The 283451-nt window shown below is 39.9% G+C and overlaps 18 protein-coding genes across 23 annotated transcripts; 12 read left to right on the top strand and 6 right to left on the bottom strand.

Annotated features, from left to right (window-relative positions):
• Nucleotides 1-24117: 24117 nt before the first annotated feature.
• Nucleotides 24118-32284, bottom strand: LOC141785352 (carbohydrate sulfotransferase 3-like). Of its 2 annotated transcripts, XM_074663639.1 has the most exons (3): nt 32063-32284; nt 26283-26487; nt 24118-26185 (listed from the first exon to the last, which is right to left on the bottom strand). In XM_074663639.1, exons 2-3 carry the CDS (start codon nt 26360-26362, stop codon nt 24967-24969), a joined length of 1299 nt encoding a protein of 432 aa, XP_074519740.1. In that variant the 5' UTR covers nt 26363-26487; nt 32063-32284; the 3' UTR covers nt 24118-24966. The 2 variants fall into 2 exon arrangements, with proteins under 2 accessions (XP_074519740.1, XP_074519741.1); XM_074663640.1 differs by lacking the exon at nt 32063-32284 and having other exon boundaries at nt 26283-26607.
• Nucleotides 32285-33954: 1670 nt separating this feature from the next.
• Nucleotides 33955-38219, top strand: LOC141785089 (growth hormone-inducible transmembrane protein-like). The gene is made up of 9 exons (XM_074663216.1): nt 33955-34124; nt 34266-34423; nt 34675-34774; nt 35000-35111; nt 35196-35337; nt 35976-36084; nt 36291-36479; nt 36847-37018; nt 37107-38219. The coding sequence occupies exons 2-9, from the start codon at nt 34292-34294 to the stop codon at nt 37189-37191; spliced, it is 1041 nt and encodes a 346-aa protein (XP_074519317.1). The 5' UTR covers nt 33955-34124; nt 34266-34291; the 3' UTR covers nt 37192-38219.
• Nucleotides 38220-39624: 1405 nt separating this feature from the next.
• Nucleotides 39625-44136, top strand: ghitm (growth hormone inducible transmembrane protein). 3 transcript variants are annotated; one of them, XM_074663214.1, is made up of 9 exons: nt 39625-39709; nt 40039-40196; nt 40449-40551; nt 40696-40807; nt 40892-41033; nt 41132-41240; nt 41442-41630; nt 43311-43482; nt 43571-44136. In XM_074663214.1, exons 2-9 carry the CDS (start codon nt 40065-40067, stop codon nt 43653-43655), a joined length of 1044 nt encoding a protein of 347 aa, XP_074519315.1. In that variant the 5' UTR covers nt 39625-39709; nt 40039-40064; the 3' UTR covers nt 43656-44136. The 3 variants fall into 3 exon arrangements, with proteins under 3 accessions (XP_074519315.1, XP_074519316.1, XP_074519314.1); XM_074663215.1 differs by having other exon boundaries at nt 39627-39734; nt 40452-40551; XM_074663213.1 differs by having other exon boundaries at nt 39628-39734.
• An 8054-nt stretch (nt 44137-52190) lies between these two features.
• Nucleotides 52191-71235, top strand: LOC141785078 (cadherin-related family member 1a). 2 transcript variants are annotated; one of them, XM_074663201.1, is made up of 16 exons: nt 52191-52280; nt 52596-52741; nt 52836-52886; nt 53098-53187; nt 53339-53425; nt 55320-55436; nt 57658-57801; nt 57876-57954; nt 58082-58182; nt 58261-58464; nt 58865-59017; nt 62261-62425; nt 62928-62995; nt 66091-66319; nt 66426-66680; nt 69505-71235. In XM_074663201.1, exons 1-16 carry the CDS (start codon nt 52244-52246, stop codon nt 70024-70026), a joined length of 2448 nt encoding a protein of 815 aa, XP_074519302.1. In that variant the 5' UTR covers nt 52191-52243; the 3' UTR covers nt 70027-71235. The 2 variants fall into 2 exon arrangements, with proteins under 2 accessions (XP_074519302.1, XP_074519303.1); XM_074663202.1 differs by lacking the exon at nt 69505-71235 and adding an exon at nt 68701-69037.
• A 3006-nt stretch (nt 71236-74241) lies between these two features.
• LOC141785189 (leucine-rich repeat, immunoglobulin-like domain and transmembrane domain-containing protein 2) lies at nt 74242-77146 on the bottom strand. The gene is made up of 3 exons (XM_074663352.1): nt 77037-77146; nt 76088-76869; nt 74242-75008 (listed from the first exon to the last, which is right to left on the bottom strand). The coding sequence occupies exons 1-3, from the start codon at nt 77144-77146 to the stop codon at nt 74242-74244; spliced, it is 1659 nt and encodes a 552-aa protein (XP_074519453.1).
• A 1875-nt stretch (nt 77147-79021) lies between these two features.
• On the bottom strand, nt 79022-82192 carry lrit1b (leucine-rich repeat, immunoglobulin-like and transmembrane domains 1b). Its single transcript, XM_074663351.1, has 4 exons — nt 82008-82192; nt 81213-81673; nt 80648-80953; nt 79022-80548 (listed from the first exon to the last, which is right to left on the bottom strand). The coding sequence occupies exons 1-4, from the start codon at nt 82127-82129 to the stop codon at nt 79488-79490; spliced, it is 1950 nt and encodes a 649-aa protein (XP_074519452.1). The 5' UTR covers nt 82130-82192; the 3' UTR covers nt 79022-79487.
• A 4141-nt stretch (nt 82193-86333) lies between these two features.
• rgrb (retinal G protein coupled receptor b) lies at nt 86334-91780 on the top strand. The gene is made up of 7 exons (XM_074663441.1): nt 86334-86705; nt 87186-87342; nt 87941-88062; nt 88482-88635; nt 88733-88850; nt 91011-91124; nt 91384-91780. Exons 1-7 carry the CDS (start codon nt 86630-86632, stop codon nt 91522-91524), a joined length of 882 nt encoding a protein of 293 aa, XP_074519542.1. The 5' UTR covers nt 86334-86629; the 3' UTR covers nt 91525-91780.
• Nucleotides 91781-99356: 7576 nt separating this feature from the next.
• Nucleotides 99357-102254, top strand: slc18a3b (solute carrier family 18 member 3b). The gene is made up of 2 exons (XM_074663424.1): nt 99357-99527; nt 99631-102254. The coding sequence occupies exon 2, from the start codon at nt 99934-99936 to the stop codon at nt 101500-101502; it is 1569 nt and encodes a 522-aa protein (XP_074519525.1). The 5' UTR covers nt 99357-99527; nt 99631-99933; the 3' UTR covers nt 101503-102254.
• A 680-nt stretch (nt 102255-102934) lies between these two features.
• Nucleotides 102935-119923, top strand: chatb (choline O-acetyltransferase b). The gene is made up of 15 exons (XM_074662480.1): nt 102935-103096; nt 103610-103724; nt 104428-104619; nt 105192-105310; nt 107617-107670; nt 107758-107938; nt 110957-111134; nt 111214-111383; nt 111461-111561; nt 111806-111934; nt 112024-112146; nt 112228-112369; nt 112571-112633; nt 113763-113900; nt 116394-119923. The coding sequence occupies exons 2-15, from the start codon at nt 103680-103682 to the stop codon at nt 116673-116675; spliced, it is 1917 nt and encodes a 638-aa protein (XP_074518581.1). The 5' UTR covers nt 102935-103096; nt 103610-103679; the 3' UTR covers nt 116676-119923.
• A 19538-nt stretch (nt 119924-139461) lies between these two features.
• LOC141785564 (poly(ADP-ribose) glycohydrolase) lies at nt 139462-169642 on the bottom strand. The gene is made up of 18 exons (XM_074663932.1): nt 169328-169642; nt 169034-169161; nt 168714-168802; nt 167907-168613; nt 167637-167759; nt 165667-165753; nt 165386-165460; nt 160423-160515; nt 157131-157285; nt 154328-154407; nt 154184-154244; nt 153927-154002; nt 152758-152905; nt 148845-148923; nt 146573-146681; nt 142875-142980; nt 141782-141910; nt 139462-140521 (listed from the first exon to the last, which is right to left on the bottom strand). The coding sequence occupies exons 2-18, from the start codon at nt 169147-169149 to the stop codon at nt 140358-140360; spliced, it is 2397 nt and encodes a 798-aa protein (XP_074520033.1). The 5' UTR covers nt 169150-169161; nt 169328-169642; the 3' UTR covers nt 139462-140357.
• Nucleotides 169643-170956: 1314 nt separating this feature from the next.
• On the top strand, nt 170957-179751 carry adam9b (ADAM metallopeptidase domain 9b). The gene is made up of 22 exons (XM_074663298.1): nt 170957-171128; nt 171399-171493; nt 171581-171657; nt 171748-171826; nt 171909-171985; nt 172279-172471; nt 172572-172634; nt 173845-173916; nt 174012-174181; nt 174300-174390; nt 174796-174923; nt 175232-175403; nt 175776-175865; nt 175951-176146; nt 176244-176355; nt 176863-177043; nt 177188-177274; nt 177355-177460; nt 178778-178907; nt 178998-179097; nt 179191-179234; nt 179328-179751. The coding sequence occupies exons 1-22, from the start codon at nt 171062-171064 to the stop codon at nt 179461-179463; spliced, it is 2466 nt and encodes an 821-aa protein (XP_074519399.1). The 5' UTR covers nt 170957-171061; the 3' UTR covers nt 179464-179751.
• Nucleotides 179752-184277: 4526 nt separating this feature from the next.
• pstk (phosphoseryl-tRNA kinase) lies at nt 184278-186494 on the top strand. The gene is made up of 6 exons (XM_074663908.1): nt 184278-184589; nt 184807-185053; nt 185151-185352; nt 185447-185522; nt 185651-185744; nt 185830-186494. The coding sequence occupies exons 1-6, from the start codon at nt 184371-184373 to the stop codon at nt 186048-186050; spliced, it is 1059 nt and encodes a 352-aa protein (XP_074520009.1). The 5' UTR covers nt 184278-184370; the 3' UTR covers nt 186051-186494.
• Nucleotides 186495-186628: 134 nt separating this feature from the next.
• On the bottom strand, nt 186629-189234 carry LOC141785552 (zinc finger protein Pegasus-like). Its single transcript, XM_074663906.1, has 4 exons — nt 189109-189234; nt 188731-188887; nt 188454-188642; nt 186629-188276 (listed from the first exon to the last, which is right to left on the bottom strand). Exons 2-4 carry the CDS (start codon nt 188867-188869, stop codon nt 187339-187341), a joined length of 1266 nt encoding a protein of 421 aa, XP_074520007.1. The 5' UTR covers nt 188870-188887; nt 189109-189234; the 3' UTR covers nt 186629-187338.
• Nucleotides 189235-189493: 259 nt separating this feature from the next.
• acadsb (acyl-CoA dehydrogenase short/branched chain) lies at nt 189494-194102 on the top strand. The gene is made up of 11 exons (XM_074663318.1): nt 189494-189584; nt 189912-190074; nt 190162-190262; nt 190346-190552; nt 190658-190828; nt 190923-191048; nt 191132-191224; nt 191333-191422; nt 191518-191655; nt 193003-193102; nt 193511-194102. Exons 1-11 carry the CDS (start codon nt 189552-189554, stop codon nt 193585-193587), a joined length of 1299 nt encoding a protein of 432 aa, XP_074519419.1. The 5' UTR covers nt 189494-189551; the 3' UTR covers nt 193588-194102.
• Nucleotides 194103-196650: 2548 nt separating this feature from the next.
• hmx3b (H6 family homeobox 3b) lies at nt 196651-199050 on the top strand. The gene is made up of 2 exons (XM_074663307.1): nt 196651-197353; nt 197600-199050. Exons 1-2 carry the CDS (start codon nt 197074-197076, stop codon nt 198190-198192), a joined length of 873 nt encoding a protein of 290 aa, XP_074519408.1. The 5' UTR covers nt 196651-197073; the 3' UTR covers nt 198193-199050.
• Nucleotides 199051-199728: 678 nt separating this feature from the next.
• On the top strand, nt 199729-203458 carry bub3 (BUB3 mitotic checkpoint protein). Of its 2 annotated transcripts, XM_074663332.1 has the most exons (8): nt 199730-199948; nt 200647-200841; nt 200934-201003; nt 201077-201228; nt 201497-201655; nt 202283-202460; nt 202595-202811; nt 203173-203458. In XM_074663332.1, exons 2-8 carry the CDS (start codon nt 200647-200649, stop codon nt 203180-203182), a joined length of 981 nt encoding a protein of 326 aa, XP_074519433.1. In that variant the 5' UTR covers nt 199730-199948; the 3' UTR covers nt 203183-203458. The 2 variants fall into 2 exon arrangements, with proteins under 2 accessions (XP_074519434.1, XP_074519433.1); XM_074663333.1 differs by lacking the exon at nt 203173-203458 and having other exon boundaries at nt 199729-199948; nt 202595-202815.
• Nucleotides 203459-220234: 16776 nt separating this feature from the next.
• On the bottom strand, nt 220235-254820 carry LOC141784928 (uncharacterized). The gene is made up of 9 exons (XM_074662902.1): nt 254482-254820; nt 252327-252413; nt 242250-242446; nt 241743-241870; nt 239545-239645; nt 239301-239458; nt 238464-238692; nt 236463-236683; nt 220235-221528 (listed from the first exon to the last, which is right to left on the bottom strand). Exons 4-9 carry the CDS (start codon nt 241856-241858, stop codon nt 221361-221363), a joined length of 993 nt encoding a protein of 330 aa, XP_074519003.1. The 5' UTR covers nt 241859-241870; nt 242250-242446; nt 252327-252413; nt 254482-254820; the 3' UTR covers nt 220235-221360.
• A 7036-nt stretch (nt 254821-261856) lies between these two features.
• LOC141784927 (G-protein coupled receptor 26-like) lies at nt 261857-271397 on the top strand. The gene is made up of 3 exons (XM_074662901.1): nt 261857-262942; nt 264798-264911; nt 269551-271397. The coding sequence occupies exons 1-3, from the start codon at nt 262275-262277 to the stop codon at nt 269777-269779; spliced, it is 1011 nt and encodes a 336-aa protein (XP_074519002.1). The 5' UTR covers nt 261857-262274; the 3' UTR covers nt 269780-271397.
• Nucleotides 271398-283451: the final 12054 nt, after the last annotated feature.

A 283451-nucleotide genomic window follows, 5' to 3' on the forward strand; every position in this document is an offset into this window, starting at 1 on the left:
AAACAACACTCCAACATCCAAACCATTACTGCAGACGTCTTATTGAATCGCAGCATGAAGCTTCAATTCACTGTAAAAAGCTGAAGTGCATTAGGACGCAGAAACGCTCACAACATCTGTTTCCTTTGTGTTACAGAGGATATGGCTTTGTAAGCGAGCAGTATGTGCCATCAGTGACTGCTGGAATAATATTTGTGTTCCCCCCTCAAACAGACACACTGTCACAGAAGCACTTGTCTACATTTTGTAGTTGCTCGGGGAAAATAATTGCCTTATCTGCAACTGTCAAAATGATGAATGCCCCGGAGAGCAGCGAGAATTGACTGATGGAATTGGGGGAAAATCTAATCCCTGATCTGAACACTTTGTATAATACATTAACCCCTCCGGTACAATAGGCTGAGCACAAACAGATTTGTATAGACTTGTAGAAATAAATTCAACAGAGGCTGAAGGATCGATAAACATCAGGAGTTATGGCCTCGTCTGCGTGGAGTCAAACAGCGGCGTGATGCGGGACGTATATTAAGATGTATGCAGGAGGGAAGTCAGAGAAGAGATGGAGAATGTGATATGATGCAGGAATATCTGCATTATCTGACGTGTATGAGGCTCGTGTTGGAGGTAATGTAAACAGAGGGATTCACTAATCCTTATGGAAACAGATACAGCAGGCAGGCCATCTAAGAAGACATCATATGTGAGGTTTTTAAAACATTAAAGTAGAGTCAAAAAATGTGGAGATGAGGAGAAACTTGTAAACTTGCACCATGGAAACCAGTGCTTTAATTGTACAGTTATGTTAAAAAATAATAACATTATAACAAGAATAGGGGAGTGAATCAAGCTAGAAAAACACTTTAAGTACACGCTGAAAAAAATAAGATACCACATGTTTATTTAATTTTTTTGGGAGTAACAGAATTGAAACATCAAGATTTCGATTTTTAAAGGAAAAAAAAAACATTTTCAGGTTTAGGTTTCCTTCATATTGAATAAAATATTTAGAAATGACTGAATAAAATCTTTATATGTACAAAAATGACTTGCAAAATGTTTACATTTACAAAATTCTGGAAACAATTTTTCCATTACTGTTACATCAGATGTGAAATGTGCAAAAAATGACATATAAGACTATCAAACTAATGTTTAATGATGTTTTTTCTATTTTTTCTAACACATTTTCATTAACACTGAAGGTTTCCAGTTAAAAAACTTTTTTTTTATTACACTTTGCATAAAATGTTGAATTTTGGAGCTAACAGCATGATTACTTTGTGTACACACTGCAAAAACTGAAATCTTATCGAGTGTTTTTGTTTTGTTTTAAGTAAAAATTGTCTTATTAGACTTGATATGAACCGTATCCAACTTATCAGTCCAAAAAAATATCTTGTTTCAAGTTGTTGAAAAACAAAAATGAGGTCTAAAAAAATTAGGTCTGAGTGTAAAAAATCTGCCAATGGAACAAGAAAAATTTACTAAAAAAATTGCTTAAAATTAGATGAGGAGAAACTTGTAGCCTTGCACCATGAAAACCAGTGCTTTAATCGTACAAAGTTATGTTAAAAAATAACAATATTATAATAAGAGAAGGGTAGTGAATCGAGCTGGAAAACATTTTGAATGCACGCTGAAAAAAAATAAGATACAACAAGTTTATTTAATTCGATTGTCTTAACACAAGTAACTTTTCTCTTGTTTCATTGGCAGATTTTTTTTAATTGTTACGAGCAATTCAGAGCTCAATTTTTGTCTTTCAACAACGTGAAATAAGACATTTTTCTGGGCTGATAAGATGAATACAGCTCATATCAAGTGTAATAAGACAATTTTTACTTAAAACAAAACAAAAACACTCAATAAGATTTCAGTTTTTGCAGTGTAAGCCGACCCTGCTCCTGTAACATGTTTTTATCTACATCAGTCGAGAAGATAATTCTTAATTATAGGAAAAATAAAGATTCCTGAAAGGTGTTTTCATGCAAACCTCATCTGTAGCCGAACATCTGAATGACAATGTTTCTCTTTTAAGTATCCAGTGCTATAAATGAACACAGTCTGATCTGCACAGGACTGGAGCATGCTGGGAAATGATCTCATCCCTCCTTCCTTCACGTTCAGCAGAGTGGAAATCTCCCTCAGAGATGAGAGGAAATCTTTCCTGATTAAAAGGATATTAACTTTTCATAACCTAATGTTCCAAAATGAAGTTTTCTTAAAATACGCGCGGCCGACACCTTCCCCACCAACGAGCTCTGCCTCTTTTTTTCGTCACACTCGGCTGGAATACATTATCCCTGATATGAGGACAGAACATACCTGTAACAGGTTAATGACCTCACACTTTCCACACCATTTCACTTAGCGGGCCATAGCCAGGAAAAGCTAAACGCTTCACTCCCACTTCACTGAATTATGAATTAGCCAAAAGGTGAGGCGATTAAAGATTCAGGGTTTCAGCGTCGGACCAATGGATGGGCTGCTTTCTGAGCTGGGGCGGGATATCTTTGACCATTAGCTGGAAAGTGTCTTGATATCCATTACAGAGGGCATAAATATTGGAAGAGGAGAACAAATAATCCAGAAATGACCAATCAAAGTGTTTGCGACCTCGGAAAGAAATTAATTTTATAGAGTTAAAATAAAATCAACAGAAATAACATCATCTACATACATTAATGTATAAATACGACCTTTAAAGGCAGCAAATCATCATATTTTGACTCATGAGTCATGAAATAGATGAAATATTTTTACCTTTGTTATCTCAACCAATGTAGATTTTATATTTTATATTAAATAATGAAAAAAAAATGTACATAATATTAGATTATTAGGATTTTTAATTATTTGTCATGAAAGAGACAAAATACGTCTTTAAACATTGCAGATTTTACACATCAAACACCTTTCGCACACACTGTCTTCCAAACTCCACGCTATCCCCTTCATGTCACACTCCCCCCTCGTCCCCGACCCGTAACGCGCACTGACAGGTCACATGGCGCAAACACTGATGTCTGAATAATTTGAACAAATGCTTAAATCATTGCAAAAGCAGCCAGAGAGATCAGCGACGTGCAAGTGAAGTGTTTGTGCTTCCCCAAGGCTCCATGGCATCTGTTCTACATGTGTGCAGCAGCAACATCCATGTTTCACCAATTAATTGAGCTCGTATTAGAGTAAATATTTGATTCTGAGGAGCGTTTGAAGGCGTTAATTGGGGGAGTGGAAATCCATGCGTCGATAATTTGCAGTAAAATGTGTTTTTTTAAGCAGAAATCCTTTAAATGGGCTTTGCAGAACTCTAACTTACAGATTTCTTTTCCAATCCATTAATCCTGTTAGTCCAGTTTGCAGTTACACTTTTAGAGCTGTGAAAACAACAAGCGTCATCTCTCAGATGCAGACCAAGACAAAAAGATCATTTATGTTGATGTCACTCAGTGTCGACACATGACACATTTCTACAATACTGAAATATTGATCATGGATCCTCCTGCTCTCATGCAGAGTGAAAACACTTTGATTTAAACCCTCTGTTCTTAAAAGCAGCACCTTAAAAGATTCAAGAGTAAAGGTGTTTGTTGTCATGTGCACAGTGAAGAAACAGGATTCCCTGTACACTGAGATTCTTTTTTACGGTCTGCAATGAATGCTAACAATAACATTTAAACAAAAAGGAAAGCAAAGAGGAAAAAGCAAAAACACTAAAAATGATAACAACAGTATCTACAAGTATACAGAAGTCCAATAATAAGCTTATTGAAGGCAGTGGAAAGTGAAAATAGAGTTTTAATGTGTTCAAATTATGAATGTAATGTGTTCAAATCAATATCAATAATATATTGTCCTCATCAGTGCTGATGGGTGCTTTGTTTTTGGGATTATTACACCAAATTTTCTGACCTACAGTTACTTCCGTGCAACTCAACCCAACATGTTTATTTTTACAACTGACAAGAATTACCAGGAACTCACTGCAAAACCTCAAAATCTTAGCAAGTGTAATTGTCTTGTTTCAAATCAAAATATCTTGATACACTTGATCTGACCTGACAAATCCAAATATATGTCTCATTTTAAGATATTACAAACCAAAAATAAGGGCTGGGTTGTTTGGAATGGGTAAAATTATTTGTCAATAGAGCAGAATTTATGAGAAAAAAGTGTCAGATCTCTGTGTAAAATGTTTCTTAGGATGAGATGAGGTTCGGCTCTAATGTCAGTACACATTTATAAGTATAGAGTGACAAAATGAGGTTTGGCTTCTGACCAGAAGTGCAGGTATCTATGTTTTGTACAGAGTAGTTACAGTTATTTACAGATATGGACAAAATTATGTAAATTACACAAATAGATGCTATAAATAGAGGTAAACACACTATGCTAACTGACCAGGGTATAAACATGACAGAAGGTTGAACATACAGATTACAAACACTATACAGATTATGAACATATGATACAGAATGATAGATTATTGGGGTGAAATGAACATACTGTACAGATCATCCATTGGGACTAAACAGAGTATATGTGGAGAGAAAGGTGTGTGTGCTTTTTTAGTAGATGTTTTTATTCATCAAAAGTCATCTAGGCTTTATTTCAAACTGGTTTTGTTTTTAGATAAGTTTTATATTTTGACTTGTTGGGTCAGTGTGACTCAGATTAAGTGAAAAGAGATAATTTGGTATGAAAACTCTCCTTCAGATTTGAGTTTTTGGGATGTGAATACAGTGGTATTAATATTTTTGAAAGAAAATAATAAAAAATAAAGATTGCTCTTATTAACGTTATGACAACAAAAAAATATTTACCAGACTCTCAACCAATTAAATGCTGAGTGAGAAATATTCAATGAACAATGAATGATAAAAAAGCAAATCTCATTTTATGTAATTTATGCAGTTATTTGAAGGTAGTACATTACATCCCTCTTGGGCAGAAAACCTGCTCTAAATGTGATTTTTATTAAAATTTGAGTCATGTTTGTCATGTTATGTGGCAGTAGCGGCACATTCAGCAGCTCTAATTTTTTAATTTTGCATTTTAAGTTGTTTTTCAATAAATAATCAGTGTTTATTGTTGTAAATCATGAGTTTGTTTTCCGATGTTGGTGAGTTCAGAAAATGTTTAAGACTTGAAATCAGCCAAAATGAAAACGATGTCTGACTTTTATTTACACATCAGAATCTCAATTTCCCCTCACTCTACAGCTTGTTGCGAGGTCTTTGTTTTTCCCGAGTACAAATCAGTGAATAGGAGCGTCTGATGTCTCTGCTTAATTCTGTAAATTGGAGAGTTGTGAGTCTAATTACGGTCTGTTGGTTCTGCTGGAGGCCACCAGGGAGAGCTGTGCTTGTTTCTCCGAGTCACAGGAAGACACCACATAAACAGTCTGAGTCCTGTCATCAGAGAAGTTATCAGTAATTACTGCCATGGGCTTTTATTTTTGTCCTTTTGGAATTAGAAGCTCAGGAACAAACATTTGGACTGGGAGTAAAACACAGAAGTCAAGCTGACTTTAATGGAGGATTTAGATTTGGAAAGCGCTTTGTTCTTTATTTAAAGGTTGCAGATGTATTTGATCAGTTTCCTCCTCCTGTAAAAAGATTTATGTACATGCAACCTCTGCAGGATGTGAGGTTTGTAGGCTCTGTTGCCTCTCTGGCCATTAACTGAGGATTAGTGCTGGTGGGGCACACATCCCTTTGAAGAGGTAATTCCTCACACTTCCTTGCTATTGAAAATCAGGAAGCAATCATAGAAGAATCCATGCAGATGGTCCAAACAGGGAAGCCCGTGACCATCTTATTTTTCTGCACCCGCAACTAAGACCTGGAGCGTCCGCTGCCATTGTGAAAAGTTAGCCCGTCAGAAAATGCAAGAGGACATCAGAATTAGCAGGAAGTGCTTCCATATTGTAGAAAATCCCTCAGAGGACGGTCCCATCACATGTTTCTGTGAGTGTTTACGAGCTCTCTGACTCACTGTCACTGAACACAGCTCCCCATATATCTGTCAGCACAACATATACGAGCATGTGTGAGTCTGCGGAGCTGTAAAAGTGGTCGGGGGAGAAGCACATGATGTCACAGAGGAGTTTATAGAAGTTAAGAGTATATTTTAATGGGAGTGATCACAGGGTATGAGTTTTTCTGCAGCTTCTGGAAAAAAAGAGAAAGTTAGAGTAAAGAGTGCTGTAGATTTGAGCACACTGACCTCTACAGGAGCAAAGAGGAGAAAGTCTGATGTGGAGTCTTTTTTTCATCTCTAAAGTTTGTGAAAATGGAGTCATAGAAATCCAAATGTCCTTCAGCCTCAGCAAAAACTACATAACTTAAAAAAGTTTTGCCTTACAATGTAGATGTAGAGTCTACTCGTTATTTTACAGAGCAACACTGTCACCAATGAGCAGGTGAGTTTCAAAGGTCTGGATCACCCCCACTAAAGGACACCCATCACATGGAACCTGGGGGACCAGGTGACTGAGACAGAGAAAAAGACAGAAAAAGCAAAAAAATATGTGGAGAAGAACAAATAGATGAAGGAGGTAGAGACAGAGCAGGTGGAAGGGTAGACAGAGACAAGAGACAGACATGAGGACAGATAAAGGAAACGGAGAGAGGAAAAATATCAAAGAGGACGGAAAAACAGACAAGGAGACAGAGAAGGAAACAGAAAAAAGACAGATGGGAGACAATAAAACAGGAAGGCAAGAAAAGAAAAAGACAGTAAGTCAGGCAAGGAGACAGAAAAGAAAACTCATAAGGAGGCAGGGTGTCAGACAAGGACACATAGAAGGAAACAGGCAAGGAGACCTCAAACAGGCAGGCAGGCAAAGAAAGAGACAACAAGGCAGGCAAGGAGACAAACAAGGAGACAGGCAAAGAGGTAGGAATAAAGACAAGGACACAGGCAATGAGACATGCAAGAAAACAGGAAAGGAGGCAGGAAGACCAACAAGGAGACAGAGTTCTGGTCACAGGTAAAGTTTACAGCATGGTCTCAAACAGAATGAACCTCATCTCTGAGAATCTGACACTTTTAAAACAGCCAGTGGTTACGTGTGTGTGTGTGTGTGTGTGTGTGTGTGTGTGTGTGTGTGTGTGTGTGTGTGTGTGTGTGTGTGTGTGTGTGTGTGTGTGTGTGTGTGTGTGTAGGTGTGTGTATGTGTGTGTGTGTGTGTAACTAGATGTAGAAGGTCACAGACAGAAGCTATCTGCCATACCAAAGAGATGAGTTCATATCGACCATGAGGCTGTACACAAACACTCCAAGGAAAGAGGAGATGAAATAAAATTCTGATCAACACAAGAAAAAATGTTACAACAGACAAGGAGACAGAGAAGGAGATAAGCAAAGACATGGAGAAGGAGACAGAGAAGGGGGCAGGCAAAAAGACTGACATGAAGACAGAAAAGGAGACTTAAGAGGAGATAGGCGAGGAGACTGCGATGAGACAGACAAGGAGGTGGACAGGAAGAAGGAGACAGAGAAGTGGGCAGATGAAGAGAATGACATAAAGAAAGACAAGGAGGCAGAAGTCAGAGAAGGAGACTGAAGAGGACACAGGCAAGGAGATGGGCAGAGAAAGGGGCAGGCAAAAAGACTGACATAAAGACAGAAAAGGAGACTTAAGAGGAGATAGGCGAGCAGATTGGCAAGGAGACAAACAAGAAGGTGGGCAGGGAGAAGGGGGCAGAGAAAGGGAAAGGCAAAGAGACTGACATAAAGACAGACAAGGAGGCATGAAGTCAGAGAAGGAGACTTAAGAGGGCACAGGCAAGGAGACTGACAAGGAGATAAGCAAGGGGATGAAGAAAGAGACAGAGAAGAAAACAGAGAGGCAGAGAAGGGGACAGGCAAGGAGACTGACATAAAGACAGACAAGGAGGCAGGAAGACAGACAGGGAGAATGATAAGGAGACAAGCAAGGATACAGATAAGGAAATAAGCAAGACGATGATTAAGGGGACAGAGAGGCAGAGAAGGGGACAGATAAGGATACAGGAATACAGGCAAGGAGAAGGAGGAAGGAAGAAAGACATGCCAGGAGACATGTGAGGAGATAAGCAAAAAGATGGACAAGGAGAAGGAGACAGAGAGGCAGAGAAGGGGACAGGCAAGGATACAGGAATGAAGCAACAAGGAGGACTTGAGATAGACAAGAAAACTGAATAGGACACAGGCAAGTAGACAGAAGAGGGGATAAGCAAGAAGATGAAGAAGGAGGCGAAGAAGGAGACTGAGTGGCAGAGAAGGGGACAGGCAAGGAGACAGGAATACAGGCAAGGAGACGGATAAGGAGGCAGAAAGAAAGACAAAGAGACTGAATAGGAGACAGACAATAAGACAGATGAGGAAATAAGCAAGAAGAAGGAGACGGAGACTGAGAGGCAGAGAAGGGGACAAGCAAGGAGACAAATGGACAATGCAACAGATTAATAGTCCAAGAGACTTAAAGAGGATAAACAAGGGGACAAACAGTGTTTGTAAAAATAAAAATTTTTAAAATAGAGCCCTGTCTTTACTGACAGTCATATCAGAGGATCAAGTTTCTTATCATCGAGGACTTTGTTCATTAATCAATAGTGTGGCTGCTAATGCTCAAACGTTGCCCAAGAGCATTACAGCAGCAGGCTGTTTACATTAGTGATCTACTGAACGTACCAAAGGAGGCAGCAAAAAGATTCAAAAACAAATCCAAAAAGTGTCCATGACTGTGAGACAAACACACAGGACTCGGGACAGACACAGAAACAGTGTTTTATATTTACATGTATGGTGTGGTTACATACAGCACAAACCTCCACAGTGATGCCCACGTTAAAACAGATTTAGACTTCTTCTGTGTGTGTGTGTGTGTGTTTCCTCTGGTGGTCTCTCTGGTAAGTTGTTAGCATGTCGTCCATCCTGTGTTGGATATAGCACCGTGTTTGTTCCCTCTCGCTGCTCTTTCTGTATTTTTGCTCCTAAACCACCGACTCAGTAAAACCAGGGACCTCTTGGTTGAGCTCGCAAAGCTAAATTGAAGGTTGCAGATTGCACATGTATTTAGAGTTTGCACGTAAACCAGGAGTTTCGAGGCACTTTGGAGGGCTGCTGTTGTGCTGTTGGCTCGCTGTGGGTGTTTACTCCGTTAGACTGGACGTGCTAGTCAAAACACAAACATATAAATTATCTCTTTTTATGAGGTGCAATTCTGTCTTTACTGAGCTGGCTCTGGTTTCTCTCAGCATGGAGTCCATAAAAGCAGTCACTCTTCACATTTTATGTATGTTTTATCTCTTCTGCTGTTCATGCCAGATTAAACACTTTGTGTTGAAGTCAAATCAACTATAGGTGAATCAATATCTCATCAGTCTTTCTATTTTCTGCTGATTTCTGAGCCGTGCTGTTCCCAAAAAAACTAGAAAAGAGCTCTAATAAAGTAACTGTGTGAGAAATGTAGGCAAAATGGTGCTAAAAAAAAGAAAACAAAATAAAAGTTAATACCGTAGAAAATAGTCATTTTTTACTTTTATTTATTTGTTGGTTTTAGGCCACCTGTTTGCATTTCACCCTCATAAAAAAAAGATATTTCTATCTTCTTCGACAATTACAGGGAAATATGCAGTTTATCAACTGATCAAAGGTTTAAGACCACAGCTCATAAAAAACATCCCCAAATCCCCTATAATAGAAATAAAAGTTTGAAAAAGGACTCAGTGTGAACGTTGCTCCAAGTGGTGAAGATGTCTTCATGGAGGATGATCTACTGTCTGGACCTGATGTCCATTTCTGTAAACGTCCCTCTCCATCCATCCCCAAATGTTGTCAGAGTGATTTAGATCAGGGGAACATCAGGATGGTCCAAAGAGTGAGCTGATTCCTCTGGAAGAAGTCCTTTGTCAGGCGCCCATTGTGACCTGCAGCGTTGTCCTGTTGAAAAACCCAGTCATTCCCACACAGACCAGGGCCCTCAGTCATGAAGGAGGCCCCCTGCAACATCTCCACAGAGCCAGCCGCCGTTTGACGCCCCTGACCAACCTGAAGCTCCATTGGTCCATTGAAGGAAAAAGCCCCAGATCATGATGGCGCCCCCTCCACTGTGCCGTCGTGAAAACATCTCCAGTGGGATCTCCTGGTCATGTTAGTAACGTTGAAGCCATCAGGACGTCAAGGTTCAGTTTTTTCTCCTCAGAGAATCAAACTTTCTTCACCTTTCAGTGTCCCATGTTTGCTGCTCTCTGAAAAAGTCCAAACGGTGAGTTTGTGGTGTTGAAGGAGACGAGGTCTTTGAAGACGTGTTTTCTTCTTAAAGCTCTTCTCTCAGATGGCGTCTGATGGTTGTTGGGCTGTAGTTGGCTCCAGTAACGACCTTAAGTCAATCCAGCTCAGCTCTGGTGAAATGTTTTTGGGTCTACCTCTGGACTTTTTTGCTCTATAACCCTCAGGATCTTTGAAGAAATTTAAAATGTCTGTCTTACTTAGGGATTGGTACCTTTCACATTTGAAACGATACAGTACCAATGTCTGGTACCTGGCAATCGGCACCGGTACTTAACAGTACTTATTTTTGGTACTTTTTTGTTTTGATGTGGAAAAAAAAAATTAATTTGTTAAATAGTAAAGTATGATTTTTTTTTCTTCTGTATATAACCTTGTAATGCTGTGTTCATGTCCACCATGGAAAATCTCCTTCTCCTCCTCTCCCTCACTGTCACAAGGATGCATTTAGGTACCTAAACATGGTATCTTTTGATTCTACGTAAATCGGCACCCTGTACTTTTGACAGGATTCGGTCTGTACCTATAAAAGTGCATTCGGTACCCATCCCTAGTCTTACTGCGTCCAAACTTGGCAGAGATGGTGTGTTGTGAGAGGTCTTGCTGATGTAGCTCAACAATCCGACCACGTTCAAACAGAGAACGCGTTTTAACCATTACCATCAGGAGGTCATGACAGAGAGAAAACCTGACAGGAAATCACCTTTATCCACATTTTAGAGCAGATTTTGTCTTTTAAAGGCTGAGCTGTTAAACTTTTGATCAGCTGTTGAACAGACCGTTATACTTTGTTGTTTGCAATAAACTGCCTACTCAATCTTTTACTCACTTGTTTTTCTAACTTCCGAGATTCAACAGTCAAAATGTAAATTCTTGCAATTTTTCAACTGCTCTATACGTTTTGATCAGGTGTGTATCTTCAGGAACACCCAGAGAGCTCACACTCCTCTTCGTTTGTTGTATAGTTACCTGTTTGGATGTGAAACTGTACCAGTAGTAAAGACTAAAAGGGGCGAGTATTTTATGTGTCTGCATTTAAAAATATTGCTTTGAACTTTTTTTTTCTCAAACAGTTACAATGTGCGACCCAGCTGGACCGGCCTTTACACCCACAGGCGCAGCTCCCTCTGCTCCGAGCCGCTGCCATCAGATCGACCGCTGTGCAGTCTGCCAGGGATCTGATTAGCAGCATCTGTGTGAGCAACTGGTCATTTATGAGGCATGAGAGAGGCCCATGTTTCCTGTGTGTACTCACTGCCACTGCCACTTTATTCAGATTTTCTGTCCACGTTTACATCGCGATTATTAGTGTCACAGCAACGCTCGACAAATAGCATTTCTAACATGTTGCGATCCTTTACTCCCTGAAACTAACTTACTGTTTTTACCTCCACAGACCAAACTGCACCAAACTCCCTCACACTTTGAACAAGAAACTAGCTGTTCCATCATCTTCAAAGCTCGGCTCCTTCTGGTGGAAAAGTAAAGAGAGGTGTGTGTGTGTCTCCCCTCAGAGGGGCCTCATTCCTGCACAAACTAAATAAGTACCAAGGTGGTTTAAAAAAGGCTAAGAGGGGCGGCTGTCGCTGAAGGTTGGCCCCTAATGATCTCTTAAAAAATGTTTCCTTTTATGTAAACAAAAATTAACTACTCACCTAAAATTGAAAGATATGACATTTTTTCTGTTGGCGTACTGTATCAGAAATTTGTTCCCCATCACTCACGAGAAGAGGAGTTTCCAACCCAATCGACTCATCCGTCATCAGCATTAATGAAGGGTTTTGGCTTCACCACCTGCATATTCTGCCACACAGATGTTTGTGTAGCTGCAGGGGACGTTGCTGTGAGGCCAGCAGTGGTTGTCCCGAGCAGTATGTGCAGTTTGGACTGCCTCTGTGGTTATAATGATAATGCACGGGTCAGTCCTCTCTCTGTTCTTTGTCTGAAAGTATGCACACCTGAATGTCGCCTTCACACGACACACAGGTGCGTGAGAACATGCTAACCTGACTGTGGTTAGAGGTGAAGGTAAAAGGACAGTTTTCAGTCTCTGGCAGAAAGTTTGCATTGCTTTTTTTATTCCAGCAAAATCAACATTACCAATATAACTGCTCTGGGTAAGTGATGTAATATCACTGACAGAATAAGTGGACAAAATTAGTTTCTAGAGTGAGTCTGCATTAACTCAGAGAAACTGCAGTTGGCAGTTTTCTCTCTGATACAACAAGTTAAATTCATTATTTAAACATCTAAAGAGAACATAATCTGTTAATCATAAACATAAACTGGAGTCAAAAGCTGAGGTAACAGCTGCTAAGATCTGCTAAACTTGTACTGTAAGTTAAGCTAGGTTAGCTTAAGAGTCCAGCTGAAAGTGTGCCTTTACTCCCACATTTCTATTTTGATAAATTTATATTAGATTTTATCTTCTTTCTCCCAATTTGGTAGCTAATTGCATCCAACCTTTTATCCAGTAGCAACTACAGATGGAAGCTTAGCTTAGTGTAGCTTAGCATAGCAACATTCGATGAATCCATCTCCTTGTTTAATGCAAACGTTTAATGTAAGTGCACATTGTCCCTTTAAATAAACAAACTAAGCAGCACAGAGGACTAGCTTTGGTCAGATAAGTCCAGTGTTGCCAACTTAACAGCTTTGTGACTGTATTTAGTGACTTTTCAGGCCTTTTTTCAAAAAAGCGACTTATGACAAAACCAGTGACTTTTCACGCTGAGCCCCTCCCCAAAACACTCACAAAGACAAGTCCTCCTCCCTCGCAACTGTAGACAGAGCAGGCGACTTCATGCATATGTATACGCTCATGCTTATCTCTTTACAGTCACTTTTGCCAGTCCCAAGAAAGGGGCAACATAAAAATGAAGCCTATGCCAAAGTGCTAAAAGTTGCTGTTAATCAAGAATCCGCTTGAGGCTGGCTGCAGAAAGATCAGAAGTCATGTACACACCCAGCCATAAAAACAGACTTAAAAAATAAAAAATAAAATAAGAATAAAAACACATTTACAGCCTGGTTCAAAAAACAGCTTGGGTCTAAAACGCTGATTTCACTATCAGAACACACTGTACGGTGAGTAAATTTTTTCTAACTCGGTGGTTAAGAAGTTATTAGGATTGTCTGATTGTCCAATCAGAGACACAGCTCAGGTCACATGACTGCCAGGCGCCCTATACCTGTTGGAAAGGAAACCTAAAGCCAGTGTCATATCCAATGTGGCAGTATCTGCAGATTGGCTTCATTTCACTTTAATTTTCAGGAACAGATGAGTGATGTCACAGAGGCTACATCCATGTTTTATACAGTCTATGGTCCCAAGCCTGGATATGTGAGGTTGGGGCTTAAGTTTATGGGAACTGTAAGAATACAAGACCTAATTTTGAAAATTTCCTAGAAATGTGGGAACATCGGGCTGACCCAATCTAAGCTTGGTTAGCTTAAAAAGACTCCAGCTAGCTTCTTTTTGCTCATTTTTTAAAAGAGTTGGTTAGTTACAAAGATGCCAGCTCAAATGAAAATATATTGTTTTTACAGATAAAAGCCAGGGATTAAAAATTATAACGAAAGCTTCAGCTAAAGCTAGCTGTATAAGCTAGCTATGCATCAGTTAGAAGTGGCTTTCTACCTCTAGAAGTAGCCTTCTAGCATCAGCACTCGAGCTGCTATCCTTAAAAACAGGACTTAGGCTTGTTTTACCCTTCTAAACTTACCTTGCTGCTCAGACCAGCCCCAGATTAGCTGAAGGGAGTCTGAACACTGATTTGTCTGGAATTAATCTACTGATATGTCATTCAAACAATTGTATGTGTTAAAACAAAAATCCAAAGTCCTTAAATGAGCATACTTATTACTTGTCAGTACTGAGTGCATTAACCACTGATATTAAGAGCAGGGTCAACGGGGAATTTTCAAGTACTACTGTTCTCCTTTCCCTTTAATGTCTTTGTTTTTGTCCCATAAGAAAGTATTTTTTGCTGAGTCACTCTACTACATTTAGACAGAAGAATAAATAGAACTGATTCCTGAGATGGAAAATCAGAGCACAAACTGAAATAACCCTCATTGTTTTGATAAGAATCTTTAAATAAAGTCCTAAATGTTAGCGCTTTTGGTCCCTCTTTATATAACCTGTTTTTTCTCTCTGGGGGGAATTTCAGCCGTACTTTGTCTGTGCCCACCAACCATATAAGACCACAGCCTTGTGTGCTGGAAATAGAGCAGCTTTGTGTACGAGACATGGCCGGAGTGAAGGTATGAAAATGTTCCCTTTCCTGCTGCCCCGGATCAAAAAAAGAGGGGACTTTAGAAAGGGCTGACTTGTTTCCTCCTTTTGGTTCGTGAGAGTGTTAGAGAGGATGAGGGCTTTCCTTTTTCTTCATCTGTTGCTGAAACACCTTCCAGGTTTGTATTTTACTTTAGATGTCATCGTTAAATCTCCTTTCAAAGCGCTGTAACTGAAATTCAGCAGCTGACTCTCATCGCTGACCTTAATAACCCCAGTTTGCTGCTCTTTGAGTTAAACACTGCCCTGCTGTGGTGTGGCACACCATGCACTCAGTTATTTTAGCATTGTGGCATGTGGTCAGATGTTGACATAAGCTTATAATTGATACAGTTCAAGGCTCTAGTTTTATCCCTGACCTGTATAAAAATTATCACAGCATAATAAATATTAAAGAAAAGCTTTTTAATGTTTGCTATGGCAACTCTTCGTTCTGAGGCCACCACAGGCTGTAATTATTGTTCGACTTATCCTGGAAATAACCTGCCTCCACTGCTCACCCAGTGGTGTATGATACGCTACGAGCAACACAGATGCTCCTTTGTGTCTGTGGAGGAAAAAGCGAGGGGGAAAGGTGGGAATAAAAGCCCACAGTTGACTGCGGTTCACTTTCTCCACCATCATTTCCGGCGTGTAAAAATGGATTCTCACTGTCTGCTTCCGGTGGTCACTGTGGCTTTGCTGCACTTTTTCCTCAGCATCTTTATGGGACGCTTTCATCTGCACGGCTGCTGGTGCTCACATGGCAGAGGAAAGAGGCCTGTCATTACTCCGTCGAGGCTGGGGTTTAATCTATAATTGGTAAATGCATCAGGATCCCGTTGGCTCCTGCTGCTCCTCTTAGCCGGTAACTTTAATGCCTGTTTTTTTATCGTGACTGTTAGAAAGGCACTTAGTCTGTTTCTGGAACAAAGCCAGCAGAGGGGGACAAATGGAGCGAGCCATTCAGCAGTTCTAAATTTTTTTAAAGACCTCTTGGTGCTGATACAAAAGGAGGTATTGATGTACGGGAAGACTGACGCTTTGTGTTAAGCTCACGAGAACTGGCGAAGGAAACAGTCCTTTCACAGAACCTAATTCAAAATGCAAACGGGGCACATCTTGTACTCCAGAAGCTACAGTAAGCCCATTTATGCCGTACTTTGGGAGTACGCTAGGCAGAAAAGTTTGAAAGATTGAAAACACACTTGTAGCTCTGTGCTGTGATGTTTATGTCTTTACACACTCCTGTTATCTCTCAGGAGCTTTCCCAGCCTGATTGAACAAGAAAGAAAGAAAACAAAAGCCCCAGAACTCAGGAAACCTGTGGCTTTACCTGCTGTCGCAGGAAGGAATGTGAGTAAAGAGAACAAACAGGTTGAGTCAATATGACACCAATTCAGCCAGGATCAGAGCGCTGCTTTGTCATGTCGTTTCTTTGTGCCTAGCGCTGACCTAACCCCAACTATTTACTTAAACTCTCCCCTCACCCACAAGGCCATTGTTTGCTCTGTTGGCATACTGAGTGAGTCCAACTAAATGACATCCATGTTGTTTCAAACGTGATGAATATCTAAATTTAGAGTGGGTGTAATGCTTTATGTTTCTCTTTGGGAGTGGGGTATAGATGTTGGCAGAGCTGTGCACAAACACTGAGCTCATAATTGAAATGATAAAGGGTGCAGCAGTAAAAACGCTCAGATATAAAGAGAACCATGTAGGGAAGTCAAAGATTGGGCTGTTTGGGTATCAAGTTCCTGTTTTCTGTCTTCTCTTACAGGCCTTAAAGAATCACAAAAATTCAACCAAAAAGTCGTCAAAACAAGCGCTTTTCTCCCACTTCTTCCTCAAATACCTCTCAGAAAACACCCAGACGTTACAGTAAAGATGTAAAGTGGTAACACCACAGTCATCACAATCATTGTTATTGTGTCTCGTCTACATTTCAGCAGCTGTGATGGTCAGACAGTTCAAGCCGCTGCCCACATCTCAGGGGAACTTCTCACATGTTTTGCAGAATTTAGATCCACACATCCATTTCCCTTCTGTCCAAAGCTTTTTATGGCGTGGTGTGCCACAATGGAGTGCTCAAAAAAAACAAAACAGAGAAAATACCCCATTATGCGACATGTCACAAGAATTTAAAACTTTGGTTTGAATTTTTTCAGAATCAAGGAATAAATAAAGTCGTCTGAGCAGGAAGAGCCTTGAAAGCTGGCGGTGACCGCATGATGAGACAGTTGCTCAACGTCCGCTAGAGGATGACTGGTTACAAAGATAACAAGTTTTGTGGTATTGAAGTCTGCTTCTATGCTCATATTAAAGGTGATTTCGAAATACTGTAATTTTTATATGTTTGCCTGCTCATAAACCATGATTTAAAAAGATGCAATCAGCCTCAAAATCAGTTATTTCTAAATGTTGTTTCTCAGTATCTGTGGTCAGGTTGGATTTTCCTGGGAGGACATGAATTCATGTACCAAAACCAAAAGTCCCAAGGTCTGTCCTTTTTGCTTGAGAAAAAAAATGTTTTCTAGGATTTATTTTGTAGTAGTGGTGGACACTGGAGCTGACGAAAAGAAAAAGGACAAAAGAAAGTGACATTGACAAAACAATACCACTACGTAACCACGGATGAATGCGTTACCTCGTCACTATCCATCAAAAGTTTGTCTTAGGGGACTTTCACTCCGACATCGTTTGGCCCGGACTTTTGGACTTGGTTCATGCCCAGTGTGAAAGCATTTGAAAGGTTGGGACCTTTGTACCAATGACAGGACATTAAGACATGACTACAGGAAAAGGAAATCCATCACCAAAACAAAATGAGCCATGGAACCACACGGTGAGAGGAGACAATGTGTCAAAAAAATATTTGGTCGGGCTATTTAACGAGGGACCAACTTGAAAAAAGTACACACAAAAAAACTACAAAAAATCCTAAAAACTACAGGAAAAAAAAACAATTAGGGACATACAAAGGACAGGGTTTATAACAATATCATGCAAGTTCGTTGGCAGCATGTTTACATTCACACAGTGGTCCAACTAAGGTCATAGCTCGGTCGTCACAGCAGGGGGTCTTGGTTTGTCCGTGTATACATGCTGAGGAGAGAATCAGACTTCTGGCCAAGAACGTCTTACTCTGCTTATCCAAAAAAAAACAAAAAAACAAAACAACACAGCGCCACCATACGAAGCCAAGCAGTGTGTCTATCCAAGTAGTTTAGTTCACCCAAGAGGAAGCAACGTTCTAATAACGATGGTAGAGATGGATGCAGCTGTGGCTTTCTTTGTTTGTATGTAAGTATGTGTCTTGGTGTTTGTTTGTTATGTTGGAGCCATTTGGAGCCTGTATGAGCGCAATGACACACTAATGATGATGTCATAACCCGGCTGGTGGGTTGTGGTAAAACCTGAAGGAGTCACGGGTTTACAAAAGAAAAGAATTAATTTATTTTTAAAAAATCAAACCAACTCATAACAAGACGTGTGTGTGTTTAGTCAGTAAAGTCAGTGGTGAATGTATGGATTTGTGTAAAAGCATTATAGTGTATGTGGTGTTGAAGACTGTGTTCACTGTTGACATAACCAAACTTTGACAAAGAGCAGTGTCAGCTCCCGACCCAGGCAGAAAAGTATGAGACAGAGGAACAGGAAGCTGTTTTTTTTTAGGTGCCCCAAATCAGGCAGGACCCTTCAGCACCTCAAGGACATATAAAGCCTTTTAGGCCCCATTCACATGACAATGTTTCATCTGAAAATGCTAAAGCGCATTGAAAAAAATCTGCTTTTACATGGAAATGCTCTGTGTAAGCTAGCACTATAACTGTCTTGTCCAGAAGCCGCTTTTGGTAGATCTCCACTGAAGTAGAGTTGAGCCGGTCATCTGGTGTATTGGGGAATACTAAGTTCAAAAGTAGAGCAACAGATGCACATTTTGTATAAAGACAGTCAGCAGATTCAGCAGCACAAGCTCAACACGATAGTTCGCGACAATCGTAACAACGGTACTGTCTTCTTGTATGCGCTCGCGCGAAGCGAAGTGTGATGTCAGCGTTTCCATTGAAAATCTCACTCCGAAGGCCGTTTTCAAAAGTTTGCGTTATAGGTTGACTGAAACACCATTTCCGTGTAAACGCAAGGCTGAAACGCAACAAAACCATTGTCATGTTAATGGCCCCTGAGTCCCCAGACACATACTGCCTGCAGGGGTCGCCACAATAGTCATCTACTTCCTCTTCCAGCTGAACGCTATAGCTGCTGTCCAATAGCAATTATGTTATCTATGTGTGTTCAATCAAGTTGATAGCCTGATCTTGTGCTGGCTGAGCTCATTGTTCAATTTCTCATCGTCTTATTCTGATCCTGCACTCAGTCCCAGTCCAATTTCATAAGCAGCGTGTAAACCTATGTGTGAACTGTAGCAAAGCGAACCAGATGTATACAGTGTAACAAAAACGTAGACCTCGGCCCAGACTTTCAGGTGAGAAAAGACCCTTAAACAAAGAAAAGTAGTTTTAAAGACGACCAGTGGGTGGTAGTGCTCATGGGAATTGGAGTCTTTATCTGAGAAAAGCACTACCTATTCTGGCCAAAAAGTGTCACTGCTATCAACGCCAAACGTATAGTCACCGCAGCGCCTTTAATGAAGCAAAACAAAAGTTCCTACTCTTCCTTTTTGAGACTGCAAACACATCATTCCAGCTGCGGCAGAAAAAAAACAAACCACATCACAACTCTCATGTCAGACTATGGCTGTATGTTAAGAAAAGAAAAACCCATAGCTGCACTCATAAATCCCCAGGTTGCCATTTCCTGCTCTCACTCAAATTAGAAATAAAAATCTGGCGCGACAGCCTGAGTGACATTTGATCTCACGTCAATAAACGCCTCTGAAAAACATGTTTTATTACCAGCTTTTTATACGACGGAGCATGATACAGAGAAGGAAGTGCTTCCTATGCAAAGTCTGCCACAGAGCTGCTGATACACCAGAAAACTGCCTGTATAGATTCAACGCATGGCTTAGGAAATGTTGGTGTGAGAACGCTGACAGCTCCTGCACAACAGTTTCTTTATGAGGGATGATAACCGGCTTAATTCGTCTCCTCATCACTCATCACCTTGGTGCATAAAAATTCCTCCCAGAGTTGCTCATTATCACATGCAACAACCTGATTTTTATGAATTGCATTCCTCCGTGCATGATCGTTTACAGCGTATTTAGATTTATGCCTCCTCCTCAGCCGTCATAATCGACTTCAACAGAGCCGGTTTTATGTGTTTAGCTCCCAGACATGTCTGAATTATCTCAATTTTGTCTGATTATCACAGATCTTGCAGAGGAGTATCATTCTGATCCTTCACTCAGGCTGTTTTGCATATTTCAAACCCCTCATGGCTGATGTGGCAGGAGGGTGGGGCTACTCAAACACTCGTTTTACAGCAGAGGGGGGTGAGAGGGCTTCGATTCAGTGGAAAGTGGTTATTCTATATTTGCCCTGACCGTACTGTGACTCCACCCTCCACACTTGCCACATAAAGCCACTCCAATATAAGAGTTTATGAATGTGAAGCTCTCCTCATTAGAGCCAGACGCTGCAAACCTGGGAACACTCTCCATTAAAATAGAACAACCAGCCCAAACTAACCAGATAATGATCTGTTGATATGAGGGGACTTACTTTAAGTGCACTGAAGTGGTTTTGGCACGGCAATGTGTGAGAGCTCAGATGTGTGAATGTCTAAATGTTTAAACCAAAAGCTCTGTCGTGAAGAAGAATGAGGCAGAAAGAGAATGAGTGTGTAACGACAGACTGCCTGCGTTTCTGGCAGCGGGTGGGGTCAGGTGGACCAAAATGACTCGGACCACATTATATGTAAAGTTTGGGTAATTACTAGGTTTGGAGACTTAAATAGCCGGGCCCGCAGTGGTAAACACACTGGAAGTCAGGACGCCTCCACAGTATCTTTCCTTCTTGCCTCCTCTGGGACAAACCAGTCCATGTGCAGAGACTCAAACATTTAGTTTAGTGACCAAAAGGAGGAATGGACACTCCAGTTATTCTTTTAGACAGAGCCAAGAGGTTTTCAAATCACTGAAAGGTTTGTTTTACAAATTTAACTGTAAAATCAATCCAGTTGTTTCTTTTAGAGATCCATGTCTGAAAACTCACATTCAGATAAAAGAAATCTTCCCTGTTATAGACAAAAACAGAAAGACCTTAAAACCCCAACACGTCTTCACATAGCTGTGTTCACACAAGGTAATTAAAGTTGTGCATTTTTCTTTAGTTTGTTTTGAGTTTAGTTTTAATTTGTGGGTTTTCTATTTTAGTTCTTTTTTTCTTTTCTTTTTTTAAAGGATTAGTTTAAGTTCAGTTTTTATAACTTTCAGTATTACACTGTTAAAAAATAAATTTTACCAAGTGTATTTGTCAGGTGACATTCATCTGACCAGACAAGAAAAATGTCTTACTTCAAGTTATTTAAGACAAAAATGAGGGCTAAGATGATTGTAACAAGATTTTTAAAAAAAATCTGCCAATGATATAAGAGAAATGTGCTCACAAAGTTTCTTGAAATTTGACTAATGTCTCAATACAAGTAACTTCCCTCTTACTCCATTGGCACATTTTTTTTTACTTGTTACAAGCAATTCAGTCCTCTTTTTTGTCTTGAATAACTTGAAATGGGACATTTTGCTGGACTGGTCAGGTAAATGTGTCTCATATTGAAGGCAGAAAAACTAGCATGAATTTGAATGTAGCATCTCGTCAGGACTCCTCCTAGCCCCTCCTCCCCCTCCCCTTGGAGCTCCTCCAAAGCAACGCCCCCGCTCACATGCACGAGCGCCGCTGATTCGCAACTACGATTAAAAGACGGACTCAGCACATCATTGTATGTTTTGCACTACGTCGAGTCATGTCTCATTTAGAGGTAAGGAAACACTAAATGTTAAAACGTAAAGCTAATAAACAAATAAACAAACGTGACTTTTGTTGGCACTCACAACTGTCTTGCTAGCATTATCCACTTTTACCTGTGACAAGATATCAGGAGTAAAGCCATAATACAAATAGTATATGTACATTTTCTCTAGGACTTACTAAAATAGTTAAAGGCAGGGGGAAAAAAAAAAAAAACGTCCATCTTTCTTTTCTTGCTCTGTTTAGTCGTAGGAGCAGTTACCAGTAATCGAGGTATGGGTAGTTTCTCTGCCATTCTTCTGCTGAGTGTGAACCTGTACACTGCCAAACTCTGGAACACGCATTGAGTCAGGGGCAGTGCACGCCGGTGAAATGTACGTGCAGGAGGAGGGCAAAACTGCAGGACAGGGTTTGATAGGTTTAACAGATTGTATCCTAATCAATGTGATTGGCTGATGTTTTCCTGGGTTTTCTCCTGCTAGTGATAGTGGATATTATTCGCTCTCATTTAAGAACACGTCATGTATTGCTTGCCATCTGGATATATAGGTCATTTTAACCAGTTAAACAAAAAGTGTATCTACCAAAATCTACCAAACTACCAATTATACCTTTAAGTCTAAAAATACTTTTTTTTTTTGGTACAAAAAATAAGACAAAAACCCTTGATATGAGTTCAGTTTTTTGCAGTGTAGTTTTAGTCCCTTTTGATATATGGGATAATTGTCGGGGGTGAGATTCAAAAATATCAGGAAAAACATTGTGTAATAATATTCAACATCATACCATATTGAAAAATGTATTCACCAACAAGAGATGAACAACCATCGTCATCAAACCAGAAAGCTCTGCATCAGTCTTGTCTGCCCTCAGGTTGTCTCGAGCATTGTGCTGCCTGGCCGGGGATTAGCTTCTGTTTCAGGAGAAAGGGGCTGGGGGGTTTCCCTTACTTTGACAAGGTAAGCTAGGTTAGCTTTTCAAATGGACTTTAAGATGAGTGGGGTTTTTCCCCTTTAAACACACATTCAACATACTTAATCACCTTTCACTGTGAGGCACCGTCTCCTGTCAGAGACACAGTCACATTCAAAAAATCCCAAACTGAGCTCTGCTAGTTTCGCCCGACTTTCGCTGCCATTCGCACTGTGCTAGGGTCAATGTGTGCTTGCTCGTGTGCATGTGCCAACTGTATTTTAGTTTTAAGTTTGTTTTGTAAACTCACATTACAGTTTTAGCTAGTTAACATTTTTTGTAAAGCCTTGTTTTAACTTTTATTTCATGTAAAAAAAAAAAAATCACCTCTTTTTTTAATTTCGTTAGTTTTCATCAACTACAATGACTTTGGTTCACACATGCCCAAGAACTGTAAAAACTCCCTGAAACTTTTAGGACAAGCAGCATGTGTGGTCTATATAATACATGTACATCTTCTCTATGACATCATCCATTACTTTCTGATACAGATGTTTGAGACTTACCATTTTGCATTTGCTGAAATCAACCTTGCTTTTTTTAAGTTAGGATGAAGTAGAGAGGTGAGTTATGAGAAAATTAGAGAAATTAGCTCTTAAGACCCAATCTATTTTTAAACCAGGCTTTATGAGTGTTTATTTTTGCTGTAAAGACTAATTTTTTTTGCACTTCTGTATCAGTTTCACATTTTAATATTAATGTTTGCCGCTTGGTGTGAAATTAATAGCTGAAACTTTCAGCCAGGCTTCACCCAGGCTTTAATCTGCCAGCAACCTGATAAAATTCCTACTTTGATTCAGGTTTGAGCAGAAACAGAAAAATTCACAATGGTTTTTATAAAATGGTATGATGTGAACACGAAACTGAAAACTTTCAGAAGCACTCATGTGAATAAGGCTTGTGGCATGTAAATTCCTTCAACAAAATCTGCCTTTGAGAGTCTTTCTGATGTTTGTTTTCTGCCTGTTTTAAAAGAGTGGCACTGGACCGTCGTCCTGTTTGTGCACTGCTTTCGCCCAAGCTGAAATCTCTCTGAAACGTTAGGAAATGCCTTAAAGTTCTGAATTATTCATGGTGCCCAAAGGAGGAATTCTGCTCACTTTTGTAACTTTCCATCAAGCCTCAGCCAGACGATATCTTGAGCCATTACGCCAAAGTCTCAATTCATCTCACAGTTTGTCAGCCGCTGGATAAACTCAGTGAACAAGGTTAACACTGTCAAACGAGAGAGTGTTAGCATGCTAACAGTAGCGTATATCTCTGTCAGAGCTGCTGGCCTGGCTGTGGCAGAGATCTTTTAAGACCAGGGCTTGAGGGCGTTGGCACAAATGTGGTCACTTTTGATAACAGAGATTGAAGCATGGATGAGCACGTAATCCAAGGAGGCTTTTTCAGTTTTGGCGAACTGTTTCTCTCTACACTCCTGCTCAAACAGACTGAGGTGACTCTACTGGAAGCATTTCAAAGGGAGTATTAAATGCAGGGACACTTGACTCCTGTATTGACAGGATGTTTTGTGACGTTGTTTGGACTTTGATCAGTAAGAACAGTAACAGGACAAGGGGATCTAACAGTGCTCACATCAGTCAAATATTACTCTGATTTACAGAACATTCAGGCTAAGAGTGAGATATTTTATAGTTTTTGAATAAAGAAGGTTTATTGCAACAAACAGAATGCAAAAAAGGAACAGACTGGAACATCAGCAAACAGTCTGGCAGGCCAGAGTATCAGGGCCTCTTTTTATCACCAGCCAACAGACTTGTGTCAACAGACAGAGAGCTGCCGACAAACCTCGCACAATCCTGCAAACCAGCTGCAGTTGGAATGCTCGCATACAGTGGCAGTGTAAACATCTGTTTTTACAGAATGTGTCCTTACAGTCCCCAGGACGACTTCAAACAGCTTTTTGGCCAATTATAAACATGCATGTTCAGCAAAATACAGTATACTCGTGCAAGAAGGGCACCCCTGGAGAAGAGGAGGGCACATTCAGAGGTGGACATATTTTTGGCGTTAAGCAAAGTGAAAAAAAATAAATAAAGCATTGATATAACGGCTGAGTTTCATGCGTAGAGTTGCCTCATATTCCCTCTTCCTGGAGCTTTGGTTGTGCATTAGTTTCTCTTTTCAAGTTTCTTTGGTGTAAAAAGCAGCACTTGTTGCTTTTGTGGATGTTTTTGGATTAAACAAACCAACTGAGGTTCCTGGAAGTGTTTTTTTAATTTAATCTGGAACGGCGTGCTAAAGAAGCCAGAGAGAACGTTTGCTTTGGACAGAGAACATAGTGCAAAAACAAAGATGGCTTTCCATTTCATCAAGTTATACCCCTTATTCGCCTTTTTTTTAAAGCTTTACAGGTATCTCTGCTACGTTTCTTCTTCAGACTACTTAAATAGTAGAAAACTTAAAATAGCAGGAAAGAAGCTCAAGACAAAAGCCCCAAATAAATATCAGTCATTCCAGAGTTTCTTGTGTCGTTTTCAGAGTTCCAGCTTCAAAAGTCTATAAAAAGTTGAACACTTTATCCTCAATTAAGCTAATTGACTTGTTCATAAGCATTTCTTCACTGCTCACAAATTTATACCCAAAAAGCTTCAGCGTTGGTCCACAAACTCTCTGCACCACCTGGGCTATTTTGAACGGTAAACTGAACCTCCATTTCTCCACTTGCTCCGAGGAGTTTTTCTGTGTTGAGTAAACGCCGCTGGCCTCTTTGGAGGCTTGAGTGTTTTTCAGGATCCAGGATTTCACTTGAGGAGTAAACGGGATCCCAGCGAGCCGGTACATCTCCGTCGCCTTTCTCATCGGGAAGCGAGCTATGTCCTCGTACCGCACCAGCATGTACCGCCTTCGCAGCCACGGCGGCTGCCTGAGGCCGATCTCCGCAGACATCCGGATGTTGTCACAGTTCCCCTTCAGCTTCCTCACCTCATCGTCATCGATAGGTACATCCCCATCCATAGCCCACTGCTTCCAGTTTTTGTATTTGGCAGCAAACGCCACCATACGTGAGGCGAGAACAGCCCGAGGATCCCGCACCAGCTGAATGAACCTGACGTCAAGCCGTGGATCCTCTGCTAAAGGACGCAGGGTCTCTAACTGCCGCACTCGGACAGACTTAATCGCCCTGTGCTCCTTCTGCAGACAGGACTGTGACGCCATTGTCAAATTGAGAGGCCCACAGCGTCTCGTCTTGCAGCGATAACGCTCAAAGACTCCTTTGACAACAGGGCTGCAGACAGACTCCTCACACAAAGAGCTGCTGGACTCTCTGCGGAACAGGTTTGGGGTGATGTGGTCCACAGGAAGTGGCTCGATAAAGCTCTCCAGGAGAGAAAAGTCACATAGGAAGAGCTTCCGGAGCACATCCCTGTACGCTTTTGCCGACGCTGTCGCGTTGGTGCCACCTGTCTCAAGAGTCAACATCTTCTCCACGTGCCACAGCGGCTCGAATAAGAAGAACATGTTGTCGCCCTGCTGGTTGAAGAACTCGCCAACAAACGATGAGCCCGTTCTGGTGGTGGCTAACAGGAGGATGTGTCTCCTGCCTTGAGTCACCAGCGCCTGGTGCTCACTGTAGTTCTCCAGGCGCCGCTTCATCAGCGTGAAGGCAGGGTCCAGTTTGGCGAAGGAAGCATTGTTCTTCAGCGGTACATGGGAGGAACCACTGGGCTGTAGGGGGGTCTGGGGGGTCTGCTTCAGGGCGAGCTTATCTGACACCCTGAAAATGAAGGGAGACATGATTTTTAAAGTATAGGGAGCATTTGAGATGCTGGAAACCACAAAACACATCCCACCCATCCCTGAAATGGACTTACCTTGATATGATGTTGTTTTCCTTCTCAATGATAACAAGTGTCACAAAAAAGACGACGGGTATCGTGTATTTGATCCTCATTCTTGGATGCCTGGATGTGCTTTTACAGACTTCTTCTTAATGGGTTCTGCCAATCTTGCAAGTCTCCAGCCGCCCTCTTAAAGAGCCTTCCAGATATTTGTATTCCCTGTTGGCGATGTTTCATCCTGTAAATGAAACGAGCATCCACCTGTCAGTTACACATTTTGCACATTCAAACACAGGAACCACTTCTCAATTCTTGGTGTCGAAACTCTGTGAGATATTCTGCTCAGAGAAATGAGGAAACTGACAGCCTGCTGTTGCATATCTAAACTGAACCATGATACCAAATCAGAGAGGAGAGACTTCTCCTTCCCATGACTCTTTTCTTCTTCTGCTTTACTGTACTCCAAAACCAGTGTTGGAGGCTTTGACTCAGAGACAAAAATACCATATCTAAGGTGGGTAAGAATAGAACGTGGTTGAGTGTGTTGCACTGGCCGGTTCTTCCCATGAGGAAGTCCTTGTTATCTTTAAGTGCAGCAGTGCATTGCAGGAACGTGCCCACCCACCATGCAAGACTGAAAGCTCGTTCCCATTTATGACTCAGTCTTTGCATAAGTGATCGCAAAAATGAGCACTTTGAGGGCACAATCAGGGACAATTTTGTAATTAAACTGAAACTCCACAACTGCAGAGCAGTTTGCAAAGAAGTAGTCTAGGTCAGAGCGATAACCCAACCTCCCACTGACATTTAGCGGAGCAGCCTGTGGTCCAAACTGCCAGCTGCTTCTTCATGTCAACACTGGGAGGAGATCTTTTCAACAGAGGAGGCCTTTGGTGACATGGGCTAGCTGTGCAGTGAACCATCTGGTGGTGGGCTAATGTGTGCTCCTTCCTCACAACATGCCTTTGTGCTTTCTAAAACACCGACTGAGACTGAGGGGGACGTACATCCAAACACAGAGAGGGTTAAACTGCGCTGTGCTGAAATTGAAGGGGAAAGCCTGCTTGTCATTGAGCTGTAAATTGTAGTGCAGTGAGCCTGCAGGCCATTCACTTCTCCAGGTAATCTGTAGAGGGTAACAGAGGGGAGGTACGCCAAGCAGGGAGCGGATTTCTTGATGCCTACTTGGGAATTTCTGCAACTGATGGTAGTTTACCTTTCGAGTGGGCGATATGACCTAAAGTTTATATCATTTTTCCTTCATATTGTGATAATGGTATTATATCACGGTATTCCAAGAGGTAACAAGGGAAGTTTTTAAAAAATGATTCTCACTCTGTTCTGTGTTATAGAACATATCCTCCTTAGCAGGTGGAAAATGTCTTATACTGTGTTAGAAAAAGGCCTTAGCCCACAATGTGCTTTTGGAAGAATTGCTTATCCCATTTCAAGCTAAAAATGACTATAGTGATGAGAAAACTGGGTTACAGACAAAAAAATGACTTTATGCATTTTATTTAAAAAGAGTGAGAAATTACATAGTAACATTTTGGATGCCAATAAATTCTTAAAAAATAACATCACTAGCTTGTCGTTCCAGGAGTTTTTCCAAGGTTGTCTAATGAAGCACTTAAGATTTCTTAGCTTTTATTCCTCCAAACCTTGCTGCTGTAACACAGACGGCTGTGGCATGAGACATAGGGATGGGTAATGAATCAGGTACTTTTGTAGGCACCGACCGAATTCTGCCAAAAGTACCAAGTATCGATTCACGTTAAATCAAAAGATACCATGTTTAGGTACCTAAATGCATCCCTGTAACTGTGAGGAAGTGGAAGAGTAGGAGATTTTCCATGCTGGACATGAACACAGCATTGCAAGGATATATATTTAAGAACAAATATGTTTAATTAAAAGAAAAGTACTATTATTAAACAAATTAATATTGTTTACCACATAAACATGAAAAATACATAAAATTGGTACCGTTGAGTACCCGTACCAACTGCCAGGTACCAGGCATCGGTGCTGTATCGTTTCAAATGTGAAAGGTATCCATTCCTAATGAGACATAACATTTCGCTGACATGATTTTTCCGACGCTATTGTGTTTTTCGCACAATAAACAGAGAAACTGACAGATCGTTGGCAGTGATTTTGACTGAACAACGGAAGACGACAGTTCAGACTTAGACCCTTAGCCACGGCCAAAAACACAAAACTTTTGAGGCAGCTGCTCTACAGCTTAATCAATCCAAGATAGGATTCCTAAATCATTTAATGCTGTTTTTAGATATTTATCATCATCACCCACAAGGAGTAAAAGCAATAACCTGTCCCAACAGAACAACATGATGTGGCGCTGGACAGCGCTCAGGTTTCATCCTCAGAACAAGAGTCTATCAAAGGCATTTTTCCACTACATGTTTATTGGTCAAAAAGAAGTGAAAACAAACTCATAGCTAACTAGCACAACACTTGTTGTACCCTTCCCATCAGCAGAAACACCTGCTGCTGATGTGACAGCGGCCACTCCATCAGACGCACTGTCCACAAATAAGAGCAGGCTGGCTTTTTATGCCTAAACTCCATCAAAGCTCAGCAAATCTCAAATTTTTCCTTGGCACATATTTTATTGATGCTACAAGGCTATGAGGCCTGTAAGACTGCAGAAATCCATAATTTAGTTGCGCCATTGTGTAAGCTGCAGGGTTCAAGGCACTTAAAAAATATAGCGGCTCATAGTCTGCAAACTGCAGTTTTGAGTTTGCTTCAAAATGTATATTTTGATGCCACTACTTTTGTTCAAAAAATTGGTTGTATCACATTTTAGGCTTTGTCTATTTCACTTTCTGCACGCAGCTAAATGTTTACTTTCTCTTGTAAGCCATGTTGCTACCTCAGTGCTACTGGCCTTAAAGGTGTTCATCATCATTTCAGAATGACTGTGACAAAAAAGTGACCTCTCACTACATCAGGAGAAATACATCTCTTTCATAGCCTAACCACTTGGTGGACTGAATTATATGAAACAATGCTTTACCGCAGTAATTACAGTATTGCAAAATTCATTTCATGGCAACATGGCTTACCTGAAGGATAATGGTTTCATCACTCAGATCCTTGAGTTTAAGCATAATCCTGCTCTATCTTGTCGTGCATCAATAAAAGTAAACGAGCCAACCTAAGGAAACTGTTGGATTACCTAAAAGTATTCAGGTAAGCACACAAAGCTTGTACAGTGAGTCTTTTTACATCTTGACTCACACGTCTGGGTTTGTGAGAACATTTGTTTGTTGGATCTGTCAGGAGTTACACACAGTCTTGAGTGTGTCTGAGAAATGATGGCAGGTCTGGCCTCAGGGGCCAACCTATTAGCAAAACTGCTGCTATTAATCAACAAGAAACAAACTGAGCTTTTACCTGCTATGGCACGACAGACAAAACAAGCAGGAAGTTTTTAAAAGCCAGATACACGACCTCGTCTGGAGGTTGAGCGCTCACATCCCTCTGTGACCTCTGCCCGGGGTCAGTTTGGAGCCAGTCCAGGGAAGCATGCAGTCTAAACAAAGGAGATGGTTGGACACCATGTGTGAAATTCTCTGAGGGGAATGGGAAGTGTTCACCTCAGAGGGAGCTGTGTTGACGTGGAGGGTGAGTGTAATGAAAAGGTGAACGGCCTGTGTGCCGGGGCACGTTTTCAGCGAGGGGAAAAGTCTGCTGGGTCTTGCACCACCCTGCCGCATGCCACAACCACAAAGGTCTCTTTACAGAGCGGGGACTCAAACCCTCTTGTGGGGCGAGATCGCGGAACATGAACTGCCAGGTCATTCGTACAACACTGGGTCAACAACTCAACCACTATGAATGTAACAAGTCATGTTGGGAGATCACTCAGATAGCAGTTCTCATACAGTTTATTACTGTGCCTGATCAAACTAACACCAACATTTATGTCAGATTTAACAGGAACTAATTTAATGTAATATAATCTATCCCTAAACATGTTTCCTCTCCATATGTTATAAAACTTAAAAAAAAGACTCCATCAATAACTCATCAAACACAACCAGTGCTCTGAGGTTTTGTCATTTCTGTGCTAAATTAGATGTACTCCAATTATCTCAGCTTATTACATCTGCTGTGTGAAGGAAAAAAACACACACATGAGCGGACAGTCTTGAATATTCACAAACCACTGAGGCATATGACACTTTGGATCATCTGCTCATGACAAAACCACCACCACGCCGTTTATCATCTTGTTACAAATGCTTTTTAATAGCTGCTTCTTGTTGGATGTAAATGTAACGAGAAGATAAACAAAGCAACTCTTCTCAAGAAGTACTCTAGATTTGGAGAATGTAGCTTTGCACTGTTTGTAGAAAACTGATTGGAAGGCCAATTATGAGCTTCTGGTTATATTTTGTGGCATGACATAAAAGGATGATGTCTTTGCATATTGTATAATGAAAAAAACGGTGATGTGAGCTATAAAATATGAGACACAACTTGGATTAGACTATTTAAAACCAGCTACGTAATTAGCCTCACGCGCTATCAGATTATCCCTATCTGAAAAGCAGCTCATGTGACATCATGACTCATGATGCTAAAAGAGGATGAGTCAATAGCTTTAAAAAAAAAAAAAAAAATACACAAGACTTTTAACTGTGATTGGTACTAAAAGTTTTTCAAAATTGAGGATTTGATTCACTTTTATGATGAGGAGTAAAAGTTTTTACAGTTGTAATTGGTCACTTTGGGCTCTGGTTTATGAGCAATTTCACTTTTTTTCTTCATTTTACAGACTGAACTGTTAATCTGTTGTTAAAATGATCAGCAGACTACTTGGTTAACTTTGAGACTATTAAGAAAAGTTGGTTGCAATGAGGGTATTACATTTTTGAGACGTAAAAGACAACTTACAGGAGCAGCCCTGGATGTACGGTCGCTTATACTGGGATAAAGTCTTTGGCCAGTTTTATAAGCAAAAGCTTGCGCACTGTGCAATTATCTGATTGTTCATGAAGTTTTTTTTTTTTTTTTTTTTTTAAGCAGTTTAACTGAAATGTTTGTTCTCAGTGTCAGTCACCAAGTTAGGAAATCTAACTGAGGTATGAAGTTACAGGAAGTGTAATGAGTGCACATATCTGAAGAGGAAGTTTGTGGTCAGGTCTTAGAAATCATTTTTACTGCCAACAATAATGTATTAGGTCTTATTGAGTATAATAACTTTTTTCATCTATATCAGCAGAGATAAAGAAGGTATATAAAAAGTTATCAGTAGTGGCCTTGTATCAATCAGGGAGGAGTGGAGAGTCAGAGAGAGGCATGCAGGCACCAAAGCTTAATTAAGATCAGGGTGTAGACCAGATTCACGCTGGTTTAAGTATGTGTACGAACAAAGCGGTGATTTTGCACTTTAAGAGTACATGTAGTTCTCCTGCTGCACATTGAAAATCAGATAATGAGCGCATGCGTGACTGTACTTAAAGTGCAGAAAAGACACTTTGTGGGCAAATTTTGTTGAATTAAAAAAAAATCTGTTGAAGTAAAAGTAAAGACTTATTTGTAAGTATAAAATTGAATTAGTGGCTGAGCTCTCCTCAAAGCACGTCACTGTGTTTAAAGGTCAAAAGGACAAACAAAGTGAAGTCATGCATACTGAATTAAAATGACACTTTTAAAAACTTTTAAACTTAATTATTTGTTTTGATTCTAGTGCACCTTCAACTAAGTTGTTAGAAGATGAAAAGTCCAGTAAGTTTCACAACAGGTTTATAGGCAATATATCCGCCCTCCATACCCACCATAATGATGAGCTGCGGTGGCTGAACGCGTCCTCGCTCCAACGGTTCATCCGTGAAGTTGATCAGCCTCTCCTTCAAACAGCGACACCGGACAAACAGAAGTCCCGTTACTTTCCAGATACTTCACTTGTGAGACGCAGGCAGAGCAATCCAAAGTAAATTTCCTGAAGCGTTGTGGAGAAAAAAGCCTGCAGATGAGTTGGAGTCATATTTGGAGGAGCCTGCAGGTCAAGCTGCGAGCGGGACTGAATGACAACTCAGTGCAACATTTGCGACTCAGTGAATCACATGGGGAAAGTTTGAGGTCCAAGCAAGAGAGCAGGGCTTCAGACAGGAGGCGCACTACTCCATCACTTCTCTGTCAACAGCCTGTAGTAAAACAAACTGGACTCATGATACGAAGAAACCATGCTAGGTTAAATAATGCTAACAACTTAGCAACCTAGCAACCTAATTGCATTAGTAGGCCTAATTTGTCTTTCTATGAGTTATTGATGAAGATCATAGCATGTTGGCATATTATCAAAAACGACACAACCGCGCCGCCTAGCGGAGAAAACAAGGTCTAAAAACCATAACTCCACCTGTCAAATACCTCACTCTTCTATTTTGTTTCTTTTTTTGTAAAACCAAAAATCATTTTTTGAAAACTCAAAAATGAGCCCTGAATGCACCCCTGAAATGTACGAAACAAAGTTAAAGACAGAAATATGTTGAAAACTCTAACTCCCGTCACATTCTTTGAAAGGGTTCATTACAAATCATTTAAGCTATAATTGTTATAATCTTTTATTTATTCACTTAAAATAATTGTAAAAAAAAAAAAAAACTGAATCAACACAGTAGATTTTTTTTAAAGTAATGCTAAATAATAATGCATCTGTTAAGAGTGCTTTAAATTGTTCTTTTCATCATTTCAACAAAGCTGTTTTTTTTCTTTTATTTCCCCTCATTACTTTTGTATAGTTTTTGCACGAATGAAACAGTTGGTATTCAAAGATTGTGCCCCTTAACTAGATAAAATGAAGTGTTGTCTGACCTGTTAACATTAGGGTATCCCTCACTACACATACTGCGTATGGTTAATTTATTCCATACTGAAATCAAGGTTGTTTGATGACTGCCACAGAGTGTTAGATGCCATGTCCCCTGAGTTGATGGAGTTTTTTGGGGTCTTACTAAAGCATTTTCTAAGTACATTAAGTTGCCTGTTTTTCCTAAAGTGATTCAGGAAAAACACTAAAGTGATCAGATTTATCCTCCTGCTGCATTTCTTTAAGGAATTATTCAATGTTGAAGTGAACCCTTCTACTTTCAGTGGCAATTGTTTCTAATTTGTCTGGTGTCTCAAAGATTTTAGATCAACAAAAAAGACAGCTGTCTTAAAAAATAAATGATAGTCTTTTGAAAAAATGTATTCTTGTTTTTATGGATAATTTAAACACTTCAGTTTCTGACTTGATGGACAAAGGGCAAACCCTCTTTGGACTGTTTCATAAATGAGTTCATTTTTTCTTATCTCATTAAAAAAGAGAAAGAAATCTAGCAGTATTGTTGATAAGATTAGGGCAATATGTCGAGATTCTTGTTGTCTTAATAGCTAGTCCTTTTGTTTTTTGCCTTGCTCCACATTGCTGTATGTTGAAATTTGTTTGGAGTATTTTGGTGGAAAGTTTGTTTTTTATTTATTCATTTATTTATTTCTATTTCATATCCTTCCTAGGCTAAAAATAGTGTGTTTTCCTGGAAACGTATAATTTGGTTTATTTGGTATAATGACCGTTACTGCCACTAGATCCTTTTTTTAAGACTTTTCACCCGTTGTCCGGTAGGAACTACAACCCCCATACATCCTGTCACCTAATGATGACGTCCCATTTTCAGGAAGGCTGCAAAAACGGTTTCGTCAGAAACGTGCGCAGTTGTTTTCAGAAAGGTGAACGCTCAAAGCTGCACTTTTGGTTTGTTGTATGTATCCTGTTCACTCCAGCTTTCATGAAGTATTGCAGAGCGTCGTTATCTTTTGATGCGACGCAGCTATTTGCTAACTAATGTAAGCTATGTAAGTTGGCACAACCTGTTACTGTCTTCACTGTATAACCGCTTTGAGGGAACATTGATATTGCTGTTTACAGCTATGACGGTCAAATGTCATGCCATAACCCTGCTACTTACTGTTTTCCTGACTGTGTTTATCTGTCAGTGTGACTCAGAGAACATATTGTAACCATGTTGGTGGCAAGGCTGGCATGCCTGAGGAGTGTCCCGCTCACCGGACTCCGACCCATGCTGAATCAGGGATGTCGTGCTCTGAGGTCACCCATCCTGAGGACCCATTCACCTCTGCTGAGGACCCAACAGGTACTGAGACGTTTGACGAACTATCTCAGCTCAAGCAGCTGTGTTTGATACCGAGTATGAGTACTGAAGTACCACATTTAAAATATATATTTTTAAGCCTTTCCATTGTGAGTTATTTGCAAATACATGTTGCACACTCTGTCTTACTTCAGTGTTGACCTGTGATATTAAGTATACAATCCCAGATCTGTGCTCAGACATGAAAGTTTCATAACTATCTTATGTCAGTTTGTTTATCTTGTGTTCAACAGGGACATTCTTCTAAGCCCAGACCTGACGACCGTCGTCCAAAGGAGTATGAAGACATCTTTGAAGATCCAGTTTTTGAACCCCTGGACGTTGAAGTGCAATGTAATTATTCTCAAATTACTTCTGCCATCCCATAAATCACAATATAAAGTACTCTTGCACATTACTTTTCTTCGCTGTCAGCTCTCTTTATGCCATAACTGTGCCTGATTCCGATGAGCTCTCAGACTTCTTCCTACCACCTTGAAAATGTGCATGTGTCATTCTTAAAAAAGAAGTAAATGAATCATGTAACAGTGCTATATGTAAAAATGTGTGTGTCTTTAGTTGACCGCATGGGCAGAAGGTTCCTGATCATGGCATCAGTTTATGGCTTGGGTCTGGTGGCATATTATGGACTCGGCTTGTCCAATACAGAAAGTGCTATCGACAAATCAGTGTAAGTAATGATCCTTTCAAAGACAACATTCCCCACTGGTGTTGAATTCCCATCGTCATGTGATGTTTCTCCCTCTCTCTGCAGGTTCTGGCCACAGTTTGTGAAAGACAGGATCAATTCTACTTATATGTACTTTGCAGGAACTGCTGGACTGACAGCTCTGTCAGCTTATGCAGTGGGCAGGACTCCACAACTTATGAGTCTGATGACGAGAGGATCGTTGATGGTGAGAATTTAAAGGGCAAATCAGATTTTTGACACCTGGACCTTATTTATAGGTGTGTGCATGCTCACAACTCACTCAGACAAACATTGTGCAGCTTGGAGTCCTTCAGAAGTTATTTAGATCCAACTGATTTTAGCCGCACTTAGCGGGGGCCACAGCAAGGGAGCTTCAGCGCGGGACATAATCTCTGCAAAATCGCTCATTTCAGCTATATTTTTTCATCCATCACCAGTGTTATCATAAAGTCAGCTCGTCTACCGTCTTCAGGTGGGTCAGCTGACCCAGAGCTCACCTGGTAAACAAACGTTTGACGGTTGTCCTTACTGGTTTGAGCCTGAATACACGGACGAGGAGCTCCATGAAAGAAGGATGCAGGGAGAGAGACGAAGAGCTGGCTCAAGAACAACAAACAGGAGCACGTCTACGTCTCAATGTGAACTGGTGGTGCGCTTGTGGACAGTGTTTGCCTATGGCAACAGAAGAGGAGTCTGTTTAGGATAACACTGGCGATGGATGAAAAAAATATACCCAAAATGAGCGATTTTGCAGAGATTATGTCCCGCACTGAAGGTCCCTTGCTGTGGCCCCCTCTAAGTGCAGCTAAAATCGGTTAGATGATATGAATCCTTCCTTTTCAGGCTATTGGAGCTACCTTTGCAGCCGTGACTGGTCTCGGCATGCTGGTCAAGTTCATTTCATATGAACACAGCCCAGTTTTCAAACACCTTGCTTGGATGCTTCATGCAGGTTTGTAGGACAAGCAATTATAAGCAGCAATCAAAACTCTGTTGTAATATCTCTCCCTGCATTTCCTGTGATGTAATCCTGTAATTTGAACAGTAGGGGGCAGTTGTGTAGAGGAACAAAAAGTGAATGCTTCTGAACATCAACAGCAGTTATATCAGTGAGTCCCTTGTTTTATTGAAGAAGGATTTTATAACATTTCTCAAAAGGTGTGATGGGTGCTGTCATCGCTCCCCTTCCTCTTCTGGGTGGGCCTCGGATGATTCGAGCAGCCTTGACCATAGCAGGCACTGTGGGAGGCCTGACCCTTACAGCTGTTTGCGCCCCAAATGAGGAGTATCTCAACAACACTGGACCTGTTGCTGTCCTCTTTGGTGTGATTTTGACTTCCTCTATTGGTGAGTATAATGCAGTTTTGCTCATATTCCTGGTTTGTCCAGTTAAAAAGAGAATATGAAAAGATGGCTGAGAAAGTGCAGTACCAGAGGGCATTACAAAGACTTCATGGTGCCCAAAATAAAATCAATATCTTTCTACCTTACCAACTTAAATCATGCTATAGCAGGTGATTTCAAGTGAGCTGAACTCCCGTTTACAGCCCACATCTAGGTCAGTGTTTCTCTAGGTTTACAGCCTTGGGGGGGGTCATATTATGGTAGGGGAAACATTGTAAGTGTTATGCTGCTGATTTTTTTGAGAATTTCTGACGAGTGTTTGTTGCAATAAATCAGCCGTCTCACAGTCAGAATCTCCTCTCTTCTTCAGGGGCATTACATCTGCCACCCTCCTCGATATTCGCATCCGGCCTGTACTCTATAGCCGTGTACATAGGCCTGCTCCTGTTCATCTTTTTCCTCCTCTACGACACATCAAAGGTCATCAAGAGAGCAGAAAATTACCCACGCGACAGTGTCGAAAAATACGACCCCATCAATGCGTAAGTGACACTATTAACAACTTGTTGTGATGTAAGCTGTGCACCTGTATACCAAAGTACGTATCTCATCTTCTTGTCGATCCTCCAGGGGTCTGGGGATGTACGCTGACACTCTGAACATTTTTGCAAGACTGATGGAGGTTTGGAACGACAGCAGGGGCATAAGGAAGTAAACAGCAGCATTCAGAGCACAGCTTCAGTTTTCACTTCCACAGAGCTGGACAAAATCAAGTCTTATTTTTAGCAGCATTTCTTCAGGTGTGAGCTCTTAGCATCGAGTTTTATCCAACTGCTAAACAAACATGACTGCTGTGAAAGTGTGCAGGGTATAGAGGACAAACAAACTAAGAGCTGTGAAGTGATTCATCATGAGGGTCACAGGTGGGTTAAAATGAGTCTGTCTGTGTAATCTGTAATCTTTATTTTATATTTATTTCCACTTCCTGTGTTCTAGTGAGAGTTAATAAGAGAGATTGAGTTCTGTGTAAATGTGTCATGTATACAACATGTCAATAAACTCTAGACCTGCTTTGTTAAGTAATGTTGTGAGCACTTTCTCCTGTGGCTGGGCGATATATCAACATTTTAATTATATGAATATATTTCTTTTACGGGATATAAAAGAGACTCCACAGTTTGTATCGAGAAAGTTCATTTTGCGTGATGTATAGCATTACATTTCTTCACATTTTGTCCTCACTCCGTGACAACACGAGACGGATTCAGTCACAGAATTAAAGTTAGTCCAAGATAAATCATGGCTCGATAATTTCAAGATAGTTTGGATTCAGTGTGTCAGACAACCAGCATCGAAACATCTGTTAAAAAAAAGTCAAAAAACTATTTCCTGAGTGCTGTCAGGCGTTTGGTGTAGGATGAAACAGTAACAGCGGGTGCTTCTGAGCAGAGTGCCGCAAGTGCTGGCAAGATAAAAAAAAAACAACTGAGAAACATGACACTCCTTTCCTATTGGTCGAAAGTGCATCACCTCAGCCAATCAGAAATATATGGTTGAAAGGAGAGAGCGAAATTCTGGGAGTTGCAACATGTGCAAAAGTGAGTTTTGATCTTTTTGTGACTTCGTTTGGATTAAATCGTTGGTGTGTAGTAGTGTGTTTAGTACTGTATGTAGTGTAGTTTTTGTGTGTCAGAGAAATTTTGACACCTGATGGTTTTGTAAATTGTTGTACAAAAATGCCAGGCAGTTTCCTGTTTTAATGCTAATAGTTAACACTATTTTTAGCTAAATTTCTACTTTGGCGTTTGAAGTTTACATTGAAAAAATAAGACTTTTCCTACTCTGATTATTTTCCAATGTGTTCATACATTAACATGAATAAATAATTAATATAAGTAATCATAATAAATATCAATACACATATCAAGAGTTGCCATTCTGGTTCAATTGTATGCATTAAAGCAACATCCCAAGGCAAAGTCAAAATATCAAGATGTATATTGTATATCTTGACATGGCCTAAAAATATTGAGATAAGGATAAAATGCCACATCACCCAGCCCAATTTTCAACATTACACACTGATGTATCCTATGAAGGGTTGAGGTGGTTGGAGCTTCATATATTTTTGAGAACCTTTATTTTCGCTATTAAACAAGCAAAAAGTTTCTGCTGTGTCCTTGAGTTTGTTGTATTTAGATGCTTTTGTATAGGAGGCTTATATCACGTATTCCCGCACAGCGACCCAACAAACAGCAGCTCTCTCTAACTTTTCATTCATGGTCCGCCTTGGTAAGTGGCAGTATTTCTAAGTTCTCCAACGCCTCATAATACTCACTGAGACATAAATATACATCACTAAGATTAAAAACTGATTATAAGTAAAGTCTTACTGACGACTTCCTGTACATTTGCATTTACAACCCCTGAAAAAAATGAAGGAATCATAGGTCTTGGAGGATGTTATTTCTGTTTAATTTCATGCTGTCAATTTAGAATGATTCAGATTCACTAACATAGGCACAGTGGGAAGAAGAAAATTGGCAGGTGTGTAGGTGTCATGAATCTGACTGTGATTTTGCATAAACACTGTACATGTGCGCAGAGTATGAACATTTCTATGCATTTATTCTTGAATGAGGCCCAGTCTTTTTTTTTTAACAAGCAGACTCTGTAAATATTTATTCTCAAAATTAAGACCTTGCTCATTAGTCTGCAGTTCAAAAGGAGTGCTGGGGCTGACGTAGAAACTCTTGTTTTTTTGATAATCAGTCCTTTTACGTTTTGCCCTGCTCCAGATTGCTGTATGTTGACACTTGAATGAGGAAGTGTGATTTTTATTCATCAATTTTTATTTAGAATTTCCCCGAGGCTTGATGTATTTGATACAGTATATTTTCCTCTTAACATTTTTGTATAAGTTTTGCACGTATCTTTTTTTTTTTATTAAAAAAAGTACGGTAACGGTGTAATAACGTTATATTACGTAATGTAGCTTGCAATTAGAAGCGTATAATATTGTTTATTTGGTATAATGACCGTTTTTTTCAACTGATTCACAAACCAGAGTTAGATTCTTGCATTTTATAGCTCTGAATACTACTGTTACGCAGTCAGGTAAGAACTACAACCCCCTTACATCCCGTCACCTAATGATGACGTACTGATAAAGGAATTTTCACGAAGGTTGCAAAACGGTTGCGTCAGAAACGTGCGCAGTTGTTTTCAGAAAGGTGAACGCTCAGAGCTGCTTCTTTGGTTTGTTACATTTGTCTTACTATGTTAGCAAACTCAAAATGACTTTTAAATCATTATTATTTATAAATGTGTTGATGCTTTGTCCACTCCAGCTTTCATTGAGTATTTCAGAGCGGCGTAATCTTTAATGCTACGCAGCTGTTTACTAGCTAATGTTAGCTATCTTAGTTGACATGACCTGTAATTGTCTTAACTGTATGACCGCTTTAAGGGAACATTGATATTGTTGTTTACAGCTATGACAGTCAAATGTCATGCCATAACCCTGCTACTTACTGTTTTCCTGACTGTATTTATCTGTCAGTGTGACTCAGAGAACATATTGTAACCATGTTGGTGGCAAGGCTGGCATGCCTGAGGAGTGTCCCGCTCACCGGACTCCGACCCGTGTTGAACCAGGGTTCTCCTGCTCTGAGGTCATCCATCCTAAAGACCCACTCACCCCTGCTGAGGACCCAACAGGTACTGAGACGTTTGACGAACTATCTCAGCTCTAAAGCAGCTGTGTTTGATACCGAGTATGAGTACTGAAGTACCGCATTTATAAGATATATTTTTGTGCCTTTTTAATATGAGTTAATTGACAAATACATGTTGCACACTCTGTCTTCCTTCAGTGTTGACCTGTGATAATGACTATACAATCCCAGATCTGTACTCAGATATGACAGTTTCATAACTATTGTATTGAATTTTTGTTTTTCTTGTATTCAGCAGGAAATTTCCTCAAAGGCCAGATTCGGTTTCCGTCGTTCGAAGACACAGAAAGGCATCTTTAGTGATCCAGCTGTACAACCATTAGAGATCGGCAAAAAATGTAATTATGAGTCAGCTCTCTTTATGCCATAGCTGTGCCTGATTCTTCTTACCACCTTGAAAATGTGTTGCAGTTGTCATTCTTTCAAAAACAAGTAAAGTAATCTTGTAACAGTGCTAAATTTACAAATGTTTGTGTTTTTAGTCGACAGCTTTGGCAGAATGCTTCTGATTGGGGGTTCAGCTTGTGGCATGGGCCTAATGTGTTATTATGGACTCGGCATGTCGGATGAGATGGGTGCCATTGAGAAATCAATGTAAGTAATGATCCTTTTAAAGTAAACATTCCCCACTGGTGTTGAATTCCCATTGTCATGTGATATTTCTCCCTCTCTCTGCAGGATGTGGCCTCAGATTGTGAAGGACAGGATCCATTCTACTTATATGTACTTTGCAGGAAGTGTTGGGCTGACAGCTCTGTCAGCTTATGCAGTGGGCAGGACTCCACAACTTATGAGTCTGATGATGAGAGGATCGTGGATGGTGAGACTTTAAACTCAAATTGATCAAACAGCAGTGTATGTACTTTTTAATAATTTATTTGAAGTTATTAGTTGCTCATATGAATCCTTCCTTCTCAGGCTATTGGAGCTACCTTTGCAGCCATGATTGGTGCCGGCATGCTGGTCAGGTCCATTTCATATGAACACAGCCCAGTGCCCAAACACCTCGCTTGGATGCTTCATGCAGGTTTGTAGGACAAATCAAGCGGCGACTAAAACTCTGTTATATTATCTCTCCCTGCATTTCCTGTGATGTAATCCTGTAATTTGAACAGTAGGGGGCAGTTGTGTAGAGGAACAAAAAGTGAATGCTTCTGAACATCAACAGCAGTTATATCAGTGAGTCCCTTGTTTTATTGAAGAAGGATTTTATAACATTTCTCAAAAGGTGTGATGGGTGCTGTCATCGCTCCCCTCACTCTTCTGGGTGGACCTCTGATTATGCGAGCCGCCTTGACCACAGCAGGCATTGTGGGAGGCCTGTCCTTTACAGCTATGTGTGCCCCAAGTGAGAAGTTCCTCACTATGGGCGCACCATTGGGTGTCCTCTTTGGAGTGGTTTTCGCTTCCTCTATTGGTGAGTATAATGCAGTTTTGCTTATATTCCTGCTTTGTCCAGTTAAAAAGAAAATATGAAAAGATGGCTGAGAAAGTGGTGCCTGAAATAAAATCAGAATCTGTCTACCTTAGCAACACGGCAATTCGAATAACTTCATAGCAGGTGATTTCAAGTGAGCTGAACTCCTGTTTACAGCCCACATCTAGGTGTTAAACTGATTCTTGAATGCATTCTTTAAACATTCCATTCGTGCCATGTGAGGAACGTCATCTCTTCATCATAAGATCAGTTCAATGAAGCACAAATCAGATTGAATAATCACACCCTGAGTGTGAGTTCTGGCACTGACTTTCTTTCTAATTTATGCAAATGAATTAGTTTGAAGTCACGTAAAACATGTCTGTGTTTTTTTACAAATTTAAAGGCTCTGTTGGGGCTGTTGAAGTGATCCTGAAATAATCACACTTTTATATATTTGCTTGAATAACATATTCATAATCCATGATTTCAAACTGAGATTATCAGCACCAAGATGTTTTTTTTCTAAATGCTATTTCTCGGTATCCATTTTAGGCACCTAAACTTAAAGTCCTTTAAGCCCCGTTTCCATCAAGTGGTTCAGTTCAGTTTGTCTCGGTACAGCAAGCATTTCGTGGCGTTTCCTTTGACTAAAGCCTTGTACTCATGTAGCCAAGTGTTTTCAAGACCAAATACCCCCCTTATTTGTTTTTAGATAAACTTTATTCCACATGCACCAGGCAAATCTGCTAAGTGCGGCTCGAAGCATGATGAACCCATATTTGTCAGGTTTTTTTTCAGACGTAAAACTGAGCTATCCAATTAGAATGAACTTCAGTCATTAAGTCTCTCAGGGTCCACATAAAACCATGAAACCAGAGTTTTCCAAAATCTTCACTTTGGCCAGAGTTTTCAGAAAACATCGTTTTTAGTGACATAAAAGTGTGGTTTTGTGTAGATGACAGGTTTAGATGTATAAGAATATATGTGGTTTCCCAAATACCCTGCTACACGGCCTAAAACTAGAACAGGTCCCCAAAATTTCCGATCTGTAGCATTCCAGTCTTGGTATCCTTCTGTTGGGGTACCAGACCAATCTGACCCCAGAAGTTGGAGCTAGGAACACTGCAGTCCACTGATTGGTCGAAAGGATGGTCACTTCCTGTGCGACAGCAGTAATAAAGAACAACACATGTCCCTGCCATGTTTAAAGCTAGTCGATTTTGTGAAGACAACTTTTGTCTTGTATGGACAATGGCGCCCCGAAACAACATGAAACTGCTGTCGTTTTCTTCTTCATTGGATTTATTAGCAGAGTACTCTGTGTCGCGCTGCTATGCCGTCTCTCTTCTATGTAGCTGTTGCAGCTATCAGCATCTGGCTTACAGGCCATCTACCAATAGGGCCACAAACAGGATCAGGCTTTACCAACCCAACCTGAACCAAACTGTACTGATCCATTATTTACCTCTTGGGGAAAACAGGGCTTTTGATGACACTATGCTTGCTGGCAAAGTTTAGTAGTGAGCAAGATCTGTCATTTTCTTGGGGAAAATGATGTCTTGGGTTTATTCTGCAGTCTGTCTTGGATTCCTTCATACTGTAGCTGATTAAAGTTTGTTTAAATTGTAGTTAGTTTTATTTGCTGGTCTCACTGTGAGAATCTCCTCTCTTATTTAGGGTCAATGCTCCTCCCATCCACCTCAGTATTCGCATCCGGCCTGTACTCTATATCCGTGTACGGAGGCCTTCTCCTGTTCAGCTTTTTCCTCCTCTACGACACACAGAAAGTCATCAAGAGAGCAGAGACTCACCCAACCTACGGCGTACAGAAATACGACCCCATCAATGCGTAAGTGACACTATTAACATCTTGTTGTGATGTAAGCTGTGGACCTGTATACCAAGGTACACATCTCATCTTCTTGTTGATCCTCCAGGTGTATGGGAATCTATGTTGACACTCTGAACATCTTCGTGAGACTGATGGCCATCATGAGCGGCGGCGGCAGCAGAAGGAAGTAAACAGCAGCATTCAGAGCACAGCTTCAGTTTTCACTTCCACAGAGCTGGACAAAATCAAGTCTTACTTTTAGCAGCATTTCTCCAGGTGTGAGCTCTTAGCATCGAGTTTTATCCAACTGCTAAAGAAACATGACTGTTGTGAAAGTGTGCAGGGTAGAGGACAAACAAACTGAGAGCTGTGAAGTGATTCATCCTGAGGGTTACATGTGGGTTAAAATGAGTCTGTCTGTGTAATCCATAATCTTTATTTTATATTTATTTCCACTTCCTCTGTTATAATGAGAATTAATGAGAGAGATTAAGTTCTATGTAAATGCATCAGATATACAACATGTCAATAAACTCTAGACCTGCTTTGTTAAGTAATGTTGTGAGCACTTTCCATGATTCACTGATGTATCCTGTGATGGGTTGAGGTGATTGGAGCTTCATATATTTTTGAGAACCTTTATTTCAGCTATGAAACTATTCAATAAACAAGCAAAAGGTTTCTGCTGTGTCAGTGAGTTTGTTGTATTTAGATGCTTTTGTTTGAGGAGGCTTACATCACTTATTCCAGAACAGCGACCAAACAAACAGCAGCTGTCTCTAAACTTTTCTTTCATGGTCCGCTTTGGTAAGTGGCAGTATTTCCAAGTTCCCCCTGCTCATAATACTCACTGAGACATAAATATACATCCAGTATACAGTTTTGATTGTACACTGTTAGAAAAGCCAGGGGTGGTGCAACAACGTATGTGTGGTGTGATGTAGTGCTTGTTTGCTTTTCATGATTTAATAATTTTTCCTCAGAGTTGAGGAACATTTTTATTATGTGGGGAGCTCATCGTCTGATGGGGGTGAGAGTGTAGCATGAGTTGTCGCAAGTTTTTTTTCTTAATTTCAAAAGTTGTGATGTCCATCCTCAGCGTCTTAATACTGCTAATAGGCTATGTCTGCCTGCATAGTTAAGCTGGAGGGGTTTCTAAAATAAGGGGTGCTGTAGAGTGGTGACCCTCTGCTGTAGGAATACACCAATAGGCTAATCCAAAAATAAACAACAATATCAACCAAAATGATACAAAAAAGAAAAATAATACAAAAAGAAAAAAAAATAAATAAATAAATTTATTTAAGCTGTTAAGTAAAAAAATAGATTAGATATTTTTACATTTTATTATGTTTCTTAAATTAATTTACCACCTCTCTGATACCATTGAGAATCTGGCCTTTCAAGGCAACAAATAAAAAAAAATATTTACAAAATTTATCCCAATTTTTGTTCAAATTTTTACAATATTCGCTGAAATATTCAATGTAAATAATTGAGGGTGTTGGAAAGCATTTTACGCCTCCTCTTTCTTTGTTCTGCGACCTCCCAGGGGGTCCCAACCCCCACTTTGGAAACTCCTGCTCAAGAAGATAACCCACGCTTCTTATCTTTTTTTTTTTTTTCCTTTTTATTAATCCACTGTCCAGTCTCAACTAGAGTTAGGTTTTACAAGTCTTTTATAAAGAGGTAAATTGTCTTTGTTTTATTTTTTAAATAGTCTAGAAATCTGCTAACTGCAAAGGACAGGAGCAGCTACTTTTGGGTGTCCAAAATCAAGAAGCTGGGGTAAATATTTATCTATGAAACTCAATTGCCACTACTTAATAAGTTGAAAAAAACCCTCTATATTCACCATTTTCCATCTAGGAGGCACCAGCCTGCTCCACCTTGTATTTGCCTATAAACAGTCAGTGTGAGGCGGCAGATGACAAAAGCTTAGCGTAGTAATCCTCTTGTCCACCATCTGGCCGCTCCTCTAAAATTAAACCTCCAAACCAGGGCACTTGCAACAGATGCTAACATCTGTAAATATGCAGGTGCTTTATTAGAGCGTGTACACGTGGATGACACAGCTGCCTGACAGTGTTTCCAATCTTTTAAATCATATTCACTTTAAAAACACATAAGATTTATATGAAGTGTGTGGGGAAAACACGCTGCAGATGGGAGGGATAAAGAGGGCAATAATGGATGAGATTGTGGAAAGCTTCAGCATATGGAGATCTGCCATTACTGCGGATAAAAGTTGCTCCATGTCAGTCATTTTCAGATTGATGACCAATATTTGGTTAAAGTCCAAGGTTTTACTGCTCACTGAGGGCTGGATTTGGCGTGTGCTAGAGAGACAGAGTGACATTACAGAATCCAGGGAACAATAAGTCCATGAATGTTATTATAGCTTCAGCTCTAAAAATCACTATACCTTATGAACTCTGACTTTTCATGTTGTCCTCTTACATAACCACTCAAACTTATTTTTTTTTTATCAGTGTAAACCCTTTACAGTACAGCCTTTAGATCATTTTTAAACTGATTTTGAGTCCTGCTTACAGTGTTTGGAGGTTTATTCTGTTGATTTCTCCACATCAGTTCAGACTGAAATATAAGAGGAGATATTTGATGAACTGAACTGAAGTTTCAGTTCCCAGAAAACAATCCAAAGTGGGTTTTGAATATTTCAGCTTCATAGTATACCAATTTGAAAATGTATTGTTTCCATTAACGAGCATAGAAACCTGATTTAAAATTAGTGAAGGAAAATCAGAAAATGAAATAATTATGATTAACCCCTTAGCATTGTTTCTAGTTTGTCCAACACTTAAAACTAATCTATGTCTCACAAAACAACATCCAAAATTGGCATCAAGCTACACTAAGATTGGTATTAGTACTTATTTAGAAATGCTAGCATACTAAACATTTAGCTCTAATCAGGTTTTGCTTGACACATGCTAACATGCTGTTAAATGTAGAGAGTGAGAGGTGTTAATAATTTGCAAATTTGTTAGCTAGCAGAATTAAAGAATATTGAGGCTTTCTGTATGATTCAGCACTAGCATGCTAACATGCTATACAATTGAGAGATTTTACTTTTAAGTCAAATATTTAAAAGTATTCAAGTTTTGTATAGTACTCAGTATTAGCATGCTGACACATAACACCAATGAGAAAGAGATTTAACGCTAATTAAAATATTTGGCTAACTGACTTTAAAAGTTTTTTTGTTAAAGGCTTAGTATTAGCATTCAAATAAGAGAGAAGTTATTAACATTCAAATACTTTTGCTAACTGGCTAAAATCATATTTAAATGTTTTTCTTTTCAATAACATGAACAAATTATCATACCTGTCCAGCAGTTCAAATACACTTAATTAAGACTCTTGTGGTAAACATTATAATGATTAAACATCATGCTAGCATGCCATGGGGAAACAGCCTTGAGAAGCTGCTAACAAAGCTTTGGACTTCAGTGATGTTTTCCAGCTTACTCACTCAACTTATTTTCATACTTTAAGATTCTGTGAAGAAGATCTGTTTTTTATTAGACTGCAGCGACACCTTTTGGCCCGGAGTCTTACGCACACTGTCATGACAATGTGACTTTTAACAACTAACTAACTTAACAACTTAACTTAACAACTTAACTTAACAACTTAACTTAACAACTTAACTTAACAACTTAACTTAACTTTTAACAAGCCGTATGTTTATTTTGGAAAGGGATGGAGACAGGATCTTGTTTTAAAAACTTTTTTTTTCGTTGTTGAAGACAACTTTTTACTAAGAGACGAGGTAAGGTTTTTATCAACAGTTCGCTAGCGCTTATTTAAATCATGACAACAAGCAAACTTTGCAAGTTTGTGCAGATGTTTAGTAGCCAGCTATATTTAACTGACAGCTGGGTGTGCTGAGACTTGTCTGTAATGTATGACGTTAGTAAAAAACCTCACTCTTCATTTTATTGATAGACTCTCAAGTTTGAACAGACCACTGCAGAATAACTGCTGACTGTGGGTTGGAATCAACATTAGCAAAAACCTTTTAGCCTTTAGCTTGGGCTGTATCACCATCCTGTTTATCTTTCTTCTACTCTTCTGTCCTTTTTGTGTCTGACAGTTAGGCTCCAGTGTCCACTATCACTACAAAATTAATCACTTAAATCGTTTTCAGCAGAGAAAAACACAGATCTCTCTTCTCTCTACTAAACTTCGTCAACCAGATTTGAGTTGTCATAGGGACTTTGATGTACCATAAATCAGTCACAATCAGGAAGCTGAGAAGTAGTATTCAGGAATAACCTTTATTGGCCCTGACAATCTAACTTTAAAGTCAGGCATAGGAGGGAAACTTTGTCAAAATCACTCAGACACTCCTCACAGCCCCTTTAAAAAAAGATAAACATTCCAAAAATATTTGTATTTCTAAATCTGAGTAAAACTACAACATTTCAGTCTTTGTATTTTTTATTATTTCTGCTAAATTGTCCTAAAAGCTGTAGTTTAAGGTTTTTAACGCTTCATTTTCTCACATATGCAGTTTATATTTCTGTTTCTCTTCTTATGTCTTAATTTTCACTAACAGAGCTGTGTATTCCTTGGATTCAGAGTTTATTTCAGTGAGCAGAGAGGTTTTATCATTGGTCGAGAGCCAATGAGATACACAAGCGTGTCACTCGGCGTCAGACACTATTTTTAAAACTGTGAATACAGGAAGTGCAGCACACTACACCTCTCGAGTGAGTAAGTCGGCACAGCTCTCACATACAGAGTGAAGTCATGTGACACCTGCAGCTACAGCGGGACTGGTTTGAGAGAGAAGGTGGGAAACTCACCTCAGGCATGATGGAAATTATGTGCAATTATAATGATGACATTTTAAGGCCCTTGTTTGTCAACAGATGCAAGCAAAGCCACAAGTGGGGAAAAATAGTTTGCGTTCAAAATGTCATATATCTTTTTTCAATCTTTTAATTTACAGTTTTCGTGTGTATGTGTGTGTGTGTGTGTGTGTATGAGTGTTTTTCTGAATAGGAGCGCTGTATTTTGGCTGTGACCTCTGTAAGCTGCAGTGATTCAGGGGGGGATGATGTCTTGTAATATCAGGGACAACATCTTCTGAACCACTTAGATTAAGCTGAGCTAAAAATAAAAACCAGGCTTGTAGGTCAGAGAAAATTTAATCAAATGTTACGACTGATGATATCGTCCATCCTTACAGGTCTTGTTTCGTGTTCAAAGGCGTCCGAACAGACAAGTCCCTGGGCTTCTGTGGGATCATAGGCTGTGGCTAAAGAAAGCCTCTTGACTATTATTGCTTTACAAATCCACAAGTGCAGCTGAGGTTTGTGTTGGTCAGCTAAACCACCCTGCCAAGGAGGGCAGCCTCCGGATGCTCGGGTCATTGGGTCTTGTTTCATTCGACTGATGAGTTAAGTGAAGCGCTTCCAAACATCAATGTGAGGAGCCAAGAGTGCCATTTGTGAGTGGTCCGTGTAAATAAACCTGACCTCTTCTCCAGGATTAAGAAAGGAAGGAAAACACAAGTTTAGTCCTTACACATAGCCATGGTAACTAGACCCTCCACTTTTCTAGTCCCATTATTTAGTGGAACAAATGAAGATTTTTATATTGTTGTTTTCAGCATTTTCCCTTGAAGGTTGCATACATTGAATATTTATTGGTATTAGCATGCTAACACTCTTAAATGTGTAAAGTGGATGCTAATTAGTCATTGATTTGGGTTGTGGTATTGGTATTAAATTTACACTTTTCTCTGTTACTAAAGCAGAGAAAGTTAGCAACTTCAAGCAATGTGAAAAAAATATTTTGCAAAATTGCTTCCTCATTTTTAAAATGAATGATTTTTTTTTTTTAATAATCTTTTTAAGTAGTTCCTCTTTTTATTCCTACAGTTTATCCTCACATTGCAATGAGATAGCCATCTGTAATAATTCTGAAGACCAGGTCATAAACTTAAACTCTATTGAACTTTCTTATCCTTTACTAAATACTAGGGCATTTTTCTACATTTTTTTTGTTGTTGTTTTTGATGGACAGGTGTAAAAACAGTAAATAATAATGATGAAAAATATTTTCTGTATTTGTGCTTCACAGGATGTGATAGGTCTCCCTCCTAGCCTTTGCATCATCTGACCAAAGTGACTCCATCAACCAAACATTGGACGCACAGGTAAGATACACTTTTAATAGAGACGAGTTATGTGATAAATAAATGTTAGCATGCTAAAATTAGCAATTACCTCAAGCTAATTACAGCTTTAAATAGATACTACCATAGCTAAGGACTGGAAGACTATTTTTCATGCTTGAACTTTTCTGAAATGATGCTTGTATACTATTTTTATCAACCACTGTAAGTGTTTTGGGGTTTATTTTCAGTTTACTTCCTTGGTATACAGGAAAAATTAGGCTTTAGCCTACTAGCATAAATTAGCTGTAAACTAGCTCGTTCCCATAGCCCTATATTCCCACATTTCTAAGATTTTTTTCTTTCAAACCTGGCTTTATATTCTCTCAGTTTACACTTTTCTTTCTTTTCCTTTTTTTCTTTCAAAAACATTTTCTTTTTGTGACTTAAGGAAATGAAAACAAATGTTAAGCATCCATTAGCTCTGCTTCAGCCGAGACCCTTTGGCTCAGCCTTTTTTATTTTTTTCTTGTTGTGATTGGGATTGAAAATAATATCACTCATTTGCCATAAAGTGCTGCCCAAAAATCAAAGGGCTTGTATTGAAGGAAAATTAAGAAATAGAAGACCTAATTTTGAAAATGTCCTAGAAGTGTAAGAACATACCCCCAGCTTGCTAGCTAACAGGTGACGTAACCATGTTCAAATCTTTTGTCGAGGAGGTTTATACAGAATTGAAAGCTTTTTGTATCAGTAATAAACAAGATTTTGAAAAAAAAAGCGTTAAGTATCTGTTTAGTACCCATATTTTTCCACTTTCACACGTCCCTCTGTTTGCTTTTGTATCTGCACTTCTAAATTTGAGTGCTGTGTTTTGGTCGTGACCTGCCTAAGCTGCAGGGGAGGATTTCTTGTGATGGAAGAAGGTGCTTAGTGGCACACATCAGCTGGAACATGACATACTTAGATTAAGCTGAACTAAAAATATAAAGTAATCTTGAAGCCTAAAAAAAATAAAGAAATAAAAACACACCACACTGACTAACACTGAGGGCTGTTAGTAAAAGTGATGGGTGTTTTTGTCTTAAGGCGAGGTGACTAACCGGTCACTGGGTCTTCAGGGAAAGTAAACTAGAGAGGTTAAAGAAGGCCTTCTGGGTGTTTATACATAACAGGTCCACACGAGGACTGCCAGGGAGATCAGCTTAGGTCTGTGGGACGGGCCTCACTGCAAAAGGCTGAAATCTTATCAAGTCTTTTTGTCTTATTATTAGTAGAAAATGTCCTTTTAGCTTTAATATGAACCACATTCACCTGACAAGTCCAGAAAAATGTCTTGTTTCAAGTTACTTAAAGACAAAAATGAGGTCTTAATGTCTTGAAACAAGTTTAAAAAAACCTGTCACTGAAACAAAAGAAAAGTTACTTGTATTAAAACATTATTAAATTTTAAGCGATTTTTTAAACAAATTTTCTTGTTCCATCGGCATTTTTCTTTTTTGCTTGTTACAAGCAATTCAGACCTCATTTTTGTGTTTAAGCAACTTGAAACAAGACATTTTTTCTGGACTGGTCAGCCGAATGTGGGTCATATCAAGTACAATAAGACAATTTTTACTTAAAATAAGACAAAAACACTTGATAAAGTTTCATTTTTTTGCAGTGCTCATATGACTTATAATTATTGCAAATGTCCAATCAAAGGAAGTGTCCTTGATTCATAGTACTACTCTTCTAAGTTTCAGGAAGCATATTGTGTGTTTGTCTTTAATTATACAGTATGATGAAGGTAGTGTCTCGTGTGTTCAGTAACACCTGTACTCAGAGGTGTGAAGATCACACCATCTTGTGAACCTGAACTCTCCTCCCTCTATGTGCAGTCTTCCAGGAGAAATCAGTGAGAGAATGTGTCTGTAGATGTCTGCGGAGGGAAGGGATGCGTCACTGGATTAGTGCCTGAGAATCCGTCCCAGCCTCTTCTCTCTCCTGAGCTGCTGAGACGCCACCAGAAGGGCAAGACGCACACTACTGGCTTTACCTCCACCTAGCCTTCCACATGAGCCAGCCAAGCCTTAGCTCCCCACCAGGATGAAGAAAGAAAAGAAAACGCATGCTTTGCTGTTCCTCCTGCTGCTTCATTTCACCTCAGGTACGGCTCTGCTCGTCTTTCTTTTATGCTGTTTGTCCATGTGGTTAAGACTTCTAGCCTTCCTCTTATCTGGTTAATCCTCTAACACACAGAGGGCATGTCCATCTTAGTGAACACTCTTCATGCTGCCTGTAGTTGTAAATTGAAATGTGTTATAATATATTTGTACTGTTGTAGAAACTTTAATTTAAATTATTTTATCATTTTTCTCCACCCTTTTTCTCTCTGTGTCCACTTCCTGCTGTTTTCAGCACGTGAGTTCAACAGTTTCCACTCCATTTTTGACAATAGCTCTTTTAAAAACAGAAAAAACATACAAATTTGTTTAATAAATGTGAGATTTTTCTAGTTTTTACTTACTAAGCTAAGGACTGTTCCTCCTCTGCCCATGTAACAGTTTTTTCTTCTTTTCCTTCAAAGGGAAATCAGACTATGCGCCATATTTTTATGACAATGGACCCAGCAGTACAAATGGGAATATGGCCTTGTTCAGCATCTCTGAGGATACACCAGTCGGTGAGGCTCACAACCTAACGCTGATTTAATTTAACACAGTAAAAGATACTTTAAGTACATTTCACACTGTTTGGGTGCAACAGCGATATTATCACACTTGTTTTGAGGCTAAAGCTAATCGGCTGTAACACCTGGTGGATGGTGACGTATCAAGTCTTGCAGGAAGAAAACAACACGAGTGTTCACTCACATGACCTCTTTAACAAATGTGCCTTTAAAGCTGAATATAAAACACTACATCTTCTTGAAATAAAAAAATAAATAAATCATGACAGGTTATGATTTAACAGTTTCATTGTCTGATTTGCTAAACAGGGACGCAGGTTTACATCCTGAATGGAACTGATCCAGAGGGAGATCCAGTGCGATACGGTCTGAGTTTTGAAAAGGGCTCCCAGGAATATCTAAGAGTGGAACCCAAATCAGGAAACGTCACCTTGATTCAGGAGCTTGACAGAGAGGTAAGGGCTGATAATGCGAGACTATTGTTTAAAGGAAGCTTCTATAAATGTGTCACCTCTGAGGCTCTGACACCTTTTTTTTTTTACTTTGCAGAAACAAGATGAGATCTCAGCGCTCGTGAGCATAACTGATGGTCGCAATAAAGTAAGTGTGAACCATGTAATTGCTGGTTTTCACAACTTTTTGATGCAGTCTTGAAGAATTGAAAAAATAGGGACCGTTTTGTAGAAAGTGTTGTATCTAAATGCATTGATATATTTTATTTTCTGGGAACTTTTGGGGAAGTTATATCTTATTGGAAAGTGAAAAGTTGGTGCAGTTGGTCCTATTTGAAATGTGTTGTTTCGTTTCTCAGGTTATTGAGACTGTGAGAGTGTTTGTCACTGATGCCAATGATGAACCACCTGAGTTTCAAAACCTGCCTTTCATCATCAACATCCCAGAGGTACAGTACGAAGAATCAATAACAAAAACTATCATTATTATCATACTGTTGGTGTATCTGTGCTGAAAATAACTGTAATCGTCTTGCTAACTCAAACATCTAACTGGTAATAACGTTAGCTAATTGTTATAAAATCTTATCCAATTATCAGGATACTGTTCCAGGAAGTAGCATCTACAGGGTCCAAGCAGTGGACAAAGACATGGGCTCAGGAGGCAGCGTCTCATACAACCTGCAGGTAAAAAGATTCGGCGTTATGCAGACGATACACTGCTGTAACTCTAACATCTCCTAAGCTCTTTTTGGGTGAAATTGAGAGTGTGTTGGAGAACCGCTTTGGCTTTTTCCTGTAAAATAAGCCACCCTAAAGTTACTTGTCATGTTGCTCAGGAGCTTAAAATGCTCAGTGTTTATTTGCCTGTTTAAAAAGAAAGCATGCACCTTGTTCCAACCGTTTATTTCCCAAAGTGAAAAGTCTCATCTTCGTTTTGTTTTGCTCAGCTGACGGCTTTCATCATTACTCACTTGAGCTCTTGCAGCAGCACGTGCCAGGAAAAGTGAGCTATAGTAAGCAGGGGCTAAAACAGTTAATGCTATTTTAGCTGCTCGCACACAGCCTCCAGTTAATTTCAAAGTTGATTGAAAGATTTTCCTAATCACTTGTCGAGCTGTTAATAGCTTCGCTCCAGCCCACATCTTCAGACCTATTTACTCTGACAACTTGACGCTGCCAACGAGCTTATCCCTTTCAGCTTCCAAAACCTGGCTTCAAAGCATGAGCGAGCTCTGTTTTCAGTTTCTTCCTGCTTTGTTTTGTTTCTCTGTTTGATTCCATTACCACAGCATGAGTGTGTAAATATCACACCCTGTTGTTATCTCCTGTATGATACTGTTAAACATCCAGTGTGGCTAGAGGTCGAGGTGAATTCATGAGAGCAGTTTCTGCCATGTGGAGAGGAAAAGGCCATTCCAGTGATGGGAGAGAGAAAGATTAATCTGGTACCAGAGAGCAGTCTGGAAATGGTGTTACTTTAGTGGATTAAATTTCAATTACATTTGAGCAAGGCACTGAGGGCTTAATAAGGGCTTAGGTTTGGAGCGGGCCAACAGCTGACAGCACAGTAATTGTTACTGTGTCATGTATGAGACAAAAACTGTCCTTAAAGGGGCTGTGGGGAGAAAAATAGATGATTATTCTTTTTTTTCCTAATCCAAAGTTTATGCTTACTAGTTGTCTTTAAGTTTTATTTTAAACTGTTTAACCACAAAAGCCTCATTGAGAATGAAAATCTCCTTCACAAGAGTGTCCTGGCCAAGACAGCAGCAAGTCTGAGAATGTTACAGATAAATAACACAAAACATTGACAAAAGTAGATCATACCCAGTTTAACTTTAGAAAAATCAGCAGTCAAAGTAAATACAACCTGATACATCATCCTCCAGCACCCATAGTCTGCTCTTAAAAAGATTTAAAGAGACCTCCCCCCTCACGGCCAATGCCTCCTACAATAGGGTTCACGCTGCTTATGGAAAAAACTCCTTCCCATTTCATGTCATACTTTAGGAACAGGCAGCAAAAGTAGGTCTGTGAATAGGAGACGGAGATAAGACTTCAAGTTTCAACATTTCTCAATTTGACATAACCACATGGCGAAGAGGAAAGCAAATAGAGATTGCTTTATAAATGAGGACATGCCAATGATTTTGTCTTTGAAGAGACAACACAGACTAACCAACTCAGGAATACAGGTCACAATGATGAGTAAGAGCCAGAACACTTGTAATGAACCTCCCAACTAACAAAGTAACTTATATAAAACTGAAAACAACTAGCAGTCATAGAGCCACCACTTTTAGTCAGTCTATGCTGTTGGGTAAGGGGGCTGAGATCTGGAATAACATCCTGTTTACAACAAGGGAATAGACCATCTGGAAAAATGGCTCATGACTCATCAGGTCTGTTGTCATTAAGTTGTATCCTTTGCTCTGTATGTAAGTGTGTATGCCCGTTTATACGTTTATATAGCACTTGAATGAATTGTTCATTAATTTGCACTGTCTCTTTAAATATATGAATGAATTTTATGAAATAAATAAAATAAATAAATAACTGTGATTTTATATGTTTTCAGACATCAGCAGTCAGCAGATTTACCATCGATGGTCACAGTGGTATCCTCAGAGTCAAACCCGGTGAGACTTTGGACTACGAGACCACGCCGACACACTTTGTCACGGTGGTTGCAAAGGTGAGAGGAACCTTCTTTGTCCTTTCCTTCAGTTTTGTCCTTTTGTGGTGAGAAATACTCTGCATGAACTGAGGCCAAGTCTGACCCAAAGACTGTATAACTAATGGACGTAATCTCCCCAACGTCACCCATCTGTTTCTGAAATGGAATTTTGAAGCAGATTGGCTATGGCGGCCATATTGGAAGTGGCAAGGGCTTTGAGTACAGCTATAGGGTGCTTGTTAGTCATGTGACCTGAGCTGTGCCTCCGATTGGGCGAGCTTGTGATCTTAATATCCTTGAACTGCTGAGTTACAAAAAAATCACCCCCATACAGTATGTACTAATGGTGAAAATAGCGACTCAGACAAGAGACGTTTTTTGAACCAGGCTGTAAATAGGTTCATTTCTGCTGTGAAAACATATTTTTTGTCTTTGTGTGTATTAGACCTTCTGTTCTTCCAGAGCCAGCCTCAAACAGATACTTGAGAAACAGCAGATTTTAGCACTTCGGCATTGTCTCATATTCTTAGACCAGAGGTTGCTGTTTGGACTGACCCTGACCCAGACCTAATCAGCTGCCCTTGACTGGACTGAATTTCTGCCCCCATCAAAAATGTAGTCAGCCAACTACACAGCTGACAAAGCCCTGAATTTCTACCTCTTTGTTTTTAAAAAGCAAAAACTGGAAGTTTAAATCCCATACCATTTTATAAGAAGGTAATATTGTCAGGTAAGCGTGTACTTGTGGCCAAAAAGAGGTCATGGAAAGTTTACTCATGGATTAGCTCTCTCTTTACTGGAGTTTTCAACACTCTCTGAGGGCCAAAGTGAGGAAGTCTGATGAAGTGTTGACTGTGCTGCACCTGAGGTGTCATCTCGCTGGCATGAAGGAGAGGCTGCTTGTATTTAAAGCCTCAGCTCTGTGAGTGTGTGATAGTGAGTGTGTGGAACAACTCACAGCACTTAAGGCACTTTCTGAAGCCTGGTTTCTTCAGTGTTGAGTAAATCACAGCCTGAGTATTGCAATGTATAATGAAACACACAAGTTTGTGAGATTTTAGAGCACTGCTTACATCAAAACGACAAAGCTCAACACAATCTCTGAATCCCTTTTGTCACACTGCAGCATAACAGCACGATTAACAGCCGTGCAAATCACATCACACACTCTTCTGTTCCCATTATACTGAATTTCACACACCAAGTGAGGATTAAGAGGTTTACATCTTGGTTTGAAGCAGACATGAGGCTTGATCCACTCAACCATACATACATTTAAAGCATTTAGGGCGGGGTCACACTGGCCACCTGTACCGTACTGCACTGTGCCGTACTCAAGTATGATGGGCCCCCTGCAATGCCATTCTACTGCTGAGTTGAAGGCTTGGTCACAGTACTCCATCATGAAACAGACTAAAGCGTGATTGCCAAAGGGGTGCGAGTTGAAAAGCTGCTCACTCCTTTTCCAATATGTCAAATAAATAAATGGTTGCCTCTTGTACATACGTCATCATGTTGTGATATGACACACGCCTGGTGTGCCTTCATCATGAATCGTCTGTTTAAAAGAAGCGCTAACCCTAACTTCTAAGATAGTCACAGATCTGACTAAAGACCTCTGATTTTTTATGTTTTACCCTGACTTACACTGAGATTTGAAATTCCCCTCAAACTTCCAATCATGTCTCAACTTCCGTATCGTTTTGTACCATTGTGAACCCTTTGCCCCTATTGTCTAGAATGATCATCGAAAGAAGCGGTCACAGCTACTGTACATCATGGATTATGTTCTCGCTGTTTATGTTTGGTTGTGCTTGTGAATGAAGTGTACTGAAACACACCTCTCTGAAGTGAGCCAAAGCAAAGGAAGTGAACCTTGCCTGAGCCCAGTACAAGGCGGTCTCACCGGACTTTATTGTTGAAGTGTTCTTGGGCACAGTACAGGTGGCCAGTGTGACTGCGCCCTTAGTGCTCTGCTTACTTTTGATTTGTTCCTACAAAACGTTTAGCTCAACAGAGTCTCCCAGACTTCTTTAATTTGTGTGTCAGCTCCATTTAGAACAGATCCTGCTTTGTCCACAGGGGGCGCCAAAATCAACATACTCCAAAAGTTCCTAACAGGAAATTTAAACATTCTTGTGTTAAAACTTGCAATAATCTAAAATGTGATTCAAAGCTCATAAACAGATTCAAATGTTACAAATGTTACCTTTTACAACATCATTTTTTGTTTCCTTAGGACGGAGGAGGGAAGTACAAAGGGAAGCACCAGGTGTTGACTTCCACAGCCACCATAACCATCAACGTGATCGATGCTCAGGACATGCCTCCATCCTTCATAGGAACTCCTTACTTTGGCTACGTCTATGAAGTCTCCCTTCCAGTAAGTTCTTTTAAACACACATAAGATACGAGCCGTAAACGTGTGCTGGGGTATTTATGTTTGTTTTCTTCCAGGGTTCAGAAATCTTCACTGTTTATGCCAAAGATGGAGATCAAGGCAATCCTAACCCCATTCATTACTCCATAATGAACGGTAAGAGCAAAACATGAAGAAATGAACCCAAATGAACCTTTGTTTTTGTAGGTTATTCTCACATCTTACAGTTAGGTACATTTACATCTGCTCTTCTTCGTTCTCACACCTGTTTCTCACCTTTCAGGAAGTGACGGAGTCTTTGACATAAACAGCACCAGTGGGTGCATCACTCTGTCAACGTATCCGTCCATGCTGAAGAAAGAGTTATATGAAATCAAAGTGAAGGTGATTATCAGAAACATGTTGTTTACTCATGTCACATCAGCTCAACCTTTTTTACAAACATGTGGTTTCTAAACCCAGGCGTCTGAGGTGGGACCAAATGATCGCCTGCTGGACTACGACATCACCACGGTTACAGTCCGTGTTGTGGATCTCAACAACCATCCGCCCACGTTTTACGGAGAGAACGGACCCCAAAGCAAGTTTGAGGTCACTATGTACGAGCATCCGCCTGCAGGGGAGATTCTGAGAGGGTTCAAGATCACCGTCAACGACTCAGATCAGGTCAGTTCATCCCTTGTGTGTCTCATAAAGAGTCACACAGTTTGTGAGTTCAGCGTCTGTTTTATCAAAGTTTGCTTCATAAACTCAGAGTGTTTTTGGAATAAGTGAGTTTGATCCTCTGCTGATTGATTCTTTAATACCTCTGGATTCAATGTTACATAAATGTCTGCCAGACAGCCTCACAGTATGTGGAGTTACACAACATTATTAGGAACATTTACAAAATCTGCTCATCAATTCAAGATAAAGAGTTCCTCAAAAGTTCACAAGACTAACTCTCCATCTTTTCTCAACCACTCATAAAACTTGATCTTTAGCTTCAAGATCCTGGTTCTGATGGATCTTCAGTTTTTTAATTAGCTTCGTCTGATTCTACCTGACTTATCTGATGTTCCTGTAGGGAGCAAATGCCAAGTTCAAGCTGCGACTTGTCGGGCCGAGTCGAGTCCTGCGAGTGGTTCCACAAACGGTCCTAAACGAAGCTCAGGTGACGATCATTGTGGAGGACACCTCTGGCATCGACTATGAGAAGGGATCAACACTTTCATACAAGGTAGATGTTCAAGAAACTAGTGCTAAGCTATTAAGTCTGCTTCATTTTTCAACTGCTCAGACCTTTCTGTGTAGATCAGAAAAATGCAAACCTGCTTTCAGTATGAAGTGTAGAAACTGGAGTATCCCCTGGTTTTGGATTTAGATATTAGCCTGATTTTTGATCACTTGATCAAAACCTTGACGGTTTCAAAATTTTTGATTGTCTCTCTTCCATCAACGGTGTCTTTGTATCAAGGCATTGTCAAGTCGTGAAGTTTTGTGAAAGCTCCTCTGAGGAACTTAAGGACGATTGACCTATGGCTGAGTCCCACCCTCAAACACAATGAGCCAATCACAGTGGGTATAGTCATTCCCATGCACTAGGACCCTCTCTGCCTGCACATCTATTGAAAGGCATAGCAGAAAGTCAGTTTTCATCTGAGGCTGGGGGTGTAGACAGGGTGTGTTTTTACCCTTTCCTAAAACACATCTGAACAGACAAAATTGGATACAGCTGAGCAGTAGACCACAGCATCAACTCTGTGTGAATCAAATGAAGAAGGATGTCTCCATCTGCTCCAAGGTAATCTGACATCGTATTTCAGGCAGCAGATTGTGACTTTGCTGTAAAGAAATATAAAGTTATCTTTAACACTAGAACCACCACTGCAGTCTGACTGACGCTTTGGGATTTTCTCTAACCTTAGCTAAAGCTTGCTTGACGTTAGCTCCTAGCTGCATTGTTCATCATGTCTCTTTGTTTGTTGGGAGTTCATTGGCCTGATGTGTTCTAGTTTATGTTCTTTGGTGATCATACATTATTGTTAGTTGTTGTCCGAAGGGCTCTAGTTAAACTAACGTTAGCTTCTGGAGCTTAGCTTCATTAGCTTATCTGTAATACCTGAGATAACAAAGGTTTTACCAGACTAACAGCTTGGTCAAGTTGGTATAAAGACCATTACATTTTGTCACGACCAGTGCTGATCCTCTGTCTTGTTGTTTTATCAGGTTTGCTATGGGACCTATAAATTTAGTCTTTAACTGAAGCTTTTTATCGACCTTCTCAACAATAAAATGATTCATATTTCCCTCCAATGTGGAATTTTGAGCCTTTTGGCGACTTCTAGATGATATCTGATTTTTCTGTCTTCAAAAATTATGAATAGCATCCTGTGAAATGTCTCCTACTGTGACACCTGCCTAAACACCTGTTACTGAATGTTCACTGATTGTCTGCGTAAGTGGAGGGAGCGTGGCTTAGCCATAGGTCAGATATGTAACAGACTGAAATGAGTAAAGATGCCCTCATGTCACTTGAAAAATCAAACCTTATGACCAGAGAGAAGATTGATTATTTATTTTATGTGGCAGTTATCAGCACTCAGTCAGAAGCTACACATGCTAATACAGAACTAGAAAGTGGAGCTAGATCAAGTTAAATTGTCCCATAACCCTGAGACTCTTCACAGGAGCTTTAAGTCTCAATTTTGTGTACAATGTCCGGCACAGTCCCTCAGAGCAGCTTGTTTTTGCTGTACCTGCACTGTTTGATGGGTCTTTTGTACCGTCTGGCTCATCACTGTCATGAGACAGCAGAAAGCATAGCTGCAGTCAACAGAAGCCTGTTTTAAAATGAACGATGTGGCTGTTTCCTGCTTGTTACAAACACAAGGACATCTCTGAACCTCCCTCAAACGTGTGGGGGAGTTTGTGGTTACGCCCTCAGACGAGGACACACTGACTCCTACCTCCTCCCACGCAGGCTTGACCTCAAGAGCTTTTTAGCTCTGCAGATTGTTTGAGTAAAGACGAGTTGATCCAACTCCTCCGCTGAAACCTTTGTCTGGACATGCGGCGGTTCAAATACTGATTTTTATTTATTTTATTCAACCAGATATAATCTCATTGAAATAAAATATCTTTTTTTGAAGAGTGTCCTGGCCAAGACAGCAGCAGTGCACAGAGTGTCAGACGCACAGTAAAACAGTCATACAACATAATACAAGGTACCCCATAACAGACCTGCAATAATTTAAAGGATAAGTTCGGTTAATACAGCTTTTACATTGTTTATAGAATGAAGTAGAACAAAATACTCACCCAGAAGGCTTTCCTGATCCAAGCAGTGCCTCGGGAGATATTTAAATCCAAAATCGTGCAGCGGACGTCCGTATAATGGGATCCATCGGGGCATAGCCAGCGCTGCTCCTAAAATTGCATTAATCGTCCAAAAACTCGTGTTTTTCACCAATATTCCATCATGGTCCGCTCTGGGTTAGTCCTCTGCTGCAGTCTGTGTCACTCCAGACAGCGCTGTGTGGCTGTACTGACCTCTGAACTGACGAAGACTTTGTTTACACTTGCCCCTCTGCCGTGCGCAGTACTCTCTGAAAAGCTGACTCCACTTTCTCCTTTCTTTGAGGGGCAAACATAAACAAAGTCTTCGTCAGTATAGCTGGCAGCTCCTCGGTTTGTCCCATTTCTGTTTTCCTTTATGTTTGTTTTTTTATACGTCTTGGAAGGGATGTAACTGCAATGAAATTTCCCCTTGGGGATCAATAAAGTATTCTGATTCTGCTTCTAAAGTTGGTAATGAACCTCAGAGCTCCATCATACACTGCGTCTAGAGCATGTAAGATCTGAGACAAGATATGTGTGTACAAAACATCACCATAGTCCAACACTGACATGAAAGTGACACTGAGAAGTTTCTCTTTAGATTCCAAAGACAGGCAAGACTTGATCTAAAATACATACCCAGGTTCATTTTCAGACATTTTACCGGGAGCAAAAGTCGAGGACTCATCAATCGAAATACCAAAGGTATCTGTAGCTCCAAACAAACTGAGAACCCTGAGAAGTCCAGACTAAAGGCAAGTTTGAGGGCTCAGGTTTAGTGTTTGAGAACAGCATGACCTTGGAGCTTGGTCTGGGGAGGGTGCTAAGCTGTACATGAAAGTGTCATCTGCATAAAAATAAAAATCTGAATTTGTAACATTCAGACTGACACCATTTTTGTACAGGGTGAACAGGAGTGGCCCTAAAACTGACCCCTGAGGCACTCCTTTGGTTACAGGAAGTGAAGCAGAAGTGGTGCCTGATGTGGGAACATAAGGATCTGTTTGATGTAGAGCTCTCTTTTTTAAAAGCTATTATTTTCCTTTACTCTTTATTGGATATCAAATCAGATAAACCAGCTCCCCAGTATCAACATTTCAGCATTAAACTGGCTGAACTCATCTCTTCTCTCTTTTTATTGAAGCTGCTGGCCGTGGAGATCGACACCCCTGAGAGATTCAGCGCGACAGCCGACATATTGATCAACCTGCTGGACACAAACGACAACATCCCCAAATTCACCTCTGAGTATTACATCGCCAGGGTCCCTGAGAACTCTCCTGGAGGCTCCAGTGTTGCTACTGTAACTGTGAGTCAATCAAGATTAAACCCAGCTCACCAGAGGGATTACACACTCCATCAGTTCTCCTTTAAATTCATATTGCTCTGTGCTGTTCATCAGATGAAAGCAGACGAGTGATGCACAGCAGGTCCATGGCTTTGTTTTGGTTTGTCACGAGACTCAGGCTTCATTAATCATCTCCTCTGCTATTTCTATACTCTGTATATATATACTATATGTTGGGGCTGCACAGAGTGTAGTAAACACTTAGTATTGCCTGAAGGTTAATCACACTGACCTGCACGCCCATCACCACAGGAAGAGACTTATATCCTGCCCCACCCACTGCACACAAGCTTAAGACCCCCACCAGAGAAAAACATGAACGTGGATCACCTTCAGTCACCTTGGGTTAGATAATAGTCACAGTGCTGGGGTGAATTTATCAGATTGCTGAGGTATACATTAATTATTTTTGCTATAAATAGCACCAGGCTTTAATCTCTGTTATTTTTTTTTCCTCCTCCAGGCAGTGGATCCAGATTCAGGGCCTTGGGGTGAAGTCAAATACACAATTTATGGATCAGGATCCGATTTGTGAGTAGGAATCTCTCAGCGCTGCCAGTTTGGGTTTGATCAGATTAGCACTTCAACAGAATTATTGCTAAAAACAAACAAAAAGTTATGATAGGGCGTTTATGAGTCAAGACTTCCCATTGGCTCAGTAGACTTCACCATCAGGACACCAGTCTTGATTAATCTTTTGTGTCTTTGATGGAAGCTGTACGCAGTAAAATCAGTTTGATTGGCCCCTCTGCCTCACAAACAGCTCGCTCTAACATGGCTGCAAGATGCTGGCTAATCTCCTAATTGGATTGGAGGGTTAAAAATAGACAGCCTGGCCCGTCTCACATAGGGAGAGCCAATTAACATGCAATGTGACAGCTGGAGCCACAGAGAAACGGCAGCTTTGAAAAGCAAGGCAGTGTGCTGCTGCAAAGGAAAAGTGAGAATTTATTCTCCTCTTCAGGCAGCAACCTGAGTTAATTGTGTGAAAGTTATCAGTTTCAGAGAAACTTGTGATATTTCACAGTGGAAAAAAACACAAGATGGAGAATGGCAGTGAGCCTGCAGCTGAAATAGAAAGTGCTCAGAAAGTACGAAAACCTGCGCAGCTGATGTTGAAAACCATCAAAGTAGTGTGGTGCTAACATGACAGGAAGCAGCAGTTCGTCACCGAGCTTGGGCTGATCAGCTTGTATTGCTGTACTTCACAGGTTCCATCTTTGAAACAACAACCAGAACTCAGAAAATATTAAATGCTAAACATGAAATCCATAAAAAAAAAAAAAAAAAAAAAAAACCTTTCTCTTTAATGCCTGAACATGCCTGTCGAATATCAAGAGGAGGGCTGATTTAGTAGGTACATACGATGGGGGGGACGAAATCAACTCACAATACAATAGAAAGTATTATATAAGGCTTACGATACAATATGACTCTTGTTCAAAAACACAGGCAATTTTTTTTTTTTTTTTTGATGCTTGTCTTTTCCTTACTTTCTCAAAGAGTTGATTTTAAAATCTGACTGACATAACTGGTATCATTGTATTTAGAATAGGGGGTAATATGAGGATTTATAATATAAACATTGTATTACAGCACAGGAAATTAATCAGAGTTCATCTTTGAAACTAATTTCCTATCCTGATAAAAAATGACACCCATCTACAACAGCTATTCCACCAACCAGGCAGGCTGGGTGAAGAAATGAAACGCACGCAACACTGTGTGTTTATGGATCAGTCTGAAAACAAACAGTAAGATCTATGGAAGCCTATTTCTGCCAGTTTAAAAAAAAAAGAGATAAATATTGTTAATTGTGAGATTAAAGAAAGCTGAATTAATAAGATTAAGACGTTATAATTATGGGATAAAAAGTTGTATATCTGTAAGGCTCATCAATTCTGACATCAACACCTTCAACATCAAACTGCAGCAACACTTATACAGTTTCTCATTGATACAGTGTCTCAGTGTAACCACAATCCATTTCTCTATCACACTAAACAGCAGCTAGAGCAAACTTCAGAGTAAAGCTACTGCTTTGTCTTTGGTAAGGTGTCTTCCTGTCTACTATGTCAAAAGTACGACTTTTGTATCTCATAATTTTGACTTGTATCTAGAAATAGACCGATATGGATTTTTCCAGGCCGATACAGATTATTTGTAGCCAAGGAGGCCGTTAACCGATATTTGAAGCCAATATCAATTTGCAGTCAAAGTGAAAATGTTGTTGTCAAAATTTTGAACAATACAAACTCCAACACTTAACTTAATCAAATACCTTTAAGCATGAGTTTATTAAACAGCTCCCAGGCTTAGCAGCATGTTTTATAAAGTTAAAGGAAAACATGAAAAAATAAATAGCTTAAGTTTTCTCCAGTAAATGAAATTTCCAAAATTTCAATGTAGCTGCAATAACTGTAATAACTGCACTGCTGATTGGCTGTTCCCCAAGTCATGGCTCTGCTTGTAACCAGTCAGATGGTACTGTGGGTGGGACAGTGCTGGGGACTGAGTAGTGACTGCAGACAGCGGCTGCATCAGAGACACAAAAATGTAGTTTTAGATTTGTTTCTTATCGGCTGTAGGATTAAAAAAAAGGTTGATGCCGATATGCCTCAAAATGCCAAATATTGGCCTGGCTGATTATTGGCCTATCCTTTGACTTTTTTTTTCTCATATTATTCATTTTTATCTCATAATCATGCCTTTTTTAATCACATAATTTTGTTGTTTTTTTTAACTGGGCTTCCAGTTTGTCCTGTTCAGACCCTCAGAATTAAACTGAACACCTTCAAACAATCAACCACTCATTTAAAAACAATGAGAGTGATAGTTTAGCGCAAGTACATTAGCTTTAGCTCACACAAGTGTCAGCTAATGAGAAGGAGGATTGAGCTCTAATACAGAGACATGATGACATTGAAACAGGCTGTTTGATGCTGTCTTGTTGTTGTAGTTTTGATCAAATATAAATGAATTATATGTTAAGACGGTTGTGTGTCAAAGTTATGGTCTCTTAACAACAGTAGCCTCATGTGCCCTGATGAACACTGAGCGTGAGGAGGACACACTGATCCAGACTGATGTGTCCTCAGCCAATCTGCACTTCACATAACCTTGCAAAAACTAGCTATTAGTTATATAGATCTATTGTATACATTTATATCCCACATTATCAGTGCCAGACTTCTGGAAAATGAATATTTTGTGCTGAATAGCTACAGTCACACTCTAAAATTTGGGCCCTCTAATATTTTTTTTTACCCAATTTTATTTGTGCATCTTTGAAATTTATTTCACTGTTTTTTTATTTCACAAAACTTTTACACCCCAAGTAAATACCAAGTAGTACACACCAAACAACAAACTCCTCTCACATATCCAACCAAACACAGTCGTTAACATCCAGGTTTTTGCAGCTTAATGTCTTTCACAGTCCATTCTTTCTCTATACACTCAGTCGCCGCGATTAAATTCAGCTCATTAATTTATGAATTAATTCACAAATAATTGGAGTCATGCGGAGATTCACAGTGTGTGGTGTAAATGTTATTCTGCAAATAAATAGTCACTAATGTCTCAGACAGTGTTGACAGAGACTCTCTAACCATCTGAACCTCCAGGTTTTCCATCGACCCGTCATCAGGCCTCATCTCCACTCAGCCCTGGACCAGCCTGGACGCTGAGCTCAGGTCCAAGTTCAACTTTTATGTCAAGGCTCAAGACGCAGAGGGGAAGTACAGCCTGGCTGAAGTCTTTGTCACCGTCGTCGACATAAACGATCACCCACCAGCCTTTGATGAAGAGCTTCTTGAGAAGACGATGATCATTGGTTCACCTGTAAAAGTAGAAGTAGGTCAAAGTGCATTTTTCCTATTATATCTGAAATCTCCTCTTTACTCAGAGGGAGCCAAGCTCTTCTGATGCTCAAAGGAAATCTTTCTTGACTCTCACTCAGGCAGTGGATGAAGATGCAGAGTCTCCAAACAACGTCATCGAGTACTCCATCATGCAGGCCGACCCTGAAAACGCCTTCGACATAAACTCTGACACTGGAGAGATCCAGCTGAAGCCGTACATCAAATCCATGGAGATTGTGCAAAACATCACCAAGCAGAAGGCCGCCAAGTGGTGTCTGGTGGTCCAGGCCAGAGACCGAGGCTCCCCGTCCTTCAGCACAACAGCTGTGGTCAACATCGACATCACAGAGGCGGTAAGACCTTCTCAGACCCCCAGAGTGCTTAAACCTGAGCTTTTGAGCCAAGCTGTTAAAAACATAGAGACATCGCTTTCATGCTATGCTGCTGCTAAATCATCACACAGTCACTTTTCATGAGCTCCATCGAGTTTAAAGGATGATGCTGTTTGTTTAAAGGCTTTACCAGTGTGAAATGTACCATTAAGAAACTTTTACAAAGGATACATTTATCAAGTCAAGTTATAGTGCCTTAGAAATACAACAGGTTTTTAAATAGTTTACATTTTACCACCAAAGTGGTATTGTTTGGTGTTCTTTGCCTCGCTCAAATTTTTGCTCTATTTTGGTCTCCACCAACTCCACAAGAGAATATTTAGATATTAGGCTCCTAATATCTAAATATGTTATGTATATATATAATATATTATGTTCCTGAGTCTTCAAACAAATGTGTGGTGTGACTATAAAAATGTCCCACTTCCCAACAGCAAAATGCCAACTTCAGGGTTTATTCTGGTCTTTTTGTTGCTTATTTCAATTATCTAATGCTTTATTGATGAATTACAAGGAGTTTTTGGGATAGTTGGAAACTTTTATACAAAAAAAAAATCACAATATGTTTCTAAAATGATAAACTCATCACATAAAGATCTCCTAACTAGTTCATTACAGGTTGGCAAGGTGGGTCTCAAACACCAAGGTCAGCCCATAGCTAGAGAGCTGGTCATTAAAGGGGGAAGGGGGTTTGTTGAGAAGGGAGCCTTAACCTTATAATGCAAAATCTATTATATTTAATACATGAATTTTAAAGATTTCATGAAGTTATCTAAGTACTTTTTTTGAGGGAAACCATTGTTAATTTTCAAAAAGTTGGGGTAAGAATAGCATCTACTTAAATTGTTCTGTGTTAAAAGTATGCATATTTACAAAAAAAACTTTATGAAAAAAAGTTGATAAAACTGCCTAATTAGTCAAATGTGATCCCCAAAAAATTATCATCAACAAAATGGTATAGCATATTCACATTCAGATTCAGATTCAGAATATTTATTGTACCCTTGGGTAAATTCAGTTTACAGTGAGTGAGTACTCGCGTATTATAGACACACAAAACAACACGAGACAAAGTGAAAGTGACGACAGTGCTTAGGCTAAAAGATCAAGGATGACAGCCTTTAGATAAAAAGCAAGATAAGTTAAAACATCAGTAGGTAAAAGAAGGCCTTAAATATGTCAAACCAAGCTAAAAGATAAATATGTGCTATCTTTAAAAACAAAATGAAAGAAACTGTACAAGGAATAATTAAATTAGTGAGGTAAAGTTGCAATTTCTCACATTTGTTAATAGCATGGATGGCTGCTGGTAGCAATCATTTTCTGTGGGTTTTGTTAAGAGTTAAATTTATTTAAAAAAATGGAGGCTATTTTTCTCATGAGTCAGGCTTTACAGGGTTAGAGAAAAGGCAGCTAAATTGAAGTTTTTAACAAAGAGTCTGAAATAAACAACAGTCTATGAAATATAGAGATTTTATGAAATGTGTATCCTTTAGAGCTACTACAGGGGGACCAGAGGGACACAATTAAGCCTCAAAAAGCACAATACCTTCTCTTAAAGGAACTTTTACTCTTTGTCTTAAGTCAAGCATCAACAGTTTGGGTTGAATCCTGTTCAGTTTTAGTTTTAATGACATTTCAGTTAACAAAATAGAAGAATGTAGGGTTGGAATAACACCTCCAGTGTTAAGCCCCACTTTTACAGTAAAACAAAATTGGTCTAAAACATGAATTGATTATTTACCAACCACTGAAAGAGCCACTGTTTCTAACAAATTCATTCCAAGGTTGATTTATTTGTTAGGATATATTTATGACACAAAAACAGCAGCATCATCCTTTAAATTTCACAGTCACAGTCAGTTACACCTTTTTGTCTGATTTTGTTCTCACCATGTTTTCATCCCTTCACTCCATGTGATGACATGACTCCATCTTTTTGTGTTGGTGTTGTTTCTCTGTTGTGTATCGTGCATTTCAGGTCAAAGGTCGCATTATTTCATACTTCATGGGCCTCAGCAAGCGTCCGCTGACAGTTCTTGGAATTTTTCTCAGCATTGCTGCCACCCTCATTTTACTAACAATCTGCATATCCACCATCCTGTACTGTAACGCGGTGAAAAAGTCACGAATCAACCCCGAGAGTAACTATATCAAAGTGGTCCGAAGGATGAAATGAGAACAGTACGACACCTGGGTTAATCCAAAACATTCGAAACTCTGTTTTTACTGGTTAGCTATGTCTGTAAAAGAGTCCTGGAGCACATCTAAACAACAATCTCACAATATAATCAAATGTTCTTTGCATTTCTTTATGTTTGAATTGAAGATATGATAAATGCAACAAATTCCCGACAAGAGAAATCAGAATTTTTTATTTTATCTTGAAAAATAACTTTTTAGACTCAGGATATTATGCTCTCAAAAAATGGAGCCTTTGATTTTGAAATTACTCTCATCCTTTTTTTTTCTTCACTCCATTTTGGCCTCATCAGCCACCATCATTCTCCTTCAGAAGCACCGCACTGCCAGACGCACTCCCAACAACTAGTGTTGTGCTTAGTTTTAGCTTTGCATCCTGTGCTGTGAGACAGACGAGGACGAATGACTGTGTGTGTGTTTACATGTGTGTGTGTGTGTTGGTAGCCATGTTGTTTGGGCCTCCTCTGTCAGTGCTTTGCGTCTCCATCTCTCACGCTTGCATGCTTCAGACAGATGCTGCGTTGATGCTTTGATCTGGTCCCTGGGACTTGATTTAAACTTTTTTATTTGTGCTCTTTTACAGACTCCTCTCAAGGGGCCTATGGCGGCCTTTTTAATGAAAAGTAGGGACAATCCTATGAAAGCTCTAGGCATGGTTGTTATGGTTATTAGCTCAATGGTAGGGGTGACTGTGTTGATCTCTACGGCCTTGTACATGCGCAACTCAAAGTCAAACAGGATCATGCCGGCCCGTCGCATCATCAAGAGGCGACCGAGGGACCAGCAGCCCTGGACGTCCAGTTTGCCCATTATCAGATTCTACAACCCCGCGGAGAAGTTCCTCCTCAGTGACGCAGAAAGCAGCCCTGTGGTGAGGCCTCCACCTCCTAGTGCTCCTTCCCCGCCTCCACCACCTCCTTCCAACTCACGTCTCAGTGACAGACCCCGGGCGGTGCCCACTATATCTGGTGCTCTGGCCTCCAAAGGATGCAAAAAGACAAAATCCAGTGTCCTCAAAGAGGGGAACATGAGCTCTGCTTTAGTGTCAGAGCTGAAAATGAAGCTGGAGCAGAAAATCCACGAAAGCAACAAAGGTTATTATTAATCTGTCACACGAGCTGAACACTTCCTGTTTGTTTGATTTCTGACCCCACTCAGCTGAAAGTCAGACGTGTACCTGGTGTAAGGTTTGAGGGTGATGAAGTGAAGGTGTTAAGATATTCACAGACTCATGCTCTAGTATTAACACTTGTTTTTATCAGGTTACAGCTGCACATGAAATGGATTTATTTGGGATTTTTTTGTATCAAGTGCAAACATCTGCCTTCAGATGAACTTGAGCAGCTAAATGTAACTTTTTCTGACTCCTCACATTTGTCACTCAAACTGTTTTAAGACCAAATAAATCCATTCTAATCTTTTATCACTGTACAGAAAATATGGATAAGTGAAATATGCATGGGACTGTTTGACTTCAAAGTCTGGGTCACAGATGCAGTCAAAGATAAACCACCACACTGCCATCTTGAGGAAGATTACATCATCTTAACTGGTAGAGAAGACACTGTAAACTCCCTGAGGAGAGGATTACTAAGACTTAGCGTGTATTGATGGAAGTTACATAACTTCCTGAAAAGTGTAAATATCACAACCTTGTAGCATTTTAAACAGATCTATATGGGAGCATGCAGCTGAATGACACGGTGATGAAAAAAACAGCTGTTCAAAAGTGCTAAAGGACCACTACGTGAGTGTTTTTACTGTGTTACATCAGCCGCTTGAAAGCTGACCAGTTGCTCTTCTGTATGATTACAACGTGCCACTTTTGGTTTTCACAGTAAAAGCGAGATAAAGGTAGTTTTAATCAAACGTCTAGAGGAAGCTTTTGTGTAAATAACACGGTCCACTTTAAATGTACAGTATGGAATCATTTATTCTTCTCAGTGTACATACGTGATGAGAGACTATCACAGATTTATCTGAAAAACATGAAGGTACAGGAAAAGACGTAGCACTTCATAGCTGGAACCGGATGGTCAAATTTAGCCTGAAGTTTTTCAAGCACAGATCAATAAGATGTTTATAAGTATCTGAAACCTGCTTTGAGATTTTATCATAGATATGGAGTCTGTGTTGAATATTTAGAGTCTACAAAGTGTTACCCTTCAACGCCTTCAACTGTAGGCAAATGAAAAGAGTCATCTGACTTCTGTAACACAAGTCTTGTATCTGAATATCTAATATTGTTAGATCAAATATATATATATTGTATTGCTATTATAAATGCCACTTGCCTGGTCCTTGGATATTTGTACCGTCTTTGTATTGTCATGATTTTGAATAAATATTTGAGAATAACTTTGTCTTAGCTTCTTCTAATCTTTTGATGTTGGCCCAACTCATATGATGACCTTTATGTTTGTATCCCTGTCATTAGCTTCAGACTCAGCAGCTGTCAAGCTCTATTTTTGGCTATCATGAAGCAGGATCATCAGCCCCAAAGACTCACTTTAGCATGAATCAGGATGTCAATGCTACAATGCTAAAAAGGGAAGAAAAAAAAACTAGAGTCAGTTCTGTTCATATGTTAGTCCTGTTTATGAGGATTTCTCTTGCAAGATATTCTTTAAACAAAAATGTATTTTTGAATATGTTTTTTTTTTTAATATCTCAATATGTGAAGAAAAACTCAAACAAATCTGATTCTGAAACGATGCTACAACACTAAAAAAAAACAAAAAAAACGGGCACCCTCAGTGAAATCTTTCAATTTGTGTTTTAGTTTCCTTTAGTTTTTCTCTATAAAAGCTAATCATTCTGAGTTTGGCTTAAAACACACACACAATGTGCGCAGCTTTCTGTTCAAAATGAAGCACAGACGGAGCAGGCTCAGAGCTGTCATTAAATGGAAATATCATGCCCTGCTGACAAGGATTCAGATGGAAAATCACTTTAATCTGCTTATGCCTGTATGTATAAATGCTCAGGAAAACTGCTTATGTAACGAATCCTCTGTGATTCTGCAAAAAAAAAAAAAGGTTGGGTTAGTTTTTTTATGTTTGTTTGTTTGTTTATGTTGTTGTTTTTTAAATTCTGACTACCTATAATTCAGAATTATTTGGAATATTTGTCCCGCATCAGAGACCATCAGAGCCAGTTTAATAAAAAAAAAAAATATCTGAATAAAGCCTAAAAAATCATCTTAATTATTTTCATATCTCAGTGAAATTCTCTGGAATATTTGTCCCATGTCAGAGCCAGTACGGCTAAAACATTTGATTTATTTATTTTTTATTCATTTATTTATTTTCTCTTTGAAAATTGGAAAATAAGAAATATATATACCCCTTTATATTTTTTTTCCAAATTAAATGAAACTAACCTGAATGTCCTTCTTCAATCAGAGATGATCAGCGCCAGTATGATTAAAATGAATAATGCATAAATTTAGAAGGTTAAAACTTCTTTTGTCCCCCAAAGCTCTGAAAAACTAAAATGACTAATATATCCTATCTCCTCCTGTAAAAAAAAAAAACAAAAACAAAAACTAAAGCTAACCCCTTCTCTTTTCCTCCGGATTTTTTTCAGTAAAAAATGTGAAAAAAAACAAACAAAAAAAAACACAATAGAAACTCTACTAAGGTGCCTTTTATTAAACCCTTGGTGTTCAAAACCCCTCATTGTACGTGTAATGATGTGTTGTTACAGCAGAAATTCAGGAATAAAACACTGAGGCTAACCCCTTGCTTTTTTTTTTTTGTTTAATTGTGTAAAAACACAATGGAAACACTCTTTGGGTGCCTTTAAATACATTGTAGGGGTTTAAAACCTCTCAGTTTATAAATTTTGATGTTTTGTTTTGTTCTTTTTTTAGATCTGAATTTTTTTTAGAAAAAAGACCTAAGGCTAATCCCTTACATTTTAATTGGAAATCTTTGATAGATAAAACCATTAAAAACATAATTCAGATACTCCTCTGGTGCTAATTATTATACCCTTGGAGTTCATAACTCCTCTGTCTACATTATGCACTTATTTATTTATTCATTTTAATTGTGTGAAAAGTTCAGAAACACTTAAGGTAAGCCCCTTACATTTTTTCAGGAATTTTTAAAAAACAAAATTGTATCAAAACATAATGGGTACATTCCTTAAGTGCTTGTTTACACATTCAGGCTTCATAACCCTTTAGTCTACTCTTTTTTTTTCTTTTTCAACAAAACATATTCTTAGAGTTCATTGCTTCTAAGTTTATATATTTTGGTGTTTTTTTTAATTTTTGAAATTCCATGTTTTGAAAACCTAAGGCTAACCTCTCACGTTTTACCAAGATTAAAAAAAAATGGGGAAAAAAAACACAATAGAAACACACCAAATGCACTTATAATTTTAACCTAAGGGTTCAAACCCACTCAGAATACATATTTTAATGTTTTTTCACATCTCAAATTTTCCCAGTAGTGATAGCCTGTTTAAAGCTCCTCAGTGTTCATGTTTTATTTGAAAAGTACAGAAGGGAAAACACTTTTCTACCCTTCTCCTTTTTTTTTTTTTTTTTTTACAATAACAAATACATTCATACATACATATGTAAAATAACATACATAATTACCTACACTTATATACATTCATGTGTCATAGGACAAGACCCTGAACCCCAAATTTTTCCACTGTTGGTCAGTCATGTGTGGATATGCATGAATTTGTTAGCTTAGCTACTGTTAGCTACTTATGTGTCCTACCATAGCGGTCTCTGCCACCAGTGTGTGAATGTGGAGTGGATTCGTGAAGAAGACTACCTGTATATAAAGGGCTTTGAGTGGTCAGAAAGAATAGAAAAGTACATTGTAAGTGGTTGTCCAGATACACACACACAAACGCATCTCATCATACACACATGCACACATGCACATATACACACGTTTATAGACATGTACATACATACAAACTGGCATACACATACACATACACATACATACATAAGGCAGCCTGAAAAGACACAATCTCTTTCTCTAAACATGTGAAACAGAGTGTTACTGTAGTTTTTACTGTTAATTGCTCTGTTTCATGTTTATACTAATGCTTTAACCAAAAGTAAGATCAGGTTAAACCTCCTTAAAAGTAAACAAAGGGAAAAGTTATGAGAATGGTGCCGATATTCATATTCTATATTATACATTTTTTAATTTATCAATTAGGCCACTTTGGTAAGGGAAGCTGAATACAGACTTTTCTACGTGTACGAAAGAAAATCAGCAATAGGTCAGAGGAGCTGCTTTTTCCAGTGGGGTAAAAAAATGTTCCATCTCTAACATTCATTCTAGTACAGATAGGCAGCACTTCCTCCTTTCTCTCGTTTCTTTCTTGGCTTTTCCTCCATGTCCCTACACAGTCCCTCTTCACTGGTCGCCTGCAGGCTGTCGAAGGTGACCTGTCTCTCTGTCTCCGACTGGTCCCTCTGCCTGCACTTCTTCCAGAGATCCATGCAGGGCTCCACGCAGCTGAACCTGGCCTCTGTGGTGCAGGCGTACATGCCAGCCGGTACAGCCAGCACCATCGCGCACACGATGACAACAATATGAATGAGCCTCTCTCTTTTCTCCAGCTCACTGATGTCACTTCCTGTAATGAAAACAACGCACTGACTTTCCCTGGGCGGGTGGTTCTTCAGGCCTACACACACCTCATATTTGGTGACAGGAAGCAGGTCGTTCACAGAGTAGCTGTTGATGCCCGGGCCGATGTAGATCATTTCCTTTTTGGGTGAATCGTATTTACCAAAGTGAATGGTGAACCAGGTTTCTGCAGGGTTATCTGTTACGGCGTGCCATTCAAGGGTAATACCATAAACCGTCTGCTTGGCAATCCGGATGTCTATGTAGGCCTTATCATCAGGTGCCAACATGGGGATAGATGAAGGGAGAGGAAATGAGGAGTTTGGGGAGCTGATGTCCACCATTATGTTGACAGAGGAGTTACCAATAAAGTTGTTGGCGACACAAATGTAGAGTCCTCGGTCTGCTAGGTGAAGAGAGGGGATCACCAGCTGGGAGGTGACTGACTCATCATTGATGTACATTTCAGTAGCTGCACAGAAGAAACAAAAAAACAGACCATAGGATTAAAATCGGAAGGAATAAAGTTAAGAAGTTCAGATATATGTAGATAGGACTGTGACTACCAAATGAAACTGGGATGGTGCATTCACTAAACGGTGCTTCAACCAATCATCATGCTATGTTTGTAGTTATAAACGAACTTGCACTATCCCTCCTCATTAGGTTAAACCACTTTCCAAAGCAATCTCTGTTGCTATGTTCTGCTAATCTGGTTTGAACTGTTGGCTACAGTGCTTGACACTGCCCTATATCCGTTAACTTCCAAAAAGGTGCTGTATGCAAAGGCTGTGTACAACATTTTCTCCACTTGTGTAAGTGACCTATGGCAGTGGATTCTCATGTATGCAGATGATACCTCGGTGTCCAACACACAAGTGTATTTCTATGCAGATGGATGGAAACCTAAAGAAAGCCACCTGTAGCCATGAAAAACTTATTGTGTTCTTTTTCCTGTTGTAGAGGCTTTCAAGGTGCATTTAACATCAAACTTGTAAATAGTATTTATATGTCAGTATATTTAAGCAGAACAACAATACTCAGATTCAGCACTGTCAAACTGGATGAACAAGTACTCTCTGATAATAAAAGCTCACCTGATACAAATACAGGTAATTTAATTGAAGGAAACAGTCTGTTAGCTACTTAGCATCTTGTAAGCTAAATTAGCAAACTGTCATGCAGTTACTCCTAAGTATACAGCAAAAAGTCAATTTTGATTAAATATGTCAGAGGTAAAGTCCATCAGAAAATGATATCAGGAGGGGAAGGGGGTTGCAGTCGCATTAGATATCCAAGGGATAACCATGGGAAGAACTGAACTTCCAATCAATTTGCTTCCATTGACATTCAAGTGAAAAAAAGACATTGAGGCCAAAGCTATATTTCCAATATAGTATCATGAGTGGAGCATGAAGTCCATTCACAAAAAGTCATCCTTGAGCAGACCAACTTCTATCTGGCAGAAATTTAGCTTTCAACAAATCTTCTAATGGACATCTCTATGTACATCCTGGTAACAAACTTGCACAAACAGAGGAAGACACTTACCTGCAAATCTCCTTATGATTTTTGAACTGTACATCCAATGAATGGTTGGGGCTGGCCTGGCCTGGGCTAAGCATGTTAGCGCTGCACTTGCTCCCAGTGATAAAGTGATATTAGTCTCTGGGGAAGAGGCCACAGGCTTCATGCAGGTTTTTAACTGGATCTCGTGGAAAAACTTTCCAGCCCTGGTGTTGGGACCCGAGCACATCAAGTAAGAGTTCATTAGAATGATGGGAGGGCTGACAGTCTTGATGAATTCAACGAAGCCTTTGAGTCGACAGTCGCACGTCCAAGGGTTGTCGTGCAGCGCCAGAACAACATTGGACACAAGCCCTTCTTTCCCCCACGCTCTCTGCGCTGTTTGGTATAGTGGCCAATTATAGAAGACATCTTTTGATATCACACTAAGCTGGTTGAAGGATAGATCCAAGTAGGTCAGGGCAGTTAAGTGTCTCAGGGCTTGTTCAGGCAGGACATCTAGTCGATTGTGCTTCAGGTCCAAAATCTTTAACATGGGTGTGTCTTGAAATGCTGTCCATGGTACTGTGGTCAACTTGTTCCCTTGAAGCCGGAGCTCAGTCAGGTTTGTTAGCCCCTCCAGGCTTTTCATATTCATCAGGGTGATCTCGTTGAAATTCAGCCAGAGAAACTCTAAGGCACTCACTTTGTGGAAAGATCCTTGAGGTAACTCCGTCAAGTGGCAATTTTCAATTCGGATTTTCGTAAAGTCATGTGGGATGTCTTCTGGGATATATCTCATGGAGGTTTCCATACATAATAGAGACCTAGAATGATAAGAGGCAAGAGAAGCCATTGATTATGAATATGAATAAGAATCTCAATAGACATTTGTGTAATTCAATCATTTGAGTAATTCATCAGTTGGTCTTAAAACATCTTATCAGGTCACATGTACACATCCTTTCTCTAGGTAAGATCAGCCATCTCTTACCTTCCCAGGTTATCATCTTTGCAAGAGCAACCGGTAACACAAGTTGAGGATACGGGGGTGATGAGACAAAATACAAAAGAAATGCGTAACGTAAGATGAAGGACGTCCATATTCTTGGAGCAGCAATTGAAACAGGCCTGAGGGTAGGACAGGACCATGAGCTGCATGGAACAAAGCCTATTACCTTAATCCTCCTTGACGTAACTCTTAAGGCACAAATTGACATGTGAGACACAGTAGGGAAGGAATATTTATAGCAATGGTCCACTTCGTCTGGATCAGATCTCATCAACAGATTGAAAACACCACAAATCAAGACAGCTGAATCATAGTAACCTTTATTTCTACTGTAGATCTACTTTGAGGTACGGCCTAAAAATGCTTTCCCTTAGTCCAATTCCATTTATTGTTTACTAACAAAGCCCAAACAGTGGCATGACATGAGGCTCTTCTGCAGTAAGTGGGCCGGGGCCCTCAGGGTTTAGCAGCAGAGGGAGGGAGGGCTGCGGAGAGACGGAGAGACAGATGTCTGGAGCGGACTGTAATCTGACCTCGATAAGCTGAACCCTGTTTGACTCTAAGGTTTTTATGGGCAGAATCAACATTTAACTCAAGTGTGAAAGCGTTTCACATTCACTGTATGGTTGTTTCAGTCTCCTCAATGGATATTCATCATGACAACAGGTTTTGACTGTGAGGGAAATCATTGATTCAAAAGGGGGTAGTCAATCAGACCTTCAGCAATCAACACATCCTATACTCTATCCAAATAAAATCTACATACACTGAAAGCCAAATACTGTGGTTTCCATCCACCATCTATCCTAATTTTTTATTAGAAGTTGTCGGAAAGACAGTAACAGCCATGTACTTTAGTGATATTATAACATACTTTTGAGAAAAGCAGTGCACTAACTGACAGGGGTGGAAGTATCCAATTGCAATTTCTCTATTTACTGTGATGGGCTAACTTTTTTTGTTGGCTTGAAAACCGTCTATCAACAGTGAAGATGCATCTGATTGGCTAACATCTATGGTCCAATGATCTGGCTAGAGACCAATGTAGAGGAGGAGAACATGCTGCTAATGCTGAAATCATAACAAATAGTTTCAAGGGTTGGTTAGTAACTGCTCAGAGAAACTGATTTTATCAAGCTGTCATCTCTTTCTAACCATAGTCAGAACAAATGTGAGCTACAACCTGATCAGGACAAGCCGTCCTGCAATCCAGACACTTCACAGTGAACTTTTGCACAGCAGGCTGTGACATAAGGACTGTCTACACAGTGAAAACAAAAACAAAGAGGAAACAAAATATTCTGGAACTTCAACCATAATACATGTTTTTCTTGCTTCAACTGTTCACGCAAGAAATGATGTTCTGACCATTTTTGGAGCTCATGTCTCATTTTTCACTTTTGAATCCCCCCAAGTTCTCAGTACTGTAAACAGATTTTTTTGTTGAAGTCTTTTTAATTTTACTTAAGATTGATCAATACATACGATACAAGTGAAATCTGATCAAAGTTACCGTACTTGTACTTGGGCAAAATATTTCAGTAGTCTTCCCAACTCTGCTCACCAATTACTAAATCACTTTTTTTTATCTGCAAACTGGACTAAAAGCCTTGTTGGTGGTACAAAAAAAAGCATTCAAAACACGTCTAAAAGAAATGTCTGTAAAACAACTTACGAGTGCACCTGTTATGTTGTCAATACCTATGTCAACCAAAACCATAATCTTTAATCCACAGTGCTTAAACTTTTTACTTGACAAAATATTTTAGTTTCAATTGGTTAAGCTTTGTGCTACGTAATTTAAGTTTTAATAGGACCACTTTTTAAAAATAGAAAAAAATGAGAGTGTAAATCGATATAAAAATATTTATTTTGTACAGTACATTCAAACACACAAATTTCAGGTCAAAAATGTTTACACTTTGTGAAATGAATTGTGTTGAAGGTAAAAGTAAACCTGGCACATTAACTTCAAACTGACATACAAAAGAGTCTACTAGCTGCTGGTTCATCTTATTTTATCCTAAACAGTTAATGTGTCAAACAAAGATATTTACAGAGTGCAGAGGTTACGTCATGAAAAAAATATTGGGTTTTAGACAGTGTAGGGCAACATTAGACATGTTTCTCTGCCAAAAATCACCTTTAAAAGTGCATTGTGAATTTTAAAAAAGCGTATTTGTACATATTTACACCATATGTGCGGATTAAAACTGTCAGTGTGTCTATTTTCCCTTTTTGTTGCCCACCTATTGAATGGTGGTTTTTATTCCCACAAGGCTGAAATTCCATACATCCAATAATGACGGAGCTATAAGTGTCCCCTGAAGACCCTCAAGAGAGGATCTCTAAGTCTCTGAGGACAGACCTGTATCTATTCACGTGATAGAAAACAAAGTGCATTCCTTTGGAGTTTATCACAGAGGTTTGGTTTCAGCAAAAGTACTCATTGGGAGGCCCCTCGGTCCTTGCTGTTGCCTCTGAGTCAACACTGGACCTTGCTGATAGTAACCTGTTGGACTCATCAGGGTTTAGCCTGGTCAGATACTCCCCTTCCATCCCTTTAGCTTTGCCCCCAGGGCCCAGGGTCTCAAACGTGACGTAGGAGTCTTGAATGTCCTTGGACTGCCGCCCCAGCAGCTTTTGACAGCGCTTCTTTATGGCGCCACAGCACACAATCAGTGTCAGGGGAACAGCGATCACGCAGGCCACCGTGATCACCACCACATTAATGAGCTTCTGAGTGCCACTGGCGCTGGCGGCCTCATCTGTTGAGAAGATTACACACTGCTCCTTTTTTGGGATCAGGCCTTTGACGCAAACACAAGCAATATACTTGGTCTTTGGTACCAGGCCGTCAATGGTGATCCGATTCTTTCCAGCACCTACATTGATTCTTCGCATGTCCCTCTCACCAAAAACAGCATATAGGACACTGAACTCTGTGGTGTTTGTTGCAGTAGGGGCTCTCCAGTTCAGAGACACAGTGTGATCGGTGTCCCCGATTACCTTCACTGACCTCACAATCCTTTTCTCCGGCGCTTGCTGTAAGGATGAGGCATTTGCCACTAAGTTTCCCACTGCATCCTTCTGCATATCCTCAGAGTTGATTCCCTTTCCCCGTCCAGGTGAGGCATCATCAGAGACACTATAGCTCTCGATCTCGTACTTCCCAGTTACACCTTTGCCGTTGAGAGGTTCGATGATGGGTTGGGCAGCCGTGGTGGTTGGAGGAGGGACGTACCTGGCGATAAGTTTTTCTTGGTATGCAGCTCTTCCAATGCCACCGGGTTTCTTCCCTCTGGGTCTCTTTGAAACACCACCTCCTGCTTCCTCTGATCGAATTGAATCTGTGATCACCAAGGAGATGATGGCATCCGCAGTGCCTACAAAGTTTGTTGCTTTGCAGACGTATTTCCCAGAATCCCGGTACGAGACTGCAGGAACGCTCAGAATCGACCAGATGATGCCTTCCTTTGAAATCTCCTCCTGAACTGAAGAACAAAACAGCAGATTGGGACCAAAGGAATTACTTAAGGCAAAGATTTACCCCTTCCTATCCCACACAGATTTAGTATCACTTCACAACTTACCTGTGCCATTCATTTTCTTGCCATCAGCACGGCTCCAGGACAGCTCAGGAATAGGGACTCCAACTGTGCCACAGCGTAGCAGGACATTGTTGCCCAATGAGCTTCTGACCCTGGCCACAGCCGTGTGCACCCGAGGGCCCTGGCACCTCTGCAGCTCTGCCTCTGTGAAAAGAACCCCGGACAAGCTCTCTGGATCAGCACACCTAAGCCGTGTGTCAATGAGAGCCACGGATGATGACGGGGATTTCTGGAACTGGACAAGATCGTACAGGCGGCAGTCGCACAGCCAAGGGTTGTCATGAAGACCTGAGGGTGAAACCAAGGAAGAGAAAGGGCTTAAGAGATCTGTTCATTTGTTTTCCTTTTCACAACTCATGTGTCTCATTGTAAGTCAAAGAATTCATAGAACGGTGTTAAAATAACTAGAATTATCTGTAAACCTGTCACACAATAACTATAATTAGACTAATCCCTTCGCTTCTGGTGAAAAAGAACTGGCCGTCATGCAAGGAAGCTTAGAATGAAAGTGTTCCTGTTTCCTAATATGTCACAGCCTGATCCTCACCGAGAATTAGTTTGGAAGAATCTGTGTCCTGGGTTGGCTTCACGCTCAGCCACATTGTCAGAACATCACCAGGTACCGTATTCAGACTGTTGCTTGATAAGTCCAAATAGGTGATATTCTTTATGTACACAATGGCCTCGGCAGGGATGCTGGAGATCTTGTTGTTGTGCAGGTCGAGAAGCCGCAGGTTGGGCATGTCCGTCAGCGACTCCCAGGGAAATGAGGTGAGGGAGTTGCCATCCAAGCGGAGCTCATCCAGGTTGTAAAGACCCCGAAAACTGTCCACGTTCAGTGAGCTTAGTGAGTTAAATGACATCCAGAGGAACTCCAGGTTGTTGAGGTAGTGGAAGTTGTTGCTTGAAATCCTTGTGATTGCTGTTTTTTCAATTCGTAGCTTTGAAGTGTCGACGGGAAAATTTGGAGGAACCATAGTGATTTCTGGATCATTGCACAGGACACTCCTGCAGGAAATCAATCACAAAAACATGATGAAATACAATAGCACAAGGAGCAACACTGGAGGTACTGAGAAAATGTAGGGGTTATAAAAAAAAAACATCCTGCTCTTATTAGGCTGAAAAATGCTTTACTTTAGCTTTTATTAAGGTAAAACGTAGTAGGGCTATTGTGCAGTAACAAGGAAAGAAGATTAAATGGCAACTCCAAGTTAATCCTCCACTATACATAGTGACTGTGCAGGAGAGAGCTGTACTCCAAGTCAAATCAACATGCAAGGAAAAATAAAACATGCAACAACAAGAGAAGTGTACACAGCATGAAAAAACAAATATTCACCTTGCTTTTGATCCATCGCTCAGTTTGTGGAAGAAGCAGCTGCACTGTGCAGGACATGAACTGCTAAGCGCAGGAAGAAAAATTAAAGCCAAACAAACAGCAGGGATAAAATGTGGACTCATTTTCCCTCCTGCACGCTCCTAAACGCTATGCAGCTAAACTACTGTTTGAAAATACGCTACAGCTCCGTCTAACGAGGCATGGGATGCATGGTGGTGGTTTGCAGGCTCACTGCTCCATACTGCTCCGCCTGGTCTGAATCCTGAGATAAAAAGGATAGGCAGGGATTAGTGAAGGACTTGGGTTATTTTCATTCACACGATTAGGCTATTGCTTCCAGGGAGCTGATAGGCTGCATGGAGACACTTTTATTCTTAGGGAAGTTAATTGTACGGTTAGTTAGGGTGACAATAACATTTAAACAGAGGCTAGAAGAGGACAGGAATCCTTAAATCAACCCACACGTGGATAAAAATCAGAGTTTTTTTTATTGAGAAATCAATAAATCTTTAAAAATGTTACATTTAAATCTATTTTTTTAAAGTTTTTGTCAATTCTTTGAAGTTATATCATGTTCTGTCAAAAAATATAAGAGTAACAAAAACCTCTTCTCGAAATAGATAAATAAAAACACCATAAAAACATGCAAATAAATGCCTTCTTTGAAACAAATACATCCTATAAAGCTTCTTAATAATGAAATTAACATTTTATAATTCTGTGTCGTTAAAGCAGCCCCTGTCCAACATTGTTTGTGTACATTTTAATTCATTGACAGATTGTTATTTGCATCATGGCTGCAGCTTTTTCAATAACTGACCACTAGATGGCGGTGTAGAGTCATAAGCTGTGTTTACTGTATTGTATCACTCATTGTTCTTTTATCTGAATAAAAATTGAAAATATTTAACTAAAATCAGTTTTGAAAACAAAAAGAGTTCATCACAAGCTGCTCATACAGGAAAAGTATTTAACTCCTGTCGTGTTTTTTCTGATTCTGAAATGTCATAATAATCTTCTGTTATTAACATCTTTCCACTGTACTTTATATTTTTATGTAATGTTTTTATCCGTCTATGTGTGACATACTTTATGAATGACCGTCATGCTGTCGCAGCCCGCTGGTTTCCAACAGGTGTGGAGGTTTAAAGACTCCACTACCCGCCAGCATCAAATCCTTTAATCCAGCCCTGTCTCTTTCTTTCATTATTACGTCTTTGTTCTGTTTCTTTCAGGTCAGTGCTGAATTAAATAAACAAGACCTGGAAAATAAACTGGATTTGTCCTACATATCTCTCACAAGAATGACGTCACCTCAAGCTTCACACGTACATGGATTTAAAAAAAAAAAAAATCACATTTAACCCTTAAATGAAGTTCGGATTCTGTGTCGTCATGGTCATTTTTTTCCTGAATCACGAATCCCCTCATCTGGATCAATGTCATGAATATATATGACAGCTATAATGATTTAAATATATTTAATTTAATCTGAAAACTTCAGGAACTTTTAGAAACTTCTGAGATATAAGTATTAAACCTATTTAACACTCTATTTAACACCATATTATAAATGAAATCTACATAACTGTCATGTACAGCTCTTATCTTCTACTCCTCACTTCATACTTTAACAGCGCTGAACATTAGTTTCCATTTTGCATCCCACTCCTGATCATTTGAGTCACTCCAGACACATGCTATTCAACACTGAAACCTTTGTTTGATTGTGAAAGCAGCAGATTAGGATGATGTAATTAACTGTTAGCTAATGTATTAATGTGTGAACTCACTGCTGGGGTGCAAACACTGCAGAAGAAACTCACTAGGGGGTTTTTATATCTTTATATAGATTATATAAAATGTGACGCTCTGTTTGTTGAGGTATTTTTTATAGCTGTTGGTGTGTACTTTTTTTTTATTATTATTATTTTTATAATGATGCAGCTTTTTTGGTTCTAATCTGCAAACGAGAGGAGAAATCTATTGCACAGTGGATTTAAGTTGTAATGAGTTCTTTAAACCAGAAGGTGCACACAATGCAAACCATCTATGCAGAGATTACAAGTTATGAATCCACTACATTCATGTTGTTAATCTACACCCAGCTGCCATAGATTAACAGATTGTATGATTGAATCTTTGCATTGTGTGGTTGGCACTCTGCTGCTTTAATTTCAACACTCTGCTCCTTGGCTTCTGACACAGTGATGCAAAAAGCCCTACGTCGGAATTTAAAGCAGCAAACAAACAATAAACGTACACGTCACATTTAAGTTAATGTGTTGAGACGTTGGAGCCATCAAACAATCACAGAAAAGTCTGCTGTATGTTGGCTATGAATCATTACTTCACACTTAATGAGTTTGTAGTAATCTCTGAAGAGATTAGCGAAGTAAACAGACGCTGCCAAAAATGTAACATTCAGAAATAAGAGCAGGCTGCTGCAGTGCTAAAGGTCATTTCTACGTCACCTTTGTGTGCTCTTCATGCTTCATGAGGGTGTAAACCAAATGTGTTGATACACTCAATGTTAAGTATTTTGTATGTTCAACCTCAACCCTTTGTTTTTGAATTAATTTACATTCATTGAAAAATGTTTTTATGTGTTTTGCGTTCTTACAGATGCTGAATTGAGTGGGTATTGTACATTTTAATTTAGCCCTTACACTAGTTATAAGTAATTCAGACAATATTTAAAGATATAAGAAGTTCACACTTTGACCAGTATATTGGGACATAGTGCATTTCATACGATCCTTGGTATGTGTAGAATATGAACCAACAGGCATGGGTGGGATGCAAAGGTCATCCCATCTGCATCAGGACCTATAGGGTATGTCGCAGATTCAGAAGGGGTCCCCACAATAATGCTTATATACACCTTATTAAGGAAAATAAAATCAATTCACTTTGAATTTTGCAGTTCTGTAATTAAATCAAAGCACATTGTAAACATTGAATCTGGACAGTATTCACATTCAGTTTCAAAATTTAGACATCACATGTCCACAGCCTTTGACATGAATCTTCTACAGCTTAATGTGAGTCCACCTGTGGTTAATTCAGTTGACTGGACATGATTTAAAAAAGTCGCACACCTGTTTATAAGGTCCCACAGGTGACAGAGCATGTCAGAGCACAAACCAAGCATGAGGTAAAAGGAACTGTCTGTAGACCTCGGAGTCTGATTAAGGTCCCTGAAGGACTCAGACCATGAGACAGAAAATCCTCTGCTCTGATGAGAGAAAGACTGAACTCTTTGGCGTCATGTTTGGAGGAAACCAGGCTCCGCTTACTACCTGGACCGTACCATCCCTACAGTGAAGCATGGTGGTGTCAGCATCATGCTGTGGGGATGTTTTTCAGCAGCAGGAACTGGGAGACCAGTCAGGGTTGAGGGAAAGATGAATGCAGCAATGTACAGAGACATCCTGGATGAAAACCTGCTCCAGAGACCTTTAGACCTCAGACTGGGGCAATGGTTCATCTCTCAGCAGGACAACAACCCTCAGACCACAGCCAAGACATCAAAGGAGTGGATTCAGGACAACTCTCTAAAGGTCCTTGAGGGGCCCAGCCAGAGCCCAGACTTGAACCCGATCAAACATTCTGGAGAGGTCTGAAAATGGCTGTGCACCGACGCTCCCCATCCAACCTGATGGAAGAGGAATGGACCAAACTGTCCAAAGTTAGGTGTGGCAACTTGTGGCATCATATTCAATAAGACTTGAGGCTGTAACTGCTATGTGTGATGTCATGTTTTTGTTTTGTTTCGTTTAGTTTTTTAATGAATTTAATCTTTAGCAAAACTTTTTTCATGTTGTCCACAGGATGTAGTGTTTAGAATTTTATGAGAAAAATGAACTTATTCCATTTTGTAATGAGGCTGTAACATAAAAGGTGGAAAAAGTGAAGCTCCGTGAGTATTCTCTGGATGCACTGTAAATTCAAAAAAAAAGAGAGAGAGAAAACAGAATCCAGCTCTCTGTCCTCGTTACTCATTTCATTTAAAAAAAATGCTCAATGGAGAATTCAGCCTTCCAGTGAAAGTGAAAAAATAATAACAAATAAATAAAGTGAAGGGTTGTCCTCAGTCTATTTGTATTTTCATTTTTTAGGATGTGCATTACGGAACTACTGCCTAACTGTCTCACATCTCTGAACTACCCCCTCCTAATTCAGCTCATCAATATTACTGCTTAAAAACCACATTTCCCATGCTCCCACTCTTTGGTCTCCTCACTCACAACAACACGAAAACCGCACACCAGTTAAAAATTACCCAAAAATCCAGCTGAGGGAAAGATGTTTTGTGTCTGTCTCCCGTTGCACTCATGTATTAAATCTTATCTGCATCTACAAACAGAAGATAAAATTGCTGCGCCACAAACGCGCAACTTTCTTCTCCCCCAAACGTGACGGAAGTTTGCAGGAAGTGTGCTCGTTAGGACATTCTTGTGAGGATTGTGAGAGGGGGGTTTATTAAGATTAGTGTCTTTATGCGTTTTCACGTGAAAGAGCCTTTATAAAGCGTCACTCTGGAGGAGACGGCGGTTCGACACACATCAGGGAAAAGATAAAAACTCAGTTCAATAAAAAAATAGTTGGAGCATTTCAACATGGCAGCGTATACATTACCGGAGGGATTCGTGGAGTTTGACATGTTTACTTTCGGGACGGCGCTTCTTGTTGGAGGTAAGTGGCGCGTGCAGGAATTCATGTTTGGGCCACATTTAAAGAGACAGTGACCTCAGAAAGCCTTTGTTAACAGAATGAAAAAACCCCCACAGTGGTTATCCTTCTCATTGTAGAGTTTGAAATTGAACAGTTTTTTGTTATTCATTTTTTTAACTCCACACAGAACTTTTGTTATTGGTCATTAAGGGCTGCGATATTTGGTATTAAGTTGCAATTGCGTGCTAGTGCTCCTACATTCTTATAGTAAACAAAGAAATGACCTCATTGATTTTTATTCAGTTTTTTTAATCGTTTTTTTTTAGTGTCAATGTACCCTTGTCTGTTAGCTTGGTTTGTTTATTGATCTGCTATGTTATAAATTGTTTCAGCTCACTCACACTTTTGATAAATAAATAAATAAATATATATATATACATAAACAGAAAAAGAAAAATATATACTGCATTGGAAGGTGATGTCTCTCCTTCTCACTTCCAGGCATGCTGGGATTCTTCCTCAATGTGATCAGCATCCTGTCCTACATCAGAGTGAAGGAGATGAGGAATCCCAGTAACTTCTTTGTCTTCAATCTCGCCATTGCTGACCTCGGTTTAAATATTAATGGACTTGTTTCAGCGTATGCAAGTTATCTCAGGTACCCAGCAGAAGACACACTAAGGGTTTATGGTGCAGTTTAGTCCTGGTGGGCTCTACATTTCTTTCTGCAGTCTAAAAATAGGCGTATGAAGTCATCGATATGAGCCTAGCTTGATAAGCTTTTGGGTTTCTTAATCCAGTACACAATCCACTTTAATCAATGTGTAAAGTTCACATTTCTTAAGCTAACCTGTTGCTCATTACCTAACAGGATCCCACTGAAAATGAAGCAACATTAGGTTTAATTTTTTGGTATCCAGTTTAAATCTCCTACACGCTGTATTTGATGCCCAACTTGGGTATCAGCAGGGCCAGATTAACCTGCCAAGGCGGCCCCGTGCTGGCCCCCCTCGTTTCTTCCCCTCATTGTGCTTTGTGTGTTGTTGTGTAAGCACAAATTGATGTGGTTAAATGAGCCATGCTAACACAGTAGAGTGAAATATTAAGTCCTTGAAAACTAACACACAGACTGTAAAGGAAGATACACCATGTTTTGTTTTGTTTTGTTTTGTCTTATTGAAAATGTAATAACATTTCTTGTAACACCACATGCAGGTGACATTTCTCTGTAACTGAAGTTCTGCTGTGTTTTCCAGATATTGGCCGTTTGGTGTTGAGGGATGTAACTATCACGGTTTTCAGGGGTTGGCATCAATCCTGGCGTCCATCTGTTTCTTGGCTACTGTCGCATGGGATAGATACCACCAGTACTGCACCAGTGAGTTCCAACACATCACCAGTTTTACCAGTGAGGGGGAGAAAAGATGAAGCCACTGAACAGAGAAGAAAAATACTGTCCTGTTTAAAGTTTTGGGATCAAACAGAAAAAGTTTGTTAAACTAAAGAGGTACTTTGAATGAATAAAATACTCAAACGATTCTGACATTTTCTGAGCAGCTATTGTACAAAAAAGTTGACAACGTAAAATAATCCACAGATAAATTTTGTGTGACACACGGAGAATGATCCCCACCCGCATTCAGCTTCCAATAGAACAGTGTTAGGGTCTTTCAGCCTCTTTCTGTAGGGGATATAAATGTTTACTCCCGCAGCTCTTGTATTAAAGTCTTCAACAGGACTCAGTCACAGCTGATTCCTCTTCCCATCCAAATGACATGAAATGTAATTTCTCTGCAGGACAGAAACTTTTCTGGAGCACAACTCTGACCATGTGCGGCCTCATCTGGGCCATGGCCATTTTCTGGGCTGCTATTCCTCTCATGGGATGGGGCGTCTATGACTTTGAGCCAATGAAGGTTGGCTGCACACTGGACTACACTAGAGGAGACAGGTAAAGTGATGCTAAGAAAAGCAGATATTAACAGTTTTTTAACAAACTATCAGCATATTCCAAATGATCCTCCTCTTGTTGATATCTTCTCATGCAGGGATTATGCCACATACATGCTCTCTCTGGTGGTGTTCTACCTGATGTTCCCAGGTTTCACCATGTGGTCCTGTTACGACGCCATTTACAGGCACTTTAAGAAGATCCATCACTACAGGGTAACAGAGCTGAAATTTTCCCACAATACCTTTAGAGAGAAGTGAAGCCATAGGTGATTTCCTGTTAAATGACCCTCGAGCACTCACATGTCTGTTTTAGGACATGGTCACACTGGCCAGCCGTACCGTGCCTAAGCACGCTTCAGCCCTAAAGCACGTTTGGAATGGCCAGTGTGACCGCAACCATACTGTGCTCAAGCACGATTCGCTTCTGTGCTTCGGCATGCTTCGGAGAGGTGGGCTTCAGCACGGTTTACTTCATGCACAAGCATGCGGACAGCGCGTGCGATTCATAACATATGATCGCCGCGACAATCTCTCGACAGTCATTTTAAACAAAGCAGGGGTGTTAGAGGGCTGTGTTGGGTGAAAACGAGATGAGATCGCGCTTCATGTAAGCAGATGCTTCACGATGACGTAGGTGGGTCATGCGATCATGTGATACCCACTAAAGTCTGGTTCATACAGGGGCAGTGTGATCGCTGGCCGTACTCTCCAGCTGGGGAACAGCGTTGCGGGGGGCAATCGTGCTTAAGCATGGCACGGTTTTGATGGCCAGTGTCACCGCGCCCTTTGTTTTCTTTGGTACAACTACGTAAAAAAGAAAAACAAACAAAATGAACTGTTTTTCTGATCTGACAGATGTGCAAAAGATAAGACAGCTTTGGTAACAGAGTTTAAGAGACATGAAAACTGAACTGAACTGAATTGAACCAAAACAGTTAATTGCGTGATGCTGCTTTAATGTCTGTGGAGTAAATAGAAGTAACAGCGAGTGGCATGCACAGACTTTTTGAGGGGCAGGGGCGAAAAGAACAAAAGGGTTTGGGTACAGCATTTTTTTGGCCACCCAAGAGGGCAGTTGTAGTTTTCCAACCAGGTGGGCACTTTGGCATACATTTTGCCACTGAGGTTTGCCAAGGAGGTTAACCCCCCACTCACCCCCTTTTCACACCATTTGATACAGCTTGGCTTAACATTGGGACTCAAAACAGGTGGAAACAGCTAGCTTGGATCTGTTTAATAAATAAACTTCTCCAGGAGTTTGCTGGTGTTATTTTCCCATGATGCATTGCGGTTTCCCTTTGCAATCTTAAGCAGTTTTATATATCTCGCTTTTTTTAGACCTATACCAATACGAGTACTCACCAATGCTGAGTACTGATACCACTAGTACTTTTGATACATAAAATTTCAATTAAGAGGGACAGATCATTTCTAAAAAAGACAGCACAGTCACTCCGCCATTCAGTTCAAAATAAAACAAATAAATCTCTTTGACTTTATGATGTGTTTTTAGTAAATTAACAAAAAGTGCAAAAAAAGAAAAGAATCAACAACTAACAACTGTCAGAGTTTAAGGGTTTTGTTTTTAATAAACTGACAGTGCAGGTGCAAAATAAAACAGTTTACCTGTTAACCCTCCCTGGTTCATTCATTTTGTCTGAACAGGACCTGCTGTGGTGTCAAACCGCAACTGCAGCAATGTAGCGCCAACTACTGGCAAAAAGGACTTAGTCAAAGCAAGATTTTTTGCTTTGAGTATTGTCTGCTGGTATCTGCAGCCTTTACGAGAACTGATACCTTGAAATAAGGCTGGTATCGGCTTAGTACTCGCCCATCCCTAGTTTTATTAGCAACTGTTGACTATTTATGTTTGTTGGTGGCGGAATAAGCTGTATGGCATTGTCAGAGAGGATTTGGCAACCCAAATACTCAGCCCAAGGGGTCGGTAAAAATATTTATTAATCGATGCATTGCAATATTTCTCTGCCCAATTTATTATTGATTCAACAAATCCTCTGGATTGGTTTACCTCCTGGCCAGTGGGGGGCGCTGTGTGAGCGTTATTCGCATAGTATGGACAGAGGCTGCGCTAGACCAAACAACTACAAGATGGCAACCAAAGCAAGCAGCAGCATAAAAACTGTCAACAGAAACTCTGATCATTTGTGTATTTCTACTTCTTACTGAATCGACATTGAAGCTTTTAAAACAATACTGAATGGAATCTAAATTGAATTGAATCGAGAGGTTCTTAACATCACCCAGCCCTACTCAGCACTCATCTCGCTGCACAACTTGAACGTTTTCAGAGTTGCCTATCAAACACTAAACGAGAAAATTAAAACATGTTTGGATCTCTTCTCTTTTTTTCAGTTCAACACCAGTTTGCCTTTGAGGGTGCTGTTGATGTGCTGGGGTCCATATGTCATCATGTGTGTCTACGCCTGCTTCGAAAACACCAAACTGGTTTCTCCAAAGTTGAGGATGGTGAGTAATCATTTCTTGGATAAAGATTATTTTGGTGTTTATTAAATTCCAAATAAAGTGATTTTCGGTAATCAAGTAGGAATTTAAGCTTGTCTGAAATCCTGTCTGAGTTTTTAACCTCTGTGTTTTATGCCTAGTACTCGTGAGGTTGCTGTTCCATTCCTGATAGAAATAACGGCCAACTTAACAAAAACAAAACCACATTTTTATCAAACTTAAGAATTAATTTCTTGATATTAACCTTTGTTTCTGATTACAGGTGCTTCCAGTCCTCGCAAAGACAAACCCCATCTTCAACGCTCTCCTCTACACCTTTGGAAATGAGTTCTACCGAGGCGGCGTGTGGCACTTCCTCACCGGACAAAAGATTGTTGATCCGGTTGTGAAGAAGTCGAAATAAAAGGAAAACCGAGGATGTTCTGGCAAACATCCGCTGTCGTCAGTTTATCTTATCGTAGCATGGTTATAGACTTTGGTAATGTGTTGTTCACAGAAATGAGCGATGAGATGACAGCTCAGTTTTAAACACGACGTCTGCTGTAGCCTCAGAGTCAGTTTGTGTTATTCACAGATTTTCATAAACTTTTTTTGTTTCAGAAAATTGTTTTTACAGCTCAGCCGTCCACGTTAGCGCCCAAACAATAAATGCATTGTGTTGCCACTTTTATGACTCCCTCTGTTCTATCCTATTAAGGCTTTTTCACCTGAATAAGTGAGCCGGTGTAAGTAAGACGCCTGATTTCAACAGTGCACCAGCCGTCAGAGACGTCCTCTCACGACACGGCTGTCTCCAGCTTCGACTAAGCTGATTAATCGATTGTGTTTTTGTTAGGAAGACAGTTTGAGGTGATGTAACGGCTATTTTAAGAGAGGAAACATTCACTGTGCTAAGACGCTATTATGCAATTATACTGGTGGCAACACCTCAGACAAACTCGTTGTGTTTCTGAGTATTCGGTTATTTAAATGCACAGACGGATCGATAAAGAAGCAGGTATTCTGGTGGTTTGTTTGGTCTCACTTTGTAGAGCTAATTAGAAAAACTTCATGGAGCTGGATCAGTTTTATTTTAGTCCAATCTTTTATTAGAGCAGTCAGATATCAAATATAGAAGATCTACTTCAAAGTCAAAATAAATTAGCCACATTAAAGAAAAGCACAGAGAAAAACACTCTGAGTGAATAAAAACAAACACTCCAGAAATAAACCGGTCTATGTCACACTAACCTACGAAGCAAATGACGTCTCCGCCAGCAGGCGTCAGCAGGTGAAATCCTCTCAGTGTCAGAGACAGCCCACCTGATCAGAGGAGGGAGAGGAGGAGGAGGAGCAAGCCAAAGCAGCCCTGTGAGCCTCCAGGAGATCAAAACACAAGGAGACATTATTGAATTGCAGAGTCACTCACTGGTGTTCAGCAAACACGATTCATTCTGAAATAATGGCTTTAGATTAAGTGAGACTAGGATTAAAAAATAAATAAATAGAATGAAACTTTATTTTTTCTGGGAATAAGGTGGGACATTTGTAAACAGAAAAATCATTTCAAGTGCACACAGATCAAAATTTTAAGACCAATAGAAAAATTGCACAAATTAATATTTCAAGCACTGTGTGATCTTAGAAATGTTTCTAAGGAGAGTATCAAAATTTAATATGAAAAGACACTCGTAAGAGAAAAACCTGAACCTTGACGTCCTGATGGCTCCAACGTTACTGACATGACCAGGAGATCCCACTGGAGATGTTTTCACGGCGGCACAGTGGAGGGGGCGCCATCATGATCTGGGGCTTTTTCCTTCAATGGACCAATGGAGCTTCAGGTTGGTCAGGGGCGTCAAACGGCGGCTGGTTCTGTGGAGATGTTGCAGGGGGCCTCCTTCATGACTGAGGGCCCTGGTCTGTGTGGGAATGACTGGGTTTTTCAACAGGACAACGCTGCAGGTCACAATGGGCGCCTGACAAAGGACTTCTTCAGAGGAATCAGCTCACTCTTTGGACCATCCTGATGTTCCCCTGATCTAAATCACTCTGACAACATTTGGGGATGGATGGAGAGGGACGTTTACAGAAATGGACATCAGGTCCAGACAGAGGAAGATCCTCCATGAAGACATCTTCACCACTTGGAGAAAAGTTCCTACAGCCTCCTGGAAACACTCACATCAAGTGATCAACAAGAACAGACGAGCTCCTCATCAATCAGTCCTTTTCTCAAACTTTTAGGCTTTTAAGATTTTTTTAACTGAGGTTTTTCACTTCTGATCAGCTGATAAACAGCATGTTTCACTTCAACCATTTTTCAATAAATTGCTTACTCATTTTTGTCTCACTTCCATTTCTTTTTTTTTTGTATATTGAAACTCTTAGAACTTTTTTAAGATCCAACAGTGCAAAATGTAAAATTCTGTAATTTTTCGGCTGGTCTTAAAATTTTGATCAGGTGTGTATGAACCGTATGACTCAATGCTATAGATTATTTTGATGTACTAATGTGTTTTTGATGGCTCGTTAGCTTGAGGCTCTTTTTATGGAGTGAGGGACCTAAACCACTGAGCTGTACTGGAGCTCCCTTGCCGCTGTCTTTTGATGAGGACCCATCAAAAGACAGAGGCAAGGGAGCTCCAGTATGATACGTCACCTTAGCGAACACTTTGGTGATTATTACATGAATTTTGATGAGATTCTGAACTATAATTCATGTACCCCAGAGAATAAATCCCTGTCTTTTTTTTTTCTTCAAAATTACAGTTGAGTTAACACTGGAGATTAAAGTGAAATATTGAAGGAACTATTGCAAGGATTCGTTGGACAGATGGAAGTTTTACAATCAATCAATCAATCTGCCAAACCAACTATAAAGATCTTTAGAGGCATAATTAAGCACTGTGACTTATCCAAGTAGTTTGTGGTCTTCTTTGGGAGTCATTGGATAACAGGTTGAAAACAGGTTGCTGTCTTTTTTTTTTTTTTTTTTTTTTTTGTTTGTTTGTTTGTTTTAAATGATGGGTTGCCGTTGAAGCAAGTTGCACTAAAAGTGCACTCAAAAAAAAAAAAAAAAAAAAAAAAGAGTAATCATTTTGACTCTTTAAATTGGTCAGACCTGAATCTTGGGATGAAGATCAATCATCCGTCAGAAACGTTCACAGATAGGAGAACAGCAAAAAAAAAAAACAAAAACAAAAAAAAAAAAACAACTCAGTCCTATGACCAGGACACCTTTTGAGACTTAAATGATGCAGCTTTAAGGTCTGTCTATTTCATTCATGAACACAAGGGGCCAGCGCTCCACGTCCAATCCTTGATTCGAAAGTGCGAAGTAGCGGGAAGAGTCATAACTAATTGGGGAAACATAAATAGACATTAAACTAGCATGCTGTTGTTAGCATTAGCAGCCTCCAGGAGCTGTTAGCAGGACGGTTAACTTTTGCTGAACAAAAAAAGACCGCTGTGCCTGAAGCACCCACCTTAGCTCTCCTCATTAGCAGGCACTAAGTGGTGGGCACTGGGCATAATCATCTCCTTCCTAATAAACTCAAGCAACCAGGAAACTTTCTCCGGGAAGAAAAGGACTCCAACAGATTAGCATCAAGTTCTTGGAAGAAGTTGTCCCCTCTGACTGATTAGGCCTTCGCTCAAAGGGACCACGGTGATTACACGCCGCTGTGTGCGGACTAGTGATCTAATTCAGTCAGAGGTGAATATAGCTACAACAATAATAGCAACAAGCTAACAGGAGGACCGGGGAATGACACATCACAGACAAACACAGCGTCTGTAATGCTTTGTTCATTCTGACCATGACAAAGCGTCAACACGAGGGGGAGGGGGTCCTAGCTGTGCTTTAATAATAATACTAAGTGTGTTTAATATAATACTTCTGACAGACAGCTGGAGTGGAAAAAAAAAGAAAAACATCTGTTGTGGAAAAACCTTACTCAGCATAAACAGGAGGCCTGCACACATGTTTGTGCACGTGTGACATGTTTGGAGAGATTAAGTGAATCAGGGTCAGATTTTAACCTTAAGAGCATAAAATCACAGAGGGGTGTGGCCAGGAATTTAGAAACATAGGGGCGAGTGTAACCAAACGCACTTAACGACCTTCACTATCAGGAGGGAAAAGTGTATTATTATTATTATTATTATTATTATTATTATTATTATTATTATTATTATTATTATTTATTTGTTTATTTATTTTTGTTTTCTTATCACCTTGTAAGAGGAGTTTGGCTGAAAATCTTTTAAAATAAAAGGTTATTTAAATGATTTTGAACGGTACTTTAATCAAGCATGTGAAGAAAATATTAAAAAAGATAATTAAAGTGTTTAAATAGTTCAAAGTTAAAGCTGGGAAAAGAAAAAGGGTCAAATGGACGCTAAAAAAATTAAAGGAAGATAAATCTCTCTTTTTTTTTATTCTATTGGTGACATTTTATAATCTTTCCATGTTTTTAAAATTCACAAATTTAAAGAAAATATATTAGAGACTCAGCAAAACCTCTATCCTTGAAGATAGCATTATGGTTTAACTTTAAAAAACATAATAAAAACAATGTACATTCATCATTTTGAAACTCAATACCATATAGTTTCTGTATCGAGTGTTCAGTATAAATGCTGTTCACTGCTGCTGGATTAAATCTTTGCAAAAAATCATAATGCGTAAGTGTTTTTAAATGATGGATAATGCCTGAAGATCATAATCTCTTTGAGTGCTTGATATCCTCTTCAGAGCTACAGTTTGGGGAAGAAAACACAAACAGATGTACGAAACTTTACTGGGTAAAAGTTGAAACTCAGAGGTCATGTAAGGAGGATGGTGTTGCGTAAAAGGTAATGATTAACTTTGAAAAACAGAGCAGCTAATGTTGAATTGTGTTTTTTTTTTTAATGATTAGTGTTGTCTCAAGTTCATGTTGCAGCTAGCCGAGGTCAAAGGTGAAAACTGTTTATCATGAGACTGAAATTTGAAGCAAACTGTCCACAGGTCAGGTGGGTTGGCATGGGGAAAGCAGACATGTCACATGATAAAAACAAAGACACATGTCTGCACATGAGCAACCTTTTTGAACCAGTATGACCTGACATTTGACTTTTAACTGAATCACAAATGACGAAACATGTCTTCAGTGGATTTATCTGGAAATAGTTTTTAAAGGGCTGATGTGAGGGTGTAATCCAGACAATTCAGTCTCTTATCCTAACACAGCCTCTGTCCTCCCTCATTTGTTCATTATCTCCTTTGTTGTCTTCCCTCCTGAGGACAAGGCATTGTCTTTATTTGAACCTGAGGACAGAGCTGATACTTTGAACTCTGTCCTGGAGGTGATGAGTCAGCACAGACTCTCCCACAGTCTCAGCTCACATTAGAATTTAAAGATACAGTAAAATAAAAACTGCATGAGATGATAACAGAGAGTGTGTTGATCTGCTGCCTCTGCCTCTGTGCCAGGCCTCTCTCATTAGTGAAATTGGGCACTTATTTCCTGTGGTGTGTTAATCCTCTGCGTGGTGTATTAATGTTGCCATTTCTGCATCAAATTATCCACAGAACATGCTGGAAACACCCCTCTGCTCTCACTGTAATCATCCTAAGTGTTGATATCAACGAGTAGAAAAAAAGAGGACACCATGCTGCTGCACAGACAGTTTCAGTATTTCAAAATGCAGGACCAAACATTCACATTAAAAAAATGTTGTCATTTAGTGCAGAGAAGGAGAAATGATCACATGTTTCTCAGAGGTAGAAAAGTGGATCAAATCTGCTTTTACCATATGATGATGGGGACAAACAGACAGTACTGTACAGGGTCAACTTAAGGACTACGGAGGGCTATGATGGCCTGTTTGTAATTTATAAAATTGGTGCTCGCTCACATAAAGTTGTTTCAAAAATAAAAACTGTAAACTTGCTTTATTTGTGTTTTTTTTGTTTTTTTTTTTACTTTTCTCAAACTTCTTTTATTGCTCGATATTTATTGTTAAGAATTAAAAAACATAAATGTTTATAATTTAATGAAAAGTGTTTCACTACTTCTTATCCTGTTGTTCACGTTTTCTATGGCTTAGGCATCAACTGGTGTATTCTGGGTATGCTGATTATATGTTATTCCAAAGTCTTCAGTGCCCTCTGCTGGCTAACAGGGAGTAACTGCAGTTTAAATTGAAATAAACGAATACAACATTTTACGCTTTATTTTTATTATTATTATTATTATTATTATTATTATTATTATTATTATTATTATTATTCATAGTAGTAGTAGTAGTAGTAGTAGTAGTAGTAGTAGTATGAGTGATAAAAAATATCAATAGTAATATTTATTTATTTATTTATTTATTTATTTATTTATTTATTTTAAAAAGTTTTTTTTTTTTTTGTTTGAGGCCATTAGAAAATTATGTAAACTTTAAATGAGAAAATAATTAAATTTAACCCAGCTAAAAGCAAAAGTAAGAAAACATTAAGCAGGTATAAATGTAAATCATAATTTTGTAAAGAACATTCTGAAACTGTTCTGCACCTGTTTCTGTCCTGCAAAAACTGTTGTTGGAGCATTAATATAGTTTATTAGAGAGTAATTCTCTCTCTCTCTTTCTCTCTCTCTCTCTCTCTCTCTCTCTCTCTCTATATATATATATATATATATATATATATATATATATATATATATATATGTGTGTGTGTGTGTGTGTGTGTGTGTGTGTGTTTATATATATGTGTGTGTGTGTGTGTGTGTGTGTGTGTGTGTGTGTGTGTGTGTGTGTGTGTCTATATATATATATATATATATATATATATATATATATATATATATATATATATATATATATATATATATATATCATCACTACAAAATTAATCACAGAGATTGTTTTTAGGTAAGAAAAACACAGGTCTCTCGTCAGCCAGCGTAGAGTTGCCAAAGATAAATCTGGTCATGCCTGACCCAATCAGAAAGTTAATATTACTTAGAAACTCCTCTCAGTCCCTCAGAAAAATTGTAAGATGGCTTATCAATTGTGTGTGTATTTGAGGTGTAGGCAGGGATGGGTACCAAATTAGGTACTTCTATAGGTACCAACCAAATTCTGTCAAGAGTACCGGGTACCTATTCATGTATGACCAAAAGGTACCATGTTTAGGTAGCCTACCTAAATGTATCCTTGTGACTGTGAGGCAGTGGAAGAGTAGGTGATTTTCCATGCTGGATATGAACACAGCATTGCAAGGTTATATATTGAAGAATAAATATGTTAAATTGATTTTTTTTTTTACATTTTATTGTCAAACAAATTGATATTTTTACTACACAAACACAAAAGTACCCAAAATTGGTTCCGTTGAGTACCGGTACTGATTGCCAGGTACCGGGTATCGTTTCAAATGTGAAAGGTGGCCAAAAGCGTATACTAAATGTAACTGCAGAACTGTGTATTTGTAGATTTTCACCACAAGGTGTCGCCAGTGTCTCTTGTAACTTCGTTGCTCCGTGAGGGACAGCTCCATATCACGACATGGGAAATGCGCACGATGGCTCAGCTGTCATAATAATACACACTTTGATTTTTATGATTTGGTGCCTCCCGAAATCAAAAAGAACTGAAGAGTTTATTTTAATTAAAAATAAATAAATAAATAAAAAATGCTTCTCTCTTCTATTGGGGTTTTCCGTGTTTGAGGAGCTGTCCAATATCCGTGGTGCTGAAATCTCCCCAGCTCCAGCAGCAGTTTTACAGAGCTGATAAAGTACATCACGAGCTTTTGGTAGCATTAATTTTCTGACTGTGCTGCTTAAACATTATTGTGACATTAATATTTGAATCTCTATCAATAAATTTGTATGAACACTTTAAGCCAGGAGTCAAATTTGTTGTTTTTTCTCAGGGCACGTACTCTATGCTATTGTGTCTCCTCGTTGTTTTTTTCTTTAAGTTTTATAAACACCGGATATATTCACTTAAGTGTTTGATTTCTGTTCTTTAAGCTGTGCATGTGTGTGTGAGTGTCTTCAGCTTTGTGTGAAGGAACACTGAACAACAACACCAAAGTACAGAGTAGCACACTGTACCTAAAGAATAAGAAATGCTTTTTTTCTTCCAGGCTCTTGCATGGGGCTCGTGCTGTGGTGCTCTCCGGCTCTTATTGGCTGAAGTGATTGCTGCCATGGTTGGGAAAATTAACATAAAAGAGGCAAGTGGCGAAGGGATCCACTTGGGGGCAAGCTGGTGGTGCGTCACAGCTCTTGGTGAAAAGAGGAGACAAAAAAGAGGGACTAAAATAGCGCCCAACCTTCGGGTTAATGTGCACCAATGGCCACGAAGCCACTCCTGGACTGGAAGCTGAGCGCTAAAGTGCCACAGGTGACGGGATGCATGGACACAAGGAAGACAGGGATGGTGCGTCCTAGGTGTTGCAAATAAACAAGGAAAAAAAACACTCGAAACAAATTCTGCAATGTAAGATTTCATGATCTGAAACCTCTTTTTCTGCACGGCGCAGAAACTCAACGCTTTCATCACGTCACTTCTTGGGAGATCAAGGAACAGCATTGGGATGTGGCTGAGGCGAGGACAAGTTGAGGAAGCTGAGGAAAGAAATCTTCACCGATGAGGCAGCCAAGTTCCTCTTCTTCGCCTCTCCCTTTACGCACAGGCGAGGTGAGGACGGAGAGCATCACATCAAGGTAAAGGAAGCACCAATGAGTCATCCGAGGTGCTGAGAGCGCGGCAGCACACGGGACAAAGCACAAGTACAATTTTTTAAATCGTGAATCTTTGTATTTTTCAAAACAAAAAGCACACCATGGATGAAGAAGGAGGATCATCCGGGCTGGCCAAATCAGCCGCGGTCAAACTATCTGAAATGGGAGAGAGAACCAAAAAACTAGGCACCGCCATGAAGGATCCTCACCAGCAGAGACGGATCATTTTAGTGATTGTTTGCGTGGCACTCCTGCTGGACAATATGCTCTACATGGTAATCGTGCCAATTATCCCGGACTATCTTGCAGATCTGGAGAGTGAGCAGTCAGAGCACGTCCACGTAGTGATGCACCCCAACTCTTCAACCAACAGCACAACCCTAGACAAAAGCACCAAGGACAATTTAGACGTCCAGATAGGAGTACTTTTTGCGTCCAAAGCCATCCTGCAGCTCTTAGTGAACCCGCTCTCCGGGACTTTCATAGATCGGGTTGGATACGACATTCCACTTTTAATCGGACTCAGCATCATGTTCTTCTCCACCTGCGTGTTCGCGGTCGGGGAGAACTATGCCACGCTGTTCTTCGCCAGAAGTTTGCAGGGTCTGGGCTCTGCGTTCGCGGACACCTCCGGGATCGCGATGATAGCAGACAAGTACACAGAGGAGGCGGAGAGGAGCAGGGCGCTTGGGATCGCTCTTGCGTTCATCTCGTTCGGGAGCCTGGTGGCGCCTCCCTTCGGGGGCGTCCTGTACGAGTTCGCGGGGAAGAAAGTTCCCTTCATCGTGCTCGCGTGCATCTGCCTGGCGGACGGCTTTCTGCTGCTCACGGTCATCAAGCCGTTCTCCAACAGGACTAGAGAGAACATGCCGGTGGGCACCCCCATTTACAAACTCATGATCGACCCCTACATAGCTGTGGTGGCCGGGGCGCTCACGGTGTGCAACATCCCCCTGGCCTTCCTGGAGCCCACCATAGCCAACTGGATGGAGACCACCATGCACTCCACTCAGTGGGAGATGGGGCTCACGTGGCTCCCGGCCTTCTTCCCGCATGTTCTCGGTGTATACATCACAGTTAAACTAGCAGCAAAGCACCCAAACTTGCAGTGGTTTTACGGAGCTCTAGGTATGGTTATCATAGGTGCAAGCTCCTGCACAGTCCCCGCATGCAAAAGTTTCGGGCAGCTCATCGCGCCTCTGTGCGGCATTTGCTTCGGCATAGCGCTCGTAGATACCGCGCTGCTGCCCACACTCGCCTTTCTAGTCGACGTGCGTCATGTTTCAGTGTATGGAAGTGTTTACGCTATCGCAGATATCTCTTACTCTGTCGCTTATGCCATGGGTCCTATAGTAGCAGGACAGATCGTGCACAATCTCGGCTTTGTGCAGCTCAATCTGGGCATGGGTCTCGTCAATGTGCTTTACGCGCCAGCTCTGCTGCTGCTGCGCAACGTGTGCCAAATGAAACCGTCCTACTCAGAGAGGGATAACCTGTTAGAGGAGGCTCCGCAGGGGCTGTACGACACTATCAGGATGGAGGAGAGGAGGGCGAAAAAGAAGGGCTACAGTACTGCAGGAAACTGTTTGTCAGTAGATGAAAACGGGTTCGATCCCTTCAAAGCACAGCGGTCCATGTCGGAGGAGTCATCCGGTCCGGAGTTCACTTAAACCGGCCTCTCTCTGACTGTGCCCAACCCTGATACATTCCCCCTGGAGAGATTCAGACAGGTTAAAGTCTAGTTATTTTATGTAAGTACCGATGTGCAATATCAACACCCAATCACCAAAATCATGATTGTGTGACACGTTCTCCAAAGTTTTTCTTTCTTTTTCTTTTCACTGTGATTTTATTGTGTCCAACAAGTCTGTGTAGTCTGTCATGGACGTGTATCTGGAGTTTTGTGAGAGATTTATCAGCTACTGTTGAATCTGTGTGTAACAATGACTATTGTAAAAAGATATAAATAGATTAACGTGCGTACAAGAGTATATGGGACCAAGTATAAGCAGCACATTTCCCCCTCTCTCACAAAAATAGCCTCTATTTTTAGTCTCTGAGAAAACTTTTTTTACTCGCACATCAAAGGCCTGAGTTCTTCTTCTTTGGTTCAAAATGAGGGAGTTTAAACTTTGCAACAAGTGGGGCCTGTATGATTTTCATCTCTATGTTTTCTGTTGGAATCTATAAATGTATCATAATAAATGGATTTTGTACATATGTGGATACATGCACAATGTAAATTGTTGAAGCATAACGTGGACCTCTATGACAGGGTGTGAGTGTGTATATGTGTGCGCGCGCGCGTGTGTAACGTTTGAAGCATTTTGTCAAAAAGACGTAGCTAATAAAGTCTCCTGAAGATGAAGAAAATATGTATTCATTTATCAAGTGTCGTTTTAATAAATCTCTGTTTGGATCTGTGTGACGGGGGTGATCTCAGTCTTATTCCAACGAAATAAAAAACAATGAAGTGTGCATCTTGTTTTATTAAAATATCAATTATGTAGATAATAATAATAATCATAATAATAAAAAAACATCCAAATTCAATTTCTCTATCTGTGTGGTGTTAAAAAAAAATTATAATAGAAAAATAAGGCACGTCTTATTTGGATTTCACTGTGTTTTGAAACGTTAAAAGTACAAACATTAAAAGTTTGGTTAGACTTTATGAGAAAAAAAGCCAAAAAAAAAAATAATAATAATAATGAAATAATGAAAAAAAGAAAATAAAAAACTCGCACATTTCAAAAAATATTAATTCACGGTAGGCAAAAAGGAAAATGAGGCATGAGCTCCAGATGTAGATTTTTCTGCAGAAGCTCACACAGAAAAATGAAATACGAGCCGTAAACGCACCATAACTTCTCCCCTCACTCGTCCAACACGTGAATGACACACCAAAAGAAAACGACTCTCACTCCTTTTTAAATGATCATCAGGCGTGGGGGGGGGGGGGGGGGGGGGGGGGGGGTGAGGGGGTTTGAAGCAAGCTGTTAGATAATATGTTCCGCGAATAGATTTCGATGGGAGGAGTTTCTTGCCTCAGGGGGGTAGGTAGACGCAAACACCTTCAGCATCTTTTCCTGCGCGCGCTCCAATGTGGAGTCACAGCCGTATGGCGCAGCGACTGGACGGGGGAGCAGCCACGCGCCCGGACCAGCCTGCTCACTAATATGGGATTTGACAGCGTGGACGTGGGAAGTGAAGCGAACTTCCAACCAAGACTTCTCTGACCCTTCTGAGCGCTGTACTGATCAGGTATGACAACTTTTTGTCACTTTTTATAAGAACTCTGTGCTTGTGAGAAACTTAGTGACACGTGCATTACTTACTGAAAGATTGTTGATGTTTTTATCTGAATCCAAAAAGTCAACTTTGCTTTTCAAAACAACCATTAAAACTTTATAATTGTTAATTATTTCAGGTGTTTTCGTTGATTCCAGTAAGGCATCATACTTATTTTAAACTATTTATAAAAATAATCAGCAAAGAATGAAATTACTTTCTCATATTTGTCGGCTTACAAACATTTTTTATGGAAGCATTCAGGCTGAAATAGAGATGGAGTGAGTTTTTCGTGGCCGCACATTTCCGTGCAGCGGTGAGCAAAGAGGCGCAGCTGGGATTCAAGGACACGCAGCAAATTGCACCAGGCTGCAAAATGATGACGAATGGAAGTGCGCCGGCTCACGATCCAGACAGCTTTCATCCTCACCCAGGCCCATCTTTTATTTACACCTTTCCCTTAAATGTCTCACATGTTGCGTTCAGGGCGGCTGGACTCACACGGTTACTTGAAGGTTTCCACATTGTTTCCCTCTGACCGGGCTGGGGTGCAGAGATGCCAATCATGGAGAAAGAACCGGCCAGGGACCAAGGCAGCCAAGTAAGAGAACAAATGTTATCAACTGTGAAATTATGTTTTTCCAAAAATGGCTCAGTTAATTTTCCTTATCGGGCTGAGCGCGGTCGCTGTCCGCGGTGCTGAAGTTGGCAGAGTAACAGGAGGTGTGTTTCAGCACCACGGACAGCGGCTGCTTCACTCTCTGACCGCTAGGGGAGAAATGAGAGCAGGCCCTGCGTTTAGAGAAATCAATGGAGAGTTTGAGAAATAATGAATATGTTGAGATTGACTTTTTTTTTTTTTACTGGTTGCAAGGAAGTTTTGAAGCTGACTGATCAGAAAACGAAAAAAGACAAAAAAAAAAAAAAAATCCCTAAGAAAAAAGTCTCTGTTTTTCAGGAATCCACTTCTAGAATATCTATTTTACACTTATAATATCCTGGTCAGTATTCTTTGGCAGTTTTATGCAAATGATCACACATCAGAAAGAAAAAATAATCAATTTACATAAGAAAAAATAAAATAAAACAAGAGTGTTTTCAATTCCCACAAGGCACCAGGACTTGGAAACACTCAAAGCATTTAAGATGAATTATTAACCCAGGTTTTAATAATGAAATAATAAAGAGAAGATGTGAGGGAATACTCCTTTAACTAATGAACCCTCTGCGAATCATAAGGAGGACATAAAAACGACATAATTGGCTCTGAGTGCTCAGATACACATGTTGTTTTTTACGACCAGGTGCTGCCCAAAGTCTCTGTGCCCCCGCTGAAACAAACCCTCGACATGTACCTGAGGTGCGTTCAACACCTGGTGAAAGAGGAGCAGTTTAAGAAGACGAAGGCCATCGTGGAGAAGTTTGGGGCTCCAGGAGGAGTCGGGGAGGTGTTGCAGAAGAAGCTTCTAGAGAGGAGGGACAAGACGAACAACTGGGTAAGAAATCACACATTTGCACATGAGTCAAACTAAATCCTCCTTTAAGTTGTTAGATGTGTTTCTAAATTGTAAAATTCAATAAATTTATTTAAACTGAGTTAAAAATCATCATCATTCTTCTAACACAGATTAGTGCCTTTAATCATAAATAATGAGACACCTCTCTGCGTCTGCTCCATCCAGTAGAAAAAACGAGCAGAAATATGCCTCAGATTTTGTCTCTAACCTGACACGGACTCTAGAGATCATTTAAATCTATTGATGAAGTGTTTAAAGAGGTAAACACCTGGCGATGAGGATTTATTTGACTCTCCTGCTCGTACTTCTTCACTTCAATCTCTCCCCCTCCTCCTCCTCCCCCGTCTGGCCGATCGCTCAGTCCACAACTCATCCGGCGCAGTGAAATCTATCACGCTCCCACTCTCCCTGACTCTCTGCTTTCATGTGGCAGTGATACACTGTAATGGTTTTTTCCTCCGCTGCACACAGGTCTCGGCTCTGAAAGTAATAGCTCTGAGTCCAAAGAGCTTAATGAAGCAACATTTCTCACAGAGTGACTCTTTGTTTAGGTGTACGAGTACTGGCTGGAGGACATGTACCTGAACAACAGGTTGGCTCTGCCTGTTAACTCCAGTCCGGTCATGGTGTTTCCCAAGCAGAACTTCAGGGATCAGAAAGATGCTCTCAGGTTGGTGCTGGACTTCTGGCTCCTGCTGTTCAGGTTAGAAGAAAAAGACTTAAACAGCAGAAAGTGTAATCAATTCAGATTCTGCAACAATTCACTGAAGTGAAGTTATATCCACCCATTGACAACAGCCAATATAAAACAAAACAACAAATACAAGAGAAATTTTCTCAAAAATTTAAACTCTGTTTTGCAGTTACTCAGGATACTTTTCCTGTCAGTAACTCATTCTTTGGGGTCTGTTATTGCCTCATTATTGCTGTTACCTTAGATTTAAAACATCCAGCTGAAAACACATCACACATTTCCTGTCAAAGTGGAAAATGAAAGAAATCGGGTTTTCTTCTTCCCGTAAGTGCTGCACGATATTGCCCAAAACCAACATCTCTATATATTTAGGCTGTATACCAAAACACTATATACATATCACGATATTCATATTTCTCCTCTAAATCACTGTATAAATGTTAAACTCAACCCTTGATGCATAAAATGACACATGTTTATTGATTTACGCAGACCCTTCAATTGGATTTTTGCAAAAAGAGGAAAATTACAATTCAGATTAAGTTTGGCCAACTTTTATTTCTAACCAAACTTTATGTAGTTACATGTTTTCAGTTCCAGTAAAATAATTCTTTCAGATTTAATCAACTGGCTTAATGTATTGTAAATGTACATTGCTTTCTGAAATTACAACATGGGTCAAAGTTGGAGATGACGTAATCATACTTTTATTTCTTTAAATCAGCTACCTGGATATTGTTGGTCACGCTGAAAGGAATCTGCTGGAAACTTCTTTCTCTGACCCCGGGGTCTGATTGTAGTTTGGGGATTCTGGGCCAAAATCCAAAAACAGTCATGACTCTGTAGTGGAAGCCACTGCATGAGCTCAAAATCCCTCCCAAATGCCACTTTCAGTGAAGACAGTTTGTTGCTGTAACCGAAAGTGCAGGTTAAAAATCTACTGGACCACACATCAACACGGTCCAGAAATTAAAACAACTTCTCAGCCCATGTGGAAAACTGTCATGGGGTCTGACCAATCAAAATTTTGGCATTTGTTTTGGAAATCATGGACTTAACATTCTTTGCTTTAAAAAAGATAGGGACAACTCACTTAGTGGATTTGGCACATCATATGAAAAACATTTTCAAACTCCTTTGTTCCAACATGTCCCCAGAGCGCTGGCATCAAATTCAAAACAAGTGTTTTTCAAGACACTAATGTTTCTCAATTTTATCCTAGGTGGTCTTGGAATTTTTTTTAAAATTACAATTACAGTAATTTGCAAACTTTCACACTCTGTTTCTGCCAACATGTTACACAACAGATATTCCAGTAGACTGAGATGTTGTTTCACCTGTCTCCAACTGGTCTTAATTTAAGAGAAAAACTATTTAAGTTTATTGATTTTGACAAATCAAATTAACTGTAAAAAAAAAAAAAAAAAACCTGATGCACCACAATCTGTGCTTAAAAACAAACAAGTCACGCAGTTATACAAATCTGTTTGAATTTAAATTGGACTTCAACAGAATAACTCTCAGAATTAACTGAGATTAATTTCTGCAGATGTAATTTGAGTACATGAGGGTGAAGTTTTCAAAGACCTCAGAGGAAGTGATGATCAAAGGTTTGGTTTCCATCCTCACTGACTTTAACTACGCAGTACATCACTCACTTAAAGTCACTGACAGGCTGTATGTTCCTCAGATAGACATCAGACAAACAGAGCATCATCCCCTGGTTGAATCTCTGTCTGTTATTAAATGAGCTCTGCTCCACCAGACATCACACCGCTCCCTCCGAGCTCTGCGACTCACATTAGCTTTTGTCAGCTCGTGCCGCACTAACTGAATATTTCCAGAGCACCTCGAGCGAGCTGGTAATCCACTGACACAGACACTTATTAGATTGGGAGCGACAGGACCAAGCTCTCCGCAGAGACTGCTAGTCAGGCTTCATTTAGGGGTGTGGTGCTCCGCGGGCCGCCTCCTCCGTATCGATCTGGCTCTGAACGTAATAACACTGAGACAAATGACACACAACACGAGGGCTGACAGGGCTCTGTGTTTTCCCTGTTTGCCCTCACCGCCCACTCCGGCTGACTCTCTCTGTCTCTCAGTAACGCTGATAAACACACGCAGCTCGCCCACTGCATCCCAGTAATTAGCCATGATGTGATTACTGTTAGAGAGATGAGAGGACATCTAATCATAATCACCAGACTTTTTTCTGTGGGTTTCTTCTTTAAGGTGAATTTACCACCCTGTTTTTCTAATTTCAACCTTGTCACTCCTTTAAGATTTTCTGCTCGTCTCATCAGAGGAGTGCTGGAGTATAAAGCTCTCATTGATGCGTAAGTTGAACCCTTAATGGATCAAAAAGAGAAAATAAAAAGTGATCATTCCTCAGAGATAATCCGATGGGTTGTAATGTCTCTTAGGAGAGCTCTGCCGGTGGATTTCGCTCGAGGCCAGCTGGCTGGGACCCCTCTGTGCATGGAGCAGTACTACCGCCTCTTCACCTCCTACCGCTACCCCGGGCTGAAGACAGACACACTGAAGGTCCAGATGAACACGGCCTCCTCAGTGCCAGAGCACATCATTGTGGCGTGCAAGAACCAGGTCAGGATGCAGGGCTGTGAGGACACTTTGCACACTCCATTGCACTGCGAGATGAGAGCCCTGATCATTTAAGAAAAGCATAAAGATGAGGAGATTTATTGGATTATACAGAAAACATTACGCACTGAAAGGTCAAAGGTTAAAAAGGCAACGGATATGATGTTTGCAGATATAATTTCACAGAAAATCTTCCTCACCGTTAAACCTCAGTGGTGCTCTGTGCAAAGCTTTTTTCTAGCAACAGCCAAAAGGAAAGTTTGAGCATTTAACTCCCAAAAGTGATTAATCACAAACTTGTCTCAAAGGAATTCAAAGAAGACGAGCTCGTCTACACTGAATAAATAAGCAGTTACCAAAAAAATAAAAACTTTTTTATCACAGTTTGTGAAAAGGGGGAGATGAGGAGGGAAGTTTCTAGACTTAAATAAACATATGATATATGTGCACATCATAGACTGTACAAAGAGTGGACAGCGTGGCTCCACCTCTTACCATTATACAGTTTTAAAGCCAAAATACCCCAGTCACAGCCAGAGTCTGTGCAGTCGAGCCTACAAGGGACTCAGCAAGAATGTGAGTGGAGCTGGGAGAGAAAAGAGATTTTTATCCTTTGGAAAGACTAACCTCTTCCTAGTTTTCCTTCCTGATGTATTTGACTATTCCCATAAAATCTACTCATGGATGGCAGCTGTCAATCATCATTTTTAACCTCTTATAAATAATGAAAATGGAACTTTTCAGAAAAAAGGACTTGAACACAATGCAGCCTAATCATAACTGCATATCATCCTAGCACACAGATGTGAGAAACATTTCTATGAGTTGTATTAATTTTTTGAAGTTTGACCACAGCCCATCTGGAATGACTGGGGAGACAGAGATTTTGACCAATACTGCAGCCAGCCACCAGGGGGAGCAGTTTCTCTGGCAATCTCACTTTAAGCCGAGAGCGAGATGGCGTCCATTTTTTTTATGGTGCACACACATAGGCTGTTTTTCAAACTGCCTACAAGACTAGTGGTGCCTAACTATTTTGGCTGAATTTCAGTATGTAGTAGTCAGTATGCGAAAACTTGCAAAATCTGCAGGATACTAAAAATCCTTGGATGTCCTACTGATCCAGGAAAGTTTCTCAGTATGCAACAGACCAGTCTATCTGGCATACTGTTTCCCACAATGCATGGCGCTATTGCTGTATGTCTATATGGGTTGCAGGTTTTGGTGAATTACCGCCATCTATTGGAATGAGTCGGCATTACAACTACAATACAACAACACTAACGTGAGACGGTCTGTGAGATAGAAGTGAAGTGATGCGAAGAAACATCAGTGAATCGCTTCATTTCCAGTTGTAAAAGAGGCGTTTTCTTCTACAAATTCATTAAATATAAACCACTAATTGTCTTTTTAAACCATATGTGGATTATATAGAAGTGTTTTCCCATCAGCTGTGAAAATAAAAATCCCTTTCAGATTTATTTCCAGTAATGGATATAACTTTTGGTGTAAGATTAGAAAGCAATGATGATGATGATGATGATTCTGTGTTATATGATTAACAAAATAACTAAAAAGCCAAGATCTGCCAATAGATTGTTTTGTACATTTATAATAAAGGGGGAAAAAAAACATCTGTAGCTCCACTACTGAAACGGGAAACCAGAGTAGTATACTATAAAACAGACCCAACAGAATAGTCATACTACATACAAAAGCAGTAGGTAGTATGTAGTGCCTACTACATACTACATTCACATGTAGTATGTAATAGGCGGTTTGGAAAACAGCCACACACAAGCACAGAAAAATAAATTTCTATTTGACTGATGATACATGAAGTTAATGAATGAGCCAGGTTACCATATATATAAGTTGGTGATGTCATCACAGGGGTCACAGGTTGGACTCCAGGTCTTGATCCTTCGTCACATGTCATATCCTGATCTATATTCCCATCTCTCATCAGCTGCCTTATCGTTTAAGTCAGTCTGTGAGAAACTGCATGAGCTAATAGTTCAACAGCTTCAGGATAATGTTCCTCAGCCTATTACTTCAAATAAATTTGGGATTTTATTCTTCCCCTGTACAAAATTCCAGAGGATCAGGAGAAGTCTCTGATTGAAAGGAACAAGGCCCATAAGTAATCCTCCATGGCTGTGATCTTCAAACAAACACTGTGTTAAAAAATAGATGATAACACGTTATGTTAATTACATAGTTAAGTTAGTTAATATAGTGTATAAAATGTGATAATACGTGGGTCAACAAACTGTTAATGGAACATCAATTACAGTAATTCATTAGCAAACATTTTAACTATTATCTATATTTTTTAATGATATATAACTATTAACTACTGGTGTATTAACTATCTGTTTACCCTTGATAGATGATGGCTATTATAAAGTGTTATCAAAGAGACATGACTCTGTAGTGGAGGTCACTGCATGCGCAGACAGACAAAATGTAAAATTCCTAATTCCTTGCGTCTGGTTTTTACCCCTATGGACCAAATCCAACCAAAGGTGTTTCCCATAATGCATGCCTTAACAAATTCATCAAATCCCCTGCAAAAAGCCACCACTTCTACAACAATATCTTCCAGGTGCAATTTCCTGACTAATGACGCATTAAAAAGGATAAATGCTTAAATGCATTAAACCCCTAACAATGAAATCTGGAGGTCTGAGGTTTTCCTGGATCACATTCAGTTTGCAGATTGTGCCTCTGAATTGGCACACGAGCTGGAGCTCTCACCTGCAAATGGTTCTGGGAACTATCAATCTGGGGCTCATAAGAGCCTGTCCCTGTGGGGATACAAGCTCTTAACTTAATTACTGCTGATTGAATTAGCCTCTTATGCTTCCATGTTTAACTGATTGAAGAGGACGGGACATATCACTGATGACAATGGGCTTTACCGTCTTTGGTATTAGGAAAGTCATGGCTCTCTACGCAGTAACAACAAGCACAGATAATTCAGAAATGTAGGATCACTCTGTTTTTATCTTTCTCTAGTTTTTCGTGCTGGATGTAACCCCAAATGGCAAGCAGCTCAATGAGACAGAGATCTTTTCCCAACTTGAGAAAATCCTGAAAATGTCAAACAACGCTGAAGAGAGGCTCCCTCCTTTTGGTCTCCTGACGTCTGATGGGAGAACAGAGTGGGCCCAAGCCAGAGACGTCCTAACAAAAGGTTTCAACAGTTCCCATTTTTGATTAACTGTAAACACATTTCAAGCAAACAAACTGTGACATATCCCATCTCTATCCAGATCAAACCAACAGGGACTCCCTTGCCTTGATCGAGAGCTGTATTTGCGTGGTGTGCCTGGATGAACCCTGTGGTCTGGAGCCCAGAGATACGACCAGGGCTCTGCTGATGCTGCATGGTGGAGGCAGGGAAAAGAACGGGGCCAACCGCTGGTATGACAAGTCAATGCAGGTAGGAAAACATCCTGGGCTCTTCTCATCCTCCAAGAATCTAGAGTTTGGCTTGTTGGCTAATCCAACATTTCTCAGTTTGTTGTAGGAATGGACGGAGTGTGTGGAGTTGTGTGCGAGCATTCACCGTTTGAGGGGATAGTCCTGGTGCAGTGCTCGGAATACGTCATGAAATATATGTAAGTTATCCCGTTGAGATTTGTGCATAAAGTCATAGATTGGGGTAGTACAAGCTGAGAGGGGCTTGTTCTTACAACAGGGCAATGACTGAGGCCTCTCAAGCCAAGTTTTCATGCCACCTTGACTTGGCATCAGGGGAATCTAACCCAGGCTTTCATTTGCGACCATGACTGTCTCGAATAAAAAGCCTGAGTCTTTCGATCTCTCTATCTGGCTCCAACATGCTGTCGTTCTCTTGAACAGAACAGGTACTCCATCCAAGATGGGGAGTGCAGCCAGCGTTCGAGAACTCCCCCCTCCAAGACGACTGCTCTGGAAATGTAACACACACATCCAGGGACTGTTAACAGCTGCTGGGGACAGACTCCAAAGGCCAGCACCAACTTTATCATTCAAAACCACATTGACCAGTTCTTCTTCAGAAGTCAGGTCTGAAATCTTCTCTTCTTCTCCTTCTTCAGGCTGGTGAATAATCTCGACATGGACGTGTTCACGTTTGACGCATATGGGAAAGAGTTCATCAAGAAACAGAGGATGAGTCCGGATGCATTCATTCAAGTTGCCTTACAGCTCGCATTTTTCAAGTATGGTAAAAATCATGATCCAAGCAGTCCGAGTTGTCTTTTTCTGATTTACTGATGCTGATGCGACCATGTCTTTCACAGGTGCAGGGGGAGGCTTGTGTCCACCTACGAGAGCGCGTCCATTCGGCGTTTCCAAGAAGGTCGAGTAGATAACATTCGCTCTGCCACACCTGAGGCCCTTGCTTTTGTCAAGTCCATGACAGACGAGAGGGTCGCTTACACCGTGAGTCATTTTTCACACTTTGACCACAATTACTGGGTAACCCCCACATCTGCTGGATTAAATGAAGCAGGTGTGAGGAGCCTGTGTGAAGTGTCCCTATACGGGCAGATGATCTGAACGTGGGTTTTACAGCTTTGGAAAAAAAAGGATACAGGAACTACAGGTGAAAAATGAAAGCTGTGTTTTTAACTTGTTCTACAGGATTCAGAAAAAATGAAGCGACTGAGGGACGCGATCAACGCCCAGACCAACTACACAATTGCAGTGAGTATTAGCGCACACTTGGCACTTGAACGTGGTGCTGAAATGTTGCCAGCATACATAAAGCATAAGCCCCAACAAGGTTGGATGGTTTATCAAAAACTGAGTGGAAAAAGGCAGCGAGTCAGCTCCTACCCAAGAGGGAAAAACATCCACCCACCAGCAACTCCACAGCTCCCTGATTAACATCAATTTTTGGGGGCTACGTCTTGGCAAGGGCTGGCAACTTGGTGGAAATGTGCCTGGAAGTCACCACACCTGGCCAAGAAATAGTCCATCAAAGACTCCCTGGGAAAATAACACCCACAACATATGGTGTTGACACTTAACCTTGTGTGCGGATAACTCAAACAAGACACGAAATGTTAATCAGTGGGTTTTTAGAGCTGCTGCACAAGCGAGCCATTTAGAAAAGAATAGAACTTTATTGTCATTATAACAAGTACAACGAAATTGAAGTCACAGCAGCAATCAAGAAAACGAAAGTAAGAAAGTGTATAGAAAGTGCAAAAAGGTTCATAAGAAAATAGATGATGACAGCTTGTCCATCATTCTCCAGTTCAGCCAGCCTCTACCTCCACAGGGTCCAGGACTGAGCTTCTTCAGCAGTCTGTTCAGTCTCTGTCTGCTGGATCCTGAGAACCAGTACGTCGTCCTCACCTACTTCTCCTCACCTTGTGGGGAAACATCTGGCCTTACACCAGTTAGCATTGACACGCTACAGGCTGCCAACAGCTGATTTCACATGTAAACAATGCAGCCATGGTTACATGTAAGATCTCCAGACAAACACAGGAGCAAAAAAAGGTAAAAATTTCTCTGAAGACGCAAAAAGTTTGGTGTCCATGACCAACAAATGAGCTGTACAAAGTAATGATCCACTCCAAATACAAAAATGACTAAAAAGAGACGAAAAAATTACAAGAAACGGACAAAGAAGAAAGGGCTTCCTACAAAAGGCAGCCATAGCCAACACGGCGGCGCTTAGCAATTTCCCACATTTATGATATTTACGGTAATTTCAACTGTGACCACTTTCACAAGCATAAAAGAAATTCTACAAAAGATGTCACCCTAGAAAAGAGTTGTCATTTTTTACTTTTGATTACTGACACAAGACTGCATTTTTCAGGCTATTACAGGAATGGCGATAGACAATCATCTCCTCGGACTCCTGAGAATCTCAAAGGAGCTCAACCTGGAGAGACCAGAGATTTTCTGTGACGAGACATTCATGGCCAGTAACCACTTCATCCTCTCTACCAGCCAGGTAACAGCTGACCTTTGTTTGATTTTAACGTATTCTTTCATTTTTTTTTTAAGTTTATGATTGATGTTGGACAGAAAGTTTGATACATAAAGATATATTTTTCCCTTAATCAATGACTCATCCATTTCTCAGTTTATATGAGGAATAAAGAGATACTGCTGGTGGTCCTGAATCTCATATCCTGTAACTTAACGCCTTCTCTTTCTTGTTTTACCTCCTAAAACAAAACCTTTGAACTGTTGAATTCTTCTAAAATGCATCAAAGTTGTTTGTTTCTTTTGTATTTTTGAGCAACTATCAAGTAATTAGCACAGCTCTCTAGTCATATGAGAGCTAAGCACAAACTGTTGAGACAGAGGGCCTCTCATGAAGTGTCACTGACCTCAGCACAGAGAGTGAAGACAGCACAACAAAGCTTTACAAAAGCACCAGGCTAATTAAGATGTTTTGTTTATGCTTGTTTTGGGCTTTTTGCATCCTGTCCTTTATTTTTAATTAGGAACCCTGCCTGACTCAACTTCTCCACTCAGCTTTTAACTAGATCATCATTTTGTTTTCCCATGCAAAGTTAAAACACACTTATTAAAGAGTTCTTATTAAGTGGATCCACGTACATAAAGTTCAAGGTGAATGTACAATTAATGCAAGTTACAGTGACAGTTTGTAGTCTAACCAACTGAGAGCCTGTTCTACAAGTGGACAAAAACATTGAGGCACAACTCTTAAACTTTGGTTTACTTATCAAATTCTGGCTCAAAACTAAAAAGCATTAACATATATTCAAGCTTTTAATTTATCATTTTAACATGTTGAATTACCGTGTTTTCCGGACTATGCGTCACACTTTTTTTTGATTTAAAGAAATAAAAAATCACTCACCTCTTCTGCACTCTTCTTGTTGACAGTTTTTCGGGACGTGAGTCACAAACTAGCGTCAAAACTAGGTATGGGTACCTTTCACATTTGAAACAATACGGTACTGATGCCCGGTACCTGGCAATCAGTACCGGTACCCAACGGTACCACTTTTCGGTACTTTTTTGAGTTTATGTGGTAAAAAATATCAATTTGTTTATTAATAAAATATACATTCTTTTCAATTTAACATGCTAATTTTTCCATATATAACCTTGCAATGCTGTGTTCATGTCCAGCAAGGAAAGTCGTGTACTCTTCCACTCCCTTACAGTCACAAAGATGCATTCAGGTACCTAAACATGGTACCTTTTGATTTTACATGAATCGCTACCCGGTACTTTTGACAGAATTCGGGTTGGTACCTATAAAAGTACCTAATTCAGTACCCATTCCTAGTCAAAACTTGCGTAACTTTTTAAAAATGAGGACGTTCATCTGATGGAGCTTATTTAGGGGCAACGGATATCGGTTTTCAGGATGAAACGCAAAAGTTTTGTTGCGTTTCAGCCTCGTGTTTACATGGAAACAGCGTTTCAGTCGACCTAAAACGCGAACTTTTGAAAACGGCCTCCAGAGTGGGATTTTTCTTAAACACTGCCGACACCGTTGCCGTGTAAACAGTTAGCCAGCGTTTTCAGTGGAAACGCTGACGTCATGCTCTGCTTCGCCCGAGCACATACAACAGGACAACAGTACTGTTGTTACGACCGTCGCGAACTACCGTGTTGTGCTTGTGCTGCTCAATCTGCTGACTGTCCTTAACAAAATCTGTATCTGTTGCTCCACTTTTTAACTTAGCATTCCCCATTACACCAGATGATTGGCCCAACTCTACTTCAGTGGAGATCTACCAAAAGCGTCTTCAAGGCAAAACAGTTATAGCACCACCTACAGGCCTGGCATGCTTACTACAGCGTTTTGAGTCCCTCTGCGTTTCTGTGTAAACACAGATTTGTTTCACTGGTTTCAGATGAAACATTGTCGTGCAAACGGGGCCTTAAGCTCACACTGCACCAGTCTAACCAGCAACACTTGCTGAGCTGGAGAGGAGCACACCAAGAGAAAAGAAACTGAAACTTAACTATGGTCACAAATATGAGGTGCTGTGGGAAAAATAAGTAAACCTCTTAATAGTATACAAACACTTACATAGCTCTCTCTGGCAATAATGTGAAAACACAAAATTATTTTAAATAATTACAATTTATATATGTATGCTTCCTCTTCATGACGCATTTTTTTGACTGATGGGGCCTATACTCTGGAAAATACAGTATTTATCCATGAAATATAAAATGGAAAAAGAAACACAGCCTTGAAGCTGGATTTTGACAGAAACAAACAAACAAAAATCACGGCTAACATGAATTGAGGGAATGTAAAGGGTATTGCTAAAACCAAAATCTGGAGGAACATTTTCTCATATTTCATAGCAGTATACTGAACCCTTAGTCTAACAAAAGGATAAAATAAGATTATAAAATGACCAAAACTGCTGCTTGCATTTCTATTCTGATTAATTTCTCTCAAATACTTAAGTTTCCCCCTCAATCACTCAATTATGTGTCCCCTCAGGTCCCCACCACAGTTGAAATGTTCTGCTGCTACGGCCCAGTGGTTCCCAATGGCTACGGCGCCTGTTACAACCCACAGTCCAACCACATCCTCTTCTGTGTGTCCAGTTTCTGGGAGAACACGGAGACAAGCTCGGCCGTCTTCGTCAAAGCCCTGAACGAGGGCCTGCTGGAAATCAGGGACTTGTGCAATAGAAGCAGCGCTGCAGCCAGCAAACCAGCTGATAGCAAAGTGGCTAATAGCAGCAAAGGAGCGGGCCAGCCTCAGAAATCAGGGAAGTAAGCCATACAGAGAGAGCAGGCTGACTAAGCTGCTCCGCTCTTCACTCGTAGACTTAGACTCCAGCTTTAGACTCAGTAGTTCAGATGCCAGTGTGTGTCTTTGTTGTGTGTGTGCAATAGTGTTAATGTATCAACACGTGCAAAGCCTTAAAACTCGTATGTAAATCTCAAACATGTGACTGAAAGTAGAAACCCATTCAGTTTGTTCTGGATGTGTGCAGACATCAGAATGACCTGGGGTCAAACAGGGACCCAGCTCCACTCAGCAGACTTAGATGAACTGGTCTGACACCTTTAGGAAACTGAAGCCATGCCTGCTTTGTAGCACTGATGTGAGGGGGCTGCTCCTCTGTCAGAGTGTGACTCAATGAGTGAACTTACCCATGTAGAGTAGTAATAGAATTCAATACACGGTTACCTGTCGTACTGTATTTAAGTGGCTTAAAACAATCCTGACATCCTGTAAATGTGACCACTGTGTGTGCCATGATGCTAACAACAAACTGGATCATTTTCCAGATCTATTTTAATGTTCAGAGGTTATTTATTTATTGTTGTTGTTGTGAGGTTGCCAAAGAGGTGGTCTGTGTGTGAATCTGTCTGTTACAGCACTTTAAGATATTTATGTAAAAAACGTAGATGGGTAATCGATAACGTAGATGAGTGGTTAAAGAAAAATATACTGTATGGTGAAAGTGGCACATTAGATGTATGTGTTCTTTACCGAAGAGGATTAGGCCCACTGAGATTTCATTCTTGGAGGAAAGGCCAGTGGGGGAAAATTAGAATTTTGGGATTGACATCAAAAATCAGGTTTTGTTTTTCTCGGGATTCTGAAATTCAGGTAAAATTGTATTATTATTGTTATTATTATTTTATTTTATTTTTTTCTTGTTTATTCTCATTAAATTTTGCAATTTTTTGTACTTTGTTGCAATGACAAATTAAGTTCTATTCTATCACTTTATATTGAAAATTCTGATATTAAAGCTTTAATTCTATTAAGTTAAAATTCTAAGACAAAAGTTAAACATTTGTGGGGAGAAGTCAAAAGTAAAAAAGAAATCTGATTTTAATTGTATGGTTCAGATTGTAATCTTCAAATCTGAACATGTTTTGACCCCAGAATCCTGGAATTAAAATCAGAACCTTTCTGAACTTTTCCTCAAAATTTCAGATTTTTTTTTTTCAAGAATTCTAAAATTGAAACTGGAGCTTTTCAAAGTCAGAATTAAAAGACAGAGGGTCAAAATTAATAGATGAGGCTTGGAATTCCAGGATTGAAAATGCAATTCTATTAAACTCAGGCACTGGATTTTTTCTCAAATCTTAGAATTCTACAGGAAAAGTCAGAAAAATGTAGATCAAAATTGGAATTCTGACCTTTTTTAGAACTCTGAATTTTATCCCAGAAATCTCATGTTTTTCTCTAAATTTTGAGATTAAAGTCAGATTTTGACCTTAGCATCAGACTCTTGTTTAAAGTCAGAACTGTTCAGTGTGTTTACTGAGCCTACCTCCAAAAAAAATAATTAAAGTGGCTCTTATCCTCTTCCATATCTCTTAATTATAGCAATAGTTAAATAAATGTAGTGTGATGAGCTGTGCAATTTTTTAGGTGAACTATAGTCCAGTGGTGACCGAGGCAATCCACTGTGTTCTAGTGTTTATAAGTGCATTTTATTTGCACTCAGAGGGTAGAATGAGGTTAGGGATGTATTGTAGTGCAATAATCATATAGCAGTAAGTGCAGTGAGGGCATGTGTGCAATTTGCCAAATCAATTCAGTTGATGCATGAAGCTTATAAAACCTTAGATTAACTGTGGTTGCTATTTTTGATATTCAGAAAACTGAATCTTTATCATCAGAAACTTGAATCGTGCATGTTTTGATGGTGATTCAGAGTAAACATTCAGAGTGTGCTGGGACTGGGATTCGTCTACTGGTGTGTACTGTGGTTCATGTTTCTTTAAATCAAATCAGGCTTCATCATTGGTGGTTGGTTATCAGAAAATGTGTTGTTTGGTGTGTATCTATCTGTCATCAGCCAAAGTGAATGTGAACCATGTAGATATCATAAAGGTCTATATTGAGGAAGTCTAAATGTAACATGCATGTTTATTCTGACATACTAACTGTATTTTTACATGTTCAAACAAAAGCTTATATAAATCTATAGTCTATAAATGGGGCACTGGCTGAGGGTAGATTAAAAAACTGGGTACTGGGGTAATGGTGTATCGGAACCCTTGGGTACTGGTTAAGGACATATTAAACTCTTGGGTACTGGGGTAGAAATATATTAAAAACTGGGTACTGGGGAAAAAAAGAGATTGTAAACTGGGTATTGGGGTAAGAATATATTTTTAAAAAATGGGTTCTCAGTTAAAATATATAATATTTATAAGTGGGCTACTATGGGGAAAAAAATAATAAACCTGGGTACTGGGAAAGGAATATATTGAAAACTGGGTACTGGGGAAAAAAGAGATTGTGAACTGGGTATACTGAAACCTGGGTACTAGGGTAAGAATATATTTACAAAAATGGGTTCTCAGGTAAAATATATATTATATATAAGTGGGCTGCTATGGCCCTAAAATATAATAAACCTGGGTACTGGGGTGACAGCAGATTGCCTTTTGGGTATATTTAAACATGGGTAAAAATAAATGTAAAACTGGGGTACTGGGGGTAAAATATGTTGAAACCTGGATATTGGGGTAAAAAATACAGTAAAACCTGGTACTGGGTAAATATATATTTTAAAATAGTGACAGCACTGGGGTTAAAAAAAAATAACTGAGGTTAAAGCCTTAAAGTTAATTGATGCAAACTGTTTCCTGTCTGTGAATTGTTTATACCTGGTGTATTGACGTCTAATCTGAGTTATTAATCTAACAGAATGTAATGTGCTCTCCAGCTGGTGTTACTCATAAAGTCAATAATAATCCCTGTGAGTAAGAGAAGCTGTTTTACATTTAATTTACAGCAGTAATGTATCACCACAGTCTGACATGTCACTGTTAACATCTTTGTGGATGGTTAATTGTGTGTAACATGGCGAGAATATTGTGTTTTATGGCGTCTTCATAATCTAATGAATGTTCAATGAAAACGTTTGTCATTATGAAAAAGAAAACAGAAGACTTATTTATTTTTTATAGACTACACCATATTACTCAGATGTCTGCAGGTGGAGCTGTATTAAAACTGTTGTGTTGAACAAAGTTCCAGAAATAAAATGAACCCCAAACTATGGTATCAATCCGAAAGTGTGTGTGTGTGTGTGTGTGTGTGTGTGTGTGTGTGTGTGTGTGTGTGTGTGTGTGTGTGTGTGTGTGTGTGTGTGTGTGCACAATGTTTTTCTATTAATACAGAATCTCTGGCTTTCTTGCTTTCCATCATGAGTCTTAATTTAGTTTGGTGGCGCAATAATAGCAGAAAAATGAGGCAATGAGAGAAGAAATATCTATGTAATTTTGTGTTTTCTTGGTGTTTATTTAATCAGTAAGCCGGTTACTGATCAAGATTAGAAAACCCTGTTGAGGATTAAATTAGTTTCTGCATTGAAAACTAACACATAGAACAGTTTGAGCGAAGTATGGTTTGTTTGCATCTTCATGAACTTAGCAACACCTAGAGATTTAAGTTAAGAGATACATAAATTAAACAACTACTCATCATTGTTGCAGTAACTGAGGCAATGTTTCATGTCTCTCACGTCATCCTGGATGCCTTTCAGTTACCTGTAAGACAGGTTCTTGATTTGAATTAATGTTTTTAAATAAAATGCTGAGCTGAGATTAATTCTAAGCACATAGTTGCGTTTTAATTCAGCACAACTGTGGTTAAAAACAGCTGAGCTGCTTTGCATAGCATTGTCTGTTTGCAGTATCCACCTTACTAACACATCACCAACAGATGGCCTCATTTCAGTGGCATCTGATGAGGTCTTTGGGGAGGGACCCAAATTTAATTCTCCACTGGTTAAACCACTGAACCAGGTCAACCAAGTGCCCAAAAACATTAAACATTTAGTCAAGGCTCTGTGAACCAGCCCAATTAAATCTGAAATACAGATAGTGTAAATAACTCATGCAGTCCAAACAAAAAGTTCACAGGGAGAGTGACAAAAAACAGGAAGGAGTGCACTTTTATAATGTAGGATATCAGTGTTTCTGTCTTTGGCAGCTCAAATGTTTGTTTGATAAAAGATGCTGTACGAATTCAATATACAATGAAGAGCCAATTTGACAACACACTGAAAAGTTCAGCAAATATCAGTATGGACTTACAATGATTCAAATGTCTATTTACAAATTATTGGCTATTTCGTCAATAACGTTCCCTACAAACAAAAGCTGAGGCATGGGGTAAACTAACAATGTTTTGGTCTTTTCATGCCTTTAATTAGTGAGGACAGGAAAGTGGTTAGGGTAGGAAACAGGGTGAGAGTGGAGAAGGACATGCCGGAAACAGGCCGCAGCCTGGATTTGAACCAGGGTCACCCGCTTGGAGGCGAACCTCATGGGGCATGACCTGGACCACTAGGCATATTTAATTTTTCTTTGTTTTTTAAAATTGGTTTTAGAGAGGAATATTCCAAAAATTTTGTCACTTTACGCTTGTTTTGTTAGTGTTTGACGCCATGTCTATGTAAAATGAGCCAAGTTTGGCAATTTTTAGCCTGTTGGCAAAAAGTTATGACTCATTCAGCCTCATGTTATACCTGTAAGACCAGAGAATGATTTGGAAAAGACTAAAGATTTTGGTCTATTGTTGAACTGTGGTTAATTTTGCTACTCTCACAGCGTATAATACATGGAAAGTGGAGGCGGCGCAGCCAACTGGTGCATTACAGCATTTGGCGTTTGGCCGATACCACTGAGAGTCATTACCATCTGATACACTAAAATTTTATCAAATATTAAGGGATCAAAAATCAACCAAAACATACATAGTAACAGCACTTTATCCATATCTATATAGTTATTTACTCATTTTTGTAATTTAAGGCCCACCCACAATTGGTTCGGCCCACCCAAAATTGAAATCCTGGCTCCGTCCCTGCTTCAGTCACTGGGAGGTACAATTTGTTCATGCAGAAGTTAGACATTTTTGGAGATGCACAATGCAGAAATTTCCTGCTTCGTGCAAGGAGGTATGGCTGCTAAAATGACGTCATTCTTTCACACAAAGCATTCAGTGGTTTTCTTCCCTTTGGTCAAGGCCACCACGGTCAAGACCTTCTATGCAAAGTATTCTACTGATTTTCAAGAACATGTTTTCAGCCCACCTTGAGTCTTTCTTAAATGAAAGACCAGTTTGGAACAATATTGGAGTTTGCCTCCAGAAAAAAAGTTGTAACATTTATTCTAAACTGACTCTCAGATCACCAATCTGAATACAAAATACTGTGGCATTTCTTTAAAATCATTAAAGGCCTGTGTCTACTTATGGGTTGAATACCTTATGGCCCCAACAATGGCTAAGATTTGTACAGAGGAGAAACTAATGCCATTTGCTCTTACAAGGATAAAATTCATGGTCTGAAGCTGCTGCCGTTGCTATGACACAGTTTGTGTAAACTAAAAAATTCTGTTGAATAAAAACAAATGTGAACCAAAAAAAAGGTGTAACATTTAAAAGCAATCAGACAGAAAGCAGAAGCACAAAGGGACAACTTTCGTATCCTAGCGTAACTAAGCTTGAGTGAAGTGCTCAAAAATGAGGTCACGGGCACTACCAACATATATGAAAAAAAAGATGTCTCCAGTGGAAACAGGCCCTTAACCTCTTATTAATGCTTAAACACTGTCTGTACATTTTGAAGCACATCTTTTCAGGTCAGCCTTATTCATTCTTTGTACATCCAGTGACTTCATAAAAATCCACCAAATATTCACTTTTTTCCATCTGTTAATACATTTTTTGGATCCATGATTGGATGATTCTTGAATGTCTGATGCCTTATTCTGTTTGGGCTAAATGAAGAATCAAAAACACCGTGCACTCCTGTACAAGTCACCCCACACTTCTTATTTTAGCCGTCCAGCCAGGAGTCTATTGACAGAACGTTAAGCTGGGTCATATAAAGCCAGCGCCGGCAGCGACCAGAGCTTCACCGTGAGAGGAGCAGCAAGTGACAAGCCGTGGTGTTGAGATCAATGGCGGAAGCCCACCTGGAGATGGATGATGGGAGTACATTACCACTAATAAGTGTCTGCCACGCTGCAGACGGAGACAGAGGCTTACCTGCTGGCTGCTATCGACTCACAAGGGGAGCAGAGCTGTCCGTCCAGATTCCCTCCCCCCCTTTTTTATGGAGAGTCCAAGAGAAATGAAAAGCCACTGAGGCTGGGTTTCTTCTGAGGGTTATCTCTGCAGAAGCATCGGTTAATGAAATGAATTTTAAAAGAATGACATTTCAGAGAAGAATCAAAGCATCTGCACTGAGCTGCTTCTCCAGCTGACCAGGGGACAGCTTCAGAAACAATGAGCACAGCAGCTCTCACAAATCAAGTCCGGCGCTGTAACCACTAATCACCTTGTAGTCCTAATGAGCCTCTGTAATTGAACATGTGCACATGAATCAAAAACAACAGCTACGAGATTACAATCTGACACGTTACAACAGCCAATTACTTACACTGAACCTGTCATCCAAATGTTATCCCAATACTATTAATATGTTACCCCCAATCCAGAAGACGCGGGCAATGATGCGGCCATCTTTGAAAGCGAAACTCAGCTTGACATTTTCCCTCCAAAATGGAACAAGGAAGAAATGTCCCAATGTTCGGATATTGACATTTAACAGAGATTTAAAAAGACTGCTCCACTGCCGGTCTCACAATCTTTCAATTAAAGTTGAGTCTGTATTAAAGCTGTCTGTTTTCACTCATGAAGGAGTTCTGATAATGGCCATTCTGGCATTTATGAGGAAACTGCTCCCAGGCCAGGAGCTACATTTACACACCATCTTGGAGCCTAATTGGGCAAGAAGTGAAGCCCCATTAAATAATCCTCCACAATGTTCAATATGCCAAGAGCTGAAAGGAGGCTTCCAGCGAGGCGGTCCCATTTAAAGCCCTGGTACAACAAAATCCTCTCTATCTCAGCATCATAAGGTGGATGAGCGGCGTACGAAAAGATAACGACAGAATCAGGAGGTACGCAGAAAAAGCAGTGTTTGTTTATTTTAGATAATTCCTGGCTTTGCAATTATCCTCAAACAGGAATATTAGCAGCTGCAGATACTGTTGCACATCACCCTCAAGCAACTTCAAGCTTTTCACTTCAGTGACTGTCACCGATTTCCTTTTGACACCTCATAATGAGGCTCTGCTTCGTGACAACATGACATCCATTCATCTCCAGCCACACTACTTCTTAAATTTCTTTTCCCCATCTGTTCTTTTGTTGTGCGTGGCTACTTGTTTTCTCATGCTTTTTCCAAAACAATAATCCATCCCCAGGCTGCATATCAGCAGTAACTCAAGCCACGCTACTGTAAACGCGGCGCCTAAACAGTGTTGGCAACGTATGATTCATTTTGTGATTGGAAGATCAATAACCAATTTGAAGATGACCTGGTGGAGAGGATCCAGATTGCCGGGGCCGCGCTTGGATGTGCGGCGTAAATCTCGGGTGGTGGATGTGCATCTCGGCCTGCCACACGCTCCTGCTCTCTGGGAATGATTTATGCCTCGTTTTTGCGGCATGTCCTGAAGCGGTTGGGGTCTAAAAGATTGGTCGGAGCTAATTTGAGTGGCTCCAATGAGAGAAGGAACAGTGTGAGCCACGGGGTCGGGGCGTTGCAGCTGGAGAAAGAGCAGAAAGTCGTGACTGGTCTGGAAGACAAAACCTCAAAGATCATTTATCACAAGCTTTAAATTTATAATCAATACAAACACACCCAAATAAAAGCCTGATTTCTTTTATTTCTAACTAGATCCAAGCATGGATGAACAGAGGATGTGCGAGTTCATGACTGGAGTTGAGAAGGTAAGTGGTTCTGCCACGCCATCGTCTTCAGACCAGAGTCAATCATCCAGGAAAGCACCGCAAAGAGACAATGTTTAAATGCTCTCCTCACATCGGAGTAACAACCCCTCATCCGCCTGCATGGCCTCCCAGTTCAGCATGAGAGCAGCTCTAAGAGAGGGTTGCATAAGTGCCAAACGTGAACGGATCCAAGTCGACAGGAGGGAGAAAAGTTAGATGGAAGGAACTCATTAGAAGCACTGCACTCTCCTCAGAAACCCTGTCCTGGTAATGCAGAGAAATTTGTGAACTGGCCATGAGTTCTGACAGATATCTCACAACGCCCGGCGAGTGAAAACAACCACCAGGCAGCTAATAGCTTTACTGTCATGAGGGCAAATAAAAAGGCATGAGTTAGCATGCATGCAGGCTCAGTGGCTTTGGTCACAGGAGACAGTCCCCTCACTCCTGAAGTCCCCCTATCAGCTCTGCTCTGATGCCAGGCCAGATGTGAGATGGAGGGATTGTTGGTGTGAGGGAAAAAGGGGGTTGACTGAGGAAAAGAGGTGAAAAAAAAAAAAAAAAAGGTGTGCTTCATTAAGTGTTCAGATCCCCGGTGGCCATCTGTCCCGGTAGCCCCGTCCCCGTGGAGCAGAGCTGTGTGGTTTAGAGAGGAGATGAACAGAGGCAGGCCTGCGCCGAGCTGCAGCATCTCTGAGCCCACAGCTGCCAGTTGCTCCATCACACTCAGGACTCCAGTAACGAAAGCACACGCGATGGAGCAGCACCCGTTTCCTGACTCCGCCAATTATGGCGAGCCATTAAGAGGAAGGAACGCAGCCTCAACAGATGGGAGAACAGAGGTGTGTTCATTCGCTTGTTTGGGGGAAGAGAGACAAAGCTTATGGAGAGGCTGATAGGAAATTTTGTGCCTGTGAAGAAGGCATTTTAAAGTTTCCATAAAAGTTGAAGCTAATGATTAGCTGTGCTATAGATGGTTAACAAACCTTTAGACACAAACAAAGAATGAAATTTAGGAAAGTTTCAAGAGATGGTTTTTCTTGGGGTGGGGTTGTTCGAGGAGCTCAATGATGTCTTTAAACTTATCCTTTTAGATTCTGTTTGCTCTCTTTATTTTTATACTTTGCACTTTAATATGATTAAGTTTTGTATTTTAGTACATTTCTACCTAATGTTTAAAGTTCAACCAGTTTCCATTTGTGGGCTTTTTCTTCAAAGATGGAAAAAAAAAGAGAAGATCTAACCCCATACAATCTTTACCATTTAGCTGAAACTAACCATCGTCCTCATTTGACCTTAAGATAAAACCCAGTCCACCATGGGTGCCATTGATTTATCCTTAGTGGAGACCGTATCAAATAACCAACAGGGGGCTCCCAGTCAGCTTGTCCCCTGTGATGAGAAACCAGATGGGGAACCAGCAAGGAAGCTAGAGACCAGATCAATTGTGTCATGTAGTTAACTGTTTAAAACTCATAAGTTAACCCTATCTCTAGTCAAATTACGGTGCTTTGTTAAAGTACTTTTCACAGATAAAACACAAACTGTACATCCGCCTTCAATGTTACACCATCAGCACATGGATCAGCTGTTCAAGTGTATCATCATTGCTTACACTCCTGAACCACCAGGTAACTTGGGGTCTATCCTGTTCTCCATCCTTGCGCAGGCCTTTCCCTTCCACTAAAGCCCTGTTTCCACCAAGCAGTCCAGTTTGGATCAGTACACTTTGGTACGGGTTGAATTGGTAAAGCCTGATCCTGTTTGTGTTTTCATAGTCAACCATGCCTTCCTCTTGGTAGACCACGTGTAAATTGCAAGTGACTAGCCACATAATCCACCTAGTGGCATGACGGCATAGCAGTGTACCTGCTAATAAATCCAACGAAGAAGAAAAACGCAACACTGGCTGTGTCTCTCCCGATTCACTATATAGTGAACAGGGCATTTTGTTGTGCTGTCCGAAATCTGAGTGAGCATGGTCATTCACTTTATAGTCCACTAAATGTATCCCACAATGCATTTTGAAAAGTAGTATATTAGCGATGCTCACTATATGAGCTCAAACAGTTCAAACAGAACGAATGGCTGATTACATGATTACTGATTACTGAAAACATGAAACAACATTAAAACCGTCCGAGAATAACACTAAGCTCTCTGTTTAACTTTCAGACGAACATGTCTCACAGCTTCAAGCTGAGAAACAAACAACACGGACGTTAGCCGCTAAACCGTTCATCACGGGTGATGCATTCACTGGACCTTGTACTTCTCAAAGACAGCATAAGTTGCTGTGTAAATATATGGTTCATTAATTTTATAAATAATTTGTAATAACTGTTTCTGTTATATTTGTCTGTTGCAGAAAATATGCTACGCATAACATTAGTTATCACTGAAATAAATACTGTTTTGCTGTGTTTGAGAAAAACAATAAATGTTAAATCCTCAGCCGTCTGTGAGCAATGCGAGAGTAATTATGTCACTGTCGGCTGGGGAGTGAGTGAGTAGTGTCCGACATGTTGTTTTAATTTAGCTGATTGAGTGGACTACATAGTCCACTACATCTAATTCACTTTATAGTGAGTGGTGAGTAGGGAATGAGTGAATGATTTCAGACTCAACCACTGTAAACAAAGAGCAATGATGGAAGACATCCAGCAGTTCGTCTTCTTTGTGATTGGCATGTGTCATTCTTTCGACCAATCAATGGACTGCAGTGTTTCTAGCTCCACCTTCTGGGGTCAGATAAGTATGTCTGGCAGCCCAACAGAAGGGTACCAAAAAGTGAGAAGGTATGGGTCGGTAATTTGGGGACCTGTCCTGGTTTTGGTCGAAGGGAACTCCACAAAACGCATGCCGTACTACGACGAACCAAACTGGACCATGTCCACATGAGTCTACAGTAAACAGCTGTTTCAGTGTTGGGCACAACAGCGCTAGAAACTGTTTTCCAGTGTCAGGTAATCTTATTAACTTTTTCAAACCTTAAAAGCGAGTAACTATAGCTTATTACTTTTTTAGTTTTTAAATTTGCCCAACACCGCTAGGTATGCTACGAATCATTGAAGGCTTTTCTGTATTCCTTGAACCGAGCAAGTGTGCCTGAAGATTCCTTCTTTCTTTGATAGCTACTTATAGCTTCACTTACTGAAATTTATGTTTGTATTAGATTTTTTTCTTTTAAAAATAGTTCAATTACGTATGGACTTTGACTTACACCTATAGGGTTTATGGTTTTACTTTGGTGCCAGTTCTCTACCCATTTTCTCAACAAGTGGCTAAGCTGTCGTGAAAATTGTTGAAATCAATGAAAGTGACAGAAATATCTTGGGAATATCGTCATCACCCAAGATGTCTCACAAAAATGACCATAGAAAGTAATCACTGTGGACATTTCACTAAATTTATCCCTCATTGGGTTTCACACTTACAGCTCACCATGACCTCATACGACCCCTCTGCCAAGTAAAAAAAATACTATTTGAATCAATCTAAACCAGCTAAACTGACGTCTGTGTCTCTCTAAATTCTACTCATGAGGTGAAATTCCCACTGAAATCCAAACAGCCCCGCTGGGAACACTCGTTATGATAAACTAACACTGCATTGTTCACAGGGGAGATTCTCCTGTAATGGTCTTGATCTCACCACTCAGAGGTTTGGAGTGAAATAGAGATAAATAGAAGTTAATGGGTCACTCTGCTTTCCAGATTTGGTTCTGGTGCTCTCCGTACATCCTCCACTTCATTTGTGTTTATTTACTTTCACTGGGCTGTGAAGGCAGATGAAGGAGGAGCCGAGAGAAGGCGAGCCGCGGCTGTAAAGTAATGGTTTCCGGCTTTAATGAGCGGCTGGGGATGGCAATATCTGGTGACAGAGAGGGTCCCTCTGCCGAGCCTCTGTCACAGTAGAGAGGCTCGTCCTAAATCTCGCTCTTATTGCTAGCAGCAGCGTGACAATATCTCACTCTGGAGGCGCAACTTCAGGTTTTTATGGGTGCTTGGGTAATTGAACAGCAGGCGGAGAAAGGGTCTATGCATTTAACCGTAAAGGAAGTGTAAGCAGACTAAATGGTGAATTGATATTGGTATTCTCTCTTAACCCTCCCTGTGTTTCCTTTCCCTGGTAGCAGTTTGTCGATAAGACATATCCTCAAACATGCTGGGTTCGGCACTGGAGCGATGGTGTTATCTGAGCTACGTGTGTCCTGGTGAAAATAAGCCTGTCATTTTAGTTCATATGTAATAGAGGACAGGACTGAGGAATGACAGCGGGAGGGTTTTATGGCCCCTAAAACCACACTTGTCAGGGAAAGCAGCCTCGGAGACAGCTCTGAGGGGCAGGACAAATAGGTTTTGTCACTGTAGTTTACAATTACCTAACGAAAAAGATGGACTGTGTGGCATTTAGAGCCTCTAAACTGAGAAATATCAGGTGGTGCGGACACATTGTTGCTCTAACAAACATCAGGGTGTGAAATAAAACTGCCGAGTCAGAATTCAACTTCCACAAAAAAAACACATTTTTTTTAATCGTACCTTTTTTAGACGTAAAAATGACTTCAAATTGGCACCTTCCTATGTATGATGCCATTATCATTGTGTCCTCTTAACTACAAATGAATAAAGAGGTTAAACTTAGTGCAAAGATGAAAGAATCTGCACTTTTCATCTCCATTAGAAGTCTCAAATCCCCCAGAGTCATGATACTAGAAATCACTTCAGCATGTCTCATTTATGTCTTGATTAAAAAGGATGTCTCTGTAAGAGCTGTAGGGCTTTCAGAGAGGAAATCTGATTAATATTCAGTTTAAAAAAAAAGACCCAGTGGGGATTCACTTTCTAACCAGGAAATCTTGAACCTCCTGTGAAGCCTGGCTGGAGAATCAGCTGTGCTTTAAAGTGACGTAGGCACAGAAACAAGACGAGTACTTGAGGTCACTTTTCTTGAATTTCTTCCCTTTTTTTTTTCTCGACATACATCCTGTCTGACTTCCAATAAAGGCCTCCTTGTTGCATTGTGTGCTGCCAGCCTAACGGTGACAGCTCCATAACAAGCCCGGTGCCTGGAGGTCCACTCTGCCACAGCCACTCTGAGAAGAACCAAAGGCACATGCGACAGCTCCCTCCTCTCTGAAGGCAAACACATAAAGAGTGGACCTACGACACGTGACAGGCCGTCCTCGAGCGGCTCTGTTCTGCTATTCCCAACACTCCGCTGTCACTGAATCCTCACATATATGCAGCAGTAACATATAAAGCTCTGTGACTGCTGTACTCCATACTTAGTCAATCATTTATCATGCACTGACTAAATTTCAAAAAACTACAGAGAAGGTAAAACTGCAAAATGTGTAGTTTTTTCAAGAACAGAAGGAGGCTTGGAACTGTTTATGTATTTCCCATAGACTGAAAAAAAAAATGGACGTCCGCTTGCTCAGCTCGAAGTGAGGTCGCCACAAAAACTGCTCCCCCTGGTGACTGGCTGCAGTATAGGTGAAAAAAAAAAAAAATCTGTCTCTCCAGTCATTCCAGATGGGCTGTGGTCAAACTTTAAAAAATGAATACGCCTCATAGTAATGTTTCTCATGTCCGATTGTTGTGGTGATTTGAAGATATCATTTGGCTGCTTTGTATTCAAGTCCCCTTTTTTCTGGAAAGTTTCGTTTTCAGTAGTTATAAGAGGTTAAAAACAAGGTTTTACGTCACCTTTAACGATGAATGACAGCTGCCGTTCTTGTGTATTTTTTTCTGGAATTGTAAAATATGTCGGGAGGTAGAGTCAAGAAGTGTTTAGACTCTTGAAAGAAAAAAAAAAATTTATTATTCTTGTCACCTGGCTCCACTCAGATTCTCCCAGAATCCCTCACAGTCTTTACTGCGCAGACTCTGGCTGCACAACTGCTTCAATGGCTGTGTCTGTGATGGGGGTATTTTGGCTTCAAAACCATACAATAATAAATGGCGGAGCCACACTGTCCAGTCTATGGTATTTTCCTTTAATGACGAGCTTTTGTAATGTGTTGATTCTTGAAACCTTTTTGGATAAAGACTGCATTTCCCATGAGCACCGTCAACACAACTCTTTCAAAAGTGCATTTGTCATGAAGAAAAAATAAATGGGAAACAATTTACCTTTTTGATACTACTTAACTTTATTCAAGGCAGCTTTATGCTGGATGCAGAGTGATGGTGTCACATGCTGAATTGCAGCTACGTAAAGTTATCTACTGCAACTTAAAAACAAAATTTGTAAACTTTGTGTCATGATGTGTGCAATCCATTAAATATCCGAATTAAAAAAATATGCATAAGGATGAACTATTTTTCGTGCACCCCATGTATGAAGGGAACAGACCTTGATGCTGCATGACTTCCCTTACTCTATACTACCTTCTTTTCAGCTGTACTATTGGATAAAGACAAAAATACCCCCCCCCCCCCCCCCCCCCAAAAAAAAAAAAAAAAAAACCTGAAAAAAAAGGATGTTTTGACCCTCATAGAGCATTGAAGCATTTAGTCGTCAGCATATAGATTGAACTAAACATAGCAGCCTGTATCTATGCCCAGACATTGGCGAGGAAAACGGACTGTTTTTTATTAACCGTAAAAAAAATCAATTAGCGGTTTGCATGAGCCAGGTTAATGCCCCAACAGAGCATTCAGTTTAATGGCGGTATACCCCAACATTACAGGCGTTAATGGCAGGATTACCGCCAAGTTCAGCTGTTTAAAGGGGAAATTGTGCTTATGCGTTACCGTTAAAGGCAAAATATGTAAAGACAGCAGATATTTATTAATTAGGATTAAACTGAACCTTTGGAAAAGTATGACAATGTAGAGCTACACAGCAAATTTAGAATTAGGAGACACAACATTTTCAGTTTGCAGACAATATAAGGGAGGAAACTGAAGTCTCAAATGGCTCACTGCTGTCAGTTTTGCAAGTTTGCTTTGCTCTTCAGTTTTATGCATCTGGGTCCTTCCAAGAAGTGTGTGATGAAATATTGGAGTTCATCAAACAGCTACTTGTAGAGTTATTCATGGAGTTACTGAGGAATTGCAGTGGTGCTTGTAAAAACTCAGAGCAGCTTTCATGTTGCTCATTTTATTTTTGAGGTCTTCTACTGTGGATTCAGAAACACCACACAATTTACTTTGTTCAAGATCTTTTTCCAAATGTTTCCTTACTCTTTGACTTGCTGATAACAGCTCTTTATTTATGTACAGTCTTTCTCATAAAACAGCCATCTATTCCAGTGAAATATGTTTTTCTTGATCTCCTCTCAGTCACACCGTTACCGCTCATTAGGTTTATTGCTGTTTATGCACAGTAGGAATGCATGATTCCATTTTGTTTTAAGGGTCTTTCTAGGGGGTTCCTCTCACTTATGACGCAATCTACGCCTTAGGTGGCCAATTATTTGCAGTTGTGCATGCAGCTAATGCTATAGCCAAACAGGCCGTTCCATAAAGGTATGTTAAGACTAATGATCCTGTTTCTTTAAAAACTGAACATACATATAGGCCCTGTTTATAGGGCTCCCCTATCAAAAATAAGATTCTCACTCTGTTCAATTACCAGTCATAAGAATGAAACATTATGTAAAAAGAAGAAAACTCCTTAAGGTGCCTTTACAATGTACAGTTTGACCAAATCTTCAAACTAATTTCAGACACCTGATATATTACTTCACAAACCAAGGAAGCACAGAAGTCAAATATATTCAAACTGACCTTGATTTATTTCACTTCTCCCTCTCTTAATGACTGTTGCCATCCCGTCTGAAAATGATCAAGGCAAAAGCCTGTAAAATGTCTCCTTTGAAATTAGCAGGAAGCATCTGTCTCTGGCACCTTTGGATCCCAGAGAGAGACATCTGTCTGGTTTGGTGACGTACCAAAAGTTCAGCATTAACGTAACACTTTATACGTCTTATTCTAACCTTCTGTAAAAATAGGTGGAATTGTGACAAATTTCAAAAGTTACATAAGTGGTTTCGATATAATTTCATGTTTCAAATGAGGTTCCAGTGTGGAATCCTTCCCAGGCGACGTAATATATGTTTCTCTATCTGAATTTATGATTGGACTTGTTTAGACACAGAGCAGATGGTGGCGGGAGCAACAAGTGTGCAATTAAAGGCCTGAGGAGATGCCTTCAGTTCAAAACAGAAAACCTCAGGAAAATAAACCAATTCAGCCTCACAGCATTCAATTAAAGGTTCATATCTGGAACATTGGAGGTAAAAACTGACATTTCAAACGTAACATTAAGCCAGAAAAGCTCATTAAGAGCTCATGCAATTTTAAGTGGGGAGCAATTTACAGGCTGTCACTAAGGTAACGGTTTCTGCATTCACTTTAAATGGAAAGTGCTCAGACACTTGGTTTACATGACTTTAAATTCAAACTACAACAGAAGTAGTAAGCCATATAGAACAGCGTCTGCTTCTCAGGTGGTGATTGGCTGCTCTTTCCTCCTGTGTTTGAGCAGCAATGGCCTTGCCTCATCTTTCATTCAAGCTGAGTCAGCATCAATCACATGACACTCCTGTGATAGATAGGCAATCTAATAACACAAGGAGCAAAAATAACTTCACTCACTCAATCCTTGACCTTACAGAGCGAGCAGTCAGTTTGCTTAAAAGCTACAGCTATCACATAAAAATGGATTTTTCTTCCGGATCAATCGCTGTGGAGACGTTTGAGCTCAAACGGCCACAGAAAGCTGTCACTAATAAATAATTGCGATTGTGTTGGATTTATACACCGCCTCCACCTTCTCCCTGATCAGCCCATATTTAAGACAGCGTTTTGGCTGCAGGCTATTCACAGCCAGTAAAAGACAAAGCAAGCAGGTTTTTGAGGCAGTGAAGGAACTGCCTTCAGATGAGGAACCGCCTCAGCATGTGTGAGAGCCGGAGGAGAGAGACAATTATCATCAAACGGGAGAGCGGCTGTGACACTGCTGAGACGCAGCACAGGACACAGGAAGTGGTGAAACATTTAGGTCACGCTGAGTTCAGACATGCTCGTGGCTACAGTGGAGAGGGTTGAAACGTACAGTCGAAGCAGAACTTGTTGTTCTTGATGACCGTGACAAAAATCTGAGGAAAGGAAGAGACGATGGGAAGCAGGAACCTTTTTGTTCAAAACTCTCCCTTTAATGTAAGCCAAAGACTGTACAAAAACATGGATGGAGCGACTCTCCTGAGTGAGGCCAAAATCTTTAAAGCTCCCTCATTTGGCTGACTGCAGTATGGGCCTCGAGGCAAGCTTCTCCATTGTAACTGATGGAATATAGTTCACACTAGAAAATTTAATTACACTTTAGTTATTTCTCTAATAGCACACTCCCCTCCTGTTGCTAGGCACCGCTTGAGTTGCAGTTTGTTACAGCAGCTTGTTACAGCAGCTCTCTCTTTGTTGTCCTTTAATTTTACACACAAGTTTTCAGTTTTCAGCAGCCTATAGCATGTTGATGCTAACTGGTGCTAGGTCCAATGTTCTCTACAAGCTGAGAAGATGCAAGGATGATATGCTAGTGGTACAGTGGTGTGAGCTAAGAAGAGACATGGACCTGTCCGTCCATCCATCGTTACGGGGAATGCAGGATCTATTTCCAACAAGATGGACGAGCTAGTGGGGCTAACTCAGCACCAGAGGGAATGCCAGAGGGCAGAGTGGCACCAAGCTATTCACAGAGACATAGCTAACAGCGCTACCATCAGACAAAAATGCCACATTGAACTATTTTACAGCCTCCTGTGGCCGGACAGGATACAGGAGAGTGAGATTGAAAAAAACTGATGAAGAAGTCCAGCTCAGCCCTGGACCCTGTGAAGGTGGAGGCTGACAAGAGAATTAAAGCCAAGCTGTCGTCTCTGATGGTCCTTTTTTTTTTTTGAGTTGACACTTATTATATTATTCCATTTATATCCTGTGAAATTTGACACTATATACCTTTCTTCTTTTTCTGCTGTGACTCTTAATTCCCATTCAGAAATTATTAAAGGACATTATATTCTATTCTATTGTTTGCCTTGTAAGTTACTACTTGTTTTGCTAATTTACGTTGCAGTGTTCATTTTTCCAGAGGTTACTTTTTGAGTATTTATTTGATGTTGACAAGATCACCGGTTGATTCCTCCTTTTCAGTCTTGAGTGGATCAGCAAAAAAAAAAAAAAGAAAAACCTTACACACCATTGTTTAAGTTTAAAACAAAAATGTGCAAAAATGCTCATTTTTAGGCTAGCTGGATATAAGCTAAACACACTGCAATTATTTCTAGTTTAATCCAGCAAAGTTTGCACTTAACCTCATTTTTCTTTTACATTATTGAGGTTCCATCTAGAATTAATTTAGAAAAAAAAAAAATTCTTGGTCTAGGATAGAGGTCACATGAGCTATCTGATTTTTTGTTATTATTAAGTGATTACGTAAATATATGAAGATCAAGACTCATCTCTACTCAGTACCAGTGCCACTAGATGCATGCTTTGGGTATCCACAGGGGTAGTATTTTGGCTTCACTTTTCGCAAAAGGCCAGGGGTGTGTCGTCCATATAAATGTAGTGTCTAATCTGACTAAACTGTATAAAAGCCCTAGTGAAAATAATAATGAGTCTGTCACAAATTGAAGTTTTATTTTATGGGATTTTGTTTCAATGGCCAGTTTCTTTTATCTGTTTTAAACCTAAAACTGACGATATCTGAATATGACTTTTACATGTCAAGCATCTCTGCTCATACTGAGAACAACAGTAATAATTCATGATGTATCACTTGCAAATGAGCTGCATCCCACAAGTAGTCCAATGCCCCAGGTGTAAACGCAGCATTCATCTTTTTTTCATAGAATGCATTTTTATTATCACAGAAAGGACAACGTATGAATAATTAGTGAAAGGGAGCTCATGACAACGAATCCTATTTCGGTCTTATGTCTTCATTCCAAACAAACGTAAGCCACAGCTCGCAGGGTTTCATCAAACATATCAATATTCAGCTGGTGACGCCTTTAATCTGCAGCCAAGAGAAACCTCGAAGAAGTCCTCCAAACACCACAGGGGGTTACTGCTAATAATCCAAAATGATAAGGAAATATGAAGTAAATGACTCCTAATGAATTTAAATAGGTCTTCCTGTTTATGATTACATCAGAGCTGACCTTATTGGATAGAAACACGACATATATAGAAACATTATGGAGGGATGTTGTCCCAGCTTCAAAAGGAATCACATGATGAACTGTTGGATGCATTTTATTTGTCCTCCGGGGTTCATTGATTAATTAAACAACAGATTAAAGACATCTCTGTGTTACTGTGGTGCTTTATGGGTATGATTATTTAAATTAAATGTACAAACTGTTCCCATGCTTAATTGGCTGTTTTCAGGGTTTATTGTTGGTTGTTGTATGTTATATTTCAATATCAACTGAATTTGAAAGACTGCTTTTCTAGAATTTTATTTCTTCGGGACTTCTGGTTTCCAATCTCCCACAATGCAATAGAAAGATTCTAGGAAGCCAATCTACATGGTAACTGTAATAATAGGGCTTCATATGTCTCTTCAGAAACCAATGGGTGACATCTTTGTTTTGTATATTGATTTTTTTCATCTCTGAGAAAAAACAAGTGGTTTTGAATTCTTGTAATGATTCTGTTATTTGGGTAACTTTCTAAGAGGAAAAAGAACATCTAATGGCAAATAACAAATTATTAAAGAGGGGTTACTGTGCTTTATTTTGTTTCTTTTTTTGGACATTATACTGTCACTCTAGTGCCCCCTGTAGTAAAAACCCTACTTTTCTCACACAGGTGTTTTAGAAAACTCTTATTTCATTTGGCTGCAGTCTCTTTAAGGCCCCCTGCTCCACAAACCCCCTTACCTCTGATTGGCCAGCCTTCTGGAGGCCTGTCAGGGGGCGGAGCTCTGGTTAGACTTGGATTCCCCAGGCCTTCCCCTTCAAAGCACCATGAGATCTAACCAGTTAGGAGGTTGTTGCATTGCCGTCATCTTCACTTCACTGGCTGCCTGTGACTTTAAGAATTGATTTTAAAAATCTTGTATTGGTTTATAAATGTTTAAATGGTCTTTCCCTGCCTTACCCCTCTGAGCTTCTTCACCTGGACTCACCCTTTTGGTCCCTCAGGTCAGCCGACCAGCTGCTCCCGCAGGTACCAAGGTTCTTTTATTTGCTTTTAGTTGTTTCTAGTATGTTTTTTTATGTGTCTGTTTTTTCTTATATGTTTTTATCTTTTTATTTTTATCTACCTGTACAGCACTTTTTTTTTTTTTTACAGCTGTGGTTGTTTTTAAGAGTGCTTTATAAATAAAGTTGGTATGGTATGGTATCGTTATGGCATGGTATCGTTATGCATAAACCCCTGCAAGTCTCGAAAGATCTCGTGTTACTTTTAGAACAAGTGTTTTGATCAGTTTACAGATTCTACAACAATGATTTCTGCAACATATGAAGTTTGAAAATCAGCACATTTAGTCTGAACATCCAGCATTGTTCATGTTGGATATGAGAAAGCATAATAACCCCCTCTTTAAACAAAACATCAGTAAGCAAATAAATGTGTCTTTTCATGTGTAATCATGTTTAAAAGACAAATCACTGTTCGTGCCTTTCTAACAGATGGTAACTAAAGGTCAAAGTCACACACATGGAGCTCACTGCAGAGGGATCAATCCAGTGGGATACAACTGTGTGTTTATGGTGGATCCCATTGAGATGGATGCCACCAAAGGTTTGTTTTGAACTCAGCAGGCTACAAAGAGAGACCACCTACCTGAAGTCCTGATTCCATGAGGGCAGGCGGCACCAGGCTTAGAGACGCCTACACCTAATTCATTCACTTACAGGCTCCCAGGGGTCCATTCAGCAAGGCACATTTAACTCAGATTCAGCTAAAAATATTTAGTCGATGAGCCCCAGCTGACCGGATGATCTGTAAATAGAAAAATAGATTTCTTAATAGAAATGGAAGAACACAGAGATGGTTTTAGACATGACACTATCATTATAAAGGGTTTGTTTTAACATTTGATACTGTACATCTACTAAATTCAAGATTCATGATTTAATACTTCACATCACATCACATGTCGACACTGTTGATAAATTGACAACACTCACACACACATCAACAAAGACAAAAAAAGATAAAATCCACCTGTCATTTAAAACAATCTAGTAAAATTGATCAGACAGTAAAATACAGTGGGAAAAAAAAGAGTATTGAACGCATCAACTTTTTTCTCATCACATTTATTTCCAAAGCTGCAATTCAAACAAAATTTCTACCTAACATTGGTATTAACTCAAATAATCCACACATGAAAAGAAATCACAACGTTCAGGTCCATAAATAATGATTATGTGAAATTAAGTGATAACACAGGATAAAAGTATTGAACACACCATGGGAAGGCTGTATACTTTGGCAAGGAAATGCACCATACCACCTGAAATCTGTCAGTAATTATTACTTGAACTTCCAATTAGTGCAAACCAACATCAGCTGGGCTAGAGCAAATTGATGGTCCTATAAAAAAGGTTGTTTTTTCACCTAACAGTTAAATACGACATACCTCATGATGGGTAAAGGCAAAGTGCTCTATGAAGACATTAACAACCTGATTGTTGCTCAGCATCAGAATGGAACTGGTTACACCACCTTACCATCAACAGGCCACGCACAGGAGCTCCTTGTAAGATTTCTGACCAGGGAGTCAGAAAGATAGTCAGAAGAGAACTCAACGAGCCAAGGACCACCCTGAAAGTGCTCCAGAAAGACTTGGAGGCAGCAGGTGCAATTGTTACAGAGAAAACAACAGGCAATGCACTCCACCGCCATGGCCTCTATGGACGCTCAGCCTGCAAGACTCCATTCCTCAAGAAAAGGCATGTTGAAGCTGGTTTAAAGTTTGCTAAACAGCATCTTGACAAGCCTGTAGAATACTGGGAGAATGTTGTCTGGTCAGATGAGACCAAAATTGAACTTTTCGGCCGTCACACCACATACCATGTTTGGAGGAGAAATGGCACTGCACATTACCCAAAAAACAATTGAACACTTGTGGAAAGAACTAAACAAAAGGGATCACCAGATGGCATCAAAGAATATTCTAGATTTAAAGACAATCTGTGCAAAGGAATGGGCCAAAATCACACCTGAGCAGTGTGGGCGACTAGTTAAAACATACAAGAAGCGTTTGGAAGCTGTCATTGCAAACAAAGGCTTCTCCACTAAGTATTAGACGATTCTAAGTTAGCGTGTTCAACACTTTTTTCTTGTGTTATTACTTAATTCCACATAATCATTATTTATGGACCTGAACGTTGTGATTTCTTTTCATGTGTGGATTATTTGAGTTGATACCAATGTCTGATAGAAATTTTGTTTGAATTGCAGCTTTTGAAATAAATGTGATGAGAAAAAAGTTGACACGTTCAATACTTATTTTCTCCACTGTATGATAAATAAAACCGCGAAAATAAATACAGGTGCTTGAGAAAGCAAGATACAATAAAATTGCCCCTTGATAGAAAATGGAGCACTTACTTGTCATCAAACGTGAACACAGGGAGCAAAATGGTCTCACCTCTGAGACGTTCATCAAACAGCTTCTTCTTGATGCAAATGAAGTCGTGTTTTTATTCAACAGACAGAGAAATCACCCAGGAGCTCCACTGCCCGACTCTCCCCCTCCGACTGGATGTTCTATGATCTCCTCTTTACTTAATGAGGTGTCATGTACAGTTTATATAAAAGGTATGACCTTATTAAACTCTGAGTGAGAGGGTGAAGCAATAACTAGGGGAAATATAAATGGCACAGTGCTTAGGAAAGTCATTCAGCTCATGGGACGAGAAGCTGTCGTTGTGATTGTTTGGGGATGAAAATTTGTAGCTCTGTTTAATCCGGATGGGAATTATTAAAAATTGCAACCTCACATTAACTCCAAATTGATTTATTGAGAACATTTTAAAACTCAAAATCAACAAAAAAATTCACTTTTCACTTCAGTCCATCCTGCAAAATTCAAGAAGCAAACAAATCGTATTTTAAGTGCATTTTGTTTCAGAGCTGGTATCGTCCACCGCACAGCAAAGAACCCAGGTAGGAGACAATTTCTCAGAGAGCCAGACTGCTCTTTAAATCAAACCGCTTTCCTGTGAGTGCTCCCAGCTCTCCAAACCCGCCTCTTGTTATTCTTTTCCTTTAACTTGATTTCTGACAGCCAATTCAATTAAGCTGGATATGTGTGGGTGTAAAAAAGGCAACATGACAAACTCAGAAGATGGATGGCAACCTTTGCTTCACCATTAAAATCACGATTGCGTCGTATTGAAGCTCAGTCCATTGGCGTATTACCAGCAGCAGTAGCAAAATGAACACAGCTTGGACGACAGCGCGAGGCAGGGTCATAACTAATCACCTTCAGCTGCTCGGCTGCTCTCAACCAGGATCTGCATTGCCAGGTTTTTCATGTGGAGATGGCTTTTAGTAAATCCACGAGAGTTGATTTTAAAAAGTCCAACAAAAAAATTAAAGGGAAAGGCATTATGATAAGGCAAATTGGAGATGTTGTAATTTGGCAAATGTTTTCCACCGATAAGGCTGGTGACTCATCAGCCGCATGACCTTAACTGCTGTCTGCAGGGACGTGTTGTCTGGCCGAGTCACCCGGCGCCGGGGAGGAGCTGACCTGCCGGTAGATGAAGGAGTAGAGGCTGACGTCAGGGCGCCGGCCGAGGCAGCTCTTACACACTGAGCTGTAGTACTGGCCCATGAGATCATACACCTCCCCTGTGGAGGGAAAAAGATGGTGTAACAGCAAACTTTCAAACAAATCACAAGCTTTCAGGAGTAGTAACTTTTTTTTTTTACCATTTTATAAATCACAGTTCATGAGAAAATCTTGAACAAAAATGTTCTCAAAAAGTTAGAGATAGACCGATATGGATTTTTCCGGGCCGATACAGATACCGATTATTTGTGGCCAAGAGGGCTGATAAGCGATACTTGAGGCTGATATCAATTTGCAGTCAAAGTAAAAATATTTGTGTCAAAATTTTTAAAAATACAAACTGCAACACTCCGCAGCATGTTTGAAAACATAAAAAATAAATAGCTCAAGTTTTCAACAATAAATAATTCAATGTATCTGCAATAACTGCAATAACTGTAATAACTACACTGCTGATTGGCTGTTACCTGAGCCATGGCTCTGCTTGTAACCAATCAGATGGTACTGTGGCTGCATCAGAGCTGCAACAACGCAATTTTAAATTTGTTTCTTATCAGCCGTCAGATTAAAAACAGGCCGATGCTGATATGCCTCAAAATTAGGGATGCACGATATGATCGGCACAATATCGGTATCGGCTGATAAAAGCTTAAAAACACGTTTATCGGTATCGGCAGATATGAAAATTTCTGCCGATATGCACAGCCGATAAGGTGCTATTCAGTTAGGATTATTATTATTTTCCATCTGAAAAATAAGCTCCTTAAATAAAATGTAGCACTTCATTTATTTGCACTGCAGAGCTCTGTGTCTGTCACCAGGTTGTTACAGTAGCTCTAAAATAATCAAATGCAACTTGGTTATGTTTAAAAATGCATTGTACATTTAAAGTTCATGTGACCTAAAGAAATTATTTTTCTGTATTTCATTACTAAATGTCTTGAGTTTGAAAAAATAATACATTTCTTATTTATGGTAAAATCAAATGTTTTTTGTCTTGTTTTATGTGTGTTTCTTAAACAAATAAGACCGTCACAATAAGGGTAACATATACATTCCAGTACAGGATAGACTTAGCTTTCTTTACAGGGAAAAAAACAAACAAACTTGTGATTATCGGTATCGGTATCGGCCGAAAGGGGTTTTGATATATCGGCATATCGGATATCGACAAAAATCCAATATCCGGCCAAATATCGGCCCGATAATTGGCCCTGACGATAATCGGTCTATCCCTACAAAAAACAGATCTTGTAATCATTTCTTGCCATCAAAAAAATATGCACGAGAAAAGTACGAGAAGGAGTCATTTGCCTCACCGACACTGATCTTCCTCTGAGTGAGGAAAGAGTGCATGTTGTGGACATCTGTCATGAGCTGGCTGTCACCGAAGGTGAAGTAGGCCACATCTCGACCCGCCTCGGCAGCTGCCAGCATCTGGAGGAGAGCTGGAGGAGAAGAAGAAAGACCTCCACAGTGAGAGTGGTGCAAAATCTGCTTCAATACCATAACAAGCTCCTCTTTTTGAGAAAATTCTGGTCCTTTTATTCAGAAATATGCAGTTACGTTAAACAAATAAAGGTCTGGGGAGTCAGCCTTTAGAGCATCTGTGTACAGGAAAAGGTAAGTGAGCAAGGGAATAGGTCTCATCCCCACCGAGAACTCTGGGTTAGTTACAAAGAGAGGCCAGGCCTGGCCCCGGAGAGCTGTGAATATTTTAACAGACTGGAGATATGTCTGCTGATTAATGAAGGTTGGGATGGTGGCGACTTAATGAGCAAAACTGAATCAACATTTTCAGCTGAATATATCGACACTTCAGCAGTTTCCCTCTCCTGAGCTGTTCCAACGTCTTTAATTTAAAAAAGATGATCGGACAATTAAAAGATATGTGGTGATATGAGGCCAGGCAGGGTTAAACCGAGCTGGTGAACAGCTTTGAATTAGGAGGCTCTTCCCATGAGGCGTGTCATTAAGCAGACAGTGGGAGCTGACGCCTATGGAGGGATCAGCTTATTACCCGTTACGCAGAGTGTTAAAGTTTGTAAGCACAAAGCCTGAACAGACAGAGAGAAACAGAGAAGTGTCCTGAAGCTCCCGCTGTGTGACAGTGATACAAAGCTCAGACAAGGAGCTGGAACAGATTGATGGACTTGAGCAGGCGATCAATTTCACTATTAATGAAACATATTAACTTTGTCATTTGATCAATAGAAGGAAGGCGACGAATAGACCTTAACTAAATGAACGCATTCCCTGAAGACAAATGGATGCCCGCGCTGATCTACTGGAGCTTTTCAATCTGAAATGTATTCTGTGATATCACGGTACAGAGTCTGCTTAGACTGCTAAGTGAGGTGAGGATGATGGGAGCACTATTTTTCTTCATGGTAGACCGACGTCACAGCTTGCCTTTCAGTCGTGTGTCACCACCAAAAACTCCACAGCCCCAGTTCCCCGTAGCCACCGCTGCCAGGTTCTGGCTCTGATCCTCAGGACGGGCGAAGCCACAGTACGCCTAGAGGAAGAAAGATTAAAGGGAAGATGAAGCTGGTTTTATCAGGGAAAGTAATACAAACCCTGCACGTCGTTGACAATAGCTCTGTTGTTTAATTTCGTTTGTCTTTATCATGCTGACATAAAAATACAAGTACAAAATAACAATAAAAAACCTCAAACAAATAAAAGAAGCAGAAAAAAGAAAAAGTCTTCTATCTGCCACTTTACTCACAAAATGTAAAATAAAAACACAATCAGAAAAAATAAAAATGCTGTCGGCAAGCAGGCCTTTCGTCTTTCCATTAATTTTTTTGACAGAAATACAAGCAAAGCAATCCACAAACTTAAGAGCAAATTTCCATCAAACAAAAGAAAAACAGAAAAAAAAACATTTTTTTATCATAATTGTTATTCATATTTTTTTTTATTTGATTATTATTTTCTTTTCAGTAGCAAGGTTAAGAATATCTTTCATCCCTGCACTGGTTTAATATACTGTTTTTGATAGGTTTCATAATTGTATTGGAATCCTTAACGTAGCTTTGTTGAAGTTACGATGATGTAAAGAGGCGCGCAAAAAAAGATACAGAATGCCCACCTGACAGCCCAGTCAGCCTCTATGCACCTGATTACAATTTTAAGACTATTTGGAAAAATTGGAGGAATTTACATTTTACACAGTTGGACCTTATGAAGATTCTAAATCATGAATGGGAGTGAGACAAAAAAAAATGAGTAAGCGTTTTATTCAAAACAACAAAGTGAAATACTCTGTTCATCACCTGATCAAAAGTTCAGAGCACAGCCTTTAAAAGTAAGAAAAAAACCCTCTAAAACATAAATAGTTTGAAGAAAGGACTCAGTGTGAACGTTGCTCCAAGTGGTGAAGATGTCTTCATGGAGGATCATCCTCTGTCTGGACCTGATGTCCATTTCTGTAAACGTCCCTCTCCATCCATCCCCAAATGTTGTCAGAGTGATTTAGATCAGGGGAACATCAGGATGGTCCAAAGAGTGAGCTGATTCCTCTGGAAGAAGTCCTTTGTCAGGCGCCCATTGTGACCTGCAGCGTTGTCCTGTTGAAAAACCCAGTCATTCCCACACAGACCAGGGCCCTCAGTCATGAAGGAGGCCCCCTGCAACATCTCCACAGAGCCAGCCGCCGTTTGACGCCCCTGACCAACCTGAAGCTCCATTGGTCCATTGAAGGAAGAAGCCCCAGATCATGATGGCGCCCCCTCCACTGTGCCGTCGTGAAAACATCTCCAGTGGGATCTCCTGGTCATGTTAGTAACGTTGAAGCCATCAGGACGTCAAGGTTCAGTTTTTTCTCCTCAGAGAATCAAACTTTCTTCACCTTTCAGTGTCCCATGTTTGCGCTCTCTGAAAAAGTCCAAATGGTGAGTTTGTGGTGTTGAAGGAGACGAGGTCTTTGAAGACGTGTTTAGTTCTTAAAGCTCTTCTCTCTTAGATGGTGTCTGATGGTTATTGGGCTGCAGTCAGCTCTGGTAACGGCCTTGATCTGGGTCCAGAATCCTCATTTGTCTTGACAAAGAGCCAATCAGATCCTCTGGCTCAGCTCTGGTGACGTTTTTTTGGGTCTACCTCTTGTCTCATAACCCTCAGGATCTTTGAGGAAATTCAAAATATCTGTGGCGTGTTGTGAGAGGCCTTGCTGGTGCAGCTCAACAACCCGACCACGTTCAAAGAGAAAAAGCTTTTTAGCCTTTACCATCAGGGGGTCACGACAGCGTCAATACCTGACAGGAAATGACATTGATCCACATTTTAAAGCAGATTTTATCTTTTAAAGGCTGAGCTCTGAAACTTATATCAGCTGATGAACAGACTGTTTCCCTTTATTTGTTGTTTTCAATAGATTTCCTACTCAATATTGTTTGTTTCACTTACGTTTCTTCTTTTTGTATTTTGAAACTCAAAAGAGAAAATGTTGTGATCCAAAAGTGCAAAATGTAAATTTGTGCTTTTTTTTCACTGGTCTTAGAACTTTGATTTGCTGTTATTGGTAAAACTTGCAAGTTTCATAACTTAGAAGTTAAGTTTCAAAGAAATTCAGCTCGTACAGTGTGTGTTAACCTTTTTCTTTGACCAGGCTTGGTGTGTGTGTGGTTTCTGGTGTTTCTGCAGGAAGGAAATTCAATCCTTTGTCTAACGTTAAGCAAAGTCTTCTTTTCATCAAACCTGTGAATGGAGCAGGTTTTCTCTGAATGATCTTTAATCAAGCTGTCATCCAAACTGGGCCACTCACAGTGAGCGTGGAATGATGTGTCATTTGGTACATAAAAAGAGGCCTCAGGTCTCGAGATCACCTCACTGTTCCAGATCAGTGGTACGTTTCATAAGCAGCAGGTCGACAGAGCGTCTCGGCGCCATCAAACAGAAATGGAACACAGAAAGCAACACAGCAATTCCATTTGCCTGCAGGTCTGTGCTTGACACATCATTCGACGCGTGAACACATGAAGGTTGGTCGACCTGGCTGAACAAACACTCAGGAAACAACACTGAGTCATTTCACACATACCTTCTCTCTGAATTGTTGTGGAGTTATTCTACATGTAAATAAAAGACCAAGCCCACAGAAACGAACGGGAGCCGTTGGTGTAACAACATGTCACATGTGTTGGATGTCAGATTTGAAATGGAAGGCCTGGAGGAGCTGTGGACATTAATTTTAACCCTGGACGTTACGTGAATAGGGAGAAATAAACGGTGGGCATCCATCCTCCCCCCTGACCAGTCATAAATTCCTCCTGTGAAAGGGCAGATATGACATTTGGGTAGCCGATATTCCAAACAGGATTGATCTCCATGTTGGTGCATTCTTCACACTCTTGTCAGGGCTGTCAAACTCATCCAGGCTTTTGACGGCTGACAACATCAACATCTTGATTTTCAGGTATGAATGAACACGTCTCTCTAGGGTGATTACAGACGTACAAGAAGCTATATCTGAAAAATCTACGGATTTAATTTAATAATAATGATTAACAGATAATGAAAAAATATTCTGGACCTATAATTTGTAGTTTTTACCTGCGTCATTTGTCTAAATTAAAAGAATATGACACTCATCTATAATTTAAATATTCACTTTGTGAAACTTCAACGTCAGTCAATTCTCCTCTCAGGTGGCATTTCAAAATATGAATCAGGTTTCCGATTATCATCAAAATGAAAAGTCATTAAATCAGAGCCAACTAAGCATTCAGTAAAATGTCAAAGTTGCACTGTTGAAACTGAAAGCCATGCAAGGGTTTGTCTTACTTTTTGTAAAAATTATCAATTTTTTTTTTACTCTCTGCAAGCATTTCAGGCAATATTTTTCTGGACTTATTCTGTAAATGTTGTACATAATGTCTAGTTCAATAATTTCAGCTTTTGTAGTGTGAAAAATTATAAATCTGTTTAAAAGAAATGAAAGGGGAAGATCGCAGCATTATAAGAAAGAGCAGTGAGTCAATGTGCAATAAAGGTTTGTTCTAATATACACTATTTTTGAACAAAAAGGAAAAAGTGTGGTTTAAAAGTTCTTGTAATCATTAATCCAATGATTAGAAACACAGATTTTAAGAAATGTAAAAATGTACCTTGTTGAGTTCCCGGTTTATCCTCTGAGGGTGAAACTGCTCGAGGAAGCTCTTGAAGTGCAGCGCGTCGATGGCAACAATCTCTGTGCATCTCCTCTGCCAACCATCACTGAAACAATCAACAAAAAAGAAGAGATTACAACAGAACTACAGCGTGCCTTGAGTCAAAGAAAGCAATAACTACATTACACCATATTCTTTTAAGAATTGGAATAATGATATTATTCTGATTGCATAGGAGTAATGGAAATACCTTTTCACCAATTGTAAAAACCCAATTAAGCTCATTTTCTGATTATTAGAAACTTAAACAAGACCTCTGGCAAATGCCTGTATCAACCTGAATATTGGGATTTGTTCACATCTCTGCATGTTCAACATGGCGAGGAGACTTTACACTTTGGGATGAGGATGAGACAAACTTATGCAATCAAATGAAAGAGTTGAATATCATGGACTACATAGACGGGCAGAAGCACACCACTGGTATGATATTTTTAAAAGACTGTGTGACAAGCTGCAGTTAAGGAGGTGAATAAGAACAAGAGCTCTAGTCAAATTTTAATGAAGAGGAGATACAAATATTACACAGTATAGTGCAAAAGTGAGCATCTTAGATTGTTTGGTGGAAAAGTCATTACAGTGAGAGCAAAAGAACACTCCTAGATGACATCGTGTCATGATGCTATTACTACTACTGCTGCAGTTTATCCAGAATATGCAGATTAACACGTACACAGGAATATTCCAGTAGTTCAGCACTCTGTGAAACATGCAAACCCCTTTTTCTGAATATTGCCAGAATATGGACCTTAAAGTGATACTCCGGGTTGGAACAAGTTGGGTCCTATCACAAGGTTTAGGGCAGAAATTACCCCTACAGCAGTGTTTTTGTGCAGCAGAAGCCCAGAGCGCTCGCACCAATGATATCGGTCTGCATTCACGCTTTATTTAGAGAATTTTCAGCACGTTACTTTCACTCAAAAACACAGCTAAATAAGGCTCTAGTTCTCATCATGTCGTAAAACGGCGCTACCTCTGCTGCAGAGCCACAGCTGGCTATGAGGTGCTTGTCACTTAGTGTATCAGTCCGCGCGCGCAGAGTGCCAGATATTAACAAACGCAGGTAGTCTGCCAGGACGAAGAGACACTATGAGAACTAGAGCCTTATTTAGCTGTGTTTTTGTGTGACAGTAAGGTGCTGAAAATTCTCTAAATAAAGCGTGAATGCAGACCCATATCAGATTTTTTCGGTGGGAGTCCGTTTATTTGTGTTTTTGGTCAAGTAAAATATGGCCCCGTCTGAGTGCAGAGGAAACCAGCCGAGGAGCAGGGAGGGGGTGTTTGGTGCAGGCACTCTGGGCTTCTGCTGCACAAAAACACTGCTGTAGGGGTAATTTCTGCCCTAAACCTTGTGATAGGACCCAACTTGTTCCATCCCAGAATATCACTTTAATAGGAATATGGTGAACATGTGAATGTAGTCATAGGTGTTAAGACCAACATCTGCTTTGAAAAGTAGTTGTTCTTTTAAGAACTGGACATGACAGGTATTTTTTCCAAGAGGAAGAAATGCCATATAACTTAAAGTAATGCAAGAAAGTTCAAAAGTCAGTAAAATTGATAATGTAGGGACAATGAATGTTGATACAAAGTTCAATTGTAGTCTAACTAAATGTCCTTGAGAAATTAAAGTTGGTGAAAAAAATGAATTATATATCTTAATTTGACTCTTCTGTTAGTTAGCCTGTAGGTAAATAGATAACTAGCCTCTTCTTCTGTCTCCTCATTGGCTCTTTTACTCTGCCTGAAGAAACTTTCCAAAGATGTTTGTTTTTTGTCCATTTTTCTAGCTTGGGGGGGTTAGGCATCAAGAATGTATCACAGACGGGTATAACAGAGAGAATCTGGTCATTTAAAAAAAAAAAAAAAAACCTTGTTCAAAATCAGATAAAAAATGAAACTGAAACAATGTAAGTTGAGCATTTCTTTATGTACGGCCCGAGATCAATTGACCCACGGACCGGTACTGGTCCACGGCCTGGGGGTTGGAGACCACTGTTGTAAATCACCCCTTAAGGTGGATGGAACCCCCTGCTTAAAGGGTATTTCTGTGTCACTGTGAAAACTTGTGAGATTTTTCTATTTCTTTGGTCAACTGTTGTAACTAAGTTTGGGCTTTTATTTTGAAGGCAGCCTTACCTGTTGTTTTGTTTAGTTCACTGTAATTTTTCAAAGCAGTTGAATGTTTGCAGTGTTTTAAGAGTTGTACCTTGGAGTTGTGTCCTGGTGGCCGCCATTCCATCTGTAGGTCTGAGCGTAGCCTGTGTATTTACTGTACTGCTGTGTCCCTGGTAAGAAACAAACAAAATCATGAGTCACTGTTATGTTTGAAAGTTTAACTTATTCATTGTGACTTTAAACAATGTCTGACTTAAAATATACAACATGAAAAACCGTAGTCACACAGTAGCTATAGTATCAGTGTCTTATCTCCATGGAAATGTGGCATATACGCAGCAAGGTAAACAGTTTAAATAATCCATCATAATCCACTCCACTGACTCTGCCTGATGTGATCTTATGAAACAGGATCATCTGTCTCATCACAACAGGAAGGTCAAGTTATTACCCCCCTCGACACATCGAGGAGCAGCAGCTGACCGGCAGCCCACAGGGGAACACTCAGCCCCCGTAAAGAGGGAGCAGGGGGAGGAGGGGGGAGCAACAGCACAGTCAAACAAATGAAGCCACAAATTAACCTCCCATTCATTAGCGCTCATTAGTACCTGGCTGTTAAGAGCACTGGCTGAGATGCTTCATGCTGCAGAGTGAGTAAACCAAGTGATTAGTGGTGAGCTGTGGTGTACGTGGGGGAGGGAATCTCTGGAGCACGCTCCACATGACAGGCTAATAATCAACCTGGCTCTTTAACAGTACACAAAGAAGAAATGGTTTCATAACAGAATAAGATATCTGAACTCTGTGGTTGACCAAGATGTAGCTGATCCACCAGTAACAGCAATTTTAAGACGGCAATGGGAAGCTGTAGCTGTTACTATACAGAGACAGAAAGTTGCTCAACTCCTCTGACGGAAATCTTAAAAGTTTTGTGTCAGACTCTCAGAGATGACATTTTATGTTTGAAAGGAGTAACCTACCCAAACAATATCTATTATTGTTTGGTTTTGTTTGTCATTTAAATCCAACTTTTATCAGGAGCAGCATCAGCTTCAGCCCTGGAAAGATCTGATTCCTCATCAGAAATAATTTCTAAATGAAGCGTCAGTTAGATCAAATTCACAATCATCCTGAAGGTTGTTCCTTTCATGTGTTAATGCATCAGAACAAAGTGTCGAGGAGAAGAGGCAGGAAAAGGTCGCAGGTGCATCTCATTGCCGTGTAGAAGCTAAAGCTAGTAACTGACAACAACGACAACAAATAATGCAAATGAAAATCATATTAGCTTATAAAAACGTTGGCAAAAAAGGTGTGACGTATATGTACGCAGAAGATAAATATCCCCACTCTGCCTGCGACAAGCTTGAGCTTCATTTTCTGGTTAGTACAGCAATCAGTGAATACGCGACTTCTCCTTGATGCTATTTATACTTTTGACCGCCCAATGGCTGCCAGATATCGAGCAATCAAGTAAAAATTCAATTAGGCTTGGGCACTTTCACAGATTTCAGTGCAGAGGTATGATCCATTAGCCTCCCTGCTGTGTGCCAAAACATATCACTGGGGAATGTGATTTACCACGAGACCACGATGCAGCGAAGGCTTCGGTTTTTCTTTTTTTTTTTTTACTACGAAGGGACAAGAGCTATGGGCAGGGTTCAATAAAGATGATGGAATGGAAGAGTCCATTAGCGGAGCGGGTCTTGGGCAGGTCTTCCAGCTATAATTAATTCTGGGCCTCAGTAATAAAGTTAAGTGGCTTAAGTGGGAGCGGGAGAGGGGTGGCTGGCAAGAAGTCTGAAGGTGACTCTGACGGAGGCCAGAAGATCTGATGCATCGGTATGATTGCTGAGCAGGAGGGTGGAGGCTGAGCTGCTTCACTTCCTGTATGAACGCACGGGTTATGTAACATCCAGGCAGTGTTAGAGGATGATGCGTGATTTATGCTGGACGGGCTGTAGATAGTCGAGAAAAGCTTTAACAAGATACAAAACAAAACAAAGGCAGAACAGAAAGAACAGTACAGTGGTACCTTGACTTACGAGTGTCCCAACTGATGAGGTTTTTGAGATACAAGCCGTCACTTGGACAGTTTTTCACTTTGAGGTTGAGAGCTAAAATTCTGGTTACAGGCTTCAGATACAGTGACCATCTGCCCAGCATCTTGTGTCTCACTCAACCACTTGAGGCAGTTAGCTCACAGTGGAATCATCAGTGTTGTGCTCACATTTGTGCTCAGATATTTCACAAACCTTTCAGACTTAATTCAAAAGAAACACCCAGAAAATGCTGCATATGGGCGTGCACCTGCAACGGCATTATTTAATGACACTTGCCAAAGTTATTTTAGAAACATTCTTAAAGGGAGGAGCTTACTGGACAGGTTGTTTATAGAAAACACCTGCAGATAAAAGTGAGGAAAGCATGGAAGAACAAGCAAAAATCAGCCAATAAGATTCAGTTGCTCAGTTCTCAGATATAATGCCGTTACCATTACTGAAAGTGAAATGAGGCGTGTAACTACTTTTCCAACCTGGCTCGCTCAGCACAAGAGAGGAGCTGCAAATAAAATGTGGGATAAAGCATCAGACACACAAGTAATGATGAGAACAATCATGTTGACTTGTCTTTTAACAAAGAGTTGATGCTATAGTCAACTTTCCAGGCACAAATATCACACAGCTACCTGTGTGTGTCTGTGTAACCTCAGTCAGAGAGGATCTCCTGCAGCGTCTTTGGATCAAACCAACTCCAGGGAGAGGGGTGGATACTTTTCCAGGTTTGAATGTAAGGCACAAGTAGCTGACTTGTTTTGACTTGAAAAAATATCAGAGATGATAGAAGCAGACTTAAAAATAAGAGGTTAATCTGGAGAAACTACAAGTCGGGAGTGGAACTAGAGACAGGGTTAAAAAGAAGAAGAATCTCTCCTAAATCAGGAGAGTTGTCGGGTCTATCTGACCTGGATCACTCAGACAGACACAGGACAGGAGCTGCAGATTTAATATGTGCAAGTGCCGAGCAGTCTGGGGGGTTAAAACTGGAGTTTTCAGGATGGGAGTCAACAGACACCACTTCAACGTCATTGATGGAAAAGGCAAAAACATGCATGTGAACATTATGCCCCACAGCAAAACCTGCTAAAAAATTGACTTCTTCCTCAGGTCTTTCAAAAAAGTAATGAAAATAACTACTTTTGCTGGTAACCAATTACATTCATGAATAAGTAATTCAGCTACCAATTCAAGATAAGTCGTCTTATCTCCAGGTAAATGCTGAACATTTTACTGAATAAAAAGTTTATTGTAGTACATTCTACCATATTGTTTTTGTACGATATTTGTTATTTATAAGTACATCTTTGATAATTCAAAACATGTCACGAATAAGATTATAGTGTATTTGGGAATGCAGAAAGGATTAATGACATTTCAATTCATTTCAATTCATTTAAATGGGGAAAAATTGATTTGACACACGTGTAATTTGAGTTACAAAACCGTCACGGAACAATTGCACTCGTAAGTCAAGGCACCATTGTACTCCAAATTTGAAAGGAGCTGCTGGGACAGACGGATTAAAAGGCAAGAAAAGGCAGACAGGGGCAATCAGCCACCTGCTGGGACTCCTTAAGTCCACCTCTTGTTACTGGGTCTGCCAGCCCGCCCCAGCCTTGTTTGTTTATAACCACTCAATACTGAAGTACAGTCAAAGGAAATTAGCCACCAAACAGAGCAATCAGGACAGCCACAATCTGCCACTCTACACAACAGCCAATCAACAGAAAGCACAAGGGCTGACAGAGCAGAGGGAAGAGCCAGGATGGGGTAAATTGAAGGTGTGCAGCGTGGATGTCATGCTGGTTGTTACCCATCATGTGTTCTCTGAAAAATACAGGTCAAGCGTGAGGAAGGTGAACTCAGGGCGGTATTGATTTGATCTGGATGAGCGGGCCAAACTGTGAAAAAAAAAGAACAGGTGAAACGAGATGTGACATCACTGACCTGTGATGATGAGGCATTCGTTATGATCCAGGGCTTCAGTGAAGAGGCGGGAAACGATGAGCTCGGGGTTGATCAGGAAGCGGATCTCCTCTTGGACCAGACCTGAACTGGTGACTCCTCCTCCGACAAACCGATTGGCAAAATCCACCTGAAGAGGATGGATTTTAATTAACCATGACTCAGCAAAAAATTACTGGGATTTGAATTTAAATGCAAAAATTCATCATTTTCTACAAAGAGACGTGAACTTCTCCTTTGAGAGTCTCTGCCCCTTTTCTCCTATTTGTGATGGAACTCCTTGACAAGCTGGTCGTGAAGGTGGCCTGAGGTGCTCACATTACTCAGACATCTGTCCCCGATGCCAGAATGAGCGCTCCCTAGGAGCAGCACTTAGATGTGCTGCTGGTGGCAAATATCAAAACAAGAGAGCAGTCCTCCCTCCAGTCACAACATGCTGCTAAACTGACTGCTGACGGATGCTTGTGATCGGTTTTTCCAGATCATTCTTCAAGATTTATGCTCAGATCTATATAAGACACTGTTGTACTTGTTTATTTTCGTCAGTCGGTGTTGAAAAATGGAGTCTTTCAGCTTAAAAGCAGCCATGAGGAACATATAATTCAATATGAGGACTGTTGCTCATTGGCCTGTAGACGGCCCCAAGCAACCCCGTCACCGCCCCAAGAAGAGGCTGCAGCACATCTCCCCAAACTGGTCACTCAACTCTGGGACAGCGAGCCAGCCTCTAAAGTCTGCTTTGACAGCCTGTCAAGCACCCAACCCCCCACCCCAGCAGAGCATCCATCAATCCGGGGGCCACGGCGAGCCCCCGGAGCTGGTCATGTGTGCACATCAGCTGTCAGTTTGTGGCAACCGGAGGCAAACAAAAGGTGAAAGGCAGAGCGGGCCGTCCTGACAGTGTGCAGGAAACGAGGCCGACGCGGGGAGCAGAGGAGGCTCAGAGGCCTCGACCCCAGTCCCAGCGCACACTTGTCACAAGCTCCCCTCAAAGGCCTTTTCAGCAGCAGTAAGCAATCTGGGTGGAAATCTCCGGCATGAGGAGGCAGACTGCGGCAGAGGGGGTGAGGAGAGAGAGCCTCCTCAGGCTGGAGAATAAAATTCTTTCAGGTAAAGTCTTTTAACTTTTATACTCATCCTCTTTGTCTTACCTGAAGCATCCCACTCCCATCATCCTCGATGGTCCCTTCACACGTTATGTGGAGCTTTGTGAGCAGAGTCTGTGAGCTGGGAGAGAAATAATGAGCTGTTTTTACTCTTATCGACTTCAGCTGAAACAATTCATCCTTGCTTTCTTCCAAAAACTGTACAAGCTTGGGAAGACAAGCGGATACAATCGACTGTGCGGCAAACACAACTAATACTGCTAATAGTTTTCTTCATGACAGAATCGATGTACTAACTCCACCTTTTCCAGTTCAGAGGTTTGTCCAAGCTTTTGCGTGTGAACGTGACGAGTCCAGTGGGATCTTGGAAACAGAAATGAACAGATGTATCAGCATTGTTTTTTGTCAACACTTATTTATTGTGTAGAGCTGATGCTAACACCTACTTTGTTCAGTGACACTCTGGAAATAGCACATCAAGGTTTTTAGCTTTTCAATCTTCCTTGAAGAGGAGCCCTCAAAGAGTCTAAAGAAGAGAAGAAAAGAGATTGATTCAGCGTTATAAAATAAAACAAAGGCAGCACCCTTTCTGGATGATCAGGTTAAACGTGGCACCAACTCGCAGCAGGGAGCAGGGAAAATGACTCTTCGTGTAACCAGCACCGTGAAGACACAAGAACTCCACTCTGGCCATGTGAGCTCAGTCAAGCTTCAACTTTTGATGTGAATTAGTCCATCTCTCCCTCAGCTTCCCATTCAGTCACCGGACGATTATGTAGGAGGTCCTGCGTTCTTCGACAATGGAGTTGCCCTGAGGCTCGCCATCACAGGGTCGCACTCGTGCCACATCACAGCACTCGCACAAAAAGAGGGACGAGAGGGAGACTGGCTCCTTGAGGATACATTAAGAGTCCCTTTTAAGGAAAAAGGTTGATCCCTCTGAAAAATGAAAAAAAAAGTACAAAAAGCAGCTGGTTTGGGTGCACTTTCAGCACCGGGCCCTGCATCTTGCTCTCGAGAAAACTTTACAAAAAGCTCCCTGCAGCCAGCATCACATGCCACAATAGCGAGAGGGAAATTTCATGCGAGGGAAATGAAACAACAACAAAAGCTGGATTCACTGAGAGCCCCTCCAGCACTGGAAACTCATTCATCGGACTCCAGTCTTGCATCGGTTTCTATTTTTCTTCGGTGTGGCCCCGAAAAACACTGTAAGGTCCTCAGGGCAAGGACTTAGAGTCACCACTAGTGAGAGCAGGGTTTGGATAGAAAAGATCGCTGTATGTTCTTCAGAGAAAAGAATTAATACACAATTATATAACATCAATACACCATCCACAGAGAGCAGGGGGCTATGATGTAACACAAGGAAGGGGTAGAAGTGAGTACAGCGACGGAGGAAACGATGGAGGTTTTGCTTCATCAGCACAAAATACAGGATGATCCAGTTGAAAAAAAATCAGAAACATGAAAAAAACCTTCAGAGAAAAGCCAAATTTCAAAACAACTATAACAGATAAATCTTGAGGTAACACTTATTTTACCTCAAGAAGGGAATAGAAGACAAATGGGTTATTTTTATTTAGTATTTTTGAGTGTTTTGGGGCTTTTACATCTGTATCTAGAAAGAAAGGACAGTGCATAGAGCAGGAAACAAGGCGACAGTGAGGAGTGACGTGGGAAAGGGTCTGCAGGTTGGAGCTAAGCTCATGGGGCGCACGACCAAACTGCCAGTCCAGGGGTGGCCAACCTGTGGCTCGCGAGCCGTGTGTGACTCTTTGCTTTTTGGAGTGTGGCTCCTCGATCCACTCATAAAACTGATGTATTGTTGCAAATGTTGGGATCAGTACTGATCAATACTTGGGTGACGAGATTGATACTTAAGTTTCAGTTTCTTTTCTCTACATGCGCTCCTCCCAATCGCTTATGTGCTTGTAGATCAGGCATGGGGAAATTACGGCCCAGGGGCCACATGCGGCCCGTTAAACGTTTTAATCCGGCCCGCCGAACTTGAAAAAATTTAAGGAATAAACCTTGTTAATGTTTTATTTTCCCTGCAATTCTGATGTTTTCTATATAGAGAGTTCACATTTAATATCAAAATATCACACAAACAATTTTAACGAATGATACCCTGATAGTTACCAAAGCACTCCATCCATCTGCTCCTGGTCTGGCCCCTTTGTCAAATGTTAGAACCCATTGTGGCCCATGAATCAAAAAGTTTGCCCACCCCTGTCGTAGATAGATAGATAGATAGATAGATAGATAGATAGATAGATAGATAGATAGATAGATAGATAGATAGATAGATAGATAGATAGATAGATAGATAGATAGATGGAACTTTGTCTCTTCTGCCGTAAAATCAGAAATTTGTCTTTGACATGGCTCTGTGTACAAATTTAAACACACTTACAAAGACAATAAATCTCGCTTTGAAAATTGGAAATGTATTGATTTTTATTTTATGTCATTTCGTTTATGTGTAAGAAGAAGTGCGTTTGTAAGACCACGTTTTTTTACGGCTCTTCGTCGTACAATGGTAATTTTTGTGGCTTTTGGTCTTTGATTTGTTGGCCACCCCTGTGCTAGTCCACTCCGGCCCTCCGAAAAAAAACAGAGCTCAAGATCTCTGCAAGTGCCAAGCTAAAAGGAAAAAGCATGCATCGGTGTTTTCCTTGTTTAGAAATGCTATATAAATGAAAAACTGATGTGATTGAACTCTGTTACACCCTTCTGGAAAAAAAAGAAAAGACAAACAGCCAATGGCCTCCTCCATTGTCAAAAGCAGCCATCTGAATCAAAGTTAATCTAATTCCCTCTTCCATTTAGGTAATTACTCTGTGATGCCAACAGAGATGGGGGACATGACTGAGCAGGGCTTCAGACACTCTGGGAAACTTGCCGGGATTTGAAGCGAGAGACTGTGCAGCGTTCATCTTTTTTGTTTCTGTTTGTTATATTTTATTTTTAACAAAGCAAGAATCAGAAAAAAGGGGCAATAGAGAATAAAAGGTTGTGTATGATGCACTTAATTTCTGTTTCTTCTGCGTTTAAAGTCAGTTTAATTTGACTATAGGATTGTTTTTGTTAAGCTTTGGTATTCTGTAAATGTTAATCCAACAAGAAGACAAATGATGGGTGAGGAAAGCATATACATCAGTGCCCCCTTATGGAAATGTAGCTCGTTGTCACAGCCTGACTGTGTCACTGTCAACCCACACACACACACACACATCCCATTACCTGACGAAGTTGATATCAGGATAGTTGCTGTACTCAGACCTCCTGGAGTTGCGTCGCGGAAAAGTGCAGAAGAAGGCGTTGGCGAGCAGACACGCCACCTGCTCCTGAGACATGGTGATGGAGTGGTTGGTGCCTGCTTTGAGGAGGGGTATCGGCTGGAGGAGAAACACGAGCACAGGCAGAGGAAGGTCAAAATCATTTGTTTGTCCGATTTGGCCGAATGAGACGCTGAAGTATGGAGCATTAATGTAGTGATTTGGCTCCTCTTTGTGCTTCTTGAAGCAGCAATCATAATTACAATCATAGCCCAGCCCTCTTCACTAAAGATCTATATTTTTAACTGATAATCAATGCACCTGCTTCAGAAACTCAGTGATAACATGAGGTGAGCTTGATAAACGTAGACGATAGAGGGATGGAAGAATTACTGAGTTAGGTTTGGAGTTGATTGGCTGAAATGACCTAATGTGTCAATGCGTTAAATTTGCAATAAAATTACATGACAGGACTTAAATTGATTTTAATACAAATTCTATCTTGTTGTTTTATACAGGATTTGTAGAATTTCATATCAGAGTCTTCAGGCGGTCAAAGCTGAATCATCCCATCAACATTAACTTGTTACAAAAAAATATCAGTTAGCAATGCAACACAGTGAATCTGTTTTTTCTGCTTATGTAGTGACTGATGAGAGCGGGACAAAAATGACTAATCTAATACAATGACTGTTTCCCTGGGGCTATGTATCATATTCAAATCTAATACTAATACCGAGCTTTAAACTGGTTTCTCTTCCTGTGTGACTCACAACACAAACACACCATGACGTCTTGGAGTATTTACATTTAACGATCATTGAACAGTTGGCTGTTTTGGACACATTTTGACCAGATACTGTAATTCAGTAAATCATAACATTGCTGTATTGAGATACTGTAATTAACTAGGACCCAGTATTGGATATTTTGTCATAATACAGTATCGTATCATTCCGTATCATATCATATTCATTACCCTGCAATTTCAGTCCTTTAAATGGATGATTATTTTTCGTGGTCCTGAGGTAACGGTAACATATTGCATCAAAACCAGTCATATCATACTGTATAGGGGTGAGATAAAATGGATTCAGAAGTATCGCAATTTTTTGTTCAAAAAAATCTGTTTTTTCCTTTTTCACATTTAAATTCTTAATCTTAGTCTTTGTCTAAAAGCTGAGTTTAAAAGAAGCTACCCCTTTTCTCCAGCAGTGGGCAAAATGTCTTTTTCTTTTTTAAACTATCTAGTGATGTGACGTCACATCCTCTGAGTAAATGTTATAAACTGACTCATGCAATGCTATCTGATGTGCAGTTTTTAAGAAATATAGCTCCTGAAATTGTCTGTTGACATTGTCATCATTCAACTTTTTCACATGGTCTAACCAAGCAGCAACCTCCGGTCTAAGAATATGAGACAATGCTGAAGTGCTAAAATCTGCTGTTTCTAAAGTGTCAGCTTGAGGCTGGCTCCAGAAGTACCGGAAGTCACAAACACACCAAGCCAAGAAATCTGTTTTTAAAGCAGAAATTAATCTATTTACAGCCTGGTTCAAAAAACGTCCCCTGTCTGAGTCGCTAATTTTACTATCGGCTGGCCGATTATGTAGGAGGAGGGGTGTATTTTTCTCTAACTCGGCAGTTCAGAGGATATTAAGACCGCCAGCTTGCCCAATCAGAAGTACAACCCAGGGTGACCGATAGGCACCCTATAGCTGTACACAAAGCCCTTGCCTCTACCAATATGGCCACTATAGCCGATGTGCTTCATTTTCCGTTTCGAAAACAGACGGGTGACGTTGGGAGACTACGTCCATGTTTTATACAGTCTATGGGTCTGAGGTTAAAATAGCAAACTAAAAATCAGAAAAATCCGAAATATTGAAGAATTGCAATTGAATTGAATTGGCACCTCAAAAATCAATAAAAAAACAAAACAAATCAGGAGCAAAGCACATCATCTCAGCCCTAGTATTGTAACATACTCTACCTTTGTGGGCCATATCATATTTTGTATCAGTTCTTGTCTTATGTAAATGAATAGTATTATATACTGTACTGTATCATTTCATTTTGTATCATATGATACCGTACAGGATTGTTTGATTTTGTTATTTACCAAATCAATCTATATAATGTACAGTAACATATTGTATCATTCTGTATTGTCTCATATCATACCGTGACATACTGTATTCTTTGGTTTCATATCATTTGGTACTGCACTGTGTTTATTCATTCAGTTGCACTTCAGTTTGTATTGTATTATTCATAGGGCTGCACTTATCGAATATTTTAGTATTCGAGTATTCTACTGAAAATCCCCTCGATTAATCGAGTAATCGGATAAAATACATTTTTGTTCAGTTAAAGAGCAGTTATTTTTCAAATAAAAATTTTTCTCTTTAAGAAATAGAATTTTCTGATACAGCATGTCAATAAGAGCACTTGCTTTGGTAGCTCCAAAATTTGTAAACACACTTTGACACATTTTTTGTGCCTTGGACATTTCATCAAATGTTGCGGACCCAAATGGCACCCGTTTCGTAGAATGACCCATTAGTCTCCAAACTCCAGAAAAGAAGCTAGATTTGTTGCTAGTTGCTATTTCATATAAGAGTTAGCTTGAGGGGTTTGAAAAAGTCTCTTAATATGGCCTCAGCTCTATTTGAAATACCACTCTCTGATCTTTTTTAAAATTAAACGATTCCTCAAGGCGGAGAAATTACTTGAGTAATTTTTGTAATCGAGTACCTCGAATCATTCGAGGAATCGTTTCAGCTCTATTTCTGTAGGGTATCATTTTGTTTCATATTATGGCGTTATGTTTTGTTTCCTTTTCTATAACATTGTACTGCCCTTTAAGTTTTCCTTATGCATCAAAAACTATTTTAATTCATTATACTTAAATAATGTTTTACTCATGTAAGTCCCATTTGAATTTCATATTAATCTTGTTAAAAACTCATTTAACACTCATCAACAACTGAAAACACAAACCCCTTTCTAATGGGACTTTTTGGGCTACAAACACACAGCTGTTCATCATCCACACACCAAAGAACCAGATGACCAAACTGCCTATAAAACAACAGACAAATGACCATCAATGGCTCTGTGCCTTGACCTCAGCACTTTTACTACCATTTCACCAGATTATTTGTCATGTCGTGACCTCTGGGATCAACTCGTGCGGTGATCTACTGTGTCACAGACCAGTGAGTCAGAGTCTGCTGGTTAGTGATGGCTGTTACCTTGGTGCAGAGCTCAGATGCTCTCAGTGCTAATTGCACCATGTCTGGCAGCAGGGAGTCAAACAGATGTTCGGCCTCTTCGGGATCCAGGACCTTGGAGAGAGGAAGAGATGCGGTGATGTTTTTGTCACAAAACTCAGCTGTGACATTACTAGCTGTTTGGGTTGATTCGTTTCAAGACAAGCAAATAAAATAAACTGTTCAGATCCATATCAAACATTTTGGATTTTTAGCTCAACATTTTGAGTAGGATATCAAATTATTGCTGGCTTTGGCTTTTTAATTAATCTATGATAATATCAACTAAAACCAAACATTAAACCACCATAATAACAATCTTTGACCTAATAAAACTGCCTTTTTGCTCTAATGTGCCTTAAAACCACACACACACAGGCCTTATTTACACCATATTGGCCACAAAATGTCAGAAAAATCAATCACAGAGCAGTTTCAACAAGGTTGCACAGCCATGCCAGCTGATTTAACTGTCTTCCAGGAAGAGATGCAAATGAACAAGCATTTGAAACAAAGAGGACAGTGTGTTCTCAGGACAAGGAGCCTTGACTGGTGATTTAGCCCAGTACATTTATATTATTGGCAAAGGAAGCCTGACTAAACACTGTCATAAGTAATGACCTAGTTGACATCATAAACGGCTCCTATGGGCGTAATAAATGAAAGCGCTTGACAGGACGAGGCGGTGGATATAGCTGAGGTGGTACCAGCCGAGCTCTTTAAATCAGCACAAGACAGTGCATCAAATCCACCGGGCTAACTGTCTGTATGACTCGATACAGGTCTGTACATCACAGCAAACTGACAAAGTAATCAAGCAAGATGCAGGGGGTGTGTGCAGCCAAGAAAACAAGAACTCCCATCTAGATTTAACACAACACTTGACGCCGCTGTTCTGATTCCCCACAGGTCTGAGGAATAAAGCAATCTGCCTGACTGCGTCTGTGGACGTGTTGCTGTGTAAAAATAAAACACTGGAGAGCTCATAACCGTAAACACAACACTGGTTTAACTGGAGAAAGCGGAATGAACAAAAACGGGTGCTGTCCGTCAACAGCTTTTCAGATATTCATAAGGTGCTCGTGCTGAAATGAATATTCAATGAAGCCGCCCGGCCCGTCACTCCACGCCATTCATGTCCACTTTTATCTGACACTCACAATCGTTCTGCTATTCTCCAATCTGGCATCTCCGGGAAGAAAAGCAACAGAGTCAGAGATGGGGCTCATTACGTTGCACTTTTTGATATTCCACATTCTATTTGTGGGCTGCAGAGGAAATAAATCAAACATGTTGGATGCCCTGCGATTGGATTTTTAAATGAAGTGTGTTAACCAACACCAACACGGTTTTGTGTGGCCTGTATGAGGAGCTTCTCATCAATAAAGTGGACACATAGTACAACCAGGCAAATTGCTACCACGCATTCAGCATATCAGAATTTTTTAAAAATCAATTACTCTGATGGGCCGTAAATACAATCTGTAAGGGAAATCAAAAATAACGTGTTTGGTAAAGTGTATGGTAACAAATTCAACTATTCCTGTTGGTTACAAAAAATGAAGATTTGATTTCACAGCTCTTTTTCAGAAAAGTCAGGGTGATGCATAATAATTTAATAAAAAACAAATGTGATGGTTTGTAAATCACTGAAACTTTGTATTCTCTTAGAAACAGTGAATGCTTAAAAATTTCAGCACTATAGGAAAAACAGATCCTAATTTCAAACTGGATTTATGCTCTCAGCATAAAGTTTTAAATAATTGTGGGATTTCAGCATCTACAGTACATAATATCATTAAAAGACTGATAGGGATGGGTACCTTTCACATTTAAAACGATACGGTACTGATGCCCTGTACCTGGCAATCAATACCAGTACTCAACGGTACCAGTTCTCAGTAGTTTTTGTTGTTTTAGTGGTAAAAAATATAAATTTGTGGAATAATAATTTTTTTTTTTTCAATTTAACATATTTATGTTTCAATGCATAACCTTGCAATGCTGTGTTCATGTCCAGCATGGAAAATCTCCTACTCTTCCACTCCCTAACGGTCACAAGGATGCATTCAGGTACCTAAAGGTGGTACTGTTTGGTTTACTGTGAATTGGTACGCGCTACTTTTGATAGAATTCGGCCAGTACCTATAAAAGTACCTTATCAGTACCCATCCCTAAAGACTGAGAATCTAGCAGAATCTGTGAAAAAAAAAAAAAACTGAAAACCAATACTAGGTAGGAGACATCTCAGGCAGCACTGTACTTAAAACAGATATGACTCTGTAGTGGAAGTCACCGCATGAGCTCAAAAAGACTTCCAGACACAACAGGTTATTATTCTACCAACCAAAGAGGAAACAATATAAATGGGATCATGATATGCTCCATCTCTGGTCCCAAATCCATTTAAGATGGATTAAAGAGAAGTGGAAAAATGCCTTGTGTCCTGACTATTCAAAAATTGAGCAAGCACCCATTTAGAATGGGGTTGCCTACAAGAGTCCAGGTTCCCGTAGGGATGGGAATCGAAAACCTGTTGAGAATTGTCTGCTGCAGCTATCTTAGCTTAGCAGTTAGATGATGTTTCCCAAGAAAGCTCTAATTCAGGATTTTCAGCTTGAAGTTTTACTGAAGAACTGACTTTATAAAAAAATGTACATCACTCTATCTCCGGAGATTCATATTCAGTACATTCAAAATGGTATAAATCACCTTACTTACCAAAATAACAAAATAGCGCAAGCCTGATGCTAACGTATATGGGAAACTGCACTGATATACTAGCAGTTAGCATACATCAGTATAACTTCAGCTTCAGAATAGAACTTCAGCTTTCATCACAGAAACATATCACATCAACTCTGTGAAAAATACTGAGAATTTCAAATGTAAAAAGCTAACAGGCAATTAAAAGGCTCATGGCTGACTTCATAACAACGGAAAGCTTCCAAACAACTTAAACCATTGCTATAACCACTTTGAGACACTAGATGGCCTACTTGAATTATTAATATATTACAACACAGTACATTAACGTCACATCGTGTGCAATTTGTACCTGTTTCTGTATAATTATGCCCAGAAATATCCAGACTCAGGGACCAATTACATTTTATTCACTTACAGTATGAACTCAATTAAATGTTGTTGACACAGAAAACCTGTAAAGCTACTTTTTGTACCAAGAAAATTCACAACAGGAATTTATAAGGGAATCGATAAAGAATCAGATTGATAAGCAGAAACGATAAGGGCATTGGTATTGACAAACTGTATCAATTCCCATCCCTAGGTGCCTGGTAACCCGTTAAAAATATTTGGTCATGAAACAAAAAATATAACATAGAAAACATGGAGCTGCTGAGGATCTGAAATCCCTTATTGAGATCAGGCAAACACATCCCCCCATTCAAATGGCCATAGACTGGTCTCCTCAGGTTCTTTACATTTACAGTTTGTGGTGAAAAGAAGTGGCGATGCAAAACAATGGTTAACACACCTGTGTCCCAACTTTAATGTAATGTTTTACTGAAACAAAGTTTAAGATGTTTGATAAAACAGTTCCGTTTTTCAGTTTAACTACTTATCTCTGCACTGTTTTCCATCATATGGGTTTAAATGAGCTGCAAAGCAATAAATTAAGGTAATACTCCACTCTATCTTTCTTATCTTTGATGGTAGTGGACATGCTGAAGTCCATTAAATATCATTCCCAATCTTTAAGTCTAATGTAGTGCAGCTGCTGCAACAGAACTTGCCCCTGGCTAAAGCCTATTGACATCAGATTTTATCTAATAAAACTCTCATTCTCACATGATTTATGCCATACATACTGGTATTGTACAGTAAAAGACTGATTCAGTAGGGTATGGTTGAGGCAAAGCATTCTCCTGGATGTCATGTCAACCATTTTCATTTCTGTCAAGTTACTAAACGTGACCTTTTGGCAAAACATTAAACGATTTCTCTCAACTCCCACTTTGCCTCTGAAGGGCTGCAACATTTGCCCATGTGAAATCCATTACTGTTTTGTGCAAAATGACAGGAAAACACTGACATATTGGCATTCAGGAAAAGAAGGGTTACATGTAGTTTTATCCTGAGATGGGAAAAAATCCTATAAACATGAAGCTGAGGGTTTCTCCAGGATCTCATATGGCACAAAGTGCATGAGGAAATGAAGCCTATTCTCGTCTGGTTTTACACACGCTCAGGACTTTTTGTCACACCATGCCTGTCCCTCCAAATGGAATATTCCTTTCCCTTTCATGAGCCAGACAGTAGTACGGCCCTCCCTGATTCCTTACACAGGATGACGCAGAGCCCGTCAAGACAACGGATGATGGATGGCCTCCAAACCAGTCTGGAGAAGACACCCAATGAAGCAATAGAGCCCCGGCCATCATGATGTAACTCAGGCCTATTTTACCCTTGGCTTGTAAAGAAAATGACAAAGCTGTGGACAGTTGGAGATAAAAGTCCCATAAATAACCCTTAAAATATAACTTTATGATCTGAGCCTCAGAGCTCCAAACAGCCAGATGTCCTCTCAAAGCACAAGAGTGTAAAATATGGTTCATGTGCTTCAAAAATGTTGTTTCTTCAAAACTGTGACCCTGCAAAGAATGAGGAGTTTGAAAAAGTCTGCATAAACTGAGCTTCATCAGATCTGAACCCCAGCATTATCTACAAATTCAAGATACTATCATTTTAAATTAATAAGGCAGCTGCTGCGCTTCCTTTGACCTCACAGGGAAATCTTTTCATCAGTTAACGAGGCTTTTTGTTGGGAAGTATAATTATTAACCAGCTGATGTGTCATTAGTCTACAGCCAAGCTCTTAACAACTTCATCTTATTTCTGTTTCTGTTCAGAAAAGGAGATTTTTTAAACTTATTTCTTTGAGTTCAGTTATATTAGTTATACAGATCTGCACGTTGTTTACCTTGCTGCAGTATAAACTTAAGGCCGTGAAGTCCCATTTCTTGGCATTTGAGGCGCTGTATCTCAAAATGGCATTCTGTAATAAACACATTCAATCATTATTATTACACCAGAGACATGTCTGTGTGTATGAAAATAGCACACAAATATCCAGATACATATGTGAGGCTGTGTGCTACTCACTATCTAAGTCTGTGGCACCATCTTGTGGTGTCATTTGGTATCAACAACTGTAACAGTTGCCACCTTTATCAGTAGAGAGAAAGTGTAACTTTAACTAACCTTCAGGCTCTGTGGACTTGTGAATTTCCTGCTTAAAGCCTCCTTGATCAGCTCCCATCGACTTTTATTTTGAAGTTCTTGAGTTTCCTGTAGAAGTGAAATTCATGTTAGGTCTTGTTTGTGTTTTGTATGTATGAAACTGACATAATGGTGTTGTTTGATGAATTAGAAACTTGGATTAAGTACAAAAAAATAATGCACGCAAGGTTGCATCATACGGTATGTGTGCACTACAACTAGTTTCCCCAGGGAGACAATAACCTGTGGCACTAGAATCAAAACCAATGCTTTTAACCATTGCAAATATGAAATACAAGCTCAGATGACTCATAAAAAAACAGTAAAACTGCTACAGTGAGTCTGAATTTTATGTTGTTCAGTGTTTTGTTCCTGATTTTTAAAGTTTTCATGCGTTTTTCAATGGGACTAATTCAACAAAACTTTATTTGTCTGCCACTAGAGTTATAAAACAAAGGCAGGTTGATTATCTAGAATTCATGTTTAATTATTCATACTTCTTAGTAATTTTGAGGCAATGTATTGTTTATTTTTATGTTTAATTTGAGTTGGAAAAAAAAAACGAGAAGGCGACAGAGAATCAAATGTTCAAATCATTGAGATAAAGTAATTTTTTTTCTTTGATAATCAGTTGTGTTATGCTCTGCTTCGAAAGATTCATCAATACGCATGAGTGAGGGGGGTGCTCATACTATGACTAAAAGGATCAGGGGGCACACAAGACAAAAAAGGTTGGGAACTGGTTTATGTAAGTTATTTAGGTGCTCTTATAGCTCTCCTCCTTTAACATTTCATCCTCCTGATGTGTCACAGTGTCCTCTTGGTAAAGTTTGCTTTCATCTGTCAAAACTCTGAACCCCAAGATAAGAGCCTTGTTTCAGGATGACCTCATTTCCCACCAGCAACACTCTATTGGGCAAACTTTATGTCTGATATTGAATGGAGAAAAGTCTGGACGTTACCACAAAAATTCTTTTTTAACAAACAAAGTAAAAGAGGTCTTATGTAAATTGATACATAGATTCTACCCTGCAAAACAATACCTGTCAAAATTTAAGAGCGGCATAGATGTAAACTGTTCTTTCTGCCAAAACCATCCTGAAACATGTGCTCACTTATTTTGGTCCTGTGACTTCACTTATAGATTCTGGAAGGACTTCCACAAGTTTATTACTGATTTTGTTTTCTGTGATTTTCGCCTGTATTATAAAAATGTTTTTTTTGGTTTTCATTATTTTAACCATAAAGATAATAATGCTTTCTTCCTTATTAATATGCTCTTGTTGTTAGCCAACTTCCACATACACAAATGTAAATTATTGAACAGAAAACCAGAACTCTTTGTAATGAAAAAGGAACTTGAACAATATATGAGGACAATCTCTAAATCCACATACACTAAGGCTTTAAAAACGTTCAACATTTGCAAAGAATTTAACTTGTTTACATAAACCCATTCTGGCACAAGATTTTTTTTCTCCTCTTTTCTATTTCTTTCCTTCTCATTTTATTAACTTTCCTGTCTCGTTTGTTATTGTATTTGTATTTGTGTTACGACTCTTGAAGTTGTCAATGATTCAATAAAAAAAAAAGGAAAAAAAAAAAGTTGGGAACCACTGCTCTACACAGTCATTCATCTCCTGCCAGGTTTTATCAGTGCATGAAAACTCTAGACATGGGAAGTTCATGTAATTGCTCCCCTGTAAAACTCCAGTGTGAGCAGATGAGCACTATAACTTTTGGAAACTCTTAAAAAGTAATACCTCTCAAATTTTATATATTCTAAAATCCCCTCTATTTCTGACTCTGATTCATTTTCCTTCATCTTTAAAGCTAAATGCAATATAGTACATGTATCAAATGTCTTTCATCTTTCTGTTTTTATGTGCTTTTAATCTGTGACCTCTGCAATTTTTTCCCCTTGGCCAGTCTATGCACAGTTGAACCATTACCTCATCTACCACAGGGAACAGATTCATACTGGAGCAGGGCATCTTCACATGAACATCGTCCCAGGCATCCTGAAACCTGGTAGGATATGGAACAGGATCTTGACCATTCTGAAGCAGGTCTGTCTGCAAAAGAAAAAGAAACAGAAAATAGATATTGATAAAAGCAATACCAGAAATGCACACTGATAGTAAAATACATTATTATTAAATGAAATATTAAGGAAAGAAACAGAACTTTAAATAAAAAAAATGATAAAGAATCTCTCAAACCCTTATCATCACAGTGTGCTGTCCAGGAACATCCCTCAGTGGAGGGAGCGGTTTGCCACATCCAGGCATTCTCTTTAGCTCACTGATAGGAGTCCCCAGCCATTTCACATCAGGCTTAACAGGAGCAGATGTCCCTTCTTCCTCTTTGTCTTGTTTCTCTGGAGACTTATGAGGCCTGCCCTGCCTCACAGGCAAACCTGATGACGATGAGTTTCCTGAAAAGAAGTCAGTTATTCTGGTGCGTTGTTTGACAGAGCGCTCTGAGCTGGTCGTACATGTCTCCATCTTCTCGTCATCATGGATTGTTTTTGAAACTGGTGAATCAGGTTTTTCTTCATCCCGGTCTTGAGGTGTCAAAAGTTGGGTATCTTCATCTGTGTCAGAGTGGGGGGTCTTATCATTGTTTTGGCAGTCTTGAATCTGCGCTGAGGTGCTCTGTAAGTCTTCTTCATCAGGCATTTCAGCATCCTCTGATGTTTGGCACACTTCTGTTTTATTTTCTTTTTTTGACGGTTTAACCAACCAATCTTCAATCTTCATAGTGTTTCTGAGCTTCTGGTGCTGTTTTGGGCCGAGTCTCTGGTGACTTTTCGTCTTCACACCTCGCAAACCGCCTGATCCCGCCTTTGGCCTTATATCCATCTCAGTCTGTGTGATAGTTTTCCTTCTTACTTGATGTTCTTTTTCATAGTCTTTGCTGGGAACACCTGATGATGGTTAAAACAGGACACAACACAGTGTTTGAGTATGTGGGGATATTAAAAGAAGCAAACAACAATACTCTGGTAGATAAACTGAATAGATTACCGTTTAGGGAGCGTGAAGAGGCTGTTGGAGAGCTTGTTTCTGGCCTGAGTCTCTTTACTAAAGGTTCAGTGTCCACCAGCACTGTCATTCTGTAACAGGAGAGAACACATAACATGTCCATTCATTTTAAAAACATCTTTACTTATTACTCTAAGGATTGATATGGCTGCTCTCCCACACATCAGACCTTTGATAGCATGCCTGTTTTTCTTTCTAGCTCACGTCTAGACCTCAGTGGTTTGGATCCAGAAAAGTGCATTGAAATATGCAGATTAATACTATTATCTTACAGTCGAGAAATCAAGGTTATGTGTACTTACAATACAGCTTGAGCCGACACCACGAACGATATGTTATCCGGCTTTGTCCAGGCTTGTTTCTTGAGAAGTCCTTTCTTCAAGAAGTAACTAAATCTTAGAATACGGTATCCGGCCATACATCACAGGATCTATGTCAACAAAACACGGAATGATTCTTTAATTAGTTTAGAACTAGCCATGCTACTAACACTACCACATCACTAATAGGGTGTCAATAACCAAAATAGTGTTAGCGTGTTAGCTGCTAAAGCTGGGAAAAATATGTTACATCGTTTTATTATCCCGTGTGTGTACCTTCATAGGTCACAGCGAGTCGTTTTTAAACGATAAGCCCAGAACTCTTCTGTCTTGGTTAGCTGACATGCTAACTGGCTTTGTGCCTCATTAGGGTCAAACAAACGACAACATACCTGTTAAAAACGCACCAGAGCGGTTAATACATTCAGGAAAAACGCGTTTTTATAGCTATAATCAAAAACCATCACGCGAACATTTTTAATGTACTTAAGTTGATTTTGAAATGCAGAAAAACACTTTCTGAAGGTGCTGAATGTTGCCAAAACTCAAAAGCACCGCTTCTCAATACAAAAACACTTCCGCGTAAACATGACGTAGCAAATATTGAAATATCGCGGTATTTCCATAGCTGTCATCCAGGGACATTAGACATCAGAATTAGACTCAGAATCAAAATAATCGCCTTTATTCGCCAAGTATTTTCAAGAAAACAAGGAATTTGACTCCGGTTTAAACTGTACTCTGTCAGTAAAATTGTTGTAAATAGAAAGACCCCGAGAGAAACACTAACTATTACAAAAAGTAGAAAAAATAGAGCTAAGTAGTAGAGAAATATAATAATAATTACAATATCAAAATAAAGAACTTTTTATGGAGTAGAATATAACTATATACACAATTTAAGTTATAAAAAATAGTGTACTGGATAGATATCAGAAAAATGTGCAATTTGCAATAGAGAAATGGAAGATGAATGTGCAAAGAAGAAACAGACAGGCTGTAGCTGTACATGACGTATATGAGTTATTGTTTTATGGCAGGTTAACTGTCATAAGACAGACTACCGTAAATTGTACGTAAAAAATACCACCAGGGGCAGCAGCAGCACCAGCAGCAGCAACAACAACAACAACAACAACAACAATAATAATGATAATAATAATAATAATAATAATAATAATAATAATAATAATAATATGAAATAATAATAATGATAATGATAATAATAATAATAATAATAATAATAATAATAATAATAATAATAATAATAATAATAATAATAATAATAATAACAAAAATAATGACAATAAATTGGTTGAGCAAATAGTTAAGACCGAAAAAAATAAAAGAATAATGATAACAAATAATATAAAGTCAGATCAACTAAGTTATATACATTATGCATTTGCATTTTATTCTTTAGACCTAGAAAATGGCTGTTTTTTTCACTTTTTGTAATCCTCTCATTCTTTTATTGTTTTTTGTTATCATTTTACAGTTATATTTATGTGTACATTAATGCTACGTGTGTGTGTGTGCGCGTGTGTGTGTGTGTTTGTACCGTAAAAACAATAACAAAATAATAAATAAAAATAAATACATAAATAAAAAAAATACACATGTATTTGTGTTCAGGCTCACCCTGTTTAGAATCAGAGTCAGACTCAGAAATGCTTTAGTAGCCTAATTCCCTGGGGAGAAAATTACATTTAAGTTTCATCCCTTCAAAGCTGAGACAAACAGTGAAGAAAGAAATCTGGTTTTCTAAACATTCAAATAAGCTGTAGCCCACCATCTAACACACATCTTACGGAAATTAACACATGTAAATAGCCTATTCGAACAATTACAGTTTATTTGACTTCTAAAACCTGTCCTACGCACCTGTTGAAAGCCACGCCCACCATGACGCACCTGCCGAACCGGAGGAAGCAGAGGCACGATCCGTGGCTTTGTCCAACGCAAGCAGATCTCACATATGGGGACGTAATTTAGTTTTCAGCAAGTATCATGGAGAAGAAGCACACGTTTTTGATTTTATTCTGGCTGTTTTACGTTCATGGGATTGAAAACAAAGGTGAGGCACAGGTGATGTGGGATACGGGTTGAGCTGTGTATCGATGGAGGCGAGAAAAGCCGAGAAGAAAAAGAGCACGGGTCTGGCATTTGGAATTTTAAGGGAACAGAGTGAGATGACCTGGAAACACTTGTTAATTGTGAAAAGAGTCGTGATGATTGTTCTTTTTACTTAAGTTGAGTCCATGTTTTTTTCATTCCTTTGTGAGAAAAACAATGGGACTATTAGCAAAATACATTGAAAGTTTTTCTGTCCGTGTTTTTCGACCAGACATTCATGAAGCCAAACCGTCCCAGTACTCCATTGTAACACCTCAGCTGATTCGCAGATGGTCAAGGAGCATCAGGCCAAATCAGTCAGAAGAGGTAAGTCATAACCCTGATTAACTGATGCTTTTCTTCATTTTTAATTCTCACATAGAAGAAAATCATCTTTTATCTTATCCACTTCAGTATGATGGAGAGGAAACAGTTTCATATGCACTCAATATCAACAGTAGAAAGCACTTCATTCACCTGCAGAAGAACAGGTAAGCATATTATTAGAATAACATCAGTGTGATAGTGAACTTCCTTGTTAATGTGCCTGTTCAAAGTGTTTTTTTTTCTCCATTTTCCAGAGACTTTATACACCCAAACTTTGTGCAGTTTTCAAAGGACGCTGCTGGTAACTACAACTCATCTTATCCTGAGCTCCATGTAAGTAAACATTAGGTCATTCTGGTGCAGGATGCTGGTTTGAACACCCATTTCTAACATGCTGAACTCTTCTTTTCCTCAGGTGCACTGCTATTACCATGGACAGGTGGAGGGGTATGAGGATTCACTGGTAGCACTCAGCACATGCTCCGGCCTCAGGTTTGTACATCTCCCCTGCCCTTTCTGTATCTATACATGGAGCTCAAACCTGGCTCTGACTCATTTGATAGGATGAAAAATATGACCTCAGACTTTTCTTCTCCTACTTGTTGTGGGAAGTGTTTTGTTTTTTATTGAGTGACAGATACTAATCAGTCACACACATTTCTAAATATATCTATGTCCTTGTGTTCCTCTGTTTGTATAATCAGTGCCACACCCCAGCTTGGGCAGAGGCTCAAAGCATTCCTCTATCTGTCTATCTGATTTCATTCTCTTTCACTTTCTCACAGAGGTGTGATTGTTATTGAAAATGAAACATATGGACTTGAACCTGTGCAGCAGTCTGACACAAGCGAACACCTTCTGTACCTCCTGAGGGACAACCAGACTGAACCCTTAATCTGTGGGGTCGTCAGCGAGGAAGCTCCAGAGCCAAGCCATGAGTTTTTTGAGCCTGGACAATCACTCACCCGTCTCCTGAGGGTGAGGATGCTCAATCCTCTCAACCAGACTTATAATTATAGTTTGCATATGTATGTTTGCTTCAAATGAGTGCTCATACTTTTTTGTTTTATTTCAACAGAAGAAGCGCAATTTGCCTCAGACCAGTTACGTGGAGCTGGTGCTTGTTGTGGACCATCTCAGGGTGAGTGTTGATTTGGAAACTGGCTTGTTTCCTTTAAAGCTCCTGTGATAAATTTTCAGTTTGTGTCATTTCTGGCACTCCCTGCAAGCCAAGTATTATCTCTCATCTCTTCACTGCTCCTGTCTTTTACATGTTTGCATAATTTCTATTGACAAATTTCACATAAAAACATGAAATGTGACCCTCTAGAATTCTTAGATGGTCTGGTTTCCGTTCTTAGTTTTGACAATCGTGTATGTAGAAAAAAAATGACAGTATGGAGAGCAAAAGCAGGCTTAATAACTTTCGACTCCTACTGTCCATTACCTGATGAACAAATATATATCTCCATACAGGGATATCTGCAGAACAGCTGGCAAACTATACTAGATCAAACATTGAGCTAGAAATCTGCAAAAAGCTGCGTTGCAAGAGCAAATCACTGTTTATATTTCTTCTCTCCGTAGAAAGATCAGAAATTGATAAGCTCACCTCTGTCTGATAAACAGCTTAAAGATCTTATCTTTTCTTTCTTCTTCCTCTTCAGCAGAGACCTGGCATAGTTAGTTTTTTTTTTGCAATCTACAAATCTGAATCATGATTTCATGATTCAAGTCCTCCTGGAAAGTGAAATACAAGACCCTCTGAGTTTTCAATGAATCACAACATTTTTGGATTCAAACCATTAAAATGTAAACAGTCTTAATCCACTGTTTGCCTGATGTAGGTCAAGCATCGATACGTAAATTCTTATTTTCTTTGCAAATTGGATGGTGTGCGGTCGTCAACCTTTGAACTGTTTGCGGAATACCTTGCCCTCAAACACACCTGTCTTGGGAAAAAGATGTGCAAAGTAGCCTTTCCATTGTGGATTCATACTTCTGAAATATGGCAAAGTGAAGCATCTGTGTGTGTCCACTAAATAAATATCACCATACGTATCTCAGAGGACGTCATGAAGATATTACTCTGAAAAATCACTGAAGAATTAGTGTCTATTCCAAGAGGACTCTTGTTGTCAAATGACAGTCGCTGATAAGTTTTGAGTCTTTATGCTGATGCTAATGTGTGTTTTTGTGGTCCATTGAGAGGCTTTGCATTTTATTTGTATATCTCAAAGCAAGCTCAAAGCTCCTCACAGGACCTTTAAAAGTTGAAATGCAGTGTCATCTGTATCGACCCATCTTTTAAAGCTGCTATGAAATTCACTTTGTGTTAAATTCCTTTACAGTATAATTATAAAAAAGGGAATGCAACTGCAGTACGACAAGAAATGGTTGAAATTGCAAATCTTCTGGATGGGGTGAGATATTCAGTGTTTTTACTAAAAAATACCTTTAAATTTTCACGATTTCTGTGCTTTAAAACGTTCCTCTTCTCTGATCTGCTCTGTTCCAGTACTATAAGAAGCTGAATATCCGGGTGATTCTAGTGGGCCTGGAGATCTTCAAGGATGAAAATCCTTTCGATGTGGAGGGTTCAGCAAGTGGGGTGCTGGGCCGTTTTGTAAAGTGGAGGAAGAAGTCTCTGTTACCAAGGATCAGGCATGATGTTGGTCAGCTTGTTGTGTGAGTAACATGTTCTCATTTTGATAAATAACAGGTTTTAATACAATCAGCACAGTCAGAAGTTTTTTGTCTGTATGGAGTCAAATGAGTGACATAATTTGGTTAACTTGTGTCTCAGTGGTCGACCCAACACCTACAGTGGAGGCATATTGGGAATGGCCTATGTGGGGACAGTCTGCTCTGAATCAACCTCCGGAGGAATCAACGTGGTGAGTTCAGATTTCCGTGTGACCTTTCACCCCATCTGACTCTGAGGTGCTGTGGCAGTATGAGCCTGTGTGCAGAAACTGAAACCCTCTACATTATTTATGGGAGGCTCCATAGGTGCAGCTTGTTCTCACATGCTCTGGATAACACACGTCAAACAGGTTACACCTGAACACAGAATTAGGAAGAACCATGACGAGGCTACTTTGTCGAAAGATTCCTTGAATTCTTTTTCAACAAAGTGGCCATGTCATGTTTTTACATGAGGTGTAAGCCAAAGATCCTTTCATGTGAGATCTCTGTCTTAAGCATCCTGCTCTTAACACTGAAAACAAACTTGTTTGTGGGGAGATTATATTTGTTCTGGCTGTTTATCATTGAATGTGCTGGGTGTGTGTTTTTTCTAGTTCTCCAATGACAATGTGGCCTCATTCTCAACTGTGGTGGCCCATGAGATGGGCCATAACCTGGGCATGAACCACGACAACGGTCGCTGCAAATGTGATGGAAAGTCTTGCATCATGGGTGCTGCTGGGTAATAAATGTTTCACATTACATTTCTCCAAAAAGGGAATTAAAACGCAAAAGTTAAAATGTAAATGCTGTTAAGTGTTGACGTTATGGCAGACATGGTTTTGTACCAAGCTCAGAAATGACACAAAAGCTTTGGTCTTTATCTTTGTGGGCTTAAGTCGACACACGTTGTACAAAAAGCAATTATTAACATTAAAATAACAATCCTAAACTTCCCTCTGCCATTGATTTTCATTTACAGTATAACAGAGTAACACTGTCCCTTACAGGCATTTCAGTAATTTTCCACTGCATCCTGCTTCCTTGTAGTGGTGCCCCCATGTTCAGCACCTGCAGCGCACAAGACTTTGAGAAGCTCATCATTCGAGGAGGAGGCGTGTGTCTGAAAAACCAACCTGCGCCATCAGATGTGATTGGTTCTATTGAGTGTGGCAACGGACGGCTGGACAAAGGAGAGCAGTGCGACTGTGGCACGCCAGAGGTAGGGTCCTCTTTTCAGATTAAAGTAGTTTTTGCATTACTTTTGGGAGAGGCACCGAGTCCTACAGTCAGTGATGGTTTGGGGTGATGTCTTCTGCCGGTGTTTGTTCAACTGTGTTTTCTGAAGTCCAGCATCAACACAGCCCCTTACAAAGAAATTTTAGGGCAATCCATGCTCTAAAGCTTAAGTGAAATGTTGATTTAGTTTTCCAGCCGGACTTGGCACCTACCGACAACGCCAAAAGTATCAAAAGCTGACCATATTACTACTGTGCTTGATTGCCCAGCAAACTCACTGCAACTGAACCTCAAAGAGAATCTGTGAGCTGCTTTCAGAGGAAGATGACTAATCTTTGGTCTCTGTTCCTCACAGGAATGTCAAAACGACTGCTGTGATGCTGCCACCTGCAAGTTCACTCGTGGGTCAGAGTGTGCTCAGGGGCTCTGCTGCGAAAACTGTCAGGTCAGCATCAGTTATGGAGTTATGTTTCTTATGTTTCCAGACAAAACAACTCACTTTCTATGACTGCATGTGGTTCCTGCTTTAGATCAGAGTATCTGGAGCTGAATGCAGAGAGTCGGCCAACACCTGTGACCTCCCTGAATACTGTGACGGCTCGTCTGCTTTCTGCCCCGATGACTACTATAAAATGGATGGCTTGCCTTGTCTTGACAACGCTGCGTACTGCTATGAAGGGCGGTGCCAGACTTACGACTACCAATGCAAACATCTCTTTGCACCAGGTACACCGAACAACCACAACCCTAATCCTTACCTCGTCAATAAGGACACTGCCCTGTCTTGTTTGTAACACATGGATATGGGGTCTCTCTTGGGCAGATCCAGCAACAAAGGCGGCAGATATTTGCTTCAAGCATGCAAACACTAAGGGGAACTTGTTTGGAAACTGTGGAGTCAACAACAGACAGGAGTTCATCAAATGTTCTGTGGCGTAAGTGCTGTTTTATCATTATTTCACAATAGACCAACGGGTAATTAGGGTGAGGCCAAGAGAAGGGATGGGTACCTTTCACATTTGAAACGATACCATACCGATTCCCAGTACCTGGCAATCGGTATCGGTACTCAGCGGTACCAATTTTCAGTAACTTAGTATGTTTATGTGGTAAAAAATAACAAGTTGTTCAATAATAAAATGTAAATTCTTTTCAACTGAACATATTTTTTCTTCAGTATATAACCTTGTTATATGATTTCCCATGTCCACCATGGGAAATCACCTAGTCTTCCAGTCCCTCACAGTCACATGGATGCATTTAGGTACCTAAACATGGTACCTTTTGCTTTTATGTGCATCAGTACCCGGTACTTTTGACAGAATTCAGTTGGTACCTATAAAAGTACCTAATTCGGTACCCATCCCCAACCAAGAGGCAGAGTTTTCTTTATCTGTTTCTAACTTCTTGATGACTCATTTACTCTGCATCCTGCACTGCAGAAACGCCATGTGTGGAAAGTTGCAGTGCACCAATGTGGATGTCAACCAACCTCCTCCTGGTGCCCAAGTCAGCATCGAAATTGTAGAAGGGAAAAGGTGCATAAATGCAGACTTCAACCTGGGCTCAGATGTGCTCGATCCTGCCTACGTTAACCCTGGTAGCCCATGTGCTGAAGGAAAGGTAAGCAGACATAATGTTTAATGAAGTGTCGCACAGGAAGGAAGGAATGTAACCAGGAAGTATTGTGATTAAGCTTGTGCCAGGAAAGTACCTTCACTGAAAGAAGAAAGAATGATGAGTAATAGTTGATGTCTTCCTTCTCAGACCTGCCTGGACTTCCAGTGTGTAAACGCCTCCACTCTGCTGCCCGGCTTCGACTGTGACGCACGGACCACCTGCAACGGCCGAGGGGTCAGATCACATTTCCTTCACTGTCTCCCTCTATGAGCATCAGAATGATGACCAGTCTGACTTTGTTGTGTCTCCTTCAGGTTTGTAATGTCAGAGGGCACTGCCACTGTAGGGATGGGTGGGCCCCACCGCGCTGCGACAAGCCAGGGAGAGGAGGCAGCATAGACAGCAATCCTGCTCAGATAGGTGGGTTTAAACCAGACATTACAACATCTGGATGTCATCTCAGTAACTTCACCCATTGGTTTTAATTCAGTTTCAAAGCCTGTCGACGGCAGTTGTGCTAGTGGAAGTGCTGACTCAACCAGGAATGGTTATCGCAAACAATTTCCTTAAAGGAATCCATAAGAATAGAATAGAATAGAATAGAAAATACTTTATTTATCCCTGAGGGGAAATTCAGGAGTCACCGCAGCATTTAAGAAAACAAAAGTAAGAAAGAGTATAGAAAGTGCAAAAAGGTCCATAAGAAATTAGATGACGACTTCCCGTCCACCACTCATCCACCACTCTCCAGCCCAGCCAGTCTCCATAAGAAATGGTTCAATCCATCAATATCATGAATCTTTATGCTTAACGATTCCCTTATTGCTTCTTTACATCACGCCGAAGCAGCCAGACCTTACGTTGACTAGGTTGCTGCAGCTAATTTAGCTTAGCAGTTAGATAACAGTTTCAAGAAATGTACATTACTTTATCACACAAGATTGATATCAACTACATTCAATATGGTATACATCCTAATGTATCAAAAACAATTTATAGAAAAAATAGCGCCAGCTTGATGCTAATATACATGGGGAATTGCGTTTGAATGCTAGCGGTTAGCATACACTGGTATAACTTTGGTTTTACAACAGGAGAAGAAAAAGAAAGATGTCACAGTTACTCTTTGTAAACAATACTGAAAACTCTAAATGTCAAAATACAAACAGGCAAGATAGAAGTAAAGGTACATGCAGGCTCATGGCTGACTTCAGCATAACTTTGGCTAGCTCAGTGTTACAAACAAATCAAAGCATTGCTATAACCGCTTTGAGACACTAGATGGCCTATGTTATATGTTCAGTCAAGAACATATAACAAAACAGTACATCAACATCATGTGACGTGTAATTCTTACTTATTTGTATTTTTTAACGACCAGTGATATCCAGATACAGTGACCAATTTCATATTTATTTACTTATAAACTCAATAAAATGTGGTTGACACAGAAAACTTGTAAAGCTATTTTTTGCACAGAGAAATTCACAGAAGGAATTGATAAAGAAACTGATAAAGACAGATCAATAAGTAGTATCAATAAGGGCACTGGTATCAATAAAATCTTATCAATACTCATCCCTTACTCTCCCCTGTCTCCTGTGCATGCACAGTTTTTCACACTGTTACACTCACTGAAAACAGCAATTACATTGTTGGGTGTATCTACCACAGTTTATAACCTTGTCCTGTTTTTTTTTTTAACCTCATGTATCTTTTTCTTGTTTCTTCCCACAGATCACTCCCTCAGAGACGGCCTGTTGATCTTCTTCCTGCTGGTGGTACCTCTGCTGATCCTCCTCATTCTGGTTCTGCTCTACTTTTTCAAAAGGGAATCTTTGGACCCCTGTCTGAAGAGATGGAATAAGTAAATCCAACCTCTCATTAAAAAATGTTTTTCAGAGATATTCAAAAGCCAAAGGTTGCAATGTAATAATGATTTATTTTGCTTTCACAGGTCAAGTAGCAATTGGAAAGGAAATTCAAATTTACCGTCAACCCAAGATGTGCAGAGACCTGCATCCACCCAGCCTCCATCACAGACTGCTCCTAATGCGGTAAATATTTCTGTTTCCTGAGAGAAAAGAAGAAGAAAGGAAATGCTTTGTTATCTACTCAGTCTGCATGTCATAAATTTGTTTTTCTTTCAGTCGCAGCCCGGATATCCTCCATCTACCAACCTTCCAGTTCCTGGGTATGACCTTATTTACTGTCTTTCCCTCTATAGCTATTACTCATGTTCATAAGCAGACCTGTGAAACCGGTTCAACTGAATTTCTGCTGTCAGTTTTAGGTATGGAGAACTGGATTATTGGAATGCTGATCCATCCCTTGACCCAGCCCCTGCTCCCGCCCCTGCACCACCTCCTCGGCAGGGCCCAGGAGTACCCAAACCAATCCCTCCCAAGCAGCCGCCAAACTGATCCTGCTTTTATGTTTTTGGCTGTATTGTTAAAGTATGCAGCATGCTGCTCAACATTGTATGAAGAGATTATTTTTAAACACTGTGATTACACAAAACTCACTCTTACTTGTTACCAGCATTTTTTTAAGGTAGACTGTGACATGGTGTTGGATAAAGCAGGCGAATGTGTACATTTAAATATTTAAATAGGTTAAATCAACAAATCTTTGTTACAATGTCTAATTTTTAAAGTTTGTAAATATTTTTGGTCTTTTGGATTGTAATAAAAAATGTATCTGTCAATGGTCTTAAAGTTTTCCTGTCTTCGAGTTTGAGCTCATTCAGAACTGAATGAAAAAGAAGGCTTAATGATTTATAGAAAAACACAGAACAGCTTAGCTCTGCCAGTCCCTGTAGAGTAGTGTTGTGTCGTACTAGTTGGAATAATTTGAAACCGTTAGATATATACGGTGACCCTGGTTTGCAAAACAGAACATAACAAAAGCTAACACAAAAAAGTTAAATGTAAGTTGTCACCATAAATTTGCTTTTTATTGAATTACTTTTTATAATTTATTTCCCTAATTTACAAATGTACATAGTTAATAGCTAGCTTGATACACCTAAGCACCCTCCAGGACTCTCTGATCTTCTTGTTTCTATACTTCACTATGTATGGTGGCCTTGACTGTCATGAAAGGTGCAGACAATTAAAATGTGTTCTTCTTCTTCTTCTTCTTCTTATTATTATTATTCAACTTATTTACTTAATAAATTGGAATAATACTTAGAATTTGATTTGATGTGATTTGATTTTTATTTGTCTCTGATAAGCATAGAAAAACAAACAATATTTGTAATAGGAAACAAAAAATAGCACACAATGATAAAGTTCGAGAAGGGGCTGAAGGAAGCAAAGCTTATCAAGTTCAGCCCCCCCTTACACTGTCATATAATTTCATAATTCACACAATCTTAGTATAATAAAACAAACAACTTTAATATAAATATAAATAGATATAAATGTAAAGTAATTTGCTATGACGGCATTAATTTGCAACTTAATGATATATTATAATATAATACATATGCATCAATGAAGTACACAGATTTTTATTTTCTTTTTTTACGTCGCTCTTTTTACTAGAATGGGGGAAACCGGATCACCCGGAGGAAACCATTAGGTAGAAAGGCGACTCCAAAGTTTTTTTTTCTCTTTTTACAAGGAAGGGGAAAACCGGGGCACCCGGAGAAAACCATTAGGTAGTAAGTCAGCTCCAAAGCTGCCATTTCGCCTTGGGGCAAAAAGTTTCTGCTGAGAAACTGTCCTGTCTTGTCCTGTGAGTCCTGTTCTGAGTGGGAAAGTAAGGGCCATTCTGAATCATAGGTGGAATTCTTTTCTGAGGCACAAAAATAGCGCAAAACAAAGTCATCTTCGGAAAGGGTCATTGGAATATAAGATTTGAGGATGCAACATGTACCATCGCTCTTTGCTAATTTTCTGTACGGTTAACAACATTGATTGAATACTGTTAGCAAACTGAAGATGTTGTTTTGGATGCAGCACATTTTAAACAGTTAAAATAATCAGCGCGCGAAAAAAAAGGATTAAAAAAATTACAAGTAAAAATCCACTGGTTGAAAACTCTGTCAGTTCGTCTAGAATCTGTCCTACTGTTCTCTCTGACTCAAGCTCATTTAGATCCTCATTAGCAGCAGGGTCAACAACTCCCAAGGCAAAATTATTCACTATGTCTGGCTCATTGGTAGGTGAATTATCTACATCATTATCTGCAGCATCCTGAACACTTCCTAAGTCAAAATTATTTAGAGGTGCTGCCCCAGGACTGGCTGGCACGTCTGAAACATCATCTGCAACATCCTGGGCCTCATCTCTGACAAAATTGTTCAGAGGTGCTGCTCCAGGATTGGCTGGCACATCTAAAACATCATCTGCAACATCATGAACACTTCCTATGTCAAAATTATTTAGAGGTGCTGCCCCAGGACTGGCTGGCAAGTCTAAAACATCATCTGCAACATCCTGGACCTCATCTCTGACAAAATTGTTTAGAGGTGCTGCCCCAGGACTGGCTGGCACGTCTGAAACATCATCTGCAACATCCTGGGCCTCATCTCTGACAAAATTGTTCAGAGTTGCTGCCCCAGGACTGGCTGGCACGTCTGAAACATCATCTGCAACATCCTGGGCCTCATCTCTGACAAAATTGTTCAGAGGTGCTGCCCCAGGACTGGCTGGCACGTCTGAAACATCATCTGCAACATCCTGGACCTCATCTCTGACAAAATTGCTCAGAGTTGCATCCCCAGGATTGGCTGACACATCTGAAACATCATCTGCAACATCCTGGGCCTCATCTGTGACAAAATTGTTCAGAAGTGCTGCTCCAGGATTGGCTGGCACATCTAAAACATCATCTGCAACATCCTGGACCTCATCTCTGACAAAATTGCTCAGAGTTGCATCCCCAGGATTGGCTGACACATCTGAAACATCATCTGCAACATCCTGGGCCTCATCTGTGACAAAATTGTTCAGAAGTGCTGCTCCAGGATTGGCTGGCACATCTAAAACATCATCTGCAACATCCTGGGCCTCATCTCTGACAAAATTGTTCAGAGGTGCTGCCCCAGGACTGGCTGGCACGTCTGAAACATCATCTGCAACATCCTGGACCTCATCTCTGACAAAATTGCTCAGAGTTGCATCCCCAGGATTGGCTGACACATCTGAAACATCATCTGCAACATCCTGGGCCTCATCTGTGACAAAATTGTTCAGAAGTGCTGCTCCAGGATTGGCTGGCACATCTAAAACATCATCTGCAACATCCTGGGCCTCATCTCTGACAAAATTGTACAGAGGTGCATCCCCAGGATTGGCTGACACGTCTGAAACATCATCTGCAACATCCTGGGCCTCATCTCTGACAAAATTGTTCAGAGTTGCTGCCTCAGGATTGGCTGGCATGTCTGAAACATCATCTGCAACATCCTGGGCCTCATCTCTGACAAAATTGTTCAGAGTTGCTGCCTCAGGATTGGCTGGCATGTCTAAAACATCATCTGCAACATCCTGGGCCTCATCTCTGACAAAATTGTTCAGAGGTGCTGCCCCAGGATTGGCTGGCATGTCTAAAACATCATCTGCAGCATCCTGGGCCTCATCTCTGACAAAATTGTTCAGAGGTGCTGCCCCAGGACTGGCTGGCATGTCAAAAACATCATCTGCAACATCCTGGGCCTCATCTCTTGCAAAATCAATCAGAAGTGCTGCTCCAAGATTGGCTAGCATGTTCTCAAATTCATCTGCAGCAACCTGAGCATCCTCTCTTGTAAAAATATTTACAGGTGCTGCCCCACGTCGCACATCTGTAACATCATCCTTAGTGGCAATGGCACATATTGTATATAAATATTCTGCAAGTTCTGCCCTGTCAGTAAATCTCATGTCTGTATCATCATCTGCATCATCCTCATTGTCAGTGTAATTATTACATCCTGCCTTAGCCTTGACTTTCTCTTTGTTATCTATGACTCTCGCAGTGTGAGCATCCTCTCTAATTATCTGACCCCTGAGTCTTGCTATGACTCTTAAGAAACGATTTGAAATGATGGATCTAGCCTTTTTGAAGCAAGCCATCCATTTTCTGAAAATCCACTGGAAACGTCTGGCAATAACAAGATAAGCAGAAGCCACAAGTTTTAAAGGTTTGCGTAGTGTTGAATATCTTCGGAAGGATGTACGGGACTTGTTCCTCTTCCAATGTGGCGGGACCTGAATCCCAGAGCAACTACATGCAAAAAATCCACTTTCTAAAGCTCTTGAATGCTCACTAAAGCCAACTAAGCCTATGGGTAGAAAATCAATTCCTATAGGAATTATATCATCATCTCTTGGCTGCATATAATGCAGACCAGACTGCCAAAATCCTCTTATGACTCTCTGAATGCCTGGGCGTATCTTCTTGAAAAACTCCAACATGCTTGCTACTTGTGTGAGCTGAAAACAGAAACTGAAAACCGTACCTTTTTGATGCAGCTTACCTGTCAAGTACAGCACTAAGCCTCACAAGTGCTCCGGTTCTAGAAGGACATCACAGATGAAGGGAACTTAAGGAGATAAAGGGACATTCCATCCTATTTAAAAAATGCAAATTAGGAAAAGTTTGCACTGACAGTTTCCTGTTTATTTTCAAACTTTCTGAAACAGTTACAACCACATGGACTGAATTCTGGTGAAAATAGACTGACTGCACTTTGTTGTGCGTGTCTTTAAACTGAAGAACACTTGTCCTTTTTGCATTATCTCATTTTGACCAACTTAAATCGGTAGTTTAAGAGAAAAGGATAAAAGACCAGTGTAGCTGACTCTGTTAAAGTCATGTTTATTGTGAAATTAAAACAGCAGTGCAGTTGGTTTTAATCCCACATCTTTGGGGAGTAAGTTTAGGACAAGTTTTACAACGTTTATTTACTCAGAAGTTTAAAAGGGAAAAAAAACACATAAAAACATTAACATGTCTACCCTGCAGGCAGTTAGTGCATCCTCCTCACAGCAAGATAGATTTGGAGGAATATCCTGGTAGGGACCTTTCCTTGGATCCTTGAACATACTGGTCTCCTCACAGTAGAGTGTGAATTAAACTTTCTAAATATTATCAAGGACAAAAATGCTTAGGGAATCTGCGGACATGGTAGAAGCTCCATAAAGCCTAACAAGCAAGAACGCGGTAAATACCAGTTTTTAATTTAAATGCGTTTTATTTTGAAGTTATTATCGCCGGAAGTCGCACGTGCCTTATCCCTTTTGACGCAACGTAATGCGGAAGTAAGCGGTCAACAGCTCCAAACAGTTACCACATCATGTCAAAGCTCGTTTCAAAAGCGGTTTCCTAGTTTGTTATGGCAGCAGAGGAGTCTGGAGGTATGGACCGGGTCCCAGCTTGCCTGTGCGTCCTCTGCGGGCTCCCTGCAGCCGGGAAGTCCACGCTGGCCCGCGGGCTGCTCAGCGCCGCTGCACGGCTCGGCTGGAGAGCAAGTGTGGTACCGTATGACGACCTGATCCCGGAGCAGGCCTTTCAGAAGAGTATGATAGAGAACGGTGACAGCATGCAAGATATGGTAAACAGACAGGATTAAATTGGGAGATGTACCTCCAAATATGCCATCCAGACTTCTAACTTTAAATTTCTACGGATTTAAAAACTTCATGACAGTGGTTCTCAGGTGTAATAGGTTATTAATTCTTCATTTTACAGTATTTTAAAAGAAGATCATTGGAGTAAGGACAGGTTGTCACAGAACAGGCTGTTGATTTGATTTTTTTCCTGATTTCTAGCACACTGAATGGAAAACACACAGACAAGCAGTGCTGCAGTGTGTTGAACAGTTCTTGCAGAGACCCCAACTTCTGGCTGAGCTACCAGAGCTGAGCAGCCATTACATCAACAGAGCAGCTTGGGAGCAATGTATAAAACCTCTGCTGCAGCCTGGAGCTTTGGATGGTGCACCACTTCTTTTTCTGCTGGATGACAACTTCTACTATCCCAGCATGAGATATGAAGTTCAACAAGTTGCAAGAAAGTGTAAGTACACTTAAATGTTCATAAGGGACCACGAATACACCACAAAGACAAAATTCATGCAACACATTTGTGTAATGTAATTTATTTGTCTTATCAGACTCGCTGGGTTTCTGTCAGGTGTACCTGCAGTGTGATCTGGAGTTGTGTATTAGCAGGAACCACAGCAGACCTGTGTCTGTTCCCACTGATGTGATAGAGGACATGATGAAGCGCTTAGAGCCTCCTAATCCACAGAAGAACTCATGGGAGAGAAACAGCATTTCACTCAACACGACAGACAGTTTGTCTGACTGTAACATGTAAGAAACATCACATACCATTAAAAACAAAGCTTTAGATGACATCAGGTGCTCACTGGTTGCCTGTTCCTCTTCATCTGTGGCTTTTCCCCAGACAGAAGGTGATGGAACTTATCTCCTCTGCAATGAGGAACCCTCTGAGCCCTGTGGAGGACAACACTGAACAAATTGTACGTCAACAAAGCTCTCATTAAACTATTTCAAAAACTGGTTCAAATGTATGTTACACAAGATACAAAAGATAAGGGGAAAAAAAAATGTACGTTACACTTGCATGTTGATTTCCCAACTGTTGCAGGAGGCTGATCGCCTGAAATGTGCCACCAGTGTAATCCACCAGGCTGACCAGGCATGCCGACGCCTCATCTCTGACGCCATGAAGACTGCTAAAGGTCAGCCGTAACACAAAATAAACATTTCTACTCAGGCTATTATTTGCATCCCGTCATTTCTAATCATTTTCACCTTTCACTTTAGGAAGTCGAGTCCCGCCTGAGCACATGAAGTCTTTGGCCGCTCAGCTGAATGAAGCCAAAGCTACATTTCTTCACAACTTGCGGAAACAGATGCTTCAGGAAGAAACTTTTATTCGAGAGGAGGAGGTGGATGTGGAAAGTGTGGTGAAAAGAGCTGTGGATGTTTTTGAGCAGGAGAAAAATGAAATTCTTTCCAAAATTATAACAAATGAAGTGACTTGAGTCTTAAGTTTTCAAAAATTAAAACGCATCAAACATTCCTGAGGAGTGTAAGGTATTTTGGGTTAAAGAGGGAGTATTTTGTTTTTTCAAGGCTTTATATCGTCCCTCTTGTGTCCCTGTAGTAGCTTTAGATGATGTACGGGTAAAAAATTGACATTATTTTTCTCAAACTTTTGTTTAAGAAAGCCCCTTTGTTTTAGCTGATGTCTCTTTAAGGCTCCCTGCTTCATGAACCCCCTTCCCTCTGATTGGCCAGCCCTCTGGAGGCCTTCAGGAGCAGAGCTATGGGTAGACGGACCTTGAAAAGAGCTTGTGATATTTCTACAATGGAGTCAGATCACAGATAGATTCAACGATCTCTACAACACGTGAATATGTAGCACATTTAGTCTAATCATCCAACATCCTTGCTTTGAATCCATGGGAAAGCATGATACCGCCTCTTTAAGAAGAAATGTATCTTGGCTGATTTTGGATAATTGTAGCACTAAGTGAATTATTTCCTTTTATCAAATAAAGTTTATTTTTTCAAACTTTCTTCAATATCCATTCAAGTGTTGAACAAACTTTTCTCATTAACTGTCTGTATGATTTTCACAAATGTGATATAGAATATTAACCAGTTTCACATTTTCCCTTTTAACCCACAACAAGAAAATCACATCAATAAAATAAATTCAACGCTCCATTCTTAGACCAAAAATTACACTTAGAAAAAAAAACTTCATTTTAGATGAAAGAAACAAAGTCTTCTGGTGTCTACGCAAAGTGGTGATGACAACGAGGATTTCTTAGTGGTATGCCTAGTATCCCACACAAGGTATAAATATTAATAAAAAAGCATTCATGTGTTTAAAATAGTGAAAAAATATTCTAAAACAAAAATTAAACATCCACAAAGTGAGGTATAAATAAACATCAAGGCAGCAGGCTGTATAACAAAAAGCTTGTAATATTTGCTGCTCAGTAGACATAATTTCTCTTTTATTTGCTCGTAAAAATCTGCACATAATACAGAGATTTACTGGCCGTTTGAATTTGATTTGTAGGATTTTTTTGTTAAGTTTGCATGTGTGGCCACCAGAGAGGGTTAGTTGCTTCCTCGGTAAAAGCCAATAAGGAGCAAACAGAGAAAAGTGTACTCTTGGTGACCTGCTGCTACAAGAAAATAGCTGAGTCCAAAATCATGATGCTTTATATCTGTCTTAGCAAAACAGGAGTGATAACTTTCACACCTTGGTCTGACAAGAAGGGCTCAAGACTTCATAAGCATCTATGCTGCACTGCGTCACTTTTTATGTTGTCCACGGGCGAAGTGACATGCAAAGTCATATCTGTCTGTGCACATGTGACCACAGATGTTGCACTGGAACGGCTGCTCATAACCATGGCAGCCCATGTGAATAGTGTAGAGGATATTATCTACAAAATGGATATCACAATGTTGACATTTCTGCAAAAGCAGCTGATCTGATGTGGTTTGTGCAGCAGGTGTAGGCGTCCCCGGCTGACTGTTGATCACACTTGCAGTCAGAGTGTTCATGCTGCTTTCATAGCCAAGGCCAGGGACAGGACTGCAGCCCCCGTGGCCAGAATTAGGAGATTCTTTATTAGGAGGTGAAGTCTGCACGCCGTTTGAACATACTAAAACATGCTCATCAGAAACTTGGTGTATGAGGATGGGTTTCTCATCTCTTAAATACTCTCTGTCAGGGGATGCAGGGGTCTGAGATTCAGGGTGGAGGTCTGCTAGCTGGCCTGCGAGTGTGGACAGTTGGTCCAGAGGGTTAGTAAGAGTCAGACCATTAGAAGAGCCTCTGTTTCGACTGTCATTCTCATCCAACCTGCTGTGGTTCCTGTACTCACTGGTGTTTGGCTGATGATGCATCTTGTGGGAAAACTCACTCACGTAATCCGACTTTTGCATCACCATGGACGGAGTGTTTAAGTTGATGAGCAGCCGCCGGCTGAAGCCAAGCGATCCCGTCCTCTTCTGTAGAGAACTCAACACTCGTTTGTTGGCGAAAGGAGAGCGGGCGACTCTTGAGGGGAGGAGCTTGTGGCGACGGCGGCGATGGTGAGACAGGTTGCTGCGGTCGCTGCAGCGGAAGGCGCAGAGGTCACACTTGTATGGTTTCTCTCCTGTGTGTGAGCGCATGTGGGCTTCTAGATGTCGCTCGTAGGCTGAGGCAAAGGGGCAGAGCTGGCAGCGGTGAGGCTTCTCACCTGGGTGAAGAGAAAAGGTTAAATTAAAAACTGAACTCTCGGTGTATTCTGTATCAACGTACCCTAACATTATTGTGTGTTTACAGTGGTTGTGTTTATTCATATGATGAATGATAGGCCAACTTCATTGGCTAGTTGATATCATGTCTAATGAAAAGATGCTGTGGAAACACTGACCTGTGTGAATGCGGATGTGCTCTATCAGACGCGCCATCCCCTTGTTGGAATAGCTGCAGTAGCTGCACTTGTATTTCCCATCAAAGGTCCTCTCCAGGCCGTCCACCTGAGCATCTGATCCCTCCTCCAGGGGCAGATTCACCTCCACAGGTACAGGGTCCAGATCATTCTGCTCACTCCGAGGGGCAACTAAAATCAAACACACAACTCCAGTTGTTCCAATAACTGATATGAAAAAATCTACAGGTTTACGATGTATGTGTACGTGCTTCCTCACCTGCTTGAAACTGCGGTTCAACAGCCTCCTTCTCTCCACAAATCGAGCCTGAAATCATGTTGACATGCTGGGTCTGCTGGGTCAGATACTCTTGAAATTCCCTCACAAAATCCACCGGCTCGGTCTTTATCTCTTCCATTTTCTCCCTGTATTAGACCTGAAAAAATCCAAAGTACATAAAGAAAACGTGTTGCTGCTTTCACACCTCTCACAATAACTTACTACCTTTAAAATACTGAAACATCTGGATGGTTTATCCCACAGCTACATACAACAATGCTATTGTTGTTTAGCTAATGCTAGCCGACGCTTACATTGGCTATTTATCATTAAAAAGACTAAATATTCAACACATTATGAATTAAGTTCATACATTACCTTTCAGTAGGCAATTTATATCAACTATAAGTGAAAAAAGAAGTAACACTCGGGCCCATGGATAAATTATCCGGCTAGAATCCTTTTAACACAAGCACTTCCGTCTGTTCTAATGCTTCTGATTCGTCCGCGTACCGTGTTACGGCAAACGTAACAGTTGCCTTCAAGTACTCTGGGAGAACAGTGTATTTACTGAGCGCAGTGTTACGAGCTTTCAGACATTTTGAGTGTTTTCTCCACATAAGGCTGAATATCAATATTTTAAATATATCTGAATAATCTTAGAATAAAACAGTACCAAACGGCCCAAACAGAGTCACGTATATCTATTAGTGCTTTTTTCTCCCATTTGACAGACTAGCCACAGGCATAAAACTCAGATTTCCGAGCCGCTTTCCGCGCACTGAAAGGTACCATCACATGTAAACATTTTATAACAAATCATGGCTGCACCACTGGTCAGAGCTTTCTCGAAGGTGAGAGGGGACTGTGTGGTTATATTTGCGTGCATTTTCGGGGTATCTGTTCTGTTTGTAATGTATTTCCGATTGAATCGATTTTTATCCTTGAATTACGTAACCTGACTTGCTCCAGGTGACGTGACGCTGATAGCTAGCATGCAGCTAGCACTAGGTTGAGAGTATGAACGGACTTGTTTCATGACAAACTGGCTGTAACTAACTTACAAAGTCATTTTGGATGTTTTCACTTATTTCCTAAATGCTGTCTATTTTTCTTGTTGGACTGTATCACGATGTGGTCAAGCAGTAAGACATTTCCACACTCCCCTGCCCTGCTCTCAGTCTTGCAGACAGATCTGTAGACCATGGGGTTCATGCCAGGCAGGATGGAGGACCTTGTCCAACAGACCTGCCCCAGATGTGGCTTCAGACCAGGCAGGCGTGGGGGCCGCTTTTCCTCCTCTTCAGACGTTTTCAGAAGAGGAGAGCATGATGAGGGAAGCAGGTGAGCCAGGAGAGTTGTATTTGCAGCTGCTGACAACTGGAGAAAGATCCTCCTTTAACCCTGAATGTGTGTTTTGTCATTTGATAGTGAAGAAATACGCACAAGAGCGCATTGCTCCATTCGTGTCGAAGATGGATGAAGAATCAAAGATGGACGAGGAGGTCATAAAGTCCCTATTTGAACAAGGGGTAAGTTGTTCATCCAGGTGTGAATCAGAAAAGTTAAAATACATTTTGACAAGATTATAATTCTTCCGTTGTTTTCATTACAGCTTATGGGGATCGAGATCGATCCAGAGTATGGCGGCACAGGCTCTACATTCTTCTCCTCCATCCTGGTCATTGAAGAACTGGCAAAGGTGGATCCATCCGTGGCTGTGCTCTGTGACATCCAGAACACACTGATCAACACACTGTTTGCCAATTTGGGAACACCAGCACAGAAAGAGCAGTACCTGAGCCGACTGTCAACAGATATGGTGAGCAGTCTGTCTCTTCAGGCATGGTATCACATGACGAGTACTGTTCGGAAAAGATGGAAAAATTATGTTTCTACTATAAACTCGTCCTTTGTTTCCACACAGGTTGGAAGTTTCTGCCTCTCTGAAGCAGAGTCAGGGAGTGATGCTTTCGCTTTAAAGACACGTGCTGAAAAACATAAAGACTATTACATCATCAATGGATCCAAGATGTGGATCAGCAACGCAGAGCATGCTGGTGTCTTCCTGGTGATGGCGAATGTGGATCCCTCTGCTGTGAGCTTACGTTTTGTTCTTAATGTTTGTTTCGTGGATGCCCATCTGACATTAAAGGTAGTTGAAAGCTTACATACTCACATCTGATTGACAGGGGTACAGGGGCATCACCTGTTTCATCGTGGATCGGGACACAGAGGGTCTCGAGATTTGCAAGAAGGAAAACAAACTCGGTCTGCGGGCGTCCTCCACGTGCCCACTCAACTTCGATAATGTGAAGGTACACTAACCATAAACCTTCTACTCCACCCAGAGCTTAGTGAAACTCACAGGCTTTGACTAACTTTCTGTTGTCTGCTGAAGGTACCAGAGAAAAACATTTTGGGGCAGATTGGTCATGGGTACAAGTATGCCATTGGGATGTTGAATGAGGGCAGGATTGGGATTGCAGCTCAGGTAAAACCATTAGTAAAGTCTATTCAGATGATTTAAAATGTGCTGTTCAACATTAAAAATACAAATACTGCATGCACTGACTCTCTTTTTAACCTCTCTGTGTTTCAGATGGTGGGGCTGGCACAGGGCTGCTTTGACCACGCTGTCCCTTACACCAGACAGAGGGTGCAGTTCAGAAAACGCATCTTTGACTTCCAGGTAAAGTTTGAGACGGTTTCTAATAGGTTATTTTAAGATCCTATCTGCTGATTAATGTATTCACTGAAGTCTTTATGGTTCTCTTTTTAATGCAGGGCATGCAGCATCAAATTGCTAATGTAGCAACTCAGATTGAAGCTGCTCGGCTGCTGACGTACAATGCTGCTCGGCTGAAGGAAGCTGGGAGACCTTTTATTAAGGAGGCCTGCATGGCCAAATATTTCACTTCAGAGGTATGTGGGATTAAACTGGTGTGTTTAAAGTGGCTCAAGCTTTTTAAAATGCTCTGAGAACTGAAGATGATTATTTACTTTTATTTACTATTTTTCTCATTTATTTTCACTTTTTTTCTTATTTATTTTTTTCATGAATGAAGTTAAACTTTGAGTTCTCCCTCCAGATGTTTTTTCCTGGTTGAGGCTAACAGATATTTGTGAAGTCATATTTTATGATATAAATATTAGACATGCACTGATCAATCGGTGCTGATTTCCTTAATTTTGGGGGATCTGTGATCGGCCCATCCTTACATATGAAACTAATCTTATATACCTCTGAGAAGGTCTGACAGCGAGCCTTTGTTGCTTTTTTTCTCTGAGACCTGAAACTCAGGACACTTTATTGGTTGTTTAAGTTAAAACATAAAATTTTTATTGTTTCACAGGTATTGTTCAATGATTTTCAATAAAATAAGATTGGAATATTGAAGGTATATGCTGTCAGTTATAAAAAATAAAAAATAAAAATTGGTATCGGCAGGTCAGGCTTTTTAAAGATCAGTGATTGGCCAGAAAATTATGATCGGTGCACCCCTAATAGATATATTGGTATCAGTATATGTTTAATAATTTGCGCATGTATGACATCATTCTTTTAGAGCAGGGATTTCGCTGTAACCAGTGTTCCGGGGGGGCCTCATAGTTTAAAATACTGTCAACACACTTGATTCAGAGTGTAAAACAATGTTATATTCTCCTTTAATAGGGAATATTTGCACATAAAGTGGAGTTTTAATCTGCATTATAAAGTCAGGATCTGCACAGGGGGCTGTCGTCTGTCATTGGGCCAGAGGTGGGGTACACCTTTAGCAGGTTTCCACTTGCCAGCCTATCAGAGGGCTTAAATGTAGAGGCAGACACACACACACTCACACCTACAGGCAACTCAGAGTGACTGATCAACCTGATGAGCATGTTTCTGGGCTGTAGGAGCCCGTAGTACCCTTAGAGAATCCATGAATATTGCAAACTCCTCACAGATAGCCTTTAGCCAAACCCTGGGAATCAAACCAGGAACTATCTTGCTGGTCTCATTTTTCCCACATCCATCAGGCTCGGCTTTCTTAGCTCTGTAGCCCTTTTTAATATTGTCCCTGCAATGCCTTGCCTTTAATATAAATGTTTCAGAGATGTCAGTATGTTGCTTTTGGAGGATCAGAGTACAGTACAACGGTGTGTTGATGGCAGAGCTGTGTTTCAGTGCTGCAGGCTTGTTATATGTAAAGTTAATGCTGTTTTAAAGTGGAAACTTTAAAAAAAATCCAGTTTCTTCAAAATGTATTTTTTAAAATTCTTCCCCAGGTTGCGACTCTGACCACATCCAAATGCATTGAATGGATGGGAGGAGTTGGCTTCACTAAAGACTACCCCATTGAGAAATACTACAGAGACTGTAAAATCGGTAAGCATCGTGACACATATATGTCATGTTTTGATAGAGATGGTTAGATCATCGTAGCTTTCACAGTAGGAAGGACACAGAGTAAGGTCAAGTGGCCTGTTTGTGATTGGACCAGAGCAGTGGGAGGAAAAGGGAGGCAGTGGCTGTAATCAGACTCTCCAGGAATTCCCCCACCTGACCCCTCAGAGTGCCGTCAGACCAACACACAGCCAAGAAAGCTGCCAGAGCAAAATGACACTTTTCCTTTCATCAGCACGGCTGGAGCAGTCTGAGCTGAATAAATACTCCCTTTGTGTCCTGAGAGTGAAAGCTGCAGGTTTATCTCCCCTGCAGGGGGAATTTGACTAAATTGACCTTGTTTGGGACTTCAGGGATTCAGTCTGTTTTGTTTCGTCTCTGTTTCTACAGGAACCATTTATGAGGGCACCACTAACGTCCAGCTGACCACGATAGCAAAATTCATCGATAAGGAGTTTGACTACTGAGCCTTTGCACTCTCATGTGTTACACTCCAGATCTGCTCTTGGGTTTCCAGAGTTTAGTTGCAGTTTGAGATGTTTGTACTCTTGTTTTGTAGTTGCCACTGCTAATATTACTGATGCTGTTACATTTCTCCACCTGCAGGGTTTAGCTGATCTGATATAACCACTGTTTTTTACTTTTAATCAGAGCTTCCCAAACAATGAGGAATGAGATAATCTTTTCTTTTTCATAATTAGAAATCTACCACTTCCCTTTCATGCCTTTTTTCCTTTTTTTGATGAAGATGTAGGAGAAAAATATTACATTTATCAGATTTTATATAATATGATTTCAGTTTTCAACTCTGATTTGTCTTTTCTTTGAACATTTCAGTGCCTTCAGAAGGTTTTCCATGCCAGAGATCACAATACTGAGTTTTGACTTTGTCTTTTTTGCTGCAGACTGTCACATAAATGCATTTTAACATTTCATTCATTTCCATATCCATAGTGAGATGCCTGTCAATAACTTAAATCTACAGAAATAAAATATCTTGTGGTGTCATTAACCATCTTTCTTTCCCTATGTGAAGAAACGCTTATGTGCAGTTGGTACCAACTCCTGCCACTAGATGGCAGCATTCCCCAAAGTGCCAGCAGCTTCTCTCACTGATGGCAGTCTATCACCCTATCTTACAGCAGCCTGTCACCTCTAATGATATTCAACGTCAGTCTAATTATGCTGCTGCTCCACATGAAAAGAGGCTGACGTGCATAATTGACTGGTTGATGATTTTCCTGTTCAGACTGATTAAATAACGGTGTGGGTACAAGGTCTATTGTTTCATATGATTACTCAACAGCCAAAACATACTTTTTTTTTCCCAGTGAGAGTTTGTGTTTTTGCTGAGGTGACTTGGAAAAACTAGAAACTTGATTTCACTCTCAGTGAACAACATTTTTTGTTAACAGTAAAGGAAAAGTGGAGCTCTACGACAGCTGCAATGAAGGAGTTTGGCAGTACTGATATAAAACAGGTGGCAGGGCAGGTAGCCTTTAGCTTTTTTGTTAACTCTGGCGGAGTTACTAAAATATTTGTTTTTATGCATTCTCTTCATTGGTTTATTATTAAATAGACACATCAGGGATTCACATTATGGCAAAACAAAACAGTGTTTGTTATTTCACTTCTTTTTAAAGCTGCTGTGAGGAATTTTGAGTTAGCTTCGAAATGGACTGAGATGAATGCTGGCACCTTTGTACGACTTAGAAAAGCAAACAAAAACATTAACAAGGCAGATTATTTCTATACGGGAGGGGTAGGAGTTGTCATCTGCAGTGACACTCATGTTGAACTCAGGGGAAATTCAACCGTTGAAAGACAACATAAGATTTAAATCTAAAACACACATTGAGAAAAGTATGGAAAATAAATAATAGGTGCTTTTTTGTTTACTAGGGAGAGCTGAAAGCCGCCTCATAGGAGCTTGAATGAGGTTGCATTAGAACTGCTGAATATTATTTCAATCACCTGCTGACATCAGCCTTTAAAACACAGCTTTCTTTCAGTACTTAAAGATTTTATGTTTCCTAAATTAATCCTGTAATAAGATTTCTTTTTAACTTATGTCTTTTTTCCAAAAATGTATCCCTCTCTTTATTTCTGTGTCACTCCACAGATCTGTTATACACAACACATTCTTCAATAATATAAAAAAAAATAATCCATTAAACTTTAATATTTAATTCAAGCTTTAATATTGAATCTCTTTGACGATGAACCTGAAAAGATTGTGCTTTTCTGTCCCCTTGTTAAAAACACAGCTGAGTAGAATGAACAGCTATAGAATCAAATGCTACCAATCACATCAGTACCATGTTTACACACACACATTTCTAAAAAAAACTCTAAAACACCAGCCTGCCTTTGCATCATTGATTGAGAGTCCTTTATCTCCACCCTGGGTCCACTCTGACTCCTTCTGTGTATTGTTGAGCCCCCTGTTTAATGAAGCTAATCTGCTGCAAACACAGCTATGAGCTCCATTCACTCTGCATTGGCAAACAGCAGCTCAGCTGAACCCCTTCTCCGCCCCCATCTTTAACACAGCTATGAGACCTCTAATTATGCTCTGATTCAAGTAGCTTTTCACAAAACACAGTGTTGTCCTTTAGAGCTGGAGAGCGCTCCATGAGCTGAAAGGACAGGCCACATGTTTGCAGGTTGAGCAAATTCATTAGATCTGATTAGTTCTCTGCAGCTGCTTCAAGTTGGGTTTGGTGGGTGACTCAAACATCTGAGATTGTGGCTCATGCATTTTTTAAACATGGTAATTCATTGCATAAGGATGCTAATGTGTCATTTACACTGTGTGTAGCAGAGTTACAGGCGTGCATTTAGTAAGATTGTGTGTTTTATTAAGATTTAGAAAGTGACTCTGGAAGTGATTATGCTTTATGTTGTAATACAAAAGCACAAACCAAATTCCACCTCATTTTGGTGAAAGATAATCCACCTTTCCTTACTTTTTCTGGTCTTGGGCTTTTGAGAGGCCTTTAACATTCTATACATGTTAAAATCTCTGATCTCATTTGATAATAAGAAAATCTTTTTTTGGATGATTTGTGCTGATTTTGTTCAAAACTGATTAGAAAATCTTCAGTCACCAGTATAAATACCTACTCAGTTTAATGTCTGCCTGTAGCACTTCCTGGCTCATAATATTAGGCTTTGGCTTAGGAGACATGCGCAGTGTTTATTGATTTCTTGCAAGCAGAAGACATTTGAATTTTCTGATACAACAGACAAACTACAGCTTCAAACATCATCTTCTGAGGTAAGTCATCTTTATTTTAGCATGAGAAATCAACTCTTTAAAAATCTCCTGTCTTTGTCACTGTTACGTAAATTTCGAGGGACTTAAATTCGTGCGTAAAATCTGCTTAATTTGCGTAATTTTTGCGCCAAGGCCAAGCTGAGTAAAGGTCCTAGTCGAGATGTGACAATCCCTGAACCATTTATTCAATTTACTGACAGGTGATTGCGGCTCGTGCACGCCCCCTCCCTAAAAAACCCGCGACACTTCCCTCTTTAATCTAATTGGATGATAAGTGGGTGCGTACTGTGGAGCCCGGAGGCAAAACGCGGCCTTTTTTCTCCCCTTTGGAGTCTATTCTCGTCACAGCCCCTCGCGGTTTTCATCTCAAAGCCCATTTGCTATTGTACCTGCCCAATAGCAGAGACAGGGCGCGCTTAAACTCGGGTGGCATTTTTGATTTCATCACTACAATCCGGTGCAAGGTTGACGCAGTGATCTCTGCGCTCTCAGGCTGATCACCACCTCCAGGGAGCTGGACGCAGAATCGACTTTGTCATTTTCATCCCTCTCATCCTTTTCCCCTCGCTTTCTCTCTTTTTTAAACAAAAACTTCCAAACAAAACAGTCATTGTCAGTGTTTTCCTCCTCTTGCGAAGTTTTCATGGTGATCCCCATCGGACAGTAAACGGTGATGGCAGACTCTGATGCGCAGGAGACTCGCCAACCCGCTAAAGACTCTCCGTTCTCCATCAAGAACTTGCTGAATATCGAAGACAAACCAACGAAACCGAAAAGCCTCCTCGGTTCATCCAAGGGAGTGTTTGAGGGCAGCTTCTTCTCTCGGCTCGGGGACTTGTCTTTCCCTCGGTTTGAGTTGCCCGCACAGAGAATCGGACTGTCAGCGCAGTATTTGGAGCGAGCGTCCACCTGGTGGTACCCGTACACACTCGGGACTCATCTCAGGACTGCAGGTAAATATTAAATCTGAATTACTGGACAGTAAGGCAAACACAGAGGGGAAGAATTGAGTTAAAAAAAACAGTTTTATTTATTTGTTTATTTATTTTTTTTTTTTTTGTATCAGCCTACGAGATAACATTTTAAGTTTTGGTATACCCAGAATAGAAAAAATATTCATAAACACACTCAAATTCTTTAACTTTTATTTCAAAATGTAACATTTTATTATATTTATACATATTCTTTTTCCTGTGCAGGGTCTGAAAAGGCCAATCTGAGAGAATCATCCCCGGCCCTGGACAGGCGCTCCCCGGATCTCCAGAAAAGCGACCAAGATGCCAAAGACGAGAGCGCAGACGAAGACATCGCTCTGGATGACAGTGACTCAGAAGAACCAAAGAAAGAAACAGAGCAGGAGGACGACTGGAGGAGAAAGTCAGACGAGCTGGACTCAGAGAGGAAGCCCTGTCGGAAGAAGAAGACGCGCACGGTGTTCTCCAGGAGCCAGGTCTTCCAGCTGGAGTCCACCTTCGACATAAAGCGCTACCTGAGCAGCTCGGAGCGGGCCGGCCTGGCCGCGTCGCTGCACCTGACGGAGACGCAGGTGAAGATCTGGTTTCAGAACCGGAGGAATAAGTGGAAAAGGCAGCTGGCTGCAGAGCTGGAGGCGGCTAACCTGAGCCATGCGGCGGCGCAGAGGATTGTGCGGGTCCCTATACTTTACCATGAGAACGGAGGCTCAGAGACGACCGGGGGCCCTGCATCAAACTCACCGAGCAGCCAGTCACTGCTGGCTTTTCCCCACCACATGTACTATTCCCACCCGGTGCCTCTGCTCAGGCCTGTTTAATGCTGACTGATGAACATGTTTTTAAATGAGTGACTACGGAAAAGATGGGAATTTTGTATATTTGTATAGCTTATTTGAGGAAAAATGTCGCATTATTATTATTATTATTATTATTATTATTATTATTATTATTATTATTATTATTATTATTATTATTATTATTATTATTAAGCTTCTGTAAGCGAGATAAATACAGGCTGAGTTTGTGATAGGCCTACAGGACGTTTGTTAAATTCTTCCTTTTATTTTTACTAGTGTAATTGTTTTATGCCCAAAGTGGTTGAATATATTTAAGTGTTTTACTTTGAAAAGATCACATGGTTAAATATGTACATGTATTTGTATTTTACAGAGATTCGTGTCAGTGTTTGTAGCGAAACAAATGTGGAAATGAATATTTTGATATTTTACAATATTGTGCAATACCGTTGGCTTCACGTCAGGCTGGCAGCCTTTGATGTTTTTAGTTCACTTTCACAGTAGAAAAGAAATATTCGTAACAACGAGGACAATCATGTGATCCTTAAGAAAATCTCCAAAAAGCTGCAGGTGACAGATTTTTTTTTTTTAGACGCAATGTTTTGTCGCTAATTTCAAAGCCATGAAAGAGCCAAAATTCGCCTGTTTTGTGTGTTTTTTCTCTGGTATTGTCTGTGCATAATATGGTCTCAAGCAGTAAAGATTTCGTTCCTAAAAAGAAATGTGTTTGTAGTTTAAATTACTGTGATGCACACTGGAAAAACGGATCCTTCAAAGACGAGGTTTTGTATGTCAAACAGTGGTGTAAACAGGGTTTATGTAGCCTACATTTGAAACGAAGATTAAGACTTATCGAGGCACAAATCTAAATGAAATAAAACAGGCCTGCTAGAATAATTTCAGCACCGTCATTTTAATTCTTTATAATGGGCATCTTTTTTTCTTTGCAATTGTTAAAGAAATTTTGAGCGATTGACATTACAAGGAAGTCCCCACTGATAACCGGGAAATCTTTAAAAAAAAAAAAAAAAAAAAAAAAAAAAAAAAAAAAGAGACGGATAATTTGCTCTCACACAAACTCTACGGAAACCTCGCCTTATAAAGGAAGGGTACGTGTATGGGTTGAATAGCCTGTGTGGGATGACCATATATTTCATTTCCCATTGTTTAGGCTATAATAGTGGAGACGAAGCCTGGTCTGTTGGCCACTAATAGACACATATTCAATCAAACTCATCACCTTCCTAAACACTCATAAACAAGCAAATAAGCAAAAATTGAAGATTTCAGCACAATGTGTCGAAATTATACAATATTTACGGTAAAAGACGTGGACATTTGCTGCATAATTTATCAGTTAATTAGTTTATTGTTACAGTGTGATTAACTTCCAGTTTTAACTGTTTATTCATATTTATATTTTTAACCTAAATTTGATGTAGCCTACATTTACTCATGTCCCTATGAGGGAGGACCAGAGGGGGAGGACCAGCGCTCCTGTGTCACGTGAGCTGCGTCAAGCTTACATGACGTTAACGTTCATCTTAAATCAACCAATCACATAGCAGGCGGGAAACACCAACATTCGTACGAACCAATCAGGCTCCAAATGAACAAGGGTAGCCCCTTTCAATGGAGTTAGCCTCAAGCAGCCACATTGCTTGTTAGCTCACTTCACGTTGTATGTTTAATGAATTAATTGTGAAACTAGGGGGAAATATTCTGTCTCATTAAAGTGGAGATTTAATTGCGTCTGGAGGACTTCAAAGCGGGAGCGGTAAGTCGGGGAAAACCTTGAAAGTCATGTAGCCAAAGTTAGACTTTCCGTTGGAAGCTAGTATTAGCACTGGTATGCTATTGAAGTGGGCTCGGTGCATTTACCGGCCTTCACTACAAACACCCTAGTGCCCTATTGTAAGCATGAAAGCTCCAAAAGAAGAGGTTGAAACAATGAAAAACAATTACTTTTAATCGACTCCAATGAGAGAAAAGCGGTTTTTAAAGCATGGATGATTGCAGCACAAGGCAAGGACGCACTGAAGCTAGTTAGCTACTGCCTCGGCTACTGCTAACAACAAACCTGAAAAGCTAACAATTCATTACTATCCGTTGTAACTTTCTTTTACAGACACATTTACTTTAGAGAAACTGCAAAGTGAGTGTTAATGAATGAATATGTCACAGATTGCTGTTAGGAACGAAAAACTATGGTAAATTGTTGTGTTTTTTAACTGCAGCCGATTTGGTTATACCAAAAGGCGCTCATCTCAAAATAATTCAGATCTTCAGCTGAAAACAGTAGAAAAATCCCGAAGGAAAATATGTTAGCAACTGCTTCTGCCCATTAAATGTGTAAAAAAAATAAAACGGTATCATCCTTGTAGTGCTTAACTAGTCTTGTGAGTTATGTTTAAATAAGGTCTAAGATTAATCATAAAATATTCTTATTTCCTCTCTTAAAACCATCTACTGCAGATGACGGGCTCAAACGAATACAAACTGAACCAGGGTCCAGATGACAGCATCTCTGCCGTCAAGTTCAGCCCCAGCACAACACAGTTCCTGCTGGTTTCTTCTTGGGACTGCACTGTCCGACTCTATGATGTTGGAAGCAACACCATGCGGATGAAGTACCAGCACACAGCTCCAGTTCTTGACTGTGCTTTTTATGTAGGTCACAAAATTCCTTTCACAATTTCCTGCCATGTATCATTGCCTAATCAAAGCATCTGTTATTAACAAAAATTCTGTTTTGCTTACAGGACCCAACTCATTCTTGGAGTGGTGGTTTAGATTCACAGTTAAAAACTCATGATTTGAACACAGACCAAGGTATGTACTCAGTATAACCTGTAGGTTTTCTGTTTGTAATTTTGTGGGTATTTATTTAACCTGTTTTTTACAGATACAATAGTGGGATCACATGATGCGCCCATCCGTTGTGTGGAATATTGCCCTGAGGTTAATGTAATGGTAACGGGCAGTTGGGACAGATCCGTTCGGCTGTGGGACCCAAGGACGCCCTGCAATGCTGGCACTTTTACTCAGCCTGAAAAGGTATGTCATGTCATGTCATGTCGCAGAAGTTTTAGGAAAGACTTGGAGGAAAAACCTAAAGATAAAACTTATCTCTATTATTATTGCTATTATTATTTAATTTCTAAACCTTGATAATGTGCTGAAAATTTGGATTATTTACAGTGTTTTCTAAAGCTAGTGTTACCTCAGAGTGACATGTTTGTTTTTAACCTTTTATGCATCAATTAAGACTTTGGTATCAAGAGTGTTGTCCTACTTGTCTTACATTTGTCTTTTGCCCTGAAAGGTGTACACGCTGTCTGTGGCAGGAGATCGACTTATTGTTGGCACCGCTGGGAGACGAGTCCTGGTCTGGGATCTGAGAAACATGGGCTACGTTCAGCAAAGGAGAGAGTCCAGTCTCAAGTATCAGACCCGCTGCATCAGAGCTTTTCCCAACAAACAGGTGCTCTTTCATTTGGACTTGACTTGAGCTGAAACGATTCCTCGAATGATTCGAGGTACTCGATTACAAAAAATACTCGAGTAATTTTCTCCGCCTTGAGGAATCGTTTCATTTAAAGAAAGATCAAAGAGTGGTAGTTTTCAGACCCCTCAAGCTACTTCTTATACAAAATAGCAACTAGCAACAAATCTAGCTTCTTTTCTGGAGTTTGGAGACTAATGGGTCATTCTACGAAATGGGTGCCATTTGGGTCCGCAACATTTGATGAAATGTCCAAGGCACAAAAAATGTGTCAAAGTGTGTTTACAAATTTTGGAGCTACCAAAGCAAGTGCTCTTATTGACATGCTGTATCAGTAAATTCTATTTCTTAAAGAGAAAAATTTTCATTTGAAAAATAACTGCTCTTTAACTAAACAAAAATGTATTTTATCCGATTACTCGATTAATCGATGGGATTTTCAGTAGAATACTCGAATACTAAAATATTCGATAGCTGCAGCCCTAGACTTGACTGAATGAGACACAGTGCAAACTTGACTCACAGTTGACTCTTGATAGAGCATCGTGTTACACATAATGTGAAGAAGCTGGATGGTAACTTCATATTTTTTCGTCTTGGCTCCAGGGCTACGTGTTGAGTTCAATCGAGGGACGTGTTGCTGTGGAGTACCTGGACCCGAGCCAGGAGTTTCAGAAGAAGAAGTACGCCTTTAAGTGTCACCGACTGAAGGAGGAAGGAATCGAGCATGTGTACCCAGTCAATGCCATCTCTTTTCACAGCGTTCACAACACCTTTGCTACAGGTACGGCTGACTAGTTTGTACTAGTTAGAGCTCACTGAGGGCTCTGTAACCTGTAGCATTGATGTGCCAAGGTTAAAAGACCAGTTATTAAAGCTCCATATCTGAGTTTGACCTTTGGCCCCTCCTTCCACCAGGTGGCTCTGACGGCTTCGTGAACATCTGGGACCCGTTCAACAAGAAGCGCCTGTGTCAGTTCCACAGATACCCGACCAGCATCGCCTCGCTCGCCTTCAATAACGATGGCACCATGCTCGCCATCGCCGCCTCCTACATGCACGAGAAGGGAGACATCAGCCACCCCGAGGACGCCATCTTCATCCGCCAAGTCACGGATGCTGAGACCAAGCCCAAGTGAGTCCTGCTCACCTTTTGTCCTTCGTTTGATGACAGTTTGGTCTTCACTTATTCAGCGAGCAGCTGCATTAACAAGGAGCATGTCCAGCTGCAGCATATGCCGATGTCTATCTCTGTCTGTCCACTTTTCAATATCCGACAGTTGAAAGATGGGGAGATAAAAATTGAAAACCCTCCTTCCATATTTGCTGTGGTAAATAAACACTCAGTGACCAGAAACATAGAAGCTTCCACTTCATCATGATAGCTGTTATAAACGTCATCCTTTTGAAACTAGGGGCATGAAAGCGGCAGTCAAAGGGTCTTCATGAGTTCTCCAACATTAATTAAATCTCCTCTTTCTGTCTTCTGCTCACAGGTCAACCTAAGCCTGCCTCGGAGTCGCTCCCACTGCTTCTGAAGCCTTCATCATATTTTGATCTGGTCATATTTGGTCTTATCTGCTGGCATCCAGTGCTTCTTTTACCACACATTTTCATTACACCTCTTTCTATTCAAAAACATCAGTTTATCTTTTTTGTACGTAACATTTGTGAAATGATTCCTCTCTTTTTCTGACTCTTGTGAAATATTTTGTTGTTTTGTGTGTGTTGTGTCAACCTCCTGATGCTTTTCTTGACTAAAACTGGTTTTATATACACTTAGACATTTGTTGCTTGGTTCTTTTAGATCTATTAAACTAACTTTTTTTGAAACACTGAAGGTGGAGTTGGATTACTGAAATATATTCAGATATGGAAGAAAATAAAAATAAATAACATTCCTTAAAAAAAGCCTTAAAACAGCTCAAAAAGATTTTAAAGATCATAGATTTTTTTGGAAAGGTTAAAATTTTACCCAAAGAAATCAACCAATCAACCCACATGCAGCAGTTGAACTATTGCTTGTGGGTTGAAATGAACATTATCACAAACCCGTGTTTTACCCTTTACCTCATGCTCTATGTAACCATGCTTACTCTCTGCCTATAAATGTTTCGAAACAACCAAAACATTAACAAACAGGCAGAAGAGGGGGTTGAGGCAGACACTGACACATATGTATAGAGGCCCAAAGGAGACGAGAGAGCAGGATTATTCCTGTAAATGTCGACCTTTTATTTTTTTAAGGAAAATCCTACAGACCCTACCTTTAATTTCCTGCCATGGTGATGAAACTCAGTAAATTAAGTTAACTCTGGCTCAGCTTTAAAATGTTTGAAAGTACCTAATTCACATGCAGATTATTGATCAGCTTATTGTTTGTTTACTGTCCATGCTGCTCATTTTACTAATGAGGAACACATTTGTGTTGAGTCTGCAAACAGGGATAAATGAGCATACTGATTTTAGAGTAAGGTATTGAACAGTTTCTTAATAAAAATAGAAATGGAGTTACTTTAAACTGGCCTTACTACTGGGTTAAGTTGACCTTGTCTGTAATGGTCAATATAACAGTATCCATGCTGGGTCTCAGGCTGTTTTCTCTACCCCCCCCCCCCCCCCCCCCCCCCCCCCCAATAAAAACCAATAAAGGATCAATTAAGATTCTTCATTGATGCAGAGCTATGGTTTGAAACATGACAACAAGCAAACTTTGTCAGTTTGTACCGTAGTTTAGTAGCCGGCTATATTTAGCTCAGCCCGGTGCTGTGAGATGTGTCTATAATGCAGGGGTGGTCAACCTGTGGCTCGCGAGCCACATGTGGCTCTTTGCCTTTCGGTGTCCGGCTCTTCTATCCACCAAATAGTTATGAGTAACCGATCAATCTAAAATATTAATACACTGATGCCAAAGTTGGGATCAGTATTGATCAATACTTAAGTGATGAGATGGATACTTAAGTTTCAGTTTCTCTTCTCTACATGTGCTCCTCTTAATAGCTCATGTGCTCATATTTATTTATCTAGACGGATAGATAGATAGGTAGATAGAACCTTGTCTCTTCTGCAGTAAAGCAGGCATTTGTCTTTGAAACGGCTCCAAATATAAATTTAAACACACTTATAAACACAATAGATCTTGCTTTGAAAATTGGAAACGTATTGGTTTTCATTTTATGTCATTTCAAATGTGTGAGAAGAAGTGTGTATGTACCACGTGTGTGACGTGGCTCTTTGTAGTACCATGGTAATTTTTGTGGCTCTTGGTGTCTGACTGGTTGGCCACTCCTGCTGTAATGTGTAACGTTAGTGAATCCTGGTTATGTTCTGCTAGTCATCTACCAAGCAGAGCTAACGTAACCTCACTCTTCATTTTATTGATAGACTCTCAAGTTTGAACAGACCACTGCAGAATAACTGCTCCATATGGGTTGGAATGAACATTATCACAAACAGTTAAGCTCGTGTTTTAGCCTTTAGCTCGTGCTCCATCTCTATCCTGTTTATCTTTCTTCTGCTCTTCTGTTCTTTTTCTGTCTCACAGTTAGGCTCCAGTGTCCACCATCACTACAAAATTAGTCATAGAAATTGTTCTCTTTTCTCTACTTAACCATGTCAGCTGGTGTGGTGTTGTCATAAAGACTTCAACATGTAGTTGAAGTCCTTCTAATTGTGGATTACGATCAGACATATATTTATAAGGGAAACGTTTTCAAGATCACTTAGAAACTCCTCACAGTCCATTTAAGAAAGATCTTAAACTTTTGCTCTGGATGAAAATCAGCTTTATCAAAACCTCACTACCTGGTTAGCGCTTTCTGTTTTCTTTAGTAACTCTTCAGTAGATTTGCTTATTAATGTGACAGTTGAGAGCATTCATGGTAGTTATTTAGCTTCAAGATGAAGAATCCAGAGAATGTTAAGTGGGAGAAATGAAGATTGTGAGATATGCAACAGTACTTTAAGCTTGAAACATTTTTTTAAATATTGCACCTCATCTGTGCTTTTCAAAAGATTTTAAAATTTGATCACTTCTCAAAAATCTTTAAATTGCACTACCTGAGAAATTCCAGGAATGTATTGGGGCAGAAGAGGCCAGTGTGTTGATGATGTGTTGAAGGAAAGCGATGATCCACTCTTCTTGCCCTGGGCTCCACTTGCCCCCTGACTTTGACCTGTGCTGATGGATATCAGAGGGAAAAACCACTGTAGTGAGTGAACAAGGCTGGACAAACAGGTAAAATAGGCAAATCTATCTATTTATTTTTCATTTTAATTGATTCTTTAAGTGATTAAACCTGAAGTAAAATGAATGCTCTAAAGAAATGTACACAGGAAGAATATAACATGACGATTCATCTGCATTAGGATTACTTTTTTTAAAGCATACAGCTTCTGCTGACAGTCAGATGCCTCGCAGACTAATCCAGTATTCAGCTTTCTATGAATGGGAACAGTGCACACAGAGCAGTGCCCTGCTAAACTCTAAGTGGTGTCTTTTCCCCCTTAGTTCGGATTTTCAATTGCAACTAATGCAATTTCTGAAGCCCTTCAGCCAAAGCAGCAGAGAAGATATAGATGTCAATTATTCTATTTAAGAGCTCCAATTTTTTCTAATGGCTCTATCTGCCTCTGCGGTATCCTGGAAATGATTAGTCTGCATCGGTTAAATGATGTAACTAATTCCCATGATTGTCGATAATGAGTCCTTCTTTGACGTTGGATTATGACTGCAGCTTAATATGAAATGGCATTCATTTTGGGTCATAATTACCGCCTGAGCAGCAGACAGAGGATGGCTGGGGGTTTGTTGTTGGGACTTCAGTGAATTACCTTGTTTCCTGTCATCTTTGGCTTCCACTAAATTGGAAAATTGAGTTCTTTGAGTGTGCATTAAAACCGTTAAGGTTGTCTTGTCTGCATTGTATAGCTGTTTCAGAGGAAAAAAGCTATTAAGCAGCTTTGTTTGCCAGTGCATTAAAGCCATTTCTTCATTTTGCATCCTCAACACAACTTGCAACCAAAAAAAAAAAAAAAAACCCCACAAATGTTGAAGCTTGAAGGATTTGCTAAACTATCTGATTTTTCAGATTGCAGCATACATTTGTTGCTTTATCTATCAACATCTCCCTCCTCACAGAGTCTCTCCAAGGTTTTTTGTTCCTTCAGCCCAGTTAACCACATCTGCGGTCGTGTAGCCAGGCTCTGGTTTCCAGTCGCTCAAGTGTTGCAGACACTTTGGCTCTACATGAAACCGTTACATGACAATTAAAAAGGGTGATTGTGCTCCAACAGCCTGTCATGTGCATTTAACCCGACCACAGAAAGGCTCTTATGTTCACTCAGGAGGCTACAGATGACCTTCAGGCAGACACCTTATCTCTCAGGACTGGTTTCTAATATTATATCAAGCTGATGAAATAATCCTTCATGAGCCGGGCAGAAATGGGGAAATCACATGATGCATGAGGAAATATTGACAGTATTCTTTCTGTGTTGTAGTTTCAATGACAGATTCTGCAAACCACAGGTGAAGACACAGCAACACTGCCACAGTGCAGTGTAAATAATTCATTTTTAACCATAAGACTATGAAAAGTATTATAATTTCTGTATCAACATGCTTAAACAAGCTGTATTGTGCTTTTTTTTTCATTTTTTATACAGTAGTGATGAGGGGTATGTCTAGATTTTTTTCTTGAGGGGGCTCAGACTGTAGAAGGGTGGCACCCTGTAATCAAACTTTTTTTTTACCCTATTGTCTTATAGTTTCTGAGGTTCAGGTTTTGATAAACTGATTGGAGGCTATGATGGTATGGATCTGGCCAGGCAGATTCCAGGGGTTGCCGGTGCCACCCTCGTGGCCATGCCCCTGGTAGTGATGTGGTAGATCAGCTGCTTTCTGAGAAAATTATTTATTTATGGCCTCTAGTTTTTTTTTCTTAGACCCCGTTTATGAGACAACATTTCACCCAAAACATGAAACACCCAGTGAAAAAAGTCTGCACTTACACGGAAAACACTAGGGCTGTGTCTATAATCACTCCCTATTCACTTTATAGTGAATACCCCATATTGTAGTGCTGTCCAAAATCTGAGCGAGCATGGTCATTCACTATGTAATCCACTCAATGTATCCCACAATGCATTTTGAAAAGTAGTGATGCTTACTATATTAGCAATATATACCATCATGCATTGCGGTTCAAACAAAAGAGATGGATGATTACATGATTACTGATTACTGGTAACATTAAAAAAAAAAACATTAAAAACTTTCAGAGAATGGGCGGTGCATTCACTGGACCTAGTAATTTTCAAACACAGCATAAGTTCCGCGCAAATATATGGTTTATTTATTTATTTAAAAAATAACGTGTAATAAATGTTCCTATTATTTTTGGCTGTTGCACAAAATAAGCTAAGTATAATGTTAGTTATAATGTTAGTAAATACAGTTTTGCAGTGTTTCAGAAAAGTTACAACTGTAAATGCGTCCATGAGCGACACAAGAGTAATTATGTCATTGTCAGCGGCTGGCGGGTGAGTGAGTAGTGTCCAAAATGTTATTTTAATTTAACTGATTGAGTGGACTATGTAGTGAGTAGGGAATGAGTGAATGATTTTGGACACAACCTAGGGGTTTGAAATGCTGTAGTTAGCATGCCAGGCCTGTAGTTGGCACCATAACTGTCTTGTACATAGGCTGCTTTAGGTAGATCTCCATCGAAGAAAAGTTGGGCTGACCATTGGTCATATTGGCGAATGCTAAGAGCAGAAGCAGTAAAACGGATGCACGTTTTGTTGAAAGACAGTCAGCAATTTCATCAGATTCAGCAGCACAAGTACAACACAATAGTCCGATGATCATAACTACAGTACTGTTGCACTCTTGTATACTTTTATACTTTCCGTTTCATCCTACATCGCATAAACAGCCTCTTAGACTGATTAAAAATGGGCAGCACCATTGCTCCCTAGTAGTGAAGCCAAGTTGTTTAAAGCTCCTCCTGGCTACACATGGGCTCATGCTGATTTCAGAGCAAGAGTTTTGTTTAATCATTTGATGCTAAAAGCTTGGATGTGATGTCATGATTGAGAGATTGAAACGGCAGATCATCAAACATTAACACGATGGCAGAAGTTAAACAAAGGGTATTATGCTTTCCCATATTTTCAACATGGCTTCAAACACCATACCTCCAGTCCACAGATCTGCCTCTTACAGGCCTCCAGAGGGCTAGCCAATCAGATGGAAGGGGGTTTGTGGAGTGGGGATTCTTAAAGAGGCAGCACTAAAAAGAAACATTTAAGACATAGATAGATAGATAGATAGATAGATAGATAGATAGATAGATAGATAGATAGATAGATAGATAGATAGATAGATAGATAGATAGAAAGATAGATAGATAGATAGATAGATAGATAGATAGATAGATAGATAGATAGATAGATAGATAGATAGATAGATAGATAGGTAGAAAGATAGATAGATAGATAGATAGATAGATAGATAGATAGATAGATAGATAGATAGATAGATAGATAGATGGATAGATAGATAGATAGATAGATTGATAGATATGTTTGTGTGTGTGTGTAAAGACTGCTCCAGCCCTGTGTTGAGCCCTATGTTGCCTGTACAAGCGCTGAGGTTTTTAAAGAGCTTTGAGACAACATCGCCTCCTAAGCATCGGACTTACATTAAAGCTTAATTAGACGCTAACGCTCAAGGCTATGTAACTTACTGCTGGGTTTCACACTCGCAACCATCCATCTCTGTGCAGGCAGGCAGGCAGCATGGGGCGGGCGCTCACCTGGGAGCTGGGCTGTAGTAAATCAAACATCTCCCGGCGTGTCAGAAGGGTCACTGGTTTTTGGCTGCTGGTTTGGCTTAAAGGCTTTGAAGTGCAGATTAATCATGTGCTAATGTGTGGCTCTTTCTTGTGGACACAGTATAAAAGATTTCACTTAGTGGGACTACAGCGGCTCTGTGGAAAAATAAATCTCCTTTGAGACCTCTTAAATTTTTATTGAGCCCTGTGATTAAATTCAGTTTGGTTATCATATAGTATCTCTGTTAAGAGATCAAGAGGGCAACATTCAGATCAGCCTGTCAGTGATGAATGTGTTTAAGAGGAGGAGGGCAGTCGGTGCACTGGGGTCATGTTTGAAAATGTATGGCCAGGAGGCATCAGGGCTGCAGCGACGAAGGTGAAAACAAAGAAAAGTGAAGTTTGTTTTTTGAGTTTCTCTCCTCTCTAAAAAAAAAAAAAGAAACATCTGAGAGTTAGATTGAGTTTTTCAAAATGTAGCCTTCAAAACAGAGACAACGCTGATGCTCTCAGACACTTTTCTCATGTATCAGGTGTCTTATTGTACCATGATCGGTCGGTTAATGTCCTCCAGCGGTGAAACCACAAGCACTTATCCAGAACTGATCCCTGTCCTGCAGAGACACCTGTCAGACCGTGTGAGAGCTCATGTGGATCACACAACACTTGCAAACACGGACCTTGTTTTATTGTATTGATGATTTGCGGTCAGCTTTGGAGTGACAGGCTGTTTTCTCCTCACCGTCAGAAAAATACAGGGCAGGTCCCACGGGGGGGCGGCTTTGGAAACCAGTAACTTGTTATCCCTGTTTAAAGTGACATCAGATTCAGGACAGCCTCTTTGTACGCTCTTCATGTCTATGAGCTCCTCTGTGCTGGTTTAATGGGTTCATGGCCACAGGGCAAGGGTTACAGTTTGTCCTTCCTGCAATTAGCATTCACGGTTAGCTTAGCAGAACTAATGCACCACATCTTTGAGGCTCAGGTTCCCTGTGAGGCTGAGAGTGACTGCAGGCGAGATTTAACTGACTCCTTGTATCCATTACAACCTGCTTTATGAAGTGTTATTGGCAAAATCCCCCAAAGAATACAGTTTAAGCCAACTATTATCAGACAATTAACTGTTAGTGTCACAGAGAAAAATCAGAGGACAGGGAGGAACTGACGCAAATCAATTAAAGCGCTGGTTGGATGAAGAGTGGATTAATATTTCCTGTGACATTTGGGTCATGGCTCTGTGATCTTAAGGTAGTTTCCAGCACAAACATTTACACTGAGGACTATTGTTGTGGCCGTTCAGGGTCTCATGGGTGTTTAGTGACACAGCAGCTAGCATGAAGCAGCTTGGAGCAGTTTCCTGTTATAAGCTTTGTCTGTGAGTTGTGTAATATTTCATAGTTTAGGTGTGAATCAATGGACGCTTATGTAGGTTGACTGCTGTATTGTTGGAAGACTATAGCAAATATGTAGGCTGTAATTTGATTGCATGTTTCAAAGACAATTGGTTACAGATGAATGGAAATGACATTGGCTTCCAATGTCATCACTTTTTAAAAACAAACAAACAAACAAAAAACAGGTCAGAAAGCACAGAGTATAAAAATAAAGGAAACAATAATATCAGCCAAAACAGGAAAAAATATATCTAGTACACCTCTTGATTGAAGATTTGAAATTAACTGGTTCACGTAAGTATTTATTTTTAAAATGATTTGCAAAGATTTGAAAGCATCAAAAAATAAATAAATAAAAATAAAAAAGGAAAGAAAACACTGTAGTACGGTGGCCAGTAGGTGTCAGATGATCTACAAATCTAAAATGCTTTGAAAAAAAAAAAAAGACACAACCATTCTGACGAAAAACACAAATGCAAAAGCAACAACGCAGCAGAAGTAAAGAGAGGTCTACTTCAGCAGCTTTCAAATAGTTTTCCATATGGACACAGAAAAGTTGTGTAGAGGCAAAACATTGTTTACTTTTTAACAACAGCTTTGATAAATATGGCTTGACCAATTCTTGAAGCTTAACATAAGATGACAAAGTACAAGTAGCCTGCTGCTAATGAGATTAAAAACTGAGACCTCTACAAAGCTTAATTTATCATGGCTGAAGTTAAAGGAAGACAAAACAATGTTTTACTTACTTTCACTTTGTGTGGGAGTGGTCACACCGACCATTTGAACTGAGCCCAAGCAGCACGCTTCAACCCCAAAGCCCAGTTCATTTTGGCCAGTGTGACCACAAGTGTGCTATGCTAACATTAGCCCAAATGTCACTCAAGTTGTAGAAGTGTTCTCTGTGTTTCCCATTGTGCCGAATCTGATGCTACTTGTAAACAGATGCTTCAGGATGATATAGGCAGGCCATGTGTGTGCCTTAAGTTGGGTTAATGTAGGAGTAGTGTGACCACTGGCCATACTTGCCAGCAGGGGAACAGCACCGCAAGGGGGGATTGTGCTTGAGTATGGTAAGGTTCAGAGGGCCTTAGAAAACCGTCCTTTCAAAAACTGCCCGGTAGAAAAACCCCAAAGTAGATCTCTTCTTACTTGCCTTGGGTTGTTATGCATTCATGTTGTTCCATTTGAGTTTTTCGTTGGTGTGGTTGCGTTTTCCCTTTTGCAAAGCGATATTTATTTGCAAAACCTCTGACACCTACCGACCACCGTACTCTAGATTGTTGACTCTGTAATACAATATGAAATTGTGTTATCCACATATAAATGTGAAAAGCAGTAGAAGAAAAAGTAGTCATACACTTAAAAAAAAAAAGTGGGGGACCTAAAATAGACCCCTGTGGTACACCCATTGTGCAGTTATGATTAATTGTGTTTTTAAAATACTATAACCTGAAACAGGAGCTTTTTTGCCTGAATTTGTTTGTGTGGCAGATTTTCAGAACCCACATTCAGAAACGGAGCCAGCATCCAGTTGCAAGTGACACGATCTAAGGACAAATATTGTCCCTCAATGTCCCAGAACTGGAGTTCAATGAGAAAACTATTAGGGAATGTTGACTGTTGCTATTAGTTAATGTCTCTACTTAATATGGATGCAGAAATATAATGTTTTGCGTGTGTGTTAAACAGGGAAAAATCCATGTTATTGAATATAAAACACATTTGTCATTTCCTAAGTGCGTTCTGTCTGAGTGATCAGTCAGTGCAGCACATTACAGAGGCAAATCAATGAGGTCTAAAAAGAGGAGCTTTCATAAACAGCTTTCTGATTATTGGACACGACTAACTTTTCTGAACTCGCTGAAGTGAAACTGTGTTGTCCCATCGACTCAAATGCAGATTAAGCAAACTAATGTGAACGCAGGGATCAATGCAGCCGTGATGTTTCTGTGCGCGGAATGTGAATGCATTTAGAGGTCTGGCTATAAGCCATCATCGTCCACACATTATATTATTATTGATGGCTCTTGCCTGGGGCTGGTCCATTTGTTTTCAGATTTGTGACAGGCAGCAGAATAAACCTCCATCATGCATTCTGCTCTGTTCGTGCCAGCAGCTCTCTTATTCCTCTATTGATCATCATACCTCCCAATAATCTGCTGCCTGACACATTTGACAACATTATGTGGAGCAGGTCAGAGGACGGCGCTAATGAAACTGCATGATGGATGTTGTTATCCGCAGCATTAACCTTGCTGATAGTCATCGCAGGCAGCACATTTACCCACACGGAGCTGTGACCCTGCAGAGCATGCTGGGATTGTCATGAGTAGAAGAGCTGAGCTTTCACTGAGGTGGTCCAGAGGCATGTGCAGGAAAACACAGAATAAAACACACAAGTGTAGCATCAGCGATGCAGCTCAGCAAGCATCAGTGGGTGAAAACAGGTCCAGATTTTTGTTTGAACTGAATTTAAGCTAACAAATTAACGCTAACTTTTTATTTAATTTGGCATTTTTGTAATTAAAGCTCCTCTAAGGAATTTTAAACCGGATACAAAACAGACAAAAATATTAAAGGGGCAGCGTGTCCACATAAATGGTGGAAATGTTAACATTTATTTTTGTATGTGAAGTATCTTAAAATGAGTGAAAAATAATTCCAATGTAAGTTTAGATTTCTTTTTGCCAAGTTAGAAAAAAGATTTTCATATTTGTAGTTCAGCAAGTCCTTTTCATGGAAGTAGACATAGCGAACAGCCATGTTTATGTACGGCAGATTTTGGGGGACATAAAGAAATCTACCTGGAAGTCAGTTGTTGTTGTTGTTTTTTACAGTAAAAAAAAAAAGGAGAAGAGAGGGCATTTTTTGTTGTTTTGCACGAAAGAATTGGTATTGAAAGTATTTTCTGATGGAGAATCACAAACATGCATCACATGAGTGTAAATTCATCACATTTTGTTTAAAACACATCAGGAAGACATTAAGTGAAACTGACAGACAACGTTTAAAAGAGAGTAAACAAAGTAAAATGGATGTAGAGTTTGAGAGCTGGGAGTCATCAATGAAAAAGTTTTGTCTGAAGAACGACGCTGAAGTTGGCTCTTTTCTGCTCCACAGGTAAAGGTGAAACGTACCGCTGTGTAATGTTTCTAAAGCGACGTTTATTCGTTCTAAACAAGGGGCAACATCCGGTAAGTAAAAATGAAGCCTATGCGGAAGTGCCAAAAGTAGTTGTTTAACGAGAATCCGCTTAAGGGCTGGCTGCAGAAAGACCAGAAGTCATGTATACACCCAGCAAGAAAAACAGACTCTCACAACTTTTAAAAAGCACATCTGCAGCCTGGATCAAAAAACGGCTTGGGTCTGAAACACCAATTTCGCTAATGGACACTGTACGGTGAGTGAATTTTTTCTAACACTGTAATTTAGAAGTTATAAGGATTGTTTGATTGTCCAATCAGAGACACAGCTCAGTTCACGTGACTGATGAGCGCCCTATAGCTGTTCGAAAGAAAGCTCAAAGCTGACATATCAATTGTGGCTACATTCGTGGACTGGCTTTATTTCACTGTAACAGGAACAGACAGGTGACAATGCGAGGACTACATCCATGTTTTATACAGTTGATGGTTCTAAACGTCATTGTTTATTGTTTAAGGTACGTTCCTCTGTTTGAGAGTTTTTCTTTCTTTCTGACAGCTAGAGGTGGATTGGTGCTTCAGTAGCGACATATACATGGACCCAAATATTCTGCTTGCATTTGGTTCATTTGCTAAAACGGAAAGAATTTAACCTTTGTATACACCTCATTCTGAAAGAAAAGTGCCAATCCAAATGGACATTTAATCTGATTCATAGGGGTGGAATATTCCTTTTCCCAAACTGATTGAGGTATCATGTATCCACTCAAACGGAAAGTTGTCAGGGTGCGTTTTTTTCAGCGCACGCTCAGATATGACGTAGGACAACTAGAGACGTTCTTCAATTTGTTTGCGTTTTTTTACGTTTGTTTGTGCATGCCCCACTGACTATTCTGTTTGATTGTAGTGGCACATGTAGACCAGAGATTGGAATATTCCTTTCCATGTATAGTAATGTTTTCGGAAATTGAGAAGTCAGAAAAAATCCATTCGGAAAGACGAAAAACTCCTCATGTAACCACGGCTAGTGTTGAAAGCTAGCGCTGTCAAACTGAACATGAGCTATCAGAGGGTGATGTGGCTAACATAGAGATTTCTGCCTGTTGTTTCTCCAGATATGAGCCATGTCTCTTAGCATCAACGCCCATCAACATGACGATAAGAATAAATGACGCCATCTTCAGGATATCCTCATTCTAAGATCTGACCGCTCCATGTCGCTGAAAATTTAATTTCTACACTGCACCTTTAAAGCTCCTGTAGGGAATTTTTCAGCAGTGTATAAAACAGACTAAAATTAAGCCTCAAATCAAGCCATAATTTATTTTGTTCATTTTATTCCCAAAAAAGACATTTAGAAAATAAGTAAAATTAGAAACATTTACAACCACACTGTTTACATGCTAGCTAGTTCACGCTAACGCTGCAGTATTTGGAGCTGATTAAAACACAAATGAATTCTTATGGACTAAGACTTTTAGTAAGAAAACACTTCTTGGACACACGCAAGATCAGCAAGAGGTCAAGAAGAGCAGTTTTGTCCACAGGGGGCGCCAAAATCAACACAAACAAAAGTTCCTTGGTGTAGCTTTAAAAGACAACCATGAATCCATGCTTTGTGCTTGAGTAAAGATGACAGAAGTTTTATTATTCAACACATTTCAGTGGGAAATCCAAGCACACAAAGATGTCATCACAGCTTCATATCGACACAGCACCAACAGTGAGAGCAGATATTTTACATCTCTGGGTTTCTGTCCGAGTCTTAAAAAGGGGGGTAGAAAATGACATTGTGAAAATCACATTCTGTGCGAGTACTGTGAGTGAAGTCATAAAAGAGGTCTGTAACACCAGGCATGAAGTGAGCTGTGCGACTGCCAACGCTGCGCTCTGCTCCTCTCCACTCCATCCATCCCTCCATCCCTCCATCCCGCCTGGCTAATGTATCCCTCTCAATAGCCGGGGACAAGGGGAGAAAAGACTGCTTGTATGTGAAGCACAAAAAGCCCCACCGCGGCCACGCTCGCTACAGTAATTGGCAAGGAAGCTTCATTTCATTCACTCCTGTGTGTCTTTTGTTGTGCCGTGGCTTTTTACAAGTGTGCAGCTTTTCAGAGTTGATTCAAAACCGGCTAATTTCTGCAGCCCCCCCCAGCCTGTTGTTACTCATGTGCCCATTTATTTAATTTCTTTGTCAAGCACAATGCAATCTTTTTTTCCTTTTTTTCTGTCGGAGACTGAAGTGTATTAATAACCACACCTTTGATAGAGTCTTGATGATACTTTTGAGTACCCTACTTAATTTTGAACATCTGCAAAAGGTGGAAAAACATTTAATCTCCTCTGAATCCCTCCGCTTTTACACTCTGAAAGCTTTGATGCTGTTCAGCAAAGTAGCGGTCACAGAATAGAGGTTGGTGGGCATTAGAGGGACGCTGTGCCTCCTTTCATCATGGCATTGTAATAGTTGTTTAAAAGCCTGTTAAAATGTAGCTTGTCGTTATGTTTTCCTCACAATCACACCTTGTGCTGTTGAAAAATGCATTAAAAGATATTTCACTATAGTCCCTCGGTGCGTTTTCTTTCTCATAAGCACTCTTAACCTCCTGATACATCAGCTTTACATAAATACTGCAGCTAAAGGTCTCAGGAAACATCAGCTATCTTATTTTTCAGGTGTTATTCACTCACAGTATACAGATTTATTCATGGATTCTGTATTTATGTGGGTGAAGCAGCATTTCCAGATCTGCTTTTATGTGACCCTCTTGTTATAAAGCCATATCTGCTTGTCACTCCTTGTCCCTTGACACAGTTGCAACACCATCCACTGACTATAGATAAAAATGGACGACACGCCTGCTGCCTGCATCCCTCCTCATTATGAAAGAAATGAAGCCAACAAAACTAATTTCAATCAGGTGGACTCCCGTTAAAATAACTGTTTGCATTCAATAAGTTAAATATGGAATGGCTTCTTCCTGGGAGCTCCCTGCCCTTCATTGTGCCCATGTGGAAAGCAAACCAGACTTCATGATCTGCCTGAATGATCCTCAGTTTATGTTGTACAGAAGATGCAAAACAACTCCCCTTGGTGGTCCCTGAAAACTGAAATCTGCTCTAAAAAGTGGATTTGGCCTGATTTCCTGTCAGGTTTTCTCTCTGTCATGACCTCCTGATAGTAAAGACTAAAAAGCTTTCTCGCTCTGAACGTGGTCGGATCGTTGAGCTGCATCAGCAAGACCTCTCACAACTCTGCTGAGGCTGAGGCAGTAAGACAGCCATTTTGAATTTCCTAAAAGATCCTGAGGGTTATAAAAAAAAAAAAAGTCCAGAGGTAGACCCCAAAAAATCCACCACTGTCTTCAAAGACCTCGTCTCCTTCAACGTCACAAACTCTCCGTTTGTACTTTTTCAGAGAGCAGCAAACATGGGACACTGAAAGGTGAAGAAAGTTTGATTCTCTGAGGAGAAAAAACTGAACCTTGACGTCCTGATGGCTTCAACGTTACTGACATGACCAGGAGATCCCACTGGAGATGTTTTCACGGCGGCACAGTGAAGGGGGCGCCATCATGATCTGGGGCTTTTTCCTTCAATGGACCAATGGAGCTTCAGGTTGGTCAGGGGCGTCAAACGGCGGCTGGCTCTGTGGAGGTGTTGCAGGGGGCCTCCTTCATGACTGAGGGCCCTGGTCTGTGTGGGAATGACTGGGTTTTTCAACAGGACAACGCTGCAGGTCACAATGGGCGCCTGACAAAGGACTTCTTCCAGAGGAATCAGCTCACTCTTTGGACCATCCTGATGTTCCCCTGATCTAAATCACTCTGACAACATTTGGGGATGGATGGAGAGGGACGTTTACAGAAATGGACATCAGGTCCAGACAGTGGATCATCCTCCATGAAGACATCTTCACCACTTGGAGCAACGTTAACACTGAGTCCTTTTTTTCAAACTTTTATTTCTATTTTAGGGGGTTAGGGGGCTTCACTTTTTTTTTTTTTTTTTTGTAAGCTATGGTCTTAAACTATTGATCAGCTGATGAACAGCATATTTCACTTTAATTGTTGTTTTCAATAAATTACTTTTTTTTTTTTCTCCTCACTCCCATTTCTTGTTTTTTTGCATTATAAAACTCTACTTAGAACCTTTTTAAAGGTAGAGTCTGCTGCAAGATTTTCCTAAAAAAAAAAAGAAATTAAAAAAAAATGTCAGCTTTTACTGGAATAATTCCTCTCAATCATCACTCACTCCTGGGCCTCTATACATGTGTGCCAGTGTCTGTGTCAGCCCCACCCGCTTCCCTCTGCCTGTATGTTCATGTTTTAGGTTGTATCAGAACACTTCTTGGCGAAGACTAAGCATGGTTACATCAGCCAGTCACAGAACACCCAGTGTGCAAGTGACTTTGCACGTTGATGATCGGGAGTGGAAGCTAATCTGAGCAGCTATGATAGTGGATGTAGCACGGAGGAAGAAAAACACAACAAAAGTGAAACAAGACTCCAAACAGCAAAAGCTTTTTCCTAAACGAGGGTGAAGCTTGGCCCAACTTTCACTTGGTTTCAGGAACTTTGAGAGTAGCACAGGACAAAGATTATGTGAGTTAGCTTTCTGCTAGCCAGATTTGTATCAAATACTCGTAATTAGCTTGTGCTAACATGCTAAGTCTGGTGCACAGCTCTCGAGTCTCTCCCATGTAGACTTTTATACAGGTGTGTTTTGTCTTTAAGCTATACTTAGGGAGTAAGTATAGCTTAGTGCCAACACAAAAACTAGCATGGTGATACCCCACATGGGGAGCTTATACAGTAATGTTTGACACATTAGCTTGTTAGTTCCCCGTACTAGTTTTAAGACCCGGGGAGACCGAGCCTTTGAGTCTGTTGCACCTAGATGGTGGAACGCTCTCCCCCAGACTCTGAGGGATGCTACATCCATTGCTAATTTCAAAAAGCAACTTAAAACCCACCTGTTCAGGCAAGCGTTCCTTGACCATGTTGAATAATTTGCTGATCATGATCTTTTATGAATCTGTGTTTTTCTCTGTGGTTTTCTATTTGTTTGTGGAAACGACTAATGTTTTAATTCTGTGAAGCACTTTGTGAGTTTTCTCTGTGAAAGGTGCCATATAAATAAACACTATTATTGTTAGCATAGCTGCAAAAATGTGACCATGTGAGCATGTTTGACTCAAGGCACCACTGCAAATCAGGTGGATCTTTTTGGTAAAATTCAAGTACTTTAATTTAAAGATGCTGCGATATGTAGCAGTCTAATGCTGTTTTTGCTATGCTAGGCACAAGGTTCTAGAGAGAAATTTCAAAGAAAAATGTCTTTTTAGATTAAACACTTTGATAAAATTGAAGCTTGTTGAGCTGACAGTTTAGAAGTTGAAAGTGATGTCCATAACTGTGACTGACTTTTTTAAAATACATACAGTTTTGTTTTTCTCCAGTTGTTTCTGAAGGCGGGTTGTTTCTAATAGATTCTTCTCCTATGGTAAATACAGGTTTAAAGTTACTTTTGTAGTGAAATCTTATCTGACAAATAAAATAGGCTTATATCTGTGACAAAAATAGAGTTACAGGTGTATTGACACGCCAAGGGCCAAAACCTGTAGTTCCACTCTCTGGACTTATAAGCTGAAAATAACTCCCACATGGTCAGAACACCTCACAGTAGGTTACATGGTCCATTTGTTTACTGATAATAAAGAAATACATGATTCTACTGCAGTATAGATCCACTCTGAGTCAATATCCGGGAGGATTTCCATTTTCACAGAACCCTCATTGATTCAGTTCCAGAGGAATTGCAGCCGGGATCAGTTTACCTTGTTACCTTGTCACACGGTGTTCTGGTCTGATCTCCATGTGCATTTCCGCTCTGCTTCTCCTCCTTCCCTCCCTCCACTACGCTGCCCAACAGAGCCCACATTGTGTGCCCGTGACCACTCATCCCTTGCTAATATCCAGTCTTTTACCTTGCTGGGGATGTGCTACCTGCTTTGAAAGGGCAGAGAGAGCTGTTGATGGGTGTCCATCCATCCATCTCTGACTGAAGCTTTGAGGAACGTCGGGAGCAAAACCTGGAATTTTGAGGATTAGTTGCACATGTGGAGAAACTCAGGAGGAGCCATCATTAAGAGGTGTAATTATTTTATTAGGAGACCAGGTAGTACAAAGACACTGAAAAATAAAAACACATGAATTAAACCATGCTGAAGTCAATCCACTGGAGAGTATGGATACAGTCATGATCCTTACATCAGCTTGAAAGTGCTTAAAGTTTCAAAAAGACACAAAATCCTCAACTACTTATAAAAATTACATGTAAAAACATCCACAAAACACATCTCATGCTAATTTTTCTGATATTTGTCAAGTGTTGTGGAGAAAAATGTTCCTGAAGACTCTTAAAGAATGAGGTTTGAATATGAGAGGACAATAAATCTGTCAAAAACACTAAAAAAGTCGAGCCCTGTCGACTGAGATCTGTAAACAACCAGAGTCTAAAAATGTGCTCGTACTTATTGCAAACACAGCCCCGATTAAACACCAACCCCCTCAGGTAAAAGAGTAAAACAGAGGTTTGAAAACGTGAGGAGCTTGAGTACAGTGTAATGATGTTTCAGGTAGAGAGATGCCATGTGAAAAGATACCATCGACACAGAGAGCTCCTTATATTGCATTAGCTGAAGGCACTGATATCTTAATGGAAATAACTTCATTTTAGCCACTACCAGGCACAGCAAATACAATTGCTAGCTGTTAGCGCAGCCGTGCGAGCCCAGTAACTGATGGAGAGTGACTCAGACACGGTTATGAATGGTTGCTGGTGGCTGCACCCGAGCTCTCCTGAATATGTTATCGTCTCCTCTGTGCGCTGGAGCATATTAATAAAGCACCTTACAGTTAGAGCGTCTAAACACACTGTAAATCACTGAACCTGCACACACCGCAACACGCCGAGCTCTTATTATGCTAGAGACTGCCCGTTTTTAACCGCCACAATTAACACATTAAACACTCCAAGCCTGAACTGATGTGGCACAATCAACTGGTGTAATGATTAATTAATGGCTGGGGTAAAGTGTGGGCCAGCCCTAGAAATTCAAAACAAGAGAAAGTTAATCAGGCTAATTGTGAGGAAGCATCTTCATTAGCATAATATTTCCACTGGAGATCAGAACATCAGGAACTGGATCGTTCCTCGTTTCTGGTGTTAAAATACCAACACTGACACATTAAAAGGCACTTTCTTTATATCAACAGACACGTGCTGTGATGGCTTTAAGTGATCATATGCTGAGTGTGATACTGTGTACGCTGCTGGCTGGGACTTTGGTGTCCACCTCCTCCCCGCTGACCCTGAAGACCACAGAGGTGTTGGAGGGGATGGTGGTGGTGGCGTTGAGGGATTTACCCAGCCAGCCCTGAGAGCCACGCTTGAACATTTTGACGGTTACCTGCAGAGAAAGAACGACACAGGAAGAACAGGTTAGTATGATGTTAAATTAAGAGAGGATAAAAAAACAACAAGGTGATTTTGTGGTTGTGTATCTGACATCTGGCTGGTGATAAACACCACAACTTTCACATCCTGCCTTTGAGCCCAAGATTATTTTAGATTGAACACTGAGAAAAAAAGTCTGCAGCCAAGGTGTTGAAAACTTGTTAGTGAAATTTTCCTAACATCTATTTAAAAATGATGACTCAAAGTCATTTTTTGGACCAGACTCCGCCGTGAAATCTGCGACTGTCACAAATCCCACATTCACTCACACATCCAAATGGTTTTGCTTGTATTGTGCCAGCAAGTATCACTGAAACGTAAGACCTCATGGTCACATCCTGAGTACTGAGCATGCTCAGCTGAGTTTTCTTTTTACCTTTTTTTGTTGGTAATGTTACATTTCCTTTACTTTTGAAGTTTGAAGCTTCTCACTAACATCACACAGCCTATGATGCACCATGTTTCTAGTCATGCTGAAATTTTCTGATTTCGGCGACAACTGAAAAGGTGCTTAAAAAATATGCTGTCATAAATAAATAATGTCTAATTTTCTTAAAAATTAAAATAAACAATTCATACTGATGGGAAATTAAGTGGTTTTCTGACGTCTTTATGCCTTCACTTCATTGCAGTTTATTGAAAAGTGATTGAAATTAAAACTTAATTTTTTTCAACCACTTTTTTACATTTACATCCTGGTTAGTGCTGAATGAGTCCACACAAATTATCAGCTGTTTTCTTTTTTTGTTTAATTTATTTATTTATACATTTATGGATTTACTTCTAGTATTCATCTGATCTTTTAAACTTAAACTAATTTTTATTTTTTTTATTGCATTTTACCTTCTAACTTGACTTATTTCATTGGTCTTACTGGATAAATTTTGTTTTATTTCTAAGTTTTTATGAGTACCACCACCCTTTATCCTTTAGTCTTTCATTCTTTTTTACCCTTTTCTCTTTTTTTCTTTTGTCCCTGTTCTTTTGTGAGACACTGTGAGCTGCATGCCTGACTGTAAGAAAATACAGGTTGGATTTGAGGACATTTGTATCGTTTGTATCGGTCTACTTTGCACCCTGAAAAATTAAATATGATGACATGTAGCTGAAAGAAAGATACACCAGCTTCTAATTTGTCAGATAACTTTATTTTTTTTAAACATGAATCTTAAAATAAGAGGCACAAAGCAGTTTTGATTCGACCTAAAAAGCAGAATAAACATTTCTTCTTGCCAAATTTACCTTAAATTAAAAAACAGACCCAGAGTATGTAGATTATTATGACAAATGATCATCAACACCATAAATGTAAGCTCCAACTTCCTGGAACTACATGAAATTTTCTGAAATCAATAAAAACACAAACACGCAACAACTGATTCATTTCCTCTTAGTCGTCCAGTTGTGCAGTTTTTCATGTGGCCGAATGTTTAACGTGATGAAATGAATCAGTTGTCCCCTCTGAGTAAGACAGCACATCCACAGAAATAGCCTTCAAAAAGCCGTCACATTTTTTTGTACCACGCAGAAAAAAAAATTGTGCAACTCTTTGTTCCACGTTGATCCAAGCGTCGGTCTGAATCCGAATAAATATTAAATTAACCTTGTTTTCAATGTGAGCTGTTTTAATTCCCCTCCACACCTTGAATGGAGTCATAGCTCTCTTGATTCTATGTAGGTTGTAGGGCATAATACGCTTTAACACGACATCAAAACTGCCTGTTCTGTTTGAGCCTGACAATGGAAGCCTTAACTAGATTTAGACATGCAGGTAATTGAACCACATCCATTTCAAAAAGAATGCCTCGCTGCATCTCTTGTTTGGCTGCATTTACAGGGGATAACAGAATATTACAGTGCCTTTTCACAGTTCCATTTTCTTTCACTTTAGCATTAGGCAATTTTTCAATTATTATTTTTTTTTCCATGTTCTTTCATCCCGGCTCTCCATAATGTCTGGGCCTTTTAGTTAATGGTAGCGACAGTCAGAGCCCAGTATATCGGCTCTTGTCCATTTTGCAGGTCATTGTGGAAGCCCAATAGGCCTTTTATTACGCCGACATCAAAAGGCAGATAAGCATTAGAGGTGGGGAAAATACCCTGCACTAGATATGTTCCCTCTTTCCTTTGTCTGCTATTGAAAGTGATCATTTTAATAGTGAAGAGGTTGCTGAGCTTTGGGGCTGATGGGAAGTGCGACACCCCTGACAGCCTGCGAATATGAGCAAGTCGATAACACAACACGAGCACACAGCGCACCCTCAGCACCTGCACGCTCTCGCTGCTAACCTAATTATCTGCAACAAAGGCTGCCGTGGTTTCAGACACACATCCTTCCACCATTTACTTACTTATTACTGTGCATTAAAACAGGGAGAAAGAGGGAGAAGGTGGGGGTGGAAAAAAACGCAACAATTGTGTCTTATATTGCAGCCTTGGCCGAATGCCACATGGCTTGTATTACAATAGCATCAGACACTTCAGAATGAGTGTCTATTAATTTGGGATGCATGAAAAAATAACTTCATGACAGCTGGTGGCAGAGAGACGCAAAGACCCACACAAAGACATCAGAGAGGATTATTCTAACCCATCAGGGCCACATGTGATGCTTTGTGATCAACAATTAACTCATTTAATGGAGCTAGAGGTGAGGGGTCCGTCTTTACGACTCAAGCTCCTGTTTTCACCTCCACAGAGGAAAATAAATATGAACTAAACTATTTTAGTATCATCAGATAGTAGCCCAGGAAGCTTTAAAATAATAATAATCTACATCTCAGCTCCTCGATTATGACTTCCTTTATTTCCTGTTCATGTTAAATGCTTGATTCTGATTGGTCAAACCCAATAACAACATAATTACAACACATGACACCTGGGACTCATTGTATCAAATCAATCTGCCGAAAAGAGTCGGGCATATTTCATCTCTGCCTGTTGACACTGTGGCAAAAAAGCTAATTGATGTTAGCATTCTATATCTAAAAACACTTTGTTAAAGGAGTTTATTTAGCCGTACATTCTACACTCTACGGCTGCAACTAATGATTATATCTGATGACGACTAATCTGTCATTTGTCTCTTGGATTAGTTGATAAATCATTTTGTGTATTTACTTGATTTAGACTTTGTTTTACCTCAGTTGCTACCTCAGTGTGCACACCTGTTATATTCAACTTGTGTAACTCAACCCATGATGATGCATGTTGACGTAATTTCTCTTTCATTTCAAAGTCAAATAATGAAACAGACGACTCAGCAGATTTCATTCTAAATAATATAACTAAAAATAGTGTTGCACTAACAACACCAACATAAGTTTATCAGTTATTGTTAGCTGTCTAAAACACAAAGTCTCAATTACTACGAGTATAAAAAAATCTATGAGGTATTAACCCTTTAGACCCCATAGTTCTTGTTTTATATGGAAGCTTTAACAGTCAGTTTGAATATTTTTGTTAATTCACTTTGAAGTATGTTTTCAGTATTTCCACAGAGAGCTTCTTAATAAAACTTTGATAAGTAAATATTTGTATGTTAGGAGCTTTAAATATTTTTCCTACAGCACCTCATATCTGTGACCAACATCTGCTGAACGTGCTTGCCTAGTTTTAATTGGATTTACCCCTGCAAGTTAGGTCCCTGCCTCTGATTGGTCAGCTCTGTTAAAACATGAAAGTGGTAGATGTGATAGATGTGGAGAAGAAGAAGATGTAAATGTAAAACATGTTTTTTATGTCATGTAGCAAATAAAATAGGAAACAAGAAAGTTAGAAGAATATAGAAGAAAACAAATAGTATTCAATAGTGAAATGTTAAATAAACCAACAGAGGACACGATCACGAGATCTGGTATTTGAGTTTTTGAGACATTCAACATTATTTAGAAGAATATGATTTTTTATTTTTTCCCCACTTAAGAATACATAGGTACCTATGCTAATCTGTCAGGCTATGTAGTCATTATTCCAGACCAGAGAGTGGCAGCCATGTACTGAAATCCTTTGCTACCGTCATTAAAAGAAAAAAAGAGAAGAATGTCCTCACTTTTAAAAAGTTATGGAAGTTTTGACAATAGTTTGTGACTCAAATCCTGAGAAACTGTCTACAACGGAGAGCGGAGAGATGTGAGTGAACTTTTATTTGCAATGCAAGGGCCACAGGGTGCCTGGTCTTTTATTTCACTGTAGGAAAACAACATTAGTGTCCACTATTAAAATTTTGTAGATGAATTTTTCAAGTCGGCGTAATCGATTGTCTTATCATTGCATCCCTGCACTCTACATGGGTAAACACTGGTGCAAAGAAGCTAATTTACGTTAGCATTCCAGGGTGGTTTTCACTGTAGTATGAAAAATAATTTACCTTAGTATTCTAAATGGTTAAAAACACTGAAGCAATAGTGATAGTTTCCATCTCAGGCTGCACGAGGAGGTCTTGCTCACCCTGTCAGGATTCTAATTTACACGATAACCTTTATACTGGACGTCATACTTTACATTTCAGCCCTCTTGTACAATTTGGAACCAGAAATTCCAAATTATTTCTTTTGAACCCTTTCCATGCAAATAATCAAAATAAGTGAAATTCACTGCTGCGTGTATCATCAATGTTTGATAATACAGAGAGGAAGTGCTAGACCGTTATTAGTTTTAATTCAAAGAAGGAAGTTCTGTGTGGTCTAGACAGCCTGCCTGCCAGGTGTTGTGTCAGGTACAGGATCTGTCACTGCTTGTTATCCACTTGAGGCAAGTGTCTACTGTATCTAAATTACAGTGAAGAACAAAGTGTACAAGAGCCTCAGCGATGTCATTCTGAGTGCAACCTGCATCCTACGCCTCAAAAAGAACAGACTCTAGATTAAAGGATCAAACGTTACAAAAATAAAGTGACTGTGTGAGACAGTCCTGACTAATCGCAGCACAGACAGGCCTGAATGTGTGGGGTTAACACTTCACGGTGAGCGCTGGACCCTTGGGGCTAAGGTTGGGTGTCAGACAAAGGACTGAGAGCTCACCTAACGTTGTCTACCTCTGATCCACCTCTCACTTTCTGTGTCAGGGGGAGTCGTGTGAATGACATCACTCCTCACATTTCAACGAGACAAACTCTGTCGCTTCTTATTTACCGTCTGCGAATAGTCATAAATCCTGTCTCTGGTTCACTGTCGACCTTCTAACCTCTTAAACTCAAGAAGACGGCTCACTCACAAAACCCATCTCCACACAAAAAAGGCTGATTGTGATCTCGCTGGTTTCCTTTTCCTCTACCTGGAGGGACTTCACTGGCACAGATTTCCACCTGTTCTTAAAACTGAAATCTGGAAATTCAAAAATTATTTAAAAACTTAACCAACTTCTTCCTGAAAATGTGATTGTTTGTAGTTCAAGGTCTGACTGCTCTGACAAACATGACTAATGTGAGGATCTGTGTAATTGCACTGAGACGTGTCACCACCTGTGTGTATTGCCATTCACAAAGTTCAGATTCTCCCCCTGATAAAGTCAAAGGATCCCGGTGGGGTACCCGTCAGAGAGGCCTGTTACCTGGAGCCATGGGTGCAGTGTTTCAGGTGAACTCTGAGTGAGCGTAACGCCACACCAGCTTCAGACGGCGGGCTCTTTGTTCCTCACCGTGTCTTAGCAGACGCACACATGAGGAAGAACAGTGAGAAACGCACCTCTGGCACAGCTAGCGTCTTTGTAAACAAGCCAAATGTGATTAAACAGGAGCAGAAAGAGGTTCGCTGCTGCAGCGTCTGGGTTTAACAAGGCAATTAGGTGAACAGTGTGTGGTTTGGCGTGCTGGATGAATAAATCAACAACCTGTTGAATCAGGGTGTGAATAACTGGATCATCAGCTGCTCCTTTCATTCAGATTTTTAAATGTTGCTGTGCAGATGACGATCTGCTTCACCAATGGGACTGATCAGATTTAGATACAGCTGTTCAGATCTCCTTAAATTCATACAACTACAGTTATTCTCCTACAGCCGACAGAAAGCAGAAACATTTTTTTTACTCTAGTATCACTCTTTGATCAGAGACACAAAGTGAGGATGTGACTTTTTTCTCAAAATACAAAAAAAAAAAAAGTTTAATCATTAAATATGATTCTTTTTAAAAAGTAGAAATAAGTATTAAGCCTTTAAAGGGTAAGTGACTGTTTTTGGTAGTCCCCTAAGTGAGATAAAAAATATGTGGGCTGTAAGCATAGATCACCTTTCGTCACAGTACACGTTGTTGTGGCCATAGACCAATTAGCAGAAACCTGGAACAGGTCCAACTTCCTCTTTTCTCTGAAGGCAGAAAAAAGCTAAAGTGCAGCTCCACTCCCAGAACATTAATGGTCGTAACACCAAAACTAACCATGATGAGTTGATGATAGTTACACATTTTAGAGTTGAAAGTTTTGCTAAGTCATAACGTGAGTGTTGCTTCTGGAGATCATAGTAAAATGGACAAAATTGTGGCACAAAAAAATGTGACACGCCCTCTTCTGGTGAAAACTGGTCAGTCCAGTTATGGACTTGTGTCCTATACTTATAACAAGCACTTTTTTATTTTTTATTTTTTACAGACAATAAAACTTTAAAAAAATATTTTTTTAATGTTGGGTTATGTTTTTCAGTCACTCTAAAGTCATTCAGCTAGAATTTAAACTTGCTTCAAGAAATTTTGAAGCTATGAATAGTGAGTACGAGCGATTTTTGTCACTTTGTTGTTTGTTGGTTGAATGTTGCTAAAGTGATGTACTCATGTTCTGAAATGCTCAGTTGGACTGAGATCAGACTAAGCATTGCTCGATTGACACGCCTAGCTAATGCGATTGCTAATAGACAATGGTTGGATTCAGCAGGACTCAGTTCGCCCTCAGTGTTCATTTAGAAGAGGAAGTAGATGACCATGAGAAATAGAGTCACTGTGCTTTAACACGACAAACACCATGGCATATACACAGATAAAAACAGAGACCTAAAACTGCATTTAACTCAGCAATTGTAGAGTGTTGCTTCCTCTTCGGGTAAAATGAAACTAGTTCGACATGAACACAGCTTCGCTGATCAAAAAAGGACACAGCGCCACCCATTGAAGCAGAGTAAGACATTTTCAGCTAGAAGTCTGATTCTCTTCTCTTAGTGTATTTGCACAAAAGGCTAGACCCCTCGCTGTGACTTTACAATGGAGCTATGATCTTAGTTGCACCACTGCGTGTATGTAGATGCACAGACTTCTACAGACCACCGTGGGATTGGCTCGGAACAAAACGGTAAAACTCTAGCCCTCATTATATTATATTATATTTATACATTCACTTTTTTTTTACCCCAAAGGGGAAAGGAATCAAAATTGGTAACTTTGTTGACTTTTATTTTCTACATGAAAATGACAAACATTGAAAAATGTCACTGAGGCAATCAGGTATTATTATGTCCTAAACAAAAAAACTCAGATTGAAATCATGAAGTATTTCAACTAGTGTCCTATAGTTCAGCAACTTCTAGGTCAGAGTACAGGCACCAAGATTACATCCAGGCTTTGTAAATTGATTGAATCCTGAAAAAAAAAAAATAGGAAAAATTGTTTTTCAGGTTTCTTGAAATAAAAAAAATTGAAAACCAGAAACTAAACAAGAAAACTTTAGCTCCCCCTATTGGTGCATTGATTTTTGTATTTTAATAACTTAAAATAAGACATTTTCTGGACTTTCTGACTGTGGCTCAAACACTTTCTCTGATTTAAGTTTTTACAATTTGTATTAAAAATCTAGACTAAATTAAGTTGAATATTTGATTTGATAAAGATGTATGACATTTTATTGCCAGTCAAAATAAAAGATGACTGAAATAATGTACAGGATGGGAAGGGTTTAATAAGTGCATGTTTCAATTATTTCTTGATATATATTTTCTGATTTATATCATTACATGAGCTCTGATGTAAACCTAAAATCTCAGTAAAACTCCTGATCAGAGTATCTAATCACTCACAGTATAAGCCACATTGTACTGATTTACTTTGGATTGCAAACTCTTAAAATGAGTTAGGCTCTTGTTTTGTTGTCAGCGTGTGTGGTAATAAGCTAATGAGATGTTCAGACCTGAAATCAGACTGACACACTCATGCTGTAATATTCATGTTTTTTGCAGGTTCCAGATGTTACCTTTCATTAAGATGCTCAAACTCTTCTTTGGTGATGTAACCGTCTGCATCAGTAACTATGTTTGTCTGAAGTCATGAGCGTTAAAGACGGCTGGTGAAGTTCTGAATAGCTACATCTCTGCGTCTAACCAACCTGCCTGAGCTAGCAGGAAGCCATTAGACCCTCTGCTATAACCATTTACTTCCATTCACCCAGCTCTGACTTTATTTCCAGCCACATAAGTGCATTTTCTGCGAGAGCTTTAAAATATGAATCCCCCTCCTCTTTCTCCTCAATGGGTCTGGTCGTCTGGCTGACTTGAGAGGGCACAATCTATGACTGATTTAATTTGCTCTTTACAAACATCTCTAACAGCATTACCCCCCCGAGCATACACTGACTGCCCCCATCTGACTCCATTAAGTCCCAAATCAGGTTTAAAGACCATATTGATGCCGACCGTTATTAAGGGTGATTATCAAAACAACAGACAATGGGCCAAAGTGTCTGTTAACTAGTTTATCCATAATTTCACATAACTGTAACAGATGGCAGTGCTGTCAATTACAAACTGGATCTGCTGCACGCGCTCTGTCTGGACATGCAGCATATTAGGCTTCACATTAAAAGAGCGATAGCGTGCTCACAGGTGGTCACAGGAAATGGACCGAGCGCAGTAAATACACTAGGATAATAAAAGTCAAACAGAGGGATTCACTGAGAATCTGCCTTTCTTAGCTGGTATTTCTGCCGTTTCGTTCAGTCAGACGTAAAAAATCCCGATGCTGCCGACGAGTCCACTTCAGCACCTTTATTCTCCTCAATTAACGAGAATGGCTTTTGAAACTGTAATTAAGTGTCTCTGCTCCACTCGGCCTCTTCATTATTCATGAATCCCTATTGATCATATCTCGCTGCCTATACTGTGGGGATCACTGTAATATCCTGTATCCCAAAAACAAATAGACCAGCTCCCCCTCAGATAAAATTAACATCTTGGCTTGTGACCAAAGAAAGTTTTCTTTAAATCCAGCGTCTGCTGCCAAAGTGGACGATGCCAGAGAATCATTAACAGGACCAAACTTCTGGATGATGCCTATAGATGTTGTCTTATCTGGGTATTAAAAATGCCAGTGTAAAAGTCTGGGCAGTATTTCAGTATCATCAGTAACTGAGTTTTAGTGGAGCCTACTGTTTCAATACGATCGTCATAATGGCTGCAACTAACTGTTTATCTTATTAGAGATTAATCCGTCTATTGTTGCTTAATTAACTGAAATATGTGTCTCTTAAATGTCAGAAAACAAGGACTGGAAGTTTGAAGACCCAAAACTCAAGCCATCAAAATATCACTTTTATCCAAGTGACAGGCAAGAGAGCAAAGTTAGGTCTTATACATGAAAAAAAAGCTAAACGTTATGCTGATGACACCATTCTTTACTCCTGTGCTCTTTGTTTTCAGTTGCAGCCAATTGTGAGCTGGTCCTCATTGGGTTAACGCTCCCCTAACTTGACTTGATTCTTGTCTCCTATTTTCCAAACCATCTACTTCATACTACATGTGACAGTAGTGTAGTAGACGGTTTGGAAACTGCCTACTGCTTTTCAATGAAGTATGTAGTATGACTGTTCTGTTGGGTCTGTTTTGTAATATGCTAAACTGTTTCTCAGTTTTCGGAGAGAAGACCTACAGCTTAAGGATTTACTCATTTATTTATTTCTAATGTCAACATCAACCATGGGCAGATGTTGACATTTGAGTTACGAATATGTAAAGAGACTAACAGATGAAGCACTTTATATCGATCAGTGCGGAAGATACAGGAACAATACAACAACAGACAAGTTGAATTAAAGGTCAAGAACTTGCATATATTAATAAATAAGTTCTTGACCTTTAATTTAACTAATAGTAAGAAGATAGAATATTTATATATGATAGAAAAAAAAGTTAGATTTTAGATTCATTTAGAAAAACAACTAGTTCAGGCAGAGGTTGAAAATTCCTGCTTTTATAGATAAATAAAAAAGTAGAAAAGGCATAAAATGTGTTTTTATCTGTGGCTAAGAATCATCACACTTGATTCTTTAACGTTCACCAAAATTTAAAAAAAAATTAATCTGGAACAAATCGACTTTTTATTTTTACAGCTGATGGAAAACTGCTTCCGTCTAACTCACATAGGCTATGGTTTAAAAAAAAAAGTTAACAAGGTTTATTCATTTATTTTCATTTTTTAATGAATGTCGTAGAAGAACACATCTCTTTTCTTTTTCACAGACTGTCAAACATTATGACTCATTCCAGTAGGTGGCAGTGTTTCACCTAAACCTGAATGGCATACTGAATTTTGGTCAAATCAGTAAGCACCGCCATTGTTGTAGACAATATGAAAAATCTCAAAACCAGAATAAATAAAATTTCTGCCATTACACCGATTTAGTTTCAGGGAAACTAAATTTTACACAAAAAATCATATGATGATTAAAGAATGATTTTTAGATGGTTATGAAAAAGACTGATATTAATACTGAGGTCTCTTTATGTTCTAAATAACCAAATTTAACCTTTATAATAATTTTTTTTTACTTCTTTATATTTGTTTTTAATGTTTTAAACTACTGTAGAGGATAGGTGCTAGTTGTGTCTAACTGAATACTGCTGTAATGGCTACTTTCTATATTTTTTTCACAGCAAAAAAATGTTTAACAGTAATTCGTTTGATAGCTGACGAAAAGCAGGGGATGGGTTTTTGTTTAGAGAATGACTTCTTCACTCCTTGAACAAAAAATGCAAAGACAGATGAGGTACAACTTTGTCCACAGGGGGCGCCAACATCATCATAAATGAGGAGATCTTCACAGGAGCTTTATTTCTAATGCATTTGATCGTTTTCAACCAAGCTTTCTATTAATAATAAAAACTCTTCACATTAATTGCCAGTTTGAACACTAATTGACTTTTTTCATATTACCTCGTTGCAGAAAAATGTTTTTTAATTATGTCTACAATAAAAGCCAGACCTCTCTCTATGCCTCATTTAGCTGTTGTTATACAATATAACAGTATTAATCACAGAGAGTAACTGCCTGTGGGTGTCCACAGCTCATTCCACATTCAAAGAAATTATTTTGTAATGAATATTAATGGCTTGAAGCTTTATTTTAAACATGTATTCAAATTTACAGAAACTCAATCTCCACCTGTGTTAAGTAGGAATGTGTAAAACATGAACTCTACGGGTTGATGTTTAACTAAATTAACAAAAGAGCATGTGAAGAGCCCTCCACAGTGACTGCTATTGCATGCTGGGTGATGAATTTGGAGGAAACACATTGAGTCATCCTCAAATTGACGGATGCAGAATCTCTCCACGGGACTCTTCACAGCGGCTTAGTGCTGGAGTGAAAAAATAGATTTTTATCAAGTTTAATCACACGCTATTACAAGGCAGCTTTTATCATTGCCTTCCACTGTGTAAGTGCCGGTGTCTTCACTAGTTCATTACCAACACTTGTGATTCTGCAGCACTCTTCTGATGTGTAATTGCATGGTTAGCTTTCCTCTGTAGCTTCCTACACACACTTGGGTGGAAATTATTTCCAATTCCAGTTTCCTTTTCAAGAGTGATGCTGCAATTACAGGAATCTGAACATTCTGGTAATTTCCCCACAATTTTCAATTTGGCTGAAAAAAAAAAGGCTGTGTGATGGATGAAACTTTCTTTCTAGGAAATTCCTCTTAAAACTTTCTTTGAATCTCATCCATGGGATAGAAATGATTCAAAAAGTTTGAGAGTGAAAACAGGAAACTCTAGTTTGATGTGTTGGATTTTTTTGTTGATTTTTGTTTGGAAAAACACATTTTTGAGCCCGTGGACAAAAAAGCATCATTCTTATCATTTTCTTTTTTGCCAAAGCGACATTTTCCCCTCTCTGAGCAGGATTCTGCTCTATTTCATAATGTTTTTATGACTGTTTCATAATTAATAGAAATAGGCTCTGCATATATTTTCTTTAAATGGCTCTCTACTTTCTTCTCTGGACAAAAAGAGGCCAAAAAGCCACTGTGTCTGCCACTATTATCTATTTAGGCAGCAGAATTTGCAGGCTTTGTAAATGGCCAGCGCCTGTCCTTTTGTGAGCCTCCATTCATTATCACCACAAAGCGGTTGATGTCTCCCCTCTCTGCCTTTTCTACGCTAAGCGCAAGGCACACCAGCCCTGTCCATTACAGGCCCATGATGCGTGCAGCCTGGGAGACGGCCAAACGAAGAGGAATGTCACCGCAGAGTTAAATTAACAAGCTTGAATCTGTGTGGAATCTGCAGCCAATCACAGAGACGAGACGTAGCTCCGGTAACTGAGGGCTGATTATTTGTTTGCGGAGATGTTGTTGGTGAATTTGCAGAGCAGCGGGGCGGGCGGGTGGGTGGGTGGGGTGGAGGCTTGGCAGGTTGTGTTGCTTCTGTTAATCAGCTGATGGGCTGATGTAGAGGAGTAACATCTCAGCTATGCAATTAGCAGACGCTATATGTTGAAACATGTGGGCTGCATCATCGCAAAGACTTCACCAAACAGTCACATTTAAGGAAAGGAGACAACATGAAGATGAATCACATCAGCTACCTTTGCTCAAAATCATGACATGAAGAGATCTCCCTTTACACACACACTCACACACACACACATACAAGGCCTCCCTCACACATAATTACCCCCTCAATCCATACAAATTGAATGAAGCCAGAACTGTAGTCCAAGAATATAGACCATAATTAATAAATTACAGCCACTCTACTCAATCATTCTCCACTTTAAGGACGCACACACACTCACACACACGCGTCTTGTTCTCGTAATGGACTGAGCTCGCAGGAAACACACCTTTGGTGGTTTCGTGCATGCATCTGGTGCCACCTCTTAAAACCAAACAGACGCCTCGCTGAGTGAATCTCGGGCTCGTATCGCACATCTTCTCCTCCGTCTGTTTACAAGTAACAAATCAAAAGCGTGCATTACATCTGGACATTGAAATATGCCTGAGGGAGTTATCAGGTTTCTCTGCAGGTCCCTCGAGCTTTCCTGAGCAGCTGCTACACACGACTGGACCTTTTTTTAATTTATTTTTTCTTAAGACAGAGGCTGAAACATTTAAGGAGCACAAAACAACACAATGTGATACTCAAATTAACAGATCAAAAACATTTTCTCCTACTTATTATTGAGACAATTAAATGAAAACACGTGTCTGTCAACAGACTTAACGAGGTAATAGCCTCATATTTACCCTTTGTAAACTGAGGGGTGAAAGGTCTCCTCGCGTTGCCTCCATTTACAAAAAATTCTTTGAAAATAATATATTTTGTTGTTGCTGTGTGTGTGTGTGTGTGTGTGTGTGTGTGTCCCCTCAGGCCTGAAAAGAGCCTGCTGCAGTCTGCCTAATGATTGTTGGGTCATGTATCAAATACACAGCAGCTGGAGGCAAAAGGGGGGGGATACAGTCTGGAAATTTGGGGGAGGACGGGAAGGCGGTGGGCAAACGGAGGCCTGAGTGGAGCCTGTAAGGAGAAGCCCGAGTGTTTGGGTATGAAATCCACAAGGGTCATTTTCACTAGAGCTTAAAAGCTGTGGCCCTTTGTCCGTCTGTGTGATGTTAACTTAAGCATTCCCCAGATTAGACGCAATACACGGCCGATAAAAAGTTCAGATTTATAAAAAATTTGAGTCAAAATTCTCCCTTAAAACGATTGATGTAAATACAATTGGTCCAATTTCACAGATCTTGATGATGTCAGTGATGTTTCCTTTAATTCCATCCCCATTTTAATAATAATGTCGCAACAAATGAATAACCACAATCATGTTTTAACCATTCGACATACCATCAGTTTGCTTCTTCCTGACTTTTTGTTTTGCTTTATGAAATATTGGGTCAGCTGAAAGAGGATCCAGTTGAGAAGAACGCATGTTTCCACCTCTTTCAGCAAAGGCAGACACCCTTTAGTCAACAAACTGACGCTTAACGAGAACAGTCGTCAGATTAAATGAGCTGTAACTGCAGCTGGACTTAACCGTTCATGCAAATTCACAGAATGATGAAAAACATCCACCAATCTAAATCTAAATGAGCTCAAAGGAAGCTTTTCAGACCTTGTTAGCCTTGATTCAATTAAGCCTGCTGATAAGTACTCTGCAGTCAGCTGCTGACGTACCTCAATGAGAAACTGAGGAGTAAATAACACAGGGAGTGAAAAAGAAAATGATATTGGAGAACACACTCAGGTGACGGTGTCGCTTCAAAATAAGCTGCAAACTGCTTTTTCTGGAGAGATTTTCAGGGGATGAAAAACACCTCTACAAGCTGCTTTGTTAAAATATTCCTAACCTTTAATAACTTTGGCTGATTATGAAAAAATCTGAGAGATAATGTATCAAATTGTGATACCTGAAAATTCTCTTAAACTGATTTCTTAAAGTGTAATTCAACCAATTACTCAGATTTTTCAGTTAGAAATACACTTAGATTAGTAACACTTACATATTCATCATTACAGAAACATTTTCTACAATAATAATGAAATAATATAATAGTAACTGCTGTCATGTTTTTTTCTGAGAAATAACTCAAAGCTGCACAGAGTGCTCCTAAAGTACTACTGCCACCTGCTGGTTGGTCTATTCATGCATCAATTCCTCCCTCATGTCCCAGAGTCCATCAGAGCCGTGCAGTGAACTGACCTGAGGAGCGTGTCCCAACAGGGCCCACAGCGAATCAGCTGACAGGGTCTTGACTCGGGAAAACTCCAGCGTGTCTGTCTCCTGTCTGTTGAGAGCGACGTACTGGCAGCCCAGGTAGTCTCCTTTCAGCTGCTCGCCACTGTGCAGACGCATCAGGTCCCACGTTCCCACAGCTCTCAGGACCTCCCTCACCGACTCCATCTGTTTGTAGGACAGATGACCTGAAGAAAGAGAAACAGAGACAGAAACCTTAATATGCTTTTTTTTATTGACTTTATTCTACACATGGAAGATTTTAACATGTCGAACAAATCCACCAAAGCTGCTCTATCTTAAAACTAGGGGTACCCAGATCACAATTTTCTGGCAAATTGCTGATCTTTAAAAAGCCTGACCTGCTGATTTGGACCAATACCGATTTTGATTTTTTATTTCTTTATAACTGACAGCATATAGCTTCAATTGTTCAATCTTATTTTATTGAAAATCATTGAACAATACCTGTGGAACAATAAAATCTTTATGTTTTAACTTTAACAACCTATAAAGTGCCTGAGTTTTAGGTCTTAGAGCAAAAAGCAACAATGGCTGTCAGACCTTCCTGGAGGGATATAAGATCAGTTTCATATGTAAAGGTGGGTGGATCAACAATCACTGATCACTGATCACTGATCACCCAAAATTAAGGAAATCGGCACCGATCATTCAGTGCATGTCTATTTAAAACTTGTGAAAAATCATCAAATGTAAAATAATGTGGAGTCAGTATGATACTATCTATATTAACCTTAAAGAGCCACCTTGTACACAAAGTAGAAAAGGATGGCTTAGAAAGAAAAGATGACATCTGACTACAATATCCTTAGAAAAGTTTGATTTAGGAATTTCTGAATCAGATTTTTTAATACCCTCGCTACCCGGCCTCTTCGTTAGAGGATGTCAATCCATCGACATCATCAGCCTTTATGCTTCAGATTCACTTATGGGCCTTATGTTGAAGTCACTTGATGTGCTACACGTCAATCACACTCATCAATCAGCAGCAAAATTTCCAAGACGATGGCGGAGATGCCTTTTTTTTTTTTTTTTTTACCAAAAAGGATGCTAACAATGCAAAGTGCAGTTTGTGCAACGCTGCAAAATCATGCAAGGGTGGCAACACCACTAGATTTCTGTTTTGCAAACAAAATTCACAAGAGGATTTCATAAAGAATTAGATCCACAAGCAGGATCGATAATGGCGTTGGTATCAATAAAATCTTGTCAATAACCATTCCTAGAGGTGACAGAAGAGAGCAAGCCTGAGGAAAATAAAATAAAATCTTAATATCGAAACTAGGAAAGTGACTCAGAGTGATAAAACAAGTTGAAACCCCAGTATAGGTCATTTTTTTAGTTTCTTTTTTTAATTAATTTTTTTATTGACACTTGTAAACAAACACATATACACTTTATCTATGTACTTGACTTAAATGTCACATTAATTTTTCCCTTTTAAAAAAAAAACATAAAGGACACAAGAACCATGGATAGAACAAAGGAAAGAAAGGTGGGGAAAGATCATGAAAATCAAAAATTTTAGAAAAAAGTAATAAAGTCTGGCCTGAGAGGCTTTATATAGTTTACCCAGTTTTCCCAGCTTGAGTCAAAAAGTTCCAATTTCTGATGAACACATGCTGTTATCTTTTCCATTTTGTAAATATCTATTGTGATGTCCATCCATGTTTTTAAAGGAGGGCTCTCCTGGGATAGCCAGTTCTTTGTTACAGCCTTTTTAGCCGCAATCGTCAGTACATTTTTTTAGTTTCATCTCACTCTGTCTCTTCCCTTCCTTCCTGGGGTATCTGACTAAGACAAAAAACGTCCCCAAAAAACTACTTAAAAAAAATTGCCGCTAGCAAATTTCATTACAGGTTGTATGACTCATTAGCAAAAGACATTAGCAGTGTGTTAAGATGGAGATTTAAGTCCCCTGAGTTACTTGTTTGAGAACCTGCTTACCAGACAGCCAGGAGGGAGTGAGAGCGTCTGACATCCAGGCCACGTAGCCTTCCCTGAAAGACCTGAGGAAGTCGTCTAACTGGCTGTGGGAGACCAGCTCCCTCTTTTTCCTCAGCTCCTCATCCAGCTCACAGTCTGGGGAGATGAAGAGGACTCTGGGGAAGAAAAGGTTTTGGGGCATGGTGACTCCACTTCTCTTCAAATAGCCACACAGGGTTTCCGTCTTGATCTGGGGGAGAAGAGTTAGAGGATGGTTCTGTAGGTTACTGATGGATTCATCAGACAAAGTAAAAAGTAAGCACTGTCAGACTGAATCTAAAGGTTTATTCTCTAAAAAAAGGACCAATGTTGAGTGTTGTATATGTTAAACTGAACAAGAGGCTTCAGCTGTGTTTGCTTTTGTAATTTAAAGAAGTTAATTCAAGCAGAACTATTTATATAATCCCATGTGTGTTTGCCGTTAGACTCTTCAGCCAAGCTCCCTGTTAGAATGTAACATCCATAGAGATGTAAATCAATGAATGGGCACATAAGGTGACAGCTGTGTTTAGGCACCTGCCTGCTTTAACCCCCACACACACAACGTCATGAAAATAATTAAGTCCTTTCAGCTGAAGAGCAGGCACTCAGGAAGTTTAGGAAGCCCGGCGATGTTTGAAATTTCCATATAAATTGTTATGGTGACTCAGGATCTCTTGACCCCATTGGAGTTTGGATGAAAACAATGTGCTGGACTGTTGATTGGACCTTGGACACAAATGTTCCAGACAGTTTGACATTCATGTTTTCATGTTGGTGTTTCAGCACGTCAGGAAAACGTGTCTTTTATTTTTTTACCTTGAGGGCTTTGAGGGGATCTTCACTCTGCTCGATGCAGGTATTTCTAAAGTTTTGGTCCTTTTCTTCTTCTTCTTTAACTTTCACTTGCCAGTTTTGGTTGTGAGCAGACACGGTGCCTCTCCAGGGTTTTACATCTATGCAGAAGATACCATGACCTGTATTAAAGGAAAGGACAAGTTTACATGAAACAATTCATAAAAATATATATGAGAATGTCTCTAAAGGTAGTTTTTAAACCAACCTGTGAGGATTACGATGTTGATGTCATCTTTGGTAGTTTTTAGCTGGTCAGGGATACGCAAGCTGCAGTAAATATCGCCATTTTTCAGCCCGGTGAGTTTCCTACAATATCAGGACATAAGAAGAATTAGGTTAGATTTCAATCTGAAGCAGAATTATTTCAGTATTAGTGTCTTTGTTTAGGTTTTAACAGTGCTATGCATGTGTAGCTAGTGATAAGGTGGCAGCAGTGCTCAAACTAATCAACAGGTGCCTGTTCAACTACAAATTCTGCAGTACTCCATACAAACAGAAGGAGACTGTGCTGAGCTGACGGAGGAGGAGAGATGGAGAATTTCTGACAGAAATAAAAAGAAAAATGAAGGAGGGATCAGGGGTAAGGAAAGCAAGTGGTGGTAACAGGCATAAAACAACCAGAAAGTACGATTGAGCCCTCGTAGCTCTTGGGTTTAACATGAATACAGTCAGGAAAAGGTAAGACCAGTGTGTGTGTTGTACGGTCTAAAAGCTCTGGCAGCTGACAGCATGGAACCTCATAGATAAAGACAGCACCTGCAGACCTTACCCCCTGTTAGTTCAATAAGCCACAAGAGTTTCTTCACTGAAAACTTGAAGACTATCGCTAACAGGCCAGAAGGGATGGGCACCTATTAAGTTACTTTTATAGGTACCAACTGAATTCTGTCTGTAGTACCAAGTACTAAATCACATAAAATCAAATGGTGATTCTCCATGCTGTACATGAACACATTATTACAAGTATATATATATATATATATATATATATATATATATATATATATATATATATATATATATATATATATATATATATATATATATATAATATATATATATATATATATATATATATATATATATATATATATATATATATATATATATATATATATATATATATATATATATGTTATATTCAAGTAATTTGAGATTTTATCATTAAATAAATAAATATTTATTACCACATAAATACACAATAGTACAGAAAATTGGTACCGTTGAGTACCGATTCTAATTCCGATTGCCAGGTACTTTATGGGTTCAAACATGAAAGGTACTCATCCCTACAGGCTGGTCATTTTGAGAGCACAGCATCAGTAAACAAAAACAAAAGTGTCAGCCTTGTACAAAGTTGCCCACCACATTGCAAGGTGCTACCAACCTCACACTATAGCAGAGGAGCTAACACTCCACCACTGGACATGCTAACAATCATGCTAGGTGAGGAAAGTGCTGAGACACTGCATATTGTTCATCTAGTCCCTGATAAGCCAAAATATAAACACTAATGTTGAAAATTTACTCAAAAGAAAGGGGAGAAAAAAAATCTTTCAAAGTTATGTGCCTGCTGCAAATGTAATAGTAGTCTAGGTTGCGCCCCATGAGGTTTGCCCTTGAGTGGGTGGCCCAAGTTCGAATCCAGCCTGTGGCCAGTTTCCAACATGTCACTTCCCACTTAGGCCCTGGTTTCCTGTTCTAGCCACTGTCCTTATATATCTTATTAGAGGCATAACCCTAAAAATAACTTTAAAAAACAAAGGTATGCAAATTTTTGAAGAAGAATGAGCTGATGAAGTTGACAAGTGACCAATGTTTACAATTTAAAATAGTTTGGAATGTTACTGTAAGTCTATACGGACTGAGCAGTCTTGTTTAAATGTTACAAACCAAGTTAATAAACTCAACATGGAAATTGTTTTAAGTTGCTGCAGATGTTATCTCAGCTCCTTTTATGAAACTATTTTGATAATCAGGTGATTGCATGCAGAATTAGCCAATTAGCTTATTGTCAGTCAGGTCATTTATAAATCACAAATAGATGCTTATTTCCATGTTTGGCAGATGTAAAGGAACATTAACCTTCCCTTGGAGTTGTTTCTTCCTAAAAAGCCTCAAGAAACATTATTCAATTTTAATCACCACCATCTTAAACATCTTGAACATCTGGATCAGCAGCTGCTGAATTCTCAATAACATTCACCTTCTGTTCCTTTACCATGTTTGCCTACTGGTGCCAGCTGGATAACTTCTCTGTGTTTGTTTTCTGAGATTTGTAACTGTAAACTTCCTGCTGCAGCTTGGAACAAGTTTGGTTAAAAATGCAGAAACAATGTGGATACTGCAGTTTAGTGATGGATCCTCATGGATTGGAGATAAAAACATCAACACAGATCTTACCTGACATGTTGTATGAACTCAGGGAGTGTTGGCGTCTGCTGTGGGCTCTGACTTTGACTTTCTGCAGGTTTGGAGCTGAGATGAAAGTGGGTTAACAGGTTTCCTAGCTGGGGCATTCTGCTGCTTAACTGAAAAAGAAAACAACAGGAACCTTTAATTGAGTGGTTTAGGTAAGAGAAATCAACTTTATAATTGTGAAAATGATGAATAACTGAATACTGAGCAGCAGAATCACACAAGAATAGTCTAACACCCCTGTCAGTAGTATAACTTGTATCGTTCAACTCTGGTTTTCAGCCATGGAAAAACAGTTTTTCTACTTCTTACTCTTTGTAATGCTCCACAACCCCGAGAGAGCGCACTAACAGCTACATGCAGGCTTTAAAGCTTTGTTGACAACACTTGAACGCTTGAACTTGAACTGTGGGACCCTGTGAGGGGAACAAAGAGCAAAGACAACACTGCGTGCTGAACTCTGACGAGCTGGGAAACAAAAACAATACGTACTGTTGAAGTCTCGCGCTGCCTGAAGAGCCTTTTCAAGAAGGAAAAACGGGGAAATTCAGCTCGACATGCCCGCGACGATTATCTCTGTTCAAATGTTGCTGAGTAATGTAACTCTATACAGGAGAGCTGTTTCACAATTTCACCGCCCCTCTTCCCCTTCTCGTCGTCTCCTCCTCAGCAGCGCTCCTCCAATGTTCCTGGAAGAAGTAAACAACAGACCACGTGCACCGTCCGCAGCGTCAGGTTTCGTCCGGAGAGACGTGACGTCACGAAACGTATGCCAGTCTCCCCTGCTGTGTTTACATGATGTACTGTGAGAGGCATGTCTGCTATGTTCATGTGATGCACACCTGACACTTTGGATGGACAACCTGTACAGGTAGAAATACATCAACACCACAGCGATGAAACACATCAAGAATTTATACCCTGGAATTTATATAACCATCTGTTTTGAATAATACCTTTATTAAGTATGATATAAGAAATCTCTCTGTGAGGTCCACTGAGCAGCTAATCTGGAGCATTTTAACATATCACATGATTTGCATCAGCACATGGAATTTAAAGTTGTCCAGTATCTGGAATGAGCACAAGAAAATGATTCAAACCGCTTCAAATGCTAATAAAATTCATGTGATACGAACAGCAGCTTAATCATTGCTTCGGTAGCCAAAAATGAACTTGTGACCACAGATTCTGGAGCATTCTGCTGCGATAAGTGGGTCAAATCTACAGATTGAAGTACGTGAATTCAGTTTAGGAATTTTTTTTTTTTACTTTCTTAAAATAAGTGCAGAAGTCATTTTTTAACCAAGAATTATTTTTCTTTTCTTTTACTTTTTTTTTAAAGCCTAAATCCACTCCTTAGGGCATATGGCTCAGTTTTGTGTGTTTCCTTAAAAAAAAAAAAAAAACTTAAAAATTACTGGGTGATTTTTAGCACTCAATGATTGATAAATTGATTTTTCTTTAAAAAAAGAAAAAGAAAAAAATGCATGGTAGTTAAGTCAAACCACTAACAAGTAAACTAATGGATTCCTGACATTCTACCTAAAGCACTGGTGCTTACACATCTGGATAACCTACATTCTTAAACCAATATTTTAAGAGCGACCACTCCTTTTTTATTGTTTTATTCTACCTTACAGAATGTGTTACCTGATCAGACAGAAGGTCCTGCCTTTTAAAAACCTTTTTACAGGTAATGAATAGTGGTTAATAACTGAAAGATGGTGCTTCTCTACATGACATAATCCTACCAATGTCTACTAAAAATCTTAGAGTCAGTGCTCTGTCTTAGATGTTTACAACTTCACAGACTGAGTTTCCCTAATTTAGTCTGCATTAGAGGCAGTGGTTTATTTTCAAAGGTCTATTGGTCTATTTTAGTTATTTTCTACATGACAGAGTACAATACCCTACCTTAAAGAATGAGCTATCCTACATAGAGAATAACCAGCTGTTTTTTTTACAGTTACAGTTACAGTCAGTGGTTTGTTTTAGTACTGTACTAGCTGACAAACCAAGCAGCTCTTCCTAACACAATCAACTCCTATCCTAACCTAGTATCTTGTTTGTGGTTCAAAAGGTGTAGCTGCATTAGACAGACACAAATAAATACAGATATTATTTTTTGTTTCTTGTTTACAAGAAAAAACAACAGAACTAAATTCTTGACCATTTTAGTTCTAGTTTAGCATTGTTGGAATCAAAGTCAAATGACAGAATGTGTTCAAAACTAAAGACAAATTCAATAAACCATCTCATTATAAAATTCATAGCTGGTGTTTGCATCTTCTCTCCACCAGCCTTTCAAACTGTAGAGTGCTCATTTTTTAATTCTTCTGAATTCTTTTATTTATGCTTTGAAACAGACGGTCTGATAATCTACCAAAGATTTTCATTGGGATTTATCTCTGGGATTGAGCTGGCGTCTCTGAGACCTGGATCTTGTGCTCCTGCAACCAGGTTCTCCTGGTCCTGGATGTGTGGTAAGGGGCATCATCCTGTTGAAAGTTTGACATTGCGCCATGATCTAAAAGTCGGCTACATACAGAGCAGGTGGAAAACTGGACAACAGTTTGTTTTGACCACTGCTGTGGTGTTAACCTGTGTTTTTTCCCAGCACATGTGGATCAGAATGGGGTCATTTCTTGCTGATGAAACTCTTGAATGCCCAGATCTTGGTTTATCTTCCAAGCTGTTGTTTGGTCTGTGTTTCTGCAGAGTGGATCCAACTGCTGAAGGGTTGTATCTGCATTTCCTGGTAGAGAATGTGTATCTTCAGGTGTTTTTCCTGTGTTAGGTTCCTTATTTTAGACATTTTTGTAGCCAAAGCACTTTCAAATGCACTGGTCTTACATAGACATGTTAGTGGATCACTGGTACCAAAATGACCTAATACCCAAAAAGCATTTTGTATTTTTATAGCACAATTCAATTTGGAGTTTTTAAGAATTTGTTTAGTATTTTGGCTCTGACTATGCTAAGAGAAAATGCACTTAAAGACCTAAGAGTGATTCTCAATGCAATATTTCACAAATGTATGGGGTGTCCCAAAACTTTATTCCACCGCTGTAGAGTTAGTGACCTATTTCAGGAGTTACCAGAATGTAATTCTTTAACTAACATTTCCAGCAACAAGGATGTTTGTATTTTCCATCTGGCATCAAAAGAAAAATATGTAACACATGTTGTTTTTTCCCTTAACTTGTATATTCAGGTGAGAAGTTGAGGCTCCATATAACAGGACTCTTACATCCTGCATGAGCATACACAGAGAGGATATTACAAAAGTGATGAAGAATATTTAATTCAGCAGTAAATACACACTGAATATCTCAATGTGCTGATAAACAATATCCGGATTGCACAAAATACTATGAAAGAACTTAATATCAGGAGCGGATAGCCAAATCAGCTCATATGGGCTCAATGGAAGCCAATAAACAGAGGCACTCTCCCTCTCCTGACCTTCACTTCTGGGTGAGATCGGGGCGATAAAGCAGGCGCAACCTCAATAAAACCCACACAATGGGGTAAAATAAATAGATATTAAATTAAAGCAGAGGCAATACTGGCTGAACTGCTGCAGGAATTCAGGAACAAAAGCTTCTTTGTGCAGTTTAATATTGTCCACAATCACCACCTCATCATACATTTCCAATCATTTTCATCTCTTGCCTCCTTGTATCAACACGTATTATCATCTTGTATGGGAACTTGCAAATGTTTTGTGTATATGGGCGCTCAGTTTATATATTAAATGTGCTTCATGCTCCTAGTTTGGCCTTTTTCAGTCGGAGTCAATATCAAATTCATATCTGTCTCATCTCTGGCTGAGTTTTAGTGTCAAACATTGTCATGAGGGCAGAGACACACTCTCTCCTGACCACGCTCTGTGTCCTTTCAGCAGCAAACACTCATATTTGTACAGACTCGTGTTGTTGTCTTCAGCTTTTCTTTCATAGAAACAGGTACTCTTAAGGTTCACTGAGTGCTCCAAAGCTTCATGTGTCGACCATTATCAGAATTAGCGTCTTTTTGCAGCTAATGCACCTGGAGTGCTCAACCGTCTTTATGGAGGTTTCCTGAAGGGGTCGTCTGTAATGTGTAGTTCGAAATAAAAGTTCATTATGTGTCTTTTATTGATTAAAGGTTCATGTAGGAAGACTAAGAAACAGACATAATCCAAAGGGTGATGGAGGGAGGAATTTATGTGTATGTAGGAACTGGACCAACATGTTCAAACACATAATATTCAATTTCAAGTACTGTTAGAAATAAAGGCGGAGGAGGAGGTAATGAATTTTCATCCTGACGATATTTCCATTTTCAATCTTTCAAATTAAATATCTCATTTGCAGAAGTAATGGCTCCGTGACATCGCTGACGCTCTCCTCACTAATTTTTGCTCATTTCCTTTGAATTATTAATACGAGAGATTCACCATATGCTCTCTGAGGATTCTTGTCCATTCGTTTCAGGGAGAATTAGCATTTTACAGTGAAGAGTATGAAGAGCTTAACCGCCCCAATCAAACAGGCTGATTTAAATCCCGTCTGAGGGAGGTGTTTAAAGGGTTTGCAGCTGGATGACCTGAAGTTAATGGTCTCAAAATATTCCTGGGTATGAATCATTTACAAAAATTATCCCACCATTTTATCCGAATGCTAAAAAAGATTTCAAAGTTATGCAGTAAAAATGAGAGGAGAAACACTTATGGGTGTTTTTCCAACCAAACTGCTAAGTTGCTAAGCGCTAATAATGGGACTAACATGATAAACAGAGTTAAACCTGGCTCATGTTGAATTAGCAAAGTGTGAAAAACAGTTTTGGTATCGACCTTGGAGAGCCTTCTTTGTGCCTGGCCTGCCTGGGTAATTAGTTCTGCCATATGAAGAGGTAATTTCTATGCTAAAGTTTAATTGTTCAATTATCACTGGATTTGAGAGGAGGCCTTGGTGCCATTTCACCATGTTTGAAAATTGCGTTGAACCCCTCATGCCACATATTCTAATAGCTGGCAATTACAGAGAGGGCCCTCAAACTAAGTTGATTGATGCAGGCTGGCCCCTCTGAAAAGCCTGCACTACCTGCCCGGTGCAGCTGCTGGCGGTGAAGAGTGGCTCCATTCAGCCTGCAGAGCTGAACCAGTCACACTCTCTGTGTGGAGGAGGGCCTCAGCTCGCTGCTGACAGACGGCATGAACACCAACGGAGTGAGTGTGTGGCGAGGACAACATGTTAAAACAATATTATGACACAGTAAACAAGAGAAGATCCAATATGAGGAAGTGCTTTTCTTCTTCAATAACAGGATCAGAGCATCAGCTTCATCTACTCACAGTTTTGTTGCATGGTGAAGCCCCTTAGTGGCAGGAAATGCTGACTTAAACTAACCTGTAGTCATCTTAAAAACACTAAGAGGTTTGGTATGGAAGTACAGTTTGGTTTGGTACGGGTCAGCTCAGTAAAATCTGAAACTGGCTTGGAGCTAACAGCACCGTGCTCTTACAACTTAAGTCTTAGTCTTAATGTTTTCATGAAGGATGTATTATAAAAAACCTAACCCCTTAACCCTAACACAGCGTGTAAAAATAAAGAAATAAGCCCTAAAGTTAAAAACTTTGTGTGGACCTGGCTGTGCAGTCTACTATGGGGATTTTAACACAGAGGTTAACGGAGATCATTGGGCTTTTGGAGCCAGCCTCCAGTGGACACTCATGGAACTGCAGTTTGAAATGTCACTTTAGGCTAAAAAAAAAAAAAAAAAAAAGAACTGGATGAATGATTCAATTTCATATTTCCTCTTATGGGGTGCATGTTTACGTCCCCCAGAGCAGCTATAAAGACAAAAATAACAGGTAAAACACATTTGAACAGGTAATAGAGATGTATGATCTTAAACAGATTTTTTTTATTTTTTTTCTGCTGATTTATAATCATTTTGGGAAGGATGTAATTTATTTTTATCAATGCAATAAAAACATCTAAGTTTTAAAACAACCCTTCTGCATTGACCTTAAATGGTGCTCATGATCGGCTCTAAGTGACATTATGAAATACAGTAAATTATGGTGTATACGAAATTATTGTATCATTTATTCATTTCATTAATCCATAGAAGTCAAAATACAGCATAGTGAATGAAAAACACAAATGTATGTAATTAGATGTTTATATGTAAATGTATAAATATATAATGTATAATACTGAAGGGAGTGTCTGGAGTACTCAAACATGTTATGAATATTCAATCAATTACTGATGACTTGGTTTGATGACCAATGGTTGTGGTCTCTATTATTTCAGGGGCCCAGATGGGAATCCAGGAGACAAAAAGGGGCCACTTCACCTTCACACAGCTACTATTACAGATCCTCATTATAGCTCTAATTGAACCATATGTGTCTGATTTGTAATTGGTTCCCAACAATAAGTGACATGATGCATTTAATGGAGAGAGATCTGTTTTAATGACAGCCATTTTTATTTTACAAATATGGATAGAAACATGTTATCTACATGAATCTTTTAAAAAGTAGTTTTGTTGCAAGTTATTTAAAATGATACAACTTTTCTCTGGTTGGGTGTAATCTGCATGGATAATAGACATCATTGAAAATCACTTTTCTTTAGATTTAGGTGATGAAGACTTTTCATTTGATCAACATGTGGCAGGAACAGAGACAGCCTCTTTGAGGAGTGATTTGTTAAAGCAAAGGTATAACATCAGGTATGTTAAGCTCCCCACGGACAGAAAAGTCTTTCATATCCCTCCAACTTGGTCCTCACAACCTGAAAACAAGGCTGCGTTTGTGGTTGTCACTTAACAATGACATTTTTTCTTTTTTTCACTCTCTAGATTCCCCGGATCATCTCTACACAGATGAGCAATTTGTCTGTCATGAGGTCCGGGGCATCGGCCCACAGCGGGGCCCATTTCACTGACAACACTGTTATTAGCCGTAAGCTGAGCCAGCGGCAAATGAATCTGCCTACTGTTCAGGAGGCCGGGGCTCTTTTCAGCGATTAATTTGATAAATATATTAATTATGAATCTGGATGACAGTACAATCAGATCGTCAGGCTTCCAGACTCGGCCTTTGTGATAAGTCGGCTTTGAGATCGGGTCTGCTCGGGTTTCAGGAGCTGTCATCCCCCGGGGCTCAGCCTCTTATCAGCGCCTGACCCATTCACTCGGTAATTTCCTGTGTGTTGTAATTAAATGGAGGCTTTCTGATTGCAAGTGACTCTCTTTAAGAGGTGCGTCTTGGGTTTCAGGTGAAATGGACGCTCAATAGACCGACTGTTAGTGAGCGTTAGTGCTCCTGTGCCCTCTGCAGGACTCAGCGAGCACTAACGCTCTCCTTTCACACAGCAGAACATGATGCAGAAAAGACAGACCTAAAAAACAACAGAGTCTGGTCCCATTTCTTATTTCCTTACACTTTCTGTGGCTCATGCAGAATCATTAATGTTCACACTTATCATCGTGAAGATAACGACCAGAGGGATTCAGCTTTTCTGAGCATACCCAGGACACACAAACCAACATATTAAACACTTAAACCAACAGCCAACCATCCATCCAAACTGTGTCAGAGCTCTTCTAAACATTATCGAGCTCCTGTTTACTGGGCTCTGCTCTGCTGGCTGCTGACAGCTGGTTTCCGACATTCACTGGTGCTGACTGTGTTTTCCAGCTGAGCTTGGATACTGTTACAGAATAGCCAGATGGACATCCTGAGCCTACAGAAAGAGTCTGCAGCCGCTGTAGCTACAAAAATAGGCTGCAAGATAGTGAAAAGGACAAAAAAAAAAAAGGAAAAAAATAAAACCAAAGCAGAAAAGTTTGGACTTAAAGAGAAACAGAATCAAGTGCTTGTCTTATTTCTAATAAGAGTTGTCTGTTAAACTTCATAAGAGCCACTTTCATCTGGCAAGTCCATAAAAATATCTCATTTCCAGAAGTCAAAGGACAAAAAAAGATCCTGACAGTTGATTGGTTTAGTTTCTTGCTCTGAGACATTTTTCTTATTTTGAGAAACTGAACAAGGACAGTTTTCTTGCCACAGTGGTCAAACTTTTGAGACTTTCAGGTGTCACTTTGTCTTTTAATACATTTTTTTCTGGAATTTTCAGCTGAATGTGACCCACATCATGACTAAAAACAATTTTGACTAAGAATCAAACTTAAGACAGTTAATGCAGTTTGATGAACTTCACTAAAACTGCACTGCATATTATTCAACATTTTATGACATGTAATCCCTTGGATTTAGATCTGTTAGATATACAACATGTTTTGAACTGTTTGACTTTTTTTTTAACCTTTGAGTTTAATCTTAAAGCAAGATTGTGGCATTTTTGTCTCTTTTAGGCAGGGGATCGTAAAACTTCAGAATTAAACTGAATTGCTTCTTTCACCAAAAGTCTCAACAGTTTATAACTTGTTTCAGCATTCAGGAACATCCTTCAGTTGTTGGATTTAACAGTATAACATAAAACGTTTCTTGAAAACACATTGACTAACCCAAGCTTCAGCAAAACCATGTAAAAACAACGTGAAGGAGACAATGTACGAGGCAAAACACAACTCCTGATTCAGTCACACGTCCTAAGACCCATTTTTATTTGCACTAAAATTATGAAAATTATATTTTGTCCTAAACACAATTTCTTTCAAACATGAAAATATCTTAATCATATATTTCTCAAACTTTTAAATTAAAATAGTTTCGTTTTCTTTCATCCTAGGCTTTTATTTGCTAAATTAGGATTACAATAAGGATGAAATCTGAGGGTTTTTTTTTCACTCATATTAAATGACAATTTTCTTCTTCTTTCAACACTCTCAAGGCCCATTTGTTTCAAGATTCAACCTTCTGATTTCCAGAATTCTAACAAGTAGTAAGTAAAGAAAAATATCTTGCTGCATGGATGGATTATTTCACCAGTTTTAAGCTGTTTTCTCATAAAGTTAGTGACGTTATCTCGTGTTGAGGCTCACTTTTTTGTTGTTGTTTTTGCAGTTTTTTTCAGAAATGTGCTGGTTAAGTAACTTTATATCACTTTTCTGATTTAAATTTGAACAATTTTCTGACATAAGCTGTTTTATAACCCGGAACTTTGTTGTCAATGTTTCAATTTTAGAGACCCCAAATCCTAACAAAACTTCTCTATGCATGAACAATGAATGTTTGCCACTTCTGAAACATTGCAGAAAGCCTTTTTGTTTTTAAACAATGCAGTTAACGTGGCAAAAAAACAAACAGTTTTTGACTTTGAATAAACATTTTTACATTTAGAAATTTGACTCATCCTCTTTGAGAATGCATGTTTAATATCTGTGCGTGTAATCGACACAGAAAGTGACATAATTCTGACAGTAAGATGGTATTTCTGTGTAACCAATCAGGTGACAGTATGAATAAATTGTATATTAAATGCCAAAACTGTTTGCTTTAACACAACTAGACACAAGTAGATTGGTTTATTTATGGTAAGTTTGGGTTTTCAGGGGGTAGTCCTTAAATTAACAAAGCCAGTTCATGGAATTCCTTAAAATGCAGATAGCAAGGGTTTGAATAAACAGAACTGTACCATGAGTCTCTGAATTATTAATCCTCCAAACAGAATTAGCTCAGCTGTAAGGCCCAAAAGGTTTCCCTGCCTCCCTCTTTCAATTTCCCTCTCTGTGTCACTGAGGCTCTATAATTAAAATCCTGTGTTTTCTTTTTTTATCCGTCCAGTTAGCACCATTAATTCAAAGAGCCCTGCCATTACGGAGGCTGCGGCTCCCAGGGTAGCACTGAAGAAGAGGTGGGGCAGTGGCTTTTCAACGTTAATGGCCCCCCATGTGTGTCGGCTATTAATCTGGACAAGGAGTGAAGTGGCGTCGGTGCAGCTGCAGGAGCAGGACGGACGCTCCCGGAGCACTGTGGAGGTTAAATGGAGTTTTGTTCTGGGTCCTTTAGTCAGGCTGGTGAGGGTAACATTTACTCCATACTGTTGTCAAAGTGTTTCATTAATCCTTTTGTGTGTACAGTCAGGTGGGTTCAAGCTATTTTTGGACTAGAATAGTTCAACTTCAAAACTCTCTTACTGACCTTCACCTGCATTGTTGTGACATAAATCACATGTTTACGTGCACTTTACACATGCCCCTCCACCTGACGTGTGCTGTAAATATAAGGTGAATGAGGATTTAGAGAAGAGCAGCACTGACCTTGCTTTGCCACAAGGAGGAACCACTGAATAAATTTTGCAGCAGCCATAGATCAGTTTTCTTCATGGAGTCAAGTCTGGCTTTGTGTGTCATACTGCAAACTCTCACTAGATGGCAGCAGAGGGTGGTCTCATCAAGCCTGGGACATTGACTATTAGAGATTATCTCTTTTATGATCCAGTCATCAAAAACAGGAGGGTCCCAGCTTTGGCGTCCCATCTCATCACCAGTGATCGCCAAGTTTGAGCAGCGTACTTCTCTTAAAATGACCAAACTGGATGATTTTAAGCGATGTTATGTAGTTGTGCATTCCATGAATAACAAGCTCCTCTGCACACTTACCCTTGAGGGATCTGATAACTTCCCATCTGCAGAGGAATGCATTCATCTCATGCATTAATGCTCACATCACTGTGCAGGACCTGCGCGCTGCAGAGAGGACACCAGAGGTTAATTGCAGTTTCCAGATAAGCCAGCTCCATGCTAACAGGAAGAAACACACATTACACTCTCCTATACATGTAATCGCTGTGATACCAAATTAATTTTCTGAAGCCCAAATCTGCTGTCATCCCCTTGTTGCGTCCTATTCATGCCGGCCACGTTAAGCCGGAAATAAAAGAATAATTACGCATTAGCGTATCTAATTAAGGTTTCTCTCAAAGGTGAGTGAAACACTGATGTCTTTTTTTTTTTTTTTTGGGTGGGGGGGATTTATTAAATTACTGTGAAATCAAATTATGGGAGCAAATTAATCCTTGCAGTGAATTAGATCAGTGAATGAGGAAATTGACTTCTCAACTCAAAGCAGGGAGAGGAGAAGGGCGGGAAAGGTGGGCGACAAAACACATGGCAGATTGATGAGGCGCTCATTGGGGATGTACGGCATCAGAGTAAGACTGAAGGAGGTCTCAACACTCTTCTGTAACAGCTGGTTTCACTTTACTTCTGTTTATGTTGTGTAGTTATAATGATCACCACCTCCCTCTCGTTGAAGCTGAACTGGAATGGAGTAATAAACAGAAAGGCTCATCTTTAAGGGCTGTTCGTGTTTTTAAGTAGTAGCTCCTGAATGAAAGTGGTGCTGTGTGTGCGTGTGTAGCATTGAATAATTTGTGTTGGGGTGTGAGACCTTGAATCTGTTAGACTGTCCCTGCTAAAATGACCATTTCATAATGTTCTCAAAGCAAAGGTATGAACACTATAACATCAATAGAGTCCAGCTTGTTAGAAAAAGGTCAAAGGTCACCACAGCCTTACAAAAACCAAACGCTTGCATAACAACATATATTCAATAATGTAAATTTCTGTTGTGTGCCTCTCTGGATGTAATCAAACCCAAACTGTGTTGCCTCTCTGCACCACACTGGCTAACAGCTCATAGGATCAATGCATTGCAGATTGTGTGTCGTGTGCTGCTCGATGTAGTTCAGACTTCACAGAGCAGCTGATAATGACAAAGTGAACCCATCTGTGAAATAAAGAAATGAAAGGCAGACTGGCTCAGTCTTTAGGTGATATGTGACCAGCACTGACGCATTCACAAAAACATCTGTTGTTTGTTTCATAGTTGGTTGAAATACTGTTTTCTTGCGTCAGCCTCCAGCAGAAACCTCTGGTGTTGAAAATGAAGCTGATGAAGGAGCGTGAATCACTGATGTTAATAAGGTGTGCATATGACGCTGGCTCCAAAAGCTAAAGACTGCATCATGGGAAAATGTTGGTGAGGCAAAGGGGGTGAATTTTTGTGACAGTTTTGTTTGTGTCAACTAAAAGAGGTGTGTAAAATGTTTATGATAAGTTGTATGGTTGATTGGATTAACAGGTGGGTGCATTGAAGCTGTTCACCAGGGGGATTTGAGGGATGTTTTTTTTTTTCCCCAAAGGCAGGATTTTACACACTTGATCGAAATTTCAAGACCACTGAAAAATTGCAAGGATTTACATTTTGCACTGTTGGATCTCAATAAGGTTTTAAGTAGAGTTTCCAAATGCAAAAAAGGAGAATTGCTGTAGAATTTGTGTGAATTATTCTTTGGCCAATTTACTTTTTTCTCCCTTTTTTTCTTTGATCTAGAAATTTACATAGAACTTTTTTAAAGATCCAACTATGAAGTGTAAATTTATACATTTTTTCATCTGGTGTTAAATTCTTCATCAAGCATGGAGCTAATGTTCACACACTCAAACTCAAGAACTAATTTCATTCAAAGAGCCCGTTTGTTTTTGCACTATTTGCGGCCGCATCACGGACGTGCTCTTCCGCCTGCAGCACACTGATCAGCCAATCACATTTATGACCCATGTGTCATTCATTCGGAGTAACTTTCTACTTTTTTTGAATAATTATGTTAGAAATGCTCAAGGGTTCATGACAGACACAGTAATGTGTGTAGAGTTTGTTGTTTCAGCTCTGGCTTTACCAGCAGATGCTAACAGTGTATTCCCATAACGTGGTCTATTGGTTGTGTCATTATGCAGTATGAGGGCCGAATACTTTGGAGACACACTTCCGTTCGGTTTCCCCGGATTTACGATGTAACTCCTGATTACCGGAGAAGACGTCAACTCCGGCGTCCGGGACCGCAGTGTGGCAGACCACAGCCGTGTGTGAAAAACAGGTAGGTCCTGTATTTTCATTTCTTAAGGTCGTGTCGACATCTGTGTGCTACAAACGACACGTCTTCTGCTGTATCAGAACCACTTGTTGTTGAGTTTAGCTGTGACACGGTGTTTCAATTAAAGTGTTGTTATTTGGATCAGATTAAAATCCCCGCCGCTGGTTGCTTCACTAATTAAAGGATGTTAGAAACACCTGTGATGTTGTCCCTCAGCTGCTGGTAATCAACGGAGGCTGAGGCCTACCTGCGCATGTGGTGTTTTTGCTCACAGGTCAACACTGGTGATGAGAAGTTCGGTTCTTGTTAGAGAACTGGCTCTTTGGACATGGTTCCCAAAGACGTGTCAACTCTTTCGGCTTCTAATTTAATTTAATTTGCATTCAGAGTTTTTATGAGAAGCCTCATTAATGCCTTGTTTTGTGAACACTGCACACAAACAGAACAAAACTTTGTTTTCAAACAGTTGAATGTCTTTTAACTGCTCTTTTTGCTGGTGTCACTTATATTTATATGTTCTTACAACGCAACACACTCTTCCTACCCGCTGTCTGCTGTATTGGGTTTATTTTTTAACATAGAAATGTACAAACCTAGAAAGTTAAGGTGCTTTGTTTATTTGTTTTTCTATCTTTAGATAGAATTGGGGGATGTCTGTAGTTGAATATGTTGGTTTTAAGACGGCAATCTCTGCACACAATGCATGACATTATTCTAAATTAATTTGATGCATTTGTTTTCTGCTGTACTTTCTATAAGCTTCAGGATACCTGTTTCCAAATTTTGATACTGTAAGACCTTTTATGCAGTTACCGTACTTGGATATGGTTGTTGACGTCATGTGGCCAAAGGTAGTTTTCAAGAAAGGGGCTTTTGGGGCCCCTGACCAAGTGGCCCCTGATTGGGTTGGGAGTTGTGAGTGTAGGGATGGATACCTTTTACATTTGAAACGATACAGTACTGATGCCCCAACCGTGTCGGTACTCAACGGTACCAATTTTTGGTACTTTTGCGTGTGTTATGGTAATGAATATTAATTTGTTCATTAATAAATTCTCAAAATTATTCAATTTAACATATTTATTCTTCTATATAGAAGCAATGCAATGCTGTGTTGGAAAATCGCCTACTCTTCCACACTCGCACAGTCAAAAGGATGTATACTTAGGTACCTAAACATGGTATGGTTTCACTCTACGTGACTCGGTACTCGATACTGCCGATGGAATTTTGTCGGTACCTAACCCAATCCTGTGTGAGGGACTACGATAAAGGCTAACAAATGATAACAATAGTGGAAAAAAGGTGGCAAAAAAACAACCTGAGGGCTGGACCTGGTTCCCAGTCTATATAGTCCTGCTAGCTGTCTAAAGTTTCTGTGCTAAGCTTAGTTAGCAGCTATGGGCTGCAGATAGTGCAGACCCCAGGTTTGATATTTCATCTGCAGAAAAGCACAACTCTCTTTTCCCAAATGTTAAACTTGTCTTTATTAATGACTAAAAGTATTTTAAGCATCTCTAGCTTGGTAGTTTTCTCATTGTTTTTAAAACATCAGTGAAAGCTTTCACCTTGAGTTGCTTTGATTTTCACAACGTCCAGGCTAACAGGAAGCAAGGATCTCAGGGTTATCATTAGCGATGACATCACCTTCGCCTCTACTTCACTTGCACCTTGCCGTTTCACTCACTTTCCACAAAGCCTCTTGTCTAAGTGAATTTCCTCTCCTGTCTTCACCTATCCTCTTCCAGAGCCGTAAATCTGCTGAGCTGGCAGCGAGCTCATACAGTATGCATGCCTATGACACATCCCCCTGACTCTGAGCTTATACCAGTTTCTAAATTGTCACATTCGCTCCAAATTGCTCAAACTTTTCCCTGCAGTCAGATTCTGTGTCACCAGTTGAGAGACATGTTGAATGCAACGGAAAAGTCTATATTTAAGAGGTAACTCAGGGAAATACAGACACTCAGACATACATTTAGGTTCAAGATTTAAACTGGGCTGCCAGTCCACAGGAAGTGAAGTGTGGAATTGGAGCTGGCAGCAAATTTGAATCCACACTTTTCACAGCAAAAAAAAGAGCGGTGGGGTGCTGCAGGCTCTCTGCCATCTCTCACAGTCAAGTCCTGAACTTGTGGAACCTTCTGACAAGAGGTATCATCCTCAAAGCGTGGATGTGCAGATGGGAGACGTCTTGACTTGTCTCAGACACATTCAACAGGATGGATCTAGATAGAGGTGTGATTTAAGGTGATCCTTCTACACATAGAGGAGGTGAAGAAAGCAATCATTAGTCTACGTGTGAAGAGTGTATTGATTGGATTGTGATGCTGTTATCATGAAAAAGGGCACTACAGCAGCTAAAATTTAAGCGTTTCTTATTTTTGGTACAAATTGTCTCAATTGACTTAATATGAGCCACATTCATCTGACGAGTCCAGAAAAATGTTTTATTTTAAGATATTAAAAAATAAAAATGACAACTGAATGCTTGTCAAGGGTAAAAATATGCCAAAGGGGTATAAGAATTGACTTCTATATTTTATTTTACATCATGTTTGATACATTCAACATTCGTTAGCATCCTCCTCAGATCACATCTTATTCACATGGATCTACATTAACATAATGCTTCCTTTAAGAAAAGCCTCTTTCAAGAGAATGAAAGGCTTTTGATTTTGAAAAAGAGCATCCATATTTATCAAACGCTGTCTTCATACACCTTTGTCTGATGTGATATGGGGCCTAATGGGGATAATTGTGTGGCTTTGTTCCGAATGATACATCATAAGCAAAAATCTGCCCAGCATTAAAGAAATATGCTGTCTGGATAAACAAAATCCATCATAATTACGACGCTGCTGCTCGCACATAAATCTTATCTCTTTACTTGTGATCTACTCATAGACTTATTTTTGGTTTGGCGTACATGACTTTCTGCCAAACAAAGTTTTTGGCTGTTGATATCATCTTGATGTCGTTTAACAGATCAGAAAAGTATTTGTGGTTGTCTGTTTGACGGCCTTAAGTGGCTGCAACTGCACAGGGTAAACAGGCTGTAATGACTGCAACCACAGACTGTATGATACATGGACAGAGTCTCTGTGATGTCACCCATTTGTTCCTGATATAGAGTTATGAAGCCAATCGTTGGCAGTGGGCATGTTGAAAACACTGAATTAAGAGGCGGGCTTAGAGCCTCCTCACTAAAAGCTTTCAGGCACCAGAGCTGTCAGTCATGTGAGCTGCGCCTCTGATTGGACAAACTTGTGAGCCGTACAGTGTGTGCAGATAGAGAAGTCAGCAATCAGACCCAAGCCAATTTTTTTTTTTACCATGCTGTAAATATGTTTTTGATGACATAATAAAGTTTGTTGTTGGACTTTGTGTACGTGGTTTTCTGGCTTGCTGTCTCAAGCAGACCCTTGAGGAACTGCAACTTTAAGAACTTCTGCTTAAGCTTCAGGTTTTTTTTTTCAAACCAGATGTTTCCTCTTGGCTGCAGCCATGTCATAAGACTGGATTTAAGTGGTAATTGTGGCATTGACAGAGCAGACGGATAGAAAACATTGCAGCTTGTATAAATCTTCAAATTAGGGGTTAGTGTTTGTCTAGTGTTGATAGAAAATGTTTGTAGCTTGAGTAGTCTCTCTGTGCTAGCTAGCAAGCGTTTCCTCCTATGTTGGTATTTTTGTTTCCTCATGTCTCACTTTTGTTGAGTCATGTACTCGCGTAGATGAGGGGTTTTTGAAGCCAAGCAATAGAGGTAGCCGTATGTATAATACTGAAACTTAAGAGAATACTTTACCTTTTGGAGCCTCAAGTGGACAGTTAATGAACTGCAGTTTGTGTTTCTACGTTAGCTTTGATTTTGCTGAACCCACAGTTTATTTTTCAACACAACACTTTCTTGGGTTGTTGCTGTGGCAGGACGTCCGGACCTTGAGCCATCTTCAAGGCTCTCCCTGCCCCTCTTGAATTCAGCATCATCATCATGGAGCACCATCCCGTGATGTAGCAACCATGTCAGCGTGAATGTCTTTGGAGGTTAACCCCTTTTTCTGTGGATATTTGAGAACACCACAGTGCCAAATTTTATCCATGTTCACAAAATATCTCTGGTTCTGCTTTTTTAAGTCCTCAAGCACATCAGCGTCACTTAATCTGAAAATAAACCATGCCATAAGTGTCAGAAAATGTTGGCTTGAATGCATGCCAAGTTTCATCACTGTAGCACACCTCCTTCCTAGTCAGGCTACGAACTTTTCAGCCCTCCCTCGTACATAAGTCTGGTTCTGTCTGAGGTTTTTGCCTGTTAATATGAAGTTTTTCCTTGCCATTGTAACTTGCTATGTGCTGCAAAGTGCTGTACTCATTGTGGGTTAAGATTAGATAAGACTTCTAATCTTGTCTTGATTTTGGGTTTATGTTCATAAAATAAAATATATGTTTTTTTAAACGTTAACAGATCTAGACCCCTTCATGTTTTTGGAAAGGGCCTTGAGATGACGTTTGTTGTGATTTTTCACTATAGAAATAGAGATTGATGGATTGAAAACTCAAAAACTTTTGGCAGCCCCTTTGGTAAAAAGGCAACCTCTTATATTCCTGCTTACCTTTCTCTGTACTGTCTGAATATCTCTTTCTGCTTCCTTTACAGTCAATTTTAACACTCGATATACTTACAAAGGTATTCCTGTTTTTTCTGTGATAGATTGGTTTAAAGGGGACATGTCATGCTCGTTTCTGCTTTTCACTAGGATGCCTGAGACTAGGATGCCTGTAAAGCATTTCTGCCCTCAGTACAAGTCATTTAGTTCCTTCATTGCCCCACAATAGCGTTCTCAGTATCATCATTTTAGGCCATTCTGAAGATCTCGTTGAAATGCTCCGTTTCCAGAATGGCCTCCAGTAACCTCGCAACGTCACAGTCCTTTGTGCTCTGATTGGTCAGTTCTATCAGAGGGGCGGAGGGGGTAATGCCAGGGGGCAGTTTTTGCAGCATGGCAGTATTTACGAAATCGCCACATTGAATGGAGCAGACCGAGCGAGTTTGCTGTTTGCCAAAACTTCACCGTAAGGCATTGATAGCACTAATAAAATGGCAGAGTGTAGGATACGTCCTTTTGTATTGGACCCCGAGTCAGACCCGGACGGTTCTGCAGCTCAGGAGGAAGAAAATCCACCTGGACACAGATCATCTCAGGACGCTTCAGTGTGGTGAGTCAAACCGGTACTGTAACATGTATAGTTTATACGTTTATACTCGGCTCTTGGTGGGTGTATCCCTTGGTGGCGGTTATGTGACTAACTGACATCACAGAGGAGGAGCTGCTTTAACAGATTAGTCCAATAAAAAGAAAGGATCCTCGTGTCGTCACGACGGTCGAAATCTCGCGGCCAACTGGCAATGACCTATTTTCAGAGGCATCAAATCTCGTTCTAGGATATCAGAAAAATACAATATCTCATTTTTTGAAAATTCAGTGTAAGGTCTTGTTTTCAAATTTATTATATTATATGCAAGTATTAAATCAGGTATTATCATGATGTGTCCCCTTTAACAATTGTTGAATGCAGTGGTAGAAATGTTCCTTCTTAGACAGGTGTTGATACGGAATATGGTGATTTCTTGAGAGTTATGATTTAATGGCCGTGTTTGGATCCAGGCCCTGGTGGTGCAGCAGTGTCGGAGTTCTGGACGGATCTGTTGTGGAGCAGAACTTAAACCTGCTGGGGTTCAAGTGGAGGGCTGCATCAATTTGATTGAGATGACAACTGACGACAGCAACTGTGAGGGATGGTTCCATAACTCACGGCAGCAATGAGGTTACGCGCTCAAGGTGGTTGTGCAAAAGTACGACTGGTTTAACTGAAAAAGTGACACGACAACCATTAGCTGATGAGTGGAAGCTGGAGAGCGAATATAAATAATGAGCGCGCATCAAGTCCTCCTGATTGAACTTCCTCTAAGCTTCATAATGACTTTTTACCTCGTAGCCTATTGTCTGAGGAGCTGGCATTTAATTATGAAAAGAATAATTAAAGAGCGGCCTGCAAAAACGCTGCTCTTACGCTTGTGATCAACCGGTGGCTCAGCTCTGATAAAGCCTCTGAAATGACAGATGCAGTCACATGACACACGCTTCTCCACGGGGTGATGGGCCCATCACATGTGAAAGTATAATGCAGGGAATGATCCATCATAGCCAAAGCTTGACTAAAGGGCAAGATGGGGCTGCATTTCAGCTTAATAACAGCCAGCAGCTGCTCTTTCCCCCGTCCTTTCCCCTTCTCTTTGCATCAAGAGCACACATCAGCTGGTGCTTCATATTTCTCTATACAGGATGGCATTTTAATGAGCCTCACTTTCAATGCAAATCCCCCTTTTTCCCTCCTGCTCCTGCTCATCTCTGCCACCTCAGAGGAAATGAAGAGAGAACACGGTGGCCTGCATAGTATCACATCACCAAAGCGTGCATGATGTGTGTTGCAGTAACAATAACTCTTTCCACCCACACACACTCTTTTTCTCTCACCTCCCCTCCTCCCCCCAACCAACCAACCGCCGCAGCTACCGCCTCACCCCACTCCAGCGCCCTCAGTGGCTCACGTGCCTCAGCACACTCTCTGATAACTCCCATGTTACTCTGAGGGGAAAAAAAAAAAAATCTCCACGCTCAAGTCCAGAGGGGCATCGGAGTGCGGGGGCGTCATCCGGCTTCCTGAGGAAAACAGAGGATGTTGTTTCTTATCAGTCTGGAGTAGCACGCTTCATTTGTGAAGAGTAAACATCAGAGAGGAATGATGCAGCTGGAATGCAATTAAACACAGATTTAACATCAGTATGTGCATCTTTTGTCAATCCAAATTAACTCTGTGAAACAAATAAGAAGAAAAATACTTAAAAATTGCTTTTTTAACAAACTGTTTTTTGAAATAATGTGCAGCTGTGCAGGAAATTGAGTGTGCTTGAATCTTTTGCCTCTTTAATATTTATTTCTGTTGTGATACTTGCTATTCTGAAGTCATCTCCTTTAAAGTGAATCAGCCTTGTAAGAAAATGACATCATGACTTACAATCAGAGAGTTTAAGCTATAAATAATAAAAATGACCCAATAGAAGCATTTTTAAATGAGCCAGAAAATAAACACCTGCATGTTTTCTTGCAGGCAGAATTTCAGATTTCTTTTCACTGCGTTAATATTTTTTTTTCTAGTGGAAGGGAATTCCCTCTTCACTCTCGGTGTGTTTTTTCCTTCTGTCAGAGAAGAAAGACAGATCAGTGAGCCCACACACTGTGCTGTGTGTGCGCGGAGGGGTGATGCCTCGAGAGCGCATCACAGGACGACAAAACCCCTCAGCAAGACGCAGCGCCAGAGTACAGCAGCTCCTGGTGCGAGACTCTGATTTCCTGGAGTTTGAAGGAGGAAGAAAAGGGGGGGAATTGCTCGGATGACTACTTAAAATGCTTCTAACAACGCCAGAACCGGTCTGAACATCTTCCCTGGACCGCGCAGATACAATGTAGAGGGAGAGAGGACTCCACCGGTGGAGAGATCTGGGGATGCTCGGACACGGTTATGGGTGATTAATGCCGTTTGCAGCTGTAAAACAAACACTGGATATGCACTCAAAAAGTGGGAATAAGTGAGTTTCGGGGCGCACAGGATGGACACTGCGGAGGTAATCCTTTCTGTGTTGGTGGTTGTCATTATTATAGTGTCGTTGCTGTCCAACGTCCTGGTGCTGATCTGCTTTCTGTACAACCCGGAGATCCGCAAGCAGGTCCCAGGTCTGTTCAACCTCAACCTCACCTTCTGTAACTTGTTGCTCACCGTGTCCAACATGCCGCTCACTTTGGTGGGACTTGTCAGTCAGGCTCAGCCAGGGGGAGACGGATTCTGCCAGATCGTGGGCTTCCTGGAAACCTTCCTGTCCACCAACTCGATGCTGAGCATGGCAGCTCTGAGCATCGACAGGTGGATCGCGGTGGTCTTCCCCCTGAGGTATCACTCCAAAATGCGCCACAAAGACGCAGCGTTTGTGCTCGGATACACGTGGGTGCACTCCGTGTCCTTCTCCACGGTGGCCGCGTGCCTCTCCTGGGTGGGATACCACCAGCTTTACGCGTCCTGCACCCTGGCCAACCCGAGGGCGAGCAGCCGGACGCAGTTCGTCATCTTCACCGTGTTTTTCCACTCCTTCACCTTCCTGCTGTCTTTTATAGTTCTGTGTTTCACTTACCTCAAAGTGCTGAAAGTGGCGAGGTTTCACTGCAAGAGGATAGACGTTATTACCATGCAAACTTTGGTGCTGCTGGTGGATATACACCCGAGGTAAGACCCCTTTACCTGTCATTTTCTTACATAGTAGCGACTTCTGCAACACACAGCACTAACTCATTTGGGTTATTAAGGAAATAAGAAACATTAACAGAGCTGTTTGTTGTAAAGAGGACAAACTGTACTCTGTGATCTTGGTGCTGTCATTACTTTTATTATTGATCTCAAAGTTTGCTCTGGCTCTGTTACAAAAAAAAGTACAGTTAATGAAGCTTTTCCAAATGTTTTCACTGACATTTGAATTTCTCCTCGGTATTCTGAGAGAGTGCAAAATCTGACCCCATTGAAATGTCACCCAGATTCTACTAAAATGTCATTGCCTCATTCTGTCGCTGTACAGTAATGCTAAAACTAAAATATATATAAAGTCAAAGTGTGTGTGCGTGTGTGTTTGTGTGAGACATGTGAGTTAAAATCAAGCTTTGGTTTCATTTATAAAGTGAGGTCCTCATGTGTAATGTTCTGCCAAGAGTCCTCATACTTCAGCAAAAACAAGTACAAGCGTGAATGCAAGTGTTTCATTGTGCAGATTAAAGCTACTGTCTTTAACCCTTTAAATTACACTCTATAAAAGATGTTATCAAAAAATATTAATCAGTGTATTAGTATATTTGTTTAATATTTATTAATTAGTTGTGTCGTTGCCTCTTTGTTGAGCAACAATTCAGGTTTCATTTGTCAGATTACCCAATCAGGAAGCAGATTAACCGCCAGTTTGGGCCAATTTTTGGCATTTATATACTAGTCAATTTACACACAACTGAAAAGATTCAACACAATGAAAGTATTGTAGTTGTTTGACATTTATATTTTAAATCCATGACCTTTTATTCAACAAGAGAGCTCGGTAATCAAATGAATGAATGGCGCTAATCTTCAGTCTGGTTCTGCACTGATAGCTTCAGACAGCTGTATCTCAAATAGCATAAAATTCACATTGTATATATTTATAGATCAGGATTAATGTGTAATGTGTTCACAGATAGGCAATCATTTTGACACAATTATGTCTGTGTAGCTTACAAACGCAGTGACATGCAATGAAAATAGGTACAAAATAAGAAATTAGCAACTTAAGCTAGGCTACTCACTGACTGCTCAAACAGGAAACGCAACCAAGTGGTTGACTACATTTTCTGATCATTCTTTGAAGAAACTTTAACTGTATATTCAATATCCATCCGCTACAGTATGATTATTTAGGATGTGTAAAAATAAAATCTGTAAAGCTTTTTTTTCTGTCTTCAACTTTCACACGTTTTCCACATATTGTTTGAGAAACTCCACTGCTCTACGTCCTTTGCGTTTTTTTCAACCGTTTGTACAGCAGTGCCACCCAGTGGATATAATTGCAGCTATAAATAGTTTTAAATGAGATAAATGTAGATTTATAGCCAAGACATAGTTTTTAGTACTGCAACATTGTGGCTGTAAATAGATGAACTGTGTGGTTATAATGCCAGTCAAAGGGTTAAATACATGTTGGATGAAGCCATGTGTCATGACATCATCTCGTGTTGCCTTTTGAGCTAAAATCAAGCCTTGGTTTCATTTATAAAGTGAGGTCCCCATGTGTAACCTTTTGAAAAGAGTCCTTATATTGCTATAAAAACAAGTACATGTGTGAATGTAAGTGTGTATTATTACGTAATTAAAGCTACTGTTTGTTAAGGAGGAAGTCACAATTAAGGAGATTTTTTTGAAGTAGTTGATCCTCACTTTGCGGAGTGTTTGGGATAAAGTTGCCACTTTAAGTGTGTTGTACTCCTCCATGCCTGTGATTATAAGTTTTATACACTCCTGTGATTTTATGCCTGTTAAGCATCCAATGAACTTTCTGTGTCTCCAGTGTTCGACAGCGCTGCCTAGAGGAGCAGAAAAGGCGACGACAAAGAGCCACGAGGAAGATCAGCACCTTCATCGGCACCTTCATGCTCTGCTTCGCTCCCTATGTGATTACAAGGTGAGTGTTCGGGATGATCCTACGAGCAGGTGTCTGCTGGAGTTACACTGGCACACTGCGGCGTACACACACAGCCCTTTTGTTTTGCTGGTATCCCTGAAACCCCCCTCCTCTGCTGTCAAACCCCCCTCTACAAACCCCCCTCTGCTTCCTCTCCACACCAGCCGGAGTTGGAAGATGAGATTGGCTGACCTTGTGATAAGTAATATGCCTCTGCTGTTGTTGCTGCAGCACCAGCACTTTTCTCCTCAAGTTCGTCCGGTGCATCAGTTTGTCAGGTTGGGTCCGCTCGCATTAATCACCGGCCAAAGCGAGGGTGTCACAACACACAAGTTGTGTGTGAATGGACACAAATGGAATATAGGATCAAAAATAAAGACGCTTACTTGTCTACTTTTTTTTTAGATGTAGATTTCATTTAAGAAAAACGTTGAGCAGAGATAAACAAATCCAGAGTTTAACATTTTATGAGAATTCAAAAATCTGTTTTTCTAAATAACCCCTCAAAATGTTTGTGTTTTTTATCTTCCTTTGAACATTTTTTAGAGCATCTTTTTGTTCCTTTAGTCCATGGTTAGAGAGGTAAACTTCCGAAAAGAAAGAAAGTTAGTCACTGAAAAGTCTGTAGAATGTCCTTTCTGTCGCCTCTACCTTTGAACATTCCTTTTACCTAGTATGTGTGACGCTGAAAACAAAATCTCCAGAGATCTATGAAGGCCTGTGCCTTAACACGAAGGCTAGGAAAAAAAAATCTGTTTGGATAATATTTTTAATTTTTTTCCAGGATCTTTTTCATTCTATTTGATTGGCATGACGTAATTCTTTTGAATGCCAAAACTTTGCCTTTTATTTTTTCAGTAACATATTAAAGGCACTGTAAGGAGTTTTAATGTGGTGTTGATGCTGGTGAGCCCTTTGAATGATAAAGCAATAGGCAGTGTTTTTTGGGATGAAGACTGCATTTCCCATGAGCACCATAACCTTCCTTCACAAAGACATTAATTTTACTTAAACACATACAGATTTTATTTAAAAATACTGCATATTTTATGACAACTAGTCATAGGGTGCCACAAATACTAAAATTGAATACAAAAGAATATAATAGAATGGAAAAGGAATGGCACTTTAATGTCATTGTTGTGAATAACAAAAAACACTTCATTTCTTAACATGTGGCAGCAGATAGAAAAAATTCACAATAATAATAAAGATATAATAACACCATCTACCTGAGCTGATTAAAATGTGATAAACTGCCCTCTTGGGTGAAAAAACATGATGAATGGCCCTCTGGAAGCAAGAAGTGCCCTCAAAAACATGCAGAACTTGGTGCCCTTTGTCGTGGTGAGAGCGCGCTGTATATGCCTTTTTTCTGTTTTCTCCCCTGCCCTTCAAAAAGTCTATGCACGCCACTACAGAGGACACACTGGGTGGAGAAATTTCTTTTCAGCAGACACCTCAAGCAGAACCAGACTCAGTGGTTGACATCCATTTGCCAGCCACAGTTCGTCTGAGAAAGTAGAATTTATAAACCCTAAAAACTCCTCAAATATAGGCAGTCATGAAAAGGCTTTGTTATTCAACAACAAGCACAGACAATATGTTGTATTATCGGCAAACTCTCAGTAATGAACGTCCACAGTGGCACTGCACACGCTCTTATCCTCCAAATGGCCGTTTACTAATTACAGAGTGAATACATTACACTAAAAGCTCCTGGACTCCCTCCCTGATGATCATTTGTTGTCGGGGTCATCATGCGTGTAGTGAAGGCCACAGCTTTGCGGTGAAACAGACTTATCCTCATGTTCACCGTGGTGATGTAGAGTGTGTGGGCAACTGCCATTGATGGCCACTGGCTCATATATGCTGGTGTTAATGTGCTGACAGAGCTTGACGGTGGACGGAGTAATCATATGGAGTGCTGGAGTCGGGGATCAGCAATTCTTTTCATACCTTTAATGACTCACATATGGAGAAATATTCTGTACATAATAGAAAGAAGTGTAATGGCTCTAATTTGATATTTTTACGAGCGTGGCATGGAGCAGCTGTCTAAGTGGACAAAGGAAGGAGCTCATTAGCTGCCACTGTAAATCAAATGCACTGTATGTAAAGTAAAGAAGAGCCTTTCCCCACTGGGTGCTGGAGAAGCTCCCTGTCCTCTGTCCTGTATTATCCTCTGCTAACTCTGGATTAAATGACAAGCAAAGATTCGTGGCTTGTTTCCAGAGCCTCATTACTGCTTAGATCGTTTGATTCATCCAATGGCTTTTTGACACGATTGTTGCTGACTGCAAATGAGACATGTACAGTAGCTGACAAGGGCAAATGCACTATAACCACCTGAAAGATATCTATCATGTTACAAATTTAGACATTATGTAAAAATTAATGGGACCAATCAGGGAGAAACAGGTGGTAGCTATGGGTGTGAGTGGTTTGTGTTAGCAAGTCCGTAAACAATGGTGGCCTTTAAAGAGATTGGCGTAGATGAAGCTCAAGCCTCACTTTTATTCATAGATTGTGTAATATGTGGACTTATCCTCTGTGATGTCATCCATTTGTTTGTGATACAGAGTTTTGAAGCTCATCATAGACAAAGGCCATACTGGAAATGCTGATTTTAATACAGCTGCCTTTAAAGTGATACTCCGGGATGGAACAAGTTGGGTCCTATCACAAGGTTTAGGGCAGAAATTATCCCTACAGCAGTGATTTTGTGCAGCAGAAACCCACTGCTAAATAAGGATCTAGTTCTCATTGTGTCTCTTCATCCTGGCAGACTACCTGCATTTGTTTATATCTGGCACGCTGCGCACGCGGACTGATACACTAAGCGGCGAGTGCCTTGTAGCCAGCTGTGGCTCTGCAGCGGAGGTAGCGCCGTTTTACAACACGATGAGAACTAGAGCCTTATTTAGCGGTGTTTTTGTGTGAAAGTAACGCGCTGAAAATTCTCTAAATAAAGCATGAATACAGACCAATATCAGATTTTTTCAGTGGGAGTCCGTTTATTTGTGTTTTTGGTCAAGTAAAATATGGCCCCTCTGAATGCAGAGGAAACCTGTAGAGGAGCAGGGAGGGGGTGTTTGGTGCGAGCGCTCTGGGCTTCTGCTTCACAAAAACACTGCTGTAAGGGTAATTTCTGCCCTAAACCTTGTGATAAGACCCAACTTGTTCCATCCCAGAGTATCACTTAAAGTTTGGCTGAGGCAAAGGGGTGGACCTGTAGCGCCCAGCTATAAGCAGGGTACGATTTGTTGTTGGGAAGGGATTCTTACACATAGCCTACATGGCTGGCACTGACTTCCACTGTGGATAAAAGAAGATGGGCATGAAGAACAACATCAGAGCCAACTGTTTGCTTCAGCCCCACTTCCACCAAGCAGCTCAGTTCAGTTAGTCTCAGTATGGCAAGCATTTTGTGGCATATCTTTTGACTAAAACCAGTACAGGTCCCCAAATTACCGACCTGTACCGTCCCACTTTTTACTAACCTGTTGTTGGTTTGAAATTGGTTAAAAGAATCTTCACTTTCTGTGAAAAAGCGGTAATAAATAACAACACATAACCCTGCCATATTTGAATCTCCAGTCGACTTTGTGAAGAAAAGTTTTTTTTGTTTGGGAAAAGGCTGTTGTTGGATTTATTAGTGGGTACACTGCTATGCTTCCAGGCTATAACATAGCTGACATGGCTATCACTGGCTTACACGCTGCCTACCAAGAAGGACACTGTTGGCTGTGGAAACACAAACAGGATCAGACTTTACTGATCCAACCTGTACCAGACTTTACTGATCCATGCCAGACCACTTGGTGGAAGCGGGGCTTTAGTCTAATTAGCTGAACTATTTTGAAATAATGAGAAATTTTTATTTCTTTTTATTTTTTATGAAAGATGAATGTTCAACTATTCAAAATGTATTAGGGCCTACTGTTAACTCAAAACAGAACAAGGCCTGTTGATTGCTTTTTTCACAATTAAAAAAAAAAAAAAAAGCACAAAGCATCCCACCCTTTGGTTTTTGGACAGATTCCACCTTCGCTGTAAGGTAGTTAATGAGTTTCCTGCTACTGTCCTCTCCTTCTACCAGCTGTGTCTTCTTTACCCCAAAAACCAGCGTCCTGGTTCAGGCTGCTCTACAGCAGTGGCAACTTCAAACTTTAATTGCAACTGCTTTTGTTAGTTTATTATTTCAGAGTTGTTATTGGCCTTGTATACCTTTCTTAGGGGAGATTGTAGAGATAATGATAAATTGAAAACTGGGATGAAAGAAAGGGTTAAGGAACACTCTTAGGTATCAGTTTTTTAATTTGCAGTTTTTAAAAAAACATTTGGGAGGTTATGTTTGTCTCTATGAGCCACATTGCAAATCTAATCTGTCTACACTTTATTTTGTGACCCAATGCAAAACAGATGCTCGAGACAGATTAGGCACGTCTAAGGTGACCTCATTTTGAATAAGTGTCTGTACTTTTCATAATTAAAAAACTGTTAAGAAACACCTTCCCTCTCTAACATCATCTTGCAAACATTATTTCTATTTCTGCATAATTAGCTTTGGGCATGCACGTCTTCTCAGGCAGACTGATTCATCCCCCTCCTCCTCTTTTTCCTCTCTTGTCTTCAGGATCGTGGAGCTATTCCCAGCGGTGCCTATCAACCCCCACTGGGGAATTGTCTCCAAGTGCTTAACTTACAGCAAGGCGGCCTGCGACCCCTTCGTGTACTCCCTGCTCCGACACCAGTACAGGAAGACGTGCACTGACATCATCAACAGGCTGCTGAAACGGGGCTCCTTGAATGCGTCTGGGCGCAGGCAGGAAAATCAAGGCAACAGCATACCGACAGTGGAGTGATGGGATACAGCCTGAGGGTTGACCTGGGAGTAGTCAGTGAAATATGAGGCTGATTCCAGATGAAGACGAGAACAAATATTGGTTGTTCCTGACCACGTCTGCTTGAATTTTGTCTGACATGCTCAAGGAAAAAAAAAACGAAAGCCACGACAGACAAGGGCAAACTCCTGCACGGTAACACCACTGTGCTTGCATACTGAGCACCCAGAACATCAGATCAGTGCAGTGAACTTATTGTGAGGACAATAAGCAATGGCAGGTCTTACTTCCACCTGGAGAGACAGATGTGCTCACCCAAGGAGAGCGGCTGGTTCCAGGAATCATTATTCTAACTACAGTAGCTTTATTCTAAAATTAGATACCTTGCTTTTGCAGAATATCTCTTTGTTTTCATGTTTTGTCTTGAATATGCTCACGTTATCTGAAAAGAAAGAAGGAATTAGAAGAGCTGTATGTCTTTTTTTAGTCAGGTTGGTACTGTATGTAGCAATGAACTCTAGCCTAACCAAAACTTGATCAATACCAGACTAAACGGGGTGAAATGCACCCCAAATCCAACAAAATTTGGGTATTTTTATTTTTGAAGTGGATGCACTGGAGTTTAACAGGCCCTGAAGGAGGGAAAAAAGCAAGATAACAGGGTGTTTCTGTGGTTCATTTGCGTGAATACACTGCCATTATTTGTGCTTTCAGCTCCAATTTTGAAGGACTCTTTAGTGACCCAGCAAAGGGTATTAATGGGTAAAATTGGCCTTCAAACCGGCTGCCTTCGCTGTCATGACTGACTGTGTGCCCCTCAGGTTGTTTATTCAAGTGGAGCGTGATTGACTGTACTTTCCCCTCTGTACTCACAGAGAGGAGTCAGTAGAGTATGCTTCATGCTTGCACACACATTCGTAGGAGATGGCAGAAATGGAACACGGAACATGATGTCTTTGTTTTCCTTCGCTGGGCAGAGTGTTCATATGAAAACTGATGCTATCATGTGATATTTAAAGGAAATGATGAGCATTCATGCAAAGATACAAACAAGTGTTGGATCAAAGCAGCTCTGGTAGCAGAAAGAAGCCTTTTCCTCATGTTAGAAGTCATTTTTATGCAACATTTTTCATGCTGAGTAATGGACAGTATTTTGATTTGAGCCTCTGCGACAGACAGATGTTGCTCCAAATTTGGCGCTAAGCTAACTAGCTTAAGTAGTGTTTTTTTTTCCCCTAAGGTAAATTGTGTGCTGATTAGATACATAATAAAATGAACTGTTGCTGATCAATAGGTTCTTTTCCCAGTGGCTCTTCCTATTTTGCAAGCATAAGGAACCAGAATTGAAATGAAAGTCTTACATTTCAAAACAGGCATTACGTTTTATCTAATTTGTATCATTTGCATTGTTGACAGATTCATGGCTTGAAATAAGACTACATTTCCCACTTAATATAAGGCTTACGAAACAAAACTAAAATTTCCATAAGGACCACTCATCTAAAGAATTGATAATTTACATGCAAAATGTTAAATTTGGTAATATAGTTTGTTCTGGTCACTCCCTGCCTTTCAACGTTCTCAGTGCTCATGTGGAATGCCAAAAGCCAAGGCAGGGAGAGCATCAGCAAAGACTCCCAGGGGTACAAAACAGAGCAGAGTGTGCATCAGCAACAATACAAATGACAATTCACATTTCAAAATGGCTAATGTTTAATAACCAAGAACACAAGGACATTTGTTAGCTTCAAACCAAGCAGCAACCTCCAGCCTAAAAATATGAGACAATGCTAAAGCGCTAAAATCTGCTGTTTCTTGAGTGTCCACTGGAGGCTGGCTCTCAAAGTAATGGATGTCACATACACTAAGCCAAAAAAAAAAGCTGAGTTTATAGCAGAAATAAACATGTTACTGCCTCGTTCAAAAAACATCTCCTGTCCGAATCGCTAATTTCACTATCAACACACACTGTACGGGGTGGATTTTTTGCGAACTTGGCAGTTTAGAAGATATTAAGATATTGAGTTCACCCAATCAGAGTCACAGCTCTGTAGCTGTTAGTGTTGGGACTCAAAGCCTGCTTCAGTTCCAATATGGCTGCCCCAGCCAATCTGCTTCAAAAGTCTGCTTCAGAAACAGATGGGTGACGTCACCGAGATAACGTCCATTTATCACACAGTCCATGTTCCAAACCCACATTAGTAGTTTTTCCAGAACTGCTTTGCTTGCAGTAAATGTTCGCTTTTGGTTATTGTTGGTTTTTTTTTGGTAAGATACTTACCAGTTACTGTTTGTGATACACTGAAGGCAGTAGAAGGACGGCAATATAATCTTTTTACCCTTGCACTGAAGAAACACATGTTTTGTATCTGTATTAAGCCCCAGTGGTTGTGTAGTTTCCAGACATTTCTTGAAGTTTAAGCCCAAGATCTCTCTTGATGGACAAAGTGTTACACACCCACTACACATCCTGTACCTATTAAACCCATTTCTTTTCTGTATCAGAAGACAGGCAGCTCTGTATCAGAGGGCTTTCGACTGGGCCACGAGTTTACCAGACTGCCGAGTTGCAGAGGTTTACTTTTTAGACACCTGATATTCATTTTTTTCTCAAAAGTTTTTGCTTGATTTTTATTTAGTTTAGACTGTGCATATAAAAGTTTAACAGTGATATGCTGTCATGCCAAAATGACAAATAAATGAGACCCAGTGAGCCAAATGTCAGTAGCTGCAGTTCACTTTCTAGAAACATATGAGAAGAAACAAAAAAGTATTTAAGGAGTTACTTATTACTCGTTTTTGTGACCTTGACTCTAAGTATTAATGATTTTGTGGTTTAGAAATGGTTGTCTTGGACACATGATGCATTGAATAGTACTGTATGACACTCCAAGGCAACCGATGCCTTAAATTTTTGTACAGTGGTCCAGAGGTTTATTTAAAACGGCATTCAGATATCTGTAACACGAAATATTGAATTAACCATTGCCTTATTCACTTCTGTTTAAAACACACAATCGTCTAGAATCTGCCTCTGTATTTCTGTACCTTTGTTATGCTTTTTGAAAATTCACATAGCCACTTTTTTTTCTCTGATGTCATGCTAAGAGTGGAGGCTAAAATGCTAAAGTGATGTTGTAGTCTTTACATTTAGGGTATCTGAAAGATTTTTTATTGTGTGACTAATTTTGAGGAGTGTAAACAAGCTAACGCTGGGTTAAAAACATTAGCTTCTTAGTGGCAACAGCTAACATTCGCATTCAGCCACTTTGTAACTGACATTATGTTAGCTAGGCAGTCATCCCGGAAGTTAGCTTCATATTTCTACTTTTGTTCCGCAAAATGTAACCCCATGTGTTTTCAGTATACTGTTACTGTTTGATAGAAAGTGACAGGAAGCTAATATTTTGTAGCTGCTGTTTGCTAATGTAAGCTGCCATCCCTCTGTAGCTGATGGTTATTAAATATGATGTTTTAACTTGAAATTTGTCCGGATATCTGCCCTGAAAATGGTCTTATCAGTGGCTTATTATCAAGAAAAGGCAAAATTATGATTTATTTTTTTTTAATCCCAACTTTTAGAATGACATCGGAAAAAAAGCCACCATGTGAATAAAGTCAGCTAAATGTTTATTTCTCGCTGATGTTTTGCACTGGAGTAGTTATTTTTCTCACAGATGAAGACACTGTTTATTTGGTGAAGTTAAACCTGAGTAATATATGTTGACAGATTTAGATAAATGACTATGTGAAGAGTATTTTTGTGTCTTTTTGATAAATGTATTTATGATGACACTACTGTATATTTGTTCAAGTGTTACAGAATGTGCTGCTTCAAATGCAAACCCAGTTTTAACTGTTGTTGATAGATGACAATGACTTGAGTGTAATATACCTCATTTTGATTGCCTGAAGTGTTCTGTTATGTACCTCCTAATTTATTAAACCGTTGGCTCAATGCTGCTGCTGCTGCTACAGATGGCTACGATGGCAAACAGGTGATGATGCTGGTTGATGGTTATGACAGCTGTTTTCATCCATACATGATGAGATGAGACTTTTTAGTTTGATAGTGATTGTAATAGTAATGCTGGTGAAAATGATGCGACTGTTTTAGAATTTGACCATGATTAAAGTAAACTGTTGACTAAACCAAAGTGGGCTTGTGTTTCTCTTCACATGAAGGAGCCTGAGAGATCCCTTTGGAGGGTTCAGCTCTCACAGCTGAGCTGCCTGCTGGGTTGTTGGTTGAAGAAGCGGTTGGTCTTAGTCATGGTTGGATGTCAAAAAAGGCTGGAGGGTAAACTGTTTTTCTGAAAAAGGAGGGTTTGATGGTGCTGTATGTGTGCAGGCCCCAGGGTTTACTGAACATTCAGGAATCAGATGCTGCACGGTATCAATTGTGGAGTCAAATGATCTCACTTCTCATCTTTCTTACTGGTCAGCATATTATTTTGGGGTCGAGGGCACGTCTCATTTTTCTGTTTCCCCTCAGAACTGCATTTTCCTATTCTTTATATTTCTTATTTGACCCTTAGAAACAAAACTTTGGTTTCCCTTTCATATCACATCAGCCTGTACGCTGCAAAAACTAATTATACACAAGTTGTTTGTCTTATTTTCAGTGTAAATTGTTGTCAACCGAAAGTCTCTGTGAGTAGTTTCTAAGTAATCTTGAAAAAGTCTCACTGTAGATATATGCCTGATTTTAATCCACAATTAAAATGTGATTATCAGCATCAGTATAGGTTATTCCTAAATGCTTTTGCTCTTTCTGTGATTAATTTTGTAGTGATGGTGGACACTGGAGCTTAACTGCCAGACAGAAACAGGACAGAAGAGCAGAAAAAAGATAAACAGGAGAGAGATAGAGCACGAGCTATAGGCTAAAATGCAAACTAAAGGCTAACACAGGAGCTAAACTGTTTGTGCCAACGTCCATTCCAACCCACAGTCAGCAGTTATTCTGCAGTGGTCTGTTCAAACTTGAGAGTCTGTCACTAAAATGTGGAGTGAGGTTACGTTAGCTCTGATTGGTAGATGACTGGCAGGACATAACCAGGATTCACTGACGTTACACATTATGGACATGTCTTAGAGCACTGTGCTTTGAGTAGTGCTAAACATAGCCTTCTACTAGACATAAGTTTACCAACAAAGTTTACTTCTTGTCATATTTCAAACAACAGCACTTTGTAACTATTGATAAATACATTACTTCCTGTTAAATCTGGTAAAAACTTGACTTGAACAAAGAAAAGTAGAGTTAAAAAGACGATCTGATCCTCCTCATGTTTTGAAACAAACATATGCCTTGGTCAGAGTCACATCTTCACAAGGGTGTGCGTGCAACTCTGGCCAAAGGTGACGCTGCAATCCATGTCAAACTGATATTTTTCACACCTCTCTAAAGCGAGCCTCATTCACCTTACGAACCCAGAAAATGTTATTTTTTCTTTAAAAAAAAAGGACAAAAGTGATACCTGGATTTCTTTTGCAGAGTACAGAAAATCAATATATTTTTTAAATTCTTTAAAGACATTACCCTTACTTTAGGAAACTTATAGAGCAAATATTTTTTACTCCATTGGCAGATTGTTTTTGCTGTATTTTACTCCTTACAAGCAATTCAGGCATAATTCTTGTCTTTTAATATAATAAAAGGAGATTTTTTTTCTGGACTTGTCAGATAAGTGGGGCTCATATTAATTTAATTTAATTTAATTTAATTTAATTTAATTTAATTTAATTTAATTTAATTTAATTTAATTTAATTTAATTTATAAAGGGACCATGTACAATATTCAACATAAATGTCACCATTTGATGCATTGTACCAGAGTTAGCCTAAAGCTAGTTTACATCTGCAGTCCCTGTTTAATCTCACTTTTTGGTTTTCAAATCTGGCTGATTTGCTGATTTATTTTTTTAAATAAAAAATATGAAAAAAAATCAATATAATAAAAAATAAGGTAAATGAAAACAAAAAAATATTTTAGTAATTATACAGTAATAAATTTGACAATCATAGTAAATATTGGTAAAATAAAAATCTATGGGAAAAAATCATACATATTATGCACTAGGGAGTTCAAAGAATATATTGCATGCATTATGGAAAAATTTGGGATTAAAGGGCTTAAATCTGGTATGACAATTTAAATAGAAACAAGACAAGCACTTGCTAAGACTTGAGCTTGATTTCCTTTATACTAGGAGTTAAAAACAAGACCCAATACCAACAGCAAGACATAGTCAGAAAAGGTTTGGCAAATTTTTTATGTTCAGACCCACACACTCACCTCTGCTGCTCATCCTAGCTCCATTGCTCCATTTCAAAGTGAAATAAAAAGGCTTTGTCGCAAAGAAGTATCCTCACAACAAAGAAATAATCCACCAAACAGGATTGGATCAACTAGATTAAAACCTCTGTAAGAAGTTAAGCCATCTATTTTCAAAAAGTTCCTGTTGAGTCTCACCTGAAAGGCAACCAATACTGACAAATAAATAAGTGTCAAATTCATCTGTCGTTTTAGGAGCAAATCAGTGAAGCGAGAACAAAACTGGAGCGTTTTTTTAAAAAGTGATCTGACTGTCAGCTTTTGTATCTTCAGTGGATCACACTGTTTCCATGTTCAATCAGCCTGAGCTGTGGGAAAGCAATTTTTCAGTTCACACCACCGTGCAGGTGGTAATGAAACAACATCAGCCGCTGACTGAGATGGCCTCGTCTGTAAAATGACTGAGATTCTCCACGCTGATTCACACCCCATGAGCTGGCGATTATCTTCAGGTGGGCAGCACTGACCATAACACAAAGCTTAATCATGGCCGGCGTCAACCCGCTCTGTAAACTTCCCCCTGAGTGAGAAGAAAACCACAGCTCAGAGCAGAAAAGAGGACACCTCGCTCTGTAAAACAAAACACAAAGGCAGATCTGTTGTTTCTCTCTTTATAACTCTTTGACCAGGAATTAAAAAAAAGTCGACCTCAGAGTTATGAGGGTCTGATTGCTTCATCTACACTCCTCTTTTCTTATTTAGTTCCAGAAAAAATACAGCTGACATCTGTGTCAAGTGCTGCTTTTTAGAGATTTAGTATTCCAGCGCTGCGTGGATGAACCTTTTTTTAAGGAGTGTGAAAATGATTTGACGCATTTCTCCTCTCAATGGAAAAATCAGAGTTGGATAACAGCTCTTTTAACAGGTACATGGAAAAAATATAAGCTTTTAATTTTCCAGTGATGGATTAGAATTGTGCTTTTTGGAATCACCACGACATCAAAATACACAAGTAAAGACTTCTGACTACTGCAGTCTCTGTGTTTGTGTTTAACTGTTAGATATTAGTTAGAAAACTTCTTAATTATGGGGTAAAGAAGATGATTTTTTTTAAAGTTGTTATCAGAGCAGTCTGAGCCATATTTTCCTATACTAACCCCCTCAAGGCCCTGCACACCTGTGCACACCCACAGGTCTTTCTTACTTATCTGCCTGATTAGACTCCTCTTAATGCAGATCACACTCCCCACAGGGACTCAGCCCCAAGCACAAACTTCTACACCTCACATTATTTTGTCAGTCTGAAGAATCCTGTGTTCATGGTGGGAGAAGTTTGACTCTAAGTCTACTGCTCTTTCCTTTATCAACAGTAACCACAGTGTTTGTGTTTGAGTTGACTCGCCCTTATCATAATTAAACCATTGTTTGTTTTCAATAACCAGCGGCTGCACAGCCTGTTCTGTGCTGAGCTCTTTTATTCCCTGGCAGGTTTCTGTATATTTTAATGCTCTTGATATAAACTGAAGTTTTCCTGACCTCAGGTTTTATTATATTTCCACTAAACTTCAGTCAAACTTCGAAGTTTGTCATCTTCTAATAAAATGCTGAAGTCTGACTTCAGCATAACACACCATAAAACACCAGATTGAGCAGATTAGGGGGCCTCTGTCTGACAAAAAATTGATTCCATCAAAATGAAGAAATTTGTACATCTCTACGCAAATTGATTGATTGGTTAAGTTTTGTATAGATTATTGTGACTTAATATTAGCCATATTCACCCGTCAAGCCCAGAAAATGTTAAAATATTTCAAAATAAAAGACAAATAGTAATATAAAATATATGTCAACTGCTTGATGTCTTTCAAGACATTATTCTCGTTAAAAGAAAACAATCATTTTTTTTCTGACTCCACTTGCAGATGATTTTTTTAAAGTCATTTATTTATTTTTATTATTATTATTATTTTTTCAACTACATTCTAGCAACTCGGGTGTAATTTTTGACTTTTCCTATATTGAATTTTTTTTTCTCTGGACTTGTCAGGTAAATGTGGTTTGTTTGACTTTGCAACCAGTTAAAATTTTGAAATGAATAAATAGAACAAATAAATAAAATTATTATTAAAATATTAAATTAAATAAAATATTATTATTATTATTATTATTATTATTATTATAAAAAAAAAAAAAAATAATAATAATAATTCATTTTATTTTAAATAAAAAAATGGGGATTAAACCGGTTCATAGATTTAGACCGAGCCACATGTACCCGATAAGTCCAGAAATAGTCTTTCTATCTAAAAACAAAAAATATGTCCAGCCAGCTCTTCATTTTTACAGAATAAAATAACATCTTAATACAAGAAAATAACCAAAAACCAAACTATTTCACCTAGTTTGCTTTTGTTTTTTACTGATTACCAACAATTTAAGCATAAATTTTTCTTTTACTATCTGATAAAAGACTTTTTCTAGAATTTTCTTAAACTTTTCACTAGAATTAAGACATAATCAATCGCTTAGATTTCAGTTTTTTACAATGTAACAGAAATGGTGGTCAAATGTGAAATTTGCTCAGAAATCTACATGATATTGAACTATTTTCCTTTTAGGATAAGTCATGGTGAGTGTTATATCCACATGTTATAACTTGACCTGGAGCTCCCTGCCCTGTCAGAGCAGCTGTACCTCTCCTGAGCGCCATTGCAGCTGTTGTTTTTTTTGTTACCTAAACTTTCTCCTCTGTGAACTCATTCCTCATCTGTGCTACACTCACATGCCTCGAGGTATACGTTTGTTTGATGACCACATTACTGTGACATTATTTCTGTGTGTGGTCGCAGCTCCATCCAGGAAAATCCTGGTTTTGTCATCGTTAATGAGGGCTGCTTGTAGAGTCAGACAGCTTGGATTCACAGAGCGAGAAATTGTCAGCCTGGAGACATTTACAGCTGTGGCTCGTGTGACTGCTGATTCTTTTTTCATAGACATATTTTGGCCAGTCAACAATGCAATCAGCCTGTTTATAAATATACATGTCTTTGGTAAACTTTTACACACGTTAGGGGAGGATTCTGGGTTATTCCAGGCACAGTCTTATTTCTGATCAGGCTGACCCGAGGATGGCAATGTCCATCAGCCTGCCACCTCAGACTATTCTCAGACACTTTTGAATGGATAGTGATTCCTTTTGTGGTGATACTTATGGTCTCCAGAGGGTAAAGCTCATTTTCTACTAACTTTTTTGCTAGTGTTACTCTGAAGTTTCCTTTTTTTTCTTACAGAAGTAAGATATGTTGATAAACACTGTTAGGATTGTTGTGGTTTTTCAACATTTCCACATTCTGCTCAGGATGACACACATAAAGATCTCTTGACTGAAAATGTAGCGCCACCATCAGGTCAAACTTGTACTTCATTTATGAATACTTAACTTTTCTACAGCGAAGATTCTCAATTAATGACATGTCTCTGAGCAGAAATGTGAATGTGAAAGTCCCAAAAACTGCAATTCCTAGAGTGTCCACTGGAGGCTGGTCCCAAAATCTGAGAAGACTCCATTAACAACTATGTTAAAAAGCTTATCCTTATAGCAGAAATCAACATGTTTAAAGCCAAATTTAAAGATTTTTTTTTTCTCTGAATGTCTTATTTGTACAGGGGATTTTTTTTGTTATTCATTTATTTCACAGGAATGAAGATATAACATAATCAGAGGCACAGCTGATTTGACTGACAAGGAGGCACATTGTGGCTGTTAGCCAAAAGGCTAGTCTGCCTATTTGCTTATTGTCAGGTCGACTAAAACCTAGCTTAAGTTAGCATTTCAAGAACAGGAGTGGCATTGTTGGGCTTCATAACTCTCCCTCAGAAACCAACGGGTGCCATTCCCAGATCTAAGTGATTCTGTCATAACTGTAAACATCATGAACAATGATATTATCAGAGATGGGAATTTACAGTAATTCCTGTACATGATTACTTTAAATATCGGATGAACAGGTACTCAAGTACTCGCAGATTATTTTATTTCGTAAACAAAAAAAGGGTCTGTTGGACACAGACCTCCTGGACCGTAATGAAAGACTTTACATACGTCTATTTCCCTCTCATAGATGTTGTTTTCTGTGGTGGTGGCTTGTACTCTGGCTCGACAAACACCATCAGCTCTCTGAAGCCTTCACCTTTCACAAAACTTAGTGTTAGCAAATCTCCAGTTAGCATTTTGGTTATTAGCAGGCTAATCTTCACTTGTGCTAACAGGGCGAGCAATTGACGTAATGCAAGACTGCCTTTTTTCTGTCACTGCTGTTTTCTCCTTGTGCTGTTAGCGTATGTGGTAAAGCATCAAATCAGTTATTTTATGGTGTGAAAGTTCAACACCACCTATCTGTCACTGCAACATTAACTCCATCGTTTTTGTCGAAATACTTTTGGATACTACTTTTCTTGACTGATATATTGCAGAATTGTTCTCCATTTTTATGCTTTTCTTTTTGGTGTAATCATATGTTCCTAGAGAGTTGCCGTAGCTGCTATTTAACAGTTGTTTTTGCTGAAATCTTGCTCGGGGTGCTGAAGCTGTGGCTGGAGAAGTCATATGTTTGTATTCCCGTTAATTATTTTCCTTCCTCGTATCTTTAGTTAGGCAAAAAACAAAAAGCTGGGTGTTCAAGTTGTGTTACAGTGCTCTCACTGGTGCTGGAATAAAAAGATGTTACTCAAATAATTCAGGTAGTTGTACCCATCCCTTGATATCCAGTGAGAATTTGTTCGGAAGACTTCAACTGCATGAATTTCCCAGAGTAAAAACTGAATAAAGTGGCCGTGACTCTGATTCCTACAATACTTTAAGCAGCATCCCTCTGTATGTTGATCTTGTTTATCATCTTTGATGTCCTCGGGCCTGCAGCGAGTGTAATCTGTCTCAGAGGCTCTGGCAGCGGAGGGGGGAGAGGTTAAGAGCTGGTTTACCGACGCTGCATGGCGACTCGCTCCTGTGATTTCCAGGCCGGCACTCCAACACTTCAAAGGCTGGACGGACTTCTGAAGAAGCGCTGGCCTTTCAACTGCTGGCAGGGTCAGCGTGGGCCTGTGTCTCCTCGCACATCTGCACGGTATCACAGCTGCAGGCCACAGCGAATACACTGCACACCCTGGACACTGTACAGCCCCCCTCCCCCACTTTTCCCAACGTAAACCACACCCACTGTCACTCAGGGGATGGTCTGTGGGCCATATGGGAAAAGTTTGGACGTCAGAAGAGTTCAGGCTCGATTCAAAACCAAATAGCAAACTACTAAACAATTAAAGTCAACTAGCAGTGTGATAAACAAAGTGTTTAACTTGTTTCAAAGTCATTCAGCTGCTTTGTTATTGATTTAAAATCCAAATATTGGCACAGTCTTTCATTTTTCATTTGTGTCCACCACAGTTTTAGCTTTCTTTTTCATAGGCTCAGGCCAGCACAGATTTTAATTGGTAAAATCTTCTGAAATATATCACCCAACTGTTTGTATGACTTGCATATTCATTTCCTCTGCCTCATATTCAAAGTCGCTGACTGTGGCATAGAAAGCGTGGCGCTGTTAACAAGCTCTGATGTGTCTTTTCCTCTCGGCTGCTCCGAGATGATGACTGTGTGCGAGCCTCTTTTCAGTAACCTTTGGAGGAGGAGATAAGAGGTTGAGGTCTTCCTTTAATTGCATGTTGGCCAGAGAGGAGGAAAGGCTGGTGTTGTTGTCAGAGGAAGCTGCTGATCTGTAAAAGCCCCAGCAGAGCTCTGATAATTAGAGCCTTTCCTCCTCGACACTCCCACGGTACGATCTCAGCACGGCAGGAATCAAATGAGATGAAGCTTCAAATTAAATACAATGATTACAACTAAGTTATGGGAATGAAATGGAGTTTATTTTCCATTAGGGATGTTAAATTATGCTGAAGTAAATAGGATATATTAATCAAAGAAGACAGCATTCCTGTTGCCAATACAAACCTCTATTTGTTTCATTAGTTTAACTTGATCGTTGTTTTTATAAAACTTGACTTTCCTACTGGGCCGCATTAAATACTTGATTCTGATTGGTTAAAACCAAAGCGACTAACTCTCAGTCCCAAAGGCGACTCTTCGACTTCTGCCTGTTGACACTGTGGCAAAAAATGTTAGCCTCCATGCCAGGCTGGTCTTGAGAAACAATGATCAGCCTGAGGAGCAACTGTCCTGCAATCCAGGCATTTTTGAAGCCTGATTTCCACCAAATGATTTGGATTGGTTTGCCCAGGTACAGCACAGATTTTGTAGCACTTCCTTGACTAAAACTAGGACAGGTCCCCAAATTACTGACCGGTACCGTCCCACTTTTTGGTACCCTTGTGTTGGAGAGCCAGACATACCAATCCAACCCCAGAAAGGTGGAGCTAGAAACTCTCATACTCTGTGTCCGAAATCACTCCATATACACTTTATAGTGAACAGGCCATTTTGTAGTGTTGTCCAAAATCTGAGTGAGCATGGTCATTCACTTTATAGTCCACTAAATGTATCCCACAATGCATTTTGAAAGTAGTGTATTAGCGATGCTCACTATTTTAGCTATATATACCATCATGCATTGCGGTTCAAACAGAAGGAATGGCTGATTACATGATTAGTGATTACTGATAACATGAAACAACATTAAAAACTGTCAGAGAATAACACGTAGCTCTCTGTTTAACTTTCGAACGAGCGGGTCTCACAGCTTCAAGCTGAGAAACAAACAACACGGACGTTAGCAGCTGAACCTTTCATCGCGGGTGATGCATTCACTGGACCTTGTAATTCTCAAACGCAGCATAAGTTGCTGTGCAAATATATGGTTCATTAATTTTATAAATAATGTGTAATAGATTATTCATTTATATTTGGCTTTCGCGTGAAATAAGCTAAGTATAACATTAGTTATCACTGAAATAAATACCGTTTTGCTGTGTTTGAGATAAATACTAATTGCAAATCCCCAGCCTTCCGTGAGCTATGCAAGAGTAATTACGTCACTGTTAGCGGTTGGCAAGTGAGTGAGTGAGTGAGTAGTGTCCGAAATGTTGTTCTGATTTAGCTGATTGAGTGGATTACATATTCCACTACATCTCTCTATATAGTGAGTAGTGAGTAGGGAATGATTGAATGATTTTAGACACAACCATAGATTGTATGAAACATGGACATAGTCTCCACTGTCACTTGTCTGTTCCTGATTCTGTGAAATGAAGCCAATCCACATTCGATATGACTTGGGCTTTGAGCTTCCTTTCTAACAGCTATACAGTGCCCATCAGTCACGTGACCTGAGCTGTGTCTCTGATTGGACAATCAAATGATCCCAATAACTTCTAAACCACTGAGTTGGAAAACAATTCATTCACTG

This window comes from Halichoeres trimaculatus, unplaced genomic scaffold, assembly GCF_033239565.1.
Source record: "Halichoeres trimaculatus isolate MK-OKI-2021-1 unplaced genomic scaffold, fHalTri1.1 fHalTri1_scaffold_23, whole genome shotgun sequence".
In the NCBI taxonomy this organism is placed as follows: Eukaryota; Metazoa; Chordata; class Actinopteri; order Labriformes; family Labridae; genus Halichoeres; species Halichoeres trimaculatus.

Bases quoted from the DNA above. Each gene is read 5' to 3' on its own strand.
- LOC141785352 (XM_074663639.1), bottom strand. From the start codon at position 26,362: ATGAGGATCAAATACACGATACCCGTCGTCTTTTTTGTGACACTTGTT. The intron at 26,186-26,282 runs GTAAGTCCATTT...CTTCATTTTCAG, and splicing joins GAAAACAACATCATATCAAG to GGTGTCAGATAAGCTCGCCC.
- LOC141785089 (XM_074663216.1), top strand. From the start codon at position 34,292: ATGTTGGTGGCAAGGCTGGCATGCCTGAGGAGTGTCCCGCTCACCGGA. The intron at 34,424-34,674 runs GTACTGAGACGT...TGTGTTCAACAG, and splicing joins CTCTGCTGAGGACCCAACAG to GGACATTCTTCTAAGCCCAG. The intron at 35,338-35,975 runs GTGAGAATTTAA...CTTCCTTTTCAG, and splicing joins TGACGAGAGGATCGTTGATG to GCTATTGGAGCTACCTTTGC.
- ghitm (XM_074663214.1), top strand. From the start codon at position 40,065: ATGTTGGTGGCAAGGCTGGCATGCCTGAGGAGTGTCCCGCTCACCGGA. The intron at 40,552-40,695 runs GTAATTATGAGT...TTGTGTTTTTAG, and splicing joins ATTAGAGATCGGCAAAAAAT to TCGACAGCTTTGGCAGAATG. The intron at 43,483-43,570 runs GTAAGTGACACT...TTGATCCTCCAG, and splicing joins AAATACGACCCCATCAATGC to GTGTATGGGAATCTATGTTG.
- LOC141785078 (XM_074663201.1), top strand. From the start codon at position 52,244: ATGGCCTTGTTCAGCATCTCTGAGGATACACCAGTCG. The intron at 62,426-62,927 runs GTGAGTCAATCA...TTCCTCCTCCAG, and splicing joins CCAGTGTTGCTACTGTAACT to GCAGTGGATCCAGATTCAGG. The intron at 66,681-69,504 runs GTAAGACCTTCT...GCTCTTTTACAG, and splicing joins ACATCGACATCACAGAGGCG to ACTCCTCTCAAGGGGCCTAT.
- LOC141785189 (XM_074663352.1), bottom strand. From the start codon at position 77,146: ATGGACGTCCTTCATCTTACGTTACGCATTTCTTTTGTATTTTGTCTC. The intron at 76,870-77,036 runs GTAAGAGATGGC...TTATCATTCTAG, and splicing joins AAAGATGATAACCTGGGAAG to GTCTCTATTATGTATGGAAA. The intron at 75,009-76,087 runs GTAAGTGTCTTC...TCTTCTGTGCAG, and splicing joins AATCATAAGGAGATTTGCAG to CTACTGAAATGTACATCAAT.
- lrit1b (XM_074663351.1), bottom strand. From the start codon at position 82,129: ATGAGTCCACATTTTATCCCTGCTGTTTGTTTGGCTTTAATTTTTCTT. The intron at 81,674-82,007 runs GTGAATATTTGT...GATTTCCTGCAG, and splicing joins AGCGATGGATCAAAAGCAAG to GAGTGTCCTGTGCAATGATC. The intron at 80,954-81,212 runs GTGAGGATCAGG...TTTCACCCTCAG, and splicing joins TTCTTCCAAACTAATTCTCG to GTCTTCATGACAACCCTTGG.
- rgrb (XM_074663441.1), top strand. From the start codon at position 86,630: ATGGCAGCGTATACATTACCGGAGGGATTCGTGGAGTTTGACATGTTT. The intron at 88,063-88,481 runs GTGAGTTCCAAC...ATTTCTCTGCAG, and splicing joins ATACCACCAGTACTGCACCA to GACAGAAACTTTTCTGGAGC. The intron at 88,851-91,010 runs GTAACAGAGCTG...TCTTTTTTTCAG, and splicing joins AGAAGATCCATCACTACAGG to TTCAACACCAGTTTGCCTTT.
- slc18a3b (XM_074663424.1), top strand. From the start codon at position 99,934: ATGGATGAAGAAGGAGGATCATCCGGGCTGGCCAAATCAGCCGCGGTC.
- chatb (XM_074662480.1), top strand. From the start codon at position 103,680: ATGCCAATCATGGAGAAAGAACCGGCCAGGGACCAAGGCAGCCAA. The intron at 111,935-112,023 runs GCCAGCACCAAC...CTCCTTCTTCAG, and splicing joins GCTGGGGACAGACTCCAAAG to GCTGGTGAATAATCTCGACA. The intron at 113,901-116,393 runs GTAACAGCTGAC...GTGTCCCCTCAG, and splicing joins TCATCCTCTCTACCAGCCAG to GTCCCCACCACAGTTGAAAT.
- LOC141785564 (XM_074663932.1), bottom strand. From the start codon at position 169,149: ATGGCCGGATACCGTATTCTAAGATTTAGTTACTTCTTGAAGAAAGGA. The intron at 152,906-153,926 runs GTAAGACAAAGA...CATCCTCTTCAG, and splicing joins ATGGGAGTGGGATGCTTCAG to GTGGATTTTGCCAATCGGTT. The intron at 146,682-148,844 runs GTACAACTCTTA...TGATTGTTTCAG, and splicing joins CACCAGGACACAACTCCAAG to TGATGGTTGGCAGAGGAGAT.
- adam9b (XM_074663298.1), top strand. From the start codon at position 171,062: ATGGAGAAGAAGCACACGTTTTTGATTTTATTCTGGCTGTTTTACGTT. The intron at 175,404-175,775 runs GTAGGGTCCTCT...TGTTCCTCACAG, and splicing joins GCGACTGTGGCACGCCAGAG to GAATGTCAAAACGACTGCTG. The intron at 177,461-178,777 runs GTGGGTTTAAAC...TTCTTCCCACAG, and splicing joins CAGCAATCCTGCTCAGATAG to ATCACTCCCTCAGAGACGGC.
- pstk (XM_074663908.1), top strand. From the start codon at position 184,371: ATGGCAGCAGAGGAGTCTGGAGGTATGGACCGGGTCCCAGCTTGCCTG. The intron at 185,353-185,446 runs GTAAGAAACATC...GCTTTTCCCCAG, and splicing joins AGTTTGTCTGACTGTAACAT to ACAGAAGGTGATGGAACTTA. The intron at 185,745-185,829 runs GTCAGCCGTAAC...CTTTCACTTTAG, and splicing joins CGCCATGAAGACTGCTAAAG to GAAGTCGAGTCCCGCCTGAG.
- LOC141785552 (XM_074663906.1), bottom strand. From the start codon at position 188,869: ATGGAAGAGATAAAGACCGAGCCGGTGGATTTTGTGAGGGAATTTCAA. The intron at 188,643-188,730 runs GTGAGGAAGCAC...GTTTGATTTTAG, and splicing joins TGAACCGCAGTTTCAAGCAG to TTGCCCCTCGGAGTGAGCAG. The intron at 188,277-188,453 runs GTCAGTGTTTCC...CTCTTCACCCAG, and splicing joins GCACATCCGCATTCACACAG to GTGAGAAGCCTCACCGCTGC.
- acadsb (XM_074663318.1), top strand. From the start codon at position 189,552: ATGGCTGCACCACTGGTCAGAGCTTTCTCGAAG. The intron at 190,553-190,657 runs GTGAGCAGTCTG...GTTTCCACACAG, and splicing joins GCCGACTGTCAACAGATATG to GTTGGAAGTTTCTGCCTCTC. The intron at 193,103-193,510 runs GTAAGCATCGTG...CTGTTTCTACAG, and splicing joins CTACAGAGACTGTAAAATCG to GAACCATTTATGAGGGCACC.
- hmx3b (XM_074663307.1), top strand. From the start codon at position 197,074: ATGGCAGACTCTGATGCGCAGGAGACTCGCCAACCCGCTAAAGACTCT. The intron at 197,354-197,599 runs GTAAATATTAAA...TTTCCTGTGCAG, and splicing joins GACTCATCTCAGGACTGCAG to GGTCTGAAAAGGCCAATCTG.
- bub3 (XM_074663332.1), top strand. From the start codon at position 200,647: ATGACGGGCTCAAACGAATACAAACTGAACCAGGGTCCAGATGACAGC. The intron at 201,004-201,076 runs GTATGTACTCAG...TGTTTTTTACAG, and splicing joins TGATTTGAACACAGACCAAG to ATACAATAGTGGGATCACAT. The intron at 202,461-202,594 runs GTACGGCTGACT...TCCTTCCACCAG, and splicing joins TCACAACACCTTTGCTACAG to GTGGCTCTGACGGCTTCGTG.
- LOC141784928 (XM_074662902.1), bottom strand. From the start codon at position 241,858: ATGCCCCAGCTAGGAAACCTGTTAACCCACTTTCATCTCAGCTCCAAA. The intron at 236,684-238,463 runs GTAAGCAGGTTC...CTCTTTCTTCAG, and splicing joins CACTCCCTCCTGGCTGTCTG to GTCATCTGTCCTACAAACAG. The intron at 221,529-236,462 runs GTCAGTTCACTG...CTTTCTCTGCAG, and splicing joins TGTTGGGACACGCTCCTCAG to GTAACCGTCAAAATGTTCAA.
- LOC141784927 (XM_074662901.1), top strand. From the start codon at position 262,275: ATGGACACTGCGGAGGTAATCCTTTCTGTGTTGGTGGTTGTCATTATT. The intron at 262,943-264,797 runs GTAAGACCCCTT...CTGTGTCTCCAG, and splicing joins CTGGTGGATATACACCCGAG to TGTTCGACAGCGCTGCCTAG. The intron at 264,912-269,550 runs GTGAGTGTTCGG...TCTTGTCTTCAG, and splicing joins GCTCCCTATGTGATTACAAG to GATCGTGGAGCTATTCCCAG.